At 36.4% G+C, this 288,358-nt stretch overlaps 4 protein-coding genes across 19 annotated transcripts; 2 read left to right on the top strand and 2 right to left on the bottom strand.

Moving 5' to 3' along the window:
- Positions 1 to 50,849: 50,849 nt before the first annotated feature.
- Positions 50,850 to 108,910, top strand: LOC148946152 (E3 ubiquitin-protein ligase RNF25). Of its 2 annotated transcripts, none has more exons than XM_089098213.1 (6): positions 50,850 to 50,921; positions 62,681 to 62,749; positions 67,279 to 67,519; positions 69,667 to 69,897; positions 86,157 to 86,378; positions 107,512 to 108,910. In XM_089098213.1, exons 1-6 carry the CDS (start codon positions 50,905 to 50,907, stop codon positions 108,019 to 108,021), a joined length of 1,290 nt encoding a protein of 429 aa, XP_088954339.1. In that variant the 5' UTR covers positions 50,850 to 50,904; the 3' UTR covers positions 108,022 to 108,910. The 2 variants fall into 2 exon arrangements, with proteins under 2 accessions (XP_088954339.1, XP_088954338.1); XM_089098212.1 differs by having other exon boundaries at positions 50,886 to 50,927.
- A 23,221-nt stretch (positions 108,911 to 132,131) lies between these two features.
- Positions 132,132 to 204,715, top strand: Syx16 (syntaxin 16). Of its 8 annotated transcripts, none has more exons than XM_089098207.1 (6): positions 132,132 to 132,151; positions 178,803 to 178,892; positions 186,525 to 186,758; positions 189,305 to 189,473; positions 197,322 to 197,578; positions 202,053 to 204,715. In XM_089098207.1, exons 2-6 carry the CDS (start codon positions 178,809 to 178,811, stop codon positions 202,233 to 202,235), a joined length of 927 nt encoding a protein of 308 aa, XP_088954333.1. In that variant the 5' UTR covers positions 132,132 to 132,151; positions 178,803 to 178,808; the 3' UTR covers positions 202,236 to 204,715. The 8 variants fall into 8 exon arrangements, with proteins under 8 accessions (XP_088954333.1, XP_088954330.1, XP_088954329.1 ...); XM_089098204.1 differs by having other exon boundaries at positions 132,134 to 132,151; positions 178,745 to 178,892; XM_089098203.1 differs by lacking the exon at positions 132,132 to 132,151 and adding an exon at positions 132,182 to 132,298 and having other exon boundaries at positions 178,745 to 178,892.
- A 1,763-nt stretch (positions 204,716 to 206,478) lies between these two features.
- On the bottom strand, positions 206,479 to 278,064 carry LOC148946150 (oxidative stress-induced growth inhibitor 1-like). Of its 4 annotated transcripts, none has more exons than XM_089098190.1 (5): positions 277,992 to 278,064; positions 229,321 to 229,465; positions 222,369 to 222,532; positions 218,194 to 218,364; positions 206,479 to 209,986 (listed from the first exon to the last, which is right to left on the bottom strand). In XM_089098190.1, the coding sequence occupies exons 2-5, from the start codon at positions 229,460 to 229,462 to the stop codon at positions 208,934 to 208,936; spliced, it is 1,530 nt and encodes a 509-aa protein (XP_088954316.1). In that variant the 5' UTR covers positions 229,463 to 229,465; positions 277,992 to 278,064; the 3' UTR covers positions 206,479 to 208,933. The 4 variants fall into 4 exon arrangements, with proteins under 4 accessions (XP_088954316.1, XP_088954314.1, XP_088954315.1 ...); XM_089098188.1 differs by lacking the exon at positions 277,992 to 278,064 and adding an exon at positions 245,645 to 245,825; XM_089098189.1 differs by lacking the exon at positions 277,992 to 278,064 and adding an exon at positions 230,745 to 230,827.
- On the bottom strand, positions 254,322 to 278,115 carry Bcs1 (mitochondrial chaperone BCS1). 5 transcript variants are annotated; one of them, XM_089098192.1, is made up of 2 exons: positions 277,992 to 278,115; positions 254,322 to 255,627 (listed from the first exon to the last, which is right to left on the bottom strand). In XM_089098192.1, the coding sequence occupies exon 2, from the start codon at positions 255,610 to 255,612 to the stop codon at positions 254,347 to 254,349; it is 1,266 nt and encodes a 421-aa protein (XP_088954318.1). In that variant the 5' UTR covers positions 255,613 to 255,627; positions 277,992 to 278,115; the 3' UTR covers positions 254,322 to 254,346. The 5 variants fall into 5 exon arrangements, with proteins under 5 accessions (XP_088954318.1, XP_088954319.1, XP_088954321.1 ...); XM_089098193.1 differs by having other exon boundaries at positions 278,029 to 278,087; XM_089098195.1 differs by lacking the exon at positions 277,992 to 278,115 and adding an exon at positions 277,893 to 277,917.
- Positions 278,116 to 288,358: the final 10,243 nt, after the last annotated feature.

Genomic DNA, 288,358 nt, shown 5'->3' with positions numbered 1-288,358 from the left:
GCAAGTTTCCGCTGTCCAGTTGAAAAATATGGTCATCTTTTAGTTTGCAAAATTTATTTTTGAGAGAAAGTTACAAAATCTATATGTGTAATAATTTTCCCCAAGAGGGTATTGTCAGAAGAAACGCTAATGGGGGTTTTTTCATTTAGTTTAAACGATCAAATATAGTGTAAGTGAATATTTTTGCTGGAAAAATGCCCTAGAAAATGTCGTATGTGCTATAATACCTGCTAGAGGCTTCCGTGTGTCAACCATTCAGTGCCATGGGCTCGGAATTAGTATGGAATATCATAATCGAGCAATAAAATGGCTAGTTTCCACTGTCCAATTAAAAAACAATGGTCATTTTTTTGTTTACAAAATTTATTTTTGAGAGAAAAGGTTGAAAATATCCTAGGGGTGATGCGGAGAAAGGGAGGGTTTCACGTGGATGGCTGGGGGCAGGCTCGTAATGCCATGGTGGTGTGGGGATGTTTTGTGGAGCTCCATGAAAGGTTGTGTTTGCGAAATGTCAAGGTGGGTGAATATTCATAAGCTTAGCTCAATGAAAACGTGTCGCTTTTATTAATAGCTCTCAGAAATACCTCAATATGGCCTAAATTTGCATCTAATATTAACCTTGCCCATCCGAAAATGATTGCTAGGAGTCCCATCTCTCCGTAATGCATGGTTCTCTTTGCTTATATTTTATTTATTATAAACTTTTTCACGTTTTACTTTTTGTTTGTCGTGTTTTTTAACTGCTTTTTCTTTGTTTTAATAATTTTGTAAATTTTTTGATTAATTTCAATTTTATTTACAAGGGTCTGTGTTTTTACAATTCGTTGTTTAGGACGAGTCTTCAATACCTAAGCGTTTACACAATTTAAAAATATTGTAATCCCCTCTCACCTTTATTACTAAAAATGCATTAAGAACAATCAACAATATTATCTGGTATCACTCCCTAAAAAGCATTACTTAACGAACAGGTGCAATTTCTGGAAATATGTATTCTCCGTCTGCGTGTCAATTATCGCCAGTGTAAGAAACACGTCATTCTAAGTAAGTGGAACGTAGTGAATCTCGTTGCGTGCAATAGTCTATTCTCTAGAAAATATTAGCTAGGACAAAACATTGGAAATAGTCTGTTTGACCTGACGTCTGGGGCGTTGTTTTATTGAATGAAAATTGATCTTTCGAGTCCTACCGAAGACAAAAAACTAAAGAAAATGTCCTGAAAGAAAGAAAAAACCTTGAAAGAAATAAAAACGCCTTTAAAGAAAAACAAACCGTTGAACGTTTCGATGAAAAAAAGGATATAAAAAAAGAAGTATCATGTGACAGTGATGTGTGCGCTGCCATTAAGTAAGATGCGTGCTGTCATTACGCAACACTAACGCTGCGGGTGTTAAACCTACATGTGCACCATCATTACATAAGAACCACGCACGTGCCGTCATTACACAACATTTGCGCTTGTATTGCGTAAGGTGTGCGCTGTCATTAAGCTATCCCCAATAAATCCATGTATAATTACATCACCCTAAATAAATCTATTTAGTCACGTACGATGGCGTCATCCTCTATTACACCTGGTCACGGGAATCCCGGTTGCCATGGGAATCTTGCCAGCTGTGTTCCTTCTAATAGTGAAACAATATTGCTTTTTCCATATTACATAGCAACTGAATATAATACCTGCTGACTCCCAGGGAATTGCCTAGCACCTTCATCTCTTACAAACTTAAAAAAAAGTGTCCGGATTGGGATTCGAAGGGGGCGGGCCCTCGTCGGATATATTATGGAGATACTACTATTTTGTGGTCCTTAGTCCTTATTTATTTATTTCTGTTCAGTATAATGCATTAATCCACCTATTAATTACCTCAGATGACGCTCTCCACTCGTGAACTGGTCCATCCTTAGGTATGAGGGGATGAATGGTGCCCTGGGGCGCCTTAATCAATCCAAACTCTTGATAAATATGAGCTGGAGTATTTTAAGGTTAGTGCTCTGAAATCTATGGTTCTTAACCCTTGATTCCTAATGTTGGGTACAAGTCCCACCGGTGGGGCATGGTAATACTTTTTTAGGTTAGGGGCAGGACGTGCACCCTTCGGCTGACTATACTTTAAAGCCTTAATTTTAGAGAAAAAAAACTTTTTCATGTGAATGATGTCGTATTTATAATGCATTTGAAGAGCGAAAAAAGACATGATAGCACTTTAATGATCTAGTAGAAAACATGTTGTATTCAGACAAAATTTGTCATCAGTATAAAATATGCCTAAAGGACGAATTAAGAAAAAACACCAAGTTAATGGCCTTATAAGCTACCTTCATGTGAATACATGTAAAATTTGGAATAAAAAATTGAAATATTTCGAGGGGGTACCAGGATTTTAGAAATACTTTGGGTGGGCATGGCCCGAAATCAGTTTGGAAACACTGCTCTAGCCATAGATGTGGGTCTGAAAATGGGCAGAAAGTGTTTCGTCTTGATCAATTTGGAACTTAAAGCCGTAATTCGTTGGACTAAACAAAGCGTTATGTACAAGAAAATTTCTTTGGGGCACGGGTCTCAGAAATGGGGCCCACAAAGAGACTTTTTTTCTTCTTTTTTTACGGCTTAAAATTTTATACTATACGTCCGTAGACCAAGAAATTTTTTAGACACAAAAAAACTTTTTCCCTGATTAGTAACTCTTTTTCCTTAATTAGTTTACAATCCCAGCCAAAACAACTTTAAATCCAAAAACTGGGCCAAAATACTTTTTGCTCGGTTAACTTATATCCTTATGTCTTTGGGCTAAGGGATACCCAATGCAGAAGACACATAAAGTATTAGTTCTCCAAAAAACAAAGCCAAGGGAAAAAGCCAGAAGAGGACCAAGAAACTTTTCAGAACGGCTTAAAACTGTAAGCCCTTGAGTCAAGAAGACCCCAGTGCACAAAAACAATTTTATGTTGGGTTCAAATGCCCTGAAAAATAGGGATTGAAAAGGGTAAAGTTTTTCCTCCGGTTGACTTGAAACTTATGCTGTTAACTCCTTGGACTACAAGCATTCTAATGCACAAGAAAGAATCTGAAAACAAAATTCGGTTCCACTGACAATATAGTCCTAAAAAGTTCCAAAAATTATTTTCCTATCTAATTCAAACTCCTATCCTTAATCTCTTGGGCCATGTAAGCCTTCATGACTAAATTTAGGTTGAGGGAACAGGCTATCAAAACTGAAACCATGATTTTTTTTTATTTTTTTTTTTTTGATTTTTTTTGATGGCCTCGAAGAATTTACCTGAAAGTTGTTGGATCAAGGGTTCAAAAATTTGACGATAAAAAGATATATCTAAAAATATGGCTTTGGATCTTCTTATCCACTCAAACCTTGCATCAATAAATATTTGGTTCAAAAGAACCCAAATATAAAATAAGAGCAAAAATTATTGCCCCTTCCCTAAGAAAAGGGCCAAAAATCTTTTTTGAAAAAAAAATACAAAATTAGGTGGGGTCCCTGAAAAAGACACCAAAATTTGGCTTTAAAACAGTTTTTATTTATTCGTTCGAGTTAATATAAAGAAATAATTCAATACACATATTTTGTGTGACAATAAAAATTAATTTTGTGTTACTATCTGTAGTGCAAGTGAATCCGAATAAAAAAAAACTTTAATCGGCTTAAAACTTAGAAGACTGTTCCATGAGAAGGGAGGCCTTAAGGAAAATACTTTAGGGCAATAAACCGCTATAAAATCAAAATCTCAGGCCAAAAAACTTCGTTAAACTTGATAAAGAGTAAAGAAAAGTAACACAATAAATTAATTTAACGGAATTGCTACATTTTCTCTAGAGCCTGTTTACGAATCAAAAATATCAAAGTAAATACCTTAATATCACTGTAAAGAAAGAAAAACACAATAAATATGTATTACAACGTCACATAAATTTCTTCGGTTTTACTGATTCGCAACGCAAGAAAATCCGGATAAAAGATCACTCCAATTATCTTGAAACTTATAGGGATTTCAAGGATCTCCAGTGAAGGATATCGGATTACTCCAAACATATTGAGACTTCAAGGATATATTACCTGAGCAGACAGCACTTTATAAAAAAAAATTACGGGCACTAAACTACAGTTGATCAAAATGTCGGGTCATGAAACTTTGTCGAGGTTGATGTTAAAGTAGAGAGAAAGTATGCAACAAATACATTTAATGGGGTCATTGTATTTTCCATAGAAACTGTTTTAGCACCAAAATTTTGGGTCAAGAAGTTTTATCAGCTGTGATATCAAAGCAGAGAATATTAATCCAAAACATATTAAATATGACTCTGAAACCTGATTTTGCGTTACGTATTCGTGGTGCAAGAAAATTCGAAATCAATCCGGTTTACTCCAATCGGCTTAAACCTTACAGGTTATGTTCCTTGAGCAATGGTGGTGCATGAAAATTCGAAGTCAATCCGGTTTACTCCAATCGGCTTAAAACTTACAGGTTATGTTCCTTGAGCAATGGTGGTGCATGAAAATTCAAAGTCAATCTGGTTTACTCCAATCGGCTTAAAAGTTACAGGTTATGTTCCTTGAGCAATGGTGGTGCATGAAAATCCGAAGTCAATCCGGTTTACTCCAATCGGCTTAAAACTTACAGATTAGGTTCCTTGAGCAATGGTGCTGCATGAAAATTCGAAGTCAATCCGGTTTACTCCATTCGGCTTAAAACTTACAGGTTGAGTTCCTTGAGCAATGGTGGTGTGTAATGGGATCAATTTTCAAAAACCTCAAAATTTTACAACTAAAGTTACCCAAGTAAAAGTAAAACCACCCAAAATATGAACTTGAAGAATTCAAATGACCTACAGATCGAGCAAGACTCAAATGTCCAATTTAACATAGTGAAACAAATGTTTCTAATTTAAACATACATTGTAATAGTCTTTCCCACAGAAAATCTAATAAATAAATCCACCTTTGTGTCGCCAATGTATGCAATAAATATCAGTTTGACCAAATTTTATATGACAGATGACTAACAATTCAATTTAAATCTCAAAAGCTTGAATTACCAAACCATCAAGAGATAGTAGAATTTATTATCCTTATTAGTATAAAAATACAGTGTAAAACCTTGTTCGCTCTGAAAATATAGGAATGAACATCTCAACTCTCTTAAATCCCGTTGTCTTTTAAGATTTATTATCCTAATTAGCGGAAAACTACAGTGTAAAACTTTGTTCGTTCTGATAATATCAAAATGAACATCTCAATGTTATTAAATCCTGTTGTCTTTTAAGATTTTTCTCAATAATAAATCATCAGACTTCCAGGAACTAAGTGACACCTTACAAGCCAAAAGAAACAGTGTATAATTTTGTTCGTTCTGAAGAATTCCAAAGTGATATCTTAAAAGTCATAAATAGTAATTAAACCCAAGTAGCTCATTTGTTCATCATTACCCAATAGTAATATAGGTCATATAATAGAACCAATAGATTTTGTAAAAATGTACTTGTGAGTAACGCCCGGACGTAACCTCTGGCGAAATTAGGAAAAGTAGATTGCTAGAACTTAGCAATTTCGAGTCAGTCTTATTTGAAGTCTTATTTTGGAGTCTCATCCGAGTCTTTTACTAGTCCTTGGACAGTCTTTTTAACAGTCTTGTGTGAGTCTGTTATCAATCTTGAGTAATCTTCTCAAGAGTATTTCGTGCGGACTTATGTGAATTTTATGAAAACTTGAAAACAGTATTATTGAACATTGTTTGTATTCGATTGTAAAGTGTCTTTGATATTATCACCGAACTCTGCGACGATTATGTAAGTAAAAATAAACACATTACTTTCTTATTTTATTCTCTCTATGTTAATATTTCTCAAGTTTGTTAGTCCTTGTGGCTCCACTCGCTCCTAAGGGAAACTGAAACTTTTCAGTCTGATTTCAACTCAGTATGGCCGTTAATATAAGCTCCCTATTTGTACTACCAGTTTAAGCTCCCCACTCTAGAATTTCCGCCTCCACTGCGGTAAGCCACTCGCGAACCGTCAGCTAAGAGCTTGTCTAAAATTTCCCACTGAATTAATTAATTGGAATTTCCGTATTAGCAAACATCAGAAGATATAAGAACAAATAATTTTTATTAAAACCCCCCAGTAGAATTGGCGTGGTCTGTTTAAAGGAGAAAAACACAAGGACAAAATTTTCTAAAAAAAAGAAGAAGAGATTATTGAGAAATATTACACAGGGGGAGAGTGTAATATTTAACACATGCTTGAAGTGCAATTCATGCATGGCATGAAGTGCAATATTTTATTCGGCCTAAAATATAACCCAACTTAATATTGTAACAAAAAAAATATATAATTTGGAAGTGTAAAACTAGTTTTACATCAAAAAAATAATAAAACCACTGCTGGATTATAATTTAATTTGAAATAAAAAATGTTAGATCAAAACGAGCAACTGTTAAAAAAAAAAAAAATTGCTAAAACAGTAGAGATTTCAAAATCCCTCCCATCATATAAAGGTGATTAAGATGTAGATGAATGTATTATACAATTAAACCAATTCGTAGAAGTAACTCAAACAGACTTAAAATCATTAGTAGGCATGTTATTAATGAGACTTAAGGGGCAAGCACTAGAATTTCTAAGGCAAATAGAAAGTACAATAGGGGAAGATAATAATCTTCAAATAAACTCAGTAAAAAAATTGCTAAAAGCGTTCCAAGAAATATTTGTTGAAACTAGTTCAACACACAAACTAAAGCATGGTATGGTTTGTTTCAACGAAACCCAAAATGTTAGAGAATATCTGCACAAAGTAATGGTATCTATTGAAGCCAAGTACGGAAAAGAATTTGGTCCCTTATACGATAAAATTGTACTAAATGCTTTCATGCAAGGATTAAGCCCCAAACTGTACCGAATGTCGATATCAAAGAATATCCAAACATTAGAGCTAGCAGTCCAGGAAGTAGAGAGAATGATAGAAATTGACTCAATTTTGGCGAACCACAATAAGTCAAGAATAAATAACGTAGAAAATTCAACTCCAGGACGATCATGAGCAATTTCCCCAGGATTCTTTTCGAGAGATAATTCACCCAAACAGAACCAAAATAGATCTCCAACCCCTACGAGGCAAAGGATGGTACGTTTTGTACCCACGAATACGACAAACAACGTACAGAACCCCCAATTATATGCTATGCATGTAATAAAAAAGGACATATTGCCAGGGAATGCCATGCTAGAAATAACTTTACACCAGCAACCCCCAATTTTAATAACCGTTTGTTCGGGAGAACAAACTTAAATGCCAATGGGTCAGGAAGCTATGGAAATAACCCCCGTCGTCTCCCATCGTTTCGCAACCCGTACCAACAAGGATTTGCGCATACAAATCCTTCCCCCAACCGACAAAATAATTATCGGTTCCCCAACCCAAATACGCAACAAAACATGTACCAATATAATTCACGAACAGTGTATCCAACTAGATTTAACAGGAATACAGGCAATGACAGAAGATATTTTTTCCCAACGGGAAATGAAAGAAATTTTTCGGGAAACGAAAGAAATTTTACGTCAATACAAAATGAACAAATGCCGCGAGCCGTCGACACAAGAAATCCTAACCCACGCAATTATACGTGGCGACCAAGACAATCAAACGTCAATCAATTTGAAACTTCAGTAGCAAGTGAAATTCCCGCCGAACCCCAATGTCAAACCCCAACTTATCAAATAAGCAGACAGGGAAGCGAATTAGGCCCCCAAGAAAATTAGCTGGGACCCTGGAGGTCAGTATTTTCCATAAGTCTCATCCAGTAAATGTACCTTCCTTGAGTGATAATAATGACATACTACCTATATTAAATAATTTTAGTGTTGCAAGTATTAACTTCAAAGCGTTAATAGATTCCGGTGCATCAGTTAACATAGTAAATTCAAATATATTTAATAAATTACCAGTGTATATTAAGCGACGGAAAAACCGCGATACTCCCAGTTTAACAAGTGTCACGGGTCATAGGCTGGAGGCCAAAGGCTCCAAACGTTTAGATGTAACAAAAGATAATAGGATCTTTCCTACAAACTTCATAATCTGCAAAAATATCCCATACGAGGCTATAATTGGTGCTAATTTTCTAAAATCTAATAGAGTGTTATTAGATATAGCAAATAACAGACTCGTGTATCCATACGATCCTATTCTCCAACGCAAGGAGAGAGGGGAAGCAACAGTGAATTTAATCAAGTCTTTTGTACCTCACTTCACGTCATTTTCTCCTACGGGACGAGAGAGAAAATTATGCAGCAAATGTATCGAGTCAGTAGAAACAAAAATAGGAAAAATGCAGGAGTATAGACAAACGGAAATAAAGAAAATAGCTGAATTAAGGAATGGAACAATACATCTAAGCACTATCGTAAGAGACCAGGACTTAAGTTTACCCTCATAACCAACCCCACAAGCGGAAGAAATAACGCAACCAAGCGCCAATCTTAACTTAATAGAAAGTAACTCGGAGGAAAAATACTATGGGTTTGCAGTACGTAAAACACAAATCCCCCCAAATACAATGCAAAGAATACAAATCTCACAAATGGTCACACCCGTAAATGACAATTCCAAAATTTTATTTGCATTCCCGTGTAAAAAAATTCCGGAAAATCTGTTTTGTGAAGAACAGATTATTTCATATGAAAAAGGCGAAGGTTTTATTTGGCTGACTAGCACACATGAAAACGATACGATTACATTAAAAAAGGGTACATGCCTCGTTGAAATACAAGTGATTTCTGAACACGAGCTAAACAAATGGAAAAATTCCAAGAAAACATTAGTTAATGGAATTAATGTCAGTAACCCAAAGGATGGGTACCCACTAACAAGATGCCAATTTTTGAAAAATTTAAATTAGACCATATCCATGATACACAATTGAAAGAAAAATTGTGCGAATTGCTATGGAATTTTAGAAATATTTTTTCTACATGTGAGGAAGATATTAGATTGATACCATTCTATGAACATTCTATCCAAACCACAGGGTTGCCTATAGCTAAACAGCCCTATCTTATCCCTCATCCCTACGAAAATTGGTTAAAACATAAAATCCACGAATTAGAAAGAAACAAAATTATACGGCCAAGTATAAGCCCGTATTCAGCCCCCATTATACTAGTACCAAAAAAGAACAAGGACCTTAGGCTTGTAGTAGATTATAGAGCCTTAAATAAGCAGGTAGTTAGCGACAAATTTCCCCTGCCCCGCATTGATGAAATCCTAGACTCTATTTCAACCAAAAATAAAATTTTTACATCGCTTGACCTCACACAAGGTTATCACCAGGTTAAAATAGCAGATAATGACGTTTATAAAACGCCTTTTTCAACAACGGAATGTGGTTCTTATGAATATTTAAGGGTACTCTTCGGACTCAAAACTAGTTCAAGTGCATTATGTAGACCCCTATTACACTTATTAAGAGGTATAGAAAATAATATTAATTTTGTGGATGACGTAATTTGCGTGGGAGAAACACCAGAGGACCATTTAAACACATTAACCAAAGTTTTCGAAAAATTCAGAGAGGGTAATTTGAAATGTAGACCTGAAAAAGTAAATTTACTCCAATCCGAAATAAAATTTTTAGGAATGATAGTGACCCAATGCCAAATATCACCAGACCCCGAAAAAATAAAATGCGTAGAAAACCTCAAACCACCAAAAACTATGAGACAATTAAGAGGGATCATTGGTTTAACAAGTTATTTTAGGAAATTTATTCGCAACTACGCGCAAATCGCAAAACCCCTAACTGACCTAACTAAAGGGGACGGTAAAACTATCACCTGGTTGAACGAAGCTCAGACTTTATTAGATACTCTCAAGAAGGCTCTTACTTCTGAACCAATTTTGTTGTTACCAGATTTTAAAAAGGGACAATTCGTGGTTACCACTGATGCTTCAGCTTTAGGCATCGGTGCAATCCTTTCCCAATTAATCCCCGTGGAAAACTACCCTGAACCCCTAGAAGAACCCCCTCGGTATATAGAGAAAGTCATATGCTATTCAAGCAGAACTCTAACCAAAGGCGAAAGTAGATATTCAGCAACGCAATTGGAATTACTATCTATAATTTACCATTTAGATAAAGTCAGACATTATTTAGTAGGGCGAAAATTTAAACTGCGTTCGGACCATAAAAGCTTACAGTACCTAAGCACATTCAAAAATCCAACTGGAATCTTAGCTAGATGGATAATGAAAATCCAAGATCTAGATTACGAAATTTAACATGTGACTGGTAAACAGAATGCCCCTTGAGATTACCTGAGTAGATACCCTGAGAATAACTTCGGATGATGAAACTAAAGAAATAAATGCCATTAATCCCAACAAACGAAAACAAAGGAACAATAAACCTAAAATCATTACAGAAGAAAACCAAATCATTCGTAGCCCTTTATCCCTAGCCAATATTAAAAGAAACCAAGTTAAGGATGAAATGTGTTTGACTCTCATTAATTACTTTGTGAATTCCGATACTCTCCCTGATAAGTTCAAAGCCCTGAGGCGGGAAATAGACAATTTTTATTATGATTCGGACAAGGAAATCCTTTGCAGGATGGTAACAGGTGAAACGAATAGAAATCAAACCTTAATAATCCCAGTACTCCCCCAAAGCTTAATAATACCTGCATTCGAATACTTTCATTCAGAAATAGGTGGACACTTGGGTGTAGCTAAAACTTTTCACAAGTTAAAACAATATTTTTATGTTCCGTCGGCATTAACAAAACTCAAAGATTTTATAAGTACATGTGAAGCGTGTAATTTAAGAAAATATCCCCAAACGTACCCTAATCCCCCCATGGGAAGAGTGCCAGTAGCAAGGTTCCCCTTCGATATCGTTATATTTGACCTGAATGGAACGAGTGGAGGATTACCAGTTTCTAATACAGGGCACACTTGCGTCTTCTCGGTAATAGATAATTTTACAAGCTTCACTTTTGACAAAGCATTGAAAAATCAAGGCGCATATGCCACAAGTAAAACATTGGCAAAAATATTTTTAGAACTTGGTGTTCCTCACCAGGTTATTAGTGACAATGGAACTAACTTCATTTCTAAAGTAACAAAAGATTTAATGAGTTTCCTTAAAATAGAGAAATTAGTAACCGCTCCCTACCATCCCCAAGCTATTGGAAAACTTGAAAATAGGCACAAAGTTTTTTCCAATGTCTTAAGTATTTATTCAAAAGACAACCGAAACGATTGGGATCTGAATCTACATTACTTAACCAATGTTATTAATACCGCTTATTCAGAAACGACTAAAGATAGTCCATTTTTTCTTTTATTTGGACGCGATTTTAAAATACCTTATCAAGAAAATTATAGAGTCCAGAGAATATTACAATAATACCGAGGACTACAAGCAAGATTTTATAAATAGGATGAGAAAAACCTATAAAATAGTTAGACAAGAGTTAGAAAAATGTAAGATGAACCAAGAGTTGAGAAACGAGTCCAAAATCAAAGAGAATAGAAATTTTAAGGTAGGCGACTGTGTCTATCTGAAAAATAAAGCTAAGCTGGAAGGCAAAAAACTTTCCAATAAATATTCGGGACCCTAAAGAATAATCAAAAAATACGACAATGATTTTACTTTTAAAATGATAAACCCAGATAGCGGGAGAACATATAAGGCACATGTTAGCCGTATAAAATGAGCCAAGTACCCAGTTAGGTGGGCGCCCGAACCTTCATCTTCAGATTCATGAAGCGCGGAAAACGAATTTCCTAAGTCGAGGCTATCCGAATTAAAACCCTTCAATTTCAAACAAAACTACTTTGAGAACCATAGCAAAGAGGAAGATTTTGAAGAATTTTTGGCCATGAAAAACCTAGTAATCCCTAAAAGAAAATCATTAATACCTGTACCAATAAGAACATCAAAGAGCCCAAAGAGTTCATCTTCAGAAGGTTTGGAAGAATTAGATTATACGTTGTCCCCAAAAACCCAATTTTTCCCCGACAGAATTTCAACCCCATGTCCCCCCAAAAGATTTCCTGATGACATGGTATCCCCAGCAACCCCGATAGAAAAACCCCTATCGCTACAGGAGGAATTAAACAGAGCTGTGGAAACCCCAGGTGCAAAAGGAGGAAGACTCCCCCTAGGGATACAAATACAAAAAGCTTGAGAGAAGCCATGGACATTATAAATTATCCGATAAAAACAAGGCAAAGTACCTTGCCTTGGACACAGGAACACCCTGAGGATGAAAACTTGGGACAATACCATCACATAACGGTGTCGAAAGTAAAACCCAAGGAATTTCACTCCTGGAAACAGACCAAGCTACGAAATACACTTCACCCCCCCGGAAGATATGGCATTCAAGCAGTGGAGACATTCTCCAAAGGTATTTGACTCCTATAGTTCCCAAGAATCTTTTAACTCCCCTGAAACAGGACTTCAGCGTGAGGAAATGGAAAATAAACCCTCCACCTCCAGACGAGATGAGATATATGAAGCAAGGGCAGGTGATTCTCCAAAATCTCAAAGGACAACCCCAGAAGGCCCTAATGATGAATCCTCAGGAACTAGTTCTACTGAATCCGACGATGAGCCCCAAGACGCACAAAAAAAAACCTACTTCGGCTGCTGCCCATGCAAAACAGGCTAAGACAAAAGGCCAGAAATTCCTTTTGAAACAATACAAGAAATTTGACCTAATCTCTTAGGGAAAGTCAAAAAAAGTAAAACGCCAGAAAACGAACAGGAAGTTACCACGAAACCTGGCAGAATAAGCAAGAGACCAGACAAATGGAAATATTTCTAGGAAACAAGTACCCCAAAAAATTATAAAGTAATACTAAATCAAGATAAGCAGTTTGAAAAAAAAAACTTAAAACCAGAATATATGAGTAAGACACCACAATGAAAGTCACCCATAAGAGGTAGAAATAAGTTAATAGTTAATTTTTCCAGATAAATTAAATCCCGGCTTGGTAAAGAACCCCGAAGATAGAAGAAGAAAAAGAATTGTTCAAACCCTCCTCCAAAAAAAAAATACCCAGTACAACCCCGTCACTGACAGAACAAATATGGATCAACTATTTCAGATACGATCAAAACTTCTCGATAACTCGGCACAATTAGTAGCAGAAAGAGTGAAAATCGAGAATATGATAGAAGCCACACTTAAATCCCTTAGTGAAGTGAAGGCCTCCCAAGAAAGAATGAACAAAATAATAAATGAGATTTTAGTAACTAAACAAATGGATAAGTTTATTTAAACCCATTTTATAGAATTTAAAAAACAGACCGCCAAAATCCAAAATGAAATGGAATCAATAAGCGACGCCATGCTTGTCGAGGAATATAATTATCCCGACCAAATTCTAAAATTACAAGTATTATACGATAAAATGCAGGAAATTGGTAAAAAAGTACAAGATTATAAAAATAGTACTATCCTATCCATGACGATGGCAATACAAGAACTTCTGGCACCCCAAAGAGCAAGGATCCTAGACATGCAGCATAAGTACGACCACTTGAAAGCACCTAGAAATTTGAACACACTAACTTATTCTGACCACACCAACGATACTTACAAAATGGATTTGGTCAACAGGGCCCATGCATTACCGCACCCGGTCGATTGAAGTATTTAAAATAGGCTTTAGAGCAAGACCCCCGTAAAAACATACAGCAATACAAAGGATAAAAGTGAAATCGATTCAACCCGTAGAAATGAAAGATAAAACTAAGACAGTGGAAGAAGACGATTATATACATAAGAAATGTTTGACAATAGATGGCAAACGTACTTGTGCAAGATTAGCAATGGCCGACGAACCGGCAAAGGAAGATATTGAACCATTACCTGAGCTAAACGAGAAAAACGCTCTGAGAGTATCGATTCACCAGTTTTTCTTAATATTATATAGACAGAGACTGCAAGCACTATTTGAATTATTCAATACAGAAATACAAAAGTTGAAGCAAAGTACCACGAGAATCTTCGAAGTATTTTTCGAAAAAGCAAATACCGAAGATCAGCTAGTCTAATACCTATCGTGGGAGAATTAGCCTCACGCTTGTTCGGGCTTTCAACTGAAGAAGACCTAAATATCCTAAGGGAAAACGTAGGAAAACTAAATAACGCCAAAAACGTGACCTTACATGTCCAAAAAATACAAGCCAGTATAGCCAATTACCAGAGAGACAAAATCGAGGCAATCTCGAAGAAAATATCAAAGACAGTAAATATAATGAATTATTTAAAAAATGAAGTAAATCGTGTGATTACCAATTCCAGCCTCACCATGGTATCACTAGACATAGTGAAAATGTCATTGCTTAACCTGGCAACTGATGTTAGCAAATTTGAATTTGCATTATTTGCCCTTACCGGCGGAACCTTGTCGTACGACCTAGGGGATCCTTCGAACCTAAAAAGTATCTTGGACAAAATAAAAACGCATTTAACGTTCGGACTACATCTACCAACAGAACCGGAAGTAGCAAACTTATTCCACTATTACACCAAGCTGAAGGTTCACATCACAGAGATAAACGAACAATTATTTGCAGTAGTAACAATCCCGTTAATAAATCAACAATCAATATATGACTTGTATAAAATTTCCACGTTTCCAGCCAATATAGGTAGAACTAATTCGTTTATGACTATCACCCCCGAAGCGGAGTACTTGCTAGTTGATCAAGATAGGAGGAAGTATGCCTTAGCAAACCCACAGGACCTAAAGGAATGCGTAGCATTCAAAAACCAAGTGTGTCAACTAACACTGCCAATTTATAACGTGAGACCTGAATATTGTATGATAGATATGTTTCTTAAGGAAACTTAACAGGAGGACATTCCCTAATTCATGCGAAGCACTAGTAGGTAGTACTAAACAGGAAATATTCATTCACCCTAGGAACGATCTGTCGCTATTTTCTGTTCCAAAAGAAACAGTTGGGACTATCTCGTGTTATAATAACACAGAAAGAATCGATCCAAGCTACAGAACTGAACTACTATTACAAGACGTGGGAACAATAACCATAAAACAAGGATGTAGATTAGTAACCAAAGAAGCCACGGTACAAACACCACTAATAACCACGAGCACGAATAAAATAAGTCCCAAGGTGGTCAATTTCAAACCTGTGAATTTGTCGTATACAATTCCTAATATTGAAAATGAAGAAGTAAAAGCCACAATATGGTCAAAAATAGAGAATATCAAGGGAACCTTACCTCTGACAAAAATAAGAGAAGCCTTAGACTCTCAAATTCCCCTATTCACTAATGAAGACCAAAGATTAATGTATGTAGAAAGTAAATACGGACTATTTTGAACAACTTTTTGTTGGAATATTCTCCTAACAATAGGTTTAGTATTCATGATCTCTCTAACTACATGAACGCTATTAAGCCTAAATTATGGAAGAATTATGATAACACGTGGAAAAAGAGCAAAGACAGATCATATCGAGCCAATTGAGATGCAAAACCTAAACCCGGAACTCCCTGATAACCCTTAAGGAAAAAATAAGGGTGGATATGATCAGGCAAATGAGAGTAGAGGTCCTCATTCGTGCCATGTCCAGTCCCAAATTTCCACTTTTTTTTTTGCAAACCCATGCAGCTGCAAAGATATATTTCTTAAGCGGCATGGACGCGCATAAACAATAAAGATTTGAAAATTTATAGTAAATCAAGACCTCTCATATAAACCATGTAGCCTACCTCGCAAGTAGTAGTATAATAGAAAAGCAAATGCTAAAGTAGATGAGTGTTAAATAACATTTAAAAACGTATTGAATATTAAATGGTTTGCCAATTGCACATACATATATAAGTATACATATAATTACCAAATCTTGAGAATCTTATATAGTGTCGTTTTTCGTAAAAAAAATAATATTTATTACTATTTCCAAGGTTAATAAAAGTAAGCAACCAAGTATATCAACCAAGTATAGTAACCAAGTATTTCTAAAAAATGCATGTAAAAGCAAGAAGATTGCTTTTATTCGTCTTGTCTTTGAATTTAACCGTATCCATATAAAAGTTGATATTATTAGTACCACTAATCACGACTATTATTTCAAACAATAGTCTACGTATAATATTATGAAAACTACGTATTGTTTTTATATACATTTTAACTTATGTAATTGTAAAGAGCATGTGATTCTGCCCAGACATTTATATTCCAGGAAGCAGAGTAATCAGTGCAAATTAATTATTGGCGTAACAGCAAGCAACAAGGATACAACCCAGTAGCATCTACTTTCATCATTCGTCAACCACCGACAAACACTCACCAAGGAAATATCTGAAGACGATACCCTAACAACAAATCCAAATCACCAAAACCTTGTACCAGGTAATTTTATCTCAAGCAATGTCGGCAAACCGAGGACCCCATATATAAGTATATATCTGAATTAATGATTACCTAGAGAACCGTCTCGACCAGTCTTGTCGTAAAACTGCATAAGTACCCGTCAAATAGCTATCCTTAGACAGCAAGGTCCTTAAGATTAAATGTTTGGAGCACCAAGAATAACCCAAGAGTCAATCCCTCAAAGACTATATATCTTAAGCCACATATCAGAGACAATATGTTAACCAAGATCAAAAGTTTAAGTTTTGACTATCCAATCATTATTAGATGTCGCAAAACCAAACCATCATCCATGAGAAGAAGAACCCAAACATGATCAATTAATGGGAAACATAAACTGTACGTGCTAAAAAATTTCCCAAAATGAAGTGTTCAGAGAAGAGAACCAAACAGTTATTATTGTTTTTATCTCCATGTTAAGCCCTCAATAATTGTGAATCATTTAACTGGGAATCAAAGACAATGCGTCGAGCCAAGGCCCTTAGATCAAGTTTCGATCAAGCCCTAGTTAACGTTAAATATCGTAAGGCAGCCCATAGTCCAAATAAAAGATGGATTGGACGTGAACAATTTACGGGAGACACAGACTGTACGAGTATTAGATTTTCCCCGAGAATAAAAGTGTCCAAGAAGAGATACCCAGCCAGCGATCAAGATACCCATTTCATGTAATCAATTCCCCAAGGGTTATGTACCTAATAGACATTTCAACATCCCTCTGACAGCAACCCCTCGTATTTGACATGACAAACCATACACAGACAATCTTGTGCAACAGTCATACTTATGAACAATGTAAACGCTTATCCCAAGCAACAAGTGCCAAAAAGATGAAACATCATGAAGACAAACCATGAACAATTAGCCGACACAATAATTAGTTCAACGGAAGCCAAAAATTAAGTGACAACGTATGTGAGTATTATAGACACGTAAAATGATGAAGTAAGTGTGAAGTCTTATATATCTAACTTGTAACTTCAATGAATACTGAAAAACTTATCAAGAAAAAGATGAAAACCAGTGCAAGCTACCTTATCCCAGGTTTGCAATCAGATATTAAGTTAAAAGATGTTAATGTGTAAAAAAAAAATTTTCTCTTGCAAACTATTTTAATTCATACATATCAGTGTATTGTAGTTAGGTGTTTTAGATGTAGTTAGATGTTTTTGAAGTCAGACGCTTATCGTACCAATATACTAACAGGTGGAAGTATAAACTAGCATTAGAAGTAGCGAACATGTACCACGTTAAGTAATAAAGCAATTACAAAAGCAGAACTTAATTAGTTAAAACCATGTAGAAGTATTAGCATATCAGGTGAAGGAACTTTAATATTAGGTGAAGGAATAAAAATATAATCGTATTATTATAGCGTCAAGTGAAAGTATAGTCAAGTATTAGAAAAGGCAAATATGTACCATTTTCAGTGATAAGATAATCGCATCAGGTGAAGGAATCTTAATATTAGGTGGAGGAATAATAATCGTCATATAATCATATAACATAATATTATAGTCAATAAAAACTCTTTGGCCCTTTCGCCAAATAGAGTTAGTAGGTGATGGACTTTAAAGTAATGTCTTTATATATATAATCTAATAGAGCAATCGGGAATATGAAATTTTTTTTTGGACAATATACCTAAACTGAGTTAATTCAAGTAATAAGTAGCGAGTTAAATTCTTTTATAGAAAGATCAAAATTTAAAAGAGTAAAAAGAGTAGCATATCACAACGATGAGGACATCGTTAAGAATGGGAAGGATGATATGTAATGGGATCAATTTTCAAAAACCTCAAAATTTTCCAACTAAAGTTACCCAAGTAAAAGTAAAACCACCCGAAATATGAACTTGAAGAATTCAAATGACCTACATATCGAGCAAGACTCAAACGTCCAATTTAACATAGTGAAACAAATGTATATAATTTAAACATACATTGTAATAATCTTTCCCACAGAAAATCTAATAAATAAATCCGCCTTTGTGTCGCCAATGTATGCAATAAATATCAGTTTGACCAAATTTTATATGACAGGCGACTAACAATGTAATTTAAATCTCAAGAGCTTGAAATACCAAACCATCAAGAGATAGTAGAATTTATTATCCTCATTAGCAAAAAGATACAGTGTAAAAACTTCGTTCGTTCTGAAAATATAATGATAAACATCTCAATTTTATTAAATCCTATTGTCTTTTAATATTTATTATCCTAATTAGCAAAAAACTACAGTGTAAAACCTTATTCGTTCTGAAAATATCAAAATAAACATCTCAATGTTATTAAATCCTGTTATTCTTTAAGAATTTTCTCAATAATAAATCATCAGCCTTCCAGGAACTAAGTGACACCTTAGAAGCAAAAAGATACAGTGTATAACTTTCTTTGTTCTGAAGAATTCCTAAGTGATGTCTTAAAAGTCATAAATCTTAATTAAACCCAAGTATTTCATTTGTTCATCATTGCCCAATAGTAACATAGGTCATATAATAGAACCAACAGATTTTGTAAAAATGTACTTGTGAGTAACGCCTGGACGTAACCTCTAGCGAAATTAGGAAAAGTATATTGCTAGAACTTAGCAATTTTGAGTCATTCTTATTTGGAGTCTTATTTTGGAGTCTCATCCGAGTCTTTTACTAGTCCTTGTACAGTCTTTTTAACAGTCTTGTGTGAGTCTGCTATCAATCTTGAGTAATCTTCTCAAGAGTATTTCGTGCGGACTTATGTGAATTTTATGAAAACTTGAAAACAGTATTATTGAACATTGTTTGTATTCGATTGTAAAGTGTCTTTGATATTATCACCGAACTCTGCGACGATTATGTGAGTAAAAATAAACACATTACTTTCTTATTTTATTCTCTTTATGTTAATATTTCTCAAGTCTGTTAGTCCTTGTGGCTCCACTCGCTCCTAAGGGAAACTGAAACTTTTCAGTCTGATTTTAACTCAGTATGACCGTTAATATAAGCTCCCTATTTGTACTACTAGTTTAAGCTCCCCACTCTAGATTTTCCGCCTCCACTCCGGTAAGCCACTTGCGAACCGTCAGCTAAGAGCTTGACTAAATTTCCCCATTGAATTATTAATTGGAATTTCCGTATTAGGAAACATCAGAAGATATAAGAACAATTTATTTTTATTAACCCCCCCCCATTAGAATTGGCACGGCCTGTAGGATCTGAACGCCTGTTTTTTTTTATTACAATGTATGTTTAAATTAGAAACATTTGTTTCACTATGTTAAATTGGACATTTGAGTCTTGCTCGATCTGTAGGTCATTTGAATTCTTCAAGTTCATATTTTGGGTGGTTTTACTTTTACTTGGGTAACTTTAGTTGGAAAATTTTGAGGTTTTTGAAAATTGATCCCATTACAGGTGCGTGAAAATTCGAAGTCAATCCGGTTTACTCCAATCGGCTTAAAACTTACAGGTTATTTTCCTTGAGCAATGGTGGTGCATGAAAATTCGAAGTCAATCCGGTTTACTCCAAAACGGCTTAAAACTTACAGGTTATGTTCCTTGGGCAATGGTGGTGCATGAAAATTCGAAGTCAATCCGGTTTACTCTAATCGGCTTAAAACTTACAGGTTATGTTCCTTGAACAATGGTGGTGCATGAAAATTTGAAGTCAATCCGGTTTACTCTAATCGGCTTAAAACTTACAGGTTATGTTCCTTGAGCAATGGTGGTGCATGATAATTCGAAGTCCATCCGGTTTACTCCAATCGGCTTACAACTTACAGGTTTTCTGCCTTGAGCAATGGTGGTGCATGAAAATTCGAAGTCAATCCGGTTTACTCCAAAACGGCTTAAAACTTACAGGTTATGTTCCTTGAGCAATGGCGGTGCATGAAAATTCGAAGTCAATCCGGTTTACTCCAATCGGCTTAAAACTTACAGGTTATGCTCCTTGAACAATGGTGGTGCATGAAAATTCGAAGTCAATCCGGTGTACTCCAAAACGGCTTAAAACTTACAGGTTATGTTCCTTGAGCAATGGTGGTGCATGAAAATTCGAAGTCAATCCAGTTTTTCCCAGTCGGCTTAAAAGTTACAAGTTATATTCCTTGAACAATGGTGGTGCATGAAAATTCGAAGTCAATCTGGTTTACTCCAATCGGCTTAAAACTTACAGGTTTTCTTCCTTGAGCAGTGGTGGTGCATGAAAATTCGAAGTCAATCCGGTTTACTCCAAAACGGCATAAAACTTACAGGTTATGTTCCTTGAGCAATGGTGGTGCATGAAAATTCGAAGTCAATCCGGTTTACTCCAATCAGCTTAAAACTTACAGGTTATGTTCCTTGAGCAATGGTGGTGCATGAAAATTCGAAGTCAATCCGGTTTGCTCCAATCGGCTTAAAACATACAGGTTATGTTCCTTGAGCAATGGTGGTGCATGAAAATTCGAAGTCAATCCGGTTTACTCCAATCGGCTTAAAACTTACAGGTTATGTTCCTTGAGCAATGGTGGTGCATGAAAATTCGAAGTCAATCCGGTTTACTCCAATCGGCTTAAAACATACAGGTTATGTTCCTTGAGCAAACGGGAACTAAAAGAATGTTTTTAATTTTGCATTTCTTTCATACAAAACTCCGACTGCGGGCCTGGGCTTAGTTAATATTTGAGTTAAATAGATAATTCTATAAAAAAAAGTTTTTGGCTGGTTCAAGCATAGGAGACACCCTCACACATTAAGTCCCCTTAAGGGACTTAACAGGAGAGCAAAGGAAGGGAATCTAAACCCAAATGATCATTCCGTTCACAGCCAATGCAGACAGCTCCTGGGCGAGGGGGCGTAAATAATGCACAATTCCAATTATTTATAAATAGGTCTTACAACAGAAAAGAGGTGGTTGTTTGATATTTGGTGGGCAATTGGCTCGGTACTTCCGGGGATCGTTCTCTTGATCAGAAGAACCAGGGATTTTGTTGTAGAGAGAGGGAATAGAAGGCTTTGAAGTGGGTCGAAACTTTTTAACCCTTATCAGCTGAAACTTGCGACCATAAATATGTTGCCTGGATAGATCTAACGTACAAAAAACTATTTAGGGGTACACTCACCTAAGAAAAAGTGGAAGAAAGAAAAGGGCCAAAAACTTTTTTCCTTCATCGGCTCAAAACTTATATACTTAATCCTTAAGTTTTTGGACTAAGGGGGGCAAATGCAGAAGGAGTAATTGAAGTCAAATGTTGGTTCCCCCCAAAATAAGACCCCAAGTAAAGGTAAAAACAAGGCCTAAAAACTTTTCCCTTGGCAGTTTGTACGAAAAGAATGTTTCTAGAAACTTAGAAGGTACTCATTCGATTGAAAACAGAAAATTATACAGAAAAAAATGTTATAGCGTACACATCATCCACATATAAAGCATAACTCTTAAGCTATGTAAAATATGTATCGTTTAGTATAAAGGTCAGCCATTTTTGGTCGGATCGTGCTTTCAGATCGTAGCTTTTAGAGATCGTCCGCTGGACTAAAATTACCCGAGTTTCTCAAGGATATACATGGAACCGACACACGCACCTGAGCCAATCAACAGTAGTGGGGGCATTATGGATCCGACAAGGCCCATAGGAAGGATTCCGACAAGGCCCTGGATTCAGAAAATGTTCAGGATTCCCACGACAGCCTTGTTTTAAATGAGCAACAGGTGTTTGTTACGTAATTCCATTTGAGCCAGAGGGTAATATTTACTTTTGGGAAGACACACCCTAGGATTCCACAGGAGCGCTGTTTCGAAGGGACCCGCAATACAACCGGTCACAGAACAGGTGTTTGTTACGTCATAGAGGTGTTTATATTTAGGAAGGCATGCCCCTGGATTTTAAACAAGCCCCTGTTTCTACGGGAGCCAGCAGGTGTTAGTTATGTCAAAGGAGGAAACTATGAGACGCAGATGTTAGCTAAGTCAATGTTTGCATTCGGTTGCCACGTAATTAGAGTTGAAGGTAATGCGTGACTGTATCAATTTATTTAAGATGATGTAATCCTACATAACTTGGTAGATTTATTAGGAATAACTTATGACGGCGCACACGCGGGTGTTACGTAATGGCAGCAAACACGGGAAAGTTACGTGATGGTGACGCTTAAGTGGGGTGTTACGTAATAACAGCACACACTTGGGTGCACACACCTGCAGCGCACAAGTGAGTGATACGTAATGACGGCGCACACGCGGGGTGTTACATAATACTTTTTTTTTCATTTCAGTTTCTTTCAAGGTGTTTTTTTCCTTTCAAGGTGCTGTTTTCTTTAGTTCTTATGTAATGGGGAATGTTTACGGATGACGCATTTTAACGTAACCTGTTTCTTCAGAGCTCATGGGGGACCCCCGCTTTTAACTGAACGTAACACACAGGTGGGTCTTATGTAATGACAGAACCAGACAGAGGAACTTTATTAAGACATTTTTCCAAGACGTTTTTTCAAGACGTTTCAAGACTTTTCTTTAGCTCTCACCTAATGGTGAATGTTTGTGGACGACATATTCTAACGCAATTTGTTTCTTCAGAATTCTTGGGGCATCCCCACTTTTAAGTCTAGAGGACAGTACATAAGATAAAAATATAAGCAAAAACAAGCATGAATTAAAGAAATATGTGGCTCCTAGCAAATGTTTTCAGAAGGGAGGATCGATATTAGAGGCAAATTTAACGCCTATTAAGAAGTATCTCTGAAGGGCTTTTAATGAAGTAATTTAAAATAAACTTTTCCAGAAAAAAAGTTTTTCAAAGAAAAGTACAGAACCCCATTAAACCAAAAATGAGCAAAAATAAAATCAAATAATTTACCAAGCGCGAAACTACCACAAATCAGCATCAATAAATAAATGAAACCTAAAACGAACAGAAATTACGATAAATAACCCAGTCAAACTCAAAACGATGTTTTTACTTTTATAACTTTAATAAATCAAATAACATTAATATTTTGATTACTAAATTTCAGTATATGTATATTAAACTGACAATGCACAATCATTTGTATTTTTTCAGTAAAGTGCAAATTATGTTCTGGCCTTGCGATGGTATAGGGGTTTTGAGCCCTACTCATGTTAGTTTCTGCTCGTTTTGAGTTGGCTCGGTTATTTATTGTAATTTCTGTTCGTTTTGGGTTTCATTTATTTATCATTGCTGATTTGTGGTGGTTTCATGCTTGGTAAATTATTTGATTTTATTTTTGCTCATTTTTGGTTTAATGGGGATCTTTACTTTTCTTTAAAAAAATTATTTTTTGGAAAAAGTTTTTTTAATTAATTTCTGTTCGTTTTATATTGACGTAGTCTTTTCAGGGAAAAAGAAAATAATTCTTTAAATCTTTTTGTTTTGCCTCAGATAATGTTTAGCAATCTTTAACAACATACACCCTTTTAACAATTTGGACACAAATAGTAGTGTTTAATTTAGTTTCATAGCTTCTCTAGCTGACTTGAAATAGAAAACTTGATACCATTTGCAAAAAAAAATTTGTTTACTTTCTTTGATAGCTTGGATACACATACGCTATTTTGATTTGGTTAAATTTTAAGAGCAGAAGTAGCCCCGAAAGTTTGAACATAATACCCTCAGTCGTTCTTGGGATACTGCTTAGATGCCTTACTGAAAATTAGCATTAACACAGTGTATTTTGATTTAATCTTGAGGCAACATTTAGTTTTCAAACATAATAGGCAAATGGGAGGGTGGGCTTGGGAGGGGGACAAGTTGCCCTCCAATCACTTTCGACAATTAGCCCTTTTTTAGCCCTTTCTATTTTCAATTGAATGAGCCCCTTTTCGAAGTTCCTACGAAAACTCCTTCGACACGAAGCGCCCTGTTCTAAATAAAAAAAAAAAAATAATAATACATTGTACCCACATTGATGTTTACTATAAAATTGTCAAGCCTTTAAATAACTTTCGACTATTAAAAAGGGCACTAGGCCTTTCAATTTCCAGTGGACTGAGCCCTTTTTGAGTTACTACGACAATCCTTTCTATAAACATATTATATGCCCCAAGGGCATAAATTACAACCCTTTCCCTGAGGGCTGTGAGGGGGTTGTCATCCTCAAAGACCTAATTTACAGAACTTTCAAGTACGTTAAACAAAATGGCTATCTCAAAATTTTGATTGGATGTGTTTGGGGAAATGGTGGGTGTGAGAGGGGCGTTAGTTGCTCTCCAATTACTTTCAACTATTAAAAAAAGCACTAGCCCTTTTAATTTCCAATCGGATGAGCCCTTTTGAAGTTTCTACGACAACGCTTTCAATAAAAACCTTATATACCCCCAGGGCATAACGGGGGGGGGGTTGTTATCCTCAAAGACCTAATTTCCAGAACTTTCAACTAGGTTGAAGAAACTTGCTATCTCAGAATTTTGAATTGGATGTGTCTGGGGAAATGGTGGGCGTGAGAGGAGGGTTAGTTGCCCTCCAATCACTTTCGACTAAAGGGAGAGCCTTATCACTTTCAATTTTCAATCGAATGATCCTTTTTGAAGTTTTTTCGACGACGCTTTCTATTTAAACCTTATATGCCCCAGGGCATAACTTACAACCCTTCACCTGAGGGCTGTGAGGGGGTTGTCATCCTCGGAAACACAATTTCCGGACCTTTCAACTGCGTTGAACAAAATGGCTATCTCAAAATTTGGATTGGATGTGTTTGGGGAAATGGTGGACGTGAGACAGGGGTTCCTTGCCATCCAATCACTATCGACTATTAAAAAGGGCACTAGCAGTTTCAATTTCCAATCGAATGATTCCTTTTTGAAGTTTCTACGACAACGCTTTCTATGATAAAAAAAAACCTTATATGCCCCAACTTACAACCCTTGCCCTGAGGGCTGTGGAGGGAGTGTCATTCTCAAAAACAGGATTTTCAGACTTTATAACTACGTGGAACAAAATGGCTATCTCAAAATTTTTATTGTATGTGTTGGGGAAATAGTGGGTGTTAGAGGGGTGTTAGTTATCCTCCAATCACTTTCTACTACTAAGAAGGACACAAGCCCTTCTAATTTCAAATCTAATGAGCCCTTTTTGAAGTTTCTACAACATCCCTGTCTATAAACACCATATATACCCCCAGGGCATAACTTAAAGCCCTTGCTCCGGGGGCTCCGAGTGGGCTTATCATCCTAATAGACGAGTTTATACGACAAAGCTTTCAACAAAAACCTTATATACCCCCAGGGCATAACTTATAAGCCTTACCCTGAGGGCTTTGGGGGAAATGTCATCCTCAAAGATAGGATTTCCGGACCATTCAACTACTTTGAATAAAATGGCTATCTCAAAATTTGGATTGGATGTATTTGGATAAATGGTCCGCGTAGAAGGGGTGTTAGTTGCCTTCCAATCACTTTTGACTATCAAAAAGGGCACTATCCATTTTAATTTCCAATCAAGTGAGCCCTTTTTGAAGTTTACGACAACACTTTTTATAAAAAAAAAAACCTTATGCCCCCAGGGTATAACTTAAAATCCTTGCCCTGAGGGATCTGGGGGGGACGGGGGCTAACCTCCTCAAAGACCTAATTTCCAGAACTTTCAAATACGTTGAACAAAATGGCTATCCCAAAATTTACATTGGATGTGTTTGGGGAAAAGGTGGGGGTGAGAGGGGGGTTAGTTGCCCTCCAATTACTTTCGACTATTAAAAAGGGCACAAGCCCTTTGAATTTCCAATCGAACGAGCCTTTTTTTTAAGTTTCTACGACAACGCTTTCTATAAAAAAAAACTTATATGCCCCCAGGGCATAACTTACAACCCTTGCCCTGAGGGCTGTGGGGGAGTGTCCATCTCAAAAACATAATTTCTATCTGGAAATCAACTACGCTGAACAAAATGACTATCTTAAAATTTTGATTGGATGTGTTTGGGGAGATGGTGCGTGTGGTGTTAGTTGCCTTCCAATCATTTTCGACTATTAAAAAGGGGACAAGCCACTCTGATTTCCAATCGAATGAGCCGGAAAATTCATTTAACACCTCCACCTTAACTTTAAGCTCTAGATCATGTTACTCCAAGCAATTCACAACCAATGCCACACTGTTACTGCTCCGTAGCAGCCTCTGACATCATTTCATCCCCCCCCCCCCCAAGACATTTTCAGACCTTTCGTGTTAAAGATTATGCATTCAATACATTGACTCATGTTTTCACAAGCCAACCCTATCACGAAGCCCCCCAAACACCTCACACCACCACGGCATTATGCGCCTGGCCCTGTGATACCCATGTGGCACCTCCTCATCACTCCTAGGATATTTGCAACCTTTTCTCTACTAAAAATAAACTTACAAATCTGAAACTGAACACTATTTTTATTTGAATAGCGGGACTTGACATTCCATTGTTAGAATATGATAGTCCAAGGCAATTCACGCCCCTTGGAATTTAAAACGTTTCTTGAACGAGCCTTCTCCTAATTTCCAATTGTCTTATGAAAATTTGCTACATGATGGCACCCTAAAACACCCGTCATCATCATTTAAGCGTTTTCTAACGTTTGAATACTCAAATGGCTACTTTTTCTATTTTTTATTACAATTATTTTCCAACAAGTCCCAACCTAAGCCACACGATGCTGGCCCATGACACCCTCCGAAACCTCCTCATCACCCCCCCCCCCACCCAAGACATTCTCAGACATTTCTAGTGAAGAATTATGCATTCAATCCACTGATTCAAGTTTTTTGGAAGCCACCCCTTTCAGGATACTCCCCTCTAAAACATCTCAGATCACCACATCATTGCACAGCTGCCCCCTACCATCCACGTGGCACCTCTTCATCACCCCAGAGGTCATTTTCAACCTTTTCCCCACAAAAAAATAAGCTTATAAATCTAAAAGTGAAGTATTTTTTTAATTGAACAGCATTTCCAGACTCTACCTGATAAAAATATGATTTAAATCCATTAGCTCATGGTTTCAGAAGCCAAACTTATATAATGATATAAAAAACACGTCACACCACCACGCCATAACGCAACTGTCCCTACCCCTACCATCCGCGTGGCACCCCCCCCCCCCCTCATTCTAAGACGTTTTTCAAGATTTCCTTGATTGTTATGCTTAAAAACCTAAGGATGTAGAGGAAACCTTCAAGGACCCACTAGTGGGGTCCCCCAAGTATCCAATTGAACCAAAACCCAAACGAGCAATTCCAACGGGACCCAAGCATCCAATTTCACCGGGCCCCCAACCTAACCACCGGAGGACCCTAGCAAGCAATTTAACCGGGACCTAAGCATCCAGTTCAACCGGACCCCTAGCGAGCAATTCCAACGAGACACCTCCCTCTAACCTAGCCACTGGAGGACCCTAGCAGCCAATTCAGCCGGGACACAAACATCCAATTTAATCGGGCCATTAGTGAGCATTCCAAACGAAGCCCCTCCTAACCTAACCAACTGAGAACCCTAGCAACCAATTCAGCCAGGACCCAAGCTTCCAATTCAACCGGGGCCCTCTAGAAAGTAATTCCAACGGAAGGCCTTAACCCAACAACCAGAGGACCCTAACAGCCAATTTAACCGGGACCCAAGCATCCAATTCAACCGGGGCCCCCTAAAAAGTAATTCAACTGGGACCCAAGCATTGTTCATGAAACTTTTTGTGTGCTGGTTTTTTGTTTGTGGAATTTGTTGCATGCTGATTTTTGATCTTGAAACTTGTTGCATGTTGGTTTTTCTCTTCGTGAAACCTGTACATTGATTTTTCTCCTCGTGAAACTAATTTCTTCATGTAACTTGTTACGTTCTGATTTATTTTTTTTTCTTCCTGGGACTTGTCACTTGCTGATTTTTGTTCATGGAACTTGTTACTTATTTTTTTGTTCATAAATATGATAATATTTGCCTCAAAGAACATTTTTTGTCAGTAGAAAAAAGGAAATTGATCAAAATCTCGTCAAATTGCACTGTGTTTTCCTCTCCTGCATAAATAACTGCAGCTTGTGGACGCCCCTCCGGCGGCCTCGTGATTTTGACTCACTTACCTTGTAAATTATTCGAAGTAGGGGATCATATTCTTGCAGTGTCATATCTGAACACATTCATGAATGTTTACATACCAATAAACTATCGTAACGAGAAATCTGACGCGAAATTTATGGGGGCTTGCAAGAAACTGTGTAAGTAAAAACGCAAGATCCCCTGTCACACGATCGATATTAATAGGTCAGTTTAACTGTGATTTGACTGATAAAACGCTTCCCAGAAACCAGCTCCTTTGGAGCTCCCTTCCTCCTTCGTATTTATTAGTTGACAAAAAAAATAGTTTACCTATGTTGGCCCCAGCTCTTTACCTTCGAACCTCAATCATGTTGTTTCTTCCTTTCCCATTAAACAAGCTGTTGTACTTCGTGAAGGATACTACTCTGACCACTTACCTATTTGAGCTACAATTGAGTACAATATCGAAAGCAAAACCCCGCAAGAGGAAAAGTGGTTTTATGTTCAAAACTGAAGTCATGTTGATCGTCAGTTATTCACGTCCGAGTGTCACACGTTATTCAACGATATTAAAGTTCATTTTCACCTTCTTAGTTCAGAATGCAGGTCTTATGTTAGTGAGTACGAGATTGAAATACAGCTTACGAGTTATCTTGCAGATATCAACCATGCGCTTTGATGTGCAGAAAAATTTGCAGTCCCATCTAGACGTGTTCGCAAAAACACGGAAGTCACCAACTGGGCTAAAAATCAAAGTCGTCTTGTTGCAGCTTGTGATTCAGCTAAATTGTGGCTCCGAATCTGGAACGAATCCAAAAAACCGTGCTCCGGTGTATAAAAGTGTGTTTTTGTCGCCTGACCTTGTTGCAGAAAGTAAATATGAAAAAGAGCTTGACCGTTTGCTTGCTAATTCTATGTGTTCTGCTTTTATAGTGAAGCAGTCTGATATTGAGTTTACTCTAAAAAAAAATTAAGAAAAATCTACTACCGATGTTGATTTAATATCTGCTAAAGATTTAGAACAGTGTAGTGATCTTTTGTTGCAACATCTTTCGTTACTTTTCAAATGTTCATTTCTTCTAGTATTGTGCCACAACAATTTTTATTGGCCAGATTACGCATATACCCAAAAAACGGCAAAAGACCTCAATGATTGTCGATAGTATCGGCCTATAACTGTTTTTAGCACTTCTTTCAAAATACTTGAGTCTATTATTCTTAGAGAATTTCCTAAAAGTGTACCGTGCCTGTGCATCAGTTTGGTTTTCAAAAAGAACTTAGACGTGAGCATATTTTTTTTTTCCTTTTTAAGGTTCTTGTAGATGTGGAAGGTTCCGAGGATTTTATTGTTGTATGTGGACTGGACATAGCAAGAGCTTTTAATTCGTGTATTTTTACCCAGATCTTCGTAGAAGCTCTAAAGAGAGGGGTTGACTTCTCAGTTATAAAGTGTCTTTGATACATGTATAAACATCTTCATGCCAAAATTAAGTGCGGTTCATAGGTTTTTAATGTGCTAAAGGGCGTTAGACAGGAAGGTCTCACTTCCCCCGCACTTTTTAATATTTCAGTCATTCCAGCCCAAAGTTCTATTGAGCACACCTGTATTTATGGGGGTTTAGGCGTATCTTTACTTACATATGCTGATGATATCCTGAATCTGAGTCGCACTTTCTTGGTTGTGAGAGCACTTTCTCGAAGTTAAAACTAGAATATCAGCAGATTGGTTTAAGTTTTAATCTGAATAAAACTGTAGCTGTCGTTTTCAACCTCTGATAAATCCCTCCAACTTACTGAAACTTGTACCCCCCCTCTCTAAAAGCCTTATTTACCTGTGAATGCCCATTGGATATTCAATTAAGGAGACTTTTAAGCTTGCCATCTAAAATCTTGAAACTCTTCGCTTGTCTCTAACTTTACACACCTTGGTCGTTTCCATCTTTCTAAGCTTTACAATAGTCTAACTGTGCCTCATCTCCTTGCTCTGTCTCCTGTTTGGCAACTATTTATAGGTTCAAAAAAAACTTGTTCACCGGATTTATTTTAAATTTGCTTCATTTCTTTTGCAAATGCCCCCTTGGACTAGTAACTCTTTTTAGTCCAAAAGATTTAAATTCATCTTTCCTTCTACAATTATTGATAAAAGAGTGAAAGATTTTAAATCTTCCACAAGTAAACTTATTCAGGATTAGTCTTCTTTTTTTATGATTGGTTTTATGATATTTATGTATTATGATTTATGTCTTATGTGTTTTCTATTATGATTGTGTTATACTATGGATCTTATTATTGTGTTATTATGATTGTAAAGACTACTTACTTTTGTTCATTGTTTAAATTTTCTTCTCTTTTCCATTTGTTTTCTTTTATGTTGTACTCTGTCATTTAGGGGATCTGTACCGTTTTTGTTTTGACAGGTTATAAATAAATTGAATTGAATTGTTACATGTTGATTTTTCTCTTCATGAAACTTATAGATTGATTTCTTATTGACGTGGAACTGATTTTCTTCATGGAACTTGTTGCGTGCTGATTTTTTGTTCGTGAAACTTCTTACATGTTCATTTTTCTCCTTGAAACATTGATTTTTCTCATTATGAAACTGGTTTTGTTCCTGGAACTAGTTGCGTGCCGATTTTTGTTCGCAAAACTTGTTGCATGTTGTTTTTTCTCTTTTTGAAACTTGTACATTTATTTTTTTTTCTCCTCACGAAACTAGTTTTGTTGATAGAACTAGTTGTGGGCTGATTTATGTTCATGAAACTTGTTGAGTTCTGATTTTTGTTCGTGAAACATGTTGCATATTGATTATTCTCTTCATGAAACTCGTACACGGATTTATCTCCTCAGGAAACTAATTTCGTTCACGGAACCTGTTGTCTGCTGATTTTTGTTCGTGGAACTTATTGTGTACCTATTTTTTCTTCGTGAGACTTATTGCATGTTGTTTTTCTCTTTTCGCGGAACATGTATATTGACTTTTATTTTCTTCAAGAAACTGATTTTATTCATGGAACTTATTTCATGCTTATATTTTGTTTCTTGGAACTTGTTGCATGTTAATTTTTCTCTTCGCAAAACTTGTAGGCTACATTGTTTTTTCTCCTGGTGAAACTGATTTTGTTCAAGAAACTTGTTGTGTTCTGATTTTGTGCTCGTTGAGCTTGTTGCATGTTGATTTCTGTTCGTCAAACTTGTTGCATGCTGACTTTTCTCATCGTGAACCAGTTACATTGATTTTTCTCCCTGAATCTGATATTGTTCACGGAACTTGTTGTGTGCTGATTTTTTGTTCGTGGAACTTGTTGCATGCTGATTTATGTCCGTGAAACTTGTAGTATATTGATTTTTCTCTTGGTGAAACTTTTACATTAATTTTTCTCATCGTGAAATTTATTTTGTTCGTGCAACTTGTCGCGTGCATATTTTTGTTCGTGTAGCTTGTTGCCTACTGATTTTTTTCGTGAAACTTCATGCGTGTTGATTTTTCTCTTCGCAAAACTAGTACACTGATTTTTCTCCCGTGAAACTGACTTTGGTCATGGAACTTGTTGCATGCTAATTTTTGTTCATGGAACATGTAGCGTGCTGGTTTCTTGTTCTTGAAACTTGTTGCATGTTATTTTCACCTTACAAGTTACACGGACAAATCAAGTTTCACGATGAGATAAATCAATGTACATGCTTCACGAAGAGAAAAATCAGCAAGAAACAAGTTTCAGGAACAAAAATCAGTATGTACAAGCTCCACGAACAAAAAATCCGCCCGCAAAAAGAATCTTGAACAAAATCAATTTCACAAGGAGAAAAATCAGTGTATAAGTTTCGCAAAGAAAAGTATCAACATGCAACAAGTTCCAACAAACAAAATATAAGCATACAATAAGTTCCAAGATTAAAATCAGTTTCGTGACGAGAATAAAAAATTAATATACATGTTTCACGAAGAGAAAAAACAACATACAAATTTACAAACAAAAAAAAAGTACCCAATAAGATCCACAAACAAAACTCAGAAGGCAACAGGTTCTGTGAACGAAATCAGTTTCACGAGGTAAAAAATGAATGTACAAGTTTCACGAAGAGAAAAATCAACATGCAACGAGTTTCACGAGCAAAAATTGGCACTCAACAAATACCACGAGCGTAAATCAGCACGCAACTAGTTTCTAGAACAAAATCAGTTTTGCGAGGAGAAAAAAACAATATACAAGTTTTACGAAGAGAAAAAACAACATGCAACAAGTTCCATGAACAAAACCAGTTTCATAATAAGAAAAGTCTATGTACGAGTTTTATGAAGCGAAAAATCAACATTTAACAAGTTTCACAAATAAAAAATCAGCGCGTAGCAATTTCCACTAAAAAAAAATTAGCACCCATCAAGTTCCATGAAGAAAATCAGTTTCACGAGGAGAAAAATCAATGTACAAGTTTTGCGAAGAGAAAAATCAATATCTAACAAGTTTTACGAACAAAACCAGCATGTAACAAGTTCCATGAACAAAAAATCGTCACGCAACAATTTCCGTGAACGATGTCAGTTTCTTGAGGAGAAAAAGCAGTGTACAAGTTTGAAGAAGAAAAAAATCAGTATGCAACAAGTTTCAAGGACAAAAATCAGGACGCAACAAATTCCACGAACAAAAAATCAATGTTCAAGTTTCGCAAAGAAAAACAAATCAACATGTAACAAGTTTCACGAACAAAATATCAGCATGCGACAAGTTTCACGAACAAAATCAGCACGCGACAAGTTTCATAAACAAAATCAGTTTTGCGATGAGAATAATCAATGTACAAGTTTCACGAAGAGAAAAACAACATGCAACAGGTTTCACGGACATAAATAAGTATACAACAAGTTCCACGATCAAAAATCAGCACGCAGTAAGATCCATGAACAAATCAGTTTCACGAGGAGAAAAACAATGTACAAGTTTCACGAAGAGAAAAAACAACATGCAACAAGTTTCACGAACAAAAAAATCAGCACGCAACAAGTTCCATGAACAATATGAGTTTTATATGGATAAGAAATCAATGTATAAGTTTCACGAAGAGACAAATCAACATGTAACAAGTTTTATGAACAAAAATCAGCACGCGAAAAGATCCAGGAACAAAAAAAATAACAGAACACAATAAGTTCCATGAAGAAAATCAGTTTCACGAGGGGAAAAACCAACTACAAGTTTCACAAAGATAAAAATCAACAAGTAACAAGTTTTAGGATCAAAAACCAGCATACAAAAAGTTCTACAAAAAAATCAGCACGCAGCCAGTTCCATGAACAATGCTTGACTTGACTTTGACTTATGTCTCCTGCCGGGCACTGCTCGGCGTAGAGAGTGACGTCTGCCTCCTCCATCCACTTCGTTCCATGGCAAGTGTTTGAACATCGCTCAACCTGATACTTGCCATCGTCAGGAACTCGGACAGGCTGTCAGACCATCGTTTCTTCGGTCGGCCGCGAGGTCGCTTCCAACCGGCTTTGACAGGGTCGAAGTCATGGATTGTTTTCGCAGGTATGTGTGGAGGCATTCGAAGTAGGTGTCCGGACCATCGTAGTGATTGCTCAGGTGCTCGGGTGGAAAACCGAGACTGCTTGGTGAGCTGCAGCAGCTTCTCATTGCTGACGAAGTCGAACCAACGTAGACCTTCGATCCTTCTCAGGCTCTTCGACTGAAAGACATCAATTTCCTTGAGGGTTGCGGCTGAAGCTTGCCACGTCTCAGCTCCATAGAGCATCACAGAGCCGACGAGGGCGTTGAAAATCCGCAGCTTCGTTGTGCGACTGATGTTCGGTTTTCGCCAGAGGTGACGGTTCAGTCTGCCCATGGCAGAAGACGCTTTGGATATTCTCGCTTGTAGTTCAGAAAGAAGCGAGCCATCTGAAGACATTATGGGGCCCAGGTAGGTGAACCTTTGGACAACTTCGATGCTAGTGGTGCTATCCAGGCTAACTGAAGGATTGGCAGCAGGGGAGAATGGGTCTATGGCCATAATTTTCGTTTTAGTCCAGTTTATCTGCAGTCCTAGTTTTGCAGCCTCGTCTCATAGGATTTGAAGCGCATCCAGCAACTGCTCCATGGAGTCCAATAGACTGGCCAAGTCATCGGCAAAATCAGCATCTGTAATGACACGATCTCCAAACTTGAGTTCAAAGCTGAGACGTGAAGTAGTCCTTGTCATAACGTAGTCTAAGATGACATTGAAGAGCTCTGGGGCCACTGCACATCCTTGGCGCACTCCAGTCGTGATTTGGAAGAACGGGCTGCGCCGGCCGTTCACTAGAACACAGCTCTCCGTCCCATGATGTAGAGCTTTGAAGAGTCTGCAGTATTTCTCAGGGAGGCCTGTCGATTCTAGAATCCGCGAAAGAGCTTTTCGGTCCACTGAGTCAAACGGAGCACGGAAGTCGACAAAGGTAAAAAAAGCTGTTTGTCGGAACTCCGTGGCTTTTTCTATGATTTGTCGGATCGTAAAAATCTGCTCGATGGTTGAACGGTCCGACATGAAACCAGCTTGCTCCGGTCGCCGGATTTTACGACTGATATTTCCACATCGATCTAGCAGGACCATTGAGAAAAGTTTTCCCGGGACAGACAGTATGGTTATTCCACGGTAGTTCGAACAGTCGCTTCTAGAACCCTTCCTCTTCCATAAAGGGATAATGACACCCTTCCGCCAATCTTTGGGAATTATCTCGGTTTGCCAGATTGTAGAGAACAGGGTGTGGAGAAACAGGAGCATAACAGGACCTGTATATTTTAGCAGCTCCGAACTCAGGCCACAGATACCGGAAGCTTTATTGTCCTTGAGCCTTTTTACTGCATTTCCAATTTCTGAGGGGCTGAAAGTCTCGTCTGGAGGAGCATCTGTTTCGGATCTTGGACTGTCAGGTTGGCTGGGACTATCAGTAGGAGGCATAGATGGGCTAGTGTTGTTCAGGAGTAAGCAGAAGTGGTCCTTCCACCGCTCGAGACAAGAACCCTCATCAGAGAGAAGTGTCCCATCCCTGGATAGGACGGGTCCCAATGCTGGTGTTTTATTTTCTGTGAGATCGTGGAGGTGCTTGAACAGGCTACCCATGTCTTTCTTTTTTGCTGCTAGTTCGATTTCATTGGCTTTCCTTGCAACAAACTGAGTTCGGTCTCGGTGAATAAGTCTGTTCCGCACTTTATTGAGCCTTCGATAGGTGGCCATGTCCCCAAGAAGTCTTGCCCTCCGCCTATGCTCTATGACCTGCAGTGTTTCGTCAGTTAGCCACGATTTCTTCGGGAAACTTCGCTTGCCAAGCATCAGCTGCGCTGCTTCGCTGGTCTGCGATTTAAAATACTTCCAGGTGTATTCGCTGCTGTTGAGTGTGCCAAGGAGCTCAAAGCGATTTGATATCTCAAAACTATACTTCTGGCGAGTATCTGGCTACTTTAGTTTCCCAATATCCGCTGCTACTGGTTTTCTTTCCGATCGCTGTGCATGGAGGCGAAGCTGGACATCAGCACACACAAGCCTTTGATCTGCATTTCTGAGCTATGCTGATCTGTAAGTTCTGCAGTTCTTCAGCGATGATCTCCAGTGTTTAGAAATAATGACGTAGTCAATCATCTTCTTTTTGCGACCGTCGTTACTAAATCACGTGTACTGGTGGATAGTCTTATGTTGAAAGTAGGTGTTTGCGATCACAAGTTCATGGGATCGGCACAGTTCGAGTGGGCGAAGGCCGCTATCGTTCAGTGGGTCGGGGGATACAGGTTCAATTTTGCCACGCCAAACCCCCATATCATCTCACAATGTAGCATTGAAGTCACCGAGAAGAACAGTGACATCGTGGGGGGACACTGTTGACAGACATCTGGTCAGAGCAGAGTAGAACTCTTCCTTGGTTACGTCGTCGGAATCGTTGGTCGGGGTATAGCATACAAAAATTGTCATCTTGCCATGCTTGTGCCCAAAGCGGGCCTTCATTATTCTGTCCGATACAGCTTCGTGCAAGAGTAAGGCCTTTCTTGCAGGGCCGTTTAGCGCGAGGGCAACACCATTTCTTCTCATGCTCCCTCCAGACCAGACTAACGAGTGATTATCGCCTATTCGCTCCTCTCCACTTCCAGTAAGACGGGTTTCTGTGAGACCTGCAAGCGCCACTTTATTCTTACGAAGTTCTTGAGAAAGTACGTTCTTTGATGCAGATGCATTCAGGGTCAAAACATTCCAGGTGGCTATTCGAAGCCCCCTTTCGTCTAGAAGGTTAAGTCTGTCAGTCTTTCTGACGTCGTCAGCATGTCCGTTGACGCGCGTAGGTCGAGATCTTAAAAGGAGGTCCGGATCCGAGGCTATGTAGTCACTTTGCGTAGCACTTGATTTTCAGGTGGAGGGTCGCTAGCCCAACCGACCCAAGGCCTGGAATCTGATTAAAGATAGGTTTAACCTAGATACTGAGATCCCCGGAGTGGGCTCCACCCGCCACATGAGGTTGCAGCCACCCTGATCAGAGTGTTTAGTTCGGGGATGACCCAATATCCAGAGGCACATGGTCAGCAGACAAGGTCTGCATCATTCCGGACGAACAATGCTTGGGCTCCGGCTGAATTGCTTTCTAGGGTCCTCCGATGGTTAGGTTAGGATCCTCCGTTGTAATTATTCACAAGGGGCCACGGTTGAATCAGATGCTTGGGTTCCAGTTGAATTGGCTGCTAGGGTTCACCGGTGGTTAGGTTAGGGAGCATCATTGGAAATGCTCTCTAGAGGTCCGGTGAATTGAATGCTTGGGTTCCGGTTGAATTGGATGCTAGGGTGCCCTGGTGGTTAGGTTAGGGTACTCCGTTGGAATTTCGTGTTGGGGGGTTCCAATTGAATTGGATGCTTAGGTCCCGGTTGAATTAGTTACTAGGGTCCTCCGGTAGTTAGTTTAGATGAGGGCCTCGTTGGAAATGTTCATTAGGGGTCCAGTTGAACTGGATGCTTGGGTCCTGGTTGAACTACTGCCTATGGTCCTTCAGTGGTTACGCTAGAGGGGCCTCGTTGGAAATGCTCGCTAAGGACCCGGTTGAATTGGATACTTGGGTCCCGATTTAATTTGCTGTTAGGGTCCTCCGGTGGCTAGGTTAGGGCCCTCCATTGGAATTGATCGCTAGGGGGTCCCGGTTGAATTGAATGATTGGGGTCCCGATTAAATTAGTTACTAGGGTCCTCCAGTTGTTAGGTTAGAAGGGGCCTCTTTGGAAATGTTTGCTAGGGGCTTGGGTTCCGGTTGAATTTCTTGCTAGGGTCCTTCGGCGGTTAATTTCCTAGGTTAGGCTGGAGGTCCCGTGAAATTGGATGCTTGGGTCCCGTTGGAATTGCTTGCTACGGTTTTGGTTGATTTGAATGTTTGGCCCCCCCCCATTAGTGGGGCCTTGACAGTTCCCCCCACTTCCTTAGGTTCTTAAGCATAACAGCCAAGGAAATCTTGAAAAACGTGTTGGAATGGGTGGATTGTTCCACGCGTGATTGTGCCAGTGAAGCAGCGATTTAAACCGCAAGAGACCGTGTGCACCTAGGTTATCAAAAATATTATCTGCAATTATCTCAGGAAGAGCTTGGGAAATCAGTTTTCAATTTTTAAAGAAGATTTGGGGGCTGATGGATTTCCAATTTTAAGTTAGGGGGAAGGACAGAGGTAAACGGAAAGGAACATTGTATCCAATTTGTCAAAATGGCGTAATCAAATCTATGGCTCCCATTAAAAATTTTCCAGGAGTGAGCGGTTGTAAAGGTAACACTGTAGGAGAAGGGTTTTCCTAAGGAAAATATTGTAACAACATAAAAGCAGCATCACTAGGTTCCTTGTTTTATGCTATTTACAAATATCATGGTCACTTTTCTGATAATAATACCCCCCCCCCCTTCATACAGCCCTAGGAATATTTAAAACTAAAAGATTTTTTTTAAGAAGGGAAACTATAGATTTACTGTGTAGAGATTTTGACAATGGCAATTCCAGTGATATACTTTTTGGTTCAATTCATGCCCTTTTCGAAGAATTTTCGATCTTTTTCATAATTCCTGTAAATTTGTTTTCAAAATAAAATTTTACTATTATATAATGCAAATTGTAGTCTTCATTCATGAAGCAACTAAATGGTAAAAATTTTTCACCAGACAATTTTTTTAATACATTTAAACTATTGGCTGCTCCAGGTATGGCACCAATAATTTTCATTGTTGGTGCTACACGGTGCTTTATGACGCTATTATCAAGGCAAATTTATAAAAAGCACATAGACATAAAACTACCCTTTCAATGCGACCTTAAATAGCTCTCTATATGATGCTGCATTAGCCTGCTGGTTTTGTTAGTCAGTACACAATTTAAGAAAAATATTAAGGTCGATTTCAGAGGGATTATACAGGGGGTGGGGTAAATCTCAGACTTATGGTTTTTCGTCCATAGAGATTATGATAGTACACTTTCCATTCTTCTCAGCCTTTCTATTGCAGAAATGGTACCCAAAATATCACTTTCTGAGTGCCTTATAGCCCTTTAGGATGGCGTTATAAGGTCTAATGTATGAAAAGCGATTGGATATAAAATTAGCCTTTAAATTAGTCCTTAAACAGCTCTCTATGATGTTGCATTAGCCATCTAGTTCTTTTAGTCAGTAGAAGTTTGTGGTTAGTTCAGTAGAAGATTAGGTTAGGTCAGTAGAAGTCAGTAGAAGTAAATCAGTAGAAAATTTTTTTAACAATGAAAGGAAACTGGGAGGGGGCATTACAGAAGAAGGGGATTCCAAGGATCTGCATTGAGATTTTCAACGATAGAAATTATGTTAGTCCCTTTTCATTCTTCTCAGCCTTTCCTTTACGGAAACGGCATCCAAAGGGCGCTTTTTGGGTGCCATATGGCACTTAATGATCGCGTTATCAATCAGAACTTACAAAAAATAATTATATATAAAAATTGTCTTCCAAATGAGCCTTGGATAGCGCTCTATAGTTTTTCAGTCCCCAATATTAGAGAAGAAAAAACGAGGGACGGATCAGTGCTACCCATGAAAAAAGTGATTTTCAGGTTTTTTTAGGTGGTGCAGGGGTCTGTATTGGGGTTTTAAAAATGGAAATGTCAATGGTGTACTTTTTGCTTCGATCCGACTCCATGTTTGACGGATATCAGGCTTTTTTTAATTTCTGTTTATTTCTTTTCAGAATAACATTTTACTATTAAGATTAATTGAAGTAGTAACTACAAACGGAAATTTTTTCTAAAGCAACAGCTTTTTAACACATTTTATACTTTGTTAGTTATTGATTGTGGTTCGATTGCAGCTATCACTGTAACTAGGATCTAACAGCCTGTCTTAGAAGATGTCCCGATTAGAACAATTTTAACGTAAATTTAAAAACCCCCATTACCTCTCCACAGAGTTTGGGTTGATTCTTTATGCCACTAAGATCATTCTAGGACAATAGCACTTACTTCTCACCAAGTCTGCACAAGAGCCATAAAACACTGCTGTTAAATGTCTTGATGACGAAATTTAGGGACGCATCTACCCATATAGAGTTTATTGGCTTACAGCAGGCCTTAGGCAAAAATTTAAATATTTATATTTTCTATCAGGTTAGGCTTAGTTTACATCCTTACCCCCCCCCCCAAAAAAAAAAAAACACACACACACACACACACACACACAGCTCAGACACTTACTCTTTTATGGAGCCAGGCTTGGTTGAAATCCAATTATTCCTCCTACTAGATATCTTGATGGCAATAGTATTCCCTCACTTCCACCCTTCCTACTAAATGCCATTTTGGATCTGGTTCTGAAAAACACGCAATTAGGAAATTTCTAATTTACACAAATTCTAATTTAGATCTTGTCACCACTTTTGCTTGGTATCCTGATGACAAAAGTACAGGAGTTGAATTCCTTCCCAACCCCCACAGTCTTCATAGGTCATATAAACTCCCAATAAATACTACTAAGCCACTGTATTCTGACTTTCGGCCAGATTTGGTAAAGGTCTAACAGTGTCTTTTGTTAGCTATCCTGATGACAAAGATTTAATGACCCATCCCTTAGAGTTGTTGGGTCGAGATCTCGCCCTCAAGGACACCGTTTCTTACTTCCTCCCAAGTTTGATTGAAATCATACAATCTGTTCTGGTAGATAACTTGATGAAAATATTCTATATAGTTCAATAAAAATTAAATATTTCATATATCCAGGATGTAAAGAGTGGCTTTTTCACAATTATTACCTAAACATATGGAATAAAAACAAAACTTTTAAACTAAGGCCTCAAACAGGTAGCCTCATGTTCTACACGAGGCCAACATCACACGATGTCAAATAAGTCTGCCTTCGGAACAAGGACAGGCTCACTTTGCCTCATTTTGTACTATTCAGTAGAGCAAAAAAGTTTATTTACATTTTCTCTGGAAATTTTTTTGAGCTTTGGATGAACTTATCTCCCCCATTTTGAAATCCCCATAATAGGGAAAAATATGGACTTCCATGTATTATAATTACTAAGCTACAAACTGGTGATCATGAAAGAAAAAAGCGTTTCCAGGATCCCGTGAAGAATTGTGGCAAGTATGCAGGGGCGTCCTGAGGCTCATTTTATTGGGGGAGGGGGGCGATCTTCGTAAATTTTACTGAATCGCTACCTGATTTATGCCGAATTTTCTGCAGAAATACAATGGTGGGAGGCACTTGTGCCGAGCCCTAACCCATTATGGGGTAAAACCTCCATGTTGAAGATACGGTAATGAGGTGCATGAGAGGTGGCACTGTTACCCGTCTAATGATGCATGGCAATGAATTTATGGGCTTTGTTTAGCTAACCACCCAGCAAAGCTTCTTTTTACCTGGTCACGATTAACAACAAAAAGCCTCGGACCAAACAGCCATTTCGACGACGACCTGTAGCACGTCCACCGACCATCCAAACGGACTTGTTTACAGTAGCCCACTGCAATTTACGAGGTCTCAGATCTAAGTTTGACCAGTTCCTACATTTAGTGAACTCGGTCAAGCCATCTATCATCTGCATCACTGAGACCAATCTAAACCAAGAAATTCAGAGCAGTGAGGTTGCCATACAGGGATACACGCTCCTCAGGCGGGATCGAGAGCGTACTGACGGCGCTAAATACGGAGGAGGATGTGTCGCTGTTTATATACAGAGCCATATACCTTATTCATGCCTGAAAATACCAGATTCAGCAGGTGAAGAAGCTCTGTGGGTCAGGGTGACCCTCCCAAATAAATCTGTGATTTTCGGTACCGTGTATAACCCTCCAACTTACCAGATTACCAGCTACCTTGAAACCTCCCTTGAATATATTAGGGGCAAGTGCGCTAAGTCTGCCATTATCCTTCATGGAGACTTCAACGTCCATCATAGCGTATGGCTTCGCAGCAAAAATACTGATAGGCAAGGGTCGGTTTTGTATGATCTATCTCTCTCTTACGGGCTGGAACAACTTGTCGATTTCGACACGTATCACGGCCCAAACGGATCATCTCGTCTTGACCTATTCCTTACAGATCACCCTGACTCCCTTAAGGTAGACGCTCATGCTTTCACCACGAACGTGACCACATTGCCGTCGTTGCATGTGGAAACCTACGTATTCCGCCTCCAGTAAAGCATGAACGAACAATCTGGCTATACAAAAGAGGTGATTGAGACGGTTTGAGAAACACTCTTTTTTCTCAGCAGTGGAGAGCCTTCCTCCTGGAAGGCCCAGAGAAAGCTAAAGAAAAGCACCACCACGCCAAAACTGATTCTGGAAAACGGCGTATCACTTCAACGTAGACTAAGTTGTTATGTAAGCACACACCTTGCTTTAAAGCACATTGTAAGAAGACACTCCGACCAAAGAAAAAGCTATACAAGGGATGGTCACTTTTAAAGAATAAAGAGGACAGAATTGCATTCATAAATGCGCGCAAAGATGCAGTTCGAGCGATTCGGCAGTCCCGGGTTCAGTATAAGGAGAAATTCGCCACCAAGCTTCAACTTGCTTTGGCAAAGAGTTGGTGGAAAATTGTCAAGGAGTCTTTACCGTCGTTCGAGAGAACCCCAATTCCGTCTCTACAGAGTAATGGGACTACGTTAAAAGATCCAACGACAGCTACTGAAACTCCTGCTGACGCTTTTTCCAATTTCTCAAATCTAGACAATAACGACTGAAAAGTAACAAATTGATCTGACCAAACCGACACTGTCCTGGAACGCGTGAATTTTTCTGCTCCCAAGATCCTTTGCATTCTGCAACATCTGGATGTGACCAAAGCCACGGGTCCTGACAACATACCAAATGGTGTCCTCAAGTCCTGCAGTGCCGAACTAGCTGGACCCTTGTCATTGCTTTTCCGGCTGTGCTTTTGCTCCGGAACCTTCCCACGAACATGGAAGTCCGTCCATGTTATACCTACTCTAAAGCCAGAAGGCGATCCAACGAGCGTGGGCTCCTACAGGCCTATTAGCCTTCTCTCCTGTGTTGGCAAAGTCTACGAGAGCGTCTCCAATAAAACACTTCATCAGTACCTAGAATCAAATGACCTTCTAGGCGATCGTCAATATGGATTCCGCCGGAAACGCTCAACATTAGACTGACTAGTGGCCCAGTATCAGGAGTGGATAAAACTACTGGTAATGGGATAAGACATCAGGCTACTATCCTTCGACATTACGAAAGCTTTTCACAGAGCATGGCACCGTGGCCTGCTAAAGAAACTTTATGTGTATGGTGTTCGTGGATGTCTGTTAAAAGTGATTGAGAGCTTCCTTTCCGATCGTTCACTTCGGGTTGTTCTTGAAGGGTTTATTTCCCGCGAATGTTCAGTGAAAGCAGGGGTACCCTAGGGCTGTTGCTTGGGACCTACGCCCTTCCTTATCTACACAAACGACATGGGAGACAACATCGCAAACCCCGACGATACCATGAGACACTCAGTAGTCCTTAAACACGAAGACCCTACACAAGCCTCCCTATCCCTACAGATGGATCTTTTGAAAATTGAAAAGTGGTCTGATGCATGGATGATCAACTTCAATGCATCGAAAACAAAGGAGCTTCTAATTACCCGATCAAAGGTGCCACGTGAACACCCCAGTTTCGTCTTCAAAAATGAAGCTATAAAGAGAGTCGACGAACTTCGTCTACCGGGGATTCATTTCTCTATTGATCTCTCTTGGAGCAACTACCTTGATAGGGCGAGAACCTCCTGCGCAAGAAAGCTGGGAGTTACTCTTCGCTGCAAGAAACTTCTTCTTTCAAACTCGATCATCCCACTCTACAAGTCTTGCATCAGACCCATAGCTGAATATGGATGCCCGCTATTTGCTGGTGCCCCGAAAACACTGTTGGCACCACTTCAGAAGATCCAGAATAGGGAAACTAGGGCGGGCTGTGCCTCTACACAAGAATTGCTCCAGCCTCTAAATGAAAGGTTTGATGTAGCGTCGATGGCTGCTTTCTACAAGTACATGAATTCGCCTCCCTCAGACGAGCTCTCTCGAATTGTGCCCCCCTTTGTCCAGCCGACAAGGCAGACACAAAGGCACACAGCTCGCTCCAATTATCTAAGGGAGGATACGCCGAAAACCGAGTACTTGAGGAACAGCTTCATCTGGCGTCGCACTTCTATCTGGAACGAACTTCATGGGGATATTATCCTTGCAAATCCCTCTGTTGACACCTTCAAAAGAAGCTTCAATAGAAAATTAAAACCTCGAGACCAGTGAAAGAGGTAAATGACTAGCGGCATATCAAATGCTTTGAAGTACCTGGTGCCATGAATATTGGAATAAAAAAAAAATCAAGAATTTTGCTAAATTCCGGCCAATTTTGCAAAATTTGTGCCGTAATTTTCGCCTTCGGTGAAAACTTTACCGAGCGCCAAATAAGTTGGGGGGAGGTGCACCCCCCCCCCTTCCATCGGGACGCCCCTGCAAGTTTGGCCCATGGGTCAAAGTTGTAGAACAACAAAAGTAACAATATACATCAGATTTAACTATGATAATTTAATCGATAGATTCTAAAGTATACTTTTTTTATGAAACTTAAAGAACAACAGAATTAACAAGCCTAAGCAGAGAGCCTAGCAGGAGTAATAACAATGAATCAAAATAATGCCTTTCCTTGTTCACAAAACGGCACAAGCAAGTTACACGACAAAACATATCAAGATGGAGAATTTATTAGTGCATTGCAAGAGTGGATTAAGGCTAAATGAAAAACAAGTCAGTCCAAATAACTTTTACCAACCATGTCCTAGTAGTTTGGTCATAAGATTTTAAAAGCCTCCTCTAAAAAAAACAATTTGGCAACTCTTTAAATTTGTCCAAGGAATATTTATTTAATATAAGTAAGACCCTATAACAAGATCATTCATTTTTCCAGGAAGCAACTTTAATATCCGAATTTATTTTCTTGTTAGTGAGAGTCGATATTTAGTCAATTGTGCTTAAATGCAAATTATTTGCATACTCAAACTCAAAAATACCATCTTGATAACAGGAGATGACATCGCAGGGTAAGAGTCTATGTGCCAAGAAACAGGTAGAAATTTTTGTTTCAGAATGACCAGTATTTTGGAGGGGGGGTATCCAAATTTGTGAAGAACTCCCTGAACCTTATTTGGAGAGTTTGCGTCGGCTTAACATGTAAATTGAAAGTCAGCAAAATATAACTGAGCGATTTGAAGATTGGCACCAATTTAAAAAAAAAAACATGATGTTCTTAGAATATAACGTGAAAAGCAAACTCTAAGCGAAGCTAAGTTTCAAGAAAGGTCTATTCTTACTGGTGAAATATTAGCTTTAAAATCGAGGATAGGGTTGAATATGGCAGCTAAATATCTACCAACAGATATTCTCTGAAGTAGCTTCTACTACCAATCGTAATTTTGTCTTTGGGTGAACTTTCAGACTTTTCAATTTACCTTCCAGAAACATTAAATTAAGTTGTATAATAACTTTGGATACATGTATCTATTTCATAACGCTTTGTAATGTATACCGTAACATTCACCAGTTTTCTTGAAAATAACTTAAGGATGATGCCTTAACGCTAGCCGCAACGTACTTGTACTTGCCGCAGGACCAGACGCGGACGCGTCGTACAACATCTGAAAGACTCCTTATGGTGTGCTCACATTTGTCACGATATTGTGCCAGCTCTGCAGCAAACCGCAGCCAGCAGCTCTGCCACTTCTTCCAAACTTTCGAAATCCGCCAAAGGGGTTGAAATTATTTGTGACAGATGTCCATCAAGTCCTCAATTGACCACCAGGTCACCTGTTCCAATCTAGCAAAGGATAAATTAGAACCACTTATTGGAAGCAATTTTTGGTCATTGGTCTTCTCAGGACATGGTCGAACCAGCAAATACTTCAAATTCTGATTTTCACCTTTTTATAAAAAAAAAAAAAAAATATTTGTTACTAGCCTTTTTGAAAAATATTTGAAAACACACCAGTTTAATACTTATATTCATTATATGTGAAATAGATCTATAAATGAGTTTTGATATTTCCTTAAAACTGTATCTGGTTTGTCTTCAACTGAAGCCAGCATGCCTAACTTCAGATTTGAGATAGCTTTCCAGTATTCGTTAAATGTTACTGGATGCAAAACTAAGCTATTGAAAAGGGCTGCTCCCTACTTATGAATCATTGCCCTGGAGTAACTTATGATAAGTACGTCTGAGAAGAGGACTACTATGGTATCTTTATGGTCCGTTTACACATTGCGGAAATCCAAGCGGAAATCCGTCCGTTTCCGTTCGAACTATGGCTAAAATAACGCTGCGTTTTAAGGCAAAGATTTCAAATTATTGCAACAGCGTGACCTATGTTCTTACCCTCTTCTGAAAGCTGTTGAGCAATAGAGAGCCAAATGACAACGTTTTTCTTAGTTTTCTTGTAGCCTGGGTGCGCAAGATCATACAAGCTAGGGTAGCCTTGAACCAAAGTTATAAGATTGAGAAGTTTTTGATAATCCATGCTCATGATTTTATTCATTTAAAAATCTTGTCAAGATTCCGTCCTGATTTGACCAAAACGTTGCGGAAAGCTAGAGATTTTTTCTAGCACGAAAACGGGCGGAATTTCCGCACGGATTGCTAATGGTTCGTTTACACATTGCGGAAATTCATGCGGATTTAGCAATCTGTGCTGTTAAAACGCAGCGTTATTTTAGCCATAGTTCGAACAGAAACGGACGGATTTCCACAATGTGTAAACGAACCATCAGGACGGAATCTTGGCAAGATTTTTAAATGAATAAAATCATGAGTATGGATTATCAAAAAGTATACGATCTTATAACTTTGGTTCAAGGCTACACCCAGCTTCTATGATCCTGCGCACCCAGGCAATAAGAAAACTAAGAAAAACGGTGTCATTTGGCTCTCTATTGTTCAACAGCTTTCAGAATAGGCAATAATTTGAAATCTTTGCCTTAAAACGCAGGGTTATTTTAGCCATAGTTCGAACAGATACGGACGGATTTCCGCATGGATTTCCGCAATGTGTAAACGAACCATATATCCGCGTGAATTTCCGCAATGTGTAAACGAATCATTAATCACGACTCCACACAGGAGAATTCATTCCACCTTATATTCGATTTGAAGGACTGACCGCTCAGAATTTTGTTTCTCCTACAGCTGTATTTCTTTAGAGTTAACGAAGTGCCCCTAAATTGAGGTACCGATTCCAGCGACACTTGTATCCAACATTTCTTTTATCAAACATTTCTTACCCAATGCTGAGACTAGGCCCCGAAGCCGCGCCGCCGAAAAAAAAACGGGGACGTGCCACTAAGCTTGCATCAGTGCGCTGACGCCACCGCTGATTCTATCAGCGGTGGCGTCACTAATACGCCGCCGTTTTTTTTGCTCTTTTTTGCTTATCGATATCGTCCTCCGGGCTTCAAACGTCATCCCGGCTAATCTGCTTCTTAAAGTTAAATACTGTAATTTTGGGCTCGCCATGTATATCGGAAGGAGAAGAAGAAATTTTTTTGAAACAAAAATTATACCTTGCACTTTAAAATTTTGTTCATTTTCTTTCTTATTTTTCGGATGAAAAGAGGTAGGTAAAAAAGCATAAGGCAATTTAGGATGTTATCATCGGCAGCGCAATCGCGCTGCCTAAGTAAAGAACAATGTTGGCACAATGTATTATTTTTTTTCCATACAAGGACAATTCGTATCGAAGGAATTGTCGCAGAAACTTAAAAAAGGGCTCACTTGATAGGAAATTGGAGTAGATTGTACCCTTTTTAATAGTTGAAAGTGATGGGGAGGCAACTAACACACCTTCCACACCCATCATTTCCCGAAAAAAATCCAATCAAAATTCTAAGGTAGCCATTTAGTTCAGAATAATTGATTTCCAGAGAGAAATTACGCTTTTGAGGAGGTAAATCTCCCACAACCCTTAGGGCATGGGTTTTAAGCTATGCCCTGGGGGTATATAAGAACGATGTTGGCAAAATATATTATTTATTATTTTTTCCATTTAGACCAGGGCATTTCGTATCGAAGAAGTTGTTGTAGAAACTTCGAAAAGGGCTCATTCAATTGGAAATTGGAGTGGCTTGTGCCCTTTTTAATAGTTGAAAGTGATTGGAAGGCAACTAACACCCCTTCCCCACCCGCCATTTCCCGAAACATATTCAATCAAAATTGTTAGATAGCCATTTTGTTTAAATTATTTGAAAGTTCTGCAAATTAGGTCTTAGAGGATCACAACCACCCTCAAAGCTCTTAGGTCACGGATTACAATTTACATCCTGGGGTCATTTAAGGTGTTTATAGAAAGTGTTTTCGTAGAAACTCAAAAACGGATCATTCAATTGGAATTCGAAAGGCTTAGTGCCCTTTCTAATAATCAAAAGGGATTGGGAGCCTTGACATTTTTATAGTAAAGATTGATGTGGGTATTATTTATCATTTTGTTGTTGTTGTTGTTGTTTAGACCAGGCCACTTCTTATCGAAGGAGATGTCGTAGGAACTTTGAAAAGAGCTCATTCGATTGAAAATAGAAAGGGCTGATGTCCTTTTTAATAGTCGAAAATGATTGGAGGGAAATTAATCCCCCTTCCGCGCCTACCTTCCACGCCCACCCTCTCGTTCGCTTTATTTTTAAAAGCAATTGCTGCCTTAAGATTAAATAAAAACGTAAGGTTCTATTGATAATTATCGATACGTAATCTACGCATTATACAAAGCACGACTGAGGTTATTATGTTAAAACTTCGGGGTTACTACTGCTCTTAAGACTTAACCAAATCAAAAGAGCGTGAGTGTATCCCAGTTATCATAGAACGCAAAAATATTTTTTTGGAACTGGCTTCAAGTTTTCTGTTTCAGGTTAACTAGAGGAGGTATGAAACTAAATTAAACATATCTATTTCTATCCATATTTTTAAAAGGGTTTATGTTGTTTACAATTGCTGAATTTTTTTTTCCAGCATACAAATAGCAGGCCAAACTATTAATTATTAAAAGAACGAAAAGTTTCAAAGTATTATTTTCTTTTTCCCTGAAAAGACTATGTCAATATAAAATGAACAGAAATTAATTAAAAAAAACTTTTTCCAAAAAATAAGTTTTTAAAAGAAAAGTAAAGAACTCCATTAAACCAAAAATGAAAAAAAATTAAATTAAATAATCTACCAAACGTGAAACTACCATAAATCAGCATCGATAAATAAATGAAACCTAAAACGAACAAAAATTACAATAAATAACCGATCCAAACTCAAAACGAGCCGAAGTAAGTTGGGCTCAAAACCCCTATGCCTTCCCAAGGCCAGAACATAATTTGCACTTTACTGAAAAAATACAAATGAATGTGCATTGTCAGTTTCATGTACATATACTGATATTAAGTAATCAAAATATTAATATTAAATTATTTATTAAAGTTATAAAAGTAAAAACATTTATATTTTTTTTTCAGTTAAGTGCAAATTATGTTCTGGCTTTGGGAAGGCATAGGGGTTTTGAGCCCAACTTATGTTCACTTCTGCTCGTTTTGAGTTTGACTCGGTTATTTATTGTAATTTCGGTTCGTTTTGGGTTTAATTTTTTTATCGATGCTGATTTCTGGTAGTTCTCCGCTTGGTAGATTATTTGATTTTATTTTTGCTCATTTTTGTTTAATGGAGTTCTTTGCTTTTCTTTAAAAAACTTATTTTGTAGAAAAAGTATTTTTTAATTAATCTGGAAAAGAGCTAGGGCTAGTATAGAAATATATATATAGAAATAAATTACATTTTTTTTGAAAAGTGAGAAGAGCATAATGAAGTTGAAGTAGCCTTAGACTTTGACTTCAAACGTCATAACTTAACCGCTTCTTTCAAAAAAAAAAAATTTTGGAGGGTTATTCCGTGTTGATAAGAAAAGAGGGTAAAGGTGGAGTTTAATTCCCCCCCCTGTAGTGTAGGGTGCTGGAGCCCTATGGTAAAGGTGCAGGTTTGTTCTCCCTTATAAAAACAACTTATTTCAGCAGATACAAAGAAGAAGCCCATTTACGGCATTCTGTGGGACCTCAAGGTCCAATGCTAGTATCAGATCTCACTTTTGTTACATCAATTGTACCTAAAGTGATATAACCGCTGATTTAAAATTGTTGGTGTTGCTAAGCCATGGTATCTGCCTTGTATACTGTGTTTTTTTGAGGTTGTTGTTTTTTTCCCTTCCTTTTCGTATGTATTTGATGAACAGGAGATGTTTGAACTTCAAACTTTGAAAGTTATACACACATTAGCACAAATCATTAACAAGAAGGAAATGACTAAACAAGGGATTTTATAGGAACAATGTGATGCTAAACAAAAACACAACATAGGTTTCCCTGGGTCTAGTGGCTAAAAATGAGAATTCTATTTGGTCTGATCGACGGTGAACAAAAATACTTTCCGCACGGCCGAACAAATCCTTGTTTTGTCATATTGTTATTGTATGTTTTTAGCCAACCATTTAAAAATTCTTACTAAAATCAAGCTGAGGTTGAACGTGCTTGGTGAAGTAGAATTTTTTTTTTTTTTAATCAAAAAAATCGGCAAGCCGTGGCGCGCCGCGGTCAGAAATTGGCGGCGCGCCGCCAAAAAAATTTCGCCGCGCCTAGCGTCGCACCGCCGCCGATACTAAATCACACATTCGCCGCCGTCATGTCGGCGTGGCGCGGCTTCGGGGACTAGCTGAGACTACTATACAGAGGTCTGGTATTGTCAGTTTTTGCTCCATCGATCTATGGTACTCAGTGTAAGAATTCAAAATGGTCAATGATTCCAATGAGCAATATGAACATTCAATAGAAGCTTGTAATTATTTTTGCTTATCCCACGTTAACTAGTTCAAACGCAAAAGATTTAAAACAGGATGGGCCCACTCAACGTTTGTTTTATAAGGCCCTTATTTTTTTATTTTCAATAGGTGGCAAATAATACCATTTATTGCAGATTTTGAAAATTCAAACACGTGCTTTTCAATGGATTTGGAGAACAGGTACAGGTACTCTAAATATTACGTCACATAGAAGGCCTGCTACTTATTTGTTTCAGTGTCTATAGAAGTATTTGGAGGTAAAATTTGACTATCTTGGAAAGGGGTTAGGTTAGGGAAATGAAACTTTCAGAATTGGTTTTACAGGCTAAAGTATGTCCTAGGAAGGTATTTTGAAGTACCTACCTCCACTCCTTCCTCTAGAGGATCCTGACCTTTACAAATATGTATGTTATAAAAGTGAAACCTTGCAAATAGATCTTCTGTTTAAATGAAGTGCAACAAAGTTGTTTTCACCTTTACAACTTTAATCAATCCAAATTTATGAGGTTTTAAAGATATGCAAATACATATTCTAAATTTGAAAAAAAAACATTGATATGGCTTAAAATTCTACTGAAACAGCAGGAATTGCATTTTCAGAACTAATGCCAGATAAAAAAAACTGATAAACTGAAAATTAAGATAAAATGTTGTATTGTCAAAATTTCAATAGGCTAGGTGCTTGTCATGTAGGCAAATTTCAGGACCATCTACCTTACTTACCTTAAATTACCTTAAATCACAGCTTGGAGTGAAATAAGAACTTTTGATCCTGTTGAATCACTCCTTGTGATGACTGTTGTAGTTGGTTAAGTTCTGGTGGAAGATTCTGGTGCTTCCCAGTCAAACTTCCACAGTGTATCTTTCCACTCAGCATCCAGATGGCATTTGAAAGCATCTGTTGATTCAGCAGCAACAGTGTCCTCCTTGAGGTTGTTCCAGAGGTTCACAATCCGATTCGAGAAGAAATTGCATCTTGCTCCAATTGTAGCGTGATGTTTGCGGATTCGTCTAGGGTGTCCTTGTGTTTTGTGGGAGGTGTCGATCTCCAGGATCTCAGTTTCTTGATTGGTTGAGAGGAGTTTGTGCGCCTGGATCATGTCTCCACATTTCCGTCTGTATACTAAGGAGGGGAGGTTGAGTTCCTTCAGCCAGTCACTGTATGTTTTGTTTTCCATGCCAGCAGTCATCGTAGTGGCCCTTCGTTGGATTTGCTCAAGAACTGCCTTGTCCTTTTTGAGAGGTGGCCAGTATTGTCCCCACCCCCAGTCTATGTCTTACTAATCCTTTGTAGAATTTGGTGATTACGTGTTTACTCCTACTGGTGATGCTGTGTTTGATGACGCCTAGGGCTCTACTAGCATTGGCTGAGATGTTCTGTGAGTGGGAGCTGAATTTCAACTGGGAGTCAACAATGACGCCAAGGTCTCTCTCCTCCTGGAAAGGCTCAATTGTGTGGTGACTTCCAGAATTTTGGGTCATGAGGTACTGATGTTTGGGGTTTTTGTGTCCGAAGTGTATGACCTTGCATTTTTCTGCATTGAATTCCAGCAGCCATCTTTTGACCCAGGAGCACATGTGGTTGAGATCAGTTTGGAGGGATTGGGTGGAAGAAGAGGTGTTGGCAGGACCTATGAGTTTTGAATCATCCGCATATAGGGTGGTTTTGTTGCTGGTGATGAGGGGTAGCTCATTTATGTAGAGTAGATGTTGAACAGGGTGGGGCCCAGGACACTGCCCTGGGGAACCCCACTAGTGACTTTGATTTTTTCAGAAAGGACATGGCTGTTTGGTCCGGTTGTCACTTTCACTTGCTGTGTTCTGTCCCTCAGAAAGTCCTCAGTCCATCTGACCACTTGTGGACTAAGAGATAGAGTAAGTAGCCTGTGAATGAGGTATCGGTGACAAACCTTGTCAAATGCTTTGGCTAGGTCCAACAATATTATATCCACAGGTAATCCTCTCTCTAGTAGGTCAGTTACAAGACTATATGACTCAAGAAGGTTTGTGTCCACCGTTCTCTTTGAGCCAAAACCATGCTGACTACTGCTGATAAGTGAGTTGGCCTCAAGATGGTTAATGATACGCTTGTTTATGATTCTCTCCATGACCTTGCATGCCACACATGTAAGGCTGATAGGTCTGTAGTTTGCTGCAGACGTTTTGCTACCCTTCTTGTGAATTGGGATGGCTATTCCCTTCTTCCAGTCCCCTGGAAGCTTTCCTTGTGCCAACAACAGATTGAATAGTTTTACCAGTGGGGCTGATATTGCAGGGCTTAATTCCTTCATCAGTTGTGGGCTGAGACCATCAGGTCCCGTTGATTTGTTGGGATCGAGGTCCTTAAGCTGTTTGGTTACTTCTTTGATGGTGACTGGTGAGTGTACCATCGGGAAGAGAGTGTGAGCCTGTTCTGCTGGTGGGGGGGTTGATTGGGGTTCATCCAGGGAGAACACTGAGGTAAACTGCTGATTAAGCAGGTTTGCTTTTTCAGAGGGGCAAGAGGATAAAGAGTTGTTGTTTACCAGGTCTGGTACGGAGTGTCTGCCTGGCTTCTTATGGGAGATGTATTTCCAGAATAATTTGGGGTTTTCCTTAACGTTTTTGGCCAGTCGTTCTTTGTAGTTTGAGGTCAATTTTCTAGTTTCTTTTCTGAGGAGGTTCCTTGCAGTTTTGTACTGTTCGTACAAAGCTGTAGTCTTTTGTTTCGTGTACATCTCCCAAAGTTTTCTCTTCCTGTTGCGTAGTTTCTTGATTTTTGGGGTGAGGAAAGGTAAAGTTTTGGGTTTCTTTTTCCATGTTATGCTGGTGTGTTTGGCTTGGCTCTCTAGTAAGGTCTTTTTTAGAGTTAGCCATGAGGCTTTGACATCTTCTGATATAAGTGTTTCCAGGTTAGCATCTAACAGCTCCTCCACCATCATCTTGTAATTTGTAAAGGATTGCTTGGTATATTTTGATGGTTTGGAGTTGAGTTGAATAGATGAGAGAACTGGCATCTAGAGGAAGAAGGAGTGCATATAGGTGCTTCAAAATTTCTTCTCAGGACATAGTTTAGCCTGTAGACCCATCCCTGAAAGTTTCATTTTCCTGACCCCTTTCCAAGATAGCCAAAAGTAGTGAAAGTAGAATTTTACCTTATTTGATTATTTAGTGGTTAAAAGTCTTAGGGTAAGGGGCCTTTTGCTATCTTGGGAGCTGTTGACCTAGGTTATGCCAATGAAACTTTCAGGAATGAGTCAAAAACCTAAGTTATGCCATGGTAATGTGATCTAAAGTACCTATCTCTGCTTGCTCCAGATGGAACTGATCTTTGATGATATAATATAAACTTTTGTATATAAAAATGAAACTTACAGTTCTAGATCTACAGCACAAATGGGGTCCAAAGAAACAATTTGAGCCTTAGCACTTTGCTAGGCTAAATCCTCAGTAAAAGGTATAGGCTAGGTCTAGCATTAAAGCTGTTGAGAAGGAAATATTTTAAGAAAACAATTCTTACTTCATAATATACTGAATATTTGCATTAGGCAGTGTAAAATATTGTACTGGTATGTTAATAAATTGAGAGGGAGTAGTCAATCTGGACTTGTCCTAGCTAAAGATAGGAGTGGGGTCACAATTAGCAATAAAGATAGAGTAAAAGAGACATGGGCAGAACATTTGGAGAGTATGCTAGATCAGGATAGAGTTATAGGAAAAGATATAGGGGAAAACAAAAAAAAAGTCTTTGACACCTTGGATGTGAAGGAAGATTTATTTTGTGGGGAAGGATTAGTGACATGGGCACCCATAGGTTGAGGGATGAGGGTGCCTACCTGGTCTAATTGCTACTTTCAATGCTGTATAATAGAAGTATCAAAACAGAAATATAAAAATATAAGGCAGCATCATTCAGCCAGAAGGAAGGCTGTTAACCCCTCCCCCCCTTATGGGTGCCTATGATTAGTGGCAGTACTAAAAGGATTAAATTAATAAGGCCCCAGGTACTGATAGGGTGGTAAATGAGTTTCTTAAATATGATGGCTATGAGGTTAGTAATCAGTTACTGTAGATTATGTATATGATTTTTGAAACAGGGGAAGTACCTAATGATTTTAGGAAAGCCCCTCTATTAGAAATGTGATAAGAATGAGTGTGGTAATTATAGATATTATCCTGGTTTCTGTACATAGCAAATTACTTAGTATGATAATACTTTTAGACTCAGGGATGCTATAGGCAAAGTTTTAAGAGAAGAACAGTGTGGTATTAGGAAGGGTAGAGGATGTGTTGACCAAATTTTCACTCTCAGGTCAATAATTCAGAAGTACCTGGCCTATCAAACACCTTTAGTCCTCAGTTTTATAGATTATGAGCAAGTACTCAATTCAGTTAATAGAAGAGCTTTAGCAAAGGTCTTAACCTTATATGGTATATCAGACAAATACATTAAAGGGATTAGTGTTATATACAAGAATGACACTGTTGCAGTTAAGGTAGGAAATTAGGTTAGTAGTTGGTTTTGTATTTAGTCAGGAGTTAAGTAGGGTTGTGTTCTATCTCTATTTATATGGATCATTTTGGTGGATTATGTGTTAAGAATCACAGGAAAGGTAATGGGAGAACACAGAATCAAATAGGAAGGAAGATCTTACCTAAGGTTAGATCATGGTGATGATTAAAGCATCCTAGATGAAAGTGTGAACAAAATGAATGAATTTTTAGAGACTTTGCAAGTTCAGGGTGCTAGAATAGGTTTGAAAAATAATGTTAAGAAGATTAAGTTGCTAAGGCTAGGAATAAGGGAAGATAAAAATATAACATTGGGTAAAAAAAAGATTGATCAAGTAGACAACTTCACTTACCTTGGTAGTATTATTAGTAAAGACAGTGGGTGCAGTAAAGATATTAAAAGAAGAATAGCCAAGGCCCAGGGTGTTTTTTCACAGTTGAATTTTTTTTTACAAGAACAGGGAAATAGGTCTCCAAACCAAGATTGGAATATTGAAAGCCATAGTGATGACAGTGGTCAAATATGGTTCTGAAGCATGGGTGCTCCAAAAAATGGAGGAAGTTTCACTAAATGTTTTCCAGAGAATGGATTGTTTTGAGCACCTGACTGACTGTATTTCAAACAGTTTTCGAACTGTATTTCAAAACAGCTGTATGAGATGTTTGGTTCAACCCTGCTTTCTAGGCTTTAATGAGAGAAAGGTTGAGATGGCTAGGGCACATTCTGCAGATGAAGGATGACAGATTTCTAAAGATTGTCCTTTTCGCCCAACTGTCTAGCTCTAAATGGAAAGCAGGTTGTCCTTGGCTGGGAGCAGGGGCATAGCTATAGTATTTTTATTGCGGGGGGGGGGGGAAGGGGAAGAGGGAGTGCTATTGAAGTTGAGGCTATTCAAGCAGTATAGTGAAGAAAAGTAACTATTGAACAAACACACTACTTGGTGAATTTAAAAACATTACACAATGAATTATAAACAATAAACACACATAAACAGTCATAAATATAAGTGCTGGTGCTTGGTTTTCTCTAAAATTGTCAGCAATGAGCTACTGCAGATGACAGTAGTTTAGCATAAACAAGTTTTTGGGTGGGCCAAGGTAAATATCATACACACTCAGCTTGCCAGTCAGATTCACCACTAATGCTGCAGTACATATCCCCCCCCCACTTCCCCTAACCCCCATGCCCACCACAGGATGCTCAATCTTATTCTTGAACCAAGCATATACATTTCCAAAGTGTTACACTGAATATTGTTTTTGTGTCTATAACTCCCTTCACAAGCAAAGCTTGGTCTCCTAGTGCTCCATGATAAAACTGAGAATAACAGAAAAAGGAATGAGTTGGTACCACTTATATGTGCACACAAACTTTCTAAAATTGTGAGAAAAATACACATATTTATTGTTTAAATTCACTTTACTCTATTGTCAGCCAGCATCTCATATATCATGCTGATACTAAGAAAAATGTCCCAGAAGTAGCACTGCTGCTGTGTGAAATGCAACTAATTTCAGTCATAATTCCTAGCACATTTGTGTCAATTATTTTTTCAGAGCTGTTGAAAAGAAATATTTAGAAAGGCAAAAATAGCAAGAAGTCATAGTATTTTACACAGAGGCAGTCCTACATTTGTTGATTAGTATGTGAATCCAAAACGTAAGGAATGGGACATAATCAGCACTTATTAGATATTTCAATGATAAATAAGAGAATCAGAGCTTCAATTAAGTACTTGAAATAAAATTTAAAACAACTAAATGATTTCCTGGTGTGGATGTTCCTCTGCCAAATTCCATGACCAAACTACAACTGATTTGACCTATCTAGTTATAGCGCAAATATTATTATAAAAAGCACAAGTCTTATTTTCTTTTTCAATGATTTCTGTTTCGTCCAGGAAATTATTTTCACTGCATATCTACCTTGTCACTCTTCCATGATACCATTTCTGTCTTATTTGCAAATTCACACTTTTGAAAGTTTTAAACAAGAGAATCAAATCTTGAACTGATAGATTATAGGAAGTATAAGCACCTTAGTTATCAGGGGAGAAAATTGAACTGAGCAAATGTGGCCAAATAGAGAGCATAGAACATTTTTCAATTTTGCAATTAGTAGGCTCACATTTTTACTTGATGATAAAGTTTCAATGGCAGTATATTTGGAAAAATATTAATGTTGAACATATTATGGTGTAATGTACCCCCATTTGTCTTGTTTTCTTTATGTTAAAAACAAGCATGAATTAATTTTAAAAAAAATTATCTGCTCAAATTAAAGAGCAAATTTGACACTTGAAACAAGCAACAGTTTTAAAGCTACTTAATAAATTACAGTTTTTTCAAAAAAAAAAAATGGGGGGAGGGGTGGCAACTGCCCCTCCTAGCCACCCTCAATGACGCCACTGGCTGGGAGGACGTTGTAAGGAAAGATTTAGGGGAAATAGGAACTTCCTGGGAGGGTGTAAAGAGGGAGGCTTTGAATAGATTGGAATGGAGAAGAAGCAAGCATAGCTGTGTTGGCCTTGGGCAGCTTGGTGCTATTGTGATTTGTTAGTGCTAGCAGTGATGTTTTGCCATTTTTCACTCTTGTTTCAACATGTGCTCTTGTAAATTGAATCAACTGTGGCAAAATCAGAAACCAAAAATCACATGGGCAATATATTATTCAAATGAATTTACTGAAAGAAATGTGCATTGTCAGTTTAATATATATATGCTGAAATATATTCCTTAAAATCTCAATTAATTTTTGATGTCTTATACGTTATAAAAATGAAAACATTTAAAAGAATTTTTTCAGTAAAGTATAAACTAGATTCTTGTTTTTTGAAAGCATAGGGGTTTAGAACCCTACTCATATTAATTTCTGTTCGTGTTGAGTTTGACTTTGTTATTTATTTTAATTTCTGTTTGTTTTGGGTTTCATTTAAGTTATCCCCAAGGGCATAACATACAACCTTTGTCTTGAGGGCTATGGGAGGAGGGTTGTCATCCTCAAAGACATAATTTCTAGACCTTTCAATTACGTTGAGCAAAATGACCATATCAAAATGTTGATCATAATTTTTGGGGAAATGATGGGTGTAGGGGAGGGGGTGATTCTCACTCAGATTATTTTCGACTATTAAAAAGGTAATAGCCCTCTCAAATTTGAATTGAATGAGCCCTTTTTGAAGTTTTTAAAACAACGTTTTCTATAAAAACCTTATATGCCCCCATGGCATAACTTAAAACCTTAGCCCTGGGGGCTGTGGGGGGTTGTCATACTCAATTACATCATTTACAGACCCTTCAACCACGTTCAACAAAATGGCTATATCAAAATGTTGATCGGAAGTGTGGGGAAATGCTGGGCGGGGGGGGGGGGAATTTGCCATCCAATTGCTTTTTGCAAAATTTTCAAAATTTTGATTAAATGTGTTCAGAAAAATGGTGGCCGTGAGAGGGAGGTTAGTTGCCCTCCAATCACTTTCGACTATTAAAAGGGCACTAGCCCTTTCAGTTTCCAATCAAATCAGCCCTTTTTGAAGTTTCTACAACAACACTTTCTATAAAAACCTTATGTGTCCCCAGGGCATACTTAACACCCTTGCCCTGAGGGTTGTGGGGAGGGGGGGTTGTCATCCTCAAAGACCTAATTTCCAGACCTTTAAACTAGGCTGAGCAAAGTAGTTATCTCAAAATTTTGATTGGATGTAATTGGGGAAATGGTGGGTGTGAGAGAAGGTTAGTTGCCCTTCAACCACTTTCGACTATTAAAAATTGCACCATCCCTTTTGATTTCCAATTAAATGGGCCCTCTTTGAAGTTTCTACAACAACGCTTTCTATAAAAAAAAACTGTATGCCCCAAGGGCATAACTTACAACCCTTATCCTGAGGGCTGTGGGGGGTTGTCATCCTCAAAGACCTAATTTTCAGAACTTTCAACTATGTTGAAAAAAATGGCTATCTCAAAATTTTGGATTGGATGTGTTTGGGGAAATGGTGGGTGTGAGAAGGGGGTTAGTTGCCCTCCAATCACTTTTGACTATTAAGAACGGCACTAGCCCTTTCAATTTCCAATCCCATGAGTCCTTTTTGAGGTTTCTATGACAACACTTTCTATAAAAACCTTATATGCCCCCAGAGCATAATTTACAACCCTTGCCCTGGGGGTTGTCATCCTTGAAGACCTAATTTCATAAACTTTAAACTATGCTGAACAAAATGGCTATCTCAAAATTCTGATTAGACATGTTGCAGGGAATGGTGGGCGTGAGAGGGGGTTAGTTGCCTTCCAGTCACTTTTGACTATTAAAAAGGGCCCTAGCCATTTAAATTTCCAATCGAGTGAGCCCTTTATGAAGTTTCTACGACAACGCTTTCTATAAAAAACCTTATATGCCCCCAGGGCATAACTTACAACCCTTGCCCTGAGGGCTGGTGAGGGGTTGTCATCTTCAAAGACATAGTTTCCAGAACTTTCAACTACATTGAAAAAAAAGGCTCTAAATTTTGGTTGGATGTGTTTTGGGAAATTCTGGGCATAAGTTTATTGCCCTTCAATCACTTTCTACTATTAAAAAGGGCACTAGCCCTCTCAATTTCCAATCAAATGAGCCCTTTTTGAAGTTTCTACAAGGACGCTATCTATAAAAACCTTATATGACCCCAGGGCATAACTTACAACCCTTGCCCTGACAGGTGTTGGGGGTTTGTCATCCTCAAAGACATAATTTTCAGAATTTTCAACTACGTTTAACAAATGCCAATCTCAAAATTTTGATTGGATTTGTTTGGGAAATTGAAGGCATGAGAGGGGGGTTAGTTGCCCTTCAATCATTTTCAACTATAAAAAGGGCACTAACCCTTTCAATTTCCAATCAAATGAGCCCTTTTTGAAGTTTCTATGATAACGGTTTCTATAAAAAAAACTTTATATGCCCCAAGGGCATAACTTACAACCCTTGCCCTGAGGGCTCTGTGGGGTTTATCATCCTCAATAACCTAATTTCCAGAAATTTCAACTATGGTGAACAAAATGGCTATCTCAAAATACTGTTTGGATGTGTTTGGGGAAATGGTGAGCGTGAGAGGGAGGTTAGTTGCCCTCCAATCACTTTCAACTATTAAAAAGGGCACTAGCCCTTTCAATTTCCAATTGAATGAGTCCTTTTTTCAGTTTCTATCACAATGCTTTCTATAAAAACCTTACCTGACCCCACGGCATAACTTACAACCCTTGCCCTGAGGGCTATGGGGGGGGGGGGTTGTCATCCTCAAAGACCTAATTTCCAAAACTTTTAACTTCGTTGAACAAAATGGCTATCTCAAAATTTTGATTGGATGGGTTTTTGGCAATGGTGGGTGTGAGAGGGGGATTAGTTGCCCTTCAATCAGTTTTGACTATTAAAAAGGGCTCAAGCCCTTTGAATTTTCAATCAAATGAGCCCTCTTTGAAGCTTCTACAACAATGCTTACTATAAAAACCTTATATGGCCCCAGGGCCTAACTTACAACCCTTGCCCTGAGGGATGTGGGGGGAGTGTCCTCCTCAAAGACATATTTTCCAGATCTATCAACTATGTTTAACAAAATGGCTTAAAAAGGGCACAAGTCCTTCCAATTTCCAGTTGAATAAGCCCTTTGATACGAAGTGCCATGGTCTAAAACACAGAAATAAATAATACATTGTGCCAACATTGTTCTTTCTGTCATAGGCAGCGCTATTGTGAAGAGAGGGGATGTAGTAATGCTCTGCAATTTGTGAAATAATATAAATAAGCATTTAGAATGTTTTAAAACACTTTTCAAAATTATAAAGTATTTCCTTGTCGAGAGTTGAACCACTAAATATTTAGCCATCCTTATGATCAAATCTAATAAACTCAACTATTTGTAAATATTTAATCTTGCCATTTTTCCTTGTTGTCAATAGTTCTAGTTGGTGCTTGATGTGTAAATGAGACAATTTACAAATTGCTTTTGATTGACAAAACTGAGGCATAAAAGTACAAGCAAAAAGGTGTTGAAGCAGCAAGAAGACCAGATTAAATCCATGAGATTGAAGGCAAACCCCTCCCCCCAAAAATATATAAAATCTTACTTATAGAAATTGAGGTCACATACAGACAGAACCGTTCCTAGGAGGAGGGTTACAACCGGACCAGCTGCCCCAGGTGTTGCAGCTGGGGGGGGGGGGGGGCGCAGTGGATTTCGCTTGAATCCTTCCTCTTGACCTCCTCCCACCCCATTCCAGGAATACCTGCTTTTTGGTTAGGCCCTAATAGATGGCCAAAAATCACAATCTGTCATCTGTAAAGTATGTCCTAGACATTTCAACGTTCCCTTCATTACAGCTCTTGAAAGTGGGATGACTCTGCATTTTTTTTATAGCTTGCTGTTTGAAATACAGTCGGTCAAATAGGTATGTAAATATAAAATAGGTACACTGCAACACCAAGCTGCTTGAGCCTAACATAACTGCACATGCTTCTTCTCCACCCCAATCTGTTCAAAGCTTTACTCTTTTCTCCCTCCCAAGATTTTTAGTTTCCCTCAAATGCTTACTTTACTTGTTCCACCCCATTTGGGGACTGCCTACATATCATTTGGTGCTAGATGGATGGCTAAAAAGAACAAACTAAGGAAATTTGTCATCCTTCATCGCAAATCATGTCTTAGGCATCTCAACCTTTCTCTCATTATTGCCCTAGAAAGTGGGATAAAACCATACTTTTGGTACATGTTATTGGATATATTGTCAACCAAATGTGTACCCAAAACTATCCATAGACAATTCCTTTGGAAAACATATAGCCAATCCTCCTCCATCTTCCAAAGCACCCACGTTTCAGAACCATACTTGACCACTATCATCTCTATAGCTTCCAATATTCTATTGTTGGTTTATAAACTTTCTTCAGGTTATTAAAATCTTTTTTCAACAATTTTCAGCTTTTAAACTTTTTCACCTAAGATTAGAGTATTGGAAGCCATAGTAAGGATAGAGGTTAAGTATGGGTCTGAAAGCAAGTGCTTTGAAATTTGGAAATTGTTTTGTTAAATGAATCCTAGAAGAATTGTCTAAGGAGAGCTCTAGGTAGTTGTTTGACAGACTGTATATCAGACAGTAAGCTGTAAGAAAAACATGGTTTTAGGGCTTTCAATGAAAGAAAAGTTAAAATATACTAGGCCTTTTTATGGATGAAGACTGACAGATTGCCAAGGTTTTGTGCTTGTGGCCACCCATATAGGGCCAAACGAAAATCAGCCCTGTTGACCTCAGGTAGGTTTGTGCTGCATTGCGTTGTTAGTAGTAGTGATGGCAATGGCATATGTTACTTTTCCTATTTTCCCTCTGTTGACCTCTGTGAGTAAACTGATTAAACATTCCTGTTATAATAAAGGATAGTACAAAATTACGGTCATACATAATATATTTGATTTTTGATTTTCTAGCGTTGTAGAGGAAGTTGAGGCTCTTCAAGCCATTTTTCTTGATTCAGTGGATGCGGAAAGGGATCAAAGGTATCTTTTTCAGTTAATTATTGATTAATTTAATCTAAAAAGAAGATAAGCTGAACGCTATAGGAAATGTAAGAGAATAATTTTTGGAAACCATAGTTTGATGAACATCAATAATCAAGAACCTATATGCCTTGCCAACATTGTGCTGTGGTCCTGTTTTTGGTATCTGAGATTCGTACTTCAAAGTTATCGTTTTGTCAATGAAGTTTGTTTTTTTCTCTTTTTTTCGGTTTGTTATCTAGCTCCTATCAAGAAGGAGTGCCTAAAATGATTCCAAAATATTGTTCATTTTTGTTTAATCTTTATAATGTTTTAGTGCTACCCATTATTACTATCAATAATTAAAAAAAAGCTATTTTTGCAAGAAAAAAGTTTTTGTTTCTAAAAATGGCCAGTTCAAGGCTAAATTGGTTAGGTGTATTGAAATATGAATAGTCGAAGAATCTAATTTTAGGCTTTCTTAGGAAATTGGTTAGGTACAATGATCACTGACCTCTGGAATCAAGTGTTATCCTTTCGAGGAATCAAGTCACATTTATGGACCAATAACATTCAAATCCTCACAGTTCATCTGTAAGATCATATTTTAATTTGGTGTCGTGGTGTTTATTTCGTCGATTATTTTATTTTTGTTCATGATTGCAAGTATATGAAGAAAATTTAGTTTCAGCTGATAAAAGATTTGATTTACGGTGTTCTTGCTGAAATTCAGGTTATTAGAATTTTCTTTTTTTCATATATGTGTAAATCTCAAGTGAAAAATAAATTGTGTTTATGATGCAACTTTTCACACTTACTTCAAATACATAATGCGAAATTATCTGTAAGTTACACTTTTCTTTTCATATTTTTGAAATTATTATTAGTGGAGATTTGAAAACAAGGAATCCAAAAATCTATCTCTCAAAACATGCCAATGATATTAAATTTTGCATTACCTACTTGAATTTACCATAGAAAACTTCACAAAGGCCATATTGAAATCGTCAGTTATATTTATTGACGCAATTAATGAAAGCCAATACCTCATTTAGGGGGTTTGGGGCTCTGCCTTAACTTGGAAGACAGCCCTCTGTTGAACATCCAAGATATCAAAACGCTTCTGAACAGTGTAATAAAAGTCAAATAGTCATCTTCATTAATTCTTGGAAAGTAGTATTTTTATCAAAGGTTTTTTTGTTTTTTTTAATGATCATATATTTCCCTTTTGGTGCTTTTTTTATGGGCTCTGACTCTTGGACTCTTTTTACCAAATATAGACATGAATAAATAAAAATTTGAAAATGATCTGTTTTTTTATTGTTACCAGATGGGTCATGAGAAAAACAAGGGTCTATGGGCCTTACGTTGCTGGGAACAGGCAGCTCGAGCACTTTTACTTGTCACAAGCCATCCAATTCCCTCGTTTCTTGATTTCATTTTGTTTTGTGTTATTGTGTTCGTTATATGTCAACCAAGAGTATTATATTCCTTAGCAACTGTATAGCAAAAAAAGTAATATAAAGATTGTCTTGATATTGAAGGCGAAGAAAAAAGTCTTTTTGTTTATCTGATGGTTGTAGCCTATTGATTTGTTATTTATTAATTATGTATTCAAAAGAAACCTCCTAGAAGCCGAAAGGAGTCTGTTATGGATTCCAGGCACTGTTTTTCAAAAGAAGAAGATGGCTGTAGTTTTTAAAATAGAGAAAATAATTGTGCAAGTGCTATTGAAATTGCTCATAAATCGGATGGGGAAACAATTCCATGGGTCTGATCAATATCACTCACAGCAAAATAGTCTTCAAAAAAGGAGTTACCACTTTTTTAGTCCATCAGTTGACTTCAGTTATGTAAACATTAAAGGAAGTCATGTTGTAATTTTCAAAATACTATCAATTGTTTTTATGTCACGTTGGTTGTACACACGTTTATGTACTTGTATATTGTTGGCTCAGGAAGCTCGGGCTCTTCCTGCCAAAAAAATAAAAGATCCTACACAACCATAAACCTTTTCATTGTACAAAAGCTGTAAAAAGATATGTATGCAGTTACAATGGGTCTAGAAAGCAATTTTTAGGGAAGAGATAACAGAGGGTGGATCTTCTATACTTTGGTGGATCTTCTATGCTATTATAAATAGTTCATTTTTCGGATTACAAATTTTCATTTTTTCAGTTTTGGCCAATGTGATTTGAGTGGGGGGGGGGTTATTTTCTGAATCCAAAATGGTGTAATTCTGGTGTTTTCAATAGCTTGCTTCGATGCTTCGAATCTGACATGGGTAGCAACCACCTAGGCTTTTCATGAGGTTAGTTCACTAGGACAAGGTTAATTTACCTTTATTTCTGTAGGTGGTAGATCTCGGGTATAAGCAAGTAAATGAGTAACAATTTCATCCCCCCTCATAAATTAAGAGACAAAGAACTGCGTACAAAATCAGAAGTGAAAACAACAGAAAAAAAAGAAAGACAGCAAGACGTAATGAAGCATGGATTTCAATGTTGTCCAGTATTCAAGAGGAGGGTAGACATTATTTTAGAAAGAGAAAAAACACACTAAAAAGTGGACGAAATTGATGAAAATTACGCTGGAATATTCAGTAAATCCTTGAATACTAAACCGGAGTTTGGAGTTCCGAAATACAAAACACAGAATTTACATATTGTCAGAAAAAGCTGTTCATAGATGGGTCTTTGTTCGTTTCTTTGTCTGTTTATTTTTGTTCCCAGGAGTGACTGTATTGAACCAGTGGTTGCAAATTATAAGGAGGTGGCTGATTCGTACGTAAATTGAAAGCTCTAGTGCCCTTTTAAGTAAAAAAATAGCCCTGTCACCAAAAAGAGCTCATTTCAGCCTATTTTTGCCTCGAAATTAAAATCTTTAGCCTGCTTTGGACCAAAATAATCTATGAGAATGTATTTAAGATAAAATCAAAGAACCATCATGCATCTTAAGAACTTCTAGATTTTAGTCTAACTTTATTGTCAAACTAACTTCTGCCTACCTTCCTGCTTGAAAAAAACTTTCCACCCACTAGCAGAAACATGGTTCAACAAAACGAAAGCTTGGCAGAACAGCTTCAAGCAGTCCTCTCTGATACAGACTATAAAACCAACTCAGGCCACAAACCGTAGGCTGAAAGAAAAGTGAAAACCATTCTTTATGGTCTTCTCCAAGAACTGTATATACCCTTCCCAAATGTAATGTCATATTCATTAATCTGACCGCGGTCTACACCTTCCGTTAATACCGAGTAGCTCAGTACTTCCCCAACTTCTTGGAAGAAACTAAAGTTGGAAACATGGGAGAAAAAGAAAACAGAACAAAATCAAAACAAATGTTGCTCCCACAACTAAATTACCTGCTCCAGTTATCGAGGAGGTCTAATATTTGACCACAATGTCACAGGAAAATGTTGTTCAAAGAACCATCAGTTGTGCCCTGCGTCTCAGACCAGGAATTACTTTTTACAAACTAGAAATAAATTATCTTTTTTCTATGTAATCCTTCCTCTTTCATGTCTTTCTTTTTTTATTTTCTTTTAGCATGCTTAAATGTTACTTTTGCTCCTTACGATTCTTTTGCTCTTGTTAAAGTTGAGCGTAATCTCCTGTTTATTTGTAGCTCTCTTGTGGGAGCTAAGCTGAATATATTCATTATATTTTGATATAATTATAAAACGGTGTTTAAGCTCACCTGTAGCTATGGGTATTGAAACATGAATTCTTCTTTTAAGCGATGTTTTGAAAGTCATTTGCCAGGTCATCATCAGGCTTTTCGATACTTAAAGTTTGCTAAAGCTTATGGATCCTCTGTCGTTAAAAATTAATTCTTTGTTTGTTGAATTTTACTTATCTGCTCAAATGAACAGTTTAAAAAAATGCAAGTGGATTTATTGCTAGTATACATATTAATAGACGAATCATCTGGTAAAAATAAAGTCTTAGAGTCTGATGGTGTTTTTCTGACCGGCAAATATGTAGGATTTATTTTTTTTTTGGGGGGGGGATAATAGGAAAAAATAGAGGGAGCCCAATAATAAAGAAAAAAAGTATAATTTGATAAAGAAGTCCCTTCGATCCGGAGTTCCAGGGTTCAATCCCCGCCGCAGCAAGGTTGGGCGACAAGTTCGCTTCTTGTCCCTCTAAAAAAGATCCACACCTGAAACGTCGATTCGGCGCCCTTTGTGCCAGCAATGGTGCTGGAGAATTTTTTTCCTTTTTTAAAGAACTGCCTGAAACTAAGAAAAATTTAGAAACTAAGAATTTAGAGGACCGGGCCCAAGGCCCCCTGGGTAAGTCCCTGGTCCCAAGCCTTATTCTGACGAGAGATTAACTAGACATCAAAGTCTCGTTTTGACTAATCAAGGTTGTTTATAAAAGACTGAGCAAATTAAGGGTGATTAAAAATTTTATGCTTAGACGTTGACCCTAGCTAAGCAAACATTGAATATTGTACAAAACAGTTTTTTACCTTCCTAAGTAACCGGTCTTTTGGACTTGTATCAGTTTGGGAAAGTTTGAGCAATATAATTATTTTTCTTGCAGTGGAATACCACTATTAGTCAGGTCCACTCTATATCCGGCAACAGCTGAAGATTCTTCCCAGCAATATGTTTGCACAGATTTGGAAATATCTCTTCCAAAAGGTTATCCAGATGTGTCACCCACAATTAGGCTTAGAAACTCAAGAGGATTGAGTGATCTAGTTATCAAGCAAATTGAAGAAGCTTGCAAAAGACGTTGTGTTGATTTTAAAGGAAATCCAATTCTGTACGAGCTTTTCGAGGTATGTGTTCCCTAATAAATGAACAAGGATCTTCAAGGACGAACAGTAATGACTAGATTGAAATTACGACACAAATAAATAAGAATTATGTGTGAATGGTAAATTAATAGAAAGGCGAGATGTTGTTGGCCATGGAAACGGTGAAAGCTGATAGAATAGAAAGTAGTGAATTTTGATCCTAAAATAAAAAATGATTTTTACACTGCCTTGCTTTGCTACAAATATTTTTGCCAACAAACCAGATTTTGGTGTAAGTGATCTTTAAAAACAATTAGAAAATAAATAAAAAATCAAGGAAAGTAAAGAGCGATATTAAAACGTAAAATGAATTGCAAAAGAGTCACATAACAATTTTTGCTGAAAGCAGATAGAGGGGTTTTTCCGCCGTCCAAACAAAAGACTCTTAGCCATCAATTTTCTCAACAAAAGTTTTTCCGCCGTCCAACTAAAAACTGTAAGCTAACATTGGTAGAGAATATCTTTAACAAATTGAATATTTGTTGGAGGATTTAAAGTGAAATATTTTTGTTAACTGACAATTCTGTTTCCGCCGTCCAAACAAATACCTGTTAGCTAAGATCGTTAGCTAACAATTGGACAGCGGAAAGACCCCTTAGATATGGATGAACAAATGAAGCCTAACAAAACCAAAAACTTAAATAAACAAATCAAGTCAAACTTAAAAATAACAGTTGTAACTATGTCTGAAAGTGAAACTTAAATGAAAAATGAATAATCAAACAAAGCTGTTCTGAACCGAAACTACTACAAATAAAAGAAAGGCTACTGCGTTCGCATATTCTCTTAAAAGCTGACAATTGATAAACTTCCGTGTACCATTAGAAGATCAATAAAGTTGGAAATGCTACTTAATTTAGATATAATTTGCCATTGTGTCAAGTTTTGGTGCGTGAATGAAGTTTACGTTTCGTTTTCTTTGTAACTGATTTATAGTCTAAAAGGGAATTATTTTATAAAAAAAAATGTAAGATAAGTTAAAAAGAAAAATAGTTTAAGCTCTCATGTCAAATATAAATTTAACATTGTGAGAAAAATCTGTGAAATAAAATTCAGTAGCATTTGAATAGATAAATAGTGCATGTCGAGATTTGACTACATTACAATTGACAAATAATATTATAAACTTTAATTTAAATTGTTCTTATCTCTTAATAGACAGCTTATCAAAACACTGGATTTGTCTTTTGGAGCCTGTCAGGCAATAGGTATAAAAAGAAAAGAAATGTGTATTCTCTCTTGTGAGTATCGGAAAGCAACTGACTGATTATACAATGGAGTGATACCCGTTGTATAATGTCACATGAATGTTATCTGTTTAGTGATTGACCAGGATTTACGGCCATTTACTAATTGCATAAGGTAAAATTATAGATGTATAATGGATGCACATACAACAAATGTGGATGTATTTAGTGTTGGAAAACTGATCAGTTTTCCCCAGCGCTGAAGTCGACCAAGAAGCTATGTGTTGCCCCAGTAAATAATCTAAAATCTTAATTATATATACTCCTTACCTGATCATGTATTTTTTAGAACTCAAAATCAAACTTACTGATAAATAAGAATTTTTGAAGACAATAAACATTCGATCTTTATTATCAATTAATTCTGAACTAAAAGAAAATAAATTAAAGGAAAATTGGTTTAAAACCAAAAAGGAAAAAAAAAACGACACGAAAATAACCTTTTTGTCGTCGCCTAAATTCAGCCAAAGATTCTGAACTGGTATTCCCTAAAGAATGAATGAATCCATTTACCTGCGTCAGTCTCGTTCTGTTCAGTTGTCTGCAACCATTACCGTTGGTGTACGCAAGTCTAGTTTTAGAAAGGAAGGGGGAATGGGTAGACGGCTTTTCTCGAGAAGAAGTTCATTCTTGTCTCAAATACACAAAAGGGGGTCCTTCGAACTACTCCATGGGTTATACCTCCCTTCCTGTTTGCAGGTATGATCGTTATAGATGTGACTTCCAAGTGAGTTATGGACTAATCCTGTAGCCCATAATGGGGCCAAGAATAATAATCTTTTATTTTGGGTCAGGAAAATGACAAATTCGTATTATGTTTTACTGTATGATACCTCATCGTTTGATGTTCTACTAAACTAGTTTATTTATCCCTTTTTTTAGTTGGTGAAAGATCACCTCACAAATTCCAATCGTCCTGCTGGAGACTGTCCTATTTGTTTGTTTGGCTTTCATCCAAATGATGACTTCGTTCATACTGAGTGTTACCACCACTTCCATAAACATTGCCTGTATAGATACATTATTTCTACAAAAAGAGGTTGGAATGAGGAAGATCAGGAGCTGATCTCTCATGGGGCGGCAATGCACCTGTTGAATAGAGAAGAAAGAAAGGTATACATCATACTCATTTCTGAATATAGATATTAGGAAAATTATACGACATAAAAATTCAGTCCTTGTACGAGAGAAAATCATTAATGCCCTCTAGCGTCTTTGAGTAAAGCTCTGGTTTTTCATCCTGGATAAAATATCCCTTACTTCGCATATACATATATATATATATATATATATATACTTTGCCATCTTCTTCATATTAGTAATATCCGTCTGAATCTCAGGCGTACCAATGGCAGGATTACTTGGGTTAGCAGGCCTAGAATTAGCAACAGCAGATTGGCTCCTGGTAGACATTCCAAAGAAGCAATATGAGCAAAGCACAGCAGAATACAGAAACCAAGCAAAATGCCGGAAGCAAGCAGATGCTGAGTAGGAGCTGGATTGTTGGAAATTAGTAGAAATTGGAAAGAATCTTACCCTTAAAGTCCCCTCTTTACCGTGGGGGTATCGTTGGATATACTTGTCAGTTGTAATAGGGACAACTGATGAACCCACTGGTACCAATAGTTGTTGTTTCTTGGTAAAAACCAATGAGATATAATTCAGCACATATCTCTCGAATTTTTAATTGAATCCCAGAAACTTGATCCACCTACTTATTTTAAAAATATTGAAAAAAGTTTGTCTTGAATGCGATTGTATACCCTAAGGTAATAAATCTCACAAATTTAACTATGACTGCCCACCTAAAAATGTTAGGCTGCTTCTTATTTTTGCAGTTAATATCAAGTAAATTCTGTATAAACAACTCATTAGTTCAGATAGTTTAGGCTAGTCCGGGGCATAGCTAAGTCTTTTGTTTAAAGTTTAAGAACGCCTGGAAGCTGTTAAAGATTTCATGATAATTATCCGGGTCAATTTTTGGTCTCCGATAACAAGTGCTTCATTGCACTTGTCTAGAAAGAGGTGGCTTTAGCATATAAATCTAAAAATAAACCTGAGAAATGTTAAAAGTGAAATGAAATGAAAAAGTCAACCTGAAGATGTTACCATACAAAAGAAGGTTTCAGCTCGGCAAATTGTCAGTGAAAAATAGAAAACTAAATATTTTCTGAAAGTTTATTTCATGAATTTGTTATGAGCATGTCATGATATATAAATGGCATAATATCTTAGGCAGAATCTCTGTAAAATGAGTGGAATTTCTCAAAATTTGACTTTACCTGTGTTATTGAACAGCTCGCGAGTATAGAACAACCCGTACAAATAGTAAGCAAAACTTTAAAAGTTGAAATCTTGATTCCAATATATACGCTATATGAAGCTACTTTTCAAATGTTTTAATTTATTAATTTTAAATCTTCATTAAAAGTTATTAGTTTAAGCAAATTCATATGATTTTTTAAGAAGGAAAACCCCCAAAAAGGGATGGTCTTGATAAAAAATTATACCGATTAAATTCACCATATTAGAGAATCCCCTAAAACAGATGTTGTAAGTCCCTGCCTAAAAAATACAAAACTTCGTATTTTTCTCGAGCAAGTTTGTCATGCATGCGTGTTTAGTTGTTTTTTCAGCGGTGATTTTATGAAACAGATGGTCGTAAAATATCCGAAATGCTTCGTTTGAACGAACATTGAGATTTCAAGTGTCATTTATGCGTAACAAAAATAACAAACCACCAATCTTTTTTTTTTTTTTTTTTTTTTTTTTTTTTTTTTGATAAGAAGTAACAATTTTGGTGTGAAGGAAACCAAAATAGCTTCATTTGAGGGTTATTACGGTATTTTCAATGACTGTATATTCTCAGATTGCTTGTCGATTTAGTATTATTGTAAAGGCTGTCTAATTAGCACCTTATTTTAGTGATCGCAATGACGCACTTATTCCTGTTGCATTCATCCCTAGAGATATATGCAGTTTATATAAAATACGCGATTATTATGGGCAATTACTCATAAGCCTTATTTGGCTGAAATGTTTCACTTGATGCTTCATTAATTTATATAAAGTCATTTGCACTTTTGCTATAACTATTAGGGATATGGTTATTGGATCTATCTTCGAGTGAGGGACGGGTAGTCTTAAGCCTCAAAAGTACATTTTGGTCACTTTTTTTCTAACGCCCAGTGAGAGATCTTTCAGATAAATATAATAGAGACAACAGAGCCATTCTCCAAATATCTCTTCATTCTGAGCAATATTTTTGGGCTAAGCTTGAAATATGACTGTTGCAGGGTGAGAGTTCCCTTATTGCAGAAATTCAGCATATTGTGGGATGGGTGAGGTCCCAAAAATAAAAAAATTTCAACATAGCCCCCTTCAAAAAGATGACAATGGTGACCCTAAATTTATTTTTTTTATATTTCAGGTCTATCTTCATAAGAAATGTTTTAACCGGTGCTCTTTGTGATTATTTTCAAAGCAAAGTTGTACTAAATCCGAGCATAAATTTAAAAAACTTTGGTTAAAGCGGATGACAGCCTGCCTTACATTTAAGAAAGTCCTGGATCAAACAGTCGGTGGTAACGAAGCTCAGTAAAGAGTAACCCATTTCAGTAGAAACAATAAATTTAAAAAGCAAATATTGATTACAACCTTATGTCCCAAAGCAATCTAGTTTCTATGATATTTCGAAAAAATAAAGATTTGTCAAGTTTAAAGTTGCGCATTAAAAATTATTACAACTGCTGCTACTACTACTAACAACTCACTGCAACAACAAGCCACTTAAGGCCACCACGGCTAGCACGATTTTACTCCGTCCCAATCTATTAAAAGCCTCACTCTTTACACGCTCCCTAGAAGATTAAATTTCCCTTAAATTGTTCTTTATGACCTCCTTTTACTCCATTTGGGGACGACCTGCTTTTCCTTTGGTCTAAATGGTTGGCTGAAAAGGTCGAGCTTTTGAAATCTTTATTCTTCAATGCGCAGAACGTGTCCAAGCCAGGTTTTGTATGCCGATTCAAGAATTGTAATTGTTTCTCAGGTTAAACTCAAATATAATTTTCTATCACAAAAAAAAGTTAGGGGATTTTAGAAAAAGAGCCTCCAACCCCTTTTAAATGGTGTCTCAAATACCACTGATATTGCTGTGGCCAAAAACCCTTGACTGGAGGTTTACACCCCCTCAACAAACACAATGTATTTCTATTAGATTACCTTGTGCATACAGTGAACTTAGTTTCTAACATATAATTCGCCTTTTTATTGGTCTGTTTTATGCTTTCAGTATAGCACTAGTTGTTGTTACATGTAAGTATACGGCATGGATTGAGGGGTAATAATTTATGTTGTTTTAAGTTCACTCTTTACTTTCATCACAAACACATTGTTTTTTTCTATTAATCTGTCAAGCAAAAAAAGATGGAAGATAGTATTTGGAAGAGCAAAATCTTAGCATCTTTTTGATTGCCTGGAAAGTAAGTTTAGACAAGGTTTAAGTACTGAAATCACTAACAGAAAATAAAAAGGAATTACACACAATAACAGTGTGCATCCAAATTGTATCTGTTTCTGTCCAATTTATATGGCTGCTGTCTAGAGAAACAACCCAATATAGACCCAGCCTACACAGTACTATGGTCACACCTGGTAATAAAACTGATAAAAAAGTTTAATTTTTTTATATTCCACCTCTTGCTGTTCTTTTGCTTTCCTTTTAGCAAGAGCTACCATCAATTTTGCTCTTTGCATTTTTGCAGTCTTTACTTAAACAATAGTAATAGTAATTTATTAACACACACAAGGACAATACATTTTACTCACTACCGACCCAAGAACCTGGGGTCAGGTTGTCCTAAGGGTAGGCATATATCAAAATTTCATATTCACAACAGAAATATACAACCTAGGCCTAAAAAAAAATAAAATAAAAGAAAAAATCATTCCCCTTCGCACGCAGTTCCTACCACCAAACACAAAATCACCATACTTGTCCTCCAGGTACATAAAAAAAAAAAACATTAAAAAAAAAAAAAAAAAAAAAAAAAAATTTAAAAATCATATTTCTCATATAACATTCCTTTTATTTTATTTTTAAATTCCTTCAGATCCCCTATTTCTCTTAACTCTTTATTAACCCCATTCCACAACTTTAATCCCCTATAAATAGGCGAGAATGTCGACCTGGCAGACACCACGAGCGGGGCATGTAAATTTTCCCTTTGGCGAGTTTCATGATCATGAATCGAAGATCTAGCTTTTAGCATTCCTGAAAAGCAAGACGGTAATAATTCATTATTATATTTGAACATAAATTGAAGGCTATAAAAATCTCTAAGGCCTGCAGCAGGTAATACTTTTACATCAATATAGGTAGCTCTAACGGATACAAGATTTGATTTACCAGTCAACACACGGATTCCATTATTTTGGATCACTCGAACTCGATTAGTAATTGATGGAAACGTACTCAGCCAAATAGATGAGCAATACAATATATGTGGATGTATAATAGAAAAATACAAAGTGCGAAGAACAGAAGGGGGTAATACATGTTTCAATTTACGCAGTATTCCCAGATTACGGCACAGGATTCCTGACACCTTTTCAACATGTTTCCTAAAAGATAGTGTTTCATCTAGCATAATACCCAAATATCTAACACACTGATCACGCTTAACTTTACCTTCCAGGTAACTCACTTCTTGGATCCATGGGTAGTAATTAGATGTACGCGAAAATATTACAAAACTGCTCTTTGATGGGTTTACTTTTATTTTATTAACTCTTAGCCAGCTAGACACTTGATCTAAACACTGTGTCATTAATTCAACTAAAAGGCGTTCTGTTTTTGCAATGCAAATCAATGAAGTATCATCGGCAAATAGAGGTACTGTAACGTCACTGTCACTGTGAAACATGTCGCTCATTTTAGTTTTCGCATCCTTCAGGGACAGTACAAGATCATTTACAAATATCAAAAATAGCAAGGGGCCAAGAACGGACCCTTGTGGCACACCACATTTCATATCTACAACGGAAGAAGTAGATCCATTTATTCGCACATACTGCTGCCTATTAGACAAAAAACTACGTAGGAAATCAAGAGCAGGCCCTCTAATCCCATAAAATTCACATTTTTCAAGCAATATACCATGGTCTACAGTGTCGAAAGCTTTTATAATGTCCAAAAAGATGGTAGACACTTTAAAACCAAGGTCCAGGGCAGTGTTCACAACACCACAGAGATAAGCCACAGCTTGTTCGGTCGTGCGTCCATTTCTGAATCCAAACTGGGTGGATGTTAGTATTGAATGGCACTCTAAATAATGGTACAACCTCCGGGAAAAGCACTTTTCCACAAGTCTTGACATGACCGGTAAAACGGAAATCGGGCGATAGTTACTTACCTCACTGTGATCACCCCCTTATGAACCGGTGTAATTCGTGCCAACTTGAAACAAGATGGAAATACTCCCTGTTTAAAACAAAGATTTATTAGGTTAACTAATACATGCGATATAGCTGGCCACAGATATTTAATTATCCGTAGAGACAAAATGTCACTACCAGCTGCACTATTTTTCATGTCGAAAATTATTTCTTTTACTTCACTCTCGGTCACCGGTTTCAGGTAAACTGAAAATTCTGTTTCGCTATTTCCAAGGTAATGTTGGAAAGGGCGGTCGCCATCCACTATTCTTACTCCCTCAGCCACATTATGTCCAACTGTAGCGAAGTGGTCAACAAATTCTTGGGCTATATCAGACGGGTCACATAATTCTGCACCTACTCGACCAATAATCTGATCCGGGGCGACTGTGTGGGGAGGATTTATGAGCTGTTTAATTATCCGCCATGTTTTATTGGGGTTTCCAGCTGCATCACCAAACTTTTTCTTATAATGAGCTTCCTTTGCTTTTCGCAAAAGTCTAATGAAGTGATGATGCTCATTGTACGGTGCTGCTGGTGGTTTTTCGCTAATAAACTGTAATTTGCCAGATACTAGTAGGCGTAAATGTCGATTTCTAGTATGTACATACTAGGTATTACACGAAAACTAAGCAGAGGTCCTGTGTAGATACTAGGTAAGATCAACGAAACTAAACATCGGAGGATAATTTCGTTTGCACCATTGGATTCCCCCTAGTCTAATTAAGTGGGATCCACTCTTAACCAAAATTCGATTTTTTCGTAGATACTAGGTTTTGTCAGAGGACAGCCGATGTGGGCATAGTATGTTTCGATTTATTTCAATGCAGTAACAGTATTGTCCAAAATGTTTACTTTAATATCCTTAGGTTTATTAGCAGTAGTAGTAGCACCAGTAGTAGCAGTAGAGTTAGTAGTAGTAGTCTAAGCTTCAGTAGCAGTAGTAGTAGTAGCAGTAATAATAACAGTAGCAGTAGTAGTAGTTGTAATAGTAAAAGCAATAGTATTTTGATGCAAATATTGTCTTTTGGTTAGTTCAACATCCCCCATAACAAGCGTTGTAACTTTTAATTTCACACATGAAACGTTTCTAAGATATTGCTGATATGCCCTTTTGACAACCTGCATACGGATGGCAGGTTGTCATCCGTACAACAGAAATTTTCAGAAATATTCTCTGAAAATTTCACCTTCATACCTTTAGGTATAGTTGTAATAGTAGTCACAGCTGCAGTAGTATTACTACTCAACTTCATACAATTATTCATTGCTATGACATTGTTGATTCTCTCTTTTGATAACTGACACTCCCTTCATATTCCCTGACAGACACACCTTAATGCCCTTCGTATTTTGGGAAAGTAGAAGTCAAACTTGCATACCTTTTCTAAACAACATATACTATATGTAAGCAATAAACAAATTGCGTAACTTACAGCCCTTGCCCTGAGGCCTCGGAGGGGGGGGGGGGGGTAGTGGACATCCCCAAACGCATAATTACTAAAACTTTCAACAATACTGAAAAAAAATTAAAGTCTCAAAACTTTGTTTGGATGTTTGTTTTGGGAAATGATGGGCGTGGGGGGGGGGGTGCTCTCAAATCACTTTGACTCTTAAAAGGGAACTAGAACTTCTGATTTGAACAAAATTTGAAATCTCTAAAGCTTATAAAGCCACCCCCTCCAAAAAAGCCATAAATGCCCCAAGGATAAACCGTTAAATCCGTGCTCCTAGGCTCTGAGAGTTTTTACCAACTCCAAAAGCCTTGTTATATAATTTTTGGACTATTTTGAATAAAAGGACTATCTACAAAAAATACTAAATTCATCTCGGGAAATCACGACGTGCGTTTTTGTGTAGGGAGGGGGGGAGTGGCGCTGTGATCACTTTGACTCTTAAAAAGGGCACTAGAACTTCTGATTAACAACCCAATAAGTCCCCTCTAAAGAATATACGACCACCCTTTCTATAAGAACCTTATATTTCCCTAGGGTGTAATTTACAACCCTTGCCCAGAGAGCGGTAGGGGGGGGGGTATCTTCCCCACAGATATAATTGCCGGACCCTTCATCTGCGATGAACAAAATTGCTATATCCAAATTTTGATTGGAGGTGTTAAGGGAAATAAGCGTGGAGGGGGGGGCTGTTTGCTCTCAAATAACTTTGACTCTTAAAAAGGGCACTATAACTTTCAATTTCAAATGAGGACAGGCTCATTAGGTTGGAAACTGGAAGTTCTAGTTCTCTTTTAAGAGTCAAAAAGGATGGGGGGCATTTATACCCCCTCCCCTCCCCGACAACCCCTCAATTCACCAAAGGCATCCGATTGAAATTATGAGGTTGCGATTTTGTTCAAGATACTCCAAAGAGCATATAATAATGCCTCTAAGATTGACACAACCCCCAGCGCCCTGGGGATAGGGTTGTAAGTTACGCCATGAGGGCATATAAGGTCTTTTTATGGAATGGGCGGTCGTACAAACTTCAGATGGGGCTCATTTGATTTGCCTGAAAATGACTGTTCTAAAATTTCTATTGGATGTACTTCGGGAAAACACGACGTGTGGGGGGGGGAGTAGGAGCCCTCTGATTACTTTGACTTTTAAAAAGGGAACTATAAATTCTGATTACCAATTCAATGAGTGCCCTTCAAAGTATGCACGACCACCCTTTCTATTAAAACCTTATTTGCCTCAGGGTATAACTTACAACCCTTACCCTGAGAGCTTGGGGGTGTCTTCCTCACAGACATAATTACCGCATTCTTCAACCTCAATGAACAAAATTGCTGTCTCCAAATTTTGATTTGATGTCTTTGGGGAAATGATGAGTTTCGGGGCGGGGGCTGCTTGCTCTTAAATCACTTTTGACTCCACAGACATAATTGCTGGACCCTTCATCTGCGATGAACAAAATTGCTATATCCAAATTTTGATTGGAGGTGTTAAGGGAAATAAGCGTGGAGGGGTGGGGCTGTTTGCTCTCAAATAACTTTGACTCTTAAAAAGGGCACTATAACTTTCAATTTCAAATCAAATGAGCCCCATCTGAAGTTTATACGACCGCCCGTGCCATAAAAACCTTATCTGCCCTCATGGCGTAACTTACAACCCTATCCCCAGGGCGCTGGGGGTTGTGTCAATCTTAGAGGCATTATTATATGCTCTTTGGAGTATCTTGAACAAAATCGCTATCTCATAATTTCAATCGGATGCCTTTGGTGAAATGAGGGGTTGTCGGGGAGGGGAGGGGGGATAAATGCCCTCCATCACTTTTGACTCTTAAAAGAGAACTAGAACTTCCAGTTTTTAACCCAATGAGCCTCTTCTAAAGTAAAACAACCGTCCCTTCTATAAAAACATTAAATGCCCCCGCGGCATAACTTACAACCCTCGCCTCTGGTGGTTTGTATCAACCCAAAAGCCTTGTTATATTATCTTTGGGCTATTTTGAATAAAATGACTGTCCTAAAATTTCTTTTGAATGCACTTCGGGAAAACACGACGTTTGTGTGTGTGGGGGGGGGGGAGGAGGTAGCAGCCCTCTGATTACTTTGACTTTTAAAAAGGGCACTATAAATTCTGATTACCAATCCAATAAGTGCCCTCCGAAGTATGTACGACCACCCTTTCTATTAAAACCTTATATGCCCCAGGGTATAACTTACAACTCTTACCCTGAGAGCTTGGGGGGTGTCTTCCTCACAGACATAATTTCTGGACTCTTCAACCTCAACGAACAAAATTTCTATCTCCAAATTTTTATGGGATGTCTTTGGGGAAATGATTAGTGTCGGGGGGGGGGGCTGGTTGCTTTCAAATCACTTTTGAATCTTAAAAGGGACACTATTACTTCCAATTTCAAATAAAATGAGCCCCATCTAAAGTGTATACGTCCACCCATTATATAAAAACCTTGTATGGCCCAAGGGCATGACTTACAACCCTATCCCCAAGGCACCGGCGGTTGTGTCAACCCTAGAGGTATTTTTATATTTTCTTTGGAATATTTTGAGCAAAATCGCTATCTCACAATTTCAATCAGATTCGTTTGGTGAAAAGAGGGGTAGTCGAGGGCGGCTAGCTACCTTCCTTCACTTTTTGACTCTTAAAAGGGAAGTAGAACTTCCAATTTTCAACCAAATGAGCCTCCTCTCATGTTTATACAACCATCCCTTCCATACAAATCGTAAATGCCATCGGAGAATAGCTTACGACTCTAGCCCCTAGGCTCTGGGGGTTTGTTTCAACACCAAAAGTCTTATTATATAATATTTAGACTATATCGAATAAACTGGCCGTCTCACAATTTCTAAATTCACAATTGACATTTAAAAAGGGCACTTCTAAAAGGGAGTTTCTGATTACCAATCTAATGAGATTCTTCTGATGTTTATATGACCACGCTTTATATAAAAACTTTATATCTCCCCAGGGCCTAACATACAACCCTCCCCTGAGGGCTATGGGGGGTTGTCATCCTCAAAGACATAATTTCCGGACCTTTCAACTACGTCGAACAGAATGGCTATCTCAAAATTTTGATCAGAAGTGTTTGGGTAAATGATGTGGGGGGAAGGTTATTTTCCCTCTCGTATTTTTATAACCCCGGGGCATAACTGACAAATGTTGTCCCTTGGCTCTGGCGGTTTGTTTCAACCCCAAAGCCTTGTTATATGACATTTTGACTATTTTAAATAAAATGGCTATCTCATAATTTCTGGATTCACAATTGACTCTTAAAAAGGGCTCTTCTGAAAGGGAGCTTCTAATTACCAATCTAATGAGCCCCCTCTGAAGTTTATATGACCGTGCTTTCTATAAAAACTTTATATCCCCCTAGGGCCCAACTTACAACCCTTGCCCTGAGGGCTGTGTCATCCTCAAAGACATAATTTCCGAAGCTTTCAACTACGTTGAACAAAATGGCTATCTCAAAATTTGGATTGGAAGTGTTTGGGGAAATGATGGGCGGGGGGGGCATTTGCCCTCCGATCACTTTCGACTGTTAAAAAGGGCGCTAGTCCCCTCAATTTCCAATCATATGAGTCCTTTTTGAAATTTCTACGACAACGCTTTAAAAAAAGATCTTATATGCCCCCGGAGCATAACTTACAACCCTTACCCTGAGGGCCGGGGGGTTGTCATCCTCAAAGACATAATTTTTGGATGTTTCAACTACGTTGAACAAAATGGGCATCTCAAAATTTTTTATCGGAAGTGTATTGAGATATGATTGGCGTGGGGGGGGGGACATTTGCCCTCTGATCACTTTCGACCATTAAAAAGGGCACTAGCCCTCTCAGTTTCCAATTGAAAAACCCTTTTTAAAGTTTCTACGACAACTCCTTCTATATGAAGTGCCCTGGTCTAAAACAAAAAAAAAATAATAATACATTGTGCCAACATAGTTCTTTACTTAGGCGGTGCTATTGCGCTGCCTATGATTAAAAATAAAGAACGGCATTAAACCTTAATATAAATAGAAGCTATCTTAAATTTTAAGGTGGATTACCAGCCGGCTATATTTGTTGCCCTTTAGAATGCTTTCAATAAAGTACTAGTCAAAATTTAGTGTAAAGAGGAAACAGAAAAAATTTATGCCTAAATACAGCTTCTAGTATCAAAACTAGCAATTTTGGAAGCAATCCGTTTAGTTTGTGGAAACATTGAGATTGACGAATCAATTATCAACTGGTCTTCAATCAGTGCTTCCACTTTGTTCCTACCAGATTTCCGATCGGTCAGTTTAAAAAGTCTGAAAATTCCGACACCCGACCACAGAAAATCTGACTTTTTTCCGACACCACACTGGTCTAAAATCCAACAAATTTCTGACTCCAACCGAAAAATCTGACAATATTCTGTCGCATTGGAATCTTTTTCTTTTCACAGGACAAGATTTTACACCGTCTGTCCTACAGCTTCTCCTCCCTCAATGGTTTCATGCCAAACTTGCCCTGCATAATTGAGGTAAGGGTGACACTTTAGAACGTGTTTCAATGATCTGTTTTAACATCTTTTAAAGTTGAAAAGCACCGCTCTACAACAACGTTTGAAAATGGCAAGGCCAGGAGGTATCGGAAAATGCTGATTATGTTAAAGAACCTCTTAGGAAAATTTGGTGTTTTCATAGAAGTCAAGTGATGCTAGAAATCACAGACATCTGTCTCATATGCAAGATCGAAAAGCAGTAAACTCTGTCATCCCTCTACTATCTTTCTTCCATCCCATGACAGTGCACTATATCTCTGTAGAACCTTTTGCAGAAGACCAATTGTACCTATGTCTAAAGCTTTCGTAGGGTTAAGGATATCACACGGATCTCATAACGTAAACAGTTCGTTCTCAAACTTAAAAGTTCATCCTCAAACGAGAATTGCTGCTTGATTTGCTTCACCGCCTTCACATATAACTTACGAGCAAATTTATAGATGACTTTCACTTCACGTTCATCTGCTTTTGTACTCGGATTTGACTGCAAGGTTGAAGAGACTTATGAGCGGACATCCCCAAGTACACATCTTCAGCTGGAAGGTATTCACTTGTTTTGTCAGGGTCGCGACTCAATGGCGAGATTGATCTAATGTAGCTAGTCTTCAAGAAATTTATGGGCAGATTTCTTAGAAGTATCTCCACCTTTAATTTTGTGAAACATTGGAAGGTTTTTCATATTGGAAAAGAAGATTAAAATCTGTAAACAGCTCCAGTATATAGAGTTGGAGCTCAAGTAGAATCAGAAGAATTGGATTTTTTTCAGGGCTTGCGATGCCCTGTCATTTGTGTAAGTTGGATGCTCAGCTGCTACTCCCTGAAAGTAGCTACTAAGCACATCCCAATTGTGCAATAGTCGCTCAAGGCACATCTGAAGAGACAGCCAACGTTTTTTACCTAAGGCAAGCACATTCAGGATTTGGGTGTCTGTAAACTTCAGTTGCAATTGGAACTCAGAGCGTCATTTGGCACTCATGATGAAGGGATTATATGCTGTGCGACACAGATCTTCCAATTTCTTTGGCAACTGTTTGCAAGCATAAGAAGAAACTGAATGAATAAAATTACTGCTGCACTAGACACATATCACATATGAAAACTTGTCTTTGATTCTGCTGACAACCGAGTTATTACACCCAAACATAGTATAACACGTTTCCGCAAAGAATCCAACCCAGTTCTCTGCAGGTATATTTTTATCTTAAAGAACATCGCAAATAAGGTTGAAAATGGTTTCCGCTTTTCTATCACAACGCTCAATCGTATCAAGGAGGTCTACTTGTATTTCAAACTCCTTATTGCAAAACAAAATTACCACAAATTTCCAAAAGTTTCGCCTTGCTTAAACTAGTGATAGGTTGTTTTGTTTTGCTTTTTAAAAACTAAGAGAACGGTTCACCTATTTCGCTAGTTTGAAAATCCTTCTCCAGTAAAAAAAAAAGAATATCTGGAACAATTAAAAATCCGACAAATATCCGTTTTTTACTAAAAATCCGACAAAATTCCGACGTCTGACACAATTATTTTTTTTCTTACAAACGGGCCGAAGATCCGACAATGTCAGAAAAGTCCGACATAGTGGAAGCACTGTCTTCAATACATTTGAACGGAATGTGTTGTTTAAAGGGAGAAGTGTCGATACAAATTTACTGAATCGTCTCAGTATTTTTTTTTTTTTTCTCGATGTGTAATCATAAAAGAGAAATGTTTGAAGTATTTGTAATTTTCAGTAAAGCGCAATTGACACTCTGGCCTCGAGGGTTTAGAGATGGGGTGGCTGCCCTTTTTATGTGTGGTAGTTTCTGTTAGTTTTAACTTTGATTTAATATTTATTTTAATTTTTGCTCGTTTTAAGTTCCGTTTATTCGTTCATACTAATTTCTGTTCTTTTTTGGTTTGAGCTATTATATGACTTTATATCTCCTCTTTTTATCTAATACGGGTCTTTCCTTATCTTTAAAAAAAAATGTTCTTATAAAATCATTTTTTTAAACTGATTTCTGTTCCTTTCTTAATTATCATAGTTTTATTGTTGGTTAATTGTAGAAATATTTCTAGTCTTTTTCAGTTTTTCTGCTTCAGAGCTGAAATATACGATTTTAATTTTAAATTTTGGGGTCCCTTGGGGATGTCTACATGCAATGAAATTTTCAAGTGGATCAGCGGAAAATAATCAAATTTTTTCTTACAAAATTTTTACATAAAGGTTCACTTGGTTCATTTTATTTTGCCTGAAAGTTTCTTGCTTTAACTCTTTTGAGTGTCATTTTTTCAAAATATTTTGTCTCAAAGTTTGGGCCTCTTTCAGATGACATTAATTATTTTCAATAGTTTTCTAAAAATAGCCATGGCTTGATGTATGCCCGCAACTACTTGATTTTAATTCAAGCCGTTTTTATACAATCGTAAAAAGGGCTTATCCCAGATTTGCCTTTCGTTCACTCGGACTATCTGTCTTGGCTCTTCCTACAAATAGCCAAGACAGATAGTCCGACTGAGTGAGAGGCAAATCTGGGATAAGCCCTTTTTAGGATTGTATAAAAATGATGTCATTGAATTAAAATCAAGTAGTTGGGGGCATACATCAAGCCATGGCTATTAGTAGGAAAGCCAAGACAGATAGTCCGAGTGAGTGAGAGGCAAATCTGGGATAAGCCCTTTTTAGGATTGTATAAAAATGATGTCATTTCATTTGTTGATAGGTAAGTCTATCTATCATCTGTCCATACGTCTTTCCTAGGGCAGGACTAAAGTAGATAGTCAAAGAATTAACAGATGAAAGATTGGATTAATTTTGGGTTGACGCGTGACGGACAATGTCCATTGGACTTGTGTGCAAAATCTGGGATTGAATTTGCTTGGGCTCAGAGGTGGCGAACAAGGTAAACCGAAGCCTAAGGCATAAGGCTTGGCCCCTTGTAGTCTGAAGGTGGAATACCGTGTCATAGGATTGACACATGACCCAAGCCCCCTGGACTCGCAGGCGAACCGAATAGTTTTCCAAGTGTTTGGTCAAATTGCAGGGATAAATGGCGGGAGTAAGTATGACTCTCTTATTGGACCAATACTTGTGTGTTATGTTTTCGAATGGCACGCCCGCCTAGAGTCTCAGGCAGGTTGAGCAAGAATTTAAAATTGACATAAGACCATTAGACTGCCTAGAATGAGGGGGCAAATAAAGCACGCCCGACTATGGTCTCAGGCAGGATGACTGAGAATTTAGAATTGACACAGGACCAATAGTTTGTGTGGAATGACAGGCAAACAAGCGTTTAAAGCCTAATGGTGAGGGCCCAAACTACCTAGAGTGTCAGGCAGGCAAGTGACTCAATTTGTAAACTCAGACATTTGCACTAGCAAACACTTAATCCAACACTAGTTTACTAACAACATTAGTTCAAAATTAGTTGGAAATGCAAGGAAAATAAGCTACCAAAGCCTAACAGAATCTGTCTGCCTAAAGTGATGGGCGAGTGAGCCCATTTGTAAGATAAGACAGTTGCGCTAACAAAAAATTAATTAAATATTTGTTGACCAATATTTAGTTGACTGTCTGTGTTTGTGTCTTGGGTTTGACTGTCTAGGCTTGTCACAAGCTCAGGCAGTTTTGCTAACAAAAATGTTCAGATAGTCAATAAATGGTATTACCCCAGAAAAGGCAGCGCCGGAAATGTCCAAATTGTGCTTAATAATTAATTAAGAATTTGCAACCGGAACTTCTAATGATAATCCAGACCTTATATGAGGGGGTCACTATAGAAAAAAATAGTGAAACATGAAATTTGCTCAGAATGCCGGACTATACAGGGCTGAGGCAACGAATAGATACTATTTGGAAAGTGATTGGAGATGGGGAGGGGGAATAAAAGAAAATGTTTGTAATACAATTCGTTTTCAGTAAAGCGTCATGACGCAGTAGGTTTTAGACTTTTACAGTGAGAGAAGGAGGCGATACAAATATTTTATTTTGTACTTAATATCGAAAATAAAAATTAAAATTACAGTAAAATTTTGAACTTATGAGCTTTCAGCAATTAATATCATTATACGTCAAATATTCAGTTTAATTTATCAGTTCTTTCTAAAATTGTTCAAGATCCCAAAAATTGTCCCCTTCCTTAACTGTAAAAACCTAAAGCCTACTGTGGCTTTAGTGCTTCACTGTAAATCGTTCATGTTACAGATATTTTCTTTTCTTTTCCAATCATTACAGCATTAAATATGAAAATAAAATTACAATTAAATAAGATCTTTGAACTGGTGGATTTTTCACCAAATAATGCAAACATATATCAAATGTTCATTTGATTTTGTTTACACTTTCTAAGACTGTTCAAGACGCGTATAGTTTTTAGTAAAGCGCCAATGACGCAGTAGGTTTTAGACTTTTACAGTGAGAGAAGGAGGCGATACCCAAACACTTGTTTGTAGTGATTTTTGGTGGTTTCAAGCTTGATTTGCATATTCAATTTAAGTTTCACTCGTTTTAAGATTTATCTATTCATTTGCATTAGAATCTATTGTATGTATGTTTGCATTGATTCCTTATTTAATTCCTGTTCGTTTTGAGTTTCATTTATATTTCAATAGCAAAATATTTTTTTTTTCGTTTTAAACTTGATTTGCATATTCAATTTAAGCATTACTCGCTTTAAGATTTATTTATATTATTACTTGTTGTATGTTTTTGGCTATTATTGCTTATTTAATTTCTTTTCGTTTTGGTTTCATTTATTCTTTATTAGTCATTTCTGGTCGTTTTGAGTTTGAATTTTAACAAGTATTTGTATCTGCTGATCATGAGTTTAAAATGGCCTTTACTTTTCTTTGAAAAACTATTTTTTGGGAAAGGCTTTTTTAAGTTAATAATGAAAAAAAAACATATATACTTCGGGTGTAACCAAGCATGCTAGCAGCTATATATGTTCTACTATTCCTTAGGTTCTTTGCCCCATGTGTCGACTAACCATAGATCTGCAAGAAGAAGATTTAGCTAACGCACAGTCTCCGGTGGAGTATTCTCAAGCACCCGAATCTTATGTGAGCTCTGAAGATATTTCAAACATACAAAAGGGTTTTCAAAGTCTTTATTTGAAGCAAAAGATGAAAGGCGCCATTATTGACCCAACTGAGGAATCACCAGTTCTTGTCTTAAACTCTGAAGTAAGGTCTCTTTTATTTTGATTTGTTGGAAATCTTTATTTCTACTAATTGTTTTTAAAAGGGGAAAAAAAACTAGAAATAAAAGAAATGACTTATCCAAATTAGATACTATTCTGACTGGCACTAGGTGACGCAGTTTTCCTCAAACAACGAATTAGTCGCCAAAACAAAGTTCGAATTTATAACGCCACAGTCTGAAGAATAATCATGCTATATTCTTCTGAGACCTGGTCGATAACTCAGACACAGCTACGAAAAGTCAATGCCGTTCAAACAAGATACCTGCGTCGAATAGAATGCTTCAAATGGTATGACAAAGTCCGCAACTCTGAGATTCTGACGACTTTCAACCTGGCAAATCTAATCAAGCAGAAGCCCGTTCCCTGAGGTGGTACGGCCACCTACTCAGCCTCCCGCCAAGCCCCCCGGCAAGGATCATAACGGATTTCAACCTCTCGGAAAATGGCTTGCCAAGTCCTAGAGGAAGACCGCGCACCAGCTGGGCTGGTGTAATGAACCAACGACTCCTCGGCCGCAATATCAATGCAAACGAGGCCCAAGCCCGGTACAAAACCACCTAGAGAAGATTGACAGCATTGTCAACTAGTTTCCTCTACGCAGGCGACCCTGCTGAGCAAGAGCGTTAAGTCAAGCAAGTCCCTAGGGGATGATTTTCCTATCAGAGAAGTCACGTTTGAGGACGGGGAGCAAAGTGGCTGGTCATAAAAAAAAATGACATGGTAAGGTTACGGTTGTAAGACCCTCAATTTTACCACCTTTCTGCCTAATTTACTGATGTTTTGCCAATGTAAGGAAATTTCGATTTTGTTTGTTAAACCGAGAGGTAAAAACGATTGATCAGTGATCCAGATCGACCCCCCCCCCCAAAAAAAAAAAAAACAGCTCGTGATGCTGCTATGCTCTGTGTTACAGCTATATCATCTGAAGGTTGAAATATTTTGAAACACCTGTTAATTCCTATGAAAATACACACTGGGTAGTTAGGGTTCTAACATAAGTCTTACGCCCCACAAGAGAATGAGGAGATTCTTAATGGGACCGATCCAAGAACAATTAAAGTATGTTTAGTGTCTTTCAACCTTCCTCTAGATTGGCAGGCCCTCATTTTGTGAATCACAAGGGCTGTAAATCCCCACAGGGGACCGTCCGCATATTGGTTTCCTAAAATCTTGATTGCTACAATCTAATCATATATGATTTTATATTGCATTCAAACACGTATGAAAATCTTAGGAAATAATCTAGTGCTATATTTCAAGCAGTGCATTGAGAATGCACAGAGAAAAAATTGTGTTTGTTATGTAAAAAATGCATTCTATTGAAAGTGATGCTACCTTCCATCGACTTATTAACAAAAAAGCAATATAATTTCAATAAAAATTCAAAAAGTGTTAACAGAGTCATCGGTGAGTGAATCCTACTAATACTAACAACTCACGGTAGCACCAAGCCGCCTGAGGTCAACACAGCTACGCACGCTCCTCCTCCGCCCCAATCTATTCAAAGCCTCCCTTTTTACACCCGCCCACGAAGTTCCCATTTCATTTAAATCTTTCTTTATGACGTCCTTCCAATCCAGACGGGGACGACCTGCTTTTCGTTTAGCCCTAGACGGTTGGCCGAAAAGAACAATCTTCGGCAATCTGTCATCCTTCATCCGCACAATGTGCCCTAACCACCTCAACCTTTCTTTCATTATAGCCCTAGAGAGCGGTATTGCCCCACTTTTTTCGTATTGTCTATTGTTTGAAATACGGTCAGTCATCCGGGTACCCAGAACAATCCTTAAGCAATTTCTCTGGAAAACATCTAGCAAATCTTCATCCGCTTTTCTGAGCGTCCATGCTTCAGAGCCATATTTGACCACTGTCATCACTGTAGCTTCTAATATTCTAATCTTGGTTTGCAGGCTTATCTTCCTATTCTTCCAAACTTTTTTTAACTGTGAAAAAACACCCTGGGCCTTGGATATTTGACGTTTAATCTATTCACCGCTCCCACCGTCTTTACTAATAACACTACCAAGGTAAGTGAAGCTGTCCACCAGGTAAATCTTTTCATTACCCAACGTCACCTTTTCATCTTCACTTATTCCTAGCCTTAGTGACTTAGTATTCTTAACATTAATTTTCAAACCAATTCTAGCACTCTGAACCCGCAAAACCTCTGAAACTTCATTCATTTTGCTCACACTTTCATCTAGGATGCTTAAATCATCAGCATAATCTAAGTCCAGGAGATTTTTTCCTCCACATTTGATTCTGTGGTCTCCCATTGCCTTTCCTGTGCTCCTTAAAACAAAATCCCTCAAAATAATCAGAGGTAACGCTGTAGCGTTGCCTATAGTAAAGACCATACGGCTCCAATGTTTTATTATTTATTATTATTATTATTATTTTTCCAGAGGCACTTCATATGGAAGGGGTCGTCGTAGGAACTTCAAAGCCCTGGGGATCATTCGATTGGAAATCGAGAGTTCTAGTGCCCTTTTTAATAGTCGAAAGCGATTGGAGGGCAACTAGCCCCCCCACGCCCATCATATCCCCAAACATATCCAATCAAAATTTTGAGTTAGCCATTTTGTTCAGCGTAGTTGATTTTCTGATAGAAAATATGTTTTTGAAGAGGATATTCCCCCACTACCCTTAGGGCACGTGTTTTAAGTTGTGCCCTGGGGTTATGTAAGGTATTTATAGAAGACGTTGTTGTAGAAACTTCAAAACAGGCTCATTCAATTGAATATTGAAAAGGCTAGTACCATTTTCAATAGTCGAAAGTGATTGGAGGGCAACTAGCCCCCCCCCACGCCCATCATTCCCCCAAACACATCCAATCAAAATTTTGAGATAGCCATTTTGATCAGCGTAGTTGATTTCCAGAAAGAAAATATGTTTTCGAGGAGGACACTCCCTCACAACCCTCAAGGCAAGGGTTTTAAGTTATGCCCTAGGGGCATATAAGGTTTTTATAGATGGCGTTGTCGTAAAAACTTCAAAAAAGGCTAATTCGGTTGCAAATTCAAAGGGCTAGTGCCCTTTTAATAGACGAAAGTGATCTGAGGGCAACTAACCCCCCTCTCACGCCCACCTTTTCCCCAAACACATCCAATCAAAATTTTGAGACAGCCATTTTATAAAGCGTAGTTTTAAGTTTAGGAAATTAAGTCTTTGAGGATGACAGATTCCCCACAGCTCCCAGAGCAATAGTTTTAAGTTACGCCCTAGGGGCCTATAAGGTTCTGTATAGACAATGTTGTCATATAAAATTCAATAAGGGCTCATTCGATTAGAAATTTAAATGTCTAGTTCCCTTTTTGATAGTCGAAAGTGATTTTGACGTAACTGACACCCCTTTCACGCTCATCATTTCCCCAAACACATCCAATCAAAATTTTAATATGGCCATTTTGTTCAACGCAGTTGAAAGTTTTGGAAATTATATGTCTCAGCAGGACACGCCCCCACAGTCTTCAGGGCAAGGGTTATAAGTTATGCCCTGGGGATTTGTACGGTTCTTGTGGAAGGAATGCTCGTATAAACTTCAGAGAGGTCTCGTTTGATTGGAAATTGAAAGTTCTAGTTCACTTTTTAAGTGTCAACAGATATTGGAGGGTAACAAGCTCTCCCCCCCCCCCAAATCCTTTTTTCCCAAATGCATCCAATAAAAGTTTAAGATAGCTATATTGTTAAAAATAGTTCAAAGATCCTATAACAAAATTCTGTTGTTGACACAGCCTACCAGGGCCCGGGGGCAGGCGTTGAAGTTATGCCCTGTGGGCATATATGAGTCTTATGGAAAGGATGCTCGTATTAACTTCAAAAAGGGATCATTTGATTGGAAATATAAAGTTCTAGTTCACTTTTTAAGAGTCAAAAGAGATTGGAGGGCAGCTAGTCCCCCCCCCCTCCACGCCCTTTTTTCCTTAAATCCATCTGATAAGAACTTTGAGATAATATTTTTTACAAATAGTTCAAAGTCCTCACCCTCCCCCCTGTCCTATTGTCTACGCTAAAGTTTTCTTCTTTAAGCCAACTACGCTGCCCCCACCCCAAAGACTTTAATAAGGTAAGTTTCGTATGGGAAGAAAGTTAAAAGTTTCAAGAAATTTCGAAGGGACGTTAAGACACATCAAAATACACTAATAAGAACTAAATAAAGAATTTTCTATCCAATTACTCCCAGAAATTTTCTCAAACTGAAAAGGCTAAAATACTTAAAATTACAGTCATACTTACAATAAGGTTAAAATACATATTTTGCAATAGATACCAAGTTATTGTGGCACAAAAAATCCGAAAAATGGTTTATTCATAACAATCCTGTTCTTTCTGCATCAACAAATGAAGTAGCCTACTGTCTTTTGAAGCTATTTTTTCGATCCATTCATTGTTGTGTAGAAAGATCACGTTTGATTTATCAGAGGCATGTAATTTAAGTTGTCTATAGCAAAGGCCATAAGGCTTCAATGTTTTATTATTATTAAGTTAAAAAAAAAACCTTGCATAAAAATAAGTTTTATAAGAAAAGTAAAGAGCCATATTGAATTCAGGACCAACAGAAATTAATTCCTATTATAGTTAAAACTCAAAAAGACCAGAAATTACTGTTAAAGAATAAACGAAACCCCGAACGAACAGAAATTAAAATTAACTGAATTACAAACATAAAGATAACTGGTGCAGACATAAATGAATGAATAAATCTTATGTAGCTTCAATATTTTCTTTATTATTTTTCCCCCAGAGGTGCTTTATATGCAAGGGTTAGAAATTTTGTTAAAAATAAATGAAAGGTTGCATTGCAAAACTCTGGTGTCGACAAAACACCCCAGGGCCCGGGGGCAGGAAGGGATTCTCGTATAAATTTCAGAAAGGGCTCATTTGACTGGAAATTGGAAGTTTTAGTCCAGCTTTTAAGAGTCAAAAGTGATCAAAGGGCAACTAACCCCTCCCCGTGCTCTTTTTCCACAAAATACATCAGATAAAAATTTTGAGGTAGCCATTTTGTTAAAAAAAAAAAAAGTTCAAAGGTCAGATAACGAAAACTCCGGGGTCGACACATGTTGTGCAAACATTTTTGTAATATAATTCGTTTTATAACTAATTAATCATTAGTTATAATAATAATATATACTAATTAATCATAAGTTATACCCGGGGGGCATATATAGCTGTTTTGGAAGGAATTCTCGTATAAACTTCAGAGAGGGCTCATTCGATTGGAAATTGAAAGTTCCAGTTGAGTTCTTAAGACTCAAAGCGATCTAAGGCAAACTGTCCTTACCCATCATTCTCTTATCTCCCAAATGCACTGCATAAAAATTTCGCCTCGATAAACGTGTTAAAAAAAAAATAAACTACCAGATAACAAAAACTCCAGGGTCAACATATGTTTCACAAACACGATATTTGTAACATTATCCTTTTTATAATTAATTGATAATTTGAAAAAAATAATTTGTTTCAAATCAATACAAATGTAGAGCATTGACCTATGACAATCTGTCCAGAAAATATTGATAAAGTAATCAATGAAAAGAATTCACACCAAGCCTTATTTCGTTACAGACGGATGGGTAAGCCCATCCGATAAAAATTTGAAGTGATTATTTTGTTAAAAATAGTTCAACCACCAGATATTAAAACTCCAGGGTCGACACAACCCCCCCCCCCAGGGCCCAGAGACAGGCATTGTAAGTTATACTCTGGGGATATATATGGTTATTATAGAAGGGATACTCATATAAACTTCAGAGATGGCTCATTTGATTGAAAATAGAAAGTTCTAGTTCACTTTTAAAGAGTCAAAAGAGACCGAAGCTTAATTAGTCCCCACACGCCCTTTTTCCCCAAACCAATCCGATAAAAATTTTGAGATAGCAATTTTGTTAAAAATAGTTCAAACATCAGATAATAAAAATTCTGAGGTTGACACAAACCCATTTTTTCACTTTGATATTGTTACTTTGATACCAGTTTTGATACTTCGATGAGTATTTCATTTATTTTTTTTTTAAGTTTGATTATGAAATAAGGACTTTTTAAAAACTTGAAACTATTTGCAATCAAAACGAACAAAAACTAATTAAAAAAAAACTTTCCGAAAAATAATTTTTTCAAATAAAATTAAAGGCCATTTTAAACTTAAGCTCAACAAATACAAATGCCCTTTAAAATTCAAACTCAAAACGACCAGAAATTACTATTAAAGAATAAATGAAACCCAAAACGAACAGAAATTAAATAAACAATCATAGCAAAAACATACAACAAGTAATAATATAAATGAAGAAATAGATCTTAAAAGCGAGTAATGCTTCGATTGAATATGAAAATCAAGCTTAAAACGAAAAATAATATTTTCCTATTGGAGTAGAAATGAAACTTAAAACGAACAGAAATTACATAAACAATCAAGGCAAACAAACATACAATAGATATTAATGTAAATTAATAAACAAATCTTAAAACGAGTGAAACTTAAATTGAATATACAAATCAAGCTTGAAACGAACAAAAATCACTACAAACAAGAGTTTGGGTATGACCTCATTCTCTCACTGTAAAAGTCTAAAACCTACTGCGTCATTGGCGCTTTACTGAAAACTATATCGGTCTTTAACGGTCATGGAAAGTATAAACAACATCTAACTGAATATTTGATGTATAATGATATTAATTGTTGAAAGATCCATCAGTTCAAAAATTTAGTTCACTGTAATTGTATTTTTATTTTCCATGCTTTAAGAACAGGAAAAGAAAATATTTGCGATATAATTTGTTTTCAGTTAAGCGTCGATGACGCAGAAGGCTTTTGGCTTTTATTTACAGTTAGGAAAGGAGGCAGTATCCAAAACACTTGCTTGTAGTGAAACTATATCCGTCTTTAACAACTTTAAAAAGAGCTAATAAATTAAACTGAATATTTCATGCATAATGATATTAATTGCTGAAAGCTCATCAGTTCAAAATGTTGCTATAATTTTAATGTTTATTTTCAGTATCAAGTACAAAAGAAAATATTTGTCATAAAATTGGTTTCCAGTAAAGCGCCAATGACGCAGTAGGTTTTCGACTTTTACAGTGAGAGAAGTAAGTCATAGTCAAATTCTTGTTTGTGATGATTTTTGTTCGTTTCAAGCTTGATTTGCATATTCAATTTAAGTTTCACTCGTTTTAAGATTTATTTATTAATTTACATTAATATCTATTGTATGTTTGTTTACATTGATTGTTCATGCAATTTCTGTTCGTTTTACTCACTTTTATCAGCTTTCTAATAAAGTGGCTTCATTAAGGTTTTCCTAAAATCTTTAGGTACTTCCCCTTTTTCAAAAATCATATTCATAATCTTCAGTAACTTATTTCTAACCTCAGAGCCACCATATTTAAGAAACTCATTTACCACCCTAGCAGCACCTGGAGCCCTATTATTTTTTAATCCTTTTAGTACTGTTGCTAATTCCTCCTCAGAAAACAAATCTTCCTTCACATCTAAGGTATCACCAACTTTTTCTTTTTCCTCTATATCTTTTCCTGCAATTCTATCTCGGTTAGGTAAATTCTCAAAATGTTCAGTCCATCTCTCTTTAGTTTTTTTCCTTATCACTAATTGTGGCCCCATTCCTATTTTTAACTAGGATATGTCCGGATTGACTTCTCAATTTATTAACATGCCAATACAATATTTTACTATTATGCCATCTAGCTGCATCTTTCAGATCCTCGGCAATTTTATCCATGGCCTCCACTTCACACCTCCTTAGTTCATATTTTAATGTTGTCTCCACTTTCTTTACATTCCTTTTGTTTTCATATGATCTATCACTCAGATAATTCTTATACAAGTCCTTTCTCCTTTCTATTAAACATAAAGCTTTTCCACTAATATTTTTAGCTGCAGTTCTAGCTTTCTTCCCTAATACACCTTCAGCAACTTCACAAATTATTTTTCTAAAATTATTCCAACCATCTTCCACATTATCAAATTTTCAACCCTTAAGTTTAGTTTCCAACTGTTCCTGGAAAGTTTCTCTCAAATTCTCATCCTGGAGTCTACCAACATCATAACTTCCCGGGAGGTAGTTACCCTTCCGAAATTTCAGCTTTAAATTAACTCTAGACATTACTAGATGGGTGATCTTTACTTTTAACAAATAACGGCACTCCTATATACCCTAGCTAGTATCTTGTATTGATCCTGCCAGTCTTTGGTTTACCATAACATACTCAATAAGGTTAGCTGTCTTACTATCCCGTAAATATCATATTAACTTATGAGACATTGTATGACCAAACACCGTACTGGTTATAACTAGATTGTTATACCTACAAAATTGCAAAAGTCTGTATCCGTTACTGTTTTCTTTTCCAACACCAAATTTACCTAGGCTAGGATACCATCTATCCCTGTTTCTACCAACCTGGGCGTTAAAATCCCCTAGTAAAAACATCATATTTCTACCTGGGACCCTGTCTATTTGCTCCTGTGACTGTTAGTAAAACTCATCCAAGTCTTTAGTATCTCCGTCAGTCAGTACTACTGGGGAATATTTTACAATAATTAATACACTGAACTTTTCAGTTATAAAATCAGCGATCAGTATTCTATTATTAATAAACTCCGAGCATAAACAAGGCTTAGCAGCTTTCTGATTCATCGTGAGCTCTTTTACTTGCCTATCTACCACATTCTTCCTTTCGGAGCAAACAAACTCTATATCACCTAATTTCATGGTTCCTACCCCCAGGATATGAGTTTCTGAAACTCCCAATAAATCCAGCTCGAATCATCTGAATTCGTCAGTCAAAATGTCGGTACGATAGTCATTTTTAACGTCGTAGCATCCTAAGTTCCAACTTTCATATTTTTTAAATCATTGAAAATATTTTCGCCTCAGGAAAAGCAATGATCCCAGACACCCGTGCATCACATATCTTCTCAAGTCTACGCCGAAGTGCTTAATCTGGCTTAGAACTGGACAGCAAGAAGCCCCTGGGACCTCCATGAATGGAGGCTTTGTGCAATCCCGGGCCCATCTTGGTCACAACGTGGTTTTCAGCACTTGGCGATGCTCTTCTATCAACAAGAGTCAAAATCCTTATCTTGGAAAAATCATACTTTCTTTTTTTCTTCTCATTTTTTTCTTAGAAGAATAGCAGCCTGACGGAGCAATTGGAATTTTAAATATATAGAATATATTGTAACATATCTTCTTCTTCTAAAAACGAGCTGTTAGCCGGTATGCAACAGCAAGGTAACCGTTTTTCAGTGCTGTTTTCTTACGCTCCCGTATTCCATACGTATCATAATTGTGTTAACTAATTGCGTTACTTGTGTAAACTATAATAGGTCCTTGTTATAATATTCCATATAATTGTGTGAACTATAGCTGGTTTCCTCTCATCAGGAAAAAACAGAAACTTGTATCAGGAAGTGGTCTTTCGAGGGATCCTGACTTTGCCAAATAACAGAAAATAGACAAACGCTATGAAAATTCTTGTAAAATATTTATAAATCTTAAAATCATGCGATTTCTGGGTTTGCGCCCATAACTCAGCTTAAAACAAGAAGGAAGTGTGAAAAGGAAAACCAAGGGGTTGTAGCGACGATAAATGATTGAAACCATCAATTGCCAAGACATATCCAGCTTGCAGTTATTGAAGCCTATCGTAGGGAACAACCTAACATATTCTACTGCACTAGCAGAAGAAGTTGATTAAGCTACAAAACATCTTGAAGCTGAAGGAGGTGTCCTGCCTCTTAGAATGAATAGAGTATCAATAATTCAACCCTCACCAAAGTCAACCCAAAAAAATTCATGGATACTACCCGTCATGACATATTGATGAGACTACAGAGGTGGACAAAGCTTTGTAATGATATTTTTAAGGTGTTTAAGTAATGATAGTGATGCTCCCGACGACGTTGTGACGACTGGTCATGGTAATGACAACTGTGTCAAACAATGACGATTGTAGCGTCAACGATAACTTTGACGACGATGAGGTTGACAATGGTGATGAAAGCGGCATCAATGGCAGTTGTCTTTGTTTTGGACGGTATCAATGTTAGAATCAATCGTCATTGTCCTCGTCGTTATTTTTGTGTCGTGGTTACTATCTTCTACAATCACCGATATCGTTGTTGGTATAACTATCATCTTCACCGTCATCGTGAATCCCTTCAAAAGGTCCTAACAAAAGCGTTGTGCTCCGGCCGTCTACCTTGAAGAGTTGTCCCTGTAAATTCTTGTCCCATAACAGTTAAGGTTACTTTTTTCTCTTAAACAAACTTAATTGCTCCTTTTCCCATAATTAGACATTCTGATCTGATAAAAATATCCCCGAAAGAATAATGTATTTAAAGATTGAATATCTTCTTCTTGTCTGTGTTAGAAGTCTCAGCTATTCTTGTAAAGAGAGAAGGGCTGATCTTTGTTTAAATTTTCATAAAAATTGGTATTTTACCTATTTTGCGTAATTTACGTATTTTACCCATTTTATCGGTATTTTATGTATTATACCGGTATCGGGCATATTTTACGAGGGATTACAATTTTCACAGCACAAAAGTGCGAAGAGGCTGGCAGAAACAGGCATGGATACTATTTTGTGTATAACTGTATTACCTAGTTTAAAAGGCCGTCTGTCTGACTTCACTTCAGTCTCTTGTTATCAGAATGATAAAGTGTATTATAGTACAAGTAATTGCAATTTTAAAATGGTGAAATATTAGCTGAAATAAAATTATGTTAGTTCTGTTAGCTGTTAAAGACATAAAGGGTTACACGCAGGATTGACACATGAAAAACAAGAAAAAAATTAAATAGAGAGAAAAACGAGGGTAACGTCAGCCAGTGAACATAAAAATAAGCGAAAATGACAGACTTTCGCCCAGCCGTCTTCAGTGCTCAAAAAAGAAACAAAACTAACCTTTTGAAATCATAGGCAGCGGAATAGCACTGCCTAAGTAAAGAACGATGTTGGCACAATGTATAATTCTTTTTTTGGGAGGGGGGGGGTGATTGTTTCTTTTTTTTCTTTCTTTTAGACCAGGGCACTTTGTACCGAAGGAGTTCGTACCGAAGACATTCGAAAAGGGCTCATTATTCGATTGGAAATTGGAAGGGCTTGTGTGCTTTTTAATAACCGAAAGTGATTGGAAGGCAACTAACACCCCTTCAACGCCCAACATTTCCCCAAGCACATCCAATCAAAATTTTGAGATATCCATTTTGTTCAACGTAGTTGAAAAATCTAAAAATTAAATCTTTGAGGAGAATACTCCTCCCACAGCCCTCAGGGCAAGGGTTGTGTAAGTTGTGCCCTGGGGCATATAAGGTTTTTATAGAAAGTGTTGTCGTATAAACTTGAAAAAGGGCTTATTCAATTGGAAATGGAAAGGGCTAGTGCCCTTTTTAATAGTCGAAGGTGATTGAAGGGCAACTAACCCCCCTCTCATGCCCACCTCTTCCCCAAACACATCCAATCAAAATTTTTAGACAGCCATTTTATTCAACGTAGTTGAAAGTTTTGGAAATTAGGTCTTTAAGGACCACAACCCATCCCCCCCACAGCCCTCAGGGCAAGGGTTGTAAGTTATGCCCTGGGAGCATGTAAGGTTTTTATAGAAACCGATGTTGTAAAAACATCAAAAAGGGCTCATTCAATTGAAAATTGAAGGGCTAGTGCCTATTTAATAGTCGAAAGTGATTGGAGGGCAACTAACCCCCCCTCTCACGCCCACCCTTTACCCAAACACATCCAATCAAAATTTTTAAATAGACATTTTGTTCAACGCAGTTGAAAGTTCTCGAAACTATGTCTTTAAGGATGACAACCCCCTCCCCCCACATCCCTCAAGGCAAGGGTTGTACGTTATTCCCTGGGGGCATATAAGGTTCTTATAGAAAGCGTTTTCGTAGAAACTTGAAAAAGGGCCCTTTCGATTGGAAATGGAAAGGGCTAGTGCCCTTTTTCATAGTCTCGAAAGTGATTGGAGGCCAACTAACCCCCCTCTTTCGAGCGAATTTTTCCCACATACATCAAATACACAGTAGGGAACGGTATTTTTACACAGCTCGTTTGAAAGATTTGGACACCAATTCCTTAAGCATGAAGACCCATCCCCCTCCATAGCGCTCGAAGTGTAGTTTGTAATTTAGGCTCTAGGGGAATGTAAGGTTTTTCTAGAAAGCGATGTAAAAACATCAAAAAGGGCTCATTCTATTGAATATTGAAAGGGGTAGTGCCCTTTTAATAGTTGAAAGTGATTGAAGGGCAACTAACCCCCCCCCTCTCACGCCCACCATTTACCCAAACACATCCAATCAAAATTTTGAGATAGACATTTTGTTCAACTTAGTTGAAAGTTCTTGTAACTAGGTCTTTGAGCATGACAACTGCTCTCCCCCCACAGCCCTCAAGGCAAAGGATGTAAGTTATGCCCTGGGGGCATATAAGGTTTTTATCGAAAACATTTTCGTAAAAACTTCAAAAAGGGCTACTTTGATTGGAAATTGAAAGGGCTAGTGCCCTTTTCAATAGTCAAAAGTGATTGGAGAGGAACTAACCCCCTTTTCACACCCACCATTTCCCCAAACACATCGTAGTTGAAAGTTGTGGAAATTAGGTCTTTGAGGAGGATAACCCCTCAGAGCTCTCGGGGCAAGGGTTGTAAGTCATGCCCTGGGGGCATATAAGTTTTTGTAGATATCGTTGTCGTAGAGACTTCAAAAAGGGCTCATTTGATTGGATATTGAAAGGGCTAGTGCCCTGTTTAATAGTCGAAAGCGAGTGGAGAGCAACTAACCCCCCTGTCACACCCACCATTTCCCCAAACACATCCAATAAAAATTTTCAGATAGCCATTTTGTTCAACGTAGTTAAAAGTTCTGGAAATTATGTTTTTGAGGATGACAACCCCCACAGCCCTCAGGGCAAGGGTTTTAAGTTCTGCCCTGGGGGCTTATAAGGTTTTTAGCGTTGACGTAGAAACGTCATAAAGGGCTCATTCAATTGGAAATTGAAAGGGTTAGTGCCCTTTTTAATAGTCGAAAGTGATTGGAGGGCAATTAACCCCCTTCTCACACCCACCATTTCCCCAAACACATCCAATCTAAATTTTGAGATTGCCATTTTTTTCAATGTATTTGAAAGTTATGGAAATTATGTCTTTGAGGAGGAAACCCCACACAGCCCTCATGGTATGTGTCCTGGGGCATGTAAGGTTTTTTTTTTAGAAAGTTTTGTCGTAGAAACTTTAGCAAGGGCTCATATGGTTAGAAATTGAAAGGGCTAGTGCCCTTTTTAATTTTCGAAAGTGATTGGAGGGCAACTAACCCTCTCTCACGCCCACCCTTTCCCCAAACACATCCAATCAAAATTGTAGATAGCCATTTTGTTCAATGTATTTTGAAGTTCTGGAAATTATTTCTTTGAGGATGACACCCCCGCCCCCCTCCCGGCAGCCCTCAGGGCACGGGTTGTAAGTTATGCCCAGGGGCATATAAGGTTCTTATAGATAAAGTTGTTGTAGAAACTTCAAAAAGGGCTCATTCGATTAGATATTAAAAGGGCTAGTGCCATTTTTAATATTCGGAAGTGATTGGAGGACAACTAACCCCCCTCTCACGTCCACCATTTCTCCAAACCTATCCAATCAAAATTTTGTGACATCTACTTTGTTCAACGTAGTTGAAAGTTCTGAAAATTATGTCTTCGAAGATAACAAACCCCCTACACCACTCAGGGCAAGGGTTTTAAGTTATGCCCTGAGGGCATATAAGGTTCTTATAGAAAGCTTTATCATAGAAAATTCAAAATAGTCTTATGCGATTGGACACTCAAATGACTACTGCTCTTTTTAAAAGTCGAAAGTAATTGGAGGGCAACTAACCCCCCTCTCATGCCCACCATTTGCCCAAACACATCCAATCAGAATTTTGTGATAGCCATTTTTTTCAACGTAGTTGAAAGTTCTGGAAATTATATCTTCGAAGATAACAAATCCCCTACACGCCTCAGGGCAAGGTTTGTAAGTTATGCCCTGGGGGCATATAAGATTTTTATAAAAAGTGTTGTCGTAAAAACTTCAAAAAGGGCTGACTCGAATGGAAATTGAGAGGGGTATTGTCCTTTTTAGTAGTCGAAATTACTCGGAGGTAGAATCACCCCCGCCCCGCCCCCCCCAAATCCCCTAACATTTCCGATTAACATTTTGATATGGTCATTTTCTTCAATGTAGTTGAAAGGTCTGGAAATTATGTCTTTGAGGATGACAACCCTCCCCCATAGCCCTCAGGACAAGGGTCGTAAATTATGCCCTTGGGGCATATAAGGTTTTTATAAAAAGTTTTGGCGTAGAAGCTTCAAAAAGGGCTCATTCGATTGCAAATTGAGAGTACTAATGCCTTTTTTATTAGTCGAAATTGACCAGAGGGCCAATGCCCCCCCCCCTCCACGCCCATCATTTCCCTACCACTGATTTGTAGTGGTTGTATGCATGGTAGATTATTTGATTCTATTTTGTTCATTTTTGGTTTAATGGAGCTCTTTATTTTTTTTTTTTTTTTTTTTTAAAGCTCATTTTGTGGAAAAAGTTTTTTTTTAATTAATAAATCTTAAAAGATCAAAAGAAAGACTGAATCAAGCAAATCAAGTCACAATAAATGAAAGACTTCGCTAATTAGATCGGGCAAGAATTATGTGCCTAGTGATTAGCTTAGCTTGTCTAATGACCTAATTTTTCATGAAAAGTGTGGTCAGATGATCTTAATTTAAGCTGAAGAAAAAATGTTATTTGAATCCTCTAATTTTAAGTTATTGTAAATTGGGTTTATAGGAATATTTCCAGTATTTGAAGCAAGGTCTCTATGGAATTTTTAATTTCAGTTGCCTTCATAAAAGAATGTGGGAAGTCATTTGCTCCAGATATTAAAGTTGTCTCACTAAAAAGAACTAAATGGTCTGGATTTTCAACGATTTGGAGGACCAAAACAGAATCAATATCCTCATTTTATTTTAAGTTTCACATCCCAAAGAACTCTTGTATTCGTGCCGTCGACCCCCCCCCCCCGGAAAATACACCCCTCCTGCCACGGAAAATACACCCCTCCATTTTCCCTCTGGATAATTCCGGATCTTCATTACTTTCCTGTTTAAGTCAGAGGCAATCGTATAGCATTGCCTATTACCTTTTTTAAAGCCAGGTAAATCAGAATCGTTAAAAAATGTCATTAAAAGTTGAACGGGATGCTTAAAACGAAAAGCTCAACAGGTCTTGTAGCTACAGGGCAACTCTAAAACACCAATTTTACCCTGTATTTCCTAGGGAATACCTTATTTCACCTTCTTTTACCAATTTTACCTTATTTTACCAATTTTACTTACCGAGTTTTTATTTTACGGTAATTTTACAGCACTAGTTCGGCAGCCAAATCTTGAATGGTTTTATTTTTGTGTGAGTTGTTTCGCTGGATTCGATTTTGCTCAAGTTGAGTTGTGTCTCAGTTTAGTTTTGCTTGGTTAAGTTTTACTTTGTGTAATATTACTTTGGCTGGATACATTTGGCTTGGTTTGAGTTTTCCGGGTTTATTGGAGACTAGATGCTTTGAATCTGGAAGGGACAAGTTTTTAATCCGGATGTAGGGGTATTAAAAAAAAGACACAAAGGCTACATAAACTGTCTTGTGTTCCAAATACGCAACATGATCTAGAGGTGCCGTTTATTTTTAACGCTTCCTTCATATTATCCATAGACTCCACGTCTGCGACCCCCTATCCTTAATGATCAAATCATTAATTTGATTAACTGGCATGGTGTTTGTCTGTGATCTTTAGTCAGGTGTTACGTTATTTGTCAGTTATTAGTTTGGTTGATATATTGATAATCGGTTATTATAATAGTCGATTAAGAACATAATACTTGCACAAGTCAGACAATCATATTAAAGAATTTTATTCCGAAGTTTTCGATCTGAAAGATAGAAAACAGGTTCTGGGATAGGGGAGTTACAAATTTGTCTGTCTTGAAGAAAAATGGGAAAGAGGAAAGGCATCAGGTGTATTGTGATGACTATTGCATATTGAAGACACTTATTATGCTATGCCAACGTAATATACTAAAACGGAGTTGCCAACTCAGCATTACAGCCAAGAATTATTTAACTAATTCCTTTGCTATGAAACACTAAACTGCAGTGAAATTTGTTTTAATGGAATTTATTTAAGTTTTGAATCAGGTTGTTTGTATATATTCCTGGGAATTTAGATTAACTTTTGCTACATTGCTACGACGTAATATGTTTTTGTACAGTAAGAATCAATACTCCGTGTTATTTGTATCATTTCTTTTGCTCGTGTTGTTCATCATACTTGAAATTGCCTGCTTCACAAATTATCGTACTATCCGATATTTTCGAGGAGAGGTACTTGCTTCGCTAGAAGACACTAGGCTGTAGTGAGTTTTTTAATAAAATCTGTTCCTGGTGTTTTATAGAATTTATTTATCCTGGTGTAAATGAAATTTATTCCGGTTTTTCTAATAATATTACAGCGCAAAATGAAACACTAAGAAAACTTACCAAAAATCCTGTGGGGATAACTTTTTCGAAAGGTTACTCTCTTTGTAGAAGTTTGTCGAACATAAAAATTATGTTTTCCATTAACTTTTCTCTTTGCCATCTATAGTATGTTCAATGCTATTGTGACTGAGTTTGCATCTTTGCTGGTAACATGAAAACGTTTCTGAATTATTTTAATGTTTTTTGTTTTTTTTATGTTGTTGTTAACCCTGTAAAGATAGATTTTTTTTTTTTTTTCAAGTAGTGTTTGTACGATCTTCTCTAATTACTGGAATAAGCCGTTTTCCCTGGGTATTTACACCAGCGCCATCTTTTTTCTCTGGTAGATTGGCACGCCATCTGTAGTATCAATTTTATAGCGCCAGTTTTGATTTCTTATCGTTAAGAAGCGTACTGGGAACAAGCAGAAGAGGGGAAGGAACCTCCCGCAAGCGACGTATTGTACCCGCCGGTGTTAAGTTACCCGTAAATTGCGGGGGACAGTTGAGGGGGTCCTTACGCTTCCCTTGTTCCTAGGTTCCTTCACTCTGTATGTATTCAGCATTCGGTGCTGATGACGTGGACCGCTGGATCACTCGTTTATTCCCTTGTTCATAATTTTTTCCAAAACAGTATCGAAAAAGGCTTTTCTCCAGATATTATGAAGAAACATATGTCTGAATTTTCCACGCTCGCCCAGGTTTCTGATACGAGGAAGCAAATCTTCCAGTTTTGCCATCCTGGGGAAATTCATACTAAGAGAGTGGGTACAAATGCGTTTATTAATAGTGTCTCCGATATTATCGATACTATTGCAAAGTATGATGCTGATGATGTTGGTCTGCCAGTCTTTGTTATCCGCCACCCTATTGAAGTACCGCTTATTCCTGTCGATGCTTTTTGTGCGTTGAGTTGCCGTGTAAACTCCTCTTTGTCTGAGCTGCGCTCTTTGTTTGAGTGTGTGAGAGCTCTCCTGCCTGGAACAATTGGATGTCCTCCGTCGTTAATGCAAGAGTGTTCTGTCTCTTCAAAACCGTCCTATGCAGTTATTCTAAAAAACCCATCTATTGACCTCAAACATCCTATTGAGCGCAAAGAGACCCTTGATACCCTGGATGGTCATGATGGTATCGTAAGTGAGAGATCTGATCCTGTCAAGAAAAGGTGGGTAGTCCATACCCGAGATAAAGCCTCAGCCGTCTCTCTCGCTGCCACTGCAACTAGTCAGCTAAATGTATCCACTCATGTCCTTAATCAAAAAGTGTTTGGTATTGTGAGCAACATCCCTGTTCTTCTGCAAAAATCAGAGCTTATTAGTATGATTCCCGGTCTTGTTGTTTGCAACTAAAATTAGGAATTCCAGATCCTTCCGCCTTGAATTTCTAGACGATACTGCCCTAAATAAAGCTATAAATAAGGGATTCCATTTGGGATACGACCTTTTTTAAAATTAGACCGTTCCAAAAGTTACCTCCTAGATGTTACCGTTGTCAATCGCCGAACCAAATTGTCAGAAATTGCCCACTCCTGACTAATCAAAAGTGTTCACGGTGCGCTGGTGGACATTGTAACACACGTGATAATCCTTGCACTGAAAGCCCGAATTGCGCCAACTGCGGGTGAAATCATGTTTCCTTTAGTCTCAGATCCCCAGTGTTAAAAAAGCTCTGAATAAATATAAAAAATGAATGCTAGTCGCAATAGATTTCGCTTTGTTTCACTTAATATTAACGGAACCAAAGATCTTCTTACTGATGAGCTTCTTGATTATAATATAGTTTTCCTACAGGAACATTTTCTAACTAAAGCCAATACAGATACTCGTAAACGGTCACCCACCCACCACACGTTTGTACGTGAAGCTAAAAAAAAAACGGAGGGTTCCACCCTCTGGGTGCCTTGCAACTTTAATTCACCTCGCTAAGAAACGTGAGCTTATTTCTTCTGATCATAATTTACTGGTAATAAAATGCGGTAATATGGTCCTCATCAATGTCTATATGCCATGCAATCGCAAGAACATTTCTTCCCTATCTGGGTTCGTAGGTTCTTGCAATCGACTCAGAACTCGTCTGCTAACAGTAACAAATCAGTGATTAAATTGAATCGTGGCTGATGATATCATTGCCAATTTTCTGTCCCAATCTGATAAAAGGGACCTTTTTTTTGATGGTTTGCCAAGTTGCCATCATTTAGTCCATAAATATAATCAGTGTACCATTAGTTAGAAATACTACAGTGCTAAATGAGATTCAAATCGTGTGATGGGTTCAAGAGTATATCTTGTGATTTCTTCTGTCATAATTTTAGATGTGAAACCTCAGGATTTTCACTTGCATTTACCTTGTAGAATTTAGTCGTCTGTTCTACTGGTTTAAAACCATTTTTCTTACCAAAATAAATAGTTTGTTAAGCCAAATTGGAAACGAGTAAATTCCGAAGTTAATTTGTATGTTCTTTGCTCGTTATTATCAAGCCTGAAAGTGCCTTTTCACCTTTTACAAACCTCTGTTAGGTCATCGACAGCTAAGATCAATTTAAATTGTTACTATTAACAGATTGTACATTGTTTGAAGGCAGCTGCTTCAGTTTCAAATCCTGTTGAGCGTGTTAGATTTGGTACCAGAAAACCATTATTGAATGTGTGCCCAGAAGTGAAAAAAGGCTAAACAATGCTCGAAGTTTTGGCTTCGCCTTTCGATTGCTTGTGATCGGCCCAAGTCTGGTGAAGTATTTAAATTTAAGCAAAATTCGAAACGTCAGTTTAGATCTTATTTGCGTTAAGCCCGTCTGAATGGTTTGGATGGCCCCTCGGATCGGAAGTCTAGGTCCAATGTAATTATTAGCAGCAAGTGTGTGCCTGCTACCGTTTCGATTTTCAAAATCAGTGATTTTTTTTGCTCATTTTACTCGTGTTTTTTCTACATTTAATCATTCTATCCAGTCCATGTTTTCTTCCTTATTGCTTAATACTGTTTCTCGAGTTGTTCGGCAAGTCCATGTATTGTCAATATTTACTGGTGATATCTATCGGGCTTTTAAGAGTGTTAAGAAATCAAGTGCTCCTGATATCTGTGTTACAATCACTTCAGCATTAAGTGTCCATTATTGTTAAAACACATTCAGCTCCTATTCCAGATGTGTTTAGCCCAGTCCTTAGCTACAGATAGTTTCTTTCTAGGAATTGTAACATCAGTTTTGAAAAAAGGAAAGGATGCGGATCAGTGTATCACTTATCGACCAATTACACTGTCCTGCTTCATGAGCAAGCTTTTTGAGTATGCCGGGTTGCCTGAAGTTTTGATTAAATGTGATTTTTTTTATTATCAAGTTGGGTTCAGAGCCGGTTTTGGTTTGTTTTCAAGCCCATCATATACTTGGTCAGTTGCTAGTCTCGACAAAAATGCAAAAAAAGCCACTTGATTTTTGCTCGGTTGATAGCTCAGGCGCTTTTGACAACGTTGTACATTCGCAAGCGCTTCACTGCTTAGATAAAGCAGGAGTTAATTCTTCCTTAGTAAAAGTTCTACAATATTGGTATTCCAATTCGTTGGTTCGGTTAAAATAGATGTCTGATATATCCGAACCTATCTCAATAAAGAAGGGAGTCAGGCAAGGTGGTGTGCTGTCTCCATATATTTTTTAAAACTGTGCTTGCGGACTGTTGGCGAATGCTGTCTCCTGCTGTGTTTTTAGAAAATACTGCTGTTTGTCACATTGCCTATGCTGATGATGTTCTGCTAGTTAGTAATACTAGGTCAGGCCTCACAAAAAAATATAAATCTTCTGATTAATGCTTTGAGTATGATTGGGCTTTCTTTAAATGCTTCAAAATGCGAGTTTCTGTGTTTAATATTTCTAAACCAGCTCCTCCTTTACATGTGGGTACAATGCTACTCAAGGGTATCTCAAAGTTGAAATGGCTTGGTATTACTTTTTCTGATACACGTTCGACTCTGGTTGCTAGTGCTCTGCAGTGTATTCGCATCTCATATAGTACAATATCGCCTAATAAAGGGAGGTACAGCCCCCGAAGCTTGTGTAAACTTTACCATAGTTTTTGTTCTCCTGCAATTCTTTTTCTTTCCAGTTTGCAGCCTTTAATGTGCGAAAAAACTGTCTTCAGCTAAGGAGAGGCTATTTTAAATATTGTAAATTCCTGCTATATTTACCAACGTGGTACAGAAATCACAAGATTATTTCTCATTTTGGACTTATCGACCCTCTAGTGCTGCATGAAAACATTGCTAAGGACCGGAGGACAAATACTCCAAGGAAGATATGTGCCAGTGACCCCCTCACTTATTTTTTCCAGATTAGAGATTTATAAATATTGCTATGTTATTTATGTTGTGTTTTTCTTATTATTTCCTTGTGGATAATATTATTTCGTTTTTTCTTTTTTACTCCGCATTTACTTTATATTGCGGGTTATAAATAAACTTACTTACTTACTTACTTAACTCTCCCATCTGTTCGTTTTAAATGTCTTGTTAATTTTGTGATTTTCTTCTCACTTTTGGGTTAATATTCTTTTCTTTTTTTCAGACATCGGTTAGCTCTGAAGAACCATCTACGTCAACCGCTCATTCAGAAATAGTTATCAGCCCTGTACCAGCTCCATTACCGATCGAAAATAGCGGAAAATATTTACCCAAGGGGCCGAATATCAAAAGCAGGAAATTTAGAGATTCTAATTTAGAACCAAAAAGGCAATGGTATCGAAATAATAGCTACTATGACAACAAGCCTTGGCATCGACCTACCCATAAAAAAAGCGACGACACTGGCTATAATAGTAAATACAATAATTCGGATTATAGTTATGGTGGCTACTATAAGCCATACAAGCATTATAGACATTATAGAGATCAGAAATATGGTGAAAGAACTGACCATGATAAATTCAACAAAAAAGAAATCCAATCTATAGAAGTGAAAGATAACAAGGAAGTGAATAGTAAAAATGAGAACGGCAAAAGAACTTCTGATCCTAGGTCACCCCCACCGGGGTTCGAGAATCGGTCAGTTCCTCCGGGCTTTGAAAGGAAAGCTTAGCTAATTCAGATCAATGTTCAATAGCCCTGTCAAGTGTATTTATATTTAAAAAGTTTAAATATGCCAGTTTGCTAAGTCCAGGATAATTTCCCCCTTATAACTTGAGTAACTCCTATTAAAGTAATATCAACCAAAGTTGTTTGTCGTTGATCATCGGGTTCTGAAATTGCTTATTGAATTCTTAAATGTTGATTTTAATCGACAATCTGATTGTGAAAAAAGGTTCTCATTGACAATCGCGACTAGAGTATAATCGGGCGTCTCTTGCTGACGATGTTCCGACTAGAAAGACTATAAAATTTGATTGAGAGAATATATGCGAAATTCTTAATTTTCGACGGAACGGTAAAATCTACTTTTAAAGGATTGATCAGACGAACTATGTTTCTATGATGAATATAATGAAATTAGAAAGTCAAAAGCATCAATAAAGAAAAGATATTTATATATATTGTGGAATATCATCGTCATTGCCCGACGAATTATTTAACGCTCGATTATAGATGGCAATCTTGATTCTGAGTGTTTGCAGCTATATTGAGAGTATGACAGTCAAACTGAAAAACCCAGATCACCGATGGAATAGCCTAAATACAAGCTTTGTATTATTTTGAAGTTTTTAAGTGATAGTAATCCGAGAATGAACCGCAAAGGGAGATCTAGAGCAAAGGAAAAACTATATCCCTAAAAACAGTTAATATTCTAATTTCATTTGATATTTATCCTCCCTTTTAGTTTATGTTCAAGCAAGGATTCAAACTTTTCCCCTTAAAATGGAGTTGAAAGCCTTACAGATTCTCTATTTCAGCCTTGTTATCTATTTTCATAGAATAATATATATGTTTTTGATTACAGGTTCAAGTTCGTAAATAAATAATCTCTGCTTGAATTAATCGTAAAACAATATTATTACAGTGTCCAGCTATCTTTTAGGTACTATACACGAGCAATCGTATTCCCTTTACTATCATTTTCATTAGATGCCCACCTCAATGAATATACTATGCGATTTGTTGATAATTCCACGGACGTACACAAATTCTTCTTTGCAAATTTGCTCAAGTCTATACATAAAATAGTGGAGAGAATTCAAAAAGGAAGTCCGTCGTCTCCCCCCTCGAAAGTCACCTTCCCCGAATTTTTTCTGGCTGATTAAAAAGTAACAACAATGCATATAAGCAAATTTTGATGTGTTTTGCAAAAAAATTTTTACAAAAATGTTTATGGATCACAAAAAAAAAATGAAAAAAAAAAAAAAATTATCTCCATATCACACTAACAAAACCAAATAATCATTACCCCATTGAAAGTAACACTGGGTTTATTTAAAAATAAAGTATACATCATCGATTCTTTGAAGCAAGTTTGTGCAGGAGAAAACCCTCCTAATAAATCAATAAACCAAAAAAAAAAATAAGTAAATAAAAAAAAATCATAATTAGAGCTCAACTTACCGGACCCGAAAACCACCAAATTCACAATAAGCCCCGACGTAAATAACCCTGTTTGGGACAGCCCAAAAAAATACAGAAAACAACTATTAATTCAGAAAAAGCACTTCCTCAGAAAAAAGTCTCATACTGCTCTTCCTCCCCCACCCTCACTAAACAATTAACCCCAAACATCTGAATATTTATCTGCTGAGTCACTTTAAAAAGCTGAGGAGATTAAACTCGATCAGCAGTAGACTGACCTAGTCAACTTGCTCAACTTAGTTGACTGACCTACATCAACTCGCCTACTTAATCTGCCAAGATTTTTCCTATCTAACTTAGGCTTACTTTGTGTAAACTCGACTTAGATTTTTAAAATCTTCAAAATAAGAAATTCTGATTAATCAGTTATAAAGAAATTTCACTTCTAATCCTATTGCATTGTGTATTGATTATATGAAATATCCAATTTTCTTTGAAATTTTTTTCATGAAGCCTCCAGACGTTGCACAATGAGTGGTGCCAATAGTTTCTAACCCCTAGTTCACCATAACGATCGCGAGCGATCCGACTCTTATAAGTTCCTATACCAATCATATACAGTAAAACTAAGGATTAATAATGAAACAAAACCAACATTTTTTACTAAACAACATTTTGTTGTTTCTTGTCTTTGTAATTTGTTCGAAATGTTTTTTTTTGTGTGTTTTTTTTCTGTTTTAGTGATACTCCGTCTTTTGTACTTTTTTTGACGGGTAATAAGTAAATAATAATAATAACAGTGCTACTATTACAGTAGTTTCAGTGGTAGTAGAAGTAGTTGCAGTGTTAGTTTTGACTATAGTTTTGACTACAACGCATCAATCGTCTGATGAAAAGTATGTCTTTAACGTAATCGTTTGCTCACATTTAAATGAATATGTAGAATTGCCTTGGGCTCGTCATAACATGAACTTGGTCAGATTCGCTTTTTTATTTAATGTTGGGTGGTAAAAAATGTTGGTTTTGTTTCATTATTAATCCTTAGTTTCACTGTATATCATTGTGACTCTGTAAATCTAAGAAATAATGAAGTTTCTCGGTGACAGAAGATCAAAAAGTGTTAGAAGGGTCTTAATAAGATTGGTTTTTCTCAAAGGCTCGCTTTTTTTTTTTTTTTTTTTTTTTTTTTTTTTTTTTTTAATAGTATCCTTAACAGTTGCTCAAGAGTAATACGATTTAACTTAACTCTATATGTCCAAGAGGTTTTTACCTTCTACTCATTGTTGACTTCGGGGTTTCTGGGATGGTTGCTAAGTCATATTTCAAACGATGTTGACATGATTTAACCTGAAGAGTTAAAAATCACAATTAGAGTTGTTTATTATTAGTGTATTTCGTTGTACAGGATGGCACTATTTTTTAGAATTCATTTTTTGTTCTATGACACAGTTAGGTGATACCCAATTTCCTGTTTGCTTTTTTTTTTTTTTTGCCATAGGCTAATAGCGATCGAGGAAACGTATTAAACTGGTTTATAGGGTCTAATCCTAAAACCCTGTTACCTTAGAAGTGTTCTAGGTACATATTTTAAGTGACTGAATGTTTAGTTTAAACTATTTGGATGTATGAGAATTCTACCAGAGATTGTTTTATTCTCGAAAAATTGGGGGGGGGGAATAGTATAAAAAATAATTGAACAAGTTTAAAGTAGGGGAAGTAAATATCCAAGTAGAAACATTCTCTCTTTCTCTCTCCCTCTCTCCCTCGCCCTCTCCCTCTCTCCCTTCCCCTCTCTCTCTCTCTCTCTCTCTCTCTCTCTCTCTCTCTTTCTCTCTCTCTCTCTTTCTCTTTCTCTCTTTCTGTTTCTTTCGCTTTTCATTTCTCGTTATCGCTATAGTTTGTTAAAGTTGGGTAGTTCCTTCTTTATTTGAAGATTATTGAGAGTGAGGTAATCCATCTATTATCTTATTTTAAACCTCTTTTGAAAGCTGAATAAATTGTGTTTAAATTCGTATATCATCGTGCTCATAGGTAGTCACTTCTATAAGTCTCCAGTGGCAGATTCTAAAAAACGACTGTCCTACTTGCCAATCACGGTGCAATTCATGGATTAGAGGGGGGGGGCTATTACAAGTTTTCTTGTAAAGAAATTAACTTAATTTTTTTATAGTGCAAGTAGTATTATTAAATTTATTTTCCTAGTCATTTTGTAGTTTTCGTATTGTGTCTGACTAATGATATAAATTGGTATTAAATTTGAGAATGTAACAAGAAATCATAGGTCAGATACATACACAGAATGCACAAATTCTCTTTAACTTTTCTCTTCTACTTAAAATTTTCAGGAATTTCTTGGGAAAAGTGCTATCCAGGAATTTCAAATTAATTCCAAAATTCAGTGCAAATACCTTAAAAGGAAGAAAAACAAAAAAAGACTGCTGCCAGCCTATGCTTGAAGCTTTCCAGGCCTTTCGTATATGACGTTGAAAGATTAGAAGGATGCAGGAATGCAATAAAATGAATAGGAATCAATTGCAGGCCATTCAAACTGAAATCTTCAATTGTATCCTTTAAACATAAATAAAGCTAAGTCATTGCCAGCACAAATAAATTTTAACTATGAACTTTTCACGAAACATATAGAAAATTGTGTTTATTATTGCTGTAATGTCTAAATAACGTATCTGACATTTTCACGCTTCTGAGATAATTAAAAAGAACTGTCTGATAAGTTTTTTCAAAGGAGGATCAGCAGGAGAATGTATGTTTTGCGACCCTCCAGTCCTCTTTATCTATATTACACTGCTGATTCTCCGTGTGAATAGCTTAGCAAACGGCTTTTGTAAATTGTTTCAGAAGTGGAAAATATCAGATAAGACCTTTAGGTATGAAAGCAAAAATATCACTTTCTAACAGCAAACGAATTTAATAATTCTCTTGTCCAAATGCCACCACTTGCTCTCTCTACAGCTATACATTTATAACCTGTACTAAATTTTTGTAAAATAAGTAAGTTAAAACGAATCGACATTTGCCCCCTCGATATCCCGGTGTGTTGTTACAGGCTTTTTGTCATAAAATGTTGGCCTGTTCAGCAAGCATTTTTAATGAAATAACTCAGAACGGCCAATGTCTTATGTTGTGGACAAAAGGGCTTATTGCCCTTATCAATAAGAATAGTAGCAAAGACGTGTTCGATAATGTTTGTCTTATCACTAACTCTCGTCTTCTAAAAATATATGAACAGTTTCTGACTCTTCGGCTAAAGAAACAGACTATACATTATGATTGATCCTAAGCATTTTGATTATTTACGACCAACTTTCGCCTCGCACTACCTTGTCAGTCTTCTTGGCAGACTCCATGAAAGGTTGAACCCCAATGCGTCTCTAACTCTTTTTGAATGGTCAGGGGAGCAAAGTTTGGAAAAGTTTGAAGATAATTCTCTTGAAACCATGTATTTGTGAACAGTATCATCACTAATCATCAATTAATGTTCTCCGTCTTTGTCTTTCTGATGAAAGAGCTGGTCTTCAAGCTTGAAAACCCGAGCAATCAGAGTATTTTTGTCGGTGAGTTCTCTGTCTTAAAGATTGGGAGCCATTGTTTCATCCTTGTCTTCGTCTTTAAGCACGATGCCATTACAAGGGTAAGTACGTGCTAGTGTAGTAATAATTGAATTTATTCGTAAAAAAAAAATACAAATTTGTCTATCAAAACGATGTCCAGTGAGTATGTCCTGTAAGGGCCTAATCACAATGCAATATTAACAAAAAGAAACAATTCAAGTAAAAGAAAAACAGAAGAAGGAGGAAAAAAGACGAAAGGAGACGAAAGGACGAAAGGACTAACACGCCCTCAGACACCCGAACTACAAAAAAAATCGAAATCTCCACTCAAACATGCTGCCAGTCATCCCCTCCCCCTAAACAAAAAATAACAACTTGACAACTAAGAACAACGCGTCAAAACAATGCAATTCAATGATTTTCGGAATTATTGTTAAAGATTATGCTATTTTAACTCATTTGGCAAATTTTCCCTGATAAAAGGCCCCAGATGTTTAATACTAAATTTTGATCTAGTAGTTAGAACCAACGGCCTATGTATCAACAGGTAACTTCTCGTTTAATCAAACAATTCGTGGTAACGAACTGTAAGTAAGGAGCGACCGGCTCAATAGTAACCGAAACTCTAAAAAACGGAATTTTGATACCAATAGATACATCAAAAGAATTAGATTTTAATGCTGATTTCAAATATATATGTTTCGTCCTACCCATCAAAAGTTTAGTCCTACCCATCAAAAGTTACGCGCCTGGGAAATTTTGGCTGATTTTCGAAAAAAGGGGGAAAGACCTTCTAAAAGCTATAGAACCTTAATGAAAATCACACCATCAGATCCAGGTTTCCAGCTCCTACCTGCGAAAATGTGGAATTTTGTATTTTTTGCCAGAAGAAAGATCACGGATGCGTGTTTATTTGTTTTTTTGTTTTTGTTTTTTTTTTCCAGGGGTGATCGTTTTAATTCCGTTGACATAGGAAATTATGAGAGGCTTAATTGGAACCGAAATATAACGTTATAGTGTTTATTTAAAGTGACAAAAAAAATGGAGGGCAACTAGGCCACCTCCCACGCTCGTTTTTTCCCAAAGTCACCCAATCAAAATTTTGAGATATCCATTTTGTTCAGCATGGTCGAAAATATGATAACTATGTCTTTTAGGATGACTTAATCCCCCAAAGTCCCCGGGGGGGAGGTCTGAAAGTTATGAACTTTACCCAATGCTAACATATAGTATTGGTTATTGGGAAGTATACAGACGTTTTCAGGGGGGATTGTTTCTGGTAGTGGGGGTGGGGGGTTATGTGGGAGGATCTTTCAATGGGGGAAGGTCATTGCAATGAAGGGGGTGCCGGATTTCCCAGCATTGTTTAAAAAAGATGATCAGAAACTAAATAAAAAAAAACAAGTTTTTCAACTGAAAGTAAGGAGCAAAGTCAAAACTTGAAACGAACAGAAAATATTACATATATGATTGGGTTCGCCCCCTAGTCAATACCTCACTCTTTAAGCCAAAGATTTTTTAGTACTTTCATAAGAGCTATTTATTCTAATTAACGGCATTTGTGATTAAGAATTAGAACAAAATTCGAACTTTAGCGCAAAGAGCGAGGTATTGACTATTGGGCGAACCTCCTAATATACGTATTAAAAATATATGAATATAGAAGTTCGTTACGTAAGTTAATTTGGAAGTTACGTATATTTATTACTAATAAAAACGTTCGTAAATAAAATTAAAAACCTTTCGAGAAAGTCATTTAACCAAATAAAAGTAAAATTAATATGCAAATTTAATTTTAATTATTCATGTACGGTGAGCCAAAATCAAAATCTGCATTAATTCAAAAACGTTCAAAATTAAATACAAAAACAAGTTTTTTTAACTGAAAGTAAGGAGCGACGTTAAAACGAACAGAAATTATTCCCTAAATGAAAGGGGCTGTCCCCTCCTCAGCGCCTCGCTCTTTGCGCTAAAGTTTGACTTTCTCACAACTCTATTTTTTTTAAACAATAAATAACTTTAATGTAAGGAGCGAGGAAATGGTTAAACGAAAAAGGAAAGTGATGTACCTTGCAGGAAGGGTATGGAAAGCAGGGATAGCTTATTTTTATTTAATAAGCATGAAGAGATGATGTGCACGTGAAAAGCAAAGAAAAGAACAGAGGCAATTGTTTGTAATGGTGATTATATATAAGTAAAGTATCTAAGGGCAAGTGGGAGGCGAATCCTCGAAGAGAACGTCTTATGCCCAAAGGAACGTCTGAAATTAAAACTTTACCTTCTCAAAAGCAAGCTTTCTAATCGTCTCGGGGTTGACGGACTTTGGGTTTCCAATCTCTAACAGAGATCGATAGATAACAGATATGATAGTGACCACCTTATCAGCCCATAAATGCAGCCTCTTGCATATTTCAGATACCTCTCCAATATTGGGCAAGTTGCACACCAATGTCAAAGCCTAGTCTGAACATATCAATTTTTTTATGAGTCAATGTCCGAACCGTTCTGGTTTCTGAATCAACGAAGTTCAGCCCCTTTTCATCTGCAACGTAGAACGGAGGAGAAACGAGTTTTTACAGTTTCAAAACCCCAAGCTGAGTGCTGTGAACCATTCAAAGAAAGTTGCTTTACAAATAAGAGTGGACAAACCTGATTTTGCTTGTGCTGTGGTAGGAGTACATTAAGTGTACTGCCTCTAAAATTGTCAGAAGGATTTCCTCTAAATTCTTAGGCGGCTTGTGGAAGATGGACAACACAGCCCTACCTTTCAAAGTATCTGTAGTTCACTATAAAAGACATCGTTCATTGATCAGGCACACAGCTTTTCGGTATCACAGATGATAGCCCAAAAGCTTTGTTTTAGCTGGGACATTTTTCTTATCTGATGTGATAAAGGGCTTGTCGGGTGTCAGTAAAATACATCAGTAACATCGTGTGGCATTCCCTATCGAAGCCCATCACACCAAGTTGCACAACTTTAACTTATATACGTGGCCTCAAAAATTTTTGACAAATTTTTAGAATCGTAACTTTGCGTGAAATTGAGAGGGCTGATGGGGTTATAGCCATTGCGTTTGTGAGATATTCTTGCTATCCCTGCTTTCCATAACCTTCCTGCAAGGTACATTACTTTCCTTTTTCGTTTAAACATTTCCACAACCTTCTATTCTCTGGAGGATCTGTAAGTCTCTTTCGTATTTCCCATAAATTAAACACAACTTAAAAAAAAAAATGTTACTGTTACCTTGTTATTGTAAAAAAATGTTACTGTTACCTTGATATTTATTTTCTCAAACCAACTTGGTCCATAAAGAACTTAAAAAAATCAAGAACTACTTATTACCTGGGCTATTTTAATGTACAATGAAACCTTAAAACTTCAGGAATCTAAAAATTCAAAGGAAACCTGAACAAGAATTTGTGTGAAAACCAACAAATCTTAGCACATAATAGTCAAATTCAATACTTGACATATGTCTAGGGATGAAGCTGTTTCTCTTCATTGCCTTTTTTTGGGGTGGGGGTAGGAACTTCAAAAAAGGCTCATTCGCACCCCCTCTAACGCCCACCTTTTCCCCAAACACATCCAAAACCGACTCCCATTCAAATATCGTACTAATTTAGAGTAAATACAATTCATACAGAAACAAATAATCCTTCGTTCTTTTGTGAGAAATATAAGCCCGCAAAAAAACAATTGTTTCTACTCACAACATTTCTAACAATTAGACTATCATTCTCTCTATGTTATTGTCTTGTCCTTAAGCCGTACTTGTCCTTAAACTCTCCTTTAATGCAGGATGTTTTTGCACTGTTTCATGCAAAATACTTCCTTTGAAAAATATTCAAAATCCATCAAGCAAAAACAGAAATAAATAAAAATGTAAAAAATCATAATTTTTAGATAGCCATTTTGTTCAGCATAAATGATTTCCAGATAGAAATAATATTTTTGAGGAGGACACTCCCCCACAGCCCCCAGAGCAAGGGTTGTAAGTTATGCCCTGGGGGCATATAAGGCTTTTATAGAAGGCGTTGTCGTAGAAACTTCAAAAAGGCTCATTCGATTAGAAATTCAAAGGGCTAGTGCCCTTTTAATAGTCGAAAGTGATTGGAGGGCAACTAATCCCCCTCTCACGCCCGCCTTTTCCCCAAACACATCCAATCAAACTTTTAGAGCCAATTTATTCAACGTAGTTTTAAGTTCTGGAAGTTAAGTCTTTGAGGATGAAACCCCCCCCCCACAGCCCTCAGGGCAAGGGTTGTAAGTTATGCCCTGGGGCATATAAGGATTTTTATAGAACGTGTTGTCGTAGAAAGTTCGAAAAGGGTTCATTCGATTGCAAATTGAAATGGCTAGTGCCCTTTTTAATAGTTGTAAGTGATTGGAAGGCAACTAACGCCCCTTTAACGCCCACCATTTCCCCAAACACATCCAATGAAAATTTTGAGATAGCCATTTTATTCCACAGAGTTCAACGTTCAGGAAATTATACCTTTGAGCAGGACACTCCCCCCACACTCTTCAGGGCAAGGGTTATAAGTTATGCCCTGGGGCCATATAAGGTTTTTATTGAAATCTTTGTTGTAGAAACTTGAAAAAGAGCTCATTCGATTGGAAATTCAAAGGGCTAGTGCCATTTTTAATAGTCAAAAGTAATTTGAGGGCAACTAACCCCCCTCTCACGCCCACTATTTCCCATAACACATCCAATCAAAAATTTTCGATTGTTATTTTATTCAACGTAGTTGAAAGTTTTGGAAATTAGGTCTTTAAGGATGACAACCCCTCCCCACCACGGCCCTCAGGGCAAGCGTTGTAAGTTTTGCCCTGGGGGCATAAAAGGTTTTATTGAAAGCGTTGTCGTAGAAACTTCAAAAGGGCTCATTCAATTGGAAATTGAAAGGGCTAGCGCCTTTTTTAATAATTGAAAGTGAGTGGAGAGCGAATAACGCCCCTCTCATGCCCACCGTTTTCCCAAACACATCCAATCAAAATTTTGAGTTATCCATTTTTTCAACGTAGTTGAAAGTTCTGGAAATTAGTTCTTTTAGGATGATAACCCCCTCAGATCCCTCAGTGCAAGGGTTGTAAGTTATGCCCTGGGGGCATATAAGGTTTATATAGGAAGTTGTTGGAGATATTTCAAAAAGGGCTCATTTTATTGGAAATTTTATTTGCCCTTTATAATAGTCAAAAGTGAGTGGAGAGTGATTAAGCCCCCTCTCACGCCCACCATTTCCACAAAAACATTCAATCAAACTTTAGAGACAGCCATTTTGTTCAATGTAGTTGAAATTTATGAAAATTATGTATGTATGGATGACAAACCCCCCAAAGCCGATAGGGTAAGGGTTGTAAGTTATGCCCTGGAGACATGTAAGGTTTTTATGGACAGAATTGTCGTAGAAACATCAAAAGGGGCTCATTCAATTGGATATTGAGAGGGCTGGTGCCCTTTTTAATAGTCAAAAGTGATTTAAGGGCAACTAACGCCCCTCTCGCGCCCACCTTTTCCCCGAACACATCCAATCAAAATTTTTAGATAGCGATTTTATACAACGTAGTAAAACATTTGGAAATTAGGTCTTTAAGGATGACAACCCCTCCCCACCACAGCCCTCAGAGCAAGGGTTGTAAGTTATACCCTGGGGGCATACAAGGTTTTTTAAAGCGTTGTCGTAGAAAGCTCAAGCGGGCTTGTTCAATTGAAAATTGAAAGGGCTAGTGCCTTTTTTAATAGTTGAAAATGATTGGAGAGTGACTAACGCCCCTCTCACGCCCATCCATTTTCCCAAACATCCAATCAAAATTTTGAGATATCCATTTTGTTCAACGTAGTTGAAAGTTCTGGAAATTTGGTCTTTTAGGATGATAATCAACTCAGAGCCCTCAGTGCAAGGGTTGTAAGTTATGCCCTGGTGCATATGAAGTTTATATAGAAAGTTGTTGTAGAGATTTCAAAAAGGGCTCATTTGATTGGAAATTGAAATTTTCCTGTTTAATAGTAGAAAGTGAGTGGAAAGTAATTAACCCCCCTCTCACGCCCACCATTTCCTCATTTTTTTGGCCATTTAGAGATAGCCATTTTGTTTACCGTAGTTGAAAGTTCGGGAAATTATGTATTTAAAGATGACAAACCCCCCAGAGCCCCCAGGGCAAAGGTTGTAAGTTATGCCCTGGAGGCATATGAGGTTTTTATAGATAGAGTTGTCGTCAAACTTCAAAAGAGGCTCATTCAATTGGAAATTGAGAGGGCTAGTGCCCTTTTTAATAGTTGAAAGTGATTGGACGGTACCTACCCTCTCACGCCCACCATTTCTACAAACACGTCCAATCAAAATTTTCAGATAGCCATTCTGTTCAACGTAGTAGAAAATTCTGAAAATTAGAACTTTGAGATTGACACCCCCCTCCCCCCCCCCGCCTAAGCCCTCAGGGCAAAGTGTTGTCGTAGAAACTTCAAAAGGGCTCATTTGATTGGAAATTGAAAGGGCTAGTGCCATTTTTAATATTTGAAAGTGATTGGAGAGCGACTAACGCCCCTCTCACGCCCACCATTTCCCAAACACATCCAGTCAAAATTTTGAGACAGCCATTTTGTTTAACGTAGTTGAAACTACTGGAAATTAGGTCTTATAGGATGACAACCACCCTAACAGCCCTGAGGGTAAGGGTAGTAATTTATGCCCTGGGGGCATATAAGGTGCTTATAGAAAGCGTTGCCGTTTCAAAAAGGGTTCAATCGATTGGAAATTGAAAGGCCTAGTGCCCTTTTTAAAATTCAAAAGTGATTGGAAGGCTTGACATTTTTATAGTAAAGACCGATGTGGGTATAATGTATGATTTTTTGTTGTTGTTGTTATTTAGACCAGGGCACTTCATATCAAAGGAGTTGTCGTGGGAACTTCAAAAAGGGTCATTTGATTGAAAATAGAAAGGGCTGATACCCTTTTTAATAGTCAAAAGTGATTGGAGGGCAACTAATGCCCCTCCCATGCCCACCCTCCCATTTGCCCATTATGTTTGAAAACTAAATGTTGTCTTATGATTAAATCAAAATGCACTATGTTAATGCTAATTCCCAAAAAGGCATTTCAGCAGTATCCCAAGAATGACTGAAGATATTTTGTTCAAACTTTCGGGGCTACTTCTGCTCTTAAAATTTAACCAAACCAAAATAGCGTAAGTGTATCCAAGCTATAAAAGAAAGTAAAGAGATCTTTTTGCGAATGGTATCAAGTTTTCCATTTCAGGTCAACTAGAGGAGGTATGAAACTAAATTAAACACTACTATTTATGTCCAGATGTTTAAAAGGGTGTATGTTGTTAAAAATGGCTGAAAATTTTTCTCCCGCATACAAATAACAGGCCAAGCTATGAAGTCTTAAAAAACGAAAAGATTTCAGAAAAGTTTTTCTTCATACCGAATAAACCGTTAAGTGTTTTTTTTGTTTCATTGTAATTGAAGTGTTCTCATGTGAAGTGTTCATCATGTATTTTTCAATTTGATAAATTTACTCCTTTTAGAAGCAGTTTATAATTTAGCTGATATTAGGTATTTATGAGTTTATAATTTGGAATGAATCCCCAAAAGAAAAAATGAATAATATCCAAAAGAGCAGCCGAAAGCAATAAAAAAAGCAGCAGTTCAGCCTTAGCCTACATGACATATATTCTATAAAGAGGCCAAAAAAAACTTTAAAATGTATATTTTTTTTAAGTTGTTATTAAAAACCAGTTTTTAACACAAAGAAGGCTTTTAGGAATCCAAAAGAGCAAAAAAAAATACAATCAATATCGAAGTCACCCATTTCAACTGTTTTAAAAGTGACAAAACAGATATTGGCAAAGGGCATTATGAAAAAATTAAGCTTCTAAGTTTAAACTTATATTCAAAGTTCTTACCCAGATAACTGGCGAATTTTGTGATACGGTATTTGAAGTTTTGTATGCAATAATGCTACTAATTTTGACTAATTTTGAAAAACTACTAATTTTGATAATCATTTATGTTAAGAATACATAGCTAATAGATACTTCAACTATTATGCAAGGGTTCTGAAACGCCACAGCCATTTCGTTTCTACCAGATTTCTACTTCTCTTGATGAATAACAAAGAAGACCAGTTCCCATTCAGCGAATTGTGAAGTTTTGAACTCTTGAATAGGCTCGAATCTGTTGTAAGTTTAAGCTGTGATTTGAGAAAGACTGATGAAAACATTAATGTTTGCGGTCAACATTGATCGCACCGGCGGCACGAAGGTGGCGCGCTGTTTTTGGCCCTGCCGCCACCGTTCTTCCTTCATCGGTATGGCGCCGGGGTCTAGTCTACACAGTATTTGAGGGGACTAGACTGACATTAAGACTTTCGTTAAAAATTTAGGTTTAGTGTTATGTCTATTATTCTAAAAAAACATTTAGAAGTGAAATTACGGGTAAATTTTCGGCAGTTCGTATTATTGACTTACGAATAAAGTAAAAATACTACTCGATGCTTTTTCTTATGCTCATTAATCAAAAAAACTTTTTGCACAAATAAGTTTTTGAAAAAAAGTAAAGAACTCCATTAAACCAAAAATAGAATCAAATAATCTACCAAGAATACAACTACCACAAATCAGTATTAATAAATAAATGAAACCCAAAACAAACAGAAATTAAAATAAGTCAAACTCAAAACGAGCAGAAATTAATCTGTGTAGGGTTCCGAACCCTATGCTTCGTAAAAGCCAGAATATAATTTGTACTTTACTGAAAAAAATTCAAATGAATTTAATGAAAAAATGTGCATTGTCAGTTTAATATACATATGCTGATATTTATTCCTTAAATGCTTAATTAATTTTAGTTTTCTTAAAGTTATAAGTGAAAACATTTAAAAGAATTTTTTGAACAAAATGGCTATCTAAAAATTTTTATTGTATGTGTTGGGGGAAAAGGTGGGCGTGACGGGGGGGTTAGTTGCCCTACAATCACTTTCGACTATTAAAAAGGGCACTAGCTATTTCAACATCCAATCGAATGCACCCTTTTTCAAGTTTCTAGAACAAAGCTTTCAATAAAATCTTATATGCCCCCAGGGTACAGCTTATAACCTTTACCCTGTGGGCACTCAGGGGGTTATCATCCTCAAAGACCTAACTTACAGAACTTTCAACTACGTTGAACAAAATGGCAATCTCAAAATTTTGATTGGATGTTTTTGGATAAATGGTGGGCGTGGAAGGGGTGTTGTTGCCTTCCAATCACTTTTAACTATTAAAAAGGGCACTAGCCATTTCAATTTCCAATCGAATGAGTCCTTTTGAAGTTTTTACAACAACACTTTCAATGAAAACCTTATAAGCCCACAGGGCATAACTTATAACTCTTTCCCTGAGGGCTGTGGGGGTTGTCATCCTAAAATACCCAATTTTTTAAACTTTCAACTACGTTGAACAAAATGGCTATCTCAGAATTTTGATTGGAAGTGTTAGGGGAAAAGGTGGGCGTGAGAGGGTGGTTAGTTGCCCTCCAATCACTTTTGACTATTAAAATGGGTACTAACCCTTTGAAATTACAATTGAATGAGCCTTTTTTGAAGTTTCTACGACATCGCTTTCTACAAAAGTTTTATATACCCCCAGAGCATAACTTACAACCCTTGCCCTGAGGGCTGTGGGGCGTTGTCCTCCTCAAAAAAATAATTTATATTTGGAAATCAGCTACGCTAAAAAAATGGCTATCTCAAAATTTTGATTGGATGTGTTTTGGGAAATGTTGGCCTGGAAGGGGTGTTAGTTGCCTTCCAATCACTTCCGACTATTAAAAAGGCCACTAACCCCTCCAATTTCCAATCAAATTAACCTTTTCAAAGTTTCTACGACAACTCCTTCGATACGAAGTGCCCTGGTCTAACCCTAAAAAATAAATAATACATTGTGCCAACATCATTCTTTACTGAAACAAAGTTCTTTTAAATGTTTTCACTTATAACTTTAAGAAAACAAAAATTAATATAGATTTTAAGGAATAAATATCAGCATAGGTATATTGAACTGACAATGCACATTTTTTTCAGTAAATTCATATGAATTTTTTTCAGTAAAGCACAAATTATATTCTGGCTTTTAGAAAGCATAAGGTTTAGAACCCTATTCAGAATAATTTCTGCTCGTTTTGAGTTTGACTTATTTTAACTTCTGATTGTTTTGGGTTTCATTTATTTATTGATATTGATCTTTTGGTAGTTGTATGCTTGGTAGATTATTTGATTCTATTTTTGTTCGTTTTTGGTTTAATGGAGTTCTTTACTTTTTTCTTAAGAACCTTATTTTATGCAAACAGTTTTTTCGATTAAAAAGGGCTCTATCCCTTCCAATTTCAAATCGAATGAGCCCTTTTTGAAGTTTCTACGACAACTCTCTATAAAATCCTCATATGCCCCAGGGCATACCTTACAACCCTTAACCTGAGGGCTGTGGGGCGGGGGTTGTCATCCATGAAGATCTAATTCCCAGAATTTTCAACTACGTTGGAAAAAATGGCTATCTCAAAATTTGGATTGTATGTGTTTGGGGAATTGGTGGGCGTGAGAGGGGGATTAGTTACCCTCCAATTACTTTCGACCATTGAAAAGGGCACAAACCATTTCAATTTCCAATCGAATGAACCCTTTTTGAAGTTTCTACGACAGTGCTTTCTATAAAAACCTTATATGCTCCCAGGGCATAACTTCCAACTCTTGCCCTGAAAGCCGTGGGAGGGGAGGGAGGTGTCATCCTCAAAGACCTAATTTCCAGAACTTTCAACTACGTTGAACAAAATGGCTATCTCAAAATTTTCATTGAATGTGTTTGGGGAAATGGTAGGCGTGAGAGAGGGGTTAGTTACTCTCCATTAACTTTCGACTATTAAAAAGAGCACTAGCCCTGACAATTTCCAATCAAATGAGCGCTGTTTGAAGTTTCTACGACAACACTTTCTATAAAACCTTATAAGCCCCCAGGATACAACTTACCAGCCTTGCCCTGAGGGCTTTGAGGTGGTTATCTTGCTCAACGATCTAATTCCTTGACTTTTTAATTAGGTTTAAAAAAACGAATATCGTTACATTTTTATTGGATGTGTTTGGGGAAATGTTGGGCGTGAGAGGGGGGTTAGTTGCCCTCCAATTGCTTTCGACTATTAAAAAGGCCACTAGCCATTTCAATTTTCAATGGAATGAGCTCTTTTTGAAGTTTCTACTATAACTTTTTCTATAAAAACCTTATATGCCCCCAGGGCATAACTTACAACCCTTGCCCTGAGGGCTGTGGGGGGAGGGTGTCATCCCTGAAGATTTAATTTCCAAAACTTTCAAGAACAAAATTTGTACTTTACTGAAAAAATATAAATGTTTTTACTTTTATAACTTTAATAAATCAAATAATATTAACATTTTGATGACTAAATATCAGTATATGAAACTGACAATGCACATTCATTTGTTTTTTTTTCAGTAAAGTGCAAATTATGATCTGGCCTTGGGAAGGCATAGGGGCTTTGAGCCCAACTTATGTTAATTTCTGCTCGTTTTGAGTTTGACTCGGTTATTTATTGTAATTTCTGTTCGTTTTGGGTTTTATTTATTTATCGATGCTGATTTGTGGTAGTTTCAGGCTTGGTAGATTATTTGATTTAGTTTTCCTCGTTTTTTGTTTAATAGAGTTCTTTACTTTCCTTTGAAAAACTTATTTTTCGGAAATTTTTTTTTTAAATTAATTTCCGTTCGTTTTATATTGACATAGTCTTTTCAGGGAAGAAGAAAATAATACTTTAAATCTTTTTGTTTTTTAAGACTTCATAGCTTGGCTTGTTATTTGTATGCGGGAGAAAAATTTTCAGCAATTTGTAACAACATACACCCTTTTAGAAATCTGGGCATAAATAGTAGTGTTTAATTTAGTTTAATACCTCCTCTAGTTGACCTGAAATGGAAAACTTGATACCATTTGCAAAAAGATCTGTTTACTTTCTTTGATAGCTTGGATACACTTACGCTATTTTGATTTAGTTAAATTTTAAGAGCAGAAGTAGCCCCGAAAGTTTGAACAAAATATCTTCAGTCATTCTTGGGATACTGCTGAGATGCCTTTTTGGGAATTAGAATTAACATAGTGCATTTTGATTTAATCTTAAGGCAACGTTTAGTTTTTAAACATAATGGGCAAATTGAAGCGTGGGCATGGGAGGGGCATTAGTTGCCCTCCAATCACTTTTGACCATTAAAAAGGGCATCAGACCTTTATAATTTTTAATCGATTGATCCCTTTTGGAAGTTCCCACGACAACTCCTTTGATATGAAGTGCCCTGGTCTAAATAACAACAACAACCACAAATAATACATTATACCCACATCGATCTTTACTATAAAAATGTCAAGCCTTCCAATCACTTTTGAATTTTAAAAAGGGCACTAGGCCTTTCAATTTCCAATCGATTGAACCCTTTTTGAAACGACAACGCTTTCTATAAACAACTTGTTTGCCCCCAGGGCATAAATTACAACTCTTACCCTCAGGGCTGTTAGGATGGTTGTCATCCTCCAAGACCTAATTTGAAGAATCTCAACTACGTTAAACAAAATGTCTGTCTCAAAATTTTGATTGGGTGTATTTGGGAAAATGGTGGGCGTGAGAGGAGCGTTAGTCACTCTCCAATCGCTTTCAAATATTAAAAATGGCACTAGCCCTTTCAATTTCCAATCAAATGAGCCCTTTTGAAGTTTCTACGACAACACTTTGCCCTGAGGGCTTAGGCGGGGGGGGGGGGGGGGGTGCCAATCTCAAAGTTCTAATTTTCAGAATTTTCTACTACGTTGAACAGAATGGCTATCTGAAAATTTTGATTGGACGTGTTTGTAGAAATGGTGGGCGTGAGAGGGTAGGTACCGTCCAATCACTTTCGACTATTAAAAAGGGCACTAGCCCTCTCAATTTCCAATTGAATGAGCCTCTTTTGAAGTTTGACGACAACTCTATCTATAAAAACCTTAGATGCCCCCAGGGCATAACTTACAACCTTTGCCCTGGGGGCTCTGGGGGTTTTGTCATCTTTAAATACATAAGTTCCCGAACTTTCAACTACGGTAAACAAAATGGCTATCTCTAAATGGCCAAAAAAAATGAGGAAATGGTGGGCGTGAGAGGGCGGTTAATTACTCTCCACTCACTTTCGACTATTAAACAGGGCAATTTCAATTTCCAATCAAATGAGCCCTTTTTGAAATTTCTACAACAACTTTCTATATAAACCTTATATGCTCCCAGGGCATAACTTACAACCCTTGCACTGTGGTCTCTGAGTTGATTATCATCCTAAAAGACCAAATTTCCAGAACTTTCAACTACGTTGAACAAAATGGATATCTCAAAATTTTGATTGGATGTTTGGGAAAATGGATGGGCGTAAGAGGGGCGTTAGTCACTCTCCAATCGTTTTCAACTATTAAAAAAGGCACTAGCCCTTTCAATTTCCAATTGAACAAGCCCGTTTGAAGTTTCTACGACAACGCTTTAAAAAACCTTATATGCCCCCAGGGTATAACTTACAACCCTTGCTCTGAGGGCTGTGGTGGGGAGGGGTTGTCATCCTTAAAGACCTAATTTCCAAATTTTTTACTACGTTGTATAAAATCGCTATCTAAAAATTTTGATTGGATGTGTTCGGGGAAAAGGTGGGCGCGAGAGGGCATAAGACGTTCTCTTCGAGGATTCGCCTCCCACTTGCCCTTAGATACTTTACTTATATATAATCACCATTACAAACAATTGCCTCTGTTCTTTTCTTTGCTTTTCACGTGCACATCATCTCTTCATGCTTATTAAATAAAAAAAAGCTATCCCTGCTTTCCATACCCTTCCTGCAAGGTACATCACTTTCCTTTTTCGTTTAACCATTTCCTCGCTCCTTACATTAAAGTTATTTATTGTTTAAAAAAAAATAGAGTTGTGAGAAAGTCAAACTTTAGCGCAAAGAGTGAGGCGTTGAGGAGGGGACAGCCCCTTTCATTTACGGAATAATTTCTGTTCGTTTTAACGTCGCTCCTTACTTTCAGTTAAAAAAACTTGTTTTTGTATTTAATTTTGAACGTTTTTGAATTAATGCAGATTTTGATTTTGGCTCACCGTACATGAATAATTAAAATTAAATTTGCATATTAATTTTACTTTTATTTGGTTAAATGACTTTCTCGAAAGGTTTTTAATTTTATTTACGAACGTTTTTATTAGTAATAAATATACGTAACTTCCAAATTAACTTACGTAACGAACTTCTATATTCATATATTTTTAATACGTATATTAGGAGGTTCGCCCAATAGTCAATACCTCGCTCTTTGCGCTAAAGTTCGAATTTTGTTCTAATTCTTAATCACAAATGCCGTTAATTAGAATAAATAGCTCTTATGAAAGTACTAAAAAATCTTTGGCTTAAAGAGTGAGGTATTGACTAGGTAATATTTTCTGTTCGTTTTAAGTTTTGACTTTGCTCCTTACTTTCAGTTGAAAAACTTGTTTTATTTTTATTTAATTTATGATCATCTTTTTTAAACAATGCTGGGAAATCCGGCACCCCCTTCATTGCAATGTCCCTTCCCCCATTGAAAGATCCTCCCACATAACCCCCCACCCCCACTACCAGAAACAATCCCCCCTGAAAACGTCTGTATACTTCCCAATAACCAATACTATATGTTAACATTGGGTAAAGTTCATAACTTTCAGCCCTCCCCCCGGGGAATGCGGGGGATCAAGTAATCCTAAAAGATATAGTTATCATATTTTCGCCCATGCTAAATAAAATGCAAATCTCAAAATTTTGATTGGGCGACTTTGGGAAAAAATTAGCGTGGGAGGGGGCCTACTTGCCCTCCATTTTTTTGTCATTTAAAAAGGGCACTATAGCTTTTAATTTCCGTTCCAATGAACCCTCCCACGATATTCTAGGACCACTGGGTCGATACGATCACCCCTGGAAAAAAAAAAAAATAAAAAAAAAAAAATAAACACGCATCCGTGATCTTTCTTCTGGCAAAAAATACAAAATTCCACATTTTCGCAGGTAGGAGCTGGAAACCTGGATCTGATGGTGTGATTTTCATTAAGGTTCTATAGCTTTTAGAAGGTCTTTCCCCCTTTTTTCGAAAATCAGCCAAAATTTCCCAGGCGCGTAACTTTTGATGGGTAGGACTAAACTTTTGATGGGTAGGACGAAACATATATATTTGAAATCCGCGTAAAAATCCAATTCTTTTGATGTATCTATTGGTATCAAAATTCCGTTTTTTAGAGCTTCGGTTGCTATTGAGCCGGTCGCTCCTTACTTACAGTTCGTTACCACGAACTGTTTGATTAAACGAGAAGTTTACTGTTGATACATAGGCCGTTGGTTATAACTACTAGATAAAAATTTAGTATTAAAAATCTGGGGCCTTTTATCAGGGAAAATTTGCCAAATGAGTTAAAATAGCATAATCTTTAACAATAATTCCGAAAATCATTGAATTGCATTGTTTTGACGCGTTGTTCTTAGTTGTCAAGTTGTTATTTTTTGTTTAGGGGGAGGGGATGACTGGCAGCATGTTTGAGTGGAGATTTCGATTTTTTTTGTAGTTCGGGTGTCTGAGGGCGTGTTAGTCTATCTCCTTTCGTCTTTTTACCTCCTTCTTCTGTTTTTCTTTTACTTGAATTGTTTCTTTTTGTTAATATTGCATTGTGATTAGGCCCTTACAGGACATACTCACTGGACATCGTTTTGATAGACAAATTTGTATTTTTTTTTTACGAATAAATTCAATTATTACTACACTAGCACGTACTTACCCTTGTAATGGCATCGTGCTTAAAGACGAAGACAAGGATGAAACAATGGCTCCCAATCTTTAAGACAGAGAACTCACCGACAAAAATACTCTGATTGCTCGGGTTTTCAAGCTTGAAGACCAGCTCTTTCATCAGACAGACAAAGACGGAGAACATTAATTGATGATTAGTTATGATACTGTTCACAAATTCATGGTTTCAAGAGAATTATCTTCAAACTTTTCCAAACTTTGCTCCCCTGACCATTCAAAAAGAGTTAGAGACGCATTGGGGTTCAACCTTTCATGGAGTCTGCCAAGAAGACTGACAAGGTAGTGCGAGGCGAAAGTTGGTCGTAAATAATCAAAATGCTTAGGATCAATCATAATGTATAGTCTGTTTCTTTAGCCGAAGAGTCAGAAACTGTTCATATATTTTTAGAAGACGAGAGTTAGTGATAAGACAAACATTATCGAACACGTCTTTGCTACTATTCTTATTGATAAGGGCAATAAGCCCTTTTGTCCACAACATAAGACATTGGCCGTTCTGAGTTATTTCATTAAAAATGCTTGCTGAACAGGCCAACATTTTATGACAAAAAGCCTGTAACAACACACCGGGATATCGAGGGGGCAAATGTCGATTCGTTTTAACTTACTTATTTTACAAAAATTTAGTACAGGTTATAAATGTATAGCTGTAGAGAGAGCAAGTGGTGGCATTTGGACAAGAGAATTATTAAATTCGTTTGCTGTTAGAAAGTGATATTTTTGCTTTCATACCTAAAGGTCTTATCTGATATTTTCCACTTCTGAAACAATTTACAAAAGCCGTTTGCTAAGCTATTCACACGGAGAATCAGCAGTGTAATATAGATAAAGAGGACTGGAGGGTCGCAAAACATACATTCTCCTGCTGATCCTCCTTTGAAAAAACTTATCAGACAATTCTTTTTAATTATCTCAGAAGCGTGAAAATGTCAGATACGTTATTTAGACATTACAGCAATAATAAACACAATTTTCTATATGTTTCGTGAAAAGTTCATAGTTAAAATTTATTTGTGCTGGCAATGACTTAGCTTTATTTATGTTTAAAGGATACAATTGAAGATTTCAGTTTGAATGGCCTGCAATTGATTCCTATTCATTTTATTGCATTCCTGCATCCTTCTAATCTTTCAACGTCATATACGAAAGGCCTGGAAAGCTTCAAGCATAGGCTGGCAGCAGTCTTTTTTTGTTTTTCTTCCTTTTAAGGTATTTGCACTGAATTTTGGATTTAATTTGAAATTCCTGGATAGCACTTTTCCCAAGAAATTCCTGAAAATTTTAAGTTAAAGAGAATTTGTGCATTCTGTGTATGTATCTGACCTGTGATTTCTTGTTACATTCTCAAATTTAATACCAATTTATATCATTAGTCAGACACAATACGAAAACTACAAAATGACTAGGAAAATAAATTTAATAATACTACTTGCAATATCAAAAAATTAAGTTAATTTCTTTACAAGAAAACTTATAATAGCCCCCCCCCCCTCTAATCCATGAATTGCACCGTGATTGGCAAGTAGGACAGTCGTTTTTTAGAATCTGCCACTGGAGACTTATAGAAGTGACTACCTATGAGCACGATGATATACGAATTTAAACACAATTTATTCAGCGTCTGCCGGCGGCGGCACGCCTGTGGCGCACCGGCGGCGTAGCGACACTTCGGCGGCGGTCGACCGGACCTCTCGTCGGCAGCGTTCGGTCGATTCGCCGGCGCGGCGTCGGGGACTAGTGTAGACTACCAAAGCGCTATCTAGAACAACGGACAAGAAATAGCCGCATAGAAAAAATCTGCATCAGAACATCTAGCCTGGGATGCCAAATGGACACTTTTAGTGGCTTTTGGACACTTTTTCACTCTGAGGGACACCGGGACACTATTGGGTCAAAAAGGGCAGCTTTTTGAAAAAATGGACACTTTTTGGACATTTTTCCAAATCAAAACCAAATGTCTTTATTTTCTTCTGTTTTCGACTGCTTTTAATTTGTACTTTACTTTTAAGCTTTGGTAACGGCTTGGGATTTTTCTTATATGTTTTTGCGCCCTGCGCGAACACCATTTATCAACCGAACAGGAATAGGACCTAAAGTCTTAACCAATTTCGTATGCTAGAACTATCGAATCCATCTTTTTCTTCTATCTTACGGTTGACGTTTGTCATCAAGTCAGTCAACTTCAAGGACCCACCTACTGCTGGTGGCAAAGTCACCAAGGCCGCTGAGAAGGCTGGAAAGAAGAAGTGAATGGCCAGTCCCTGCTGGCACGCTCCGTGTAAATCCCTGTGGCGTGTAGCCGTGTGCATATAGCTATTGTTACGCTGCTGTCATAGAAAGAAAGAAGTTTCGCAAAAATGCTGGGTCGCGGCTCAATTTTATTTCTAGCCGCTAGCGACTGTTTCTGGCAAAGTCACAAAGGCCGCTGAGAAGGCTGGAAAGAAGAAGTGAATGGCCATTCCCTGCTGGCACGTTCCGTGTACATCCCTGTGGCGTGTAGCCGTGTGCATATAGCTATTGTTACACTGCTGTCACAGAAAGAAAGAAGTTTCGCAAAAAAGCTGGGTTGCGGTTCAATTTTATTTATAGCCGCTAGCGAATGTTTCTGTTTTATATTCTATACTTTCAGCTGTGATTTTTTTGTCAAACGCTGGTTGCTAGTTTCTATCGCGTAGAACTGAAGCGAATATATTTCAGTCGGCCGTGTGTTCTCACTTTTTTAGTTCTCGAAAACGTAATTTTTGCTCAGGGCTACTTCTAAATGTTCTAAAAACGGCAAGATAGAGGAGTTGTTAAACGATTTTAACCAATTGACCAACCAGTTGACTGAGTGGTTAAGGAGATTGACGTCTTTTGTTTAACTTTAAAACCATGCAGGTCAAAATACACATTTCATTGCTACAGCCGTTCGGACCCTGTCGCACCCAAAGATCCTTAATACCTACCGAAGATGAATAACTCGCATCTTTTTCACATAACTTAAGAAAATGCAGAAGTGAAAATGAGTTTCTATGATTGGTTCTTTACTTTTCGACTAAGATAGGTAGCGGTATCAATAATCTATATGAAATTTCGCTCTGCTGACATTCTCATGACGATTTTTTTATGCCATCTCTTCAAATTGAACTAGCACTAAACTTAATTTATTGGTAAAGTTAATGTCAAAGCTGGAAATACCTGCAGAATTCATACAGGTAACAGACCGTGAGGTAGCAGAACAAAGAAGGACGAATTTCACAAGTTTTTCCGCACTTTTTTCACAGGTTTTGAAAATTCACAATGGCAACCCTATATATTGGCTAATTTTCTAGATGAACACTAAAAGTGTCCATTATTGGCTGATTTGGACACTTTTGTCCCTAAAAGTTTTGGCAACTCTGCATCTAGCCATAGCCTAATAATCTGAAATTGTATGTCAATATTTACCAAATCATATTATTGAGTTAGGAATAAAGTGAATACACCATTCAATGTCTTTTTTATGCTGATTACAAATAGGCTATAATAATCATTTCTATCGGAAATGAATTTACCCCCCCTATACATGCAATAGTATATTGCCGGGGGTACAGTTTAAACTCACCTCCCATTTACATCAGTAAATGAAATGTGATATACCCTGAATTGGCATATATAGGGCAGGCTAAAATTCATATTCAATAGAAATGATTGTTATAATTGTAATCAGCATAAAAAAAAGGTGGTAAATTTCTACCAAATCATATTATTGAGTTAGGAATAAAGGGAATACACCATTGAACGCCTTTTTTATGCTGATTACGAATATAATAATCATTTCTATCAAAAATGAATTTCAGCCCCCCCCCTATATATGCCAATTCAGGCTTAGGTTAGGGTAAAAGACCTCTTTTTGGGAAAGACCAGTTTTCTTTGGCATTCTGGAAAAATAGCAATGGGTTTTTGGACCACCCCTTTTTACTACAACATGAAGCAGTGTGAGGGCAGTAACAAGAACCTGCCTTCTTGGTCAAGTTTTCACCAATGATTTGTCAGCATAAGTTGAAAATGTGGTCTCTGTTTTGAAAAGCAATTGAAAAGAAAAATTATATTTAAATATTTGTGATTTATAGAATAAATATCAAGCAACAAAAGTCACATTTCTAGAATCAGAAGAAAATCAGCTTTCTGTTAATACATGAATAAAACTGAAACACTAAAAGGATATATAGCCTACATCAAAATAGGATAATTGGTATTTCCAAAAAGAGGTCTTTGTAGGTAAGTCAATAAACTAATAGTTTCAAGTGGTTGATCTTAAATAATCTGAATAATAACCATATTGATGCATAGCTTAGATTTTTAGCTATTCATTAATATACCTAATCTTTCTCAATTCATCTTTGGTAACAAGATGTGAGGGTGTTAATTTTACATAATTTTGCTGAATCGAGTACTTTCTTTTTCCCTATATACCCTGAATTGGCATATATAGGGGGGGGCTGAAATTCATTTCCGATATAAATGATTACTATCATAATCAGCATAAAAAAAAGGCATCAAGTGGTATATTCACTTTATTCCTAACTCAATAATATGATTTGGTAGAATTTTACCAAAAAGGCATTGAATGGTGTATTCACTTTATTCCTAACTCAAAAATATGATTTGGTAAATATTGACCGATGGGTAAGGTTTATATTAACAGACTATTCATGTAGCTAAGAAACAAACTTAGCCTACCTCTATAGCCTAAACTCCTGTATTAAATTTACTCTTTTATATAGGCTACTGCAATGGAAACCAGTCACAAAAAACCATTTTTGATGGGTTAATTCAACACACTGCTATAGATTAATGCAAGGCATAGCATGGTTTTCATTGCATATATGATATTTAAACTGTTGTTTTTGGGGGTGTAGGGGGGGGGGAGTTACCTAGGTTAGGTTACATAATAATATATGCTATGCTTTACCCCCCACCCCATCTAATGTGCAAATATATAGCCCAAATTTGTTTATGAACAATTATATATTACTACTACCACTACTGACAACTCACCACAGGACCAAGCCACCTGATGCCATCACAGCTATGCATGCTCCTCCTCCATCCCAATCTATTCAATGCCTCCATTTTTACACCAGTCCAGAAAGTTCTCATTTCCTTTAAATCTTTCTTTATGACATCCTCCCACTCCAGATGAGGACAACCTGCTTTCCATTTAGCCCTAGACAGTTGGCTGAAAAGAAAAATCTTTGGCAATTGGTCATCCTTTATCTCCACAATGTGCCCTAGCCACCTCAACCTTTCTTTATTATAGCCCTAGTGAGAGATGGTGAACCACATTTTTTGTATAGCCTAGCCTATTGTTCAAGATACAGTCAGTCAGCCAGGTACCCAGAACAATCCTTAAGCAATTTCTCTGGAAAACATCTAGCTAATCTTCATCTGTTTTTCTGAGCCTCCATGCTTCAGAGCCATATTTGAGCACTGTCATCACTGTAGCTTCTAATATTCTAATCTTGGTTTGCAGACTTATCTTCCTATTCTTCCAAACTTTTTTTAACTGTGAAAAAAAACACCCTGAGCCTTGGCTATTCTACTTTTAAAATATTTTCACTGCTCCCACCATCTTTACTAGTAATACTACCAAGTTAAGTGAAGCTGCTCACCTGATCAATATTTTCGTTACCCAATGTCACCTTTTCATCTTTACTTATTCCTAGCCTTAGGGACTTGGTCTTCTTAAAATTGATTTTTAAACCTATTTTAGCACCCTGAACTTGCAAAACCTCTAAAATTTCATTCATTTTTCTCACACTTTCATGGATTCTTAAATCATCAGCATTATCTAGGATCACCAGCATAATCTAGAAAACTAGGATGCTTAAATCATCAGCATAATCCAAGTCCAGAAGATTTTTCCTCCCAATTTAATTCTGTAGTCTCCCATTGCCTTTCCTGTGCTCCTTAAGACAAAGTCCATCAAAATAATCCATATAAAGGGGAATATTACACAACCCTGTTTAACTCCTCATTTAATACAAAACCAGCTGCTAACCTCATTTCCTGCCTTAACTGCAGCAGTGATATTCTCATGTATTTGTCTGGCATACCATACAAGGATATAACCTTTACTAAAACTCTTCTATCAACAGAATTGAATGCTTGCTCATAATCTATAAAACTGAGGACCAAAGGTGTTTGACAACTGAGGCACTTTTCAATTATTAGCCTAAGAGTGAAAATTTGGTCAACACATCCTCTACCTTTTCTAAAACTGCACTGTTTTTCTTTTAAAACTTTGTCTACAGCATCACTAAGTCTAAAAAGTATCATGTTACTAAGTAATTTACTACCTGCAGAGACCAGACTAATTCCTCAATAATTACCACACTCACTTTTATCACCTTTCTTATAAAGTGGCTTAATTAAGGTTTTTCTAAAATTGTTCAGTACTTCCCCTCTTTCAAAAACCATATTCATAATCTTCAGTACCTTATTTCTAACCTCAGAGCCACCATATTTAAGAAACTCATTTACCAACCTGGAGCCTTATTATTTTTTAATCCTTTTAGTACTGTTGCTAATTCTTCCTCACAAAACAATCTTCCTTCACATCCAAGGTATCACAAACTTTTTCACTTTCCTCTATATCTTTTCCTGCAACTCTATCTTGGTTAAGCAAATTCTCAAAATGTTTGGCCCATCTCTCTTTAGTTCTTTCCTTATTGCTAATTGTGGCCCCATTCCTATCTTTAACTGAACCAATTCTGGATTGACTACTCCCTCTGAATTTATTAACTTGTCAGTACAATATTTTACAATTATGTTATCTTGCTGCATCTTCCACATCCTTGGCAATTTTATCCATCATGCCACTTCAAACCTCCTTAGTTCATATTTTAAGGTTTTCTCCACTTCCTTTGCATTCTTGTGATCTATTGCTCAGATAATTCTTGTACAAGTCCTTTCTCCTTTCTATCATAGGCAGGGCAACAGCACTGCCTAAGTAAAGAACAATGTTGGCACAATGTATTTTTTTTTTTTTTTTCTATACCCAGGAACTTTGTATTGAAGGAGTTGTTGTAGAAACTTCAAAAATAATTCATTTGATTGGAAATTGGAGTGGCTAGTGCCCTTTTTAATACTGGAGTCAAAAGTGTTTGGAGGGCAACTAGCCTCTCCCCCCCCCCATGCTCATCATTCCTCCAAACACATCCAATCAAAATTTTGAGATAGCAATTTTGTTCAGCATAGTTGATTTCCAGATAGAAAATAAGTTTTTGAGGAGGACATTCCCCCACTACCCTTGGGGCAAGGGTTTTAAGTTATGCCCTGAGGGCATATAAGAACGCTCTTGGCGCAGTGTATTATTTATTATTTTTTTCCTTTAGAGCAGGATACTTTGTATTGAAGAAGTTGCCGTAGAAATTTAGAAAAGGGCTCATTCAATTGGAAATTGGAGTGGCTTGTGCCCTTTTCACTAGTCAGAAGTGATTGGAAGGCAACTAACACCCCTTCCATGCCCATCATTTCCCAAAAACACATCCAATCAAAATATAAGGTTGGGGGCATATAACATTTTTATAGAAGGCGTTGTTCTAGAAACTTCAATAAAGGCTCATTTGATTAGAAATTCAAAGGGCTAGTGCCCTTTTCAATAGTCGAAAGTGCTTGGAGGGCAACTAGCCCCCCCCCCCCACACCCATCATCCCCCCAAACAAATCCAATCAAAATTTTGAGATAGCCCTTTTTTTAAGCATAGTTGATTTCCAGATAGAAAATATGTTTTTGAGGAGAACACTCCCCCACAACCCTTGGGGCAAGGGCTTAAGTTATGCCCTGAGGGCATATAAGAACAATGTTGGCACAATATAATATTTTTTTCCTTTAGAGCAGGGCACTTCATATCAAAGAATTTGTTGTAGTAACTTTGAAAAGGGCTCATTCAATTGGAAAGTGGAGTGGCTTGTGCCCTTTTTAATAGTCAAAAGTGATTGGAAGGCAACTAACACCCCTTCCACACCCACCATTTCCTGAAAAACATGCAATCAAAATTTTGAGATGGCCACCTTGTTCAGCATAGTTGATTTCCATATATAAATTATGTTTTTCAGGAGGACACTCCCCCACAGCCTTCAGGGCAAGGGTTGTAAGTTATACCCTTGGGACATATAAGGTTTTTATAGAAGGCATTGTCATTTAAACTTCAAAAAAGGCTCATTTGATTGGAAATTCAAAGGGCTAGTGCCCTTTTTAATTGTCAAAAGTGGTTGGAGGGCAACTAACCCCCTCTCACGCCCACCTTTTCCCCAAACACATCCAATCAGAATTTTGAGATAGCCATTTTGTTCAACGTAGTTTTAAGTTCTAAAAATAAGGTCTTTGAGGATGACAACCCACTCACAGCCCTCAGGGCAAGAGTTCTAAGTTATGCCCTGGGGGCATATAAGGTTTTTATAGAATGTGTTGTCATAGAAACTTCAAAAAGGGCTCATTTGATTATAAATTGAAATGGCTAGTGCCCTTTCTAATAGTTGAAAGTAATTGGAAGGCAACTAACACCCCTTCCACACCCACCATTTCCCCAAACACATCCAATCAAAATTTTGAGAGAGCCATTTTGTTCCATGCAGTTTAAAGTTAAGGAAATTATACCTTTGAGCACAACACACCCCCCACAGTCTTCAGGGCAAGGGTTATAAGTTATGCCCTGGGGGCATATAAGGTCTTTATTGAAATCTTTGTTGTAGAAACTTAAAAAGGGCTCATTCAATTGGAAATTCAAAGGTCCAGTGCCCTTTTTAGCAGTCAAAAGTGATTTGAGGGCAACTAACCCCCCTCTCTTGCCCACCTTTTTCCCAAACACATCTAATCAAAATTTTTAGATAGCCATTTTCTTCAGGGTTGTTGATTTCCAGATAGAAATTATGTTTTGAAGAGGACACTCCCCCACAGCCCTCTAGGCTGTAGTGCCCTTTTAATAGTTGAAAGTGATTGGAGATTAACTAACCCCCCCTCTCATGCCTACCTTTTCCCCAAACACATCCAATCAGAATTTTGAGATAGCCATTTTATTCAACGTAGTTTTAAGTTCTGTAAATTCTGTCTTTGAGGATGACAGCCCCTCCCCAGCCGTCAGGGCAAGGGTTGTAAGTTATGCCCTGGGGGCATATAAGGTTTTTATTGAAAGCGCTGTCTTAGAAACTTCAAAAGGGCTCATTTGATTGGAAATTGAAAGGGCTAGTGTCTTTTTTAATAGTTGAAAGTGACTGTAGAGCAACTAACACCCCTCTCATGCCCACCATTTTCCCAAACACATCCAATCAAAATTTTGAGATAGCCATTTTGTTTAATGTAGTTGAAAGTTCTGGAAATTATGTCTTAGATGATGACAACCACCCTCACAGCCCTTAGGGTAAGGGTTGTAATTTATGCTCTAGAGGCATAAAAGGTGTTTATAGAAAGTGTTATTATAGAAACTCAAAAAGGGCTCATTCAATTAGAAATTGAAAGGCCTAGTGCCCTTTTTAATAGTCAAAAGTGATCAGAAGGCTTGAAATTTTTATAGTAAAGATCAATGTGGGTATAATGTATGATTTTTTGTTGTTGTTGTTGTTGTTTAGACCAGGGCACTTTGTATCAAAAGAGTTGTTGTAGGAACTTCGAAAAGGGCTCATTTGATTGAAAATAGAAAGGGCTGATGCCCTTTTTAATAGTCAAAAGTAATTGGAGGGCAACTAATCTCCTTACCACGCCCACCCTTCCATTTGTCTTTATGTTTAAAAACTAAATGTTGCCTTAAGATTAAATCAAAACGCACTGTGTTAATGCTAATTCCCAATAAGGCATCTCAGCAGTATCCCAAGAACAACTGACGGTATTATGTTCAAACTTTTGGGGCTGCTTCTGCTCTTAAAATTCAACTAAGTCAAAATAGTGTAAGTGTATCCAAGCTATTAAAGAAAGTAAGCAGATTTTTTTGTAAATGGTGTCAAGTTTTCCATTTCAGGTCAACTAGAGGAGGTATGAAACGAAATTAAACACTACTATTTGTGTCCAGATTTTAAAAAGGGTGTATGTTGTTAAAAATTGCTGAAAATTTTTCTCCAGCGTACAAATAGTAGGCCAAACTATAAAGTCTTAAAGAAACAAAAAGATTCAAAGTATTATTTTCTTTTTCCCTGAAAACACTATGTCAATATAAAATGAACAGATATTAATTAAAAAACTTTTTCCTCAAAATAATTTTTTCAAAGAAAAGTAAAGAACTCCATTAAACAAAAATTGAGCAAAAATAAAATATAATAATCTACCAAGCATGAAACTACCACAAATTAGCATCAACAACTTAATGAAACCGGAAACGAACAGAAATTACAATAAATAGCCTAGTCAAACTCACGAGCAGAAATTAGACATAAGTTGGGCTCAAAACCCCTATGCCTTCCCAAGGGCAGAACATAATTTACACTTTACTGAAAAAAATACAAATGAATGTGCAATGTCAGTTTAATATACATATACTTATATTTAGTTATCAAAATGTTAATATTATTTGATTTATTAAAGTTATAAAAGTAAGAATATTTATATGTTTTTCAGTAAAGTGCAAATTATGTTCTGGCCTTAGGAAGGCATAGGGGTTTTGAGCCCAACTTATGTTAATTTCTGCTCGTTTTGAGTTTGACATGGTTATTTTATTGTAATATCTGTTCGTTTTGGGGTTCATTAATTTATCAATGCTGATTTGCGGTAGTTCACGCTTGGTAGATTATTATATTTTATTTTTGCTCATTTTTTGTTTAATGGAGTTCTTTACTTTTCTTTGAAAAACTTATTTTGTGGAAAAAGTTTTTTTAATTAATAAACATAAGCTTTTTCACTAATATTCTTAGCTGCAGTTCTAGCTTTCTTCCCTAAGACACCTTCAGCAACTTCACAAATTATTTTTTTAAAATAATACCAACCATCTTCCACATTATCAAATTTCAAACTCTCGAGTTTAATATTCAACTGTTCCTGGAAAGTTTCTCTTAAATTCTCATCCTGGAGTCTTCCAACATCATAACTTCCTGGGAGGTAGTTACCCGTCCTATATTTCAGCTTTAAATTAACCCTTGATACTACTAGATGGTCATCTTTACTTTTAACATCAGTAATGGCACTCTTATATATCCTAGTATCTTGTATTGATCCTGCCAGTCTTTGGTTTACTATAACATAATCAATAAGGTTTGCTGTCTTACCATCATGTGAATACCATGTTAACTTATGAGCCATTTTAGGACCAAACACTGTATTGGTTATAACTAGATTTTTATACCTACAAAATTGTAGAAGTCTGTATCCATTACTGTTTTATTTTCCTATACCAAATTTACCTATACTATCTATCCCTATTTCTACCGACCTGGGCGTTAAAATCTCCTAGTAAGAACATCATATTTCTACCTGGGACCCTGTCTATTTGCTCCTGTAACTGTAAGTAAAATTCATCTGAGTCACTAGTATCTTTGTCAGTCAGTTCTACAGGGATATATACTACTATAACTGATACCCCTAACTTTTTTCATCCTATTTTATTTTATTTGATTAGCATTAACCAGACTAGCAGTGTATAAAAGAGTACGTTTAATACAGGAGTCACTGCAATTCTGACTATAGGGGTGCGCCTAAGTTTATTTCTTAGCTACCTGAATAGTCCATTAAAGTAAAATTCAAGTGTAGCAACTTTTTGCTATCTTGGAAAGAGGTTAGGTTTGGAAAACATAACTTTCAGGGATGAATCTACAGGCTAAACTATGCCCTGGGAAGGTATTTTAAAGTAGGCCTACGTACTTCCATTTCTGCCCCCTCTAGAGGGCATTGACCTTTGATGACCTTTGAAAATCTTTGTGCTATAAAAGTGAAAATATGCCTTTTAGGGTAAATGTCTACTTAGCTATTTTTGGCTATCTTGGAAAGGGGTTAGGTTAGGCAAATGAAACTTTCAGAGATGGGTCTACAGGCTAAAGTAGCCTATGTCCTGGGAAGGTATTTTGAAGTACCTACCTCCACTCCTCCCCCCTCTAGAGGGTCCTAACTAGACCCCGGCGCCACGCCGGCGGATCGACCGAACGCCGCCGACGAGAGGCCCGGTTGAATGCCGCCGAAGTGTCATAACGCCGCTGGTGTGCCGCAGGCACGCCGCTGGTGTGCCGCAGGCACGCCGCCGCCGGAAGAGGCGGCGGTGTTCGGTCGACTTTATATTATTTTTGCGGCAATTCTTTATTGCGTCAACCGCAAAGTCGGAGCTATTCCTTCTCGTGTGGTTTAGTATTTCGATTTTCCTGATTAGAAATAAAGCAGGGCTTGCACTATTCCCGAATTTTCGGGTATTTCCCCAAAAATCTGAGCGTCATTCTGAAAAAAAATTAGTTCTCCGAATCCCCAAAATCACACAATCACAGTGCCACCCCTAGCGATTTACCACAAGTGGCTTTCCCTACCAAATAGTATTTCGCGTAGTATGGTTCTCGACCGTTCTATTGTTCATTAATTTTTTTCTCTTTTTTTACTTTGCATAAAAACCAGACAGATGCAATATGCGATTTCAAATATTGCAATATACACAGTTCTTGATATATTGACAAAAAAAAGTATCGTCTTTATGAAATTAGTCTAAATCACTTCGAATGCAGTTCCCCAATCGCTATTTCTTACATCATTCGTAGTCAATAGATTTATTTTCAAGTTGAATAGAATTATAGAACCCAATCACTACTACACCGCTTCAGCCTTTTGTTGGATTTCGAAATTGACAGCCGACAGATTGTTTCTATAGCTGAATTGTAAGTTTGCAGATTTTTTTTTTTTATTGCTGTTTTTAGATAATATTTTCTTAATTTTTAATACTCAATTATTGAACTCCTGATAGAAAATACAATCTTCTTTCTGGAACATTTTTACCCCCCCCCCCCTAAAAAAACAACATTCGATTGAGACAAAATTTAGCTATAGACTAAGCGATGTACAAGGTTGGGGAATTAAATATTGAACCGGAAGTTACCCCCAAACTATGATCCATAAATAAATTTTAAATTATTGCCTATAGGGGGGGATAGGGGGCTATCATTTTTAAATGATAATGCCTCATTTTTATATTGAAAGCAGGGGTGCCAAAAAGAAAATTATCTTTTTCATTTTGGAGACAGAAGAAAATGATATCAAATTCCCTGAGGAACCATTGAAATATTTTGATAGACCCAGGGCCCCCCATTAGGACTTGTTCATTGTCTTGGGTATTTTGTGATTTCTCATAGGCTACTGGCCTTATTTGGCTTTTGTGTGTGCTCTCTTTTAATTAGATTCTTTGGATCTTATAGAATGCCATGGCGAATCTATCACTCAGTTTTCCAATAATTTGAGTTATATCTGAATAATTTTGACATTTTTGTTGCTGTCTTTGTACCCCTTTACTCATACCCTCAACTTTTTTTCAAGGAACACTAAGCTGTTTAACGTTATTTTGCGTGTTTGTTTGAACCATATAGTGACCTAGTTAGTAGAAAGGGGGGTCCGACTCCGAACAGGACATAATTTATGCATGTTTTTATGGTTTTCTCACTGAGAATGAAAAAATAGAATTTTTCTCACTTGAAAAAACATGAATTTTCTCAGTTTTATGGATGTTTTCTTGGACGGTTATATGTGTTGGTCAATTTATTTGATGTTTCTCATGGATGTCAACAGCAATTTATGTCTGTTTTATGGTTTTTGTCAGTGAGAATGAAAAAACAGGAATTTTCTCACATTTATGGATGTTAACAGCAATTTATGTCTGTTTTATGGTTTTTGTCAGTGAGAATGAAAAAACAGGAACTTTCTCACATTTATCGATGTCAACAGCAATTTATGTCTGTTTTATGGTTTTTGTCAGTGAGAATGAAAAAACAGGAACTTTCTCACTTTGATGGATGTTTTCTTGGACGATTATGGGTGTTGGTCAATTTATTTGATGTTTTTTATGGATGTCAACAACAATTTATGTCTGTTTTATGGTTTTTGTCAGTGAGAATGAAAAAACAGGAACTTTCTAACTTTGATTGATGGTTTATGGTTCGGTGGCAGTGAGAATGGAAAATCGGGGATTCTCTCACTTCGATGGATGTTTAATGGTCAATTTATTAGTTGTTATTTTTGCAGGTATAATGGCATTGGGGTTATATACATAATCGTTGGGGAAATTAATGATTTACAACTGGGGAATTTAGAAACAAACATGGATTCTTTGATCTTTAGTCTAACCTAACCTGAGGGAAAGATGGACTTACTTGCTGAGTTACTTCATTGTGTCCCGAGAGGGGGAGTAATAAAAAGTAGTTTTTATTTGTTACTTAGTCTAGCCTAATCTGAGAACTTGTTTTATAGACTCGGCGTGGAATTATTGATTCACGACAGGAGGATTAAGAAACATTATGGCTTCTTTAATCTTATGTCTGAGGAAGAAACGTTCTTTAGGTCAGAGATAAAAATTCATATTCTATTTTTAAATAGGGCTTCATTGATCTTTAGTGTAAGGAATTAGAAATGACATCACTTGTTATCTTGGAATTATGTGGGAGTCTAAAGAGATAGAAATTCTATTTTTAAATACGGCTTGACTGAGCTTTAAGTCGGAGAGATAAATTGATATTCTAACGAAACCTTAATAGTGTAGCTAGGAACATTTATGAGATGAAGAGATTAACGTAGGAAAGGGTTCCCTAGAAATTTGAAATGTGAAAGCACAGAGATGCCAAAAACAAAAGGAACACGCTGAGATCACGTTTAGGGATTATTTGGGTGAAACGGTTTTAGACATTTTAGGGAATTATTTCGGCGAAAGAGTTAGAGACATTTTAAAAGATGATTTTAGAAAAGGTTTTAGAAGAAGTTTTGAGTGTGGTCGTTATAGTAAGAAAGTTCTATTTGAACAGTGTCGTGAGGTCCTCTACCCCAACCCCAAAGGGCCCCGATTGCCCTACCCCGATCCAAAGGGCTCCGATCCCCATACCCCAATCCCGAAGGAACCCCCGGTCCCCAAAGGTTCCCCGGACCCCGTCTTTCGTTGATGTATTTTGTCTGAAACCTATGATTTGGGGTGTATGGGTTGCTATTTTTTACTTTTCTGAGTTGGATTTCTTAGTCTTTCATAGGTATGTGTTGTCTGAAACCTATGATTTGGGATGGGTGGTTTGCTATTTTTGACCTTTCTGAGCTGGATTTCTTAGCCTTTCATAGGTGTGTGTTGTCCGAAAATTATGATTTGGGATGTGTAGTTTGCTATTTGGACTCTTCAGAGCTAGAATTCTTAGTCTCTCATAGGTGTATGTTGTCTGAAACTTCTTGTTTGGTATGAGTAGTTTGCTATTTCAGACTTTTATGAACTAGGCTTTCCTAGTATATCGTAGGTGAATGTTGTCAGAAAATTATGATTTTGGATATGTAAATTACTATTTCAGGCTTTTCTGAGCTAGATTTCTTAGTCCCTCATAGGTGTTTTGTGTCTCAAACCTATAGTTTGGGATGAGCAGTTTGCTATTTTTGACTTTTCTGAGCTAGGTTTCTTAGCCTTTCATAGGTGTGTGTTGTTAGAAACTTATGATTTGGGATATGTAAATTACTATTTTTGATTTTTCTGAGTTAGATTTCTTAGCCTTTCATAGGTGTTTGTAGTCTAAACCTATAGTTTGGGATGAGTAGTTTGCTTTTGGACTTTTCAGAGCTTGATTTCTTAGCCTCTCGTAGGTGTGTGTTGACTGAAACTTATGATTTGTGATAAGTAAATTACTATTTAGGGCTTTTATAAGCTAGATTTCATAGTATTTCGTTGGTGTGTGTTGTCTGAAACCTATGATTTGGGATTTCTAGTTTTCTTTTTGGACTTTTAAGAGCTAGGATTCATAGTCCCTCATAGGTGTTTGTTGTCTGAAACCTATAGTTTGGGATGAGTAGTTTGTTATTTCAGGCTTTTCTGAGCTAAGGTTTCTTAGTATTTCGTAGGTGTGTTGTCTGAAACTTATGACTTGAGGTGTCTAATTTGCTATTTCAGGCCTTTCTGAGCTAAGGTTTCATAGTATTTCGTAGGTGAATGTTGTCTGAAACTTATGATTTGGGATATGTAAATTACTATTTGGGCTTTTCTAAGTTAGATTTCTTAGTCTTTCGTTGGTGTGTGTTGACTGAAACCTATGATTTGGTATATAAGGTTCTTAGTCTGTCGGTGGTGTGTGTTGTCTGAAACCTATGATTTGGGATTTGTAGTTTGCTTTTTGGACTTTTCAGAGCTAGGATTCATAGTCCCTCATAGGTGTTTGTTGTCTGAAACCTATAGTTTGGGATGAGTAGTTTGCTATTTCAGGCTTTTCTGAGCTAAGGTTTCTTAGCATTTCGTAGGTGTGTGTTGTCTGAAACCTATGATTTGAGGTGTGTAATTTGCTATTTCAGGCTTTTCTGAGCTAAGGTTTCATAGTATATCGTAGGTGAATGTTGTCTGAAACTTATGATTTGGGATATGTAAATTACTATTTCGGGCTTTTCTAAGCTAGATTTCTTAGTCTTTCGTTGATGTGTGTTGTCTGAAACCAATGATTTGGGATGGGTGGGTTGCTATTTTTGACTTTTCTGAGCTGGATTTCTTAGCCTTTCCTAGGTATGTGTTGTCAGAAACCTATGATTTGGGAATGGTTAATTTGCTATTTTTGACTTTTCTGAGCTAGGTTTCTTAGCCTTTCATAGGTGTGTGCTGTCAGAAAATCATGATTTGGGATTTGTAGTTTGCTTTTTAGACTTTTCAGAGCTAGGATTCTTAGTCCCTCATAGGTGTTTGTTGGCTGAAACTTCTAGTTTGGGAATCAGTAGTTGGCTATTTCAGGCTTTTCTGAGCTAAGGTTTCTTAGTATTTCATAGGTGTGTGTTGTCTGAAACTTATGATTTGAGGTATGCAATTTGCTAATTCCGACTTTTCATAACCAGATTTCTTAGTCTTTCGTAGGTGTGTGGTGTCTGAAACCTATGATTTGGGTGTGTTGGTTGCTATTTTTTGACTTTTCTGAGCTTGATTTCTTACCTTTTCGTAGGTGTGTGTTGACTGAAACCTATGATTTGGGAATGAGTGGTTTGCTATTTTTGACTTTTCTGAGCTAGATTTCTTAACATTTCATAGGTGTGTGCTTTCAGAAAATTATGATTTGGGAGGTGTAGTTTGCTTTTTGGACTTTTCAGAGCTAGGATTCTTAGTCCCTCATAGGTGTTTGTCGCCTGATACCTCTAGTTTGGGAATGAGTAGTTGGCTATTTCATGCTTTTCTGAGCTAAGGTTTCTAAGTATTTCGTAGGTGAAGCTTCCACGTCAGTTTTAAGTTCACCAAGACATAAAAAATTTAAACTTCAGTTCTAAGTTTTTCCATAGAAGATAAGAAAAGTTATAATACGATTTTGATTATTTTCCATGATGATAGAAAGTTTTACTTTAATTCTAAATTTTCTTAAATTCAGTTCCGACTTTGCTCAAAGAGATGAAAAAATTTAAAGTTAGGCTCCGAATGTTTTCCACTTCAGTTTTAAGGTCACGAAGACATGAGAAATTTAAAGTTAACTTCTAAATTTTTCCACAGAAGGTAGGAAAAGTTATACTATGATTATGATTATTTTTCATGAAGATAAAAAATTTCACTTTAATTCTAAATTTTCTTAAATCTTAAAATTACATGAAATATGCTTACGGCTCTACCAATCGTACTCTGTGCTTGTTCTTAGACACGACGCGGCTTTTCCACTGATACTCTATGGCAGGTTATCGACACTACCGAGTTTATTGCATGCATTAAATCAGTATTTTTTACGCAGTGGAAGGATCAACACACAATTCATATCTGTAAAAATTGAAGATGAATTATTCGACGAAAGTATGTGCACATGAAAAAATCATCGTCGTGTTGAATGCTGACAAGGAGAAATACCTGAACTATGAAACGAGTGCAAGTGGAGATCTTATTGGGGATGTATGCATACGTTTTCATGACAGTGAGGAGTTAAATTCCTTTGGTATACCCAAGAATTTCCATCATGCAAGTGGTGGATATGCGAGAGTAACATTACCAGAGAAATTAGTAGTCAAAGAGAATGCCAACTTAAAAATAATAGTTGATGAAGAGGGACAACTTCTAGCTAATGTTTCTGGTAGCATGTTAGCCGTTGATAGATCTTATCGCAATCTTTCCGGTGTTAGCATTCGAATGAAAGCAAAAGGAAAAAGAAGACATGCATACAGCTGCATCAACATCATAAATCATATCATGTCAATGTGCCAAAACTGTTATCTATGTAAAAATAATGTGATAATAGACAGTGAAATCGCAGGCAGAATAAAAAGGACATTAGCAGACAATATCATCAATAAATATAAAGATGAATTGACGGAAAGTGAAGCGCAAGTGTACTAATAATGTATAATAATGTATTTAACATATTTTTATATTAATATTCTACATGTCGTTATTTCATTAAAAATATCTTATGCATTATTTTGTTAAGTGTTCATTATTTTTAGGGTATGCTAGAACGTCAAACGTTCAGAATATCTATTAAAAAGGTCAGAGATGTAAGAAAAATAATTTTAGAGATAATGATACTACTAGCAGGCTCAATTTTTCATAGAAGATAGAAAAGTTTCAAGTTCTCTTCTGAATTTTACCAAAGAACACAATTCAATTCCAATTTCACCAGAGAAAATAAAAATCTTCCACTTCAGTTTTAAGTTCAGCAAGACATAAAAAATTTAAACTTCACTTTTAGATTTCTACACAAAAGATATGAATAGTTATTCTATGGTTGAGATTATTTTCCATGATGATGAAAAGAATTACTTCAATTCTAAATTATCTTAAATTCAATTCCGAATTTTCTCAAGGAGTTAAATTTAAATTTCTATTAAAAATATTTTCCCGAACCCAGAAAAGTCCCAAGACTTTTTATAGTCTTTGACTTATTTATCAAAGGATGTCTACGTCCAGGTGCATGTTTTTGAGCAGGCATGGGTTGACCTTCAGAAGTTTGACAAGGTGGAAGAGCTGGGGCTTTCGTCTCCTCGTCTGGGTTTTCAACGTCTACCCGCCTTTTCTTTTCTGGATCATATTTGTATTTCGGTTTAAGATCGTCTGGTAAGTATACATTTTTGCTCTTAAATATTGAAGTAAATTTTTTTATTATATTTTTGAAAAAGTTTGCTTTATCCGTCTCTTTTTCTGGGCCACTATTTGAACTGGGCGAAGCTTTCGAATCAGCGTCTTTGTGAGCGGCGAAGTCTTCAGTAAGATTTTTCACAGCCCTAGTTTCACACCTAGAAACTATGGCACAGTGCTCATTCGCGTATACTGCGGGACCCCTTTGAAGAGATGGTCCAGCAATTGCACTCGAGTTAAATGAGGTCTTTTCTGCTCTTGAAAGAGATTCAAATTCTTTTGCGGAATGCTGAGCAGGACGAGTCGAATAAGCTGCTCCTTCCAGGTCTTGGCAATGAACAACTTTCTGAGGCAAGGTAGCTGCACCTTCCGGGCCATGCAAGCTGCGAATGTCTTGTTGACTTTGAGGATTATTATTCATGGTTTAAAGTCCAAGGGAAACCTTTTGCTGAACCTCTTCATTAACTCTTTCGCTCTTGATTGGCTCTAAAAGAGATTGTTCCATCTGATTTGACATTTTTTTTTCAGCTTCTGGCTTATATTGGCTTATATTGACATTGAAAGACCAAATAATGCCTGACGCTTCAGTAATCCAATCAGTTCTTTGGCAGTCTTCATTATTTTGATCTAGGAGCATTAGTTTTTGTCCCAGTTCCAAAACATTCCTTGCAAGCTGGAAATCATCTCGTTTATAGGAAGTCCTTAAACAACTCCAAATACTCTGACAGTATTTATAGCTCTCAGCGTACAAGCCATGGTTGACCAGAGCCAATGCGTATTTGAGCTTGTATGCTTGGAGAAATCTAATCGAGTAATTATGAAAAGCAAGAGACATGGCGTATTCATAGATTTCCGTCATCTGAATAAATTCTAGCAGTTTAGATGGGTGGAGCATTTCTTCCCTTGTGGCCCCAATGAGCATCATCCGCGGGGTTCCAAACTCCACTCCAGCAACTAGGTAGCAAAAGTGGGCAGCATAACTGTCTCCTCGGTGCTTCAAGGAATCACCCATAGCAACAATCGCAGCTTTATCTAATCCTGGGGTCCTGGACGGGTTAGATAATATCTCAGCCAGGTATTTTTGCCAATTAAAATTACTTAAAATAGAGCATGCAACCGGTTGTCGTCCAGAATGCAGCTGAGAAAATGTCTTAAAGGAAGACAAAGACAGTGATAATTCGTACGCTCTCCTCACTTTTTTCACTGCTTGTTCGTCCATCGAGAAAGCAACCTCATAGGCCTCGCCCCAAGAGCTACATTCAATAGCGTAGTCTAGAGCGTCTTTTCTCTTCCCCACTTGGAGAAAATATTTTAACAAATTGAAATCCAGCGATTTCCTATCTTCAGTCTCTTCAGGATAGATACCTTCAGGCTCTTTACCGCTCAGAAGTCTGCTAATTTTCCAATTTTCTGAGTATTGCTTATTTGATTTTAACAACAGATGTAAGAGATCCCATAAAAGAGTCTTTGACTCCATAATAGTACCTCCTCTAATTCTGCTGAGATAAAAAATCTTATCTTTACAAAAACTTATTAGCTTCTGTGTCATTGCCTCGTCCCTTATGAGCGGCCCTGGAAAACCACTTAATGTATTAAAATCTGGCAGTGAATGCTCGATCAAATCTTTATCCAGTAGCAGCACTTGGGGCTGCAAGTTCAAAGTTCTCGACCCTGATACTGTTAAAGTGGCCAAAGTTTGACTTATAGAAACTCTACAGTGAGGAGTCGTCATGCGAGTCTCATGCCTGGAACTATCTTCAGCTGAAGTTCTCGAACTTGATTCAGCCTCTTTATGAGCGGGGGAGACAAAAGAATGAGGCGTGTTGGTCTGACGGGCAGCCATTGCCTGGTAGGCCTCATCACTGTCATCTGTATAGTGTTGTCTGCTATCTCGGTAGTACCTTTCATCAGGAAATTGACCATGCTGTGAATCATGTCTTCGGCGACGAGATCCACGATCCTCAGGTTCATTGCTTCTTCTGTCATCCGTCCTTTCTTTCCTAGCATCAAGCCACGCTTTCTCAGACTGAGATAAGTTTTCCGTTGATTTGGGCTCTATCTGTTGGTTCAATTTTACTTCTTTTTCCAAGTTGGTCATGGTTGAACTTATTTTGACCATTTTATAGTAAAAGCTAGATAAAATTCCATCTGAATCCATTCTCCCAGTTTGGCTTTGGTATTTTCTCAATTTTTCTGTAAGTGAGTTTGTGTGTCGGATACAATCCATTACTTCCCACCGTGCTCTTACTGCTTTCTTTATTTCTGGAGATCTATACAGTTTTTCCAGTTTGTTGGCAATTGTTCCAAGCTCACTGTCGAGTTTTTTGAATGAATCCAGTTTACTTCTAGCCATCGTTTTATTTTTTGGAAATTCGATGGTCTTTTTGTCCATCTGAGCTGAATTGTCATTTCCCAAAGGTAACTTTTTAACCTCAGGTTCCAATTTGGAAAGTCTTGTAGATTCAGAGACATTCCTTTTCTTCACTACTGTGCTCTTCTCTTCAACAGAAAGCCTTGTATCTTTTTTGTTCAGAAAATTTGGCATTTCTTTATGAAGTTCAGCTGACATTATATCTATTTTGCTTGGAAGAATATAAAATAATAATAAAAATTACTAGAAACCGTCGCTTATAAGCATTAGGCGACGTCATTTATGTGCATGAGATGACGTCATTAAATACGCCAGGTTTGCAGCCAGAATAGACTTGCTTGTCATAACGTCATTCAACATCTTGTTCCTCTTAATTTTTCAAATTAGATAATTAATTCTGGATAGCGTCAAATTAATTCGCTAATTAATTCGTGATATATATATATATATATATATATATATATATATATATATATATATATATATATATATATATATATATATATATATATATATATATATATTCTGTCCATACTAGTGATATCCTATATATATATATATATATATATATATATATATATATATATATATATATATATATATATATATATATATATATATATATATATATATATATATATACTATATATATACTATATATATATATATATATATATATATATATATATATATATATATATATATATATATATATATATATATATATATATATATATATATATATATATATATATATATATATATATATATATATATATATATATATATATATATATATTCAAGTACATACTAGTAATTCCAAAATTTGATAAATTCTGTCCATGACAGCCTTTCTCGCTTTAAACCTTGCTTTAAACAGATATACTGGTGATAATTTTAATGAAGTTTATTTATAATAATTCAACAAAAAGACACTGAGTGCACTCCCTTCTCATAATAAAAAAAAACTGTATTGGTCGTGTTAATAAAATTCGAATTACTAGACATGCTGTATTTGTAGCCATGAAAAGAATTCATAAAACTTCGATTTTTGAACGGTCGATTCATTTGACCTCGCTTGATACACTGTTCTCCTAATTCTATGATTTTAAATAAACATCGAATTTAAAAAAGAAAAAAAAAGATCTGAACTAATAGACTTTACTTTTTACTTTACTTTATTAATAAACACGATTATAACACTTCACAATTTACAACTACTGCATTAATTAAAAAACCTAAGTTTTTGCTGGCGTGCAGTAAAACGGCTAGCCATTTAAGAAACACACGAACCAACAACAACTAAATAAACTAAAAAATGGGGGAAAAAGCAAACCAATCTCCTTCACATTATCAATTCCAAATTAACTTCTACCTCCCGACCTCCCATCCACCCATTCCTCCCTACCATCTCCACACACCCTACCACCCCATCCACCCGTTCCTCCCTACCGTCTCCATACACCCGTTAAAAATAAACTAATAGAAATAAACTAGAGTAGAAAGGCCTTATTGACTCCCACCCCTCACCCCTGCTGCCACCTACAACTTTTTTTACATAATTTATTCAAGGATTATCGATCGAGTCTAATGGGGGTCAAGGTCAATCGATCTGTTGTTGTTTGGCCACGTGTAATGACACGAGGGGTGATTTATATAATCAGCAGGGGAATGTATTGTTTCACGAATGGGAATTAAGAAACAAACATCGCTCGTTTGTTGTTTGGCTAGTCTAGCCTGAGAAATTGATTTACATAATTGCTAGGGGAATGTATTGATTCACGAAGGGGAAATTAAGAAACAAACATGGCTTCTTTGTTGTTTGGCTAACCTAACCTGAGAAATTAATTTACATAATCGGCGGGGGAATTATTGATTCACGAAAGGGGAATTAAGAAACAAACATGGCTTCTTTGATCTTTAGGCTAACCTAACCTGAGAAATTGATTTACATAATCTGCGGGGGAATTATTGGTTCACAAAGGGGGAATTAAGAAACAAACATTATGGCTTCTTTAATCTTAGGTCTGAGGGATAAACGTTCTTTAGGTCAGAGAGAAAAATTAATATTCTATTTTTAAATAGGGCTTCATTGATCTTTAGTGTCAGGAATTAGAAATGACATCACTTGTTATCTTGGAATTATGCGGGAGTCTAAAGAGATAGAAATTCCATTTTTAAATACGGCTTCACTGAGCTTTAAGTCGGAGAGATAAATTGATATTCTAACGAAACCTTAATAGTGTAGCTAGGAACATTTATGAGATGAAGAGATTAACGCAGGAAAGGGTTTCCTAGCAATTTGAAATGTGACAGCGCAGGGATGCCAAAAACAAAAGGAACACACAGAAATTACTTTTAGGGGATTATTTGGGTGAAACGGTTTTAAACATTTTAGGGAATTATTTCGGCGAAACAGTTACAGACATTTTAAAAGATGATTTTAGAAAAGGTTTTAGAAGAGGTTTTGAGTGTGGTCGTTATAGTAAACAAGTTCTATTTGAACAGTGTCGTGAGGTCCTCTACCCCAACCCCAAAGGGCCCCGATCGCCCTACCCCGATCCGAAGGGCTCCGAACCCCATATCCCAATCCCAAAGGAACCCCTCGGTCCCCAAAGGTTCCCCGGGCTCCCACCCGGCCCCCCAGACCCCCAAAGGCCCTCCCCGGGCCCCCAAAGAGTCCCCTCCATATTTTTTAATACTTTTTTTAAGGCTTTATTATATCTTTTCAGAACAAGTTATTTTCGAAATGTTCATCCTAAACCCATTTTACAAGTTGAAATGGGCGAAACCGTTTTAAACATTTTAGGGAATTATTTCGGCGAAACAGTTAGAGACATTTTAAAAGATGATTTTAGAAGATGTTTTAGAAGAGGTTTTGAGTGTGGTCGTTATAATGCACAAGTTCCATTTGAATAGTGTCGTGAGGTCCCCTACCCCAAACCCCACGGGCCCCCGGCCCCCTAATGCCCCGCGCGCCCCCCAAGACCCCCGGCACCCCCTCCCCCCCCCATTTTTTAAAAATAATTTTTGAATTTTTTTAACATGGTATTTTTTTAACTTTTTTACGTATCTTAAAATGACATGAAATACGCTTACGGCTCTACCAATCGTACACTGTGCTTGTTCATAGACACGACGCGGCTTTCCCACTGGTACTCTATGGCAGGTTATCGACACTACCTAGTTTATTGCTTGCATTAAATCAGTATTTTTACGCAGTGGAAGGATAAACACAAAATTCATATCTGTAAAAAAGTGAAGATGAATTATTCGACGAAAGTATGTGCACATGAAAAAATCATCGTCGTGTTGATTGTTGACAAGGAGAAATACCTGAACTATGAAACGAGTACAAGTGGTAACACTATTGGAAATGTATGCATGCGTTGTCATGACAGCGAGAAGTTAGATTTCTTTAGAGTACCCAAGAATTTCAATCGTGTAAACGGTGGATATGCGAGAGTAACATTACCAGAGAAATTAGTGCTCAAAGAGAATGCAAACTTAAAAATAATTGTCGATGATCGGGTACAACTCCTTGCTACTGTTGCTGGTAACACATTACCTGTTCATATATCCTATCATCATCTTTCCGGTATTAGCATTTTAAAGAGAACAAGAAGAAGACAAGCATACTCCTGCAATAATGTCATTAATCATATCATGTCAATATGTCAAAACTGCTATCTTTGTAAAAATAATGTGACAATAGACAGTGAAATCGCAGGCAGAATAAAAAGGACATTAGCAGACAATATCATCAATGAATATAAAGATGAATTGACGGAAAGTGAAGCGCAAGTGAACTAATAATGTATAATAATGTATTTAACGTATTTTTATATTAATATTCTACATGTCGTTATTTCATTAAAAATATCTTATGCATTATTTTGTTAAGTGTTTATTATTTTTAGGGTATGCTAGAACGTCAAACGTTCAGAATATCTATTAAAAAGGTCAGAGATGTAAGAAAAAGAATTTTAGAGATAAAGATACTGCTAGCAGGCTCAATTTTTCATAGAAGATAGAAAAGTTCAAGATCTCTTCTGAATTTTACCAAAGAACACAATTCAATTCTAATTTCACCAGAGAAAATAAAAAGCTTCCAGTTCAGTTTTAAGTTCACCAAGACATAAAAAATTTAAAGTTCACTTCTAAATTTTTCCATAGAAGATAGGAAAAGTTATACTATGATTGTGATTATTTTCCATGAAGATAAAAAGTTTCATTTTAATTCTAAATTTTCTTAAATTCAATTCTTAATAAATTTTCTTAAATATTTTCCCGAAAGAAGAAAATTTCAACTTCAATTCTGAATTTCCTCAATGAAAATGAAATAAGTTATTGATCATTTCTATTTTCCCAAAATAATATAAAAATTTTCCACTTCGGTTCAGATTTTTCTCAAACAGATGAAAAAATTTTAAATACTGTTCCAAATTTTTCATAGAAGATAGAAAAGTTCAAGTTCTCCTCTGAATTTTACCAAAGAACATAATTCAATTCTAATATCTCCAGAGAAAATCAAAAGCTTCCACATCAGTTTTAAGTTCACCAAGACATAAAAAATTTAAGTTCAGTTCTAAATTTTTCCATAGAAGATAGGAAAAGTTATACTATGATTGTGATTATTTTCAATGAAGAAAAAAAGTTTAACTTTAATTCTAAATTTTCTTAAATTCAGTTCCGACTTTTCTCAAAGAGATGAAAAAATTTAAATTTCTGTTCCAAATATTTTCCCGGAAGAAGAAAATTCCCAATACATAAAAAATTTAAAGTTCACTTCTAGATTTTTCCGCATAAGATAGGAAAAGTTATATTATGATTATGATTATTTTCAATGAAGATAAAAAGTTTCACTTTAATTCTAAATTTTCTTAAATCTTAAAATGACATGAAATATGATTACGGCTCTACCAATCGTTATCTGTGCTTGTTCATAGACACGACGCGGCTTTCCCACCGGTACTCTATGGCAGTTTATCGACACTAGCTAGTTTATTGCATGCATTAAATCTGTATTTTTTACGCAGTGGAAGGATAAACACACAATTCATATCTGTAAAAAAGTGAAGATGAATTATTCGACGAAAGTATGTGCACATGATAAAATCATCGTCGTGTTGAATGCTGACAAGGAGAAATACCTGAACTATGAAACGAGTGCAAGTGGTAACACTATTGGACATGTATGCATGCGTTGTCATGACAGCGAGAAGTTAGATTTCTTTGGACTATCGAAATCATTCAACATTGCTCAAGGTGGATATGCGAGAGTGAGAGCACCAGAGATGATAGTGCTAAAGGAGAATGCCAACTTAAAAATAATTGTGGATGATTGGGGACAACTCCTTGCTAATGCTTCTGGTAGCACGATACCTATTGATAGATCCTATTCCCATCGTTCTGGTATTAGCATTCAAATGAAAGCAAAGAGGAAAAGAAAGGCCTACTGCTGCACTAGTGTAATAAATCATATCTTGTCTACCTGCCAGAACTGTTACCTGTGTAAAAATAATGTGACAATAGACAGTGAAATCGCAGGCAGAATAAAAAGGACATTAGCAGACAATATCATCAATGAATATAAAGATGAATTGATGGAAAGTGAAGCGCAAGTGTACTAATAATGTATAATAATATATTTAACATATTTCTATATTAATATTCTACATGTCGTTATTTCATTAAAAATACCTTATGCATTATTTTGTTAAGTGTTCATTATTTTTAGGGTATGCTAGAACGTCAAACGTTCAGCATATCTATTAAAAAGGTCAGAGATGTAAGAAAAAGAATTTTAGAGATAATAATACTACTAGCAGGCTCAATTTTTCATAGAAGATAGAAAAGTTCAAGCTCTCTTCTGAATTTTACCAAAGAACACAATTCAATTCCAATTTCACCAGAGAAAATAAAAAGCTTACACTTCAGTTTTAAGTTCACCAAGACATAAAAAATTTAAAGTTCACTTCTAAATTTTTCCGTAGAAGATAGGAAAAGTTATACTATGATTATGATTATTTTCTATGAAGATAAAAAATTTCACTTTAATTCTAAATTTTCTTAAATTCAGTTCTGACCATTCTCAAAGAGATGAAAAAATTTAAAGTTCTGTTCCAAATATTTTCCCGGAAGACGAAAAGTTCAAATTCAATTCTTAATTTTCTCAATGAAAATGAAATAAGTTATTGATCAATTTATTGTGCCAAAATAATAGAAAATTTTCTACTTCAGTTCAGATTTTTCTCAAAGAGATGAAAAAATTAAAAATATTGTTCCAAGATTTTCTTAGAAGATAGAAAAGTTCAAGTTCTAATCTGAATTTTACCAAAGAACACAATTCAATTCTAATTTCTCCAGAGAAAATAAAAAGCTTCCACTTCAGTTTTAAGTTCACCAAGACATATAAAATTTAAAGTTCAGTTCTAAATTTTTCCTTAGAAGATAGGAAAAGTTATACTTTGATTGTGATTATTTTCTATGAAGATAAAAAGTTTCACTTTAATTCTAAAATTTCTTAAATTCAGCTCCGACCTTTCTCAAACAGATGAAAAAATTTAAAGTTCTATTCAATATATTTTCTCGGAATAAGAAAAGTTCAACTTCGATTCTGAATTTGCTCATTGAAAATTAAATGAGTTATTGATCAATTCCATTTCCCCAAAATGATATAAAAATTTTCCACTTCAGTTCAGATTTTTCTCAAAGAGATGAAAAAAATTTAAATACTATTCCAAATTTTTCATAGAAGATAGAAAAGTTCAAGTTCTCTTCTGAATTTTACCAACAAACACAATTCAATTCTAATTTCTCCAGAGAAAATAAAAAGCTTACACTTCAGTTTTAAGTTCACCAAGACATAAAAAATTTAAAGTTCTGTTCTAAATTTTTCCATAGAAGATAGGAAAAGTTATACTATGATAGTGATTATTTTCCATGAAGATAAAAAGTTTCACTTTAATTCTAAATTTTCTTAAATTCAGTTCCGACTTTTCACATAGAGAAGAAAAAAATTTAAAGTTCTGTTCCAAATTTTTCATAGAATATTGGAAAAGTTATACTTTGATCGTAAATATTCAAGTTCTCTTCTGAATTTTACCAAAGAACACATTTCAATTCTAATTTCTCCATAGAAAATAAAAAGCTGCCACTTCAGTTTTAAGTTCGCCATGACATAAAAAGTTTGAAGTTCAATTCTAAATTTCTACATAGAAGATAGGAAAAGTTATACTATGATTGTGATTATTTTCTATGAAGATTAAAAGTTTCACTTCAATTTTAAATTTTATCAAAGAAGTGAAGAAAAGTTCAACTTCGATTCTGAATTTTCTCAATGAAAATGAAATAAGTTTTTGATCATTTCTCTTTTCCCAAAATAATATAAAAATTTTCCTCTTCAGTTCAGATTTTTCTCAAACAGATGAAAAAATTTAAAATTCTTTTCCAAATTTTTCATAGAAGATAGAAAAGTTCTTGTTCTCTTTTGAATTTTACCAAAGAACATAATTCATTTCTACTCTCTCCAGAGAAAATAAAAAGTTTCCATATCACTTTTAAGTTCACCAAGACATAAAAATTTAAAGTTCAGTTCTAAATTTTTCCATAGAAGATAAGAAAAGTTATACTATGATTGTGATTATTTTCCATGAAGATAAAAAGTTTCACTTTAATTCTAAATTTTCTTAAATTCAATTCCGGCCTTTCTCAAAGAGATGAAAAAATTTGAAGTTCTGTTCCAAATATTTTCCCGGAAAAAGAAAACTTCAACTTCGATTCTAAATTTTAACAATGAAAATGAAATAAGTTATTGATAAATTCTTTTTTCATAAAATAATATAAAATTTTACACTTCAATTCAGATTTTTCTCAAAGAGATGACAAATTTTTAAATATTATTCTAAATTTTTAATAGAAGATAGGAAAAGTTATGCTTTGATTGTGAACATTCTTCATGAAGATTTGGAGCTCCACTTTAATTCTGAGTTTTCTCGAAGAAGTTCAAAATGTACAAGTTCTCCTCTGAATTTTCTTAGAGAAGAGAAAAAAAGTTAGCTCAATTCTGAAATTTACCAATGAAAATGAAAAAGCTTCCATTTCAGGTCCTAATTTCTCAAAGACATAAAAAATTTAAAGTTCAATTCTAAATTTTACCATAGAAGATAGGAATGACTATACTATGATTGCGATTATTTACCATGAGGATAAAAAACTTCACTTTATTTCTAATTTTTCTTAAATTCAGTTCATTCATTCATCTAACCACCAAAAATAATAGTTTAGGTTAGGTATAAATAAATATTAATAAATAATTAGAAACATTTCTACATGTTTAAGTTAGGTTAGGTTAACTTATCATGAGCGCTCATGATAAGCCAACCTAACTTAAACATGGTAAATAGATTAAATTAGGTTAGGTTAGGCCAGCTTAAGTTAGGTTAGGTTAAGTTAGGTTAGGTTAGCCTACGTACGCGCGCGTACGTAGGCTAACCTAACTTAACCTAACTTAAGCTAACCTAACCTAATTTAATCTTTTTACCATGTTTAAGTTAGGTTTACCGATTTACCGATTATATAAATCACCCCAATGTCATTACACCTGGACAAACAACAGCAAATAAATCGACCTTGAAACATCCATTAAAGTGAGAAAGTTCCTGTTCTTTCATTCTCACTGACAAAAACCATAAAACAGACATGAATTGATGTTAACGTCCATAAATATGAGAAAGTTCCTGTTTTTTCATTCTCACTGACAAAACCCATAAAACAGACATGAATTGCTGTTGACATCAATCAATGTGAGAAAGTTCCTATTTTTTCATTCTCACTGACAAAACCATAAAACAGACATGAATTACTGTTGACATCCATGAAAAACATCAAATAAATTGACCAACACACATAACCGTCCAAGAAAACATCCATAAAAGTGAGAAAATTCATGTTTTTCAAGTGAGAAAAATTCTGTTTTTTCATTCTCAGTGAGAAAACCATAAAAACATGCATAAATTATGTCCTGTTCGGAATCGGACCCCCCTTTCTACTCTAGTTAATTATTAAGTAAATTATTTTTCTAATGAAAGCTGAGACGTTATCCTATCAAGGTGGTATCCAGAGGGGGTAGGGAGGTATTACATTTAAATGAAAATAGCTCGAAATTTTATTTATTGAAAGCAGGGATCCCAAAAAGTTGATTTTTTTAATTTAAAGCCGAGACGGCATCCTTTCAAGGTGGTATCCAGAGGGGGGATGGGGTAGTGAGCTATCATATTTAAATGATAATACCTCGATTTTTCTATTTAAAGCAGGGGTGCCAATAAGTTAATTATTTTTTTTTATTTAAAGCAGAGACGGTATCCTATCAAGATGGTATCCAGAAGGGGGGGGCATAGGGAGTTATTATATTTAAGTGATAGTACCTTGATTTTTTTTATTGAAATCAGGGATGGCAAAAAGTTGAAAAGTTGACAAAATTAACACGATTTTCGTGAGTTTTACTTGATACAGAACTTGCATGGTTTTATCGTCCAAAGGGAAAGGGACATATGCGTCCAATCCGTTTTTTTTCTTATTGATGAAATGGGCTTACTTTGAAAACATTCATTCATAAGTACCAGGCAGATTCACACTAAAACGAATTGGTGTGACGAAAGCGATATCGACATCCCCACCTAATGTTGCGCTCGAGTAACAATGGCGTCCTTGGTCCAGTGCCCAAGTTATATTAAAAGGCCAGGTCATAATAAAAGCTTTCAATTTGGGAGGTTCAAGGAGGAGTCTGACAGTTTTATGACCTCAGGCTTCTAGATGTTGCAACGTTCTTACGTATCTACAGTGGTTTAGAAAATTCGATCACCCCACAAATGATTACCAAAACTATGCACAAATGTAACATTTGGAATATTATAACACTTTTTTCAAAGCTTTGAAGAAAATCAAAAAAGACTAAATGCCCCTAACTACGCTTGAAAGCTATTTTAAAAAGAAACTTTTTGGAGATTCCCATGGAAATGACCATAGCAGAAGCTTTGAGTCTGGGTGGGGTTCAAAGAGGAGTCTTTGAGTATTTTGACCACATGTGACTTATTGTTGCGACTTTCTTAAATTTGGTAGTTTTTATAAGGATTTGGAATTAAAAGCTTAAACTCAATAAGTGATACTAAGTCTCCTAACATTTTTCTTGGATTAAAAGTGACGAACTAGGATGAAAATTTCAACATCTTCCTGGAGCTACTTCAGTCTGCATATTATTTCATTTAATTACACTTAAAACGGATGAGTTTTTCATTTTTTACCTAAGAAAATAGCTGGCACTTCATTTTTCTTCATAGCGAATAAACTATTAAGTGTTTTTTGCGTCATTGTAATTGATGTGTTCACATGTGAAGGGTTCATCATGTATTTTTCAATTTGATAAATTTACTCCTTTTAGATGCCGTTTATAAATTGACTGATATTAGGTATCTATAAGTTTGTAATTTGGAATGAATCCCCAAAAGAAAAAATGAATAATATCCGAAAGAGCAGTTAAAACCAATAAAAAAGCAGCAGTTCAGCCTTAGCCTACATGACATATTCTATAAAGAAGCCAAAAAAACATTAAAATGCATTTTTTTAAATTGTTATTAGATAACCAGTTTTTAATACAAGAAGGCTTCTTAGGAATCCAAAAGAGCAAAAAAAAAACAATACCAAAGTCGCCCATTTCAACTGTTTTAAAGGTGACAAAACAGATATAGGCAAAGAGCATTATGAAAAAAATTAAGCTTCTAAGTTCAAAGTTATATTCAAAGTTTTTACCCAGATAACTGACGAATTTTGTGATACGAGTAGTAACCTAGGTGCTGATTTAAAGCGTACATTCCAGCGTACATTCATGTCTAATCTAGGTGCTGATTTCAAGCGTACATTCAGGCCTAATCAAGGTGCTGATTTCAAGCGTACATTCACGCCTAACCTAGGTGCTGATTTGAACGATACATTCAACTATACATTCTCGCCTACAAGAATATGGTCAAAAGTGTAATAGATTAAAAACCTACATGAAAATATACACATGAATTGCGACAGGAAAAGCCATGCCTGAGACACTACACTCACGCGTGAATATTTTAAAAGTTGGCACACTATAATGCATGTTATGAAACTAAAGTCGAGGTTTTTTAAACTTGGCAATGTATAATGCGGTCATACATGTTTTGAGAGTTTGGTCGTAATAATAATTTAAGCATACAGGTTTTTTTCTGTTTTTGTTGTCAATTGCACAATGAATGTACGTCATGAGTTCACGTGTACATTCTTAAAAAAAAAACTGGTGTGATATAAAGTAGTCAAACATGTTTTGGGAGCACGCACGAAATTATGTAACTCAACATCCATTTTATATTCGTCCTTGAAAAACTGTATAAAATGTTCATGCACTACAATTCAATTTTCATTATGTTTTAGCATATCGAGCATAGTACACTGAATTTTATTAACTTTTAAAACAATGGATTCGTCAATTGTCAATGTGAGTACAGCTTATTAAATTTTTTAATTTATTTCCAGATAAAAAGAATGTACCAGTAAATTCAAATTTCAGAGGGACTCAGCCCCCCTCCCCTCCAACAATACAAAATCTTAAAATATAATGAGTATATTCGATAGAAAAAGCTAAGTATGCTTTTTTCTATTATGTAAATAAAATCTCTCCTCCACAGATATGTTTACAAGTTTTAATTGTTTTGAAACAGTTCTTTTTCGTTCAAAAATGTCCTTTTTCCAATCGTGCGTTTAAAATGTGCTGTGTTTTTCCGGTTTGAATGAAAAGCTTCGGTGTTACAAAGAGAGTGACAGTTTTGGGACTCAAATTTCACACGCTATTGCTATCATAAATTAATGGCATATGCTTAATGAATTAGCAACAAGGATGTTCCTTGACAAAGAGAGAAAATCGTATTCTAGTCTAATTAAAGGAAATATATTTTATTTTCAATTGTATTCCATGATTAAGAAGGTTTTACGATATGAAAAAAAACAACTATTTCATCGCATGGAAAGTAATCGAGGAGGGAGGAGGGAATTTCTTATGCAGACTATTGTTTAGAAATCCCCCTTCCTTCGAAACTCAAAATTTTACAAAATTTTACTTTAAAAGCTTTACTTTTTAAATATTTCTAAAGTGCTAATAGTTATAGCACTACAAATATCAGAATTGACTTTTTAGGTCAAATTATATTATGGGTAGATGTTTTTGAAATCCCCCTTCCCCACAAACTCAAAATTTTCAAGAATTTTATTTTAAAAGCTTTTCTTTTTAAATATTTCTAAAGTGGTAATATATATTGCACTACAAACATCAGAATTGACTTTATAGGTCAAATTATATTATGGGGAGATGTTTTTTAAATCCCCCTTCCCTCCAAACTAAAAAATTTTCCAAAATTTTACTTTAAAAGCTTTTCTTTTTAAATATTTCTAAAGTGCTAATATTTATAGCACTACAAACATCAGAATTGACTTTATAGGTAAATTTATATTATGGGGGGATTTTTTTGAAATCCCCCTTCCCTCCAAACTCAAAATTTTCCAAAATTTTACTTTAAAGGCTTTTCTTTTTAAGTATTTCTAAATTGCTAATAGTTATAGCACTACAAACATCAGAATTGACTTTATAGGTCAAATTATATTATGGGGAGATGTTTTTGAAACCCCCTTCCCTCCAAACTCAAAATTTTCCAAAATTTTACTTTAAAAGCTTTTATTTTTAAATATTTCTAAAGTGCTAATAGCTATAGCACTATAAACATCAGAATTGACTTTTTAGGTCAAACTATATTATGGGGAGATGGTTTTGAAATCGCCCTTCCCCCAAAACTAAAGAATTGACAAAACTGTACTTTAAACGCTTTTCTTTTTAATTATTTATAAACTGCTAATAGTTATAGCACTACAAACATCAGAATTGACTTTATAGGTCAAATTATATTATGGGGAGATTTTTTGAAATCCACCTTCCCCCCAAACTAAAAATTTCCCAAAATTCTACTTTAAAAACTTTTCTTTTTAAATATTTCTAAAGTGCTAAGACATAGAGTGCTACAAACACCAGAATAAACTTTAGAGGGCAATTTATCTGTAAAAGAGGGCCTATTATTTCCTTACTAAATTTTTCTTCTTTTTTAAGTATGTGGAGGTGGATTCATACAATTACCCTCCTTCCGAAAAGAGACCAAGATGGGGTGATATCACATCGATGCAAGCTGCAAGACCATCAATCATCAGATATGCTAGCTCCATTACAAGTTCGCTGGACCAGCCAGGAGCCTCTCGAGCCAGTGTCAGTTCTGCACAAACCTCTATGCAACCTGGCAGCAAATTCAAGAGAGAATGGATAGATTCTCATAATGCATCAGTCTCATCTAGTCAAGATCGGGGGGTCACCCCCTATCAAGCATTGCCGGGCCCTTCACGACCAATGCTAGGCGAGAATGACGTGGGCCCTACAGCTCACGACATGCAAGCTGCAAATTTAAATATGAGTTTTCAAATATTATTTCTCGCTAATTATTCTTTTCCCTAAGTCAATTTGAAGGAGTGTGTGTGAGCGGTACATGCGGTGCTTGTTTCTATGTATACCAGATAATTCATGGAGAAATAATAATGAACATTTCAAATTCAATAAAGGCGGAATGATTGTTGTATGTGTGGGTGTGTAGTTTTTCGTATATGTAAGTTTGGGTTTGAGTGGGTGTGTGTGTGCGTGTGTGTGTGCGGTGCATGCGCCGCGTCTACTCGATAATTCATGGAGATAGTATAATGAATATTACAAATTCAATAACGGCGTAATGATTTTTGTATGTGTGTGTGTGTGTGTGTGTGTGTGTGTGTATGTATGTATGTGTGTGTGTGTGTGTGTTTGTGTGCGGTACATGCGCCGCGTCTACTTGATAATTCATTGAGATAGTATAATGAATATTGCAAATTCAATAACGGCGTAATGATTTTTGTATGTGTGTGTGTGTATTTGTGTGTGTGTGTGTGTGAGCGGTGCATGCGCCGCGTCTACTTTATAATTAAGTGAGATATTATAATGAACATTTAAAATTCAATAACGGCGTAATGTTTGTTGTGTGTGTGTGTATGTATGTGTGTGTGTGCGGTGCATGCACCGCGTCTACTCGATAATTCATGGAGAAAGTATAATGAATATTGCAAATTCAATAACGTCGTAATGATTTTCATTATTTTGTTGGTGTTTGTGTGTGTATGCGTGTGTGTGAGCGGTGCATGCGCCGCATCTACTCGATAATTCATGGAGACAGTATAATGAATATTTTAAATTAAATAACGATGTAATGATTTTCACTATTTTATTGTGTAATTGTGTCTATGTTACTAACAAAATTTTTAATTTATTATGCATTTGTTCTGTAAATAATGCTTTAAGCAAAAAGTATTTAGTTTAAATAATTCTAGGAGGAATTGAGTTTTATGGATGGTATGGAAAAAAAAATGAACATGATTTTTCAACTTTATGAAATAATGCTTATTTCACATAGAAAATAAAACCTTTTTTCTATAGATTAATGATATAGCACCACCATTGAGTGATGAGACATCAGCATTTACTGGACCAATTCTATCACCACCAACGAAGTTCAGTGATGAATCTACATTAGTTCTAGAGAATATGGAGTGGCATAGAGGTTTTCTTAATAATGTTTTTGGGGATATGGTCAGCCTAGACGACTTAGCTTGTGATATTGACATGCTTGAGGATCCGGAGTGGGCAGATAGTTTTATGCGTGAGCATTTAGGGGGTGTTACTAGTGCAACTGAACCGGGTCCTCATAACGAAATTCCAACACAGGACAATACAGGCTGGCTCGATCAATTGTCCCCAAACGCCTTGGAATATGTGCTATCAGGCTTAGGGGACCTCAAGCCATCTCCAGCAAATGTAATTGAAAAGACTAGGGGTTGTGTTATTGACTATTCTGTGTCACCCCCCACCATTCCGCTTAATGATATAGCTAGTAGTAGTAGTAGTAATACAACAACATCAGTATCCCCTCTTCCAGATTTTTTTCTGTCCAACATCTATTGTCAGACACATGGGGTAACATTGACAAAATCAGGGTATCAGAATGAATAAATTCTTTATCAACATCCGTTATTGGATATGTCATTATGTCATTATGAAAAAATTGCAAGTACGTAGGAAGTAGGTAAGTAAGTAACAAACTCTTTCTTGAATTGATCTCTAGGATACATAATACAGAAATTTTATTATAGGAACCTATGAAAAAAAAATTGAAGAAACTCTATTAGCATTCATTATCGATTGAAGTTGTTCCCTAGACAGCCAATACAGCAATTTCACAAAATCTAAGTATAAGAGTGATTAAATTCTATATCAACATGCTTTTCTCGCATACATAGGAAAAAGTTGACTATTTGATTTTGATGTTGTATAAAAATCCATCCATTCTTATAGAAACTGCAATAGTTTCACGGAAAACATCTTCTGATTTAATACATGCAATAAACTGGCTAGTCTCGATAACCGGACAATTCCTTTTTTTCTCTTTTTTATCACAAACAATTTTCAATGTCTCCAAGGCAGAGCAATTTCTTCATAAATTCCACTATTTAATGCCCCCCCCCCTCCGGCGCGCGGCCGGGCAGTTTAAGTTAAGAGGTGAAATCAAGATCAGAGGAATTTTTGAGATTTTTCATTGGTTAGAGATGCAACAATGGTACATTTTTTTTATTTTTAATATAATGAAAAATAACGACTATTGAATGCCTCGCTGTTTAAGTTAGGAGGTGAAATCAAGACCAGAGTAATTTTTGATTTTTTTCTTTGGTCTCCGGCGCGCCGGAGACAATTCCCTTGGTTTTGTTACTTAGTGGGAAAAATGGCAGAAAATACAACTCTGATGTAGTTTTTAAAAATTGTGTATGGAGGAGGGAGCTAAAAGCCTCTCATTTCGGGCTGAGACATGCAAAGTCGACATAGCTTTATTTCATTTTTTAAGGTTAATTTAGACGAGGTTACGTGCGCGCACGTAACCTCGTCTAAATTAACCTTAAAAAATGAAATAAAGCTATGTCGACTTTGCATGTCTCGGCCCGAAATGAGAGGCTTTTAGCTCCCTACTCCATACACAATTTTTAAAAACTACATCAGAGTTGTATTTTCTTCCATTTTTCCTACTAAGTAACATAACCAAGGGAATTGTCTCCGGCGCGTCGGAGACCCATGAAAAATCTAAAAAATTCCTATGGTCTTGATTTCACCTCCTAACTTAAATAGCGAGGCATTCAATAGTCGTTCTTTTTCGTTCTATTAAAAATATAAAAAAAAATGTACCATTGTTGCATCTCTAACCAATGAAAAATCTCAAAAATTACTCTGATCTGGATTTCACCTCTCAACTTAACCTGCCGGCCCCACACCGGAGGGGGGGCATTAAATAGTGGAATTTATGATGAAATTGATCTGCCTTGGAGACATTGAAAATTGTTTGTGATAAAAAAGAGAAAAAAAAGGAATTGTCTGGTTATCGAGATTAGCCAGTTTATTGCATGTATTAAATCAGAAGATGTTTTCCGTGAAACTATTGCAGTTTCTATAAGAATGGATGGATTTTTATCCAACATCAAAATCAAATAGTCAACTTTTTCCTATGTATGCGAGAAAATGTATGCATGTATGCTATGTATGCATGTTGATATAGAATTTAATCACTCTTATACTTAGATTTTGTGAAATTGCTGTATTGTCTGTCTAGGGAACAACTTCAATCGATAATGAATGCTAATAGAGAGTTTCTTCAATTTTTTTTTAATAATTTCCTATAATAAAATTTCTGTATTGTGTATCCAAGAGATCAATTCAAGAAAGAGTTTGTTACTTACTTACTTACTTACCTACTTCCTACTTACTTGCAATTTTTTCATAATGACATATCCAATAACGGATGTTGATAAAGATTTATTCATTCTGATACCCTGATTTTGTCAATGTTACCCCATGTGTCTGACAATAGATGTTGGACAAAAAAAATCTGGAAGAGGGGATACTGGTGTTGTTGTATTACTAGGACTAGCTATATCATTAAGCGGACTGGTGGGGGGTGACACAGAATTGTCAATAACACCATCCCCAGTCTGTTCAATTACATTGGTTGGAGATGGCATGAGGTCCCCTAAGCCTGATAGCACATATTCCAAGGTGTTTGGGGACAATTGATCGAGTCAGCCTGTATTATCCTGTGTTGGAATTTCTTTATGAGGACCCGGTTCAGTTGCACTCGTAACACCCCTAAATGCTCACGCATAAAACTATCTTCCCAGTCCGGATCCTCAAACATTTCAATATCACAAGTTAAGTCGTCTAGACTAGCCATATCCCCAAAAACATCATTAAGAAAACCTCTATGCCACTCCATATTCTCTAGAACTAACGAAGGTTCGTCACTGAACTCCGTTGGTGGTGATAGAATTGGTCCAGTAAATGCTGATGTCTCATCACTCAATGGTGGTGCTATATCATTAATCTATAGAAAAAAGGTTTTATTTTCTATGTGAAATATTGCATTATTTCATAAAGCTGAAAAATCATGTTCATTTTTTTTTCAATACCATCCATAAAACTCAATTCCACCTAGAATTATTTAAACTAAATACTTTTTGCTTAAAGTATTATTTACATAAAAAATGCATAATAAACTACAAATTGTGCTAGTAACATAGACACAAACACGCAATAAAATAGTGAAAATCATCAATATTCATTATACTATCTCAATGAATTATCGGTTAGATGCGGCGCCTGCACCGCTCACACACACACACACACAAACACACAACAAATTAATTAAAATCAGTAAGTCATTATTTAATTTTCAATATTCATTATGCTATCTTCATGAATTATCGGGTAGACGCGGTGCATGCACCGCACACACACACATACACACACAAATACAACAATCATTACACCGTTATTGAATTTGCAATATTCTTTATACTATCTCAATTAATTATCAAGTAGACGCGGCGCATGCAACGCACACACACACACACACACACACACACACACAACAATCATTACGCCGTTATTGAATTTGCAATATTTTTTATACTATCTCAATGAATTATCGAGTAGATGCGGCGCATGCACTGCTCACACACACACACATACAACAATCAAAACGCCGATATTGAATTTGATATATTCATTATACTGTCTCCATAATTTATCGATTAGATGTGGGGCATGCACCGCACACACACACACACACATACAACAATCATTACACCGTTATTGAATTTGCAATATTCATTATTCTATCTTAATGAATTATCATGTATACAGAAAAATAAGCGCCGTATGTACCGCTCACACACACTCCTTCAAATTGACTTGGGGAAAAGAGTAATTAGCGAGAAATAATACTTGAAAAATCTCATTGAAATGTTAAGCGTGCATATCAAGAGCTGTAGAGGCCACATCATTCTCGCCTTGCATTGGTCGTGAAGGGCCCGGCAATGCTTTATAGGGGGTGACCCCGCCATCTTGACTAGATGAGACTGATGCATTATGGGAATCTATACATTCTCTCTTGAATTTTCTGCCAGGTTGCATAGAGGTTTGTGCAGAGCTGACACTGGCTTGAGAGGCTCCTGGCTGGTCCAGAGAACTTGTAATGGAGCTAGCATATCTGATGATGGATGATTTTGCAGCTTGCATTGATGTGATATCACCCCATCTTGGTCTCTTTTTGGGGGGAGAATAATTGTATGAATCCACCTGCACAACCTTAAAAAAGAAGAAAAATTTAGTAAGGAAATAATAAGCCTTGTTTTACAGATAAATTGCCCTCTAAAGTTTTTTCTGATGTTTGTAGCACTCTATGTCTTAGCACTTTAGAAATATTTAAAAAGACAAGCTTTTAAAGTAAAATTTTGGAAAATTTTTAGTTTGGGGGGAAGGGGGATTTCAAAAAATCTCCCCATAATATAATTTGACCTATAAAGTCAATTCTGATGTTTGTAGTGCTATAACTATTAGCACTTTAGAAATATTTAAAAAGAAAAGCTTTTAAAGTAAAATTTTGTAAAATTTTGAGTTTGGAGGAAAGGGGGATTTCAAAAACATCTCCCCATAATATAATTTGACCTATAAAGTCAATTCTGATGTTTGTAGTGCTATAACTATTAGCACTTTAGAAATATTTAAAAAGAAAAGCTTTTAAAGTAAAATTTTGGAAAATTTTGAGTTTGGAGGGAATGGGGATTTCAAAAACATCTCCCCATAATATAATTTGACCTAAAAAGTCAATTCCGATGTTTGTAGTGCTATAACTATTAGCACTTTAGAAATATTTAAAAAGAAAAGTTTTTGAAGAACAATTTTGGAAAATTTTGAGTTTGGAGGGAAGGGGGATTTCGAAAACATCTCCCGATAATATAATTTGACCTAAAAAGTCAATTCTGATGTTTGTAGTGCTATAACTATTAGCACTTTAGAAATATTTAAAAAGAAAAGCTTACAAAGTAAAATTTTGGAAAATTTTGAGTTTGGAGGGAAGGGGGATTTCAAAAACATCTCCCCATAATATAATTTGACCTAAAAAGTCAATTATGAAGTTTCTAGGGCTATAACTATTAGCACTTTATAAATATTTAAAAAGTAAATCTTTTATAGTAAAATTTTGTAAATTTTTGTGTTTGGAGGGAAGGGGGAGTTCAAAATCATCTCCCCATAATATAATTTGACCTATAAAGTCAATTCTGATGTTTGTAGTGCAATAACTATTAGGACTTTAGAAATATTTAAAAAGAAAAGCTTTGAAAGTAAAATTTTGGAAATTTCTTAGGTTGGAGGGAAGTGGGATTTCATAAACATCTCCCCGTAATATAATTTGAACTAAAAAGTTAATGCTGATGTTTATAGTGCTATAACTATTAAGACTTTAGAAATATTTAAAAAGAAAAGCTTTCAAAGTAGAATTTTTAAAAATTTTTAGTTTGGAGGAGAGGGGGATTTCCAAAACATCTCTCCATAATATAATTTGACCTATAAAGTCAATTCTGGTGTTTGTAGTGCTATAACTATTAGCACTTTAGAAATATTTAAAAAGAAAAGCTTTTAAAGTATAATTTTGGAAAATTTTGAGTCTGGAGGGAAGGGGGATTTCGAAAAATTAATCTGCATAAAGAATTTCCTCCTCCCTCCTCCCTTACTTTCTATGCGATGAAATAGTTTTTTTTCACATCTTAAAACCTTCTTAATCATGGAATACAATGGAAAATATAATATATTTCCTTTAATTAGACTAGAATACAATTTTCTCTCTTTGTCAAGGAACATCCTTGTTGCTAATTCATTAAGCCTATGCCATTAATTTATGATAGCAATAGCGTGTGAAATTTGAGTCCCAAAACTGTTACTCTTTATAACACCGAAGCTTTTCATTCAAACCGGAAAAAGACAGCACATTTTAAACGCACGATTGGAAAAAGGACATTTTTGAACGAAAAAGAACTGTTTCAAAACAATTAAAACTTGTAAACATAGCCATGGTGGAGAGATTTTATTTACATAATAGAAAAAAGCATACTTAGCTTTTCCTAGCAAATATACTTATCATATTTTAAAGTTTTTATTGTTGGAGGGGAGGGGGGCTAAGTCCCACTGAAATTTGAATTTACTGGTACATGCTTTTTATCTTGAAATAAATTTAAAAATTTAATAAGCTGTACTCACATTGACAATTGACGAATCCATTGTTTTCAAAGTTAATAAAATTCTGTGTACTATGCTCGATATGCTAAAACATAATGAAAATTGAATTGTAGTGCATGAACATTTTATACAGTTTTTCAAGGATGAATAAAAAACGGATTTTGAGTTACATAATTTCGTGCGTGCTCCCAAAACATGTTTGACTACTTTATATCACACCAGTTTTTTTTTTAGAATGTACACGTGAACTCATGACGTACATTCATTGTGCAATTGACAACAAAAACAGAAAAAAACCTGTATGCTTAAATTATTATTACGACCAAACTCTCAAAACATGTATGACCACATTATACATTGCCAAGTTTAAAAAATCTCGACTTTAGTTTCATAACATGCATTATAGTGTGCCAACTTTTAAAATATTCATGCGTGAGTGTAGTGTCTCAGGCATGGCTTTTCCTCGCGCAATTCATGTGTATATTTTCATGTAGGTTTTCAATCTATTACACTTTTGACCATATTCTTGTAGGCGTGAATGTATAGTTGAATGTATCGTTCAAATCAGCACCTAGGTTAGGCGTGAATGTACGCTTGAAATCAGCACCTAGATTAGGCCTGAATGTACGCTTGAAATCAGCCCCTAGATTAGGCATGAATGTACGCTTGAATGTACGCTTGAAATCAGCACCTAGGTTAGGCGTGAATGTACGCTTGAAATCAGCACCTAGGTTACTACTGATACGGTATTAGAAGTTTTATATGCAGTAATGCTCGATGAAAAATACTACTAATTTTGATAATTATTTATGTTAAGAATACATAGCTAATAGATACTTCAACTACTCGTATTATGTAAGGGTTCTGAAACGCCACAGCCATTCCTTTCTACCAGATTTCTACTTCTCTTGATGAATAACGAAGAAGACCAGTTTCCAGCCAGTGACTTGTGAATTTTTGAACTCATGAAAAGGCTCGAATCTGTTGTAAATTTAAGCTGTGATTTAAGATGTCGGCGCGCCGCCGACATCTTACCGGCGGCGCGCCGCCGATGTCTCACCGGTGGTGCGGCGTGGCGCGCTGTTTTTGGCCCCGCCTCCTCCGGTCTTCCCTAATCGGCGCGGCGCCGGGGTCTAGTCCTAACCTTTGATGGCCTTTAAAAACCTGTTTGCTATAAAAGTGAAGCCTTGCAAAATAGATCTTCTGCTTAAATGAAGTATAACAAGATTGTTTTCAGCTTCACAGCTTTGCTCAGTCCCAATTTATAAGGTTTTAAAGATGTGCAAATAGGCCTACATTTCCTAAATTTTGAAAAAAAAACCATTGATATGGCTTTAAATTGCATATCTTTAAAACCTTATAAATTGGGATTGAGCAAAGTTGTGAAGCTAAAAACAATTGTGTTGTACTTCATTTTGCTTTGACCCATTTTATGAGGTTTCAAAGATCTGCAAATACATATCCTAAATTTAAAAAAAAACATTGATATGGCTTAAATTCTTCTCAAATAACATGAATTGCATTTTCAGAACTAAAATCAGAGACAAACAGAGTGATAACTGAAATTAAGGTAGAATGTTGCTTTGTCAAAATCTCAATAAGTATAGACCTTTCAAATAGGCAACTTTCTAAGACTTAGAAATCAGAAGAGGGTTGACATAGAAGCTTGGAAAAACCTTCCCAGAGTATGTTTTTTGGCCTTGGATTTATTGCTGAAAGTTTCATTCTCTCAATGCAACCCCTTTCTAAGATAGCAAAAAGTAGCTTAACTAGAATTATAAAGTCCATTAATATAAACCTTACCCTGTGTGTTTTTACAACTAAAATGGAACCAACAGGCCAGGGATATCTAGTGAAAAATAATCCACCCATCTTAAGAAAGGCAAAGCCTAGGCCTACTTCAAAGTAAATGCTTGCAAGTTGATGCATTCAAGGTGGAATAAGTACCAACAGCAGTAAAATTATTGACAAGTTATTTTTTACTATCTTGGAATGTGGTTAGACTAAGAAAATTTAACTTTCAGGGATGGTTCTTCAGACTAAAGTAGCCTAGGCCTATGTCCTGGGAAAGTATTTTGAAGTACCTAGAGTAAGAGATCTCTTTTTGGGAAAGACCACTTTTCTTTAGCATTCCAGAAGAATAGAGTGTGTTTTTAGACTGCCCCTATTTTACTACAACATGATGCAATGGGAGGGTAGTAACAAGAGCCCTGCCTTCTTGGTGAAATTTTCATGAATAATCTGTTAGCATAAATTATAATTATAAACGTGGTCTCTATTTTGACAAGCAATTAAATATATATATATATATATATATATATATATATATATATATATATATATATATATATATATATATATATATATGTGTGTATGTGTGTATATATATATATATATAGTTAATATTTGTGATTTATTGAATAAATATCAAGCAATAAAACTCACATTTTTATAATTAGAAGAAAAACAGCTTTCTGTTAATATGCCAAAAAAATGAAACACTGAAAGGATATATATATCGAAATAGGATAATTGGTATTTCCAAAGAGAGTTCCTTGTAAATAAGTCAATAAACTAATAATATCAAGCGTTTGATCTTAAATAATTTTAATACCAACCATATTGAGGCCTAGCTTAAATTTTTAGCTATTTTTTTATATATATAATTCTTCTCAATTCATCTTTGGTAGCAATGAGTGAGGGTTTTAGCTTAACATAATTTTGTTCAACTGGATACTGTTTTTTTTTTACCCTACCTGCACTCCTCCCTCTAGAGGGCACTGACCTTTGATGACCTTAAAAAATCTGTTTTATTACCTTACCTTAAATTGCAGCTAGTAGCAATCTAAGGATTACTCCTTATAGAGCTCCAGAATGATGACTTGAGTTGTATACAAAGTTCATTTGTGACCAGGTGTTGCTCCATGCTCAGTAGCATCCCAATTGAATTTACACTCTCTGGAGGACTACTCAGCACCTAGCCTTCATTTGAAACAACAACAGATTCAGCAGTAACTGTTTTGTTAGATAGTTTCTTCCAACTGTTGACAATACATGGTGAAAAGAATTCAGTACGGATTCTAAATATTGTAGAAAGATTGACAAATTTCAGGTGGTGACATGTAATTCTTGAGTTGGTACTAACAGTAGGTAGTAATGCTTGGGAGACTTTTAGCCCTCAATAATTTGTAGACTAAAATGGCATCCCCTCTATTTCTCCTGTAAACAAATGTTGGGAGATTCAGCTTTGATAGTCTTACAGGGTAGGAGAGCTCCTGTATGCCAGATATCACTTTAGTGGCATGTCTCTGCATATCTTCAAGAATTATTATATCTTTTTAAAATATGGTGAGGTAAAATACATCCCAACTTCAAGTTTGGATGCACAAGTCCTTTATATAGAAGACTGATGACTTTAAGGGAATGAGTGGAAATAGTATGCCTAATCATTCCATGGTTGAACTAGCCCCAGCAACAGACCTCTTAGCATGAGTGCTGAATTTTAGTTCATAAAAGTGAAGCAAATTTCTAAGATTTAAAAATCAAAAGAGGTTTAATATAGTAGCCTGACAACACCTTTATGGAGTATGTTTTTGACTCTAGATTCATTACTGAAGGTTTTTATTTCCTAACCTAACCAGTTTCCAAGATAGCAAAAGTAGTTTGTCTAGAATTTTACCAAATAAACTAGATTTCCAAAATCATACATTGTACCCACATCAATCTTTACTATAAAAATTTCAAGCCTTTCAATCACTTTCAACTATTAAAAAAGGTACTAGCCCTTTCGATTCCTAATCAAATGAGTACTTTTTGAGTTTCTATGACAACGCATTCTATAAACACCTTATATGCACCCAGGGAATAAATTACAACCCTTACCCTCAGGGCTGTTAGGGTGGTTGTTATCCTCTAAGACCTAGTTTCCAGAACTTTCAACTACATTAAACAAAATGGCTATCTCAAAATTTTGATTGGATGTGTTGGGGGTAATGGTGGGCGTGAGAGGGACGTTAGTTGCTCTCCCATCACTTTCAACTATTAAAAAAGGCACTAGCTCTTTCATTTTCCAATCAAATGAGCCCTTTTGAAGTTTCTACAACAACGCTTTCAATAAAAAACCATTGATGCCCCCAGGGCATAACTTACAACCCTTGCCCTTAGGGCTGGGGTTGTCATCCTCAAAGACCTAATTTCCAGAACTTTCTACTACGTTGTAAACAATGGCTATATGAAAATTTTAATTAGATGGATTTGGGGGAATGGTGGATGTAAGAGGGTTGTTAATTACCCTTCAATCACTTTCGACTATTAGAAAGGGCACTAGCCCTCTCAATTTCCAATTGAATGAGCCCCTTTTGAAGTTTTTACGACAACTCTATGTATAAAACTCTTATATGCCCCCAGGGCATAACTTACAACCTTTGCCCTGGGGGCTCTGGGGGGGGGTGGTCATCCTCAAATACATAATTTCCGAAACTTTCAAATACGTTGAACAAAATGGCTGTCTCTATACTGGGATTGATTGTGTTTGGGCAAATGGTGGGCGTGAGAGGGGGGGGGGTCAATTACTCTCCACTCACTTTTGACTATTAAAAAGGGCGATTTCAATTCCAAACAAATGAGCCCTTTTGAAATTTCTGCAACAACTTTCTATATAAACCTTATATGCCCCCAGGTCATAACTTACAACCCTCGCACTGAGGGCTCTGAGGGGGGTTATAATACTAAAAGACCTAATTTCCAGAACTTTCGACTACATTGAACAAAATGGATATCTCAAAATTTTGATTGGATGTGTTTGGAGAAATGGTGGGCGTGAGAGGGGGTTAGTTGCCCTTCAATCGCTTTTGACTATTAAAAGAGCACTAGCCCTTTGAATTTCCAATTGAATGAGCTCTTTTGAGGTTTTTACAACATCGCTTTCTATAAAAAACCTTCTACGACAAAAGTTTCTACAACAAAGATTTCAATAAAGACCTTATATGCCCCCATGGGCATAACTTATAACCCTTGTCCTGGAGACTGTGGGGGGAGTGTCCTGCTCAAAGGTATGTTTTCCTGAACTTCCAATTGCGTGAAACAAAATGGCTAACTCAAAATTTTGGTTGGATGTGTTTGGGGAAATGTTGGGCGTTGAAGGGGTGCTAGTTAGCTTCCTATCACTTTCGACTATTAAAAAGGGCACTAGCCATTTCAATTTCCAATCGAATGAGCCCTTTTGAAGTTTCTACAACAACGCGTTCTATAAAAACCTTATATGCCCCCAGGGCATAACTTACTACCCTTGCCCTGAGGGCTGTGGGGGGGGGGGGGGGTTGTCTTCCTCAAAGTCCTAATTTCCAGAACTTAAAACTACGTTGAACAAAATGGCTCTCTATTATTTTTTATTAGATGTGTTTGGGGATACTGTGGGCATGAGAGGGGGGTTGGTTGCCGTCCAATTACTTTTGGCAATTCAAAAGCGAACTAGCCATTTGAATTTCCAATCGAATGAGCCTTTTTTGAAGTTTCTACAACAACGCCTTCTATAAATACCTTATATGCCCCCAGGGCATAACTTACAACACTTGCCCTGAGGGCTGTGGGGGGAGTGTCCTCTTCACAACATAATTTCTATGTGGAAATCAACTACGCTGAACAAAATGGCTATCTCAAAACCTTGATTACATATTTTTTGGGACCTAGTGGACGTTAAAGGGGTATTTTTTGCTATCCAATCGCTTTTGGCTGCGAAAGAAGGTACTAGCAATTACAATTTTCAATCGAATGAGCCGTTTTTGAAGTTTATACGACAACTTTTTTGATGCGAAGTGCCCTGCTCTAAAGGAAAAAAAATAATAATACATTTTGCCAACATCGTTCTTATATGCCTCCGGGGCAAAACATAAATCCCTTGCCCTGAGGGTTGTGAGGGAGTATCCTCCTAAAAAACATATTTTCTATCTGGAAATCAACTACGCTCAACAAAATAGCTATCTCGAAATTTTGATTGGATGTGTTTGGGGGAATGATGAGCGTGGGGGGGGGGGGCTAGTTGCCCTCCAATCACTTTCGACTATTAAAAAGGGCACTAGTCACTCCAATTTCCAATCGAATGAGCCCTTTTCGAAGTTTCTACGACAAGTCCTTCGATACGAAGTGCCTTGATATGGAAAAAAAAAAATACATTGTGCCAACATTATTCTTTACTTAGGCAGCGCGATTGCAGTGCCTATGATAAGAAGCTTTTTTAAAAGTGCTAACAGCTTTAGCGTAAAGAGTAAAGTAATGACGAGGGGACAGCCCTTCATATAAAGAATATATCTTCCAAAATTAATTTGCAAATTTTGTTTTTAATGTTTCATGTACGGTGAGCCAAATTCGAACCTGCATTAGTTGAAAAAACGTTCAGAAATTAAATAAAAATTACAAGTTTTTTAACTGAAAGTAAAGAGCAATATTGAAATTTAAAACGAACAGAAATTATTCCGTATGTGAAAAGGGTTTGTCCCCTCTTCAACGCCTCACTCTTTACGCTAAAGGCTTTATTGTTTTAAAAAATAGAGTTGTGACAAAAAGTCAAACTTTAGTGTAAAGAGCGAGGCGTTGAGAAGGGAACAGCACCTTTCATATACGGAATAATTCCTGTTCGTTGTAAGTTTTAGTGTCATTCCTTACTTTCAGTTAAAAAAGTTGTTTATTCGTTTAATTCAAAATAGAAAAAGCCTATTGCCTATTGCTTACACATAGCATTTATTATTGGGAAGTAAACAGACATTTTTTGGGCAGCGAATTTTCTCTGGGGGAATTTTCAGTGGTGGGATTTGGGGATGCCCCCTCAGATATACTTCGCTGTTTACGCTAAAATGTGACTTTGTATTTCAATCCTTACAAACAAAAAATGAAACACATGGTTCGTTAAACTAGAATGAACATTCTTAATAACGTTAGCGTGAAGAGCGAGGTATTGTGAAGGTATGCTCCCCATATCGTAATAATTTCTGTTCGTTTAAGTTTTAATGTTGATCCTTACTCTCAGTTGAAAAAAGCCTGCTTTTTTGTTTAATCACTCAAAGGCACAAACAATTCTCAGGGGAAACACTGAATTTGTTTTTTTTTTATGGCTGGCCAGTTTGTCTTAAGATCTTTCATCAAGTCAACCATTTTTTCTAGGCTTGAAAATAACCACACAGTGTTATAGAAATTATCTCAAAATAAAAGAGGGCCTCCAGACCAAGAAGTCCTCTAAAAGTTAGAACATCATTTTTAATCTAAAATATTGTTTAAGCTCTGGTAAATGAAATGGCTTCTAATGATGTAAATTATCAAAGAAAAATCTGTCAATGTTTACATCTGATATCACTGCTAATATGCTTTATGTCCAAAAGCAAGGAAAGTTACCTACCCCTTAGAAAGAAAATGCAGTTGTTACTTGTTGTCACTGAACTACAAGCAATACATGTGCGTGAATTGCCTATCAAATTAGTTCTTGTCACTTGCTTTTACCAATTATTGTGGCATAATTTTTACCAAAGTGTATGTTTAGATCCATGTTTATACTAAAATGCATTTTTGTTTTATAGATGGACTGAATTACAGTCATTTATAACCTTTTTGTTGAAAAGTTTTCTGACATTCCAGAGCAAAATGGTAACTAGATCGCTGACAGATATATTTGTTATGATGAGAAGCAATGCTCTACAGGACAAAAATTTTTTCAGCAATAGTGAGGTAAGTAATTTTTTTAAAGTGCATTGCTTTATGGTGATGAATGAAAGGAATATTAAATTAAAATGTAAGCATGAAGCTTATATTGTAGTCTTTTTTATTCGTTTAAACTTATCAATCTGTAATTTGTTTAATTAGAAAAAATTAATGAAAAACTTACATATTACCTTACCTTAAATTACCGTAAATTGCAGCTAGGAGCAATCTAAAAATTTCTCCTTGTAGAGCTCCAGAATGATGACTTGAGTTGTATACAAAGTTCATTAGTGACCAGGTGTTGTTCCATGTTCAGTTGCATCCCAATTGAGTTTACATTCTCTGGAAGACCACTCAGCATCCAGTTTTCGTTTGAAAACATCAGCGGATTCAGCAATAACTGTTTCATTAGATAGTTTGTTCCAACTGTTGATAATTCATAATGAAAAGAATTGAGTGCGGACTCTAGATATTGTAGAATGATTGACAAGTTTCAGGGGATGACCTCTAGTTCTTGAGTTGGTACCAACAGTAAGGAATAATGCTGAGAGAGAATAAGCCCTCAATTACATGGCATCCCCTCTATTTTTCCTGTAAACAAGTGTGGGGAGATTCAGCTTTGATAGTCTTACAGGGTAGGAAAGCTCCCACATGCCAGATATCAATTTGGCAGCACATCTCTGAACATCTTTATGGACATTTATGTCTTTTTCAAAATATGGGTAGGCAAGAGACATTCCGACTTCAAGCTTAGGACGTAAAAATCCCTTGTATAGAAGACTGGTGACTTTAGGGGGACGAGTGGAAATAGTACACTTAATCAGTCCCATAATTGAACTAGCCTCAGCAGCAGACCTCTTAGAATGAGTTCTGAATTTTAGTTCATTGTCAATAGGGACACCAAGGCCTTGCTCACAATTACAGGGGAGATTGGGTGACTTAAGAAAAAATAAGAGTGACATGGATTCAGTTTGCCAAAGTGAATGGTATGGCACTTTGCAACATTGAATTCAAGAAGCCAAGCCTCAGCCCATTGACCCATCAGTTGAAGATTACTAGAAGGGTATGATCTTCGTAGGACAAGGCTGGTCCAAGAAGCTTCAGGTTGTCAGCATAGAATGTTACAGCATAGAGCATTAATTTACTGCTGATAATGGAAGGAGCATCATTGTTGAAGATATTAAATAGTGTAGGACCCAAAACACTTCCCTGAGGAACTCCACTCAAAACACGCACAGAGGAACACGTGTTGATGACCAGAGTCATCAAATAACTGAACACATTGAGATCACAAATAAAGAAAATTAAGGATCCTGAGGAGGGATTTCTCTTCAAGCTTGACAGCACGTAATTTATTTGCAAGTCACTTATGACAAACTTTGTCAAAAGCTTTAGAAAAGTTAAGCTGAATCATGTCAGCAGGCATCCCCATATCAGGCAATTTGGTGATGTGATGATACGATTCAAGGAGATTGGTGTCAACAGATCTTCCTGAACGAAAGCGATATTGAGAACTGTGTACAACAGGAATGATATGTGCAGTTTTCCAATCCAGAGGTAATCTGGAAAGATTTTATGATAATTTCAATTGCAGGGAAAGAGGTTGACACAAAACTGTACGACATTCATGCAGGATATGTGGGTGAATGCTATCTGGACTGGCAGATTTATTCAGTTTGAGGGTTTTAAGTTCCTTTAGAACCATATATCAGTAATCAGAATTGGTTCCATCTAATGTGGTACATTATATAAAGGAGGTGTGGAATAAACAATACTGGAATTGGAGGGAAAAGCAGGTGAGAATTGTTTGTTGAAAGTTTCAACTTTCAGCTCAGGATCAGCAACTGAGTGACTACTATTCTATGTTTAATTTTTGATCTGGGTGAATATGCTGTTTCCTGTCACCACATAATATTACACTTTTTTTCTTAATTTTTTTTTCCTTTCAACATTATTTTATAAAGATTGGAGCAAAACTTATCTAGGTACTCATGAAGATTCCTCTCATGCAAGAGAATATTTCAATTTTTTACATTGTTAATGGTAAGTCCAACATAGTACAACTCAATGAATAGACGTTTTTATTCTAAATATATTGCCAGGAAGGATTAAGAGCTTTTCTTTTTAAAGCCCTCTCCCCCCTTAGAAACAAGAAAAATATGGTATACATTTTTTCAGTATTAAATGTCAAACATTAATACCTTAAGTTTTAGAAAATGTCAAATCAATTGTCAATTGAAAATATTCCTCAATTATCTCTTTAAATCATTGATTCAATTCAAAGAATCAAATCAAAGGCAAAATTGAAATCTTATTCTAAACAGATTGAATGTATGTTTTGGAGCTTTGATAAAAAAAAAAACTTAATGCTGATTTATTTTACTTCCATTTGAATGTTCATACAGTAGTAAAACAATCTAAATTATAATTTATCCAATTTTTCTAGCAAACGAATAGTTTACATTCTGTGAATAAAATTAGAAAAAGTAGATCGTTTTGTCTTTAATAAATTTTGAAGTGATCTTAAGATTTTCAAACAAATATGCAAAATGGTCTATTTTGTAAGAAAAAAAAATAAATAAATGAAACGAACTGGCTTATAGCAATAGTGAGCACTGTTCAAATAATGTGGAAAGACAGGAATAAATTATGGCAAAAGAAAGAGCTGAATAACATGCAGCCCAAATGTCCAAAGATTGTAGATACACAACAGGAGCTGGAAGAAAGTCATCTGAAGGAATGGTAGATAGGATGAATGAATTTTTGTTGAAGACTCGGGGATCAAGTTGAAACTTTTTAGGAGCAGTTTGCTGGATGAGGAGGGTGGGGGGGGGGCAAAGGTGACTTCAAATTTGGATTTGGCGTTGGGAGTTATAATCTGATACCGACGCTGGAGTATACGCTACGTTTTTTCTTTTTTTATGGGTGTCGTAGGAAAAGCATTGCTGCTAGTTTCCCATATTTGGATAATTTTACGGGAAGTTATTGGTATATTTTAACCAGAAAAGGCTACTTTAAAAACAGAAAAAGCATAGTTTGTTGATTAATCAGAGTTCATATTGAGGAGACACACAACTGCTTTCATAGAATTTATATTCTGATGCTTTAACTTGGATTATGCTTACTCATGAGGTATGATGACTGAAGTGACTTGAAATCACAACTCAAAGACTGTAAAACATTGACTAGATACGAGGAAACGTTTTTGGCTAACTTGAATTCAACAGATCCCGGATTATATTGCTGCAAACAGCTCTGAACAGTATTCAAACCATCATAACATTTCCCAAGCGTCTAGAAAAAAGTTTATACGTTATTTTTAAGCAAACTAACTCTACACCTGTGGGAGTGCAATACCTTAATATAAAGTATGCTACCTTGGCTACCCAGGATTTTGGATCGGTGCGGGGGAGGGAATTCCAATGGAGAGCCTTGGCTCATTATTGTTTGTAATTTATATTTTCTTTAAATGTTCTTGAAAGCACCACCGAAAATTGTTGATAACATAGATATAGGTTTCTTTCTAACAATGTTAAAGTTCCGAAAGAATATTACCTAATTACAGTAACCCTGATTCTTACCCTTTTCGTGGATGCAAAAGTAGATGTATTCAGTACAAGACGAACAGGGCCTATTGTAACCCCCCCCCCCCAACAGGAGTCGCATTGCAAAACAAAAACTACACCATTGGAATCACCTTGGCCGAAAACCCTATTCATGAAACTTACAATTGCCTGGCTTGAACAACAAGGAAAATCACCTTTTTTGCACGTGAAGCATTTTTTCCGTTTTTTCTTTCTGTGCAGCTAGCGGGGCACTGGAACATCATAGAGAGCTGTTTAGGAGCTCATGTTCAAGGAAATTACTACATCTACGCGCTTTTGTAATTAATATAACACAATATTTAAAATTTCTTATACAAGAGATGAATGATGCCATAACCGTAGGTTACAACCATAAATTACGTAAAAAGTATAAGACACAAGAACAAGCCCATACTCTGGGGAGAGAGAACAAGGCCATACTCTAGGGAGGGAGAACAAGGCCTTACTCTGGGGAGGAAGCTACAGATTGCAGCATATGAAAGAAGATCAATTGGAATACCTTAAAGACAATAAGACTAATATACTTTAAAGGGTGTCCTGGGTAACAGCAATGGCGACGTAATTCATTCTTTACTAGCTCCTACTAGGAAGAAGCCGAAGGCTTTTTCCTATGTGTAACATTATTTTGGTGTTAAAATACAATAGACTTAGACTGAACCAAAGTTCATAGTAATTTACATTAAAGAACGAACTCTAGCCCATAGTAACCGAAATATTACAATAAAAGGCAATTTTCGACAAAACTGAACCATCACATGTATGATGGTGCAACACACTTATTTATTGACAAGATAATATAACACAAGTATCTTTTATAATAGGTCAAAAGACCTTGACAATTGAAATATAGTATGTAAATAGTAAAGACTAAATTTACGTTCAAGAAGGGATGGTCGGTTCTGCCGACGAAATGTTGCCGGAGAAAGATACTGGTTATGCTTATTGGTTATCAGCTAAGCGCTGAACTTACCTTCAGCCCTCGTACAGACAGACATTCACATGACCAGGAAGAGTCCATATACATAAAATAAATAGAATACCCTACCAATCTAGTATTAGTCCTTGGGATTGTTTTGAGATCTCTTTGACCTATGCTCTTGTTTCTTAATTTGACTAACAATTTACTCTTCTCGCAACTTACTTCAAAATTTTGTTTCTGCCAATTTGTGCCACCAAACATCAAGTTTTGTTAAAAGAGCGAAAAAAGACAGAGAATCAAAATTTCAGGATAGCCAATCAATTTTCATGGTCTAAAACTACAGACACTATATTCTGAGCCCGCCCCCCATTGATAAACGGATAGTTTTCAATTGATAAAACTGCATCATTATATTTAAGATGATATGACACATGTAGCTCTTGAAAAATCACTTCTCTAGGATGTGATGTTTTATTTGAGGGACTCCGTAACCCCGTTCCTCGGATTGCCCTCATATTCCTTGAAATGTCATTACAAACTGCTTTCAAGAATATTCCTTGGGTTTATAAATTACAAAAATAAGAATGGCTCACTTTTATCATGAACTGACAGACACAAAATGATGTTTGAACTTTAAATACTTCATATGGGACAATATTTCTGTTTAAATATTGTATAAAGCAATATTTAATTGTTTTATACAACAAAACAATATAAAAAATAATTTCAATTGTGTTATTACAGTATTTAATCTTTAATCTTCTCAAAGGTACCAGGAATACCCTTTGGATTCTTTACCATGACAAAACTCCAGGTTTAAAAAAAAGGGAATTGACAAATGGACATATCCACAGTATCTCAGGAATGGATAAGGGTATAAAGCAGAAATTTTCAGGGAATGTTGAGGACGGGGGGTTTTTGAACTAAATCAAAAAATACTATGTGCATCCGGGTTGTCAAAAGGACGTATCTGCAACATCTCAGGAACGGTTAAGGATATGAACTTGAAACTTTTACGGAATGTCAATCCAAATCACAGGCGCGTCCCGAAGTTATTTTATTGGGGAGGCGATCTTCGTAAATTTTAACGAATTGCTACCTGATTTCTGCCGAATTTTCTGCAGAAATCTAGAATTTTGCTAAATTTCTGCCGATTTTGCAAAATTTTACCGAATACCAACAAATTGGGGGGGGGGGCGCCCCCTTCGGGACGCCCCTGCCAAATCAAAAGAAGCTACATGGAACCAGGTTGTCAAAATGGCATATCTACAGTGTCACAGAAACGGCAAAGGGTAAAAAGGTAAAACTTTCAGGGAATGATGAGATGGATGTTGAAAGACACTATAATGATCCTGGTTGTCAAAAGAGTGGATCTGCAACATCTCAGGAATGGCCAGGCATATTAAGATGAAATCCTCGGGAAATGCTGAGAGTAATGTTGAATTAAATAAAAAAACATTAAATATGTTTAATGTTTTTAGCTCAATATTCGAGCTAAGACTCGAAAATTGAAAAGTATTCCGAACAAAGTGTTTCTTTTGTTTGTCTATATGGCTTGCAATATTTCCATCGATAATCAAACCTGTTAGAGGGATTAAAAATAATTCTATTCGTGTCATTTATAATGTAACCTTTAACCAGTGGTGGTCCAGGGGGGGGGGCGAAGCCCCCTCTAACTTAGTTTAAAGTAGTGTCGTTTACTTAATTAACGCAAGTTTGCGCTAAATAAACTTGCTCCTGACGCAAGTTTATCGGATCAACCTATTTCGTCCCTCCCCCTAAAAAAAAATCCTGGATCCGCCCTTGCCTTTAACTGAATCACTAAGGGTCTTCTGTCAGCAAATTTCTCTAATATTGGTCTAAAAGATAATCTAGACTTCAATGCATTCAAAAAAAATAAAAAGATTCTTCATGTTCAAATTGTGTTTTTTAATTTATTTGTCTTTTACTAATATTGCTTTGTACAAAATAAAAATTAAAAGAAGTGTAGCTGGTATCGATTTATTAAGTGTATGCCAATCCTCAAAGGACAACCACTAATTTATTACTCTTGAAAATTGGTTTGTATTTGAATATCTGTACTAATCTTAATTTGTCGGTTGATTTGTCTATTGTATTTTCCTTTATGAATAAGTACTTCCGAAAACGCATAGTTAAGAAAAAGTTAGGACGCCCGATTTGATTAATTGTTCAAATTCCAGAATTAGGGAAAACGAAAACAAATATTCCACAACTTTTCCAGCTAATGCAAAAGGGCTCTATTGAAAAGAAAATTAATTTGTGGACAAATATTATTTCCATGAGTAAATAAAAATACTTTTTTTGTACTTTTAGTACAGTTTTATAACGTATCCAAACGTTTTAAGCAACCCTCTTCATTTTAATGTAACTAGCATATTGCCAGCTGTTGTGAAATTTGAACTATTAACTAATCCTTTGTGGCTTGGTTTTAAAATAATAAAATCAGTGTTACAGAATTAGTTGCGTTTTAGAATTATAATATTTCTTCCATCTTGTCTTATATGAGTTAGCTAAGCTAAGATACTCTTGTCATGGATTATACAGCTAGAACCTGCCTATGGTTTTGTAGCAAAATGGAGCAGGAATGCTAACAAGACCAATATTGATAATTATATGGGTTTCCCCCCAAAATTGCGAATTATGAAAAATCCACTGTTAGTGGAATTTGAACTCACTACCTCAGTTCATGTAAATTTAGGGGGGGGATTTATTTTCCAAAATTGATGGGGGGACTTAAATTTGTCATTTTTCCAGTTTTTTTTAATGAAAATATCAAAAAGAGTATTTCTTTGAAAATACCCCAAAATAGTATATTTTTTTACTTATATGGGGGGGGGGCACTTTATTCCGATGATGGTGCAAAACAGGTATAGTATCATTGGCACCCAACCAGCATATTATTGGCAAATAATCAAGAAACTTGTTAAAGGTCACAGCATGTTACCCATCCAAGTATCCTATAACAATTTTTGTTGTTTTCACCAAGATTGGACAATTGTTGATAGGTGGGACTCAGTTATGCTTTCTGAATGTTAAATGCTGGGTGTATCAAATCCATTTGTCATTGCTCAAAAATTATTAGTTAACTTTTCCTCATGACGTAATATTTTTCAGGGAATATATACTGACAGAACTGCTCTAATAGAACAGGAATTAGATGAAGTTCAAATCAATATACCCCCAGAATGGTATGAGGAGTTTGAAGAAGTTGAGTACCAAATTTCGAAAGTTAAGACCCGCCTTAAAGAATTGAAAGATCTTCAGAAACAACATTTTATCAGACCTCTTCTTGATGACACTTCTGAAGAAGATAGGCAAATCCAAGAAGTGACACGGGAAATAACAAGGGTAAAACTTTTAACATAGCATGCAGAATTTTCTAAAATTAGTGATAAAATTTCCATTGGGGTTGCTTCTGTATACTTTCATCCCCACATCTTATGAGTATTTTAGTTAGTAAACTAGGGTTATCATAGTCAGGTTAGTTAGTATATATGATCAGTTAATTTTTGCGAGATCAAATTTTACTGTCGCTTTTCAACCTGTCTCTATACTTTGACCCATTCTTAGATTTACCTTGTTGCCAGAACCCCAAAAATTAGCTAGTACCTACCCTCTTTTAATGTAAGGCACCGTTAGGTTCCTCCTCAGTAAACCCTTTTATATTTTGTATTGAATTACATCCCCATTTTGTGTTAAGCCTTCCCCCTCTCTTTCTCTTTTTCTCTCTATCTCCCTTCCAATCTACCTATTTTCTTTCTTTATTACCACAAATGAGAGTGGGGTTGCTGCCCCCTTCAGCTCCGTAAGGGCCAGAGTGTCATTGCACTTTATAGGAAAGAAAATGCGTATGGGATAGTATTTCATTTGTGTGTGTGTCATAGCATCAACAAAAATAAAAAGTTAGGCAAGTTTACAGGAAAGAAAAAACGATTTCTTATAATACGTACATTTGTGACTTTCAATTTAGTCTCACTGTTTTAAAAGGATAGGTTTTGTCACCGCGTCTTCATTTTGATTTCATTTCATTAAAAAAAGCAGAAATTGAGGTGAATGTACCTGTCTACCAAATCTCAATGGAATCTCAGTATTTTTACTTTTCTATCGCTCCCTCGACAAGTTATCGAAGAGGATACCAATGATAGGCGATTAATCCCAGGTAAATCGATTGGAAATATTACAAATCCCAAATTATGCCTACCATGCTCTAGTCTACCGCTGTTCCCTCAGCAGCTTTGCAACCTGTCTAAACCCTGGTGACTAGACCTTCTTATGATGGGAAGCATAAAGGGGGTTCTAGACTGGCCCCTTTTTATGAACACCAACAACACTGTTCCTTGATTAATATCGTAGTAATAATTGCGCGTTTGTCCTTGCCATAACAGCTTACCTTTGGTGATGATAGAAGTAAGAAATTCATTTGGTTTTTATAATATAATATTTACATGTCTATTCAGAAGAAATTATTTTCGTTGTTAATGTACTTTAAAAAGAAGTTGTATTATAGTCAAGGGACTCCATGCGATGGGGGTCAGAATGGCAGAAAGTTTCAACATAACACCCCTAGTCGTTCCTTAGATATTACATATACATTCTTTTTACAGCCTTGATGCATATTATGTCTTTTAATTTTGTTCGGAATACTTTTCAATTTTCGAGTCTTAGATGAAATCCTTAGATGAGAGAACCGACCATCCCTTCTTGAACGTAAATTTAGTCTTTACTATTTACATACTATATTTCATTTGTCAAGGTCTTTTGACCTATTATAAAAGATACTTGTGTTATATTATCTTGTCAATAAATAAGTGTGTTGCACCATCATACATGTGATGGTTCAGTTTTGTCGAAAATTGCCTTTTATTGTAATATTTCGGTTACTATGGGCTAGAGTTCGTTCTTTAATGTAAATTACTATGAACTTTGGTTCAGTCTAAGTCTATTGTATTTTAACACCAAAATAATGTTACACATAGGAAAAAGCCTTCGGCTTCTTCCTAGTAGGAGCTAGTAAAGAATGAATTACGTCGCCATTGCTGTTACCCAGGACACCCTTTAAAGTATATTAGTCTTATTGTCTTTAAGGTATTCCAATTGATCTTCTGTCATATGCTGCAATCTGTAGCTTCCTCCCCAGAGTAAGGCCTTGTTCTCCCTCCCTAGAGTATGGCCTTGTTCTCTCTCCCCAGAGTATGGGCTTGTTCTTGTGTCTTATACTTTTTACGTAATTTATGGTTGTAACCTACGGTTATGGCATCATTCATCTCTTGTATAAGAAATTTTAAATATTGTGTTATATTAATTACAAAAGCGCGTAGATGTAGTAATTTCCTTGAACATGAGCTCCTAAACAGCTCTCTATGATGTTCCGGTGCCCCGCTAGCTGCACAGAAAGAAAAAACGGAAAAAATGCTTCACATGCAAGAAAAGTGATTTTCCTTGCTGATCGAGCCAAGGGACTGTAACTTTCCTTAAAAGAGTTTTCGGCCAAGGCGATTCCAATGGTGTACTTTTTGTTTTGCAATGCGACTCCTGTTGGGGGGGGGGGTTACAATAGGCCCTGTTCGTCTTGTACTGAATACATCTACTTTTGCATCCACGAAAAGGGTAAGAATCAGGGTTACTGTAATTAGGTAATATTATTTCGGAACTTTAACATTGTTAGAAAGAAACCTATATCTATGTTATCAACAATTTTCGGTGGTGCTTTTAAGAACATTTAAAGAAAATATAAATTACAAACAATAATGAGCCAAGGCTCTCCATTGGAATTCCCTCCCCCGCACCGATCCAAAATCCTGGGTAGCCAAGGTAGCATACTTTATATTAAGGTATTGCACTCCCACAGGTGTAGAGTTAGTTTGCTTAAAAATAACGTATAAACTTTTTTCTAGACGCTTGGGAAATGTTATGGTGGTTTGAATACTGTTCAGAGCTGTTTGCAGCAATATAATCCGGGATCTGTTGAATTCAAGTTAGCCAAAAACGTTTCCTCGTATCTAGTCAATGTTTTACAGTCTTTGAGTTGTGATTTCAAGTCACTTCAGTCATCATACCTCATGAGTAAGTATAATCCAAGTTAAAGCATCAGAATATAAATTCTATGAAAGCAGTTGTGTGTCTCCTCAATATGAACTCTGATTAATCAACAAACTATGCTTTTTCTGTTTTTAAAGTAACCTTTTCTGGTTAAAATATACCAATAACTTCCCGTAAAATTATCCAAATATGGGAAACTAGCAGCAATGCTTTTCCTACGACACCCATAAAAAAAGAAAAAACGTAGCGTATACTCCAGCTTCGGTATCAGATTATAACTCCCAACGCCAAATAAAAATTTGACGTCCCCTTTGCCCCCCCCCCACCCTCCTCATCCAGCAAACTGCTCCTAAAAAGTTTCAACTTGATCCCCGAGTCTCGAGACAAAGCAGGGCATACTTATCTAAACAATAATTTAAGCTTCGCCTCTCAGAATTAGTGTTCATTGTTACCCACTTTGGAGCTTTTTTTTAAGCTTATTCATTTCTTATTTGATTTTCTAAATCAGCAGATGTTTTTGAGGGGCCCAAACCATGATTTCAAGGGTATGAGGTGCTGACCACGCTATTAAGATGCTGAGGAATCTGAAGTGTAAGATGTGACATGTACCTGCACTCATGTTCTGAATAAGAGTCAGAAACCAGACATAGTGGACGACCGGACAAAATATAAAAGTAATAAAATGGAAGGTAAAAATCGGGTAAAAAAAGAGACGAAATGGTACATTGGAAACAAAAGAAGGCATAAAATCCATTTTTTGTTGATTGGGTACTATTTGGCATTTATGTCTTGTAAGTCAACTCCTTGTTGGGTTAAGTATAACGCTGAATTGCCTTTTTGGGTTGGCGGTGCTTTGGGGTGCACCACTGTCGCGTTTTGAGGTGTATTGCGTTGAACTAACTGTCGATCTGAACGGATGGAGTTTTTAGTGCGCTGAGCTTTTTGTGTTGCGTTATCCCTAGCTGTTGAATGTTTTGAGCTTCTTCCATCAAATTGTCTATAAGTATCCAGATTGATATCCTGCTTTATGACAATCTTTCGTTTAGACACCATATAGCCATGATTAGGTTTAAGGTCTCATGGACTTTGGGTATCATTCGAAAACTTGGACACACATTTCCTGGATCTATACTGAGGCTTCTTTTTTTGCCTTGTCCAGTCATATGTTTCATATTCCCCCATTGTATGGATGTCTACTTTTCCTTCTACACTGCAGTCACTTTCTGTCATGCATAATAAATCACGGCCTCTGGTTATGGACATCAACCATTCCTCACCAAAACTGCTCTTAAACCAACGTTCTATTTTTTTGTGCTTATTTTGTCTTTCATCAGCTTCATGGCAATCTTCGAAAATCTCTTCAAAAAAATCTTATGTTTATTTCTGGTTCAGTTCCATATAGCCTTCGTTCTTCATATAATACCTGAATTCCTTCTACCCCTATTGTACGGTCATATTTAGCCTTGAATGTGATAACACCTTTTTTGGATTTTATCAACTTGAAACTCGGTAGGATCCTAAATTAATTCAGTGACCGGAGTTAATTGTGCAACCATTCTGTCATAACATTTCATACGGATTAAAAATGTTGTAATCTACTGACCTAGTTTCTGGACATTTATTTACACTTTACAAAAATAGATTTGTGCTGATTTCGATTTTGCGTAACCATAATTGACAAGCAGAAGAGGGGCAGTAAACCCGTGGCAAGTGCCGTTGTACCTGCCGGGAGAGTCTCCCTTAAATTGCGGGGATAAGGTAACGGGGGCTGACGCTTCCCTTGTCTTTTGGGGTGATATTTTTTTTTTTTTTCAAGCCAATGATGTCTCCAAAAGTGTGCCCTAACTGTGAACGTTCTTTGGGGATAGGCACGCTGTTGCAATGCACTAAGTGTTCCAATTTGTTTCATCCCTCTTGTTCAGGGATCACCGTTTCCGATAGAAAGAATACTCCTAACTGGATCTGTTCTATTTGCAAAGCCGCTACCGAATTTTCTAGTGACCCAATAGAGAGTGAGCACCCAAATTCTTCAATAAATATGCTGACGCCACTGAATGCCGTAACCCCTGCGTCTCAAGACCCTCTCTTGGCTGTTAGCCAGGAAGCACCTGTGATTAACGATTCGACTGATAATCATTGCCCAAATGAACAGGTAAAGCGGAATAATTTTGCCTGCGATGATTCTTCTGATTCATTCTGTGATTTTTCAAAAACCTTCGTAATTGCAGATGGGATTTCTCATGTAATTGTGAACTCTGCCCTGTTTTTTATTTGCGATGCATTTGCGAATGGTATTCCAGAAACGGAGCTTATTGAAACTGTGGCGAACTTTTACAGCCTTGAGGCTTTGGTGAATGCGAAAAATCTGCTTTGGAAATTTTCTGGAATTCCTATAAAGAGAGTAATGAGACGTGGCAACGCTGCGGAACTTGCTACAGCAAAAGATATTATGAAGATGGTCACGGATCTTGACCAGAAAGGTTTCAAATGGCCTGTATTAGTGCCTCGCTCATTCAGAGACTGCCCTTTATTAAAATCTGATTCCAATGTACGTTTGGATCGACTTGTTAGTGATTATGGCAGAAAGCTGGAGAAATCCATTACTTCTCTTGAAAGAATTGAACAAGACTTACAGTCCTCGCTGTCGAAGTGTTCAGCCAACTTGGGCTCCCCCTCCCCCACCCCATTAAATTCACCAGATTGGCCTCCACTCCCCATAAGCTCTGATTCAGTAGAGACTATTAATATAGCTAATCCGCCAGCCTCGTTACGTGACCCAGTTTCCAGGAAAAATGAATTGGACAAATTCGGCTCGGGCTGTATCAAGCAAATAAAAAAGACCAATGATTTGATTTTTATCACTGTGGCGGCTGAATCTGGGAAAAAGTTTTCTTGTGATCTAAAGGATTCCTTCCCTGATTGTCTTATCAATACTAGAAAGCCTAAGTTTTTCGGAATAATCCGTGGTGTGGATATCGAGTTCGACATTGAAGCTCTAGCAGCCACTTTGCCTGGGATTCTGGAGTTCAGGCGCCTTGGAATGTCGAGAACAATAAAGGTGTCGTTTGAGTCCGAAGCATTTTTAAAATATTATATCGTCCATGGGATTAAGTTCGGTTACGAGCTCTACAGAGTTGAGAAAGACAAGGTGCTTCCAAAACGATGTTTCGCATGTCAAAGTCCCTCTCACACCGAAAAAAACTGTGATTCTTCTACTCTGAAGTGTGCTCGTTGCAGTGGAAATCATAGATCAACGAAGAATACTCCATGTACTAACCCCATTTGTTGTGCAAATTGCAACTCAACTAACCACCCGTCTTACAGTTTCAGTTGCCCTGCTATGAAAAAGCTTTTTAAATGAATATTGGTTCTACGATTACGTCCTTTAATTCGAATGGAGTCATTGGCAAATTTGGAGTGCTGAATGAATTTATTTCTGAAAATAGTTCAATACTATGTTTGCAAGAGCATCATTTGTTGGACCATTCTTTGAATATGTTAAGTTCCCTTTCAAGTCTACATGATATATTTACCGTTCCTGCGAGGCCTACCGGAGGCCGCCCTGCGGGTGGCATTGCTACATTTGTTCCTAAAGAATTTAGTGCTATTTTATCTTGTGCTGATGAGTCTTTTCTTGCCTGCAAACTTTTTGATTGTGTTTTGGTCAATTGCTATTTGCCTACTGACTATCATGTTGATTCGTCTTTTGAAGCCTTTACGTCAGCTTGCCATAGACTTAGTAGCTTTATTGCCCTATTAGATTCGAGTTTACGTATTTTTATTTTTGGTGATTTTAATTGTGATCTTGATAGTGTAAATGAACGTAGCACAATTTTATTTTCATCTTTAACAAATTTTAATATATGCCGTAAGACACTTGATTTTACTTATTCTCATTGGAGTGGGAGTACGAGTAATATTGACCATGTACTTTTTAATTTTTCCCCATCTATTATAGTAAAAGTTATCCCGGATTTCCCGATAAGTGATCATTTTCCTATTCAGTTTTTGACATCGTTTTCTGTAATTCATGATTCTGTTTCTGCTTCTAATTTTATTCCAATTCGCCCTAAATATTTTGAGAGAATTATCTGGGATGAAAAACTGATTCCGGCTTACCAAGATAAAGTTGATTCTTTAGCTCGAAAAGTAGTTGTACCTGATATTCTGAAGTGTCATAATGATAACATAGAGCTTGAGCTTAACTGCATATATCTTCAGTTATTACATTGCTTAAAATATGGTGCTAAAGAAACTTTTGGAGTTAAAAAGTGTAAACACAATGTTGAAAAACCTTTTTGGTCGTCAAATCCGTTTCTTGTACATGCTAATCATGAATCTAAATTAGATTTTATACATTGGAAAAATAGTGTAAAAACGCGTGATCTTCATCCGGCTTTTATATGCATGAAAAAAAAGAAGGCAATTTTCCAGTCGGAGCTTCGTCGTCATAATAATATTTTGCTAATGGATGCTTCGTCTGAAGTTGATATGAATAAAAAGAAACTTTGGAAAGCTCTACGTTTAACAAAGAGAGTTAATGAACCTTCTAAAAAGATTGGCCCTTCTCTTGTTGAGTGGGAAACTCATTTTGCAAACCTTTCGAAATCTTGTGATGATCCTGAACAACTTTCGCATGTTGATATAATTTTAAACAGTTCTTTTAATTCGCATGATTTTTATATTTCGTTTGATTATTTGTTGGGTGCATGCAGTAAATTAAAGCCACAATCCTCTAAAGACCCTGAGGGGATTTTTTCAAATCATGTGAAATTTGCTCCAACTTCTTTTCTTCTTCTTCTTTTGACTTTTTTTAATCTTATTCTCAAGTTTGGTAATGTTCCTCCGTCTTTTAGGATTGGGGTGGTAACTCCTATTCCAAAATCTGGTAAAAGAGATCTCCGTTCTTGTGATTCGTATAGGCCGATAACGAAGGGTTCTATGATTGGTAAACTTTTTGAATTATGTATAAAGGATCTTTTTGATTATTTGGATGTTGGTCTTAATCAAGTAGGGTTCAAAAAAGGAATGGGTTGCGACCATGCGCATGCAACGTTTGATACTATAATTAAGGAGTCAAGATCTACTGGCTCCCCACTTTATACACTATTAATTGATATAAAAGGAGCTTTTGACAATATTTCGCATGCTTCCGCTCTTTCAGCTCTTATTTCTGGTGGGATTCCCCTTTCTGTGGTTAGAGTTCTTAGATCTTGGTATTCGGGGCTTAGGATAAAAATTTTTGCACATACTTCTGATTCTCTTTCTAATCCAATTTCCGTGGGTCGGGGCGTGAGACAGGGTGGGGTTTTATCTCCTTATATTTTTAACGCATGTCTGGCGGAGTGTCTTCGTTCTTTATCTACAACCCTTATTTCTTGGGGACGGGATGTGTCTTTTCTTGCATATGCTGATGATATTATCCTATTGAGCCGTTCTAAAGCTAGTCTAATTAAGAATTTTAATTCCCTTTCTAGTCTGCTTAATGTTCGTGGCCTTTCTATTAGTATTAAAAAATGTCAATATTTTCCCGTTAATGTTAATGACCGAGCTGAATTAATTTGCGATAGAAATATATCATTTCCGGTTTCTGATGCTGTTGTTTATCTTGGGTTACCTTATTCTGCTTCAGCTCGTGAATCTAAGTCGATGCTAATTTTACATATTCAAGAAAAAATTAGAAAGGCGTTTGGTTCCATAATACGGCTACGTGGTGTTTATCGTCGTGAAATTCTAGGTTCTCTTTTTAATGCAGTAGCCCTCCCGCATGTTCTTTATCCTTCCCTTCTTCTTCGAGATTTTAAAATTTGTGATTTTTCAGCAATTCGCGTTTGTTATTTTAAATATTGTAAGTTTTTACTTGGTTTTCCAATTTCCTTTAGTAATACTGAATTAGTTTCAAAATTTAAAATTAAAGAGCCGTTGAGAATAGCCAAGGTAAAAATAAATAATTTTTACCGTAAATCTGAAAATATACTTTATGTTCATAATCTTTTTCTTTTTTTTTTCTATAGTTTAAAAAGTGCATGATTTCATTATTATTATTTGTTGCATTTGATTAAGTTTTCTTTTGGGCAATTTGTAAATTGTTGCTATGTTTGATGGTGTGTTATTTGGATTTTTGAAGATTTATTTAATTATCTTTTATACTCCTCGTTTTTGAGGGAAATAAATAAATAAATAAATATTTCAATCCCCTCATTGCTTGTTAGCAGGTCTGGAATTCCTTACCTTCTTCAGTACAGAGATGCCACTCGTTTGGGACTTTTAAAGGGATTCTTAAGGGCCATTTAGTTAAGAATCAGACAGAATATCATTTTGTTTTTATTTATTTATTTTATTATTTTTTTCCTTTTCCTCTGTGGAGTTGGATGTCCCCTAAGTGTTATTATAGTGTATGGTGGTCTTCTCTGCACTTTTGACTCCCAGGCCTCAGGCATGATCTCTTTTTAACCTTATATGTTATTTGGCTATTGTTCTCTTTTTTTTATTCTTGCTTATATTGTATTTTTTAAACCCCTTGTACCCCTGGCCATGTAGCCTTTCGAGGGGGAATAAAAGTATTGTATTTCCAATTTGTATTTGTTGTTGAATAAAACTCTGAACGCTCTCGTTGATGCATTAACAGGAAGGAGGAATTGAATTCACGCCAGACTTTCTTAACTCCATTGTTATTGCTTATTTGACAACTCACGACTGCAAACAAAAGAATAACAAATTTATATACTCCCTTTAAAGGAGCAACTGTGTATTTATTTAAAACATCTTCTTTTTTACTTATGTGCCTTTTTAGTATTTTTCCCAGAGTGGTTGCATCAAACCAAACCTGACGCCACGACATAAAGAAGAAGTTCATATTATCTGCAGTTAGAAGACAAGCGACAACCAGAATCAATATATTCTAGCATGCCAAGTGCCGGGGCCTGGCCTCTAATCGGCTGCATAGTTCTTCTGTTCTTAAAACTGGCATATTGACATTTCTCGCCACAAAAACGACGGAAGAATTCGTATTTTTCAAAGGGTGATTGTATCGAACCTATGATGACGCCATGACATCAACAAGAAGTCCATATTGCCTGTGGTTAGATGACAAGCAAGAATGAGAATCAATATATGCAAGCCTGCCGCGTAGCCGTGCCGAGGCCCTGCAGTTAAGCCGCTGTGCTCCCGTACTATTATTATAACTATACTATAACTACTTGCATATTGCTATAATTTAGAGACGTAGCTATCCATAATAGTACTAACCAGCGGGGAAAACCTTTTTTTATTTTGTATTCCAAAATTCTGTTAAAATTCTAATTAAAATACAGATAAATGTTTGTGTAATTGCTGCAATTTTGATACCAAACAGGTGAAATTAATTGACTACAATTTAAGCTTTACGTTTAATTTTTTATATGAAATAAGTCGCGTTTTAAGGTTGTTTTTTGTACATTGTACCTGTCGCGTTTTAAGAGTTTTTTTGTGTATCAGTTCTTTTTTTTGTACATCGTACCCAGTCGCATTTTAAGGGGTTTTTTTGTACATCAGTTCTTTTTTTTACGTGTACCCTGTCGCGTTTTAAGAGTTTTTTTGTGCATCAGTTCTTTTTTTGTACGTCGTACCCATTCACGTTTTAAGGGTTTTTTTTTGTACATCATACCCAGTCGCGTTTTAAGTTTTTTTTATACATCACTTCTTTTTTTTACATTGTACCCAGTCACGTTTTAAGGGTTTTTTTGTACATCAGTTCTTTGAAGTTTACAAAGTATGCGATTGAATTAAATGCTTTGACGCTGAGATAGCCAACAGGGCATAAAGTGGACTTGGTCAATTTGGCTTGCAAACAGCCAATCGTATCTTTCATTAAACCCTGTTTTATTTCATTAGGGCTGCAATCACGTGAAGACAGAACTGCCAAGTATTTTAAAGAACCTCAGCCTATATTGGGCCAAATGAACCTTTTTGAAGGAGATACTTATGAAGAGATCGCAGTTGATACTGTATCACCGATGCAACAGTTACTCCTCTTAGAAGAAGATGTAGCGTTTGCAGAGCAGCGAGATAGAGAAGTGGCGAATGTTGCCAAATCTATTCAAGATATGAATGTGATCTTTAAAGAAGTGGCTCAAATGGTCTCAGATCAGGTAATAATCTTGTTTTTGTTTATAGATAAAATAAAAAATAAACAAGTTTTTTAACCGAAAGTAAGGATCAACGTTAAAACTTAAAACGAACAGAAATTATTACGTAAACGAGGGGGGTCGCCCCTTCGTCAATACCTCGCTCTTTGCGCTCTTTCCCCTCTCCCGATCTTCTACGATCACTGGTTCAATATGTTCACCATTGAGAAAAATAATCCAAAATAAATCATAATCCTAAATGAATTTGACCATGCCTTGGGTGCAGCTAGAACTGACTTGTGTCAGGTATACTTAACAGGTATAATCAACAGTATACTTAACACGTTGCTTTACTGTATAGGCGACGGACAAAATACTTGTTGTATACGCTTTTTTTGAAGGTTGTGTTCAGAGACATGTTCTTAAAATTTAGTGTCTAAGCTGTACCTATTCGCAATGTCATTGCTCTGTTTTACAACTTAGTAAAGAGCGATTACTGATAAAGCCGAAAGCTCACGCATGTCAATATTTTGGCCAATCAGTATTTGTTCTCTCCTTTGCAAGCCTTCTTAATTAGCTGAAAGTGATTGTGCTAGTTGTGACTTGCATGGGAATCGTCTCTAAATCTTTTCACTTTAAAGAATATTAAGTACCTGGTCATTTAAAGAATACACAAGTTGTGTAAATTGCATTTATATATGACATTTCTAGAAATTATTTTATTGTTGTGTTAATATTTCTTTGAAAATGCGGGTGTTTTTTTTTTTTTATAATAATTTCTTTGAAAATGCGGGTGCTTTTTTTTTCTGAAAACCTGACGTAAAGACGAACCACTACTGAATTAAATAACCATTACTTGAAGTAAGACAACAACCAACAACAACTAAATGTTTGAAATAAAAAGTATTTTCTTTAGTTTTGTCTTCTAATGGACCAAAGTAAGCACTTTTGATATCATAAAAGGGTAAAGATTCTCCAAAGCCCTGGATGGCGCAAAGAGCGTCGACAATTATTGAGGTTCCAGTTTCCATCATGCTAATTTAGTTTTTTTTTTTCTTCTTTGCTTTTTTATATTCTGCATTTTGCATACCAACCTACACCTAATTACTTTATATTTAAAAAAATGTGGAAACAATTAATTTTAAAAAAAAATCAGGTTGGATCCAAAAAAACTTAACTTTTAGGTAAATTCTTAGTTCTGATAAACAAAATGCATACTCACTATAAACTTGTTTCATATTTTTAATTCTGTTGAATAAAACTCTACTGCTAGTAGTTTTACCCCACCCCCTGTATTTCCATGCTAAAACGCTTGAGAGCCCTTTCTTATTAGTCACCTGTGTTCTTTAGTTAAGACTTCCTTAACCAAGACTTCCAATTAGCACTTTTCCTTTTGGTATCGCCCACCGAGCATGGGAAACTTATAAATGAAAAACGGTGCTAGTGTGGAAAAGAAAAATCTCCCACACCATCAATTGTTTGAGAATTTTGTTTGACCTAAACTTGTCTCATATTTGTCTTTTTTAAGTATTTTAAAACGCAAATGATAGTAAAGAAATCAGAATTCTATCCCCCAAAGCCCTCCAGCTTACTTAGCTTGCCGTTATTTAGCTAACCTAGCTAACCTAGGCCTGCTTTGTGCAGACTCTCCAGCTAAAATTCAACTAGCCAACTTAGCTTTCCGTTATTTTCACTAGCTAACCTAGGCCTGCTTTGTGCAGACTGGGTCTTGACTTAAAAAACTTGAAAATAAAAAAAAACTGATTAGTAGTACTTACGGAAAAGGATTTAGCTTTAATGATTTGTATTGTACATTAATCATATCAAGTATCCAATTTACTTCGAAATTTCCCACTTTTTAATGAAGTCGCCAGACATGCGCTGTAATTGGCGGTAGTAAAAGCAGCACAACTTGTGTTTTTATAGCTTTTCTTCAAGCAAAAAGTATTCTTATATGTAAAGACGATATTTTTAGACAGCATCTGCCAACAAATTTGAAAACTGCCAAGTAGCATTGCAACTTTGCTACCCCGCTTTTTCCATGACGGTGTCTCCCCATGTTAAACTATCGGCGGTCTAACTCTTATAAGGGTCCCGTACTCTTCAGCATGATCTCCAATCTAGTAGGTGGCTTTTGTTCGAAAATTCTTTGAAACTTTTAGAATTTGCTTTTCCATGCCTTCAATAATCTGTAATTACGCTTAGAGTACTATATTATCAATTTTTTTTATTTTATTTATTAAATTAGGTTACAATTGATCAATTTAAGTGACGTATATGGAATTCTTTCATAGTTGATGATTTTCTTACAGAACCATAAGATGATAATTCATTTAATGTAGTTTTAAAAAGGCTTTATACCAGTTCTCATGTTTTTAGTTATACCGTTTGCATTTGACCGGACGGAATGGACGATTTGATATAAACAGTTCTACGTTTTTAACTCACTTTCTTCAACTCACCGACTTGTCTCATTGTTTGTCCCATAAATTTATTAAATTTGTAAGTCATATTTTCACCTCTTACGAATGGCCAATTACTTTGAAATTTTAATACTATTAAGCACTTCCGACGAAAGTGCAATTTCACAATATGAAAATCCTTTCTCTCCTATACTGCCATGTGGATCTTCTTCAATTCGATGTGCTAATGTTATTAAGTGGCTTGGAACCAATATTTGCAGTACGCTGTCTGGGCTCCGTGTAAAAGCTCTTGTTGACAAAACAAAAGCTTCAGATAGGCTACGGGAAAATCGTCGCTAATCGTGGTGGTTACTCACGTCGAGCGCTCGCCCGTCTTTATAGTACATTTTGTGACCACTCTGTTTTATTTATTTCTGGTATGTATCCACTATCCAGAAGAAGCAACTAAAATCAATTCGAGTGATGTACTTTCGGTACCTGAGATACCTACTTTATTTGCCTCGTTCTTACCGTAATCATGCCATTGTTAGTAAATACGGTGCTACGGATATTTCTAGTCATTCGAAAGATTAAGTACTGTTTTAGCTGATAATGTTGTTTTTTCTCTGGGTTGTTTCTACCTGCTAATTAGATTTTTTTGCCGTTAGTGATTTTGCATTATATTTGTGTATATTGAAGTTTATTTTTTCTTTTTTCCTAGTACTCCGCTTGTGCTTTGTTGTTTTGTAGCGGGTTAAAAATAAATTATTATTATTATACGCCCTCTTGTATAAAAAAAAACAACAACATGAACTGGTGATTGGGCACAGCAAAGAGTATAAAACAAACTTGGTAAGCAAGAATTGATAGCGCAGCGGTAACAACATTTGCCTCTGGCCGTGATAAGTTAGGTTCGAATATTAAAAAAGACAATTTTTGTCTTATAAAAGACTAAAGACTTTTTAGCATTAGAGAAAAATAAAAGCCGAACATAACGAATTTACAAAAAAAAACGGTTTCAAAATAAACTAAAAAGTACATTTTTTTTCTCTCGAGAATCTATGATTATAAGTGAAAACGAAAGGCGTCAAACGGATTGGGCTTTACATTACGTCTGCTTCTTAACTCGTTTTCGTCACTTCACCAACTTTTTTCATTTGTGCATTTATAACTTAGATGCATATATTCATGTATTTATTCACTTATATTCATAGATTATCAAGAAAAAATAATTTTTTACTTTTCAGTCCATCTTGAAAATGAGTTTAAAATTGTTCTATTTATTATTCTGCATCTGCTGCACCTGATTCGTTTTGCTTCAGAAACAAAACGCAGACGTGTGAACCTAGAGCAAACCAATTAGACTGAAAATGTGGCGAAACTCGATTTTTATACAATATGATTAGTTCTTAAAGCAAGATACTACCACTACTGCTAACAACTCTGCAGCGCCAAGCCGCCCGACGCCACAGCTTCGCATGCCCCTCCCCCATCACGTCTATTCCAAGCTTCCCTATGTTCTTTAAATATTTCCTTACGACCTCTTCCCGCTCCATTCGGGTACGACCTGATTTTTGTTTGACCCCAGATGGATGTCCGAAAACGACTATCTTTGGCAATCTCTCATCCGTCATCTGCAAAATTTGTCCTAGCCATCCTTCCTCTCATTATAGCCCTTGAAAGTGGGATAAAACCACATTTTACGTCAGTGTGGTGTTTGGTATACGTTCAGTGAAAGAGCTACCCAACATTATTCGTAGACAAAACCCCTGGAAAACATCTAACAAAACTCCTCCGTCTTTTGGAGCACCCACGTTTCTGAGCCATACTTGACCACTGTCATCAATGTAGCTTCCAAAATTCTAATCTTGATTCGCAGACATATGTTCATATTCTTCTAATCTTTTTTGAACTGTGAACAAAGACCCCGGGCCTTGGCTATTCTACTTTTAACATCTTCACTTCATCCACCGTTCTAATTAATGATACTACCTAGGTAAATGAAGCTATTTACTTTTTAAAGCAAATGGTAAATAAAAATATTATTATTTGAATGTGACAATCATAACTGTATTTTTTAATGTTAACTTTTCCAGGGAACTGTCTTGGACAGGATTGACTACAACATCGAAAATACTACTTTGAGTGTTGGACAAGGTGTTGTGCATTTGAAGAAAGTAGAAACCTACCAGAGGAGCGCATGGAAAAAAAAATGGTGTCTGATCTTGGTTGTCATTTTAGTTGTCTTAATGATTCTTATTATTGCTATTGAAACATAGTTAGATGTTCAATTTATTTGTGCTTTGCATTTTAATTTATTTTTATTTATTTGAAATCGCAGGTAACCTAACCTGAAAATCTATGTCGGATATAGTACGATAGTTGCATAACATAATTTTGAATTAATAAAGAAAGTAATTTACCAATGAATTTTAATTCTTTGATTTGAATTCTTCACTTGCAAATTTATTTTCCAATAGTACAAGCCAATATTACTCCAGTGCTTGAACCCGTGTTTGGTGGATATTTTCACCCAATTTTCTAACATAAAAGTCCGACGCCAATTTTTGGTGATGGTTTCCCTTCTTTGTCCACTATTGTGATTACTTTTTGATCTCGGATGTATAATAGTAAATCAGAGTCTTATCTACAACAACATATCGCCACAAAAGCGTGTTCGATGAGGTGGAATGGTTCTTTCAATAAAATTAAATATTGCAGGGCACCCATAGATTTCCCCATCTCCAACATTTCATTTGTAGTCCGATCTACCCTTTCTTCCGACATGCAAGCAGTTTCAAGTGACTGTCGATTTCAATCGAATGTCGATCCGTTTACCGTATTTTGTTTGTTTTTGGATGATTGCTTTGATTGTTGCTAATTTTGATCTTCCAGAGCACTCTTCCATAAAACCTTAAAAAAAAAAAAAAAAAATCGGCCTTATTATTTCGAAGATACCCATTAAAAAATGAATCATTTTATTTCTTTAGAAAAAAACACATGTAAACAAAAACAGCATAGAATAACTGAAATTTGAAGATAGACGAGTGTTTTGCCGATATAACGGTCAAAGTGGCAGTGCTGGTATTATTTCTTAGAAGTCAGAATTTGTCATTCTTCCCTGGCATTATTCTTTTCTGTTTTTTAGATGTAGATGAAATTAAATAGGTTCAAAACATTCTTTCTCAGTTGTATTTGGACGTTGTTATGCAGGAAGCATCCAATCTAAATGAACTCTGAAAATTCAGTTTAAAAATGTCAACAATAAAAATAGGATATTCTTGAGCTAAACTTTGATACAAATAGTTTGTATTACTCCCCTAACGAAAAAGCACAACCCTCATTTTTTTTTCTTTTTTAGTGAGTTAGATAAAGATTTATTTATAGTTTGTTTTTTTTTTTTTTTTTTTTTTTCGCTGTGATAACAAGAGAAAGGCACATTTTTATCGGCGACGTATTTTAATTTATTACGAATTTTCTTGCTTAATTCTTGACCAAAAAGTTTTTCTCGCTAAAAAATTCGAAATCTTATTTTTTCCCCAGTGTTTGATCAACATTAGTTTTATTTTCATTAAGGTAAAGAGCGGCGGTAAAGTTTAAAACGACTATTATTATTAATATTCCAGTAAGTTAGATTCATTCTAAGTTTCTAAAGATGTAAAGAGTATTTCCATATTGTAAAACCGGAAGTAAAGTACAAACATTGGTAATTTGGATTTAGTGGTTTTATTAAATTTTAACATATAAATGCCTGCACACTGAGTCAAAATAACCAACACTTCCCTGCCCAGGGATGGCTGGAAAGACCCTCCTGGAAGAACAAGAAAAAAAGAAAACAGCGTCCTATAGATTTACGTAGAATCTACGATTGGACATTCTTTCGTGGCTGGAAACATTAAAGGACGTTCATAAAAGTCAGAATTTCTTTTTGAAGGAAATGAAAAACCGTAGAAAACATAAGCGTTTCGGGAAAAAACATCTGTATTTGAAGCTTTTGCTTCAGGACTCATTCATTTCCGACACAATAATTTTTTTTCCCGCAAATTATATAAATTAAATCGACATAAAATTTACGAGCTCGTGTTATATATAAATCACCAAGTCCTTTTGCATAAAAAAGTGATACTGAAGTTGGACTTTTTCAGTGATAAACTTTGTCTTGGAGTGATATTGTGCTTCTAATTGTTGATGCTAAGTTAGGCTAATGGACCACCAATTGGTCCAGTAAAATGATATCGAAATATGAATATTTGTCGGGCCGGGAGTATAAATAATGTGACTGTGCGAAGCAATCCATGCATTTTTGGCCCAACCATACAATTAACGTAAATTAGTTCAATTTGGTATCAGAGTTTTCACGTGCTCTTTTGTATGGGTTGGATGCTTTTGGCAACTATGCCAACTTATCTGAGTGCCACGTAATGCTCAGATAATTGAAATATTCTAAAATACTAATTTTTGCTGTTTCCCTTGATGGATGGATTATCTGAGCATGGAATGTCCTAAATATGTAGTTTCGGAGTATTTTTGGGAAAGTCATGATTCTACTGAGTTTTGTTGGTTTTGAGGTCGGGATATTGATTGGTCCTGAAATTAAATGTTCCGACAGAATGTTCCTGTCTGTTTCTTCATTCTCTCTGTCTTCATCTGTGTTTTTTACAGTAAAATTGTTTCTGTTGGATTATATTCTGAAAGAAAAATGTAAGTCAGTCGCTGGATTATTTCGTTTTTGTTGAGATTTTTTATAATAAACTATTGTTTTGGATCTCTTGCTTTTATTGGATTCGATTTTTGTTTCATCTGTCCGGAAGTAGTTGGACTATTCCTTTCAGAAGTCTTAATTTTATTTAATTTTAGGGGTATTGTACCTCTTTTCATACAGGTAAATATAGGGATGTGGAGTCGGTTACAAGTTATAATCAACTCCGACTCCACGGCCCTGTTTTAAAGCTTCATTTAACTAGATTTTAAATATAAGATAAAACTAACTCCGACTCCAGACATTTCAACATACCAACTTCATTCAGCCAAAATTAACTGAAGCTCCGACTCCCCAGCCATGGGTAAATTCTTGAATTGGACTAAATATCGGGTCATAATAATTCTAATGGGTTGTTTGGATTGCACGATCCGATATGGCTTAAACGGCTCCATATGAAACATCTTAGTTAAATTTGGGAAAATTACCACGCGTAAAATTCGCACGTCACGATCACGGCATGTTCACAGGGTTGCTAAAAATTTCCCTCACCATTGGGTTAATTTTTCCATATAGCCTAATATGCTTCAAAATGCATTGCCACTGATATTGGTAATTTCAGTAATTCACAACCAGGTTTTCCACAAGAGGACCAAAGGTTTCAATAAGTGCAGAATTTTCCAAAGTTTAGAAATAAATATGATGCTTCTCTTTGCAAAAAGCCGTTTTTTAAACCTAGTCTACCTCTCCCCTGAAAAATTTACTGTGGGTACCTTAGTATGGGGATAATTTCAAATTATTGTTGTATCATATTTTTTTAAATGTCCTGTTACACGCTGTGTATTGATTTTTACCCAATACCAAGCCTGTCGTGAAATCTGATTCATATTTCCTCATCGCAGAATCTCATTACTACAGCACCAATAATCACAGGTACCTTATTGTATTTTTTTTTAAGTTTTTTTTATTAAGTTCTAATTAGGGCCTCGAAAATAAGTGATCTGAACGTATCTCGGCCGAAGTGACCAAGAATAGTTAGAAGATGTGAGAACCTAGGATTCCGCGGTAAAACGTGGCTCTAGCAAAAATTAAAAATTGACTGCACTACAATGTAAATCGCGACGAAGACCATTCTGCTTTTTGATTATACAAACAATAAAGAAGATAATGCAATGAGGAAATTTTTAAAGGTAGTGAATTGCACAAAAGAATTGAAAACAAGTTCATTATGTGAGGAGAAACAAGTTCATTATTTTAGGGGAATATATTAGCTTTATATAATGTGTACTCAGAAACAAGCTAATCTTGCTAGAAAACCGAAAGTTTTTTTCATAATCTTTCGGAAGCATGAGAATGTAGAGTTAAAAAAGAAAAAAATATATACAAAAGTGTCGCCTCTCACCTTTTGTTACCCCCATCTACTGGACCTGCTAGCTTTGGTTGGCAGGTCCGGCCTTCTGCCACGTCTATTTTTTATTTTAGCTTATATTTTTCGAATTTCTATCGTTCACACCCTCATTCTTAACGCAGATATGGCTCCACTATTATATATACATTACACAATTCCAAGAGGTAAGTTTTGAGATGCAAAGGATGAAATATTACTTGTCTCGCTGATGGTTGAAACTCTCTTTCTCTGGTAAAGTAAATACGATACTCCAAATGCTAACAGGGATACAAGCCCAATAAAACACTGTTGGGAGCCTTCTAACCTATTTCCATTCTTAATGGAGCGGGATTTTAGGACGGCTTTAGCCCCCCCCTCATATATCCTTTAGTTTAAACCTTTTCTATAATATAAATTAAGACAAAATTCGGGATAGCATTGATGCTGTTTATTAGTGCAATATATCGTACAAATTTAAATATGAACAATAAATAAAATTACTATAAGCCATGATATATGAACATCTAATCAATACCTATAATTTTTTAGTAGATTTTCTTATCGTAAGGCAGCAAAGTGGGGTGTTAAAATTGGGCCACCTGATCCTCCTAGTTAGAACTTCATACAATCATAAAGACTTTCATCAAACTGAACAAAAATTGGAAGTGATCCTTTTTTCCAAAAAATATTCAAGTATCAAAAAGCATCAAATGCACAAAACTTATTAATATTTGCTGTGATTAAGAAAATATTTTTAGACTGAAGCCACAATGCTGGAAAAATGACTACGTTCTGTGGGTTATATTTTAGTAACATGGATAAAAACTGGTGTCCAGGAAGCCACATAGCTTCAGAAATTGGAAGCGGGGAGGGGGTTGAATTAAAGTGTCCTCTTGCACCTTAAGTCATTTCCAATATTAACAGAACAACTTAACGAGGATTTAGCGTGACAAAATTCTCTTCTCATTATATTGCACAATGCCATATGTAAATTTGTTTGGGGGTGGGGCAACTTATAAATAACAACAATCAATAGGCGAAGCATAAGGAAGATATAAACATTTTAGGAAAAGATAGGGATTTTGGTTGGAGGCGGGGCGGACACCCTCTTCCCCCTGCTTCAGTACTTATCTCTAATAATTCGTCTGGAGGTTCCTTTGCAATGCGACTGAACTTTAACAATTCACAGGTGATTTTTGGATGCTGCCACAGCATGATATATCCACGTTGCCAAAAGCTGCAATATGTTCTTATTATTTTTCACAATTTTGGCACCATTATCAAACATGTTGCACACAGCGAACATACTTAAATTTTGCAATCACCAAAAGACTGGATAAAAATATCAAACTGTAGTATAAGACACAAATTTAAAGCTTTAGATCTTGCAATAGGGATTTATAAATATTTTCTATACAAATCCATGTGCTTATTTACCTTTATCAAGCTAATTGGAATTTTAAATTCAGGCACGATCCTTACAAAAAAAAATTCAAACAGAGTATGGTATGCCCAGTTATGTAAGGTGCTTCGACCTGAATATCCTTAATCGTTGTGTTGCCCCATTCATTGCCAGTTTTTTATGCCTTTTATGAAGGTACATTACGCACGCAGAGGGCACACCTACTAAGTAGAACTTGGGAGCACAGCCACTCTGACCCATTTTTATATTTGCCCTTTGGTTTGGGATATGGTAATATGCTTGATTTGTTATCTTGCACGGTGACGCTATATTGCGCTGGCGTTTTTCGGGCCAAAACTGGCAGCATTCTTCATTAAATAATAAGTGCACTTAACGTAGCCAGAAATAGCAAATTGAATAGCATTGCCAGCAGCGTAAAAAATAGTATTCATCTAAAGCTTAAATCTATGACTCGATTAGTTTTGACGTTAAGCCATTCTTCTAATTTATTGGGTAATCTCTTATAATTTAAGAATGTAAGAAAAAGTACATATCGTAAGTTGTAGTGTTTTGTATTATATCACAGTTGAAATAATATCGAGAAAAAATACGAATATTTATGCTTCCACAGCAAATTGTATTAAGCCTTTAAGGATATAACAATCGAGTTCAAAGGTTTCCAATAAAATTTTATGAGATAATAACCACAACCTCTTTGGGATCGAGAAAGAAACATACATAATTGATGTGCAAAATCATGTTTTTAGTTTTTGTGATACAGTAGGAAGGTAGGAATAGTCGAAAAACACGTAAATTCCTGACTTTCACAACAAACCTACGGACTTTTCCTCGTTTTATGAAAAAGAAGGTACAATATACTGAAAATATGTCGACACAAAGTATGTTCATTGGCTAAACAAATCAACATCCATTTGGACGGTGGCAAGAAAAACATGCCATTAGAACATGAACCGTATTAAATGCATGCTTTGCAATCTATTGAATTAAAGGTGCATGTATTCTGTAACTAAAAGAATATGTTCCACGATTTTAACTTCAACTTTTTAAATACTTAAAAGATACCTGAACCGAGAATCGTGCAGCGTAAGCCCTTAAAACTATGGAACGTCTGTCACCTTAATTCAATATTCTTCGAAATAGGCGTACATTATGGTTTATGTCTCGGTTTTCGAGCAACTACTTTCAAAATATCTTACGTTTTTTTATCTTAAAAAAATGAAAATCGACATAACCCTGACACAATGGTCCCACATATGTGCATACATTTCAAAGACCAATGAGGGTAGTTTGAAATTTTCCTAAAGGAGCGGTTCAAATGCTTTAAAAGGTGCGTGTTCAGCCCAACATTCCAATTGTCCTAGGAGAGGGAGTTCTCAAGACCAATTTTAGAACTAGTCCCCCCCCCTGTGAACGGGTGTGTTGATAGAATATTTTACAAACGAGATATTCATATATCTCCAGGAAAGCACTAAACTTTCGAAACTCTTCTGCTTATACTCTGGGTTATAGATAGTGCAGAGCCTTGGGTGAAGCGCACAAAATTATCCCCTATAAGAGGCCCCATAGCGTAAAGTCCTTGCTGAGTCACACATTCCATGCTAAAGCAATTCACAGCGACAGAATTACCCATTGTTGTTACATAGGCATCTGGCATAAATCCTAATCCAAGACCTGATTTTGGCATAAAATTTAAGTTTGGTCTTGACCCAATTAATAGTATCACATAAGAAACCTTTATTTTGCCACTTGATATAGGTCCTTGAACTAAAACAGTTTTCTCAGGTAAGATTTTCACAACTTCATGTTGAGGTAGAGATCTATATCCTGGGTAATTCTCGCCACCGTCAACCATCATTTGGTAAACCTTGTGGTATTCAGGGTACATAGTTGGTGGTAACTGGCGAAAAATCACAGCAGGATCTGCAACACCTCTCCGAAAGCTGTGAATAACAGGTATCGAATAGTGGCGTGCAGCAATAACAGCGTCTGCAGCACTTAGACCCGCACCGACGATCAAAACTGGATCAGATTTATCGTTTAACTCTCCAGAATCAAGCAACTGTTCAAGTGCATTAAGTGATTTGAGAACGAATGGTGAGTTTTCGCCACTTACTCGTAAGCTATTTGGAATGTCATTGCCGCCAACAGCTAACACAACATTTGGTGTCAAATAACAGAAACTCGTCTTAGTCTCTTCACAGAAGCCGTGTACTTCCCATATTTGGTTATTTGTAAGAAGCTCACACAAGTGGATTTCACGTCCGAAAAAATAAGGTTCTTCACAGGCAAGACACCGAACGTTTGTAGCTTCTGGCCTAGTAACCTTACGCACAGAGGTGACAAAATTGCCATTTTTAAAATATTTCCGTAGTCCTTTTCGTTCAACATAGTTTGAGTAATAGTTTGCAACTGTAGACACAGAGGCTCGAGAATCTCCAGATTTCATTGAATCGCGAAGGGGCAAATCAGGCAATTCCATCCATGATCCCAGACTTATAGTCAAAATGTGGCCGTCCATTGCCTGAAAAAATTAAAGATTGAAATTATTTTACTGTATGCATAATTTTGGTGGCTTGACTTTAGTGAGATTTGAATATGATGAAGTCTGTACATTTCTTTTAATTAAAAACAAAGAGAGGAAACCATAGCCAACGGATAAGACATTGGAACTGTTATTTATTTTAAGGCATTCAGACGAATCAAATTCAGAAATAACTGGAAATATGAAATGGAACTTATTCTATCGTTTTCAGACGATTTAGATTCAGAAATAACTAGAAATATGTACTGGATTTATTCTAATGTATTCAGACGATTAAGGTTCAGAAACAACCGGAAATATGAACTGTATTTTATTCTAACATATTTAGAGGATTTAAATTCAGAAATAACTAGAAATATTACTCTGTTTCTGGTTTAATAATAGACAAACAAGACGCATTAGTTACTTATTAGATAGGTTTACAAAGTAAGTTTTTGCATCATTCCTAGTATTTTTTTATCACTAACAATCCAATGTTCATGCTGAGTCAAAACTGATGTAAAATCCTGAATTTTCATTTTCGACTCTTCAGAGTCGAAAATGAAATAACTTACAGATATTTTTTTTTCCTTTTTCACACTTAGGAAGAATGTAGACTATGTATCTTGATTTAACTTTTAATTTTATTATTAACTTCATTACACGCCAAAAACGGATTACACTTTAGAAACTCTGGTAATCACATTTTACAATGCTATTTTCAGAATAATGGCAAGTTCTTGAAAGCCAAGCTATTCTAGAAACTTCTCTAGTCTTTACTTATTTTTATAAATAGTTCACAAGTTAGACCATTTCTAAAAGGAGAATTGGCCACCTTTATCCACCTTATTAGTCCACTTTTAGAGTGTATTCTAAGTCTTTCAACAAAGGGCTGCTTATTCAAGTCGTGAACTGTTTTCATCGAATTTATTTGTCAACACATACTATGAGGTCCAAAACAGATTTATGGTTTACATAGATACACTTTCAGTAGCACTAAGCCAATCAGCGACCTTCAACTCTGAAGACAATCGTGTTACGTTGTACAGCAGATATCTGAGTCCAATTGAGTATTTCTCATTATACAGTCAGAAGTTTCTTTAAAATGGCAATGAGTATTACATTCAGTTTCGATGAGATGCTCTGTTTTGTCTCACACGGCTGGGGAATCAAGTTAAAACTTTCAGGATTTTATTAGAGGGAGGATGGGTAAGGGAACTTAAAATTTGGTTTTGGAAGGAAGGAGGCAGAACATTTTTCTCCGGTTCTTACGAAAGAGAATAGGTCGTTGTGTTAACACCAAAATTTTTTCGGATATAACCCTGCTAAAGCTGTGAAATTTCCCTGTAGACTTTCATTTTGGATTTATTTACATAATCGGATTATCGTTTTGCTGGCTATACCAAATTCCCTTGCGACAGTAAATTTTCATTGCCAGTCTTCAGAGTGTAAGCACCTGTTTTTAGACTTATTATTTCACTAACAAAAACTTAATTAACTCAGTGACCTTTAGCAATTATAAAAGTTCACAATTAAGATCAAATTGGACATTCGATTTTTGTAGACAATTACGCTGCGATTGAGGTGGGGAAAGAAAAGTAAGCAGAAGAGGGGTGGAGAATTGTTAGCAAGAGCCGTGGTACCCGCTGGGCTTGCCCCTTAAATTGCGGGGACAAGGTAGACAGCCTTCAACGTTTCCCTAACTTCTCTCGCAAGGAAACCACCAGAAAAATATTAGATTAAGTTTATTAGATTAAGTCGTTTGATATAAGAAACATTTAGTGCTATTTTTTTTTTCGAATTACGTAGTATAAGGAAAAGGCTGCACAGTGTTGCCACGACTATTACAGTTCAATATGCCAGAAAACGGCGAAATAAATTTGGCCATATTATCGCCGAATAGCATTGGAAAACTTACGGTACCTTTTCTGCGTGTTCTTCTCGAAAAACATGGACTAGGTACGTCCGGGAAAAAGGCAGACCTTGAAGCACGAGTGAAATTATTGGCTGCCAAGCTACGAACAGATGGTGACGATGGAAGAGGGCAGGCAACTCCTCCCAGAAATGTGACGGATAAAGAATTATTTGTATCCCCTAAATCTACCCAGAAAGAACCTGCAGCTAAGAAAAGTCTCGAACCGATGCTTTTAGACGACGGAGGCGACTGCTCTACAGATCAAGATTTTGCTCAGGAGAGTTGATGCAGCTCCGCCTTGCTATGGCCGAAAAAGACAAAATCATTCAGCTTCAACAAAAACAAATAGATCTATTGCTAAATTTTGTGGCACCTGAGCTGAAAGAGGATGTTATCAACCAGCTTAAACAACAAAGCGTTTCAAAACAAAGTCACTCACAGTTTACTAGTCGACCACACACAGAACAGAAACAGAAAAGGGAGATTTGCAAATATTTTAGTCACGGAAAATGCAACAAAGGTAAAGCTTGTACTTATGTTCATCCTTGCAATTTTTGTGCAGCTAATAAGTGAAAGAGTCAGAACTACAAGTTTGATCACCCGAACCTGTGAAAGCATGGTTCGTTGCACCAGTGCCCTAGCAAACAGAAATGCAATTTTGTTCACACCACGAAACAGGAAATGTCTCCAAAGAAGCAACTGATAAGGTCTCCAAATACCAACCATCCTAGGCGTTTCCCATGGAATAATCATAGAAGACCGGTTTCTAGCGAGACAGGTATTTCCCTTTTGCATTTAATGTGCTCAAGCCGAAATGCTGCTCCTTCTTTCTTCTCAGGTAACGGTCAAGTTGTTCAGCACAGCCCAGTTCTCCCTCCCAACTGGAGTATGGCGAGCCACTGGCAATATTTTGGGGTCCCTGGAGCTCCCACGCATGTTGTTCCAACAAATTCTAATAATTTGGGAAACTTCCAGCATTTTTCGGCGATCTACCCCAGGTAGATAAAAAGACAGAAACAGCGAGTTCTTACGATCTCCCCTCTTTTCTCCTTGTTAATGCCCAGTCTTTAAGCAATAAAGTGACAGAACTTTCTACAACAGTAAATGATAATAGAATTGATATTTGCTGTATAACAGAGACGTGTTCAGCCAATGAGTTTAACACCCAGATAAGTAACTATAATTTTCTCGTCAAGAGTAGGCGAACCAAGGAAGGTGCTGTCGTCACACATGGAGGAGGAGTAGGTATGTACATTAGAAACGATATACCTCATCAGATATATGAAGGCTCTCAGACTACAAACTACGAGCTGTTATGGGTAATACTGAGACTAAAGGTTCCTCCCCGTAAGTTTTCCTTGATCATAGTTAGCGTACTCTATTTTCCGCCGCGGTCGAGTTACAGGCGGATGCTCATAGCCCATCTACAAGCATGTTTGGATGAGATTAAATTGAGACACCCAAACAGTTTTTGTGGCTCTTATGGGTGACTTCAACGACCTACTACCCAGCTGGATTGAACGATCGCTAAGCTTGAAGCAATTTGTTCGTGAAAAGACAACTCAAAAGTCTGTCATTGATCTCATCCTCACAGATATTTTCGATTTCTATAGTGATTCAGTGACGTTGCCGAGTCTTGGTAAAAGTACACACTTCTGTGTGCACTGGTGTCCCAGGGAGGAAAAGAGAATAGGAACCAGGCGAATTTTTTTAAGCCGGCCTCTGACTGAGTCTGGAAAAGAGCTATTCGCAAAATGGGTTATTTCGAAAAGCTGGAAAAGTATGTACGAATTCTGCAATGCCAGCTACATGTATTGAATATTTTCCACTAAATTACGGAGAGCTTACGATGGGTATTTTCTAGAGAAAACAGTCACTTTAAACTCAGCTGACAAGCCCTGGGTTAACTCGCGCCTGAAAAGGCTGATACGCAAACGCAACAGGCTCCATAGAAGGGGGAAGACAGGTGAAGCTTCCAAGCTGAGAAATAAAGTGGTCTATGAATATAGATTAGCTTAAAAGTCATACGGTTCGAAAATGAAAGAGCTCATGACCACAAATCCAGCCAGTTACTATATAGGAATACGGCTTCTCACTGGCTCTGTAAGGCAAAGTGTAAGCGTATACGACGAATCTGGGAATAAGCTCAACGCAAACACAATTAGTAAGTATTTTACTATTATTTTCAGAAGCAATCCCCCAATTCCCATTGTTCCCCTCTTGGTTGTTCCAACGGAAATACCTGTGATTTTCCCGCACAGAGGTGCAAAGTTTCTTCATAGACTTGACCCCATTAAGGCAACCTACCCTGGAGACATGCCAGCAACCCTGTACAAAGAAAACGCAGTCTTTCTAGCAGAACCTCTCACTGCTTTTTTAAACCAATGTATTTTGAGTGGTACCTTTCCGGATGATTTAAAAAAAAGCAGTTGTAACGCCAATACCTAAAGTTTCGAATCCAAAAGTGGTGAGTGACCTACGACCTATATCTTTGACTTATGTCGTATCTAAAGTTTTCGAACATTTTCTAAAGAAATGGTTACTAGAAGATTTCTGTGATAAAATAGATCCTTGTGAGTATAGATTTGATAAAGAATCTAGCACATTGAATTATCTAATCAAAATTGTGGAAGAAGTACTAGAGTATCTAGCAAATAAAGATGCATTTGTGGAAATATTACAAGCAGATTTAGAAAAGGATTTTGACAAATCAAGCCATCCGGATATTCTTAGGTCAATGACAGATTTTAGAGCTTTTTCAATTCAGATAGTTATAGTTTTTTTATACGGACGGCAACAGTGTGCTGTTGCTGATGAAGCGCAGTTGGATTTTTTTAAGGCTTTCTGTGGAATACCCCAAGGTACCAAAACAGGACCTCTTTTATATCTTATACTGTGTAACAAAATTGCGACTTGGCATGAAAATAGACTGAAGTTCGCAGATAATTTAGCATTGCTGATACTTCAGATGCTAGGATCCATGATTAGTACGGAAGGCATAATTCGCCGTTTGGTGGACGACTGTGAAAAAAACGGCTTTCAATTAATAGGAAAAAGTCAGCACTTATGAGAGTCTCGTTTTTTTTTAAAAAAGTTCCTAGTCAAAGTGATATAAATGTGCCAATTGTAAATAATATGACAATTTTAGGTTTGACTTTTAACGCAAAAATGTCATGGATGGATCATGTAAATAATTGTATTAAGAAGGCGAATATAGCGTTGCGTAATCTAGTCACAATTCGGCGATTCAATTTTAGTCGTTTTTCACTGTTGAATTTTTATAAACTCAACGATTTCGGAGTATTTTAGAGTATGCTTGTCCTGTGTGGCATCTGGGGCTAAGTAAAGAGCAAAGAAATGACTTTGAGAATGTGTAGGAACGAGCTACCCGTGTGATATTAGGTCCGGAATTCACGAATTATGATGATAGGCTTAAAATCCTAAGCCTAGATGGACTTGAAGCCTGGCGACACCAGCTTACAATGGCCTTTGGACAAAAGCTTTTGGAGTCAAGCAGGCATCGAGATTTGCTCCCTGAACCGGCAAGAACGGGGTGTAACACAAGACACCAGAATAAACTCAAGCCTTGTAAGCCCTTGGCTACCAATCAATACAGTTTGTCTTTTCGACAGTATTTTGTGTCTCATTTTAATAAATAAGTGACAAGGAAGAATGATTATTTAAATTATATTGTGTCTCATTTAATTCTTGTTATTTGACATAATAAATTCATATCGTACCGTATCGTATCGATAGGTTCTACTGCCTGATATGTAATAATAAAAATTGACTTTATTCTGCTTGACAACATTTTCTAGTGCCAGCTAAAAGCAGTAGGGGTCCTGGCCTTTCTTGTGCCTGGGGTGAGATATTGATAATCCCTGCCCCCCCCTGTCTCCCAGAAAATTTTTCGGCAAATTTTAACAAAATTATCATTTATTAACAAAAATATTTTCAATTTTTAATTAATTAGTATTTTATTTTTTATTATTTTCTAATTTGTTATTTTAATTATTATTAATTATTTTTTTATTTATTTTATAAATTAATTAAGAACTTATTAATTATCTTCATTTATTAACTGCATCCTCTATTTCATTAATAATATTCCAAATTTACAAAATGATTATAACGTTAGATTATTTGTTTGAAATTTTGCTCCCCTAAAATTTCCTCGCCCAGGGTAAGTGACCTCTCTGTCCCTCCCCTAAAACCACCTCTAGCTAAAAGCACTTTTCTTCCAGTAGGAAAAAGGAAAAGATTTATATTGTATACCAAATAAAATGACAAACTACTTTAATAAAAATAATAAAAATACACTAATATTACAACATCCCCAAACAGCGAAACAAGCCATAAAACCAAAAATCATAAATCCCAGGACTGATCCCTACTTACCGCATCCCCCATTGGCGAAAATAAATCATAAGTCTAAACCACTTCATTATTTTAAAATATACAACAATCATCCCCCAGGACTGATCCCTCCTTATTAAAAACTTGATAAAAGAACAATCACAAATCTGCTTATATTAAATTTGAATAAGACCTTTCAATTACACCAAGATTCATGCTGTATGTACATCTAAAGTCTAAAATATCTGCTAGTAAAAACAATCAAGGATTAATCAGCATAAATAAAAGACTATAACCTTTCCTTATATAAGCTTAGAGCAATATACTCCCAGATTTCATTTCAGGAGGAATTTATTCCAAAACTTGGATAGATTGATTCGTGACGTTCGGGAAACCACCGTTTTTCTCTGTTTTAATCGTGATGCAAAGGACAAAAAGCACGATCTTTTTTCTGAAAACCGATGGGAAAATTATGTAGAAATAGCGCTACACACAATTTATTTCTGTAGAAATAAAGCCAAGAAACTAACACAGCTTTGTGCAGATATGAAAGCCTCAGTCAGTACTGGGTTGCGATGAGTTACTACAAGCTATTCTATCCTTTTAATCATTTTTTTTTCTAATTTGGAGAGAAACTTTCTCTTCTCAGTTTTCTGATCGAGACTCTTCACCAAAGCACTAAATTTTTTTTTTATGCAAAGAAAAAAACATTTTTTCGGCTTCAGCAAAAGCGAAACCTATAGACATAACAGAAAATTTGACTGGCAACCGATCAGATTCTAATTTTACGACCATGCTAAGAATAAAATACATATCTCAATTATTTACATTCGTTAGGGATTTTTTCATATCTCAAAGTATCAATTAGTCAATCGATCTTATTCCCGGTGAGAAAAACTATATTTATTTTTCCTTCCTCACTCTTCTTGCCGGCTGGGTGCTGTACATATGTACACATGTGCATTCGATCTGCATCAAAGAGAGATTCCAGAGAGACCAGATAGGGTGATTCTATTCTCCGAACCATCACAGAGTGTGCTGAAAAACAGTAACTGAAACTGGTGAGTGTTGTTAAAAATCCGTCGTTACTGGTAAAATCATAGCCTCTAAACCCTTCAGTTTTGAGTTGGTCCTTAGTCTAGAACGCATCCAAGCGATTCTGGAAGCCAAGACTTAAAACCGATATCGTAACCCATTAAGATAAGACTAAGCAAACTGAGGCCCTAAAGTAATGAATATTTACTTTATGCCTGATGAATGACTTTTGCGTCCTAAAGCACATGAATCTCTCACAAATCCGGTTCCTAGCTTGCATTCCCTTATACCACCGGACACATTATTTAAGGGAAGACAAGGAAAATAGCAGATTATTTCAGTTGGCGGAATAAGAAAAACGCTTGACTAGAAAATGATATAAATTACTAACAAAATAAGACGTAACTTAACTGGGTGCTATAGCCTGGTGTATTAAAATGATCATGGCCAAAAATATCCGTTCCGTGACAGAAGACTTTTAGACAATATAACATACAATAATTTTCAAAAAACAGTAGTAATTTATAAAAAAAGGAACAGCCAATAATCGCACACTTATTATGGGTGAAGGGTAAATGGTAATTCTAGAAAGGATCTGAAGCCGGCCGCTTTAAGGTCCTGCCACGACTAAGCTCTGCAAAAGGGGTCACCAATCCCCTTTGAAACTGACAACAAAAACAACTGTACCACTTAGTATGTGATAGTTAAGTTTTTGACATTCCAAACGAAAGAAACAATTTAGAATTAAAAAAAAACATGAACTATCTTAACTGTGTTTAAAATGACTGCATAAAAATAATAATTACACGAAGAACAGATTGATCGATTTGTCTCTTTTACACTTAGCACAACAATACAGTTTGATCAGATTAAGTGCAAGCTTTAAAAGTGGAAACATTACCTGCCAAGAGCCACCAGGGGGGCCTTTTCCCAATACCACGTGATCAATGGCAACTTCTGGATCGTACTTCCAAGATAAAAAAGAAGGAGTGTCGTCCCCGAAGTCGGCATTCGGATGTTGCAAGCTGTCAAAAAGTAGGGAAACTGGATTTTTCGACCGTCCAATTAATCCCTGAAATAAGATAAACCTAACAACTTTTTGTATTTTGTATGAATTGTAGGTACTTAGTAGTCTATAGACGAGAAAACTTTCGTAATATTGTTGGCTTACAACATAATATGTGATTTGATTCTCAAAGATTCCAAAGGATTAGTGTCTTAATGTGCTTTTTAAGACCTCAAATAAGTGATATAAACATTCAAAGAACAAAAGGAAAATAAAACAATTAGATATTCGGAAGTTTTAATGTCAAGTTTCCCCAACAAATCTGAACAGTTGCACACAAACTCATTTTTGGTACTAAAAGAAAAATACCAGAGGAAACACTTTATTTGAAGAAACAATCCTATCTTTTCTTTTTCTAATTCCATTTTATTTGAAAGGAAAATTGTGTTTCACTGATTATTTACAACGTTCTACCGATTATCTACTTTTATCAAGACTATATACTGATTATAAAATTATGCTCTATTGAGTATATACCCCTACTTTGCAATTTCTGGTAATGGAGGTAAATTGGGGTTGGGGGGCTACTAAGCCACTAGAAGCTTTGTAATCGTATAAGCCGACTTGAAGGTCCAGTTTTATCACTTTTCCATTATCTCTGCACTGTTGTTTTAGTTATTAGCCGATGAAATTAGTTCATCAAAAAATAAATAAACAGAAAACTCTACAGTTAATAAGATAACGTTCATAAAAGAAAGATTTGTCATTTGAGTAATTATTGCCCAGACTGAATGAACACCTTGATTAGAATCTGATACCAAAGTAAAAATAACGGCAATTTAAGAAATAATAATAGCGCGAATCGTCATGCGACGACGGTGTAGTAGAATTATTTGGCAACATGCAATTAAGAAGTTCGAGCTGTGTGTTGATAATGGCTAATATATAAAAACGGCTTACTTGTACTTCTTGCTTAAAACAAAATATGCGTATACATAAAAAATATTCTAAAAAAAACTTTGTAGAAAACATTTTATCTCTAATTGCATTTAAAACTAAAAAAATAAAGATTCCTGCAGCACAGAAAACCGGATTTTTTGTCATATTCAATGTGAAATCACGGGGGAGGGGGGAGGGGCATTACGCATCTTATAACAATTCAGTGACGCTTTTTATATCATGACCGCTTCACGATTAAATTTGTTATCTAAAAATTTTCAGTCGTCCAGGTAGAAGCAATATTTTTTTTTAGGACATATAGAGATAGAAACATTTTTGATTTTTTTCTAATTTTATCTAACGCTTCGTTATCTTAATTACTGTCTAAAATCCTAATTTGGAATCAGTTGAATTGAGAATGTTGGTATATGTGCGTTTCTATGTGATAAAATAGCAACGTCCCCAACAGCAGGATTTTAGAATCAGAATCATTTATTTCAAAATAGCTTTTGTAGTCTTTGATGAAAAAAATCGCAAACTAAATGGTGCGTCTTTGCAATCCTAGTTCTAGGGCAGTTTATTAAAAGCAATAGCAAAAAAAGCACAGTCGAATTTTTAAACCGGTTAGTTCTGCAAGGTACAGGCACTAATTTGCTCATCTTACTGAATTGGAAGTAGGAGTAGAACATGTGGGTACTTAGGAATATCAAGGGAAAATTGTCCAAAGTGCATTATCAACATAGAACGGCGATTTCTTAGGGTTTCATTTCCTAAATACTCAAGAGCAGGCTTATAATCAGCAAATTTTTCTCCAAGGACGATTTCTCTTTCCTGGCTTCCTTCCCCATCATCACTTAAAGATCAAATATCATAAACCCCAGGCCTATATGGGACACGAGTATTCTGAAAGGGGCGCATATATGCTAGATATACCGTTTTCAGCTGATTTACTGGGAAACCCAACCAGCGCACTGAAAATCAAAGAACGAAGTGCGTAGTTGCCTTTCCGAACAAGCACTTGAACATAAACGCAAAAAAAATGAGCAATTGGCATTGAAATTAGCCCCTAGCACTGTAACTGGTGAAAAAAGCGAAATCAGGGAGTATGGTTTAGCCAGGAATCAAGGAGGCACACTTGTGCCTCTATAAAGAGGCGACCCACCACAATGTTAAGCGATTTCAGGTCCTAGAGGTCGCAGAGAGACGGCGGTAATTGCATTTTGTAGCCCAAGCTCAAACTAAGAAACTTGCAAAATTTCATCCTCCTCCGACTTTATCTTCATGGGGTAAACTGGGCCGGAAGTTTGGACCCTCCCACCACACCCCCCCTTTAACGTTGTCCGATTGGGCTGAAATTTAGAGGTTAAGCTTTCCTAGGGCCCGGGAGCTTATCCTCGAAATTTCAGCTCAATCCGATCACTCCTTCCCTGTTTTCAAAAAACCAAATATAGCCACTTAAAGTTCATTTCTTTTTTTTTTTCTTAGCCACGCCGACAGGCCCCAGTTGGCCACGGATCCGGTTTAATGAGGGCTCATTCGAAGCAGAATTCGACCTGTTAGGGCCTTTTGATATTTTCAGACCGAAAAAATTATACCCCGAATTTACATTTACGAAAAACCTCGTTTTCCTATATTAGCCCATGTTAATTTTTCCCTCCACAACCCCCCTTTAACGTTGTCTGATCGGGCTGAAATTTAGAGGATAAGCTTTCCTGGGGCCTGGGAGCTTATCGTCGAAATTTCAGCTCAATCTGATCACTCCTTCCCTGTTTTCCAGAAACCACATATCAATATTTTTGGGAATGAGCTTGCGTCGAAAATACCTTATATTTGCTAAACAACAACTACTATCGTGTTTGTATAGTCCAGAGGCTGAGACTTCATACCTTCCTTCTGAAACTTCGGGTTTGATTCACCATCAAAGCAAATTTTAAATATACTGTGAAAAGAAACTCAGTTTCTTTTTTAAATTATTTGAAAAAAATTACGTTTTCTAAAGAGTTAAAGAGGCTGAGTTACAAGGTCGACCCTTAAAACGTACAGGGATTAGGAGGCACAGTTGGGGGGCTGTTAAAGAGGCTGAGTCACAAGTTCGAACCTTAAAACGTACAGGGATTAGGAGGCACCCTGTACGACGTGATTTGAGTATTCAGGAATTAAAAGCCTTAACACAAGAATGTTCAAGAGCGGGGGTTTGGGGGCGGCAGCCCCCCCACTTTAACTCCTGACACGATCAGCTAACAGTTAGTCAAAAAATAATAAGTAATAAACTGTACAAAAACGTGCAGCAATTATTTTAAAAAAACTACGTTTTCTAAAGAGTTAAAGAGGCTGAGTTACAAGGTCGAACCTTAAAACGTACAGGGATTAGGAGGCACAGTTGGGGGGCTGCCGCCCCCAAACCCCCGCTTTCGCAGCCTTTAAATATAAAAAAAAATTTCTTTAAACTGAAAGTAAGGAGCGACATTAAAACTTAAAAAGAACAGAAATTATTCCGTATATGAAAGAGGCTGTGCCCTCCTCAACGCCTCGCTCTTTACGCTAAAGTTTTTATTGTTTAAAAAAAGAGTTGTGAGAAAGTCAAACTTTAGCGTAAAGAGCGAGGCGTTGAGGAGGGCACAGCCTCTTTCATATACGGAATAATTTCTGTTCTTTTTAAGTTTTAATGTCGCTCCTTACTTTCAGTTTAAAGAAATTTTTTTTTATATTTAAAGGCTGCGAAAGCGGGGGTTTGGGGGCGGCAGCCCCCCAACTGTGCCTCCTAATCCCTGTACGTTTTAAGGTTCGACCTTGTAACTCAGCCTCTTTAACTCTTTAGAAAACGTAGTTTTTTTCAAATAATGTATCTATATACCGGTTTCTATGTGATTAAAATAACAATGAGAAAGAAACGGGACCGACTTAATAATAGTTTATTATTATTTTATATAGTTTTTTTTATAGTTTTTTATATAGTTTTTTATATAGTTTATTATTATTTTTATATAGTTAATTATTTTAATAGTTTGTATTGTCTATGAATATATGTATATATTTTGTGAACTCACTACTCTCTCGAAGGATTTATCTCCACCAAGTAGAATTTTGGCTGAGAATAGCAATTTAACCCGGAAAGTGCAAATCCTGCTTACCTCAGACAGAAATTCCAGATTTTGGTCAACGAGGCTCATGCCAGGGTTCTCCATCAGCCTTGCGTGGAGAAATTCATTGGGATGGTTTCTCTGCAGCGACCCATTGTAGTAGGGCCTCCATCCAGAAAGCATGAATGATAGAGTGATTGCAGACGGACCATTGCCTTAAAAATGGGACCAGTCAATCTTTCTCCTTTACATTTTACCCTGATGATTCTTTGCAAGACTCGAATTAATGAAGATGAAGAAGGTTTTCTGACGATTATTTAAAATGCATACCCATGCTATCACGCCGGATTGATGAGGAAATGTTAACAGCGGAGTCATGGTAGCTTAGATTCCAATTTTGATTATGAAGCTGAATTTCCTGATTTTGAATTTAGGAAGATACAAATATACTACAAAAACTAATTAAGCACGCTGTGTAGGCTAACCCTTTCATTTTTGCCTGTCGGGAGGGGAGTATACAACCCCTATAAGTTATCGCCTACGAGCGGATTCTGTATGAGAATAGAAAATAGATTCCGCTGTTACGTACATACAGCTACAGCTACAGCAAAAATCAACTGATACAAAATAGGAATGACTTGCATACCTACTCATGTCAGTGTACATGGCAACTTGTTGCCATTTCTGGAATCTCAATTCAGTGTAGATATACAGTTGATGAGAATCACTATTGATAAGTAAAATGTCTACGAAAGAATGAGCGTTATAATTCTGTTAGTCGGCCTTATAAGCCTAACTTGTATTTGTATGACTAAAGAAAAACCCTTATTTCCTAAACCCTATTATAAATATTAGGGTTACCATATTTAGGCTTAGAATAGACCATGCTCGGATTGGTAAAATTTTAGTTAGGTGAGGTTATGTGGATTCTCCTTTTTCTTATGTTTTTGAAGTTGAGGATGATGTACGCCCAGTTTTAATGTATTGTCGTACCTTTAATAAACTATTAATAGACATCAATAGACTATAATATACTTCGACTATTTTTGTGCCTTTCCCTTAAATGTGTTGTTAAAGATTCTGCTGATACTTCCATTTGGATCAGAAAACAATGTTTCCAATTTATGAAAATGTTTATAAAAATGCCAGATTTTAACTATATAATTTGATGGCCTTTGCCATTTTTATTGTTAGTAATTGTTACGTTTTACTTTCTAATTATCAAATTGTAAGATCAAAGAAGATAATAACCGTATACCAAATACTACGTCAATTGCCTGCCCTTGTCGTCTCCAGCTAGCCCTCTTAGAAAGCAAATGTTATTGATGTTGCTGGGGCATCAAAAACCCAAAGCCATTCTTTTAAATTTTATGTCAAGTGTACAGTGGAAGGAAGCCCTATTGTTGCTTCAGCTCTGGTAAAAATCTTATTTGAAATTTCCTTGAAAGTTGTTTTACTCGATGCTTATTTACAAGTGGGTATAAAATTCAATTTAAGAGTTACATAAATCTACAGACATTAGGATATGATTGATGAAAAAAACAGCTCACTTTTTGTCAGTTGTTGGCAACTGAAATGAAGGTGAGTATAAACTTCAGAACACACCCACAGTACCAGCGGTGTGATTCTTCGAGTTGATTAAGATCAGTGGACTAAAAATATTTTATAAGAAAAATTAAATAAAATGTCGTCAATACAGGTACGCTGGAAACAGCTCAAGCTCCATGAGCTGTATCTTCCAAATATAAACGTGTAATTATGATCTTTTACAGTTGTGAGTTTTTGTAATTAGGTAAATTAAGGTAAATGGATAAAGAACAAATAGGTTTCACTAAACGGTTCAAATATTTATTTTTCTTTTTTTGTATGTCCAGAAGATTGATAAGACGCTTGCAATAAATATTTGTAGATAAATAGAGGTTTGAGGTCATTCTCCATGCCAGAAACATAAAGAATTAAGCAGAAATGACATTACATCATAAATAAAAAACAAGGGGGTCGGTTGCCAACAAGGGAACTTGTTAAGCATCAACGTAGTTTATTATTCCTGCTTGCTGGAAAACAATTTGTTGTCTTTTCTACCGCAAAACCAGGCAACGGTCACTAAGGAAATAAAAAAAGTTTTAGACAGGACCTTGGGAAATCAAATAGTTTCGACCGCAATTTTTCCACTACAACGCCCGACATCTGAGGGATATCAGAAGATCCATGGCCCCTATTCTACCCTCCAATAAATGACAGAAAACAGGGAAATAGACAGTTCCAATTGTGTCAAATAAAATTTTGCACAGTTAGGTTAACCAGTAAAATCAAAGCCCTGTCCATGGTATTAATCATGCTTGCTGTATACACACTTCACAAAGTGGCTTCAACACAATAATACTGAGTCATTGTCAATTCACGGGAATGTAGGGAGGGGGTCCTGGGGGCGGCAAATGCCCCCCTAAGACCTAGAATTATAAAATATGTTACGCCCGATTTCAAATGACTTTACCCTTAGGAGTAAAATCATACTCTGATGCTTGAGCTATAACTTAACCTTTATTATTTGGTATTCAGCATTATATTTTACCACCTAAAACTGCCCACCTGAAAATCATGCTCATTTTTTCTGCTTTACCTTTCTGGTTCGAATTTGGCAGTTCGCACTCCTGGTCAAGTTTCTAATACCCGCCTTACATGCGCATGGGCATTAACAGTACGCAAACGCGCGGGTCAAAAACAGCAATACTTGTGTGTTTCTTGTTACTTATGTGCACATGATACCAACGTTGCCAGCCACCCCTTGTAAAATTTTACTAGATCTTGTAAAAAGCACACCCACCTAGTAAATCTAGTAAAATAGGGGTCAAATCAAGTAAAATCGAATAAATCTAGTAAATATTTGCCAAAATCTAGTAAATTTTTTGCCCTCTCATCTGAAAGCATTTTAATGGGGAAACGTACCGAATGTGGCTTAATGCTGGCTCACTCATCAATTGACATTTATTCTGTGGTCCCAAAACACGACAAACTGCTCAAAACCTTTGGCGTGAAATTCAATACTTTTGAAATCTGTTGTTTGAATCAAGATCTGGGCTTATCGGATCTGATTTTTTATTTTATAATTACGGTAGTCAGGGGATTAGTGAGAAGTAACAATTTTATGTTTACGATAACAACTTTTCCCTCAGAACTAGCAAGTTTTTCTTAACTTTTCCGTCAAAGATAATAAATTTCTCTTAAAAGTAACAATTTTTTGTCAATGATAATAACTTTTCTGTTAGAAGTAGAAGGTTTTCTGTCAAAGATACCAAATTTTTCATAGAAGTAACAATTTTTTAGTTTATAATAACAAGTTTTCTGTCGGAAGTAACAAGTTATCCTTAACACTAACAAATTTTCTCATCGACGTAACAACTTTTTCCTTGATATTAACTAACTTTTACTTAACACACTCAAAATTCTTTAATAAGTAATAGTTTTTTCTTAGCAGCAACAAATTTTTTTAAAAACATCAACCTTTCGTCAATGATAGTACATTTCACCTAAAAGTTAAAATTTTTCGTTAATGATAACAATTTTCCTGTCAGAAGTAGCAAGTTTTCTGTAAAAGATACAAAATTTTTGTTAGAAGTAACATTTTTTTCGTTATGTAACAAGTTTTCTGCCACAAGTCGCAAGCTTTCCTTAACACTTACCAATTTTTTCTTCTAAGTATCAATTTTTCCTTAATACTAACAAACTTTTACATAACACTATCAAATTTCTCTTAGAAGTAGCATTTTTTCGCCGGTGATAACACGTTTTCTGCTTGAATCGTTTTTAAACAATACCGGGAAATCCGGCTCTCTCCATAGAAAAATTCCGGTACTCGTGTATTATACGCCACTCACTTTATGTGTAAAACTCGAGTACAAACCGGTTTCATCATTACTTTAAAAAAATGGGCTACATATTTACACATTAGGGGGATGGGTAAAGTATAGCGGGCCTGTATGCATAATGTGTTAGGTACAATTCTTCTGTATATTATGAAGTAAGAATTGTTTCTGACTTCAAACTGTCCAAATACTTTACTCCCCTCCTCCCCCCCCTTATGTGCAAATATATAGCCCAAATTATATATTTCTCATCTACTTTATCACTTGTCTTTGTCTTATTTCGTGCTAAGCTGAAAGAAACTAACGAAGAAACCAGTTTGTTCTCGAGTTTTACAAAGCGTAAAGTTGAGAGAGTGGCGTAAAATACACGAGTACCAAAATTACTCCCCCCTACGGAGAATGAAAAAAAAAACTCCAATAAAATCCTCAAATTTGGAAAGTCTTATTTTCCGGGGGGGGGGTGTACTTTCCGTGTGTGGGGGGGGGTATTTTCCGTGGGGGTAAACGCCGGCCACCGTTATTGTCATCCCTGGAAGCATGTTCATGCGACCTTTCGACTATTTTGGAAAAGTTAATTTTCAAAAATTTGATCTCCAATGCCAAAGGAGGGGCCAGTGGGGACAAGAAAAGTCACAGAAGGGAGGTTGATCATTTTTTTACCCTTAAAAGTACTAGAGCATTTTAGGCTGGAAGAAACTGTTTGGACCTAATGAATAACTGGGAACACATTTCCTACATATTTGAAGGCAAACAAGCCGAATGGCCAAAAGAAATCACATTAAGATGTCGGGCAAGCAGAAAAAAAAAATATACAATAGCTTCATTTTACTTTTGTTTTCATGTTGATGAAAAAAAGTTTTTAATAGCTTTTTCACGCCAATGAGCATGTCACGGCGCAAGCCATAACATGCGCATTTTTTGACGACATCTAATAAAATAGAAGCCAATCTAGAAATTTTTTCGCCCCAAACTAGTAAATCCCAAACGGTCCGAGTGGCAACGCTGCATGATACTTGTGGACCATGTTCGCAGTCCTGAGGTAATACTGCAATCGGTTGCTAGACCGCACCATATTTTTAACATCGTATTATTAACATCATTTGGCATGCAAGTCAGCAGTCTTATTAATTTGATTCTCGAAACATCACACTCTCATAAATATTAACCCTGGATGTAAGTAATCCTCTCAAGTTTTTTGCACAAACCTGAAACTATGGCAGCTAGGCATAAGCCTAGCGTTACGGAAAGATTTGGGAGAAAGGGCAAATACCTCGATGTCAAACTATCAGGGACGAGTTTTTTATTTCTTGCCAATATTCCGTCTGTTTGGGTTCATTGTCGTTATGTAAATGGCACCAGTTGCTATTTTCACAAAGAGAAATTTCTACGGAAATGATATTTGTTTCACCTGTGCGATATAAACGGACAAACTAGAAAAAGAAAAAAAATTTTACGATTAAAAACTGAATGCTCAGAAGAATTGATTAATACTGAAGAAACTTGTTCGTTAGAGGATGGATATTCTTTATTTTAAAATTGCGAGAAGTCAACCGTATGGTAAAAATCAGAAAACCATATTAATCCGTCCCCCTTTATATGGATCATTTTGATGAACTTTGTCTTAAGGAGCACAGGAAAAGCAATGGGGGTGGGAGAACGCGGAATCAAATGGGGTGGAAAAGCTTTCCTGGACAAACATCCTAGATGAAAGTGTGAGCAAAATGAATGAACTTTTATAGGTTTTGCGAGTTTATGGTACTAGAATAGGTTTGAATACTACCGTAAGAAGACTAAGTCACTAAGGCTAGGACCGGATGAAGATTTACTAGGTGATTTCCAGAGAAATTATCTACGGATTTCTCTGGGTACCCGGCTGACTGACCGTATTTCAAAAAGTAGGCTGTCCGAAAAGTGTGGTCCAATCCCACTTTCTAGAGTTATAAGGACAGAAAGGTTGAGATGGCTAGGTTACGTTCTGCGGATGAAGGATGACAGATTGACAAAGACATATTTTATTAAACTTACTCTTTTTAGCACTAAAAGCACTAATACCGAGGATTTTTACAAATACGACAAAGTTAAATAACAAATATGACAACAAAAAATGAATAAAACCATATTACTTTTCTTAGGATTTGTTGACCATGTCTGTAAAAAGGGGACAAAGGAATGCTGGTAGCGAGTCGTACGGCATGTCACTGGGTTTAGCTTGTATTGCCTCCGAGTACAGAACGAAACGGGGGCTAGTGGGGGCAGGATCGTCCAGTTTTGGCTGCTTTGGAGCAGGAAATGGCCGAACTGCCAAATACGTCTCTGACTGCGGTAAAAAAGCGACTCGAGGCCAAAAACCTTAAGCGCTTTGTCATAAGTAGTGAAGGCCTGACCCAGCATAATCTTACGAGCCCGTATTTGGATAGCTTCGATATCTTGACACATCCCAGCACTCAACTGTGCACTAGGGCCCCACACTGGGCACGCATATTCAATGATGGGTAGGATATAAGTCATGAAGGCAAGCTTCATGGAATTCACACTGAACCCGGACCGCTTCATGGTAATCAGTGACTGCAGCGCTGAATACCCTTTTCACACAAGGTCACTTACGTGGTTGTTGAACTTGCAGCCAACGGAGAAAATTACCCCCAGAATTTTCTCACTGCCAACTGTTTTAAACAAGGTAGGGGGCTCCTTAAAGTCTGATTTAAGAGCGGTTGAGACTTAAATCCCCAAACCTTGGGAAGAAAAAAAATTAATTAAGTATCAGGTTTTCTGGTTTCACTGGTGTTTTAATTTTTACGAAATCTGCCCCCCCCCCCCCAAATTCAATTCCTCTGTACGTGTGTCTTTCATACTTGAAAAATTCAACATCCCCTTAAAAATACCAAAAAAGTTAATAAAGTATTTGTCAGTATTTTTTTAGTCAATTACAGTATCAGATACTAGACAGAAAGGAGTAGAAGCTCTTAGTAATTTGATGGAAGAGTATTAACATCGGCAAAGGTAATAGTAAAGCCCCTCTTAAAGATTAAATTTCTTACATTTACACACATATGGTTTTAACGATTGGACAATAATTTGCTAGGGGGGTTGACCCCATTCTGATTGCCTATAAGTTCTGCCATAGAATAGAAAATGTTTACCTATAACAACAACGGGCTTAATTTCGGGTTTAACTTGATCACTTGTTGAATTAGCTCTAATTCGGGGACTATCAACAGTTTCGTACGACGTTAAACTGGATGAATATGATCGACGGCGCTGAAGACGCTTTTGTACCACCATTTTCTGAAAAAATGACATAAAAATCAAAACTCTGAGTTTCAGGAGTTTCTCTGATTTTACAAGAGAACCTCATGCTTCTCTGTTATCCTTCCCTAATTATAAATGTACTAATTTGCACAATAGTCTCAGCATAAGGTTGGACTGAAGAAAATATTTAAAAGAAGGCTTATGGGAGAAAATAAAGGGTGAAGCTCTAAATAGCGTCGGGTGGAGGTGCTGCGTTGGCTTAATTTGTTTTGGCGATGCTATCGATTGCTTGTACTAGTAGAAGTACCTTTTTTATTTTTATTCCAATTAAATCTAGTCTGTTTGTTTGTATCTATGTTGATATGACAATATATAAGAGAAGAAGATTTCCAAACGTGTACCTAACTATATCAGTGACCTGGGGGGGGGGGTACGGAAAATTTACACTCCTTTCCCGTTTTCAATTAGAAGGGAAAAAAATACAAATAGTGCAACATTTTGACCCGTTGAGAAAAATATAACAATTTCCTGGAATAAATAGAGAGAGAGAAAGAGAGAGAGAGAGAGAGGGAGAGAGAGAAGAGAGTAAATGCACTTGATAAAACCAAGGACCCCACTAGTACATTTTGCGACGGAGGCAATTTCCTAATACATAGGTGTGATAGTAATTAACTAAAGCACTAGGTCCCAAACAGAAGTTTTTTATTGCCTTCCTTTTTCCCCCGTCAGCTACTGGCCTTCGGTTTTCGATCCCTCCCTGGCAGCCAAAGCCGTTCCTAGGGGAGGGGAACAACCGGGGCAGTTGTCCGCAGGGGCGGATCCAGGATTTTTTTTAGGGTAGGGGGCAAAATAGGTTGATCCGATAAACTTGCATTAGAAGCAAGTCTGTTTACCGCAAACTTGCGTTAATTCAGTAAATTACACTACTTTTGACTACGTTAGGGGGGATCCCCCCCGGATCTGCCACTGGTTGTCCAGGGCACAGTGGCTTGGAAGGGCCACGGCTGGGGAATTGCCCATTTTAATCCAACTTTTCATTTTGATTCGGCTGTTTTTGCTTATATTTGAGTCAGGAGGGGGGGCGCTGTAACAAAGTTTTCCCGGGCACCACCAACACTACGAACGGCTCTGCTGGCAGCACTCATATAATTGCTTCTTTCCGAAAAATTCATCAGTTTCTGGATTTTTTTCTTCTGGATCCGTCCCAAAATGCTCCCCTCCCTCCCCACTCCCAAATAAAAAATCGAAGTATAGATGCCTAGTACCTGTTCTGAAAACTAAACCTTTGAGTTCCCCTTTTCAAAACTAAACTTACGTAACTGTGTTTTGAATAGATGCAAGGCTTATACCAGTCAATCTGTTCAATGCAATGCCAAAACGATGTTACATAATTAATTGGACACAATCACTATTACTAGACTAGTTCCATGGTTCTGAATCTTTTACAATACCTATCAGTGTCGGAAAAAGATAGCCTATTTTATTTGTCTGTATAAATTACGAACAGGTTTTTTGCATTATTGTTGCTATGGCAGATTAGGCCTCGAAACCAAGGTTTTTGCTTTGTGAGAAATCACCAATCGTCTTATCAAATTCATCAACTTGATAAACCAGATCGTGTTGTTCAACATAGCGATCTGTGGGCCGATTCCGGTCAAAACTTCCCCTGGATAGGTGGTAATGCAATCAGTAAATCATAAAGCCTACACCTGTAACGATTTTCATCTTTTTCAGTGCGAAGAGTCTATCCTGAAAGCAAATGTATTAAAACAGCAAACTACATGGGAATTGAACTGGTAACTGCAGAAAAAGATTTCTGGCCAGATCTAGGCTGGGTGCTAGAGACTTTTGAAGGGATAGGTGTGATGGCGAAAAAATTACGTCTTAGAGCCTCTTATCAGGCTGATTTTAACATCCCCCAGTTTTCTATCTACGATATTTGGAAGGATAGACATCCAAGGAAGTTCTAGGCGTTTAACCCCCCCCCCCGGAAAATACCCCTCCCCGGAAAATGTTCCCGCGGAAAATACCCCCGTGGAAAATAAGGCTTTCCAAATTTGAGAATTTTATTTGAGTTTTTTTTTTCGTAGGGCGGAATTTTGGTACTTATGTATTATGCGCCACTGACTCAATTTTACGCTGTGCAAAATTCGAGAACACACTAGTTTTTTCGTTAGTTTAGAAATAAATTTGGGCTATAGATTTGCATATTAGGGGGGGGGGGTAAAGTATAAAGGGTCTGCATGCAAAATGTGTTTGGTACAATTATTCTGCATATTAGATAGATAGATAGAGAAGTGTATTTTAAAGCCAAATATACGGCCATAAACACAGTAAAATAACATAAATGAAAGGCAAAGATAACATAAACGTTGATAACCGATCATCATAAGACACATGAATGAAACACTACGTTAACCTAATAATAGTTAATGTAACCTAACTTAATACTTGGAAAAACAGTCATTGAAAAAAAAACTAAGAAACTTCTGTAATTATTTTGTGGCCATACCTAGAAGGAATTGTTTTATGACTTAAAACTGTCCAAAATATTTTACCCCCCCCCCCCTATGTGCAAATATATAGTCTTGTCTCGCGCTAAGCTGAAAAAAACTAAACGAAGAAATAGGTTTGTTCTCGAGTTTTACACAGCGTAAACTTGAGTGAGTTGCCCATAATACACAAGTACCAAAACTACTTTCCCCTACGGAAACTAAAAAAAAAAAAAAACTCAAATACAATTCTCAAATTTAGAAAGACTTCTTTTCCACGGGGGGGGGGTATTTTACGAGGGTGGGGGGGTATTTACAGGGGGATTCAAGTTTTTGGACAGTTTGAAGTCAGAAAATAATTCTTTCTAGGTATATAGCCACTAAAAATTACAGAAGAATCTGGAATTCTTATAGAAAAAATTAAAGAAGAGGTATCTGGAAATTTTGTTAATTAAAAAGAAATTAAAAAATTCCAGTATAAAGTAAATGTAATATTTTATTTAAGTGTTTTTTCCAAGTGTTAAATGTTTTTTTTTTTTCAATGACCGTTTTTCCAAATATTAATTACTATTATTAGGTTAATGTAGTGTTTCATTTAAGTGTTTTATGATGAACGTTGATCAAAGCTTATGTTATTTGTGCCTTCCATTTATGTTATTAATTAAAAAAAAACTTTTTCCACAAAATAAGTCTTTCAAAGAAAAGTAAAGAACTACATTAAACAAAAAATGAGCAAAAATAAAATCAAATAATCTACGAAGCGTGAAACTACCGCAAATCAACATCGACAAATAAATGTAACCCAACACGAACAGAAATTACAATAAATAACCGAGTCAAACTCAAAACGAGCAGAAATTAACATAAGTTGGGCTCAAAACCCCTATGCCTTCCCAAGGCCAGAACATAATTTGCTCTTTACTGAAAAAAACATAAATGTTTTTACTTTTATAACTTTGATAAATTTAATAATATTAACATTTTGATTACTAAATAGCAGTATATGTATATTTAACTGACAATGTACATTCATTTGTATTTTTTCAGTAAAGTGCAAATATTGTTCTGGCCTAGGGAAGGCATAGGGGTTTTGAGCCAAACTTATGTTAATTTCTGCTCGTTTTGAGTTTGACTTGGCTATTTATTGTAATTTCTGTTCGTTTTGGGTTTCATTAATTTGTCGATGCTGATTTGCGGTGGTTTCACGCTTCGTAGATTATTTGATTTTATTTTTGCTCATTTTTTGTTTAATGGACTTCTTTACTTTTCTTTGAAAAACGTATTTTGTGGAAAAAAGCTTTTTTAATTAATTTCTGTTCGTTTTATATTGATATAGTCGTTTAAGGGAAAAAGAAAATAATGCTTTAAATCTTTTCGTTTTTTTAAGACTTTATAGTTGGCCTGCTATTTGTATGCTGGAGAAAAATTTTCAGCAATTTTTAACAACATACACCCTTTTAAAAATCTGGACACAAATAGTAATGTTTAATTTAGTTTCATACCTCCTCTAGTTCACCTGAAATAGAAAACTGGATACCATTCGCAAAAAAAATCTGCTTACTTTCTTTGATAGCTTGGATACACTTACTCTATTTTGACTTGGGATACTGCTGAGATGCCTTATTGGGCATTAGCATTAACACAGTGCATTTTGATTTAATCTTAAGGCAACATTCGGTTTTTAATAATAAAGGCAAATGGGAGGGTGGGCGTGAGAGGGGGATTAGTTGCCCTCCAATCACTTTCGACTATTAAAAAGGGCATCAGCCCTTTCTATTTTCAATCAAATAAGCCCTTTTCGAGGTTCCTACGACAACTCCTTCGATATGAAGTGCCCTGGTCTAAACAACAACAACAAAATAAAAATCATACATTATACCCACATCAATCTTAACTATAAAAATTTCAAGTCTTCCAATCACTTTCGACTATTAAAAAGGGCACTAGGCTTTTCGATTTCCAATCAAATGAGCCTTTTTTGAGTTTCTATGACAACGCTTTTTATAAACACCTTATATGCCCCCAGGGCACAAATTTCAACCCTTACCCTAAGAGCTGTGAGGGTGGTTGTCATCCTATAAGACATAGTTTCAAGAACTTTCAACTACGTTAAACAAAATGGCAATCTCAAAATTATGATTGGGTGTGTCTGGGAAAATGGTTAGTCACTCTCCCATCACTTTCAACTATTAAAAAAGGCACTAGCCCTTTAAAATTCCAATCAAATGAGCCCTTTTGAAGTTTCTACGACAACGCTTTCAATAAAAACCATATATGCCCCCCAGGGCATAACTTACAACCCTTGTCCTGAGGGCTGGGGGGGGAGGTTGTAACTCTCAAAAACGTAATTTATACAGCTTTCTTCTACGTGGAACACACTGGCTATCTGAAAATTTTCATTGGATGTGTTTAGGGGAATGGTGCGCGTGAGAGGGTGGTTAGTTACCCACATATCACTTTCTACTATTAAAGAGGGCACTAGCCCTCTCAATTTCCAATTGAATGAGCCCCTTTTGAAATTTTTACGACAACTCTAACTATAAAAACCCTATATGCCCCCAAGGCATAACTTACAGCCTTTTCCCTGGGGGCTCCGGGGGGTTTGTCATCCTTAGTGACGTACTTTCAACGACTTTTAATTACCTCCAACTAAATGGCTATCCCAAAGCCTTGATTTTATGTGTTTGGCGAATTGGTGGGGGTGAGTGGGGGGTCAATTATCCTCCACTCACTTTCAACTATTAAAAAGGGCAATTTCAATTTCCAAACAAATGACCCCTTTTTGAAATTTCTACAACAACGATCTATAGAAACCTTATATGCCCCCAGGGCATAACTTACAACCCGTACACTGAGGGCTTTGAGGAGGTTATCATCCTAAAAGACCTAATTTCCAGAACTTTCGACTACGTCCAACAAAATAGATGTCTCAAAATTTGGATTGGATGTGTTTGGGGAAATGGTGGGCGTGAGAGGGAGGGGGGGGGGTTAATTGCCCTTCAATCACTTTCGACTATTAAAAGAGCACTAGCCCTTTCAATTTCCAATTAAATGAGCCCTTTTAGATGTTTTTACAACATCGCTTTCTATAAAAACCTTATATGCCCCCAGGGCATAACTTACAACCCTTGCCCTGAGGTTTGTGGGGGGAGCTGTCATCCTTAAAGACCTAATTTCCAAAACTTTCAACTACGTTGAATAAAATGGCTATTTAAAAATTTTGATTGGATGTGTTTGGGGAAATTAAGCAAGAAAAACGGGTTTTAATTTTTATAAAGCAGTGAATACAATAAAATAAACACTTAATTAAACAAACATACTCCGAATATTTCGCCTCCATGTCGGGGAGCCTTTCTCAACGGAAAAAAAAAGAGAAAATGAAACAAAAAATGTTCTTTTTAAAAACTTAACTTACATCAAAGTTAAACACACTAAACACATAAAAAGAAAGAAAAAAAAACAAAAGAAAAAATATAAATAAATAGGAAACAAAACTCACATATTAAATAAACACTTCATGCACTGGCGTATAAACAAAATCGAAAGTCTATAATGATTCAACTCGCCTCCTCACAGTATATAAATGGAAATCTATCAAAAAATGAAGAATATATTTATACTTAAACCAAAACAATAAAGGTCAGCTAACCCATAACCCCTAATGAAATCTCACAAGTTCATCAAACAAATTTATGAATTATAAACTGAACGGATTCGTATGGTTGCAAGCTTAAATGCAGTTCGTTTACTTTTCCCAGCATTTAACCCATTCTAACCTTTGTTCGCAAGGTCATCTTTCGTTTCAAAACTATTATTAAAATCAGTACTGGTTGAATATCTTACCTGCTTTTTAATTAAACTATTATAAATTGAATTGATCCTCAATTCCCCTTCATCTCTATTGATACTAATACCGTCATATATTATCTTTTTTATTTCTATAATTTCATTGAAGCTTTGTAAAAGTCGTACAGACGTATCTACTATTTTTGTTTGATCAAATAAAATACTGTGATGAGGAAAATTATAAACATGTTCTGCAGCAGCTGACTCAAACATTTCCGGTGTTTTATTTTGTTTTAAAAGAGAGCAATCTGTGGCATTCTTGTGTTGATGTAGCCTATTTTCTAAAATCTGTTGTGTTCTTCCCACATAAAATTTACCACAAGAGCATGGAATTTTGTATACTCCCTTTTGCATATTTCTCGGTACCTTGTCTTTCCCCTTATTTAACAAAGAGCTGTTGAATAAGGAAATATGGTTGTTAAATAAGGAGCTGTTTAACAAAGAGGTGTTAAATAAGGGAGAAAAGGTGGTCGTGAGAGGGGGGTTAGTTGCCCTCAAATCACTTTCGACTATTAAAAAGGGCACTAGCCCTTTGAATTTCCAATCGAAAGAGCTCTTTTTCAAGCTACTACGACAAAGATTTCAATAAAAACTTATATGCCCCCAGGGTATAACTTATAACCCTCGCCCTGAAGACTGTGGGGGGAGTGTCCTGCTCAAAGGTATAATCTCCTGAACTTTAAACTGCGTGAAACAAAATGGCTATCTAAAAAATTTTGATTGGATGTGTTTGGGGAAAAGGTAGGCGTGAGAGGGGGGTTAGTTGCCCTCAAATCACTTTGACTATTAAACAGTGCACTAGCCCTCTTAATTTCTAATCAAATGAGCCCTTTTTCAAGTTTCTACGACAAAGACTTTCAATAATAACCTTATATGACCCCAGGGCATAACTCATAACCCTTGCCCTGAAGACTGTGAGGGGAGCGTCCTGCTCAAAGGTATAATTTCCTGAACTTTTAACTGCGAGGAACTAAATAAGTATCTCAAAATTTTGATTGGATGTGTTCGGGGAAATGGTGGGCGTGGAAGGGGTGTTAGTTGCCTTCCAATCACTTTTGAGTATTAAAAATAGTACTAGCCCTTTCAATTTTTGAACGAGAGAGTCTTTTCTAAAGTTTCTACGACAATCCGTTCTATAAAACCCTAATTTGCCTCCAGGGCATAACTCACAACCCTTGTCCTGAGTAATGTGGGGGATTATTGTCCTCAAGAACGTAATTTCTATCTGGAAATCAACTACACTGAACAAAATGGTTATTTAAAAATTTTGATTGGATGTGTTTGGATTGGAAAAGGTGGGCGTGAGAGGGGGGTTAGCTGCCCTCAAATCACTTTCGACTATTAAAAAGGGCACTAGACCTTTGAATTTCCAATCGAATCAGCCCTTTTTCAAGTTTCTACGACAAAGATTTTAATAAAAATTTATATGCCCCCAGGGCATAACTTAAAACCCTTGCCCTGAAGACACCAAGGGGAGTGTCCTGCTTAAAGGTATAATTTTCTGAACTTGAACTGCGCGGAACAAAATGGCCATCTAAAAATTTTGACTGGATGGGATTGGGGAAATGGTGGGCGTGGAAGGGGTGTTAGTTTCCTCCCAATTACTTTCGACTTTTAAAAAGTGCAATAGCCATTTCAATTTCCAATCCAATGAACCCTTTTTGAAGTTTCTACGAAACCGCTTTTTATGAAAACATTATATGCCCCCAGGGCATAACTTACAACCCTTGCTCTGAGGGCTGTGTGTGGGGGGGGGGGGGTTGTAATCCTCAAAAACCAAAATTCCAGAACTTAAAAATACGTTGACCAAAATGGCAATCTAAAAATTTTGATTGGATGTGTTTGGGGAAATGGTGGGCGTGAGAGGGGGGTTAGTTGCCTTCCGATTATTTTCGACTATTAAAAAGCGCACTAGACCTTTGAATTTCCAATCGTAGGAGCTTTTTTAAAAACTTCTGTGACAACACCTTCTATAAGAACTTTAGTTGCCTTCAGAATATAACTTACAATCCTTGCTCTGAGGACTGTTGAAAATATTCCGCCTTAGAAACATAATTTTTTCTGAAAATCCACTACGCTGAACAATAGGGCTATCTTAAAATTTTTATTGGATGTGTTTTGGGAAATGGTGGGCGTGGAAGGGGTGTTAGTTACCTTCCAATCACTTTCGACTATTAAAAAGGGCACACTCCACTACAATTCCCAATAGGAATAGCCCTTTACGAAATTCCTACGATAACTTCTTCGATACGAAGTGCCCTGCTCTAAAGGAAAAAAAAATAATAATACATTGTGCCGACATCGTTCTTATATGCCCTAAGGGCATAACTTAAAACCCTTGCCCCGAGGGTTGTGGGGGAGTTTCCTCCTCAAAAACATGTTTTCTATCTGGAAATCAACTACGCTGAACAAAACGGCTATCTCAAAATTTTGAATGGTTGTGTTTGGTGTACTGTTAGGGGTGGGGGGGGGGGGGTCTAGTTGCCCTCCAATCACTTTTGATTATTAAAAAGGGCACTAGCCACTCCAATTTCCAATCGAATGAGCCCTTTTCGAAGCTTCTACGACAACTCCTTCAATACGAAGTGCCCGGGTATGGATAAAAAAAAAATAAAACAAAATAAATAAATAATACACTGTGCCAACATCGTTCTTTACTTAGGCAGCGCTATTGCGCTACCTATGATTTTTCTATGTTCATGGCCGTACATTTGGCTTTAAAATACACTTCTCTATCTATCTATTTAATATGCAGAATAATTGTACCATACACATTTTACATGCAGACCCGCTATACTTTACCCCCCTCCCCTAATATGCAAATCTATAGCCCAAATATATTTCTAAAGCAAAGAAGAAACTAACGGAAAATCTGGTGTGTTCTCAAATTTTCCACAGCGTAAACTTGAGTGAGTGGCGCATAATACACAAGTACCAGAATTCCTTCCCCCTACGGAAAAAAAAACTCAAATTAAGACCTCAAATTTGGAAAGCCTTATTTTCCACGGGGGGGGGGGTATTTCCCAGGGGGGTATTTTACGCGGGGGGTATTTTCCACGGAGGGGTATTTTCCACGGAGGGGTATTTTCCGGGTGATATTTTCCGCGGGGGTATTTTCCGGGGGGGGGGGGTAATCGTCTAGAACCGTTCTTGATGTTCAAAAGACCAAAACCAAATAACAAATACTGTCTATAAAAAAAAGGGCAAATTGCATTCCTTACAGCCCTGGCTCTGAGGTTTGTTGGGGGGTGACATCTCCAAAACCCCCAGAGACTTAGTTAGTGTACCTTTTAACTATGCTGAACAAAATGGCAATCTAAAAATAGTTTTTTCGTTTAATTGAATCCCCCCGCCCCCACCCAAAACGTTCCTTAAGAGTTTCATCTCAATACCCTTAGCCTCACTAGTTACAGAAACCGTAGTAGCAGAAGTAGTAGAAGTATACATATAGTTCCTTTTGGTAAGTTTAAAATCTGCCACAACATACCCTGAAAGTTCCAAGTTAATAACGTAAGCCGTTCCTGAGATATTGCCGTTACACTCTTTTGACAGTCTACATGCTCATGATTCGTTTTGAATTAGTTCAACATCCACCAAGACACTCCTTGAAATCTTCACCTTAATACCCTTAGCTTCAGTAGTAGCAAGAGTTGTAGTAGTAGCAGTATACACATAACACCTTTGGTTTTTTTTTTCAAGATGTCTCGGAACACATGCTGAAAGTTTCAACTTAATACCACTAACCGTTCCTGAGGCCTTGCTGATGCGTCCTCTTAACAGCCTGCATATGCATAGTATTCTTTGATTTAATTCAACATTGTTTCAAAATTCCCCAAAATTTTGCCTTAATACCTTTAGCTTTAATAACAGTAATACCACTAGTGATAGTAGTAGTAATACTAGTAATTGTAGTAGCAGTAGCAGTACAAGTAGTAGGATGCAAATATTGCCTCTTGGTTAGTCCAACATCCCCAATACAAGCCCTGTAAGTTTCAACTTCCTATACCAGGTCGTTCCTAAGATATTGTTGTTACATCCTTTTGACAAGCTGCGTACAGACAGGGTGTTACGATTCAGTTCAATTTCACCTTCAATATTTCCTCAAAATTTCACCTTCATACACTTAGCCAAAGCTGTAATAGTAGTCATAGTAGTAGTAGGAGGAGTACTAGTAATAGTAGTTGCAGACACTAGTAGTGATATTATATAGGACTAGCGCTAGTAGCAGCAGACATGTTGCCTTTTGGTTAGTTGAACATCCCCTTCATCAAGTCAGGGCCGGATAAAGGGCGATTGGAACGATTGGACCCATTCGGGCCCCGCGTTTGAAAGGGCCCCGCGCCGCCATCAAAATGACAAATTGATTTTCGAAATTGTGAAATGTTCTTGAGAATTCCATTAAACGTTGCTTCTGGAGAGAGATCATTTTCCAGGCTAAAATCAATAAAACAAAAAATATGCGATATCAGCAACAAATCAGGATAGACTAAATAGTTTAGCAATCATATTGACTAAAAGTGAAGACACAAGGAAAATGGATTTAAAACCGTTTTAGAAGCACGCAGAACAAAAATTTAGAACTATTTAAATTCATGTGCCCATATTCGGTGATGTAAATTTCGATAGGTATTTTCAGCAATTTCATAATACCTAGAGGACAGAAACGTAAATTAACGTTAGCTCAAAATCAATACAAAAAAAGAACAGAAGGGGACAAAACCGTATGCTCAAAATGAACAAACTGGACCATCAAAAGAGACAAGATCAAGAGAACGACCTGAATAATGTAAGTGTACGAGGGGTGATAATGGACAATATAGACCATCAAAAGTGACAAGACCAATCCAAACAACTAAGGTAAAAGGCACTGAAAAAAAAAATACCTGAAGCAATGATAAACGAAAATTAAGATCAAAGGGATATGTAGTTAAAATGTTAGCGAAACCGAATATTAGAACAAGTAAAAAACGAAATTGAAGAACATAGAAATATAGCGTTAAAAGATAAGAGGCAGCGAGAATCACAATGACTAAAGAACGAAATGAAAAAAAAAAAAAAAAAAAAAAAAAATGCGGTTACAAGATATGTGACAAAGATCAGAACGAATCAAAATGAAAATGAAGAACAGAGAAATGTGTGGTTACAAGATATATGGCAGCGAGAACAATAAAATATTAAGTAAATATATAATCACCAGTGAGAATGACAAGCAACAGCAGGTATAAGAAATTGCCAATCTTGAAAGTGGAGAAAAAAGAATTGTAGAGTTAGCAGAAACGATAAAGCAAGTATCTAGAGCGTCAAAAATGACAGTGAAGAACAAAAAACTGTGCTTTTGAAGAATAGCGAAAATCAGAACGAGTCAAAAATGAAAATGCAGAAGAAAAAAAGGTACTTGTGTACATAATGGTATACACTCGAGAACAAACCGGTTTTATCGGTCTGTAATAAGAAACAATTGGTTTACGCTCAGTGGAAAACAAGTTACGGGTGACAGAATACATTGGACTTGTTTAATTTGGGCTATATATTTGCACATTAGGAGAGGTGGAGGGAAAAGAATTTGGACAGCGTGAAGTTAGAAAACAATTCTTACTTCATAATACGCAGAATAATTGTAGCTAATACATTTTGCATGCAGACCCGCTATACTTCCGCCCCCCTCTAAATGAATTGTCCAAATTCGTTTCTAAAGTATTATATTTTCATCATATTTTGGCATATTTAATTGGGACTAACCTAACTTCACTTCTCGAGTGTGTACCATTATTTTCACAAGTAGGCTACTGAAAAAAAATATATTATGTTAGAAGAACAGCACCATCACAATCTTCGATACCGACAAATTGTTGCATAAAACCAAGTAAAAACCTACAAATATGCAGTAAAGTACGCAGGTGTTATTTACAAGGCATTGGGACCCTTCAACTCTATATGTATTCACTGTAGAGTCCTCCATTATCCCACAGGAAATATAGCCAACAAAGATGATTTACTTGGGGGCTGCTACCTCCTTGGTAGAATTGCATTCCTGCATCAACAATTTCCAAATGAATTTCTTTGGCATGCTATAGGACATCACTTGATCTCTAAAGAGCTACACAAACAAATATGAAACTAGAACTCATGTTTTGCTTCATCATGGTTGCAGCGGTAGCTTTAATATGGAAAATAATCTACAAAAGCTCATTGCAGCCATAAGTTAAAAAACATATTTTCAAAAAAACTGCACGGTAAGAGACAATTGCCATTTACGGCCAGATCGGAAATAGCTATCGTGCTGGATAATCAAAAAGGCCAAAGTTTATTGTAAAAATGTGATTATAGAGATCTCGAAAAAGACACCGAAACTTGTTTAAAATAGCGTCAGATCGAAATAAAAAGTGCATCATTGGAATCAGCGTGGTCCAAAACTTTTAGCAGGATAATTACAGTCCCCCACCTTGAACACCAAGGAAAATGACTTTTTGGCATGGGTAGCACTGATCTGACTCCCTTTTTTTCTTTTTTTTTCTAGCAGGGCTAAGCATGGGCGCCCATATGGGGGGTCTTAGCTGAATGATGCTGCCTTAGTTTTATATTTTTGTTCTGAGATTTCTATACTATAGCATTAAAAGTGCCAATTAGACCAGGTTTGCCCCCCCTGGAATTCAGCTTATGGGCGCCAATGGGGCTAAGGGGTGGCCAGAGCATCATAAAGAGATGTGTAATGGCATTAACCAGACCTCACTTCTCGCATGTGTCCTCTATTTCAGAAGAGTACCGAAATCGGACTTGGTTTGATAATCGAATATCTTTGAAAAGACCGCAATATGAAAAGATATATATATATATATATATATATATATATATATATATATATATATATATATATATATATATATATATATATATATATATATATATATATATATATATATATATATATAGGTACTTGGGCATTATATATGCCTTTCTAAAAAGTCAAGTTTGGTTAATGCTAATGAAATAAAATAGGACGAATATATAATAGTTTATAAACCAATTTGGGCTATATATTTGCACATTATGGGAGTGGGGGTAAAACATAGCATATATTAAATACGTAAACTAACCTAACCTAGGTAACTCCCCCCCTAAACCCCAAAAAACAACAGTTTAAATATCGTAACGAAATGAAAACCACGCTATGCATTGCATTACTCTATAGCGGTCTCTTGAATTATCCCGTCAAAAACGAGTTTTTCGTGACTGGTTTCCTTGTAAAGACCATATAGTGCCCAAGTATCATTATATATATATATATATATATATATATATATATATATATATATATATATATATATATATATATATATATATATATATATACATACATATATATATGCATACACTATATCTACTATGCGCCAAAAGTATTAAGATGCGATTTTAAGGGAGTGTTGAGGGGGAGTTCGACTAAACTAAAAGACACCATGCATATACAGGTTATCAAAAGGGCATATCGGCAGTATCATAGCAATGGCTAACTGTATTAAGTTGAAACTTCCAGGGATGATGCAGGGCCGGATCGACTAGGTGCGGGGCCCGATTGGAAACATATATATATATATATATATATATATATATATATATATATATATATATATATATATATATATATATATATATATATATATATGTATATACCAATCGGGCCCCGCACCTAGTCGATCCGGCCCTGCATCATCCCTGGAAGTTTCAACTTAATACAGTTAGCCATTGCTATGATACTGCCGATATGCCCTTTTGATAACCTGTACATGCATGGTGTCTTTTAGTTTAGTCGAACTCCCCCCTCAACACACCCTTAAAATCGCATCTTAATACTTTTGGCGCTAGTAGTAGTGGCAACATAAGTAGTAATTGTAGTAATAGTAGTAGCAGTCATTGTAGTAATGTGCAGATATTACCTTTTGGTCAATTTATCCCCTTTAAGCATTCCCTGAAAGTTCCATCTTAATACTCTAATCCATTCCTGAAACACGCCCTTTCGACAATCTGCATGCACATAGTGTGTTTCAATTTAGTTTAAATTTCCCTCCAATTCGTCTCAAATTTTCATCTTCATACCCTTAGTCTCATGGGCGCTCATATGGGGGGGCTGGGAGGGGCTCTCGCCCCCCCTGGCTGTATAATAAGGAAGTCGTTTTATATTTGGTTTCTGATATTTCTCTTCTCGAGTATTCACAATGTCAATTAGATGGGGTTTGCCCCCCCCTGGAACTCAGCGTATGGGCGCCCATGCTTAGTCTTAATAGTACTAGTATCACAGTAGTAGTGGTAGCAATAGGAGCAGCAGTAGCAGTGTTTCAGTAGTAGTAGTAACAAGTAGTATTAATAGCAGTAGTAGTATGCACATTTTGCCTTTTGTAAGTTGAACATCCGGTAAATATTTACCAAATCATACTACTGAGTTACGATTAAAGTGAATATACCACACGATGCCTTTTTTTATGCTCTTTACGAATATAATAATCATTTTTGTCGGAAATAAATTTCAGCCCCCACCCCTATATATACCAATTCAGGGAATATATTTGGGTAAATACCTACCAAATCATATCATTGACTTAGGCTACGCATAAAGTGAATATACCAGTCGATGCCTTTTTTTTATGCTGATTATGAATATAATAATCATTTCTATCGGAAATGAATTTCAGCCCCCCCCCCCTATATATGCCAATTCAGGGTATATATTTCTACATTAGGGGTGGGGGGGGGCAAGTTTTACTTGTAGTGTAAATGGACGGTCAGTTTAAGCTGTACCCCCCCCTCCTAATGTAGAAATATATATCCTGAATTGGCATATATAGGGGGGGGGGGCTGAAATTTATTTCCGATAGAAATGATTATTATATTCGTAATCAGCATAAAAAAAAGGCATCGAGTGGTATATTCACTTTAAGCGTAAGTCAATAATATGATTTGGTAGATATTTACCTATATTTGCACGTTAGGGGGGTAGGGGGAAAGTTTAAACTTACCTCTCATTTACATCAGAAATAAAATTACCCCCACCCCCATAATGTGCAAATATATACCCTGAATTGGTATATATAGGGGTGGGGGTTAAAATTCATTTCCGACAAAAATGATTATTATATTCGTAAAGAGCATAAAAAAAGGCATCGAGTGGTATATTCACTTTAGTCGTAACTCAATAATATGATTTAGTAAATATTTACCGAACATCCCCTCATGATGCCATGCAATTTTCAGTTTGATACGGCAAGCCCTTCCAAAGATATTGTTGATACGCCCTTTTGACAATATGTATGCACATAGTATGTTTTGACTGAACTTCTCCGCATCATTTCCTCAAATTTTCACTTCAATACCCTCAACCTTGGTAGTACTCGCTACAGAAGTAGTAATTGTAGTGGAAGCAGTGGAATTAGTTGTAGTAGTTGTAGTAGTTATAGTAGTAATAGCAGCAGTAGTATTAGCGTGCAAATATTGCCTGTTGGTCAATTGATCATCCCACTTATCACTTCCTGAAAGTTCCAAATTAATACACTCAGTCATTCCTGAGTTCCACCCTTTTGACAACCCATGTGGCACATAACGTGCTTTGATTTAGTTCAACACTCCCCTCAACTTTCTCTGAATCGTTCTACTGAATACCCTCCGTCTTTTTGGACACTAAAGGTCAAAGATACCCACTTTCCTTAATAACAAATATTATATGTCATGTAAACCATGTGCGAATGCATAATTTACAGCCTTTGCCCAAGGGTTATGGGGGGGGGGGGTTCAAGAGTAGTCTTCATGCAGAATTTCTCTTTCAACTGCCATACCTACCATCCTACAATACCTAATTGATTACCTGTTATGTTACATAATATTTACTTACATAAACCGTTTTTAGTTATACAAATCCATAATACAGACAGTTCACATTTAATATATGGAATGAAGATGCCGGCAAAACTAGAACTGTCCTGTCTCCGATCAATGTTTGAAGAAGCGGCTTTTCAGAGTAAAAAATGTTGTATATACACTTCTATAGTTTAGGCTCCATTCCAATGCGACTGATTAGCATTACGCTTAAAGGAACCACTAGAAAAAAAAAGGCATTGAATCATCATGACGGTGCTATTAATCCTTGTTTACTAGATATATAAACCTGTTGCAAATTTCAAATGATGCGAAACTTTAATTAGAACCGAATTGATCCTCACATGTATAGACGTGTTTATGCCACGAGCGCCTTAGCGGTGTCATTAAGAAAAGGGGGCTGCGCCCCCTTAGATTTCTTGCCCCCCTAGATTCTGAAAAATGTTTTTTGGACAGGGGGGAGGGTACTTTCGTTGAAAAATGTTTTTTTTTTCATTGGAAAACTGGCACGCGGTACTCGGCACGCTTGTACATTCTGGTCCCCGTTGTAGGTATCAACTTCCACATAAGTTAGCTTTGTTTGCTACTCTTTCCTCGGGAAAATAGAGGGCTCCACAGGGAATATATAACGTTGAAGGGTCACAATGACTTGTTACTTTCATTTTCTACACGTTCTGATTTTCGCTGTCGCTTTTAATTCTTCCTTAAAGTTATGACCTATTTTGATCGTTTTATGGCCAGAAATGTCATTATGCCGGTTTTAAGAAAAAACAACAACTATGTAGCAGATGTCAAGACCGGGCCCGGGCATGGCTACGCAGCAGGGGCTTGTATATATTGATTCTAACTGTCGCTTGTCTTCTAACCGCAGACAATGTGAGCCTCTTCTTGATGTCATGGCGTCACGATAGGTCCGATACAACCATTCTGGGAAAAAGACAAATTCTTCTATAAAGTTGTGACCTTATTAGATCCTTTTTGTGGCCAGATATGTCAATATGTCAGTTCTAAGAAAAAAAAACCTATGTGGCCGATTTCGAGACTGGGTCCCGGCACTCGGCTTGTATATATAGATTCTCGTTGTAAGTAGCAACCTCCAAATGAATCACCTTTGTTTGCTACTCTTTCCTCGGGAGTTGAAGGGTCCCAATGACTTGTAATTAACAGTTGCGTCGTTTATGACATCTTAGTAGGTTTGTACTGGGTACCACTGCTGAAGCAAATATGAGTTATTTACAGGGTTGCCAACTGCTGACGTCCAAAAAGAGCGCAAAAAAAGGCCAAAAAGAGTGCAAATCAAAAAGTTGCATGCGCACGGCTGCCGCTGCTTGCACATCACCTCTGAGGTGTAAAAAGTGCATTTCAAATGAAAAGTAAGTATGTTGGTAATCCTGTTCCTTGGGTTAATTACACATCTGACAAAGTTGCCAACTACTGACGTTCAAAGTGAATGAAAAATAACACCCAAAAATAGTAATTTTCACTCTTCTGCATCCCCTCTGAGGTAAAAGAGTGCATTTCACATGAAAAGTTTGCAAGTTGGCAACCCAGCTTATGTATGCTCTTGAAACGTGCTCATCTATGACGTCACTCACATGGATTTTTTTGTTTTTACAAAATTAAGGCTCTTAACGAATTTCCTCAAAGTCGTGACCTGATTTTTTAGGCCAAATCTTTTTTTCCTAAAAAGATTTGGAGCCGTTTTCGTGAAAAAATCTATACATAAATAAATATACAACTATTGACAATTATTGCTCGTTTAAAGATATATATATATATATATATATATATATATATATATATATATATATATATATATATATATATATATATATATATATATATATATATATATATATATATATATATATATATATATATATATATATATATATATATATAGTACTAAGAGATCGAGCCTCACTTGGTCCCTGGTACTCGGCACGTGGCAGACTTGTAAATATGTGATTGTCGCTGTCGCTTGTCTTCTAAACACAGATTAATCTCAACTTCTTTTCAGTCTTTTCCCCAGTAACTATTTTTGCTTTAATTACGTTGTTACATAATTTAGTAACAAACAGGCGTGTTCCATTACAAAATACACTCTGAAATATCAAGTTACGCATTATCAAAATCACCGTATTATTCTTTATTTTTAAGTCATGGGATGGCAAATCAGAAGTATCAACTGACTCGAATTCAGTTCCTCCTTTCATCCTTCACAGAATCATTCTTTTCATAGAATTTATATTTTTCTGGGAGGCGATTGCCAATCTCAGCAATAGTTTTACTTACTTCTTTCTTGAGAGCACAGTTTATAGACAGTAAGCTTATTGTAGATCATTTCTGGTCATCGTGAACAAAAAGCTCCTCCCACTTCTTTCTGCCTTAGCTTGTTTAGCCTGTTTCTGAATATACCAGTAAGCTTATCGCAGATCATTTCTGGTCATCGTGAACAAAAAGCTCCTCCCACTTCTTTCTGCCTTAGCTTGTTTAGCCTGTTTCTTTCCACTCGCACCCCTGTCCGGGTTTTTATAATGGGAGAGATAGAGAATGATCATACTGCTATATTCTGTCTACTGTGCTTGAGAGGCACTAAAATAACGCGTTTCTTCATTCCAATGTAATTTAGACTTCTTTACGAATGCTTCCTGTTCGATTGGTGATGCTCAATGTCGCATGTCTTCTAGCCGCAGATTTCGTTGTGCATAATTTTCGTTTGCAATTCGTTGTGATTCTCGCTGTTGCTTGTCTTCTAAACGATTATCTTCATCATTATCTCAGACAATTTTTCCAAGCCTTTTGCTTTAGTGTTTCGAGTTCGTTCATCTTGCATAATTTTACATAACGTCATAATACCAAAAACGGTATGACCACCCCTTGGAAAAAAAATGATGAAAGTTTCTCTGTGAATGCATACGAGTTTGACATCATTCATATGAAAAATGTTTTTTTTTTCGAAAATTAGGGCTCTAAACAAATTTTCCCGAAGTTGTGACCTATCTAGATCATTTGGCATCGCCATTACCTCACATGCTCCTAAATATTTACCGAACCTTACTTCCGTTTTGTGATAACGAGACGAGATACTATTCCACAAAAATTCTGCAAACCGATTTATAAGACGTTTGACATTCCATTCGTAATATAGTTAGCTCAATTCTCTTTTGTGGTATGTTGAGATAGAAGCTAAACAAACGACCAAAGGTAATTCTTTGGACTTAATTCTGCCTATACAACAATTTGTTGATTTATCGGAATATGAATGATTCTAGATTATTTGAGTTAACAAAGACTTAGTTAGATTAGTTAATTAATAATATTCCCCAAAAGAGTCTTGGGTAAGTATATGCTCAAATATAATTACATGTCTTATAATGAAAATAATTATTCAGAATGTCATTATTCCCAAGTAGAATTACACGATTATCATCATCTATAGAAGGTGTTTTCTGTTTTTCCGTCGACCTTAAAGAACAGGATCATTGAAGGAGTCTTTATAGGGTTGAATACAAAGAGTTTTCTAATATCCCTTCAACAGCTCAACATAAACAGCAGCGAACAAAAAAATATGACCCAAAACGGGGCCAACGAACTGTTTACGAGCCATTTCATTCCCAGTAAGAAAAACAACACTTTAACAGCAATAAAGGTCGCACCTTCGCTCCTCCCAAAAGACTAGAACAAGAAAATAGTCAAATACTCAATGACTTGTTCCTGGCGCCAACCCAAAATCACATCCCCGTAGGAAACCGTTTGGCCACACTTTGTACAGAATTGGGAAAACATAACAGACGACACATTCGTTCTAAACGTCATCAAAGACGGCTATCTCCTAGACTTAGAAAACACCCCATTTAATACGCAACCCAACCAGCGATTTGATTATGTCGAAAGTTCAATTACAAATTTTAGAATCAGAAATTGCCATAATGATCAAAAAAAGTGTAATAGACGAAGTCCAAAAGCGGTCGTCTCCAGGATTTCACAAGGGAAATTTTCTAGTTCAGAAAAAGAGAAACAAGGGTTGACTCCTTGTCTAAATCTTGTCTAAACCAATTTTTAAACCTGACAAATTTCAAAATGAAAAGCCAGATCTGAAAGACGCCTACTGGCACATCGGTGTTCACAAGAACCATTGGAAATACCTGAGGTTCATCTTCAGGCACCAAATCTATCAATTCCAGGCACTCCCATTCGGGCTAGCATCAAGTCCGGTCGTTTTCTGTCACCTGATTGGTGCCATCGTGAGCTATTGTCATCTTCAAGCGATCCAAATGTATGCCTACATGGACGACTTTCTTCTGCACAACTATCAAATTTCGATAGTGCAGAATAATATAAAAACCATGATTATCCTTCAACACAAGCTTGGCTCAGGCTGAGCGAAAAATCAGAATTAAAACATACACGAGGAATCGTATTCCTCAGGTTTTTGGTAGACCTGGAGCTAAAGAAAGTATTCCTAACTCCAGAAAAGATCCAGAACTTGTTCCACATATTCAAATCTTACCTCTCTTACCTCTATAAGACAACTACTGAAGTTGACAGGACAAACTAACGTAGCCTCAAGAGAAATTCCGTCCAACAGATTACATCTAAAAAATGTCAGTTACTAATGCTCCAGCTATGGACAGATCATCGAGCAACATAGATATACAAATCCCAGTTACGACAGAGATAAAAGAAGCCTTTTCACCATGACTAAATAAAGAGTAGATGAATCAAGGCCTTCCCGTCAAACCTCCGATTGTCTCTAAAACAATAAACACCGACAGCTCAACCTAAATACGGGATGGCTATATAGAAGACCCTCTGGTTTTGTCTCCAGAGAGAAAAAAAATCATATAAATTGCCTGGAGATATGAGCAGTAACCAATATCATCAAAGCCTTTACAAAAGAACTAAGAAACGAGGCAGTCTTGGTAGCGACACACAACTCGATAGTAGTCAATTACGTAAACAAAGGGGGCAGAACCCATTTGTTCTACCTAAAGGAAAAATCCTTAAAACTCTTCGAGATTGCGATAGACCTAAAAATTCACTTGGAGCCTCAACAAGAGTGTCTTCAGAAACCTAGCAGTAGAATACGGAATGCCATTAGTTGATCTACTTTCGACTCGTTTGAACCGGAAGATCGACGCCTATTTCTCAGCAGTTCAGAGTCTCTTGCACTTGGCACAGGTGCCCTAGTCCACGATTGTTCAAACAAACACAGCTATGCCTTCCCTCCGTTAGCCCGGATCCCAAAGGTTTTAGAGAAAGCTCGGAAGTCCGTGAACTGCCAAATAAGGCTTATTTTCTCCGAAACGGCCTCGCCAAGCTTGGTATGCGAATCTCCTCAATCTGCTAGTAGATTTGTCCATACCCCTAGGAGATCAGTCAGATTTGCTCCAGCAGGCTCGTCTTCACCATCCAGCACTAAGAAATCTAGATTTACACGGCTGGAAGATACCGAGCGTCAACTCGAAGAGTTGATTCTCTAAGAAAATCAGCCGACACAAATGCCCTAACCCCAGCGAAAATATATCATTGAATTATAAAATAGAAATGGCAAATATTCGTGCGAAATTTTAGTGAAAAGTTCCTCTGAAGACCAAAATTTAGATAAATACCAAATTCATGATACATCTAGATTGATTGAAACTTCACGCCATCTATGATAGAAAGTGATAAAGCGAAATACGTGGCACTAAACTGTAACCACATGAACAGACTTCAATGTCGACATCACCCAAACAAAAAAAAAGATATCCCTGCCTGATATCTTGTTCTAGAGTTTTCTTAGAAAGTCCATAATTTCTTGGCATACAAAATATCGATATGAAAGAGTTTACTGTTAAAACAGTATTCATTGCCACCATTGCATCGGGCCGTCGATCGAGCGAAATCAACACCATATCTTTCAATTCAGCACAATTTTGCAAGTCCCAAGTTCCTCTCTTCTCTTCTTTTAGACCCAAAAGAGTGAACCTCATAAAATACCTATTCCTATCCTTCTATCCGCTCTATATATAGGTTCAACTTTATGCACAATCCTTTTTCTAAAACAGCACAACAATAGATGGCGGCTGGAACTATTTCTTCTTGGATAAAACAAGCCATATCCTTAGCAAACATGTCGACTAATGATGAGTGTACAATAGAGAAGATGCATGACACAAGATCCATGACAGCGTCTTGGACACTATTAAAATTAGTTCCACTGTTCGGAGACTACTCCCAGACAACACTATGTGCATGAAATGAAAGATAAAAGTAATGCCCTACATTTTGTAGCAGTCCAAACAATTCTATAATTTTAAGTAGTTGAATACTTGAGTTAAAAATAAACGAATATATTAGTCGATTATATAAACCCACCACCATATCGGTTGGAATCTAAGCTTCGGTAAAAATCTGGCATTGCATGAAGTAATGGGACACCAAAATCGAACTCTCGAACGAAGTTCAGTTTGGCCAGCCAATGCTTACCTCGCACACTGCTAGATAAAGTCCCTCCCTCCTCCCCGCTCATTATGAATTATGGAATTATATGGATCTAGCTCAAAAGAGAACTGAGCTAACTATATTACGAATGGAATGTCAATCGTCTTATAAACTAGTTTCCAAAATTTTTGGGGTATAGCATCTCGTCTCGTTATTACAAAACGGAAATAAGTATTGGTAAACATGCATGAAGTATTTGCAAGCCAAACTGAACTTTCATTCAAAAGTTCGAGTTTTTCAGACCAGAAAATGTTAGCGTGACAATTTTCAGAGAAAATTATCGAGCAAATGTAGCCAAGACCGACAATGAGGGTGGGAGGGAGGCAATCCTTTCATTAGCATAAAGAATTTGCTGTTTTGAGGTATGGTAAACTCCTCCCTCCTATTTGACAATATTTCTCTAAGGCCCATTGCAGCTCATATTTAATACTAAATTATTGGAACAATTGCAGGAAAGTAAGAAAGAAATCACCTTTCTTTCCAACAGATTGTTGATGACGTTAAATACATTAAAGAGAAACAAATGTCCACCACCATTAGCCGTGCAATCAACTAGACACGCTAAAAAGATCTATTGCATGTACCAATGGACATAGTAGTAACTTGGAATGGGAATCTCAGGACAATCCCCCCTGGTTTACAAAAAAACTATCTATGATTTATTCTACTTTTCATACTTTTTTTCAAATACCACAAATCGTAAATATACGCAGGAATTTATTTCGGGGAGGGAAGAGGGGAAGCTAAATTCATCTAAACGGCAAAAGAAGGCGATTTAAACAATTAGGCCACATGGAATCCCGAAGGAAGCGTAATTTAGCTGCGGGGTGGGGGGGGGGCAGTTTCTCCGGGAAGATTTTTTAAGTGTTTTTTCCATGGACATTTCTCTTTTTTATTGATTTCAGAATTTTTAATGGGCTCGCATATCGTGGAAATGAACTAACCTTAACAATGGCCTCTTCCCACCCTATCTGGGCACGACCTGATTTTTGTTTACTCTCAGAAAGATGGCCAAAGAACCCAATCTTTAGCAACCTATCATCCGTTTTACGTGACCAAGCCATTTTAACTTTTCTTTCGTCATAGCCTTGGAAAGTGGGATCGAACCAAATTGTTCGTACACCTTATTGTTTAGTATACAGTCAGTGAAACGAGTACCTACAATTCCTCTAAAAAACATTTAACAAATGTTCCTCGGCTTTTCGAAGTGCCCAAGGTTCAGAGCCATGCTTGACAATTTTCATTACCCTGGCTTCCATTGTTATAGTCTTAGTTTGCAGACTCAACTTCCTATTCTGCCAAACTCTTTTCAACGAACATCCTGCACCTCGGCTATTCTCTTCACTGCTTTCACCCTTTTTATAAGCACTACTGCTCAACGAAGAGAAGCTATCCACTTGATCGTTTCCTAAGCGAATTCCTCATCAAAGCGAATTAGCCTTCTAAACCTCCAAGAATCCATTCATTTTCGCTAATATTTTTTTTGCACGACACTCGAATCATCTCAGACAAGTTCTACCTCAAAAAAGAACACTCAATATAGCTTTCCAATAGCATTCGCCTAGCTGGGACGTTGCTATTGGGTCATTGTCATGATCGCATCTCGACTGCAGGAAGTGAAGAGGCGCTTTCTAATATAACATAAATTTTACACAAGAAAAAAAAATGGAAAATACATGCGTTGTCTGACTCTTATTAGGCCAATTTTGAGTTGTAGATGCATACTTTTCAGGTACCCAAGGTACAGCAAAATGCCTTTGAGCTTTAATATTAGAAGCTGAATTTCCCCAGGGGCACCAATCAGCGAAAATACAGGGAGGGGGCAAGGATTCTGTTTATGAAGATATAAAAGAGATGCAATTCAATATTCGGGGGAGGGCAATTACCTCCCTCAATTGTCCCCCATTCCCTGCATTTTTGCAATGTATCTGACAGCTAGAAAAGAGGATATTAAGCCCTTTCTAGAAAGCATAAGATTATAAATAATATTCATAACCAAATAATTTAGGAGATGACAAATTGGAACAATGAATAGAACTTGCTTAGTTTGAACGGAAGGACATTGATATCAGAATAATTTGATCTCCAAAAGTGGCAGTTCTATTTTGTAGAGTAAAAATTTGTAACTGCCCTTCCTCCCCCAATAGGAAGTCTTCCTTCGAACCAGAAAAGTACTAATAAGTTTAAGAACAGAAAATCAAAACCCAACTTTTACCAAAAATTTAATAGTTATCCAATCAATAGATCTATTCTTTCCACAGCTTTGATTGGGTCATTTTTAAAAATTAAAAAGTGTCCTTGAATAGCTGCAGCACTTATATTCTTCTTTTTTTCGCTACACTGAGAGACAAATTTTTCCACAAGGGCTTCAGATGCTTCTGGGTAAAAATTTCGAAAGAGTTCAGACACTTGAAAATCTGTACAATAGTCTAAGCACTCTTTAACGTCAACTCTGCCTGGCCTAACCAAAGCTGGATCTAATCTCGATACGTAGTTTGTAGTCATGAATAGGATTCGCGCTTCTGTAGAAGCAACCCCATCAATAGCATTCAAAAGTCCACTAAAAGTTAATCTGCTCAAACCTTCATATGCACCTTTATTTTCTGGCATTTTCTCACGACTAACAAAAGCCGCATCAATATCTTCTAGTAAAACTATGCTTTGAGTTGGTGCAGTATTGAGTAAAAAATTCAATCTGTCATCTGTAAGACCTCTATCACTCAAGTTTAAAATACAAATCGAATATTCTAAATCACCAGCAAGAGCTGTAATAAATGAAGATTTTCCACAACCTGGTGGGCCAAAAAGAAGGTACCCTCTTCTATAAGGTATGCCTCGGTCTCTATACCACTTTGGATTACCAATAAAATCTTTTACATCACTAACAAGTCGGTCTTTCACACCTCTATCAAGAACAACCGAACTAAGAGGCCGCCTTTTCCTAGGATGGCCAAATGAACGCCAATCTGCTCCCATGGGGGTATATATAACAGTTCGACCTTCTGTTTGTTTTAAGGCTAATGTCCGTGCTTCTTCCAGCATATCTGAGAATAGACCTTTGTTTCTTCCAAGAGCAGTAAGCGTCACAGTTTCCCATGGTATACCCATATGCAAATCCAAAGTATGTTGTTCTCTGTTTCTCTCAACCCTGATCCAATGCCCATTATAATTCATAAAATGTGTTCCAATACCAGGTACAAATGTATAAGAGGTTTTCACCTTCCCCGAGTCAGCCGACTCTTCAAATGAGGTTTCAACACTAATATGCTGGGTGTTTCGAGCCCCTTTTTCTGTAATCCACTGTAACAGCCACTGATAGCTTTTATCTCGGCATGGTACTTCAAGCGTAATCATATAATTTCTTCTGAAGTATATTGATCCAATTTGAAACCCTTTCCTTAAAATAGCAGCACCAGCTCCAACACCGAATAGCCCAAATCCAGCACCAAAGTATGGATTCTCTGACAAAGTTTTGAAGTACTCAAGGAGACCCATTGCTCACGAAATTTCCTAGAAAAAAAGCAATTAGAATAAATAAACTATCCATTGACGAAATTCTTAGAAAGATATTTATTTCGACCCCTCAACTTTTTTAACGTTTTATGTCATAACAAGAATTTCCTTAAAAAAAAAAAAAATGATACGTTCCTTACAGACGGTTTCAACTTAAAACTAACTTCAATCTCTCTTTGCCAACACCAAGTCAGTGTTTTACTTTTGAAATGCACCATCTAGATATGCTGCTCCTGCATTAATTTGAATCAAGATATAAAACTTAGTTCAGTCTTTCTTGATAATAAAAAAAAAAAAAAAAAAAAAAAAAAAAAAAAAAAAAAAAACAGGAGGGTCCATGGATAAAATTTCTGAGGATCTGGAAGATGCATTTAGACGGTATAATAGTAAAATATTGTACTGGCATGTCAATAAATTGAGAAGGAGTAGTCAATCCGGACTTGGCCCAGTTAAAGATAGGAATGGGGCCATAACTAGTGACAAGAAAAGAATTTAAGAAAGATGGGCAGAACATTTTGAGTTTGCTAAACCGAGGTAGAGTTACAGGAAAAGATATAGAGGAAAATGAAAAAGTCTGTGATACCTTGGATGTGAAGGAAGATTTGTTTGGCGAAGAAGAATTAGCGACAGTACTAAAGGGACTAAAAAATAATAAGAATCCAGGTGTTGATAGTGTAGTAAATGAGTTACTTAAATATGGTGGCTCTGAGGGTAGAGATAAGTTACTGAAGATTATGAATATGATTTTCGAAAAAGGGGAAGTGCCAATTGATTTTAGGAAAACATTAATTAAGCCACTTTACAAGAAAGGTGATAAAAGTGAGTCTGGTAATTATCGAGGCATTAGTCTGGTCTCTGTAGGTAGCAAATTACTTAGTAATATGATACTTTTTAGACTGAGAGATGCCGTAGACAAAGTTTTAAGAGAAGAACAGCGCGGTTTTAGAAAAGGTAGAGGATGCGTCGACCAAATTTTCACTCTTAGGTTAATAATTGAGAAGTGCCTGAGTAGCACACCTTTGGTCCTTAGTTTTATGGATTATGAGCAAGTGTTCGATTCTGTTGACAGAAGAGCTTTAGCAAAGGTTTTATCCTTGTATGGTATACCGGAAAAACACATTAAAGTGATTAGTGCTATGTGCGAGAATAACACTGCTGCGGTTAAGGTAGGAAATGAGGTTAGCAGCTGGTTCTGTATTAAATCAGGAGTTAAGCAGGGTTGTGTTCTATCCCCCTTTATATGGATTATTTTGATGGCCTTTGTCTTAAGGAGCACAGGAAAGGCAATGGGAGACCACGGAATCAAATGGGGAGGAAAAAGTCTCCTGGACTTAGATTATGCTGATGATTTAAGCATTCTAGAGGAGACTGTGGGCAAAATGAATGAACTTTTAGATGTTTTGCAAGTTCAGGATGCTAGAATAGGTTTTGAAAATTAATGTTAAGAAGACTAAGTCACTAAGGCTAGGAATAAATGAAGATGAAAAGGTGACGTTAGGTAATGAGAAGAGTGATCACGTGGGCAGCTTCAATTACCTTGGTAGCATTATTAGTAAAAATAGTGGGAGGAGTAAGATGTTAGAAGTAGAATAGCCAAGACTCAGGGTGTTTTTTTCACAGTTGAAAAAAGTTTGGAAGAATAGAAAGATAAGTCTGCGAACCAAGATTAGAATATTAGAAGCTACAGAGATGACAGTAGTCAAATATGGCTCTGAAGCACGGGCGCTTCGAAAAGCGGATGAAGATTTGCTAGATGTTTTCCAGAAAAATTGCTTAAGGATTGATCTGGGTACCCGGCTGACTGACCGTATTTCAAATAGTAGGCTGTACGAAAAATGTGGTTCAACACCGCTCTCTATGAATCAAAGGTTGAGATGGCTAGGGCACGTTGTGCAGATGAAGGATGACAGATTACCGAAGATTGTTCTTTTCGGTCAACCATCTAGGGCTAAACGGAAAGCAGGTCGTCCTCGTCTGGGGTGGGAGGACGTCATAAAGAAAGATTTAAAGGAAATGAGAACTTCGTGGGAGGGTGTAAAAAGGGAGGCTTTGAATAGATTGGGATGGAGGAGGAGCGTGCGTAGCTGTATTTGCCTCAGGCGGCTTGGTGCTGCGGTGAATTGTTAGTAGTAGTAGTTTGTGTTCTCTTCTGAGCTAAACACCATAATAACAAAATTTTTACATAATTACATTGAGAAAATGTCTATATCAGATTTTCAGAGGTAAATCCAATTCAATTACATACCAGCCTCCCGCCTAGGGTTATATATCTGAGCATAAGAGGGGGAGGGGCTGTGTTTGAACTGGACGCGCCTTTGAAAAATGAATAGAAATCTTCTGAATTAAATGAAGTAAGAATTCTGTTAACATAATGTTTACTTACTTTGCTTACTTACCTGCTTTACTTGCGGAGGGAATCAGGCGTTTCCACCTTGCCCGGCATCAAGGATCTTCAAGACGTGTTTGGACCATGTAATTCAGTCTGCTGCCAGCTGTTTTGCAAGGGGGAGCTATTGGGTTGTGCAACTGAGATCGAACTTCCTGAAACCCCCAATAAGTTCAAGACCTGATTTAAAAAGGTTCCACGATTTTTTCTGCTGTCCTCCTTGGCGTATCTTCCATGAGCTGAGGGGCTCAGCTAGAACGGTTCGGCGAGGCAAGACACTTTCAGTGCATTCTAATATAGTTACTTCACTGACCAAGTTTCGCATCCATAAAGAAGGATTGTTCAAACCAAAGCCAGGTAGACTCGAACTTTAGTACGTATAATAACTTCACACCGGTTCCACAATGGTTTTTGGAGGTAAGCAAAGACCAATTGTGCTTTTTTGCAATGGCTGTTGAATATCAGGGTGGATAGGGGTTTGAGAGGTATTCACTGAAAGCTTTAATCAGAGGAACAGGAATATCTAAAGGGCAAATGCTTGATCGTTTTAGTTTTTCAATTTTTTTTACAACATCAAGTGGAGAAATATGTGGGAGTGAAAAAGGATCAGGAACATCTGGAAATGCGTAAGATAGTGGTGGGAGGCTCTGGACAATAGAAGCCAGAAACTTATTGAGGTTATTAGCTGTGGTCTTTGGAGGTTCATTTATATTAAAATTTACTTGTTCTTGACTCTTGCCGGTAAGTTTTTTAATTTCAGAGTACCAGTTCTTTGGTTTATCATGGCACAAGTATTTTATTTTATTTTTATAATAGGCTCGGGCAGCTTTTCTAATTTGACTTTTTAATTCCTTTCTAAACTTATTTGCTTCAGCTAAATTACCCCTCTTAAATAAGCTTATTTTCGTGCGGATTAATATTTTTATGTGATTATTTATGTAAGGTTTATCACTGGAGCACTTTCTGATTCTTTTTTCTGGGAAACATAATGAGTAGGAATTAATTAGTTTTTTGTGAAAAATAAACATTTTATCATCAAGATTATTAGCATTATAAAGGTCTGACCAACTTTCAATGGTCAGTCATGATCCAAAAGAGAAAAGGCCTGTGTGACTGATGGGACGGCACACCACCATGGAGGTAGTAAAGAAATGTTCAATGGCTGAGGAGGGAGAAAAAAGAAGACAATAGCTTAGTAGTGTACTCGTAGATTCGGGCTTTTGGTTTATTCTTTCTCCGAGATGCAAGACACAGCAGGATTTTTGCAAAAACTAGCTTGTAATCCGACCCCGATTTTGAGCCTATGTCTGCACCGTTATAAGTGGTGTCTCACCGTCGCGAGTCCATTACAGAGCTTTTCCGGCGTTGGCAACCGAGACTGAGGTCAGTTTGGGCCTTAGTAACACCGTCATTTAAGTGCCAGGTCAATAGATGGCTTGGCTTGTACTAAAATGTAGAGTTAGTGACAACAAGATGATTCATCCAGCCATAGTTTACCAGTCCTTGCCCGTTTTCACACCTAAGTCCCAGTGTGAACTTCCCAAGGGTTTGGGGGCCAACTGAAGAAGACCCTTGTTGCAAATCTGCATAGAATTCATCTTTAGCGACAACAGTGGCGTCCCGAGTAGGAGCGTATGCAGAGAAAATGGACACATTTGCAGGGCTTCCTTTAAGCCTATTCTGGCCAGTCGGGGAGAAACAGGATCCCACTCAAGAAGTGCGTTTCTGGTTCTTTGGTTCATAATGAAACCAATGGCATGGAGTCTCGAGTTATCGTTTACTCCAGAGTAGAAAAAGTGGAACTGTTATACCGTTTCGGGCGCTGTAATTACTGTAGAACCAGAACCAGAGATTCTGGTCTCAGAAACGCAAAATATTTCAATCCTCTACTCTTCCATCTCATGGACAAGGAGAGCTTGCATAGCTTATTGTTTAACAAATCTGACGTTCCAACAACCAATACTTATTCTTGAGTTTGCTTGTTTTTAGACTGTTGTTGGCTTCCCCAAAGATATGACTTTTTGATTTTTCGACTTCGTCCCCATATTCGAAGTCGCGTCGCCTGCCGGGAATGCCGTAGCATGGCTGGCTTACTTCTTGACATCCATGCCAAGGGGGTTGCGTTGCTTGCCGGGAACGCCGTAGTTGTATTCATAACTTTTTTGTCTGAGGTCCGTTGATAATTCTTGGGAATAGTTGGCTACAAGATCCCCAGTCTTGCGGGTAATAGCACCCGGTGTTCCCAGGCAGTCACCCATCCAAGTACTGATCAAGCCCAAATCATAATGTTTAGTTCAGAAGAAAACATTAACCATACTGTTGCCAGACATTTTACTAAAGAAGTAAGTGAAAATTCATTCCCCTGTTCCCTTAGACCAAATTACTTGCTGCCCTAAGTTTCACGTGGATCTAGGTACTTTCATGTAAAAGTCAGGGAAAGCAAGCAAGCTGCTAAAATCATCATTTGCATGCCACATTTTCCCAATATACTTGCCTCATAAACTTCAAGACAATGAGTGACAAAACACAACTTTCCTTCTGAAAGTTGGCAGGGGGATGAGTATTGAAGGGCCACGGACCCTCTTTATGCCTACAGCTATGCAAAGTAAAAGTTCTTGCATTATTCTGTTTCAAACAAGGCACAATGTACCCAATTTTCTGCTAAAAAGTTTGCATGGTGATGGGCAAGTGGTATATGAAGTGCTATGGGCCCATTTTTTGCCTAATAACAAGTAGATTGAAAATCATAGCACGTTTTTGATTTAAATTAATTTAAAAAAAAAAAATTCCCGAGGGAAGTAAAGAGCGAAGTTGAAACTTTAAATGGGCAAAAACGATTTCTTCACAGCCTATTTAATATATATATATATATATATATATATATATATATATATATATATATATATATATATATATATATATATATATATATATATATATATATATATATATATATATATATATATATATATATATATTAAATAGGCTGTGAAGTAATCGTTTTTGCCTATTTAAAGTTTCAACTTCGCTTTTAAAGCTTTTTATATATATAATAATAATAATAATAATTTATTTTTGACCCACTATACAGAAAATGAAGTGGAGTAACACAAGAAAAGAGAAAAAAAAATAAAAAAAAAAAAAACAAACACAAATGTAAATTTAACAACAACACAAAAAATAACTATTAGGCCCTACACTCAATGCGCTGTGACTACCCGGATAATCGGGTGGTTAACACCCAAAGTAGCATAAATGTTCTTTTGAAGACGGCTACTTTGTCTGACAAAACAATTTACAATTTCCGGAGCGTCAAAAATCCGCATCATCTTTCTATTACTGTATCTGCGAGGTATATACAATAAAAACTTGCAATATCTAAAATACATAATTCTAATATCGCTAATATCCCCTGGCCGAAAGAGGATGTGAAGGCCAGCTGGGAACAAAACTGCATGGTCACAAAAACTCGAGGACAATTCAGCCAATGCTTTTCTGTTATATCTTCCCCTGTTGGGGACAATTTTGGCATACCCCAGTTTCAGCTTATCTTTAATATCACTCAATGCCCGGAAACGAAATAAAGTAAGCGATTTGCAAAAATTGATCCCAAGCCATCGGAAAGATTCAACACTTTTTACAGAAAATGCGCCGCAATCAAGCAGCGTTGCTGAAGATTTTAAATTAAATACTAAATATTCACATTTATCACTGTTGAGGCTTAATCCAATTTCCCCTTAAAGCCGCAATACTAGTATCAAAGACTTCATTAATGTGAACTTTGACCGGACTACGAACAGAAGATCATCCGCATGTGCAATATAGGAGACGTTTGACAATCCTGAAGAATAAGAAAGTGGTATCATTTTAAGAACACTCAATAAACAAGCTTTAAAAATTTGAGGTGAAAGCACACTACCCTGACGGACCCCAGATCTAGCTGGGATTTTGCCAAAGGCCCGGGAACCCTGCCTCAACTGAATAAATGAATTCTGGTACCAAAACCGAAGTACACAAATAATTGAACTATTCACACCCAAACGTGCCAGAGAAAACCATGCCTGAGAGTGACAAACAGTATCAGTTCAGTTCAGTTCATTTTATCTAACATCAAAATACATTTAACAAATATGCCAATACCCGCCCCAAGAAAGATACCAAAAAGCACTTGTGACTGGGCGGGTACATACACTAAAAAACAACACACACAAATTACATACAAACACTAAAAAAAAAAAAAAAAAAAAAAAAAAAAAAAAAAAAAAAACAATCTCTCATCAATTCATTTAATAATAATAATAATAATAAAGATAAATAATAATAATAATAAAAAAAAAAAAAAAAAAAAAAAAAAAAAAAAAAAAAACTATGAACTTTAAAACTATGAGCTTTAGATAGGTCTAACGCACAAAAGTTAACTTCCGTTTTTAAACGATGTGCTTCTTGTAACACCTTTGCAAGTATACGGTGGGCATGCTGGCATCCTATACGCGACTTAAAACCGAACTGATTTGCGTCATAATCCACCTTATCTTGAATAAATGGGAGCAGTACATATACATTTATATAAATTATTTAAAGTTTTTTTTTATATATATACATTTATATATGTTATAATAAACCAACTAATTATGTTTCCCTATGCTTTTAGAATTATACAAAACTACCGCTTTACTGAAAACACAAAAGTCAAGTATAAAAAACAGGATTATTGATTTAAGAGTCAAAAGTGAGTATGTAGCCTGACAACGCTAAACGAATCTAAAAAGCTTTTCATAGTCTTCATAGTTTCCATACTTTTCATAGTCCAGTTGTGACATCAGTAACTTTCAATATACAATTAAAATTATCTTAAAAACATAAGCGTAAAACTAAATATTTTTTAATAACCGCGAAGTAATTGAACAGCATACAGAAATATTGGATTGATTTATCAAGCAGCATTTTGGTCTCGCCAGCTATAATACCAATAGTGGGTAATGTGCAGTCTTATATTGTAAGAAATACGTTTTAGTATTACTTGAAACGAAGATAAATTTATTGAAACAAATAAGACATAATATGAACTCTGGAAATCCGATTATTTCTCTCTATACAAAAGTGAATTTCAAGCTATGATACAAATTCTAAAGCTAGTCTTTGTCCTAATACTATCAAGATGGCTTTACTTTGAACTTGTGTTCAAACTAATCATGACATGTCCTTTTCAGAACCAAAACAAGAGCCAGTCATTGAACTGAGCCACTGTGCAGAAGTGATACCATATTAAATGTGAAAAAAAAGAAGCTAAATCCTAAAATGGATTGTTGCTTTATCTTAAAAGGGGTTAATCTTAAAAGGGATTGATAATATTTTTATTCTGTAAAAAGTGTCCTTAATTGGTTTGCATTTACTGTACCAAAACTCCTATATTATCTTGTGTTTTCAGTAAAGCGCTCGTTTTGTATAATACTAAAAGCATAGGGAAACATAATTAGTTGGTTTATTTGTCCTAGTTTTATTGATATATATATATATATATATATATATATATATATATATATATATATATATATATATATATATATATATATATATATATATATATATTAAATAGACTGTGAAGTAATAATTTTTGTCCGTTTTAAGTTTCAACTTCACTCTTTACTTACCTCGGGAAAACTTTGTTTTTTTAAATTAATCTTTTTTCGTTTTTGATTAAAATTTAATGCAGAAACAACGCTGCCATGATCTTTTTTTATTTATACGGAATAATGTATGTTCATTTTAAGTTTTAATGTCACTTCTTAGTTTCAGTTGAAAACTTATTTTTAACATAATGTCTAATTATCACCGAACTAGGGGAGATAAGACATTAACAGCCTTGACAGCTAAGAAAAACTTTCAGACTATGACATAAATTTCATTATCCATACTTCACAAAACAATACATGTGAGTTAAGACAGGGCTTTATACATCACCTACTGACTAGCACTAGCAGAAACAAGCAGACTATTGTAACAAAAGAGAGCTGTTTAAGGGCTCATTTAAAAGCTGACATTTATACCTAATCGCTTTTTATAAATTTGACTTGATACCACATTCCCACAAAGTGCGCTTTCAGTTGTTTCCCCAACTTTTTAAAATGAAACTAGTGCCTTCTCCAAAGAAATGTCCAAATAAAAGGTGTTTTTAAAACCTAGGCAAGAGTAAAAACCTAAGGGGGCAAGGACGTCCCTTCACCTCAATTACCTCCGTTAGAACTAGCATAACTAACTAGCATCATCGCAGAGTGAAGTTTGAAGGTTCAACTCAAAACTGTTGATCAATCAAGATTAATTTTTGGTAGATTTTAGTTGAAAAGTTTTTAGTTTTAGTTAATTAGTTTTCGCAATAATCTTCTACTTTTAAGATGAGTAGGCGATTTATAAATCTTACCAAGAGGTTCCGGAGGGGGAGTATATGTGAGGAGCTTTTATAAACCTCCAGTTAAGGGCTTTGGACCATAATTATTGCAATGGTACAGTTTTATGCTTCCAAACTCTTCCACCTAAGAAGTGGTCCCAAAAGTGCTGTTTAGTGCTAAATGGCACTTTTAGATGGTAAAATTGATAAAAAGCACGTAGACATGCGTAAAAGGTTCAAAATCAGCCTTCCCGGGATATGCCTTAAAAAATGAGTGCATCACGTTTGCAAAAATAGTGGACTACCTGAAAAGTAATCATAAAAAGGAACAAACCATGATGAAAAAAAAAAAATCCAAGCTGGAATCGAACGCATGATAATCTAATTCGAATTCCAGTGATGTACTGACAGAACCACACCTCTAATAATGTAATTTAATATATTGGTGTTTGTAGGACATTAATTGCGTAGCTTATTAAGGGGGGCTGGAGGAGGAATTTGCAGGAGGTGTTCTTGCAAACCCCCAATTAAAGGTTTTGGACCATAATTATTACAATGATACCGTTTTATACTTCCAAGATTTTCCACTTAAGAAGTGGCACTAATAATGTTATTTTCAGTGCTATATCTCACATACGATTGGTAGAATTGATAAAAAGCACGTAGATATGAGCAAAAGTTTTCAAATGAACCATTAAGATATCACTCTAAAAAGTTCTAATAGCCCACTAGCCCTAGCTTTTCCACCTGAGACAAGGCATCAAAATTGCCGTTTTTAATTTGAAACTTGCAGATGGTGTAATTTATGAGAAGAACGTAAATATGAGCAATATTTTTCATATGAGCTATCAAAAATCTATCTAAGATGTTCTGGTAGCCCACTAGCCCCACCCCTCGACATACGGCATAAAAAGTGCCTTTTTTCGTGCCATAGGGCGCTTGCACACGGCAGAATTTATATAAACCACGTACATATGAAAAATAGCTTTTGAATTAGCTCTTAAGCATCTCTCTATGATGTTCTAGTAACCAGCTAGGCCTGAAAAAAAAAAGAAAAAGAAACAACCGCTTTAACATTTTTTAACTTTTAGTTACTATGCGCTGTGGTTCACTCTTTACTAGGTTGCAGCTAATGCTTCAACCATGACAAAGAGTTCATTGCAAATTCTCCTCAGAAACTAGTTAACATTAAAATCTGTGAAATTTAATAGATGATTGAATTTTTAAAAACCTAGTAAATATAATCAATATTTTTTAATTGAGCCATTAAACATCTATCTACGATGGTGTGGTAGCCTGTTAATGTTTCAGTAACTGACTGATGAGCAGATGATTTATGAAACTTACTAGGGGGGTTGGGAGGGGATTGTACGGGAGGGGTTCTTAAGAACCTCTTATTAAGGGTTCTGGAACATAACTATTACAATAGTATCTGTTTTGTACTTCAGGGCTTTTCCACTTAAGAAGTGGCACCAAAAGTGTTGTTTTCAGTTCTATATTGCACTTACGAATGGTAAAATTGAAAAAAAACCACATATGTAAGAGCAATAGCTTTTAAATGAGTCATTAAATATCGCTCTTTAAGTTTTACTAGTCCAATAGCCCTAGCTTTTCTACTTGAGACACGGCACCAAAAGTGCCGTTTTTAGTGCCATTTGGAACTTGCTGATGGTGGAATTTATATGAAAGACGTAGATATAAGCAATATCTTTTATATGAGCTATAAAAGATCTGTCTACAATGTTCTGATACCCTGCTAGTACCACCCCTTGAGAAATGGCACAAAAAGTGCCATTTTAGTACCATATAGCACTTGCAGATGGCGGGATTTATAAAAAGCACGTAGATATGAGAAATAGCTTTTGAATAAGCCATTAAGCTCTACGATGTTTTGGTAGCCCTCTAGGCCTGTTGAAAAAAAAAAAAAAAAAAAAAAAAAAAAAAAAAAAAAAAAAAGAGACAGATCAGTGCTATCGATGCAAAAAAGTGATTTTCCTAGTTTTTCAAGGTAAAGAGCTGCAATTTCCCTCAACAAGTTCTGTGATTATGATGATTCCAATAGTGCACTTTTTATTTTTATCTGATGCCATTTTTGAAGGGTTTGAGGCTTTTTTTCGAAATCACCATAAATTTCTTTTCATAATGTAACTTTTACTTTTAAGACAAACCGAAATAATAATTAACATTCCTGAGTCAGTGTCAGATGGCATTTTTTTTTCACTAGACAGTTTTTTTCAAGTCATGTTTTTTAACTTTTAGTTACTATGGGCTGTGGCTTGCTCTTCACTAGGTTGCAGCTACCGCTGCAACCATGATACCTTGCCGGGACATGCCTTCAAAAATGAGCCTAGAAAATGACGAAAAAATAACAACGGATAACGCTACCGATATTCCCGATGCGATACGTGCGATACCAATGCACCCGATACAGATACGCGCGATATCGATACGCCCGATACCATATACAGCCCTTCCCTAGGGACTATGGAGGGCCATATCATCATCAAAACCATATATATTGGACCTTTGAACTATGATAAACAAATTGGCTAAATCAAATTTTTTATAGGACTAGTTTGGGAGGAGGGGGCGTGTGGGGTGGGGGGCTATTTGCCCTCCAATCTTTTTGGTCACATAAAAAGGATACTTACAAATTCAATTTCCTTTCGAATGAGCTATTATACTATCTCTCTATGATGTTCTGGTCGCCCCCTAGCTCTGCTAGAAAAAAAAAAAAAAAACAAGACAAAACAGAAAAACATTAGACAGATCAGTGCTACCCATGCAAAAAAAAGTCATTTTCTTTATTGTGCAAGGAGGGGGACAGTAATTTCCCTGCAAAAGGTTTTCGACTATGCTAATTCCAATGGTGTACTTTTTATTTTGATCTGACACCATTTTCGAGGGGCTTCAGGCTCTTTTTTGAAATCACCATAAATTTCTTTTTGCAAGAAACTTTTACTTTTAAGATTAACCGAAATAATAGTCACCATTCCTGATTCAGTTTCAGATGGCAATTTTTTCTCACTAGGCAGGTTTTTTGAAGACGAGATTTTTAACTTTTGGTTACTATGGGCTGTGGTTCGCTCTTTACTAGGTTGCAACTGCTGCTGCAACCATGACAAGGTAGAAAAGAGCTACCGTTCTGCCAAAAGGTTGAAGATGGGAAAGTTTTTTTTTTTTACCAAAGTAACAGGCACCTGCATAGTTATGTAAAACGGCACAGTAATAACATTGTTGTTTATTTACGTCATGGTACCTGGTCTTCATTTTCAATGTAACAGCTAGGTCCACCTGCAGTGGAATATGCAACTAGCGAACATTAGGGCAGTGGAGAATATAACTCAATCTGAAAATTAAATTAAAAAGTAATTTTTTTTTGTCTTGGTTACCTTTCTTCTGCATTTTCATTTATCTATTAACGTTTCTAATTCATTTTTTTAGCAGTAGCGTATATAGGTTATAGTTTCTTTAATCTGTCTTATTTACGAATGTTTTAATTGATTAGTTTATTTAATAGGTAAGTGGTTACGCTGAATTTCACGGGATTGAAAACCTGCAAAGTTTTTCCCAGCCTAAAAATGTCGTTGTTTTTTATTTATTTACTCAATTGTAAATATTGAAAACAAAAACTTGAAATTGAGCTTGATTTTGGCGCCAACTTTTCTGAAAACAAAACTGATGGGAAAGGGGCCACATAACCTAGTTGTGTCTTTAATAGCCTGGTTTGAAAATATTTGGGTGATTCTAGTAAAAAAAAAAAAAAAAACAAAAAAAAAAAAAGGGGGACTCATGCATCCCCATGACAAAGATTTGGTTAATTATGACATTAAACTTATGCTAGTAGAAATTAAAATTACCACAAATAACAGCTGAGCTATTGCCTCCGTCAGATACCAATAGATACATCAAAAGAATCGGATTTTTACGCTGATTTTAAATATATAAGCTTCGTTAAGTTTAGTCATAGCCATCAAAAGTTACAAGCCTGAGAAAATTTTCATTATTTTCGGAAAAAGGGGAAAACACCCCCTAAACGTCATATAACTTTAATGAAAATCACGCCATCAGATTCAGCGTATCACAGAACCCTACGATAGAAGTCTCAAGCTCCTATCTGCAAAAATGTGGAATTTTGTATAAAGATCACAGATGCATGTTTATTTGTTGTTTTTTTTTCCCAGGGGTGATAGTATCAACCCAGTGGTCCTAGAATATCGCGGGAGGGTTCATTCGAATGGAAATCAAAAGTTCTAGTGCCCTTTTTAAGTGACCAAAAAAATGAAGGGCAACTAGGCCCCCTCCCACGCTCATTTTTTCCCCAAAGTCACCCAATCAAAATTTTGAGATAGCCATTTTGTTCAGCATGGTCCAAAAATACAATAAATATGTCTTTGAGGACAAGTTAATCCCCCACAGTCCCCGGGGGAAGGGCTGCAAGTTATGAACTTTGCCCAATGTTTACATATAGTATTGGCTATTGAGAAACATACAGAAGGCGTTTTCAGGGGGGATTTTTCTGGTAGTGGAGGAGGGGGTTAAGGGTTACGTGGGAGGATCTTTACATGGAGGAAGTTTACATGGGGAAGGGACATTGCTATGAAGGGGGTGCCGGATTTCCCAGCATCATTTAAAAAAACAATCAGAAATTAAATAAATAAAAAAACATTTCAGCTGAAAGTAAGGAGCAAAATCAAAACTTAAAACAAACAGAAATTATTATGTATATGATTGGGTTCGCCCTCTAGTCATTACATTGCTCTTTACACTAAAGTTTTTTTTGTACTTTTATCAGAGTTATTTATTCTAATTAACGGCTTTTATAATTAAGGGGTCATTCTTACAGAATTGGAACAAAATTTGAACTTTAGCCTAAAGAGCAAGGTATTGACTATGGAGCAAACCCACTAATGTACGTAATAAAAATAAAAAAAAATATAGAAGTTCGTTACGTAAGTTAATTTGTAAGTTACGTCAGATCAAAATTTTGAGAAAGCCATTTAGCCAAAAAAAAGTAAAATTAATATGCAATTTTCGTTTTAATTACTCATGTATGATGAGCCAGAATCAAAGCTGCATTAATTCAAAAACGTTCAGAAATGAAATAGAAAATACAACTTTCTTTTAACTGAAAGCAAGGAGTGACATTGAAACTTAAAACGAACGAAATTATTCCATATATGAAAGGGGCTGTCCCCTTCTCAACGTTCTGCTCTTTACGCTAAAGTTTTTTATTGTTTTATAAAATAAAGTTGTGAGACAGAGTCAAACTTTAGCGTAAAGAGCAAGGCGTTGAGGAGGGAATAGCCCCTTTCATATACGGAATAATTTCTGTTTGTTTAAAGTTTTAATCTTGCTCCTTATTTCAGTTAAAAAAAACTAGTTTTTTTTTATTTAATTACCAACAGAGGATGATTTTCTTTCATTGATATTACATCACATATTTCCATCAGGCCATTTACCTTTGAAAAAAAAAAGATCTGAGCCAGTAAAATAGTGGTGTAAATTAGCTCCAGCATTTTTATCGAGGGGGGGGGGGGTTAGAAGGGGTCCACATCCCAATAGTCAATGGGCATGGTCAGGGTTGCCACCCTGGCTTGGAAGAATCTACTAAATCTGGGAGGAAAAATTTACTAAATCGCATCTGTTTTTACTAAATGGTAAAAAAAAATTTTGCGCATGTAGCTGCCGCCGCACGGGCACCATCATTTGTATGTTGGTCTTTTTATTGACTAATCTGGTGTAAAACTAGTTATTTTGCATTGACTTGGTAAATTCCAATATAGCCTGAGTGATTGTGCTGAATATTGGTTGAAAAAAAAAAAATGGTAAATTTGCAGTTTTCAACATAATTTAGCCAGGATGAAAATGGATACATCATTTGATGCCTTTTTATGCTCTTTCATGATTCAATGATTATGTCTAGGGGAAACTACATTTTGAGCCCCTAAGGGGCCCCAAAAGGTAAAACAGTCCATAGTAATGAAAAATTCAAAAAGATGATACTAAGAAAAAAAAACCTCTAGGCTACAGAAAAAAAACTGCCACTGTAGCTGATTTAGGAATGTCAATTATTATTTCCCTTAGTCTTAATAGCGAAATGTTATTTTGAAAACAAATTTTTTGAAATCCTCAAAAAGAATGAAACCCCTGAAGAATGCTATCACAGCAAAACTTATGTCATTTTTAGGTTTCTAGCTCTTTTAAAAAGTCTTACAAAAATGTTTTCAAAATAACATTTTACTATTAAGACTAAGAAAACAATAATTACCATTGCTGAGTAAGCTAAAAATGACAATTTTTTCTTAGTAGCCAGTTTTTTTTTTTAAGAAACATTTTTAAAATTGTGGTTACTATGGGCTGCTTTGAGCCCCTTTAGCTTTTTTAGGGCTCACAATGTAATTTATCCAAGAAGCAATGACTGAATTAAGAAAGAGCATTAAAAAGGCACTAAGTGGTTTATTTACTTTCATCCTTGCTAAATTATGTAGGACTGTGTATTATAAAGTAAGAAGTTCATTGTTTTTTATGTTAGTTTTTTATATAGCCTATAGCTTTATGAGACCATTAGTGGGGGAGGCTGGAAAATGAATTGGCAAAATGCAAACAAAGCCATACAAATGAGCATAAAATAAGCAACTAGAAATGTCTCTCTTTTTGTTTGGTGAAATTCTAGACAAGCTAGGCTACTTGTTCAAGCATGTGTCCCTCTTGAGAGCTGCTATTCTTAACCTTCACCATATACAAATTTCCTTCAGCCCCTTAGGCATATCCTATATTTTATTGGTAAATTTCTAGTTGGCCATATAATTTAGCTAAGATGAAAGTGAAACCATCATTTGATGCCTGTTTATGCTCTTTCATAATTCAGTAATCGTTTGTGGGGCTAATTGCATCTTGAACACTTAAAGGGGCCCCAAAAGTATTTCATTTTTGTAACCACACAAAGAAATTATCAACACTAGTTAAGTTATTGAATAGTGGTTAAACACATATCACTAGTTTATAAATAGGTTACTCAAGAGTAATATATTCCAAAAATACTTATTTATAACAATTCAAACCTTATTTATTAGGTAACTCAAGTATAAACTGTTTTCCTGCCCTTTTAAGTTTTTTGAATGCCATCAACAAAAATAGCACTCAATTTAGCTATTCAAAACTTTGCCATTGATAATTCAGGGTATATTCCAATTCAGGGTATATATTTGGATACTGTTCTATTAGCTGGTACCCATGCAATATACTATACAGGGAAATACTAAATGAAACTAGTCAAATGTGTATCTGTCAACAGGGAAATGGATTGCAAAGTGTGATTTCTCATTGAGTTTACAATATTTAAACTATTGTTTTTTGGGGTTTAGGGGGGGAAAGGTACCTAGGTTAGGTTATGTATTTAATTTATGCTATGCTTTACCCCCCCGCCCCACCCCACTAATTAGCAAATATATAGCCCAAATTTTTTTTTAAACTAGGCCTATTATATTTTCATCATATTTTGTTTTATTTCATTAGCATTAACCAAATTTACTTCTTGCATGGGTGCCAGCTAATAGAACAGTACCTATATTTGCATATTAGGGGCGTGGGGGTTAAGTTCATGATAAATTTGCAACCAACGATACTTTAAAGCCCAGCTCCCACTAGCGCCCAAGAACCCAAAACATTTACTTTGGCATCCAAGACCCCAGAGCGTCCACAGCTCCCAACTTGGAAGATAAATACAATCACACCCAAGCATCAAATCATAGAACCAAATATTAAGTTATTTTACCTTTGGTACAGCAAATTCTTCTTTCTTCTTTAAATGGCGATTTAAAAAATTATTATCCTAACGTAACTTTGTAAATCAAAATAGGGTTGGCATGCATAAAAAAATTCTACCAAAGATTAGACTCAGCTAAGCAGTGTGTCAGCAAAGGGAACTTGACAAAAAGAGAGCATGTCAAGTTATAAGAGGGGAAATTTGGCTTCTGTCGGCAAACACATTTTGCAGAGACATATCAAGTTACAGGAGAGATCAACTTTGGGTTCTTTCTGGGCGTTCAGAAATATTTCAAATATGTCATTCATTTTTGGGTTCTGATAAATTAAAAATGCTTGTATTACATGCATGCAGGCGTTGGCCTTGCTTGGGCTTATGATGCCCTATACAGTGTTTTTATTAAGTGAAAAATAATTCATACTTATATTTTCAGCCAAATAAGTATTCAAATAATCAATTTATTGTCAGTATAATTTTATTTTTAACTTGGGCGCCAGATTCAAAGGTAAATATAAACCTTTGCTGAAACCAGATCTAGCTTCCAGGATCAAAGCTTTGATACTTTAGCTCCTCAGCTTCCAGAGTCCAAGCACCCAGGATCAAAAAAGAGCTTTAGACTTTGGGCCTGGGAGCTTACCCTCAAAATTTCAGCTCAATCCGATCCTTCCCCCCCTATTTTCCAAAAACCAAATATCAAGTTTTGTGGGGATTTGCTTGCGTCAAAAATAGATAATGGAGGCTAAAATAATATGTCCGTTAGCGTCTCTGTGGTACATTGATCGCTGTTCCTGACTGTCAGGCGGGAGAAATGGGTTTGAGTCCCTGTCAGATGAAATTTTTTATATATTGAATTTAAAGTTTAAAAAAGAAACTGAGTTTCTTTTTTAAATCCAATCTATTACTTGGATTTAAAAAAGATGGAAAAAAAATGTTTTTTTATTTGATTTCTGATTGTTACAAAATAATGGCGGGAAATCCGGCTCCCCCTCCATGGACAGTTCTTCTCATGTAAAATAGTCCACCAAGAAAAATTCTTGCGGTCAACTTCGAATGATTTTTTTTTTGTAGCGCACTTTCATATGATAGAATATCGGTTTGTTTTTAAATCACGCAGAAAATCCCCTTCTCTGTAGAAACGTTTTCTCGCAAATATCATATTCCTAGTATAAAGTTGATCCCGGAGACAATTTTCCTGAGAGAATTTCTCCTGTGGACCCCCCCCCCCAACTGAAAGATACTCTTGACAATTCCAACCTGGTGAAAATTCCCCTTAAAATCTCACCATCTAAAATAATATCAGAAAGAAGCATCTTATAAAAATAACATACCTGTGTAAAGGCAAATTCAGCTTGTCACCAAGTCTTTTCTTGCAACATGAAATAACAATTCTCAAAATCTCAATGAAATCAAATGTCAAAATTAACGCGTTTACTGGATGCAAAGAAGAAAAAGCGCAAGGAACTTGCAAACTTGCAAAATCCCATGCGATCTGGTGTTTATTTAGTAATATGTCTATGTGACCCAACACTGAATGAAATATTTTGAATATTTGTAACACCCAAAGTTGATCTTTCCTGTAACTTGATACGTCTCTGTGAAATGCGTTTGCCGACAGAAGTCAAATTGGCCCTCCAGTAACTTAATATGATCTCTCTTTGATTGGGTTCTTGGGTGCTGGTCAATTGGTTTTGTTGAATAAAAAGTCACAAAATCTTTTAACAGTGGGGCACCTATTACATTTTATGGTAATTTCTTAAGACATTGTTTTTCACTTAATAAAAATGTTACATATGGCATAATAAGCCCAAGCGAGGCCAAAGCCTTCATGTATGTAATACAAGCATTTTAATTTGTCAGGAGCCAACACTGAATGACATATCTCAAATATTTGTAACACGCAAATTGCCTCTTTGCGAAATGTATTTGCCGATAGAAGTTAAATCTCCCCTCTTGTAATTGATAATAACCTCTCTTTGCCATATTCACCTTGCCAACACAATGCACTTGCTGACATAAATTGAATATATCTTTGTGAGCAGTAGAATTCTTTTGTGTATGTCCGCAACATCTGTGATTTGCTAACTTTAGATATGATACTTTTTTAAATTGCTATTTAAAGAAGAAATGGACTACAAATTTGCTCTGCTAAAGGTAATGCTAGTATTTATTTTTCAAGTTGGGAGCTGTGGGTTCTGGGCACTGGGCGCTAAAGTATTAATGAATTTGGGTTCTTTGGGCGCTAGCGGGCGCTGGGCTTTAAAGTATTGTTGGTGTATGTTATTTTACCTTTGGTACAGCAAATTCTTCTTTCTTCTTTAAATAGCGATTTAAAAAATTATCCTAACTTAACTTTGTAAATCACAGATGTTGCTGGCATGCATAAAAGAATTCTACCAGTCACAAAGATTGGAGTCAGCAAAGCAATGTGTCAGGAAAGGGTACTTGACAAAAAGAGACCATATCAAGTTACAAGAGGGGAAATTTGGATTCTGTGGGCAAACACATTTCGCAGAGACATATCAAGTTACAGGAGAGATCAACTTTGGGTTCTTTCTGGGCATTCAGAAATATTTCAAATATGTCATTCATTTTTGGGTTCTGATAAATTAAAAATGCTTGTATTGCATGCATGCGGGCGTTGGCCTTGCTTGGGCTTATGATGCCCTATACAGTGTTTTTATTAAGTGAAAAATAATTCATACTTATATTTTCAGCCAAATAAGTATTCAAATAATCAATTTATTGTCAGTATAATTTTATTTTTAACTTGGGTGCCAGATTCAAAGGTAAATATAAACCTTTGCTGAAACCAGATCTAGCCTCCAGGATCAAAGCTTTGATACTTTAGCTCCTCAGCTTCCAGAGTACAAGCGCCCAGGATCAAAAAAGAGCTTTAGACTTTGGGCCTGGGAGCTTACCCTCAAAATTTCAGCTCAATCCGATCCTTCCCCCCCTATTTTCAAAAAACAAAATTTCAAGTTTTGTGGGGATTTACTTGTGTCAAAAATAGATAATGGAGGCTAAAATAATATGTTAGTTACTGTCTCTTTGGTACATTGGTCGCTGTTCCTGACTGTCAGGCGGGAGAAACGGATTCGATTCCCTGTCAGAGGAAATTTTTTATATACTGAATTTAAAGTTTAAAAAAGAAACTGAGTTTCTTTTTTAATCCAATCTATTACTTGGATTTAAAAAAGATGGAAAGATGGAAAAAAAAAATTTTTTATTTGATTTCTGATTGTTACGAAATAATGGTGGGAAATCCGGCTCCCTCTCCATGGAAAGTTCTTCTCATGTAAAATAGTCCCCCACTCCACCCAGAAAAATTCTCGCGGTTAGCGTTAAAAGAATTTTTTTTTGGGGCACAATTTCATATGATAGAACTTCGTCTTGTTTATAAATCTCGCATAAAATATCCTACTATGGAGACACGTTTTCTTACAAATATCATCTCCCGCTCCTAATTTTGATTTCGGAGGAAATTTTTCCGAGTGACTTTCTCTTATTGACCCCCCTCCCCCCAATGGAAAGATACTCTAGACAATTCCAACCTGGTGAAAATTCCCCTTAAAATCTCACCATCTAAAATAATATCAGAAAGAAGCATCTTATAAAAATAACATACCTGTGTAAAGGCAAATTCAGCTTGTCGCCAAGTCTTTTCTTGCAACATGAAATAACAATTCTCAAAATCTCAATGAAATCAAATGTCAAAATTAACGCGTTTACTGGAGGCAAAGAAGAAAAAGCGCAAGGAACTTGCAAACTTGCAAAATCCCATGCGATCTGGTGTTTATTTAGTAATATGTCTATGTGACCCAATACTGAATGAAATATTTTGAATATTTGTAACACCCAAAGTTGATCTTTCCTGTAACTTGATACGTCTCTGTGAAATGCGTTTGCCGACAGAAGTCAAATCGCCCCTCCTGTAACTTGATATGATCTATATTTGTTTGGGTTCTTGGGCGCTGGGCAACTGTTTTTTTTAAATAAAAAAGTCACGAAGTCTTTTAACAGTGGGGCACCTATTACATTTTATGGTAAATACTTTGGACATTGTTTCTCACTTAACAAAAATATTGTATATGGTATAATAAGCCCAAGCGGGGCTAAGCAAGGCCAAAACCCACGTGTATGTATTAAAAGCAATTTAATTTGTCAGAACCCAATACTGAATGACATATATCAAATGTTTTTAACACGCAAATTGCCTCATTGCGAAATGTATTTGCCGATAGAAGTTAAATATCCCCTCCCATAATTGATAATGACCTCTCTTTGCTATATTCACCTTGCCGACACCACATGCTGACATAAATTGAATATATCTTTGTGAGTAGTAGAATTCTTTTGTGTATGTCTGCAACATCTGCCTTTCCATGACGATAAATAAAAGTTCAAATAGGGATAAAATCCTTTTAATAGACAGTGTTTTTTATAACAGTGATAGAAATTCACAAAAATACCAGATATTTCGGTCACATATACAGTGACTGTCATCAGTGGTAAAACTGTTTTCCCACTTTTACCACTGTCATCAGTGAGTTTTACCACTGATGTCGGTCACTGTATATGTGACCAAAATATCTGGTATTTTTGTGAATTTCTATCACTGTTATAAAAAACACTGTCTATTAAAAGGATTTTATCCCTATTTGAACTTTTATTTATCGTTTAGATATGATACTTTTTTAAATCGCTATTTAAAGAAGAAATGGACTATAAATTTGCTCTGCTAAAGGTAATGCTAGTATTTATTTTTCAAGTTGGGAGCTGTGGGTTCTGGGCGCTGGGCGCTAAAGTATTATTGAATTTGGGTTCTTTGGGCGCTAGCGGGCGCTGGGCTTGAAAGTATTGTTGGTAAATTTGCAGTGGGCCATATAATTTAGCTAGGACAAAAGTGAAAACATTATTTGATGCTTTTTTCATAATTCATATATGCCTTCAGGGCCCCTTTAAGGGCTCAAGATGTAATTAGCCCCAGTAGTGATTATTGAATTATGAAATAGCTTAAAAAAGGCATCAAATGAGATTTTAATTTTCATCTTAGCTAAATTATGGCGCCAACTAGAAATTTACCATTTTATTTTAGTCTATTAAAATCCTTTTTAACATTTAATAGCTAGGCCTAAACAAAATTTTGTTTCTTTGAAACCTGATAGACTAGGCTAAATCATTATTTTACTAAATTATGAGGCTTAAAACACTTCCTGAAAGCTTTATTTTCATAACATAGGCTAAAGTTCTTGCAAGTCATTAAAGGCAAGTACCCTTTGGAGGAAAAGGGGTGGTGAAATACTTCAAAAGACCTTCCTAGGCTAGTTTAGGCCCTGGAAATGTTTTTGAAAGTTTCACTCACATAGAACAACGGTCAATATCTACCAAAACATTTTTTTGATTTTGTACTAAAGTTAATACCATATTTTATGCCTTTTTTAGGCGTTGTTCTAATAAAATGAGATTTTATATTGGAATTTAATTTACGCCCCCCCCCCCTATAGATTATATAACTAACCTAACCCGAAAGTGACAGAGCTAGGGGGGGGGGGGCTGGAATTCATTTACTAAATAAATGCTTATTATATTCGTAATCAGCATAAAAAAAGGCATCAAATGGTGTATTCACTATAGTCCTAACTCAATAATATGGTTTGGTATATATTGACCAGAACAACTTCTTTCTCAAGAGCAAAAACCTCAGGCCTCATTGTAAATTTTACCAAAAATAGCTGATGGAATGCCAATTTTCGGTTCAAAATCTAGGTTTAGAAAGCATCCGAGGTCACATAATTTTATTAGAGAGTGAATGTCTACTATACCACTTTCAATTGACGCCTGGATAATTTTTTTTTATACTTCTCAAGGATGTTCTACTAATCTTTTAGATTATTTAATTCCACAGACTCCGCGATCAAATTTCAAATATTTTGCTTTAAAGTTGAGAAGATTTTTTGGCATTGGGTCGGCATGCATCATCTATTCACCTCTTAATTGCAAGATCGAGGTAAAGCACAACAACTAATCTAAAGCTGACAGCAGTAATCCTGCATGGACACATTTTTCAATTTGGATTGGGTTTTATTTAGTGGGGGTTGACTACAGAATTTGTGAGTGAGCTTTCTTAGTTTCGCATTGGGTTTTCTTTTTACTCTTTATAACTGTTTTGTGGTCTACCATTCCGTGACGTAGGCTGCATAACCAAACAAAGAGTCGGCTCGGATCTTCAACTACGGCCGTTAGTGGTAGCTATTCCTGACTGTCGTCAATTCAATCGTACCAAAACAGTCCATGATAACGATATGCGTCTACAGTTACAGGCACTCTAAAGAGCGACATTTTTTATAAAAAATAAAGATGTTCTCCGCTCAAAAACAAGATTCAGAATTGTCAGTGGAACAAAGAAGTTCATATAATCGATTTGCAAAACTGGATTCTCGAATTGCAATCTGTAGAGTAACAAAGTTTTTAAGCCCAACTCACGACTTGGTTAAATAAACAATCCAAATCAACAGTTCTTTTTTCGAGTGTAATTGTCGAATTCATAATCAAGATTATGCACTAATGATCCTGATCATTAGTGTAAAATTATTTTTATTATCTAGATTATCCGCAGAACAACAAATTCACAATCTATATTACAATTTTACAAGTCGGTTTGCCATTGGAAAATGCTTTAAATACTTCAAATGATATCCTTTCACATGCACCTTAAGTCTGGTAGGATAATGTAGCGATAGAAATGTCTCCAATTTCGCCGCTTATAGCGCTGGAGATTGTGTCAACTAGGCTTGCGCCGCTCTCAATTAATGAGAGAAAATTGAATATGTAGACATATAAATGTGGCCTCTTTTTTCTCGAGCTATCTGGAGATCAGGTTCCTTTGGGAGCGTTTACCTTGGAGACATACGAACTAATTACCTATTATTAGACTAGATGCAGACATATAAATGAAATGAACACAGATAAAAAAGGCAATAGATTTATTGACTTACATATCTAGATGCACAGCAATAGGTCACTTCAAATGACAATAATGGTGACCGAGATGAAAGAGTATAAGAATTTTGTCTGAATGATCTTAACTCTGATCTTAATAATCTTAAAAAACACTTCTACGCCACCAACAAACATAGCTTTTCAGTCCTGCGCCATGAGGACTGGCTCACCATTGGCCCGAGAGGACCAAGGATGTAAATCTTTCGTCCAATAATTTCTTTTAAATATTCCTGATGATTCAAGCATTCACACGGTTTTTTGCCATTTAAACTTTCTTAGAAATATCGTACGTAGCATTTTTTTTGCTACTAATTATCTTAGCAAAATTCGAACGACTAGCGCCGTTGTCTGACTGAAGCTAGAAATGCAATTTCTCTTTTTGCTGATTAAGAATTTAGACTCTTGGAAGCGGTATTTGAACTCAATTAGGGGACGTTTAATTTCTGCCCTAATTATCTTTAGAAGGAAAGAATCTCATATTTTAGATATATGGTATTCTACTGCTGGTGCACATTACCCTTCCCATCAAATAATGACGTCCCGTCATTAGTAACTGCTCATTAGGAGTGCTTAAAATTTTCTTATTTTATTCTACATCCCTATCTAAAATTCGTTACCGGACTAAGATTATTTTTGGTTCTAGGTTAGCTACTATATTAAAGATTTTTTTTCTATATCTAACACTGATTACTTTTACATTTCCGACAAGGTTGGGACTATTCTACTTTTACGTTAGTTTTTTTTTATTTTGCTGTCTATGTGACGTACTACATACTATCTACACTACGTTAAATGAATAACATGATAATATTACACCTAATTCTACTTTTGGTACATACATGAATGATTTATAACATAAAATATTTTGATATTAAAACACTTTCACTATTGGGATGTTTGAATTGTCAAAGCTATTAGGAAGTAACACACACAGCTTCACATCTCTTCGTCACCTTTCGTGTCCTTAGTGTACTACACCCTTCTGTTGTAAATTACTGTCCTTCACTACTTATGTCGTGGCAAAAATTTCGAAGCACTTATGTTATGGTTTCATCATTGAACTGATTGCGTCTATTTGTCTTCATACGGCATGTTTTCCATGAGAATTAACTGGGAAAGTATCAGTAAACACCGTTCTAACAGTAGACTGGGACATGAGTCTTTCCAATGTTGGTGTTGGGGTTATTTTTTTTAGTATATCATTTTTAGGATTTTTGAGGCACATAGAGAATGTATTCTCGCGTAAAATTGTTCATTTGTGCCTTTTGAAACGGGTTGTCGTCATACTATAGTGACTCTCTTAATATATTGTCTTTAATTTCAGTTTCAAATATCTTCAACTATCATTTAACTTCAAATATTGTTAAATATCGTTTATCTTGTACTCCTCGATGGTGTTCTCGGAGTTAAAGTTCAAATTTTCTTTAATTTCTGCTTCAAATGTCTTCAAATGTCTTTAAGTATCATTCAACTTCGAATATCGTTTATCTTGTGCTGATCGATGGAGTTCTCATAATTAGACTTCAAATTGTCTTTAATTTCGTCTTCAAAAATCTTCAAATGTCTTTAAGTGTCATTTAACTTTAAATATCGTTTAATATCGTTTAGCTTCAAATATCATCACTATACTGTCAAATTATTCTGGGGTCCATAGTGAGTATCAACAGCGATATCTACGTATATATATCTTGTATTGACCGATGGGTTTCTCAGCGTTTATGTGATTATATAGTTCGTTAAAGCACTTGGTACTTAGGTTAAAATATAGTGTTACCTGATACATAATATGGTTCATAGTCGAAGGAACAACGATCAAGGGTAACTGTTGCTCTCGTAGACGAAGCTAGGATGTAACTTGCCTGGAGTTATGGTAAGTACTCTTCGTTGGTTGAGATATGATGAAAATAGATGGGTCGTATCTGTACTGGGTAGCTCATTGTAATACTCAATGACCAAAGTGTCCATTTACTTTCCTGTAATAAAAACAACGCGGCAGAATCACATGTTCTTTGAAGTAAATACACATACAATAATTCACGCATTAATTGGGTTATAATTTCTTAGCTATGAGACAGAATTAAATGAATACACTAATATTACTATTCTCAACAAAAATCTAAAAATTTAAAATAGAGAAGTCTTTAAATTTCTTTTAAGGATGGAACTACCGATAGTAAATAAATAGAATGTGACCTAAATTATTAAGTTTGAGGTCTACTTTTACGATATTTTTCATGCCTGTAATATTAACACAAGTCCGTGTTGTATAAGGAACGCATGTTTCAGTCTCATAACCACACTGTTTTATGCAAACAGTACTACAATGAGGGAACAAGACATAACAAGGACGAATGGAGACCTCTATGCCCACTCGTTTTCTAATGTCTTCCCTATTTCTTGGCTTAGGCGTTCTCATGGGGTTCCGGGTTTAACCTCAGTTGAAATGCAGAGGTGTTCTTCTTTGTTTCCCCGTGTTCTTCTCTTCGATTTTCCGTAATTATAAGTCAACATTGGTGCCTCATATTCGCCTTTCGAATAAGGTAATTAGATGCAGGATTCCAAGCTTGCTGAAATGCTGCTGTTGAAAATCTGAAATGCTGAGGCTAGGACTTTCCACTATCATGTTCGGTTATAGGACCAATAATTTCTCTTGGAAAAGAAATCATGATAGCCCTGATCTGGTGTTTTTTTTATTTTATTAAGCTGCCCAATATGAGAGTATGGCCTACTGAATTTCATAGTTTAAAAATCAAACTTCTTTTCAAAATACCCGAGGCACCGAACTAGTCGTGTATACTTCAGCTAAAAAAAACAAATTCGCTCTATCAAAATATACTGAAAACTGGCGGGAATTGGTACGGGTATAATGGGGGTGAAGAAATATAGACTTCAGGAGGAGATCTTTTTAGTAGTCGCTATATCAGAATGGGATAATTTAATTTAAATGTTGTTCAGATAGATTTCACATGAACTAAAAGAGGTGGAAACAGGAAAAAAATTGACGAAAATTAACGTTTGTCACTAAATGAAGCACAGTTTTTTCAAGTTACACATAAATCTTAGTCTATCTTAAATAAATTATCAGGTTCTAAACAGTTTATTGAGATAAATAAATTTTAATTAATAACTTATTGAGAAATTATATTTTAATAAATAATTAAAGTAAAAAATTGAGTACGAAATTGACTAGTAGATTAATTAAATAAGAATTTGACTGATATTTTAAGCAAGAAAAACGAACAAGACGGCAAGTAAAAAGGAAGATTTAGCCCTCAAAGCCTAAAAATAGAGCAGAACACGATTCAGATCAAGTTCTAGCTATGAATAGTGTCAGATTGTCGAATTTTTAAGTCAAGTTAGGCATGTCTGATTTTCTTTTGATTAATTTTCTTCATAGTTTAAATTTTTTTTTTCCAATTCTTCACGTGGAAGGCAATTTCAGTAAGGATTCTACATCTTAGAAAACTCTTCTGCCCATTGTAGAGAGGAGATACACAACAGAAATCATGATAACATTCATAAATATGTCCAGGATCCAAGGGAACGGAACTCATGATCTTTATGATCCGGTGCATATCCACGAACATGATCAGCTCACAATTAGACGCTTCCGTATTAGTAGTTTTTTTTTGTTTCGACCTGGTTCGATTTTTCATAGATAATCCGAGGGGCGAGACCTGAGTCAGTATAGGTAAGATATAACGTGACTGACTTGCGAAAATATGTAACAAAAATTAGATCAAAATATATTTAATAGATAAACCAATGAAATTAAAGAACATTTTTGTCACAGAAATATAGAACGGTGATCTCTCTGTTATTGTATACGTCATAGATATAAACTAATGAAATTAAAACGCTTTTCTCTTTTTTTTTCTTTTTTTTTCGCCTCGGAGCTATAAGAAAGTAAACTCTCTGTTTCTCTTTCAAAGTATTCAGATCCAAAAACGAAAATTTAGCTCACTGAAGTTTCTATTCAACCTTTAATTATTGCTTTGACTGGCCCTGATTGGCATAAAAATACTAATTTCTTACACTTGAAGGACTGAGAAATATCCCTTCCTACGTTCATTTACACACAAAAAAATTACAAAAAACAATCATGTGCCTTGAGTTCCTCCCCAGGCTTCCCACAAGACGTGGTCCAACACCACTTGTCGTTCTCAGTCGACCACTAGCTTCCTACCTTTGGTTATTTTCTGTGATCGTCAACGTTTTGACATTACTCGTATTATTTTATTTTATTTTTTTTTCATTAATATTGACTTGGTTAACTTTACTTGCACACTTTTGAATTTATTATGGTGTTAAATTTGTTATCTTTGAAATTTGTCTTTACATTAGTTAGGGATATTTCCATCTGTCAGGTTTTTTAACCGTTCTGCCTGACTGTGTCGTTACTTTCTCCTCTGTTTCTTGCGGTTTTTTCTTTTTCGGTTGCGAAATAAGGTCAAACTTTTTGTATTGTTTTTTCAAAAATTCTTGCCCTTTTAAGTTCGTTTGTTTCCCGTGTGCGGCTGCTGAGGTCGGTCATGATTTCCCTATTTCTTTAGCTACTATATGGTCTGATTCACCATCAGACTCTTCGGAACTAGTTTCTGACGAATCCGGATTAGAACTTTTAGAGGTGGCACTTTTTGAGGTGTCACCTGCCCTTCCTTCGTAAATTTCTACTCCTCTGGAAGTAGAAGGTTTGTTCTCTAAGTCCTCGTCTTGAGTTCTCAATTCGGGGGATTTGAAAGATTTTTGAGAGCTTTAGGAGGAATCAAGAGTTTTAGCGGGGTTTCTCGATTGTTTGAAGGCCATGTCTTCAGGGGGATGGGGCATTCTTTGCACAAAGGTTTCCCTCCATGAAGTCCACTTTTTAGGTTTGACCTTGGACACAGTTATATCATGATGTTGACCTTGCTGGTCATCCTTGGGAGTTTTATTCTCGGGTAATGTACTTTGACTCGTTTTAATGGGAAAATTTATTAAATCCATAGCTTCTCGCAGGTTTGTTTTAGTTAAATCTTTGGGAGGAGTTTTCTTTACAGTAATACCGGGGGTTTATACAGCTCTGTTTAATTCTTCCTGTAAAGACAGGGGCCTTTCTATCGGTGTTGCAGGGGACACCATATCGTCTGGCAATCTTTTGGGGGGACATGGGGTCAAAATTCTATCGGGGAAGAATTGGTTTTTTTTAGATATTGTATAATCTAAATCTCCTGCGCTTGCCGATGAATAGCTTTTTGGACTTTTTGGCGTTTTTATTTCAGGAAAAAATCCTGGTATTAGGGATTTTGTCTTAGGAACAACTAGATTTTCCATTGCTAAAAATTCTTCAAAGTTTTCCTGGTCACTGTCATTCTCAAAATAGTCTTGCTTGAAATTAAAAGGTTTTAGCTCTGCCAATCTTGACCTAGGGGGCTCATTTTCCGAATCTGACGAATCAGTAGAAGAGGGATGTGACACCCATCTCGCTGGAAATTTGGCTCTTTTTACTCGGCTAAAATGCGCCTTGTAAGTTCTTCCACTATTGGGGTTTTCCATTTTAAAGGTATATTCGTTATCGTACTTTTTGACTATTCTGTACGGTCCAGAATATTTGTTGGAAAGTTTTTTTCCTTCCGTTTTCGCCTTGTTCTTTAGGTAAACGAAGTCTCCTACTTTGAAATCTATATTCCCCTTAACTTTGGGTTGGTTTCTTAGTTCTTGGTTTATTTTACATTTTTCCAACTCTTGCCTAACTATTTTATAAGTTTTCCTCATTTTATTTATGAATTCTTGTTTATAATCTTCTGAGCTATTATAATACTGCCGAGACTCAATAATCTCATCATACGGGATTCTAAAATCACGACCAAAAAGTAAATAAAATGGATTGTCTTTGGTTGCTTCGGAATAAGCCGTGTTGATTACGTTAGTTAAGTAAGGTAAGAATTTATCCCAGTCGCTCCTATTGTCTGTTGTATAAATACTTAGAACGTTCGAAAATATTTTATGCCTGTTTTCTATTTTGCCATTAGCCTGTGGGTGGTACGGCGCTGTCACCATTTTCTCTATATTAAGGAAACTCATTAAATCTTTTGTTAATTTTGCGACAAAGTTGCTGCTGTTGTCACTCAAAATCTTATTAGGAATGACAAATTGTAAAAATAATTTTGCTAATGCCTTACTTGTGGCATAAGCACCTTGATTTTTTAATGTGTTTGCGAAAGTAAATCCGAAAAAATGATCTATAACCGAAAGAATATAAGTATTACCTCTGCTAGAAACAGGTAAGCCTCCACTTGTCCCGTATAGGTCAAATGAGATAATATCGAAGGGGTACTTCGCTACCGGGACCCTTCCGATTGGAGGATTTGGGTAAGCTGGGGGGATTTTTCTCAAATTACATGCTTCGCATGTACTTACAAATTCTTTAAGTTTTGTCAGTGCCGATTGTATATAAAAGTATTGTTTTAGCTTATAGAACGTTTTTATAATTCCTAGATGTCCGCCTGTGTCCGAATAAAAATATTCAAATGAAGGCCCTTTTATGTTTTTTGGTAACACAATTATTATCTAGGTTTTGTTTCTATTTGTCTCCGCAGTCACGATTCTGAACAGTATTTCTTCACCAAGGTCATGTTAAAAATTATCTATCTCTTTTCTAGGATTTTTGACTTTATAAGGTAAGGCCTCATCATTCACAACATAATTAATTAGTGATTTGCACAATTTGTCCTTTTTTGTTTTCTTTTTATATTTTCCAACGATAAGGGACATTAGTTAATCTTATTTTCTTTTACTGCGTCTTTGACTTTGTTTTTCTTACATCCATGTTTGCTTTTAGCATTAATAGCATTAACTTCATTTTCTTCAGTTTCCGACGGACTGTTTTCTGGGTATCTACTCAAAAAGTCGCAAGCTGCGTTTTGTTTTCCCTTTAAATGTTCTAATTCGAAATCTAGGTCTTGGATTTTCATAATCCATCTAGCTAGAATGCCCATGGGATTTTTAAATGTGCGCAGGTACTGCAAGCTTTTATGGTCTGATCGTAGCATAAATTTTCTAACAATTAAATAATGTCTAAAGTTGTTCAAGTAGTAAATAATAGATAATATTCCTAAGTTCGTGGCAGAATAACTACTTTCGCCTTATGATAAAGCTTTACTTGAATAGCATATAACTTTTTCTATTTGTTTTGGTTTTCCCAGGAGATGGTTAGGATTTTCTACCAGCATTACTTGCGAACGGCTAGTGCCTATGCCCTTTGAGCTAGCATCAGTGGTAACGATGAATTTTCCGTTTTCGAAATCAGGGAGTGATAAAATTGGTTCAGAAGTGAGCGCCTCTTTGAGGAGGTCTAGGGAAGTTTGAGCCTCTTGGGACGAGATAACATTTTGGGAATTCTCTTTGGTTAATTCCATGAGGGGTTTCGCAATTTGGGTGTAAGTACGTACAAATTTGCTAAAGTAGCCAGTAAGGCCAAAAATTCCCCTTAGTTCTTTCTTAGTCTCGGGGGGCTCGAGGTTCTCAACACATTTTATTTTATCAGGGTCTGGGGATATCTCTCCCTGTGTTACTACTACTCCTAAAAATTTAATTTTTGACTGAAATAAATTTACTTTCTCAGGCCGGCATTTTAAATTGCCTTGCCTGAACTTCTCGAACACCTTAGCTAATGTTGCTAAGTGTTTCTCAGTGTTTTCTCCCCCACATACAATATCATCAACAAAATGAGTTATAATCTTTAATCCTCTTAACAGGTGCAATGGGGGTCTACACAATGTGCTTGAACTAGTTTTAAGCCCAAATGGTATCCTTAAGTATTCGTAAGATCCGTATTCGGATTCTGAAAATGCAGTTTTATAGACATCCTTTTCGGCTATTTTCACTTGGTGGTAGCCTTGGGTAAGGTCCAAAGAAGTAAACATTTTGTTTTTGCTTGAAATTGAGTTAAGAATTTCGTCTATTCTTGGTAGAGGAAATTTATCGCTAACTACTTGTTTGTTGAGAGCCCTATAATCTACTACGAGTCTAAGATCTCCATTCTTTTTTGGTACTAAGATCACTGGTGCACTATACGGACTTATACTTGGGCGTATAATTTTGTTTCTTTCTAATTCATGGATTTTATTTTTTAACCACTCTTTGTGCTTATATGCCACGCAGTATTTCTGTTTTGCAACAGGATTACCGGTCGTTAAAATTTAATTTTAGTAAAATGGAATCTGCCCGATATAATCATAAGATGCAGAAAATAAATCCATAAATTTACATAATAAATAGTATAATTTTTTATTAAGTTCCATATCCGTAATATGATCCATTTTAAATTTGTTTAAAAATTGCGATTTAGTCAAAGATATTCGTTATTTGAAGTTTTAATACCGTTAACTAGGTTTCTTTTAGAATTTTCCCACGTATTTAAATCATTTTCCGTTAAAACCTCATTCATTTTCCGTAAAAAATTTGGACTAAACAAGTCCCCTTTTTAATTGTAATTGTATCGTTTTCATGGTTATTGGTTACCCAAATAAAACCTTCCCCTTTGTCATAAGATATAATCTGTTCCTCGCATAACAGATTTTAAGGTATTTTAGACGGTGTTGCAAACCGTATTTCTGATTTGCTAACCATTGGCTCGATCATTTGTGACATTTGAATTTTTTGCATCGTTTTGGGAGGGATTTTTGTTTTCCTTATCGCAAATCCGTAATATTTTTCTTCATTTTCATTATTTATTAGATTCATAGTGGCGCTATGCTGCGCCATTGCGGCATCTTGCGGTGTCACGTTGGGTTTTATTATGTTTTTCCATAATTCCGCTATTTTTTGAATTTCGTTTCACCTGTACTGTTGTATATTTCCTATTTTTATTTTCGCAGCTTCAATACTGTTATTATTTAAATATACTTCATTTCTGCAATATCTCTTCGGGTGATTGAATAAATTTCCAACCATGCCATGTCTTTGCGAGACATGAAGTTCAAAATACTTCGACATTATACCATTAGAAATTTTGTTTACTGTTATGTTATGTTCGTAACCTCTGTTACGATTCTCTAAGGTAGAAATGTCTTCCCCCACCTTAGTTAGGTATATCAGCTTCTTGTTGCCCACATCTAATAGTATTCTATTAGACCTTAGAAAATTTTCCCCTATAATAGCTTCGTGTGGGAGATTATCACATACAATAAAATTTGTCATGATGTTTCTATTG

Source organism: Artemia sp. Qi Xiang Cuo, chromosome 12 (genome assembly GCF_049724085.1).
Source record: "Artemia sp. Qi Xiang Cuo chromosome 12, ASM4972408v1, whole genome shotgun sequence".
In the NCBI taxonomy this organism is placed as follows: Eukaryota; Metazoa; Arthropoda; class Branchiopoda; order Anostraca; family Artemiidae; genus Artemia; species Artemia sp. Qi Xiang Cuo.
Note: the sequence above shows the minus strand (reverse complement) of the source record. Positions and strands in the feature narration are given on the sequence as shown.

Bases quoted from the DNA above. Each gene is read 5' to 3' on its own strand.
- LOC148946152 (XM_089098212.1), top strand. From the start codon at position 50,905: ATGGATTTGGAGAACAGGTACAG. The intron at 50,928-62,680 runs GTACTCTAAATA...TTGATTTTCTAG, and splicing joins GATTTGGAGAACAGGTACAG to CGTTGTAGAGGAAGTTGAGG. The intron at 86,379-107,511 runs GTAAGGTCTCTT...TCTTTTTTTCAG, and splicing joins TTCTTGTCTTAAACTCTGAA to ACATCGGTTAGCTCTGAAGA.
- Syx16 (XM_089098207.1), top strand. From the start codon at position 178,809: ATGGTAACTAGATCGCTGACAGATATATTTGTTATGATGAGAAGCAAT. The intron at 178,893-186,524 runs GTAAGTAATTTT...AATATTTTTCAG, and splicing joins ATTTTTTCAGCAATAGTGAG to GGAATATATACTGACAGAAC. The intron at 186,759-189,304 runs GTAAAACTTTTA...ACTTTTTTCTAG, and splicing joins TGACACGGGAAATAACAAGG to ACGCTTGGGAAATGTTATGG.
- LOC148946150 (XM_089098190.1), bottom strand. From the start codon at position 229,462: ATGGTGGTACAAAAGCGTCTTCAGCGCCGTCGATCATATTCATCCAGT. The intron at 222,533-229,320 runs GTAAACATTTTC...CCCATTTTTAAG, and splicing joins TAAGCCCGTTGTTGTTATAG to GCAATGGTCCGTCTGCAATC. The intron at 209,987-218,193 runs GTAATGTTTCCA...TAATTTTTTCAG, and splicing joins CCCCTGGTGGCTCTTGGCAG to GCAATGGACGGCCACATTTT.
- Bcs1 (XM_089098192.1), bottom strand. From the start codon at position 255,612: ATGGGTCTCCTTGAGTACTTCAAAACTTTGTCAGAGAATCCATACTTT.